Source organism: Glandiceps talaboti, chromosome 9, assembly GCF_964340395.1.
Source record: "Glandiceps talaboti chromosome 9, keGlaTala1.1, whole genome shotgun sequence".
Classification (NCBI taxonomy): domain Eukaryota; kingdom Metazoa; phylum Hemichordata; class Enteropneusta; family Spengelidae; genus Glandiceps; species Glandiceps talaboti.
Genome location: NC_135557.1, coordinates 20,066,225 through 20,293,724, shown reverse-complemented (window position 1 = coordinate 20,293,724; position 227,500 = coordinate 20,066,225). Strand labels below are relative to the sequence as shown.

General features: G+C 35.5%; 3 protein-coding genes and 2 long non-coding RNA genes across 13 annotated transcripts in view; 3 read left to right on the top strand and 2 right to left on the bottom strand.

Annotated features, from left to right (window-relative positions):
- Positions 1-6,896: 6,896 nt before the first annotated feature.
- LOC144440400 (uncharacterized) lies at positions 6,897-82,596 on the bottom strand. 4 transcript variants are annotated; one of them, XM_078129768.1, is made up of 8 exons: positions 82,337-82,596; positions 35,308-35,510; positions 34,529-34,646; positions 33,215-33,664; positions 30,839-30,919; positions 27,065-27,139; positions 20,520-20,681; positions 6,897-12,021 (listed from the first exon to the last, which is right to left on the bottom strand). In XM_078129768.1, exons 1-8 carry the CDS (start codon positions 82,389-82,391, stop codon positions 11,999-12,001), a joined length of 1,167 nt encoding a protein of 388 aa, XP_077985894.1. In that variant the 5' UTR covers positions 82,392-82,596; the 3' UTR covers positions 6,897-11,998. The 4 variants fall into 4 exon arrangements, with proteins under 4 accessions (XP_077985894.1, XP_077985896.1, XP_077985897.1 ...); XM_078129770.1 differs by having other exon boundaries at positions 20,602-20,681; XM_078129771.1 differs by lacking the exon at positions 30,839-30,919.
- A 643-nt stretch (positions 82,597-83,239) lies between these two features.
- On the top strand, positions 83,240-161,542 carry LOC144440492 (nephrin-like). 6 transcript variants are annotated; one of them, XM_078129873.1, is made up of 17 exons: positions 83,240-83,401; positions 118,017-118,087; positions 122,621-122,947; positions 135,264-135,554; positions 136,649-136,939; positions 139,074-139,346; positions 140,460-140,726; positions 141,456-141,740; positions 142,531-142,827; positions 143,380-143,667; positions 145,025-145,159; positions 145,915-145,927; positions 148,643-148,689; positions 149,799-149,936; positions 154,077-154,151; positions 156,266-156,348; positions 157,328-161,542. In XM_078129873.1, the coding sequence occupies exons 2-17, from the start codon at positions 118,042-118,044 to the stop codon at positions 157,475-157,477; spliced, it is 3,006 nt and encodes a 1,001-aa protein (XP_077985999.1). In that variant the 5' UTR covers positions 83,240-83,401; positions 118,017-118,041; the 3' UTR covers positions 157,478-161,542. The 6 variants fall into 6 exon arrangements, with proteins under 6 accessions (XP_077985999.1, XP_077986001.1, XP_077985997.1 ...); XM_078129875.1 differs by having other exon boundaries at positions 145,912-145,927; positions 149,802-149,936; XM_078129871.1 differs by having other exon boundaries at positions 145,912-145,927.
- Positions 161,543-164,360: 2,818 nt separating this feature from the next.
- Positions 164,361-175,266, top strand: LOC144440329 (uncharacterized). Its single transcript, XR_013481188.1, has 4 exons — positions 164,361-164,482; positions 170,824-170,935; positions 173,460-173,569; positions 174,216-175,266. It is a non-coding gene; the product is annotated as an uncharacterized LOC144440329 (long non-coding RNA).
- A 38,653-nt stretch (positions 175,267-213,919) lies between these two features.
- Positions 213,920-227,500, bottom strand: part of LOC144440196 (uncharacterized) — a 19,880-nt gene continuing 6,299 nt past the window's right edge. Inside the window, exons 5-8 of the mRNA XM_078129495.1 lie at positions 227,161-227,415; positions 226,284-226,532; positions 223,817-223,978; positions 213,920-215,826 (exon numbers count right to left, since the gene is read on the bottom strand). Of these exons, the coding sequence (XP_077985621.1) occupies positions 215,021-215,826; positions 223,817-223,978; positions 226,284-226,532; positions 227,161-227,415 (1,472 nt within the window). The 3' untranslated portion in view covers positions 213,920-215,020. The remainder of the gene's footprint in view (positions 215,827-223,816; positions 223,979-226,283; positions 226,533-227,160; positions 227,416-227,500) is intronic.
- LOC144440197 (uncharacterized) lies at positions 214,481-218,913 on the top strand. The gene is made up of 4 exons (XR_013481173.1): positions 214,481-214,615; positions 215,349-215,510; positions 217,862-217,971; positions 218,837-218,913. It is a non-coding gene; the product is annotated as an uncharacterized LOC144440197 (long non-coding RNA).

Below are 227,500 nucleotides of genomic sequence, written 5' to 3'. Positions count from 1 at the left end.
AAGAGAACACTATGAATTCAGGAATGGCCAGTTCTCGAACGCACTACATTCTAGAACACGACATTACATGTTGCTATTCAGTCAGTAATGACAAATCATTCGGGGAGATTGATAATGAGCTAATACTGTGCAGCAGTGTCTTTGTGTCGTTCATATTAGAAGTATATCGTATTTTGTAAAGTTCGAACTGCCATGTTCCGTTAGGATATAGCCTAATAGCCCAAAATCTCTAATTATGCAAATGACATAGTAATACTAATAGCCCAAAATCTCTAATTATGCAAATGACATAGTAATACTAATAGCCAAATATATCTAATTATGTAAATGACAGAAATATAGCTAGATGTACAACAAGATTTTTATGACATGCTCTCTGTTAAGGTGGATAACGGCTAATTCGCTGCGCCTACTTTTCTATTATCGTCTCTTCCGGTTCGAGTTTTCTAAAGATCTGCGCGGGCTTTACTTCTAATATTAGTAATAAAGCGTGTCCTGTGCGTCAGTTATTGCAGTGGTGAACATAAAAATTGCGTATAAATCTGGGACAATTTAGGTCAATCGTAATGATTCTGCTCAAGGGAAATGAAGATCCCGTTCTTTGCAAACGAGGATATCCGAAGCAGACATTTGCCATTACACCGAACACCCCAATAGATGTTACAGTGAAAGTACAAGTACAAGCAGAAGACAGAATTTTCTGGACAACTAAAAAAAGTACTGATCGTCATAAATGTACAACTGAAGCTCGTTGAGAAACCTTGACGCAATCGGGGGAGTGTATACCATAAACGTGTCTGAATGGTGAATCGTTCATATTTGAACACATGAATGGTGAACGTATCTTTGTTAAATGCGTGAATGGTGAATTGGTGAATATTGCATTATTGGTGAATGATCGTTATTTTCGAACATGAATGGTGAATGCTTAGAAATTAAACGCGTGTGAATCGTGAATGACAAAACACTGTGTGAATGTAAAATGTGAAATTTAATCTCGACTTAAAATCATGCAATCGATGGCTCAGTGAAAGGTTCAGCAGGGCACTCACCGGTACAGGATGCAACATGTCGGAAAAATCTATTTTTTTCATTAAACTTTGTAACATTGTATAATTAATGGATATAATACCTGTCAGTCAAATATTGCTGACTAAAGACGTTAAAAATCAATAACATATACGTTTTAATGTGTTTACACGATATAATAAACCAACATAAAACGATAAAATGGACAGACAATCGTTTTTCACCGTTTACATGGAAACACTTAGGCTGACTTATTCCTCGAGGAATTTCTGTGTTTGTTACTCATTTTCAGAAAATGTTAAAAATCAACAATATCATATTCGTTTTAATGTGTTTTTATGTGTTTAAACGATATAATAAACCGACTGACAATCATTTTTCTCTGTTTACACGGAAATACCTGCACTGACACCAGTCCCGCGAGAGATTTTTAGTTTGTTATTCATTTTCACTTTTGTGAAGGAAAATATCCCCTTTCAAAAAAATCCCAGTTAATTACTAATAGTCTCCCAAGGCTTAGACCTTAGTGTTCACCAGACTGTTCACAACTTGAATGATTCATTCATGTCACTATTTCACACAAAAGAACACTTTTGTTAAAGAAAAAAATATTCAAGTCATCAATGGGATCATTCCTGACGTCGAATTTGTACGTTTTTGAATTTGTTGCGATTTCGGTCATTTACACGACACCCTTTTCGCCTACGAACTGAGTTTTCGAATGAAAAATAATTGAATCGTTTTGTTTTTTTTCAAAATGATCCACTTTCGGCAGGGTTTCATTAGTGTCCTGTCACGTGCGTTTTTTTGTCGTCTCCGTAAAAACGGTAGATACAATCGTAGCAGTGTTTTCATTTGAAAACGGCATCACGTCAATATGTGAAGTTAATTGTTGATATTAAAGTATGGTTGTCTAGAACTTCAATGGTCAAATCTATTATGCTTGTTTCCCCTTCAACATAAAAGAGCTATAAAAAGATCAAACATAATCAACTGAACTGAAAGGGGGTGGGGGTGGGGTGGTTGTAACTCAGTGCGATCTAAACTATAGTCAGTGCAATAGAGACGTAACTCAAGATTCTTGAGAAAACTTAAAAGTAATTTCAAACTTGTTTTTCTTTCTATCTCTGTTTCTTAAAGGAATTACGTCTGTTTTGCACTGGGCCATCGAATAGTTTCTTCCTCAATTGCTTGAATTGTATTCCAAGATGTCAAACGACTGGTATTTTTGTGACTACTGGTCCTCTGTAAGGCTAGTCTGCATGTTTAACTTAGATTTTGGTATAACTACATTAATACTTGGTGAACATGAATTGATATCTGGAGATACTAGTGAATGGTGCATTAGACCGTTGTCTTCCTGGTGAATGGTGATCTAAGAGTGGTATTAATCTCCCCTCGCAATGGCAATAAAGTTTGTTTAGGCGTGACAGAATTGGCTATCTTTAAACCAGATGTACCAATCATCATAGAATGAAAAGAATTAATATCATCGGCCAAAATTTATTGTACATCATCTGACGGTCGGTATGTTTGTCCCAAAGGATCATAAAAAATCAAACACGGCTTTAGCTACAAAATTATATGAAATTTAAAGAATGCACTATTGATACCGAAAATCGTTATTTATGTAAATACGCCATTAATATTCCTAGGATGTTTATCAGACCAAATCTAATTAGTTCTAAACATTACTCCATATAAAGTAATGTATAAAATGATGACATACTCTATAGTCACAGACACAGAGTACGTCAATGACCTTGTGACCTTGGATTCTACTCTTTTATGGTTTTTATTATCCAAGAAGATCATAGTCTCGGTTACCCAGCCTCTTAAGCATAAGCCCGCCCTCAACGGTAAGAGGCTGGGTAACCGCGACTAAGATCAAATCTTTGTCTTATCTCTGAAATAGAAAATAGAATAGTTGTGTTGAAATTGATCTTTTGAATGGTGTTTTTTTTGTGTGTGTGTGTTTGTTTGTTTGTTTGTGTTTGTTTGTTTGTTTGTTGTTGTTTGTGTGTGTGTGTGTGTGTGTGTGTGTGTGTGTGTAAAGACGTAAACTCAAAAGATCACCGTTGTTATTTTTCAGATACAACGCCTAGTAAGGAATTTGGTTAGACCATCTTCACAATGAGCCATCAAAATCACATGTACATGCCTCTTTATGGCAACGGTTCAACACGCGGTATGCTTAGCAATGGCTGAAAAACTGGGCTGTGAATTGCGAGAATGCAAAGTCAGTTCATTTCATATGGAAGTTACAAGTCACTGAGTGTGTGGACGATTCACGATGTACTCTAAATATATAGTCCTTAGACTAAAGACTTTGAAATGTGTAGTGTGAAGAAATACATATTATGCTTTCTTAGCGTTGACGTTCATCTAAGGATGCACTTCACCGATAGAGGGCGCTTTGAATATTAGAACAAAACTTCGACAAAGTTTCGACGTAACCTATGACCCTCGGTACATAGTAAACTGATGACCGTCAGCACATAGTATTATCTTAATCAAATAGACCCCCCCCCCACACACACACACACACTCGACACATCGTGCCAGTGCAATACTACAGATGACCTCAACTTCTGACCCCTCGTAGGGTCACTGATACCGTAATACCTTCCTGTCTACCATTTTATATTGACACGACTTGGAACATGGCGGTCCTTTTCAACGATTCAACTGTTTACTACTGTCGCGTTCTTAACATTTATCGTTTGTTGCAATGCATTGTAAATACAGTACTCTACGTATACGGTATATGTGATTTAGACAGCCTTCAGTAATTACAATGGGGAGGGCCGGGAAACAAGCCCGAAATGTGACCCCCTCCCCAGTCCGTTGTGCTAAAAAAAATATGACCCTCCCTCAATTTCCTTTCTCTAAAATGACCCTCCCCTGTTCAAATATTTAATGAAAATAATTTTTGGAGGTGGTAAACACTATCATGCGAAAAGCAATGTAACTAGCCAATTTCAAGTGTGCCAGCAAAATGGTTTCCCACCAATTACAACAGAATTACATACCCACGATCAAATATTAGCAATCGATCGAATTTGTACTCTGTTTAACGAGAGCAGTTGCTGCTAAGATCACTAAAAGTGTCGAAATCGGAACTTTTCCAGTTCGACCTGTAATTTCAAACGTACAACAACACAAATCCCACCATATGTGATCGCAACACCCAATATGGCATCGTAGGTAAGGAGGAAACCCTGAAACTACGGCTGCGCGATTTCGATATTTTTGGTCATCCGAACTGGGGCTTTTGTAGTCACGGCGAGATAAAATTACTAAATCGTCGATTTCTTGCTAATATTTTACCACTGGGCGTGTTAATTTTTTAGTTACCAGCATTTCTGGTAAGCCCAGGTTTCACGGTTGTTTCTTTGCACGACAGAGAAAGAAGGGACAACTTTATTCAACTTACTCCGTTTGCAAGCATTATTAGCAGGACTAGATGACCAATAGCGCGAATGGCCTCATAAGTACTGTACATGTTCTTATCATGTCCATAGCCAAGTATTCGCGTGAAGCCCTCTAGTGGTCAAAAGTGTACAATTTATCAGCAACGTCGTACAGGTAGATGGCTTCCACGTTTGTGTGACTTGCTGATGACATATCTACGATATTCTTTACAGTGGCCCTGTTCCTAAAGATTTTACAGCTGCATATACAATTGTGCGTGCGTCCATTATTTTTAGATAGTAGCGAGCAACATTCATACTAACATATGATCAGGGAACAAGCACAATTTATGGTTGAGGGGTGGGAGTTGATGATGAAAAAAAATTGGGGGCGAAAAGAAAATTCTGATGGTCAGAAAGGGCGGGGAGGGCCTTGGGATGAAATATTTAATATCATGATTTGAACCAAATTAAACCCCAGGAGCAGTCTTTCATTCAGTACATTTCAATATTATTTGAATAACAAGTGTTATAATATACCTAGTGATAATGCTGTGCCATGATTCGCTAGAATCAGTCACGTGATAGGAAAATAGAATGACTATTTCCCTAGGGAAATAGTTCCTTCAACTTCAAAATGGCAGCTTCTGACGATGTCGTCTGCCACCGTGAGTTCACAGCATGAGGTATATTATAAAACACATATTGCCTGGCCATGAGGGCTATAGCACCCGTTTATTACCCCCTCGTGTGAGTTACCAGAATCACATGCTATTTCCCTCGGCCTTTGGCCTCGGGAAATAGCATGTGATTCTGGTAACTCAGTCCCTCGGGTGTAATAAACGGGTGCTATAGCCCTCATGGCCAGGCAATATGTGTTCAATAGTATACACCAAATCCTTTATGGCCCGGATGTGGAATTTGCAGATCTTGGTAGTATGACTTGTGATCCTAAATCCACTATCTGGACCGTACAGATTGTGGTTATGTCAAGTTACTTGGATATGACCGAGTTTCCTTTGTAGAAACAAGTCTTCCCTGTTCTAAAGCTTATTACTGTGGTGTTCATTGACATCCTACACCTTATCACTAAGGTTACCCCTTAGAGGAGAATCATTTGATTTATGGGGGGTGGGGTGGGGTATGGCAGCAATTTTTCTCCTACTCAGCATCAGTCCTGCATCAATTTTTTTTCCAAATGCAGAAGCAATGCAATTATTTTTTCTCGGTTATTACAATTTTGTAACGTGTGGTTAATAACTATACCTACCCGTCCCTGGTTCACAACTAACTTCTTCTGTGTAGTAGCAGTTTACAATCAATGCTATTTAAATTTTATGCACAAAAAAGAGATAGCTGGTAAAAAATCCACGAGGAGCTGACTGGTTGGTGAGCGATTTGCTATTTGACCTTGAAGAAGCTGGTCAAGGTCGGTATAAAAAGAGTTCATCTGTGACACTATGGGTGTATATATATCTGAATGGAGTCTGTGTATTTAACTTCTAGATATAGTAGTAAGATAAAACTTTGCCATTTGACATTGCAACTGTTGGTCATTGTCTCCCTGGAAAGCTTACTAATGATAATGTGCAGGAAGACACGAGTTGGATTTACATGCATCAAACCTTTGCAGATACAAGACAAATGATTTTTTGAAGTACAAATATGGCCATCATTTTGTCACAAAGGTCAAATAATCACACCCTATTAGTGTTTACATTGATGCCTAGTTTGGGTGAAATTGAGAGATGGCTTATCATGCATGGACAGAATATGGGTCATTCCTATAGCCCCCCTCTGGACTATACTTGTTGGCGTTGGGGCTTATGACCTCAAACACCAACAGGTCATATGCTAATTTTATTTAGATTTTCCTTGATGGTTGCAGCATACACCCTACTCATGTAAATTCTGTGGTTACACATAAGGTATGGCCAAAATAATGAATTTGAATGACCAAGCTTTCTCATCATGTACAGAGGATGCTTGCTAGGTTGTCCAATCAGCTTGCTAGTGGCAGTCTGAATGCCAACGTGGTTTCTAACTTAACCATGTCTGGTCAAAGTCCCTCAATTGGCACAAACATTTGTTTATCTAATCAGTAAACCCCAACTGTTATAAACAGCGTACAAGTAGCATCCTGAGCTGACAAATATACCATATTTGGAAATTACGTAACTGACCCTATTAAACACTAACTTTATGAGGGACTGTGTTATTGGTTAGAATTTTGAGACCGATTAAAAAAGACATGATAACTGTGTGGGTGGCTGTGGATGAATTTGACAATGCATCTCAGGACTCCTAGAGTAACGACTTTGACTACACTGTGAGTGGACGTGTAAATGGTAACAATACCTTATAGGAACTAGACTAGCTAATGGAAGCTAGTTTCCCAAAACACAACTACTGTACCACACTTTATACACACACATAACTACAGTACAAATAACATACTTTTCCAAAAGATCATACTTTTTATTTCATGTTGTATACAAACTACATGGTAACAGGAAATAATTGCCAATCACTTTTTAAAACTAACTGAAGTCAAGATTTACAAAAACAGTCATATTTACTACAAAGATAACACCATAATATGGCCACACTTAGTCAATTATTTGTTTCTTGCCACCAGATTTCAAGTTAGTCATAAGTCTGTCTTTCAGTGTATTAGATTCTGATTAAGTTGACATGATTAAAATAACGATAATGAACTGAATTTAGAAATTGTCATGTAATTTCAGCGTGCTTGCTTGCTTGTCTGATCATGCTAGTGTGCTTTGTGCTACCTGTGGACGACCTAACGACCTTTGCCTCAAGATTTATAATTTTCATTTTCAATTACTATTTGCTGTATAACTTCTGCATACAAAATGATTCATTTTATTCCAATATTAACGTTTTGTTCTGATAGTGATATGTAGCTATAACAATCAACGGCTAGGTGGTCATGAGTCTCACATTGAAAACGGAATCCTTATCAGATGATCAAGTTTTGTTCATAAGAATGACGAACTTCAAAAAACAAATTCCCCTTCAGAGAACTTACATAACAAAGTAAGTCAATTATTTGGTTTAATTGTGGGAATTATTGCTGAAGATTTCATGACAAGAACACAATAAATGTTAGCATGAATCAGTATCATTTAGGAACATAGATACTGGTCAAGAATAACACAAGTGCTTTATTTAACGTAAACATTGAAAGAACAAATGCCATTGTTTTTTATGGCTTTAACATAGATATAAATATTAGTAAAAATGTATACAAGTCATGTCAATTCATCAAATAGGACTATTATAAGTCAAATATTTCAAATAAACTCATAGCAATATGGCAAGTACAACAAAAAAATGCTTGTGGAGATTTTGTGAGCACCTCTCTCTCTCTCCTGGACAGCATGACTTGATGAATGCATTTCCTGACTCAGAAGTGCATTATTCAAATCAAGGATTGGGAAAGGTCTATGAAGGGTTGGGTGCTTGTTCACCATGTGTATCTATCAGAGGAATACTTGGCTACCAAGTGCTTATATAAATAGCCAGTAATGATACACAAGTTGCTTGATTTGGTGTCCACCTGAATGCAACTTGTAACACCTCTTAGGGCTTGCCACTTGAGGGCACTGTCGTTTTTCTCCACCAATTCAGACTCATGACAGAGAACATCACACTGTGGTAGATTCTGCTTGCTGTGAAACAACTGCATATCACTACTGGGTTATTAATTTAGTTCTTCTCTCTCAATATTGTTATAACTAGTCAAACTTTTAAACTTGATCCTTTATGAAAAAATTACTACAGTACTAAGTGTCTATACAGCTCTACTCTACGACTATAACTTGTATTTACATGATTGAAGTACTCAACAAAAACACCAATAAACTATCAAAAATTCAAGTCTCAAAAAAGCTGATTTTGGGGGCATTCTGTGATGCTTGCTAATCTTTCAAAACCTTCCCTAAAGAGGTGGTATCTCCAAACAACCCTCTTTCAAATATTGTATTTTTCATATCTCCTAACCGGGAACCTGTCAAATCAAGGAACACATGGGCATGATCAATGAAGATCTAGAGACATACAAGTCAGAAGTTGTTCAGCTTTGCCTTAACTTTAGGAAGAAACTGTGATCTTAAAAACTTCAGGGTTTTTGTAACAATATCTGTCAGCTTTTACTCTTGCATATGAAACGGTCAGTATTTTGAGGCAAATCTACCGCGTGTTATGCTGCTTAAATTTCACAATGGTTTTGATTTTGCTCTTGCATCACAGAATGCTACCAATGATATATTTTTTTAATTGGCAAACACTACACTACATCAAATGTCTCCTTACTAAACACTATTATCTTAACTAGAGAACACAATATTTCAGTTAACGTGTTTCTTCCTTTGAAGAACAAGAAAACACATATCAGAACATGACTTGCAATCATTTAAAATGCATCATGAAAACTCACAGCATAGAACAAAGCTAGTCAATTGCAACTCGCCAAATAGTAACTGTTATTCAAACTTCGTAAACTGAAACGAGAAATTTCATACACTTGTTCCCCCTTGCAAAATGAAAGTGGTACATTCTCGCAATTATATTAATTGAGGAACAAAACACTTTGTACATCAGTGAAGGGTTAAAGGTTTGGGTTTGGAAAAAAATCGTTGCAATTGCTACATAATCTTTTGTAACTATTTGCTCTACTAAGAAGTATGTATTCTTATATACTATAATCAAAATTCTATTATACAGCAATGGACTCCAAAAACTGCAGAGATTTTTTTCTTGCAATGCATACCAAATATCACTATTACATTTTGTGGATGTAGTAAAAGTTGAAAAATTCTTCTGCAACATGTTGGTTTGCAGGAAAGCCTAAATTCTTGCAGATTTACTTGCATGTAGCGTATCACCAACATCATCTCAAAGTATGTGACTTCTTAAGAAAATAAAAATCATCTCTGCAGTTTAAGGGTTAATTTTAGACTACGAACAGGATATATATTTTAAAAATTGTCATTTAACACCTAAGCAATTATTTAATCTTGCATTTAATGGGGATGTACATCATGTGATGTTAAACATTTAAGCTAAAACAACTATACAACATGCAATGCTGATATACATATAGGAAATAAACTACGGTTTAACACTTTTATAGATCAAGTGATGATCCTTCCCCCGTTAAGCTGAAGAATCTCCAACCCTCAATTGAGATAGACTCAGAAACACCTAATTACATTTTCATTTTATTTTTTTAGAGACATCTTACAGAATACACTGATAGCTGTATTTAAATGGCTTCAAATTACAATCACAGTGCCTCCATGGAGCCATGTCCAATTTACACACAATTTCCCTTAATTTTCCAATGTCCTTTTTTCCAAATTCGTGTGAACCATTTACAGAATTTTCTGTGATTACCTTATTCTGTACCATTTTTATCAATTTTGCTGGCAATTGGAGGATATATTGGTTGTTATCTACAGATATATCTTGTAGGAATGCTTTATATTAGCACAAAATAACACACAAAACACTATGAAGATGTACTCTTTGAAACAAAAGAAAGTTATACTTTAGTAAGCGTGAACGAAAAGACATTAATTCTCAAAACAGAAACTTGACCCTGCCTGTTACAGTTAAAACAAAAAAATTGTAAATATAAGAATAAGTTTCACCAAACAGAAGATAGCACTATGAAGGTTAAACTGCATGTTAGATTGGACTGGAGATATATATCTCAATGAAATGTAAGCTGACCAATTATTGTAATTGGACCTTGCAAACTTTTAACGGTATTGGAAATGTGGTAGTTTGATGCATAGAAATCGCTATCCTGATTATGTCACATTGGTGTTTGGAACCTCCCACCCCTAAATTTGGGTCATGCAAGTAACACATTTCATGATAGGTAATCTCAGAAATGGACTACACTACCATCAAAATGGGGGCAAGCAGGTTTATTATCCAGTTTTCTCTATTTCTCTGATCTTGAACATTAACTGTTTTGGTTTTGAGTTCATTAGATAAAAGACTGCATGAGTTTCATTCACTGAAAGTTAGCCTATGCGTTGGTTAAAGTACTGTTTTATAACTTAAAGCTGTCCAGCCTGTTACCTTGTAAATGTTGATGATATCATCTCCATACCTTATATAATAAAATCAGTGTACCTCTCCACTGTCTCAACAGTTGTTTTCATCCAATTTGATCCAAACTCTCCATTATAGTAATGTTCATGTACAGAGAAAGAAAAAACAGTAACTTTTACATCTGTATTTATAACCACCCAAACCTTTCCACCCCTACTCAGTGATGGAATCTTCCTGCTTTTTGGATGTGCAAGTCCCTTTGTGTGTGTTTGGACCACATTATAATTAAAAATTATAGGGAGGTATCATGCCAAAAGAACTTGCTATATATGGAAGTGTATGCAGATTACACATAAGGCACATCATTGAGGTTTGGAATGCAAGCGATGATTTCAAGAAAGTGGTGTTATCAGGACTGATCTTAACAGTTGAGGGATGTTACAAGTGTACCAGATTTAATGTCAAAATGATACTTGATTTTCTTAGGTTGTCTCTATTTGAAGATATAATTCACGCAAAAGTGGTTTCCAATATTGCATTACAATTTTCATAACATCAACAAATTTGCAAATAACAACTAAATGTTAAAGGTAATTAATTAATTATGTTTCTTTCCTCAGGATCAAGCGTTCTAATCACAGCAGCTTAGATAAGAAATTGAGACAATGCATATAAGTGATATTGTTTCCATAGCTACCCGCTTCCGAATCTGACCACTGGTCAACTGACAGGCCTTCATAAATTTGAGATTCTGGTTTGGCAAGCTTTGCATATGGACAACCCTGACAATATTGAAATTCTGAAACTTACAATCTACAATTGTCTGAATGTTATGTGGAAAGTTTGTCACATCTACCATCTATAAAACATAAACTAGTCTGTCTGTTTCACTTGACAGTCCAGGGTCAAAACACACATATGTTAGAAGAGAAAGAGCTAAATATTCAAAGGTTTAAATACAGTTTTGTCACCAAATACAACAATGATACATCTCTATACATATTATTTTAACTGCAGTTGAAGGTGATAAGCTTGGACTGTACATCTTTCAGGGTGGAAAGGTAAAGATGTCTATAAGAAAGCACATACCAAGTTTTATCCTAAAATGAATTCATGTCATGTGAGTATACTGAACTTTGACCCATCACATAACCTTTGACCCATGTCTGCTGCCCTCAGATGTAAGTGAAGAATTGTAACTGGGTGGTATTCAGCAAAAAATGGAGAATACTAATAATACAAGGCAGTTATTTTAAATCATGCATTCTGGATAGTAACGTTTATTTGCTGTAGCCATTTTGATATACGCATTTATAAACATGGGTGAAAAGAAATGCAATTCTGATATCCTGGTTGAAACACCCGGTTGTTATTAATTCCCAATACACAATATTTCCATAATGTAACTTATACAACCAAGCAGATATTAACATTGATGACAAAAACAGAACTTGGAGATAAGTTACTCATACGTGGGCTGGTGGTGGATCTGAAAAATAAAACAGAAGATCACCATTACAACCAAGGCGTATGCATGAATTGCATGAATTGATATCAGTAAGTTGATATTCATGTGGAGTTGTCATCCTCTTCCAGTATCTCAATTGGGAAGATGTGGGAAGGATGTACCACGATAATAATTTCAAGAGTTTAGTCAGCCATCTTGAATACCAAATGTCAAAGGTCATATCATAGTTAAGTCAGCCATATTGGATGTCAAAGGTCACACCATGGTTAAAACTGTCCAATTTACATTAGTATCATTTGCATATTGGCACATTTCTAATAAACAGGGATTGCTTTTATCTATCTGATATTATGACAAACATTTCTATCAACTGACCTCCCACAGAAGATATCAAAGATAGCTGCCCAAACTAAGAATTTTACCAATAGTGACACAGAACGCACAGATAATATCGATATTGGTCGTCCATAGTGAAGTGCAAATCACACATATGGCCATCAACATAGAGGTGGCTCTGGACATGATACTTTGATCACCGCCACTATTGATGGAAGGGCTTCTTGAGAACCACAACTTGCATGTACTTGACTCAATCTGTGATACTGATGTTTATTAACCAAGACAGTCCTTCAATTTTTCTGCATAATAGTCACTCTGCGTCTCTCACACACACTTGAGTACATTGCATCAAAGACTATAGCCTACATTACAGTTTGCAAGCCTAGGTAAGGCTGAACCAAACACAGATGAGTTTCTCAGGTGGAGGAAGATATCAAGTATAAATGAAAAGGGCAGAAAACCAATAGATATTACCAAGAAAATGTGACCTGGACTACCAGAAGAAATAAGTTGGATATGAAACGTTTATGAGTGGATAGAGCAAGTGTAGTTACGGGAAAGTGTTACCTTGACTACCAGAAGAAATGAGTGGATAGAGCAAGTGTAGTTAGGAGAAATCTGAGAAAGGGTATACACTATTCATGAGTGAGACCCATAAATGGTAACCAGGAGTTCATTAAACAGAGGACCTGTGTCTGTATGTTATAAAATGTTAATAAGTGAATCCCAAAAAGATATCGCCAACAACATGTTCTTTAGATTGCAGAAGCAACTTATGAGTAGCAGACAAATAGTTAATAAACAGAGAGACCAAAGGGGAGTAACCAGAAATGCACCTTTGATAGGATGTGAGGAAGATGTAATGTGTTGATGAGCAAACACCCAAAAGCCGTGGAAAGTGAGTGTAAAATTACACAAGGAATACACGGGCCAAATAGTGAATAAGCACAGATCCACAGATAGTAACCAGAAAGACAGTAGCTGGATTAGAAGACATATCAGAGTACCTTACCAAACTAAGAAGGTAAAGTAAAGAATGTGCCCAGAAACACGAGTTGACAGGTAAGGTCAGAGGAGACACAATACTTTTTAACATGTCATTTGAATATGAACAGCAGTTTGACTGTTTTGCTGTAACTGGCATCACTTGAGTGTTGTCTTATTCACTTCAACATAGTAATTCATTCAGTGACACTTTCATTTGTACATCTGGCATCTTATATGTAGCAGATCAAGTCAAATTATCATACAGCCATTACTTGGCCCACTGTTCATTAGATGCCAGGTTCTAAAATGTGCTGTACCAATGACGAAGACTACTAAATCATTTTTTAAAAATGCTTCATAACATAATTTGTCACAGATAATTTCAAGCAATCTCTATCAAATATCTTGGGTGTGTGCAGAATTTCCAATCGTACACAAGATTTTCACATATATGTACAAACAAAAAAAATGTTACATTCTTTCATCAAAAGTGTTTTATGTTTCATACTATGATAAAGTCCATGGCTCTACAGATATAAGAACTCTCATAGTTGGTGGTGAAGCTGTCAGGTTATGGTCACTATGGTGAAGTGAACAGGACAGCACTTAGCATTTCTTAGCGACCATTATGTTTACAGTACACCATATTCCAGCAAATCAATTCACAGTTATATTGCTAAGGGTTCTTATGAATAAACTAATGTGTTTTGTCATTAACGCCAAACATGTAACAGTGCATGCAACCAAGCACAAAATATGAATCAGGGAAATTCCAGAGCTTATAGATATTATTGTTGAAATTCACAAATTTAGGTCTATGTGAACTGGTTGAGAATACCATCCACATACTGGAACCATTAGCCCAACAGGCAAACCATGCTTCAGTACTTATTTCAGCTCTAACATCATATATAATGGGAGCATCTGTAAAGTACACCTAGTGGCCACTCCATACATTCTTTTGTTTTTTATGATACTGGAATATGGTATACTCTGTAAACGTTACTGAAGATGCAATGGATTTACATGATTTCAGCATTTTTATCATGTATATCACAAAGACTATTAGGATTGTAGATTACTGCTGCAAAAAAGGGTCAATCATGAAAAAAGTAATAGCTATATACATATACACAGAATTTTAGCCTATTTACAAGTATGAGTATGCATAATTCACACATAAGAGTACGCATATTAAATAGCTATTTTGCATAACACAGGTTAGGTTCCCTACTCATATATAGCATCCTTGTCACCCACTCTTGTCAATAAGGTAATACATGAAAAAGTTTCTACTGACATATTTTACTATTTTAGCATGATTTTACACTCTCCATCACCACTACATATAAATCATCAACAGCTGCTACAGAAGTTTCAAAAAAGCTGCAAAATTTGTCAGTAGTAACTTTTTCTTCGTACATCTACTGATGATATCAATATGCCTACGATTCTGCTGTACATTTCTGCCAACACATGTCACTATAGAGAGTAGATTTATTTATTTACACCCTAAACTTGTACCATTATTTACTGTTTCTAGGGGTCCGACATGATTAGCATAGCTATTTTCTGACTCCGGTTATCCAATCTGATTTTTTGCTTCTTTGTATTTACGTTTGTGATGTCATTTTTCTCTTCTCTTTTTGATCGGGTAATGAAAGACATCGTATTATTTTCTGCTGTCAGCAAACTTCTTATCAATCATTTTCCACTTTTCATGAGATTACGTTAGTAAATCAAAATGACATGAGCACAAGTTTCAGAAAATTATAACAAGGTTTTGCTCAATATGACATGCCAATAAAACCATATCAAATTACCATAAGCATAAATTTCACAAAAAAGAATATTTCCTTTTTTTTACAAAGTTTTGTTCAATATCAAGTCCAAATGATATGAACACATGTTTGAGAAAGAGATCTTTTTTTCAATGTGACTTTATTTTGGAACTTTCTAATTCAGCTTTCATGGATTTGAGAATGATTTCATAGTGTCCTGGGCTACAATCATGAGGAATTTGTTAAATACATTGGCTGGCAGGAATGTACATCATTCTGTAGGTATCTAGATGAATGAAATGGAACTGTTGGCAGGGTAGACAAGGAACATGTACATGTATGTCTTGTAAAAAAAAAACCTTATAAAAAAAAAATTAAGATGGTGCACGGTTAAAAGAAAACTGAAGATCTGTGGAGGTCGGTGCCTATCATGCTGGATAGACATATGATATGATATCATGTAAGGAGAGAATGATATCAACAGGCAAATATATATAAATGATGATGATGACACAGGCTTGGTAAATGTACATGTATACTTTGAATTGTGTTTTCAGTGGGTATGTTATGGTTGGAGATGACTTTTGATTCATGATAGCCTAATACTGGTGGGATTGTCATGAAATGGTATCTTTCATATGTGTTGGGTTGTGAACTTTTTAAATAAATGATACATTCCTTATTACGGTGATCATTTCAACTGTTCTGTATGTATGTATGTATGTATGTATGTATGTATGTATGTATGTATGTATGGATGTATGGGTGGGTGGGTGGATGGATGTAGGTATGTGTGTGTGTATGTATGTATGTATGTATGTATGTATGTATGTATGCATGTATGTATGTATGTATGTATGTATGTATGTATGTATGCATGATGCATGCATGCATATATGTTCATATATATATATATATATATATATATATATGTATATATTAATTAAACTATTTATATACAATTAACTGATGTGTATATATAATGCAAATTATCTTTATAATTACTAGAGCATGTTGACCATGAGTTTGAATGACTAGTAGATGCGAGTGGGTCTTACAACTTAATGTCATTAGGTGTAAAAAAACCTATTGTATGGTTCCGATTACATTCAATTTCAGAATAGGTGGTGGGGTAGGTAGATTTTTAATTTTTTTTTTCATATGCAAGTGTCTAGCTCAGTTAGTTATGTGTGGTCTCTGTGTTATTGGTCTCTTCTCATCAGATGTACAGCCAATACAGATTGGAATAACAGTTTTATATTGTCTTTTTAAGTTGATTTCAATTTCTGCATCCACTATTTCTTGCGAGACTTGACGATTTTCACTACTTTATTTTTTTTCTTTCTCGAATACGTAAAAAAAAAGTTTAGGGTCGGTGTGAAAAAATAGGTGGGGGTATGGTAACCGGAACCAAACAACTTTTTTTTTTATTAAGCATAAACAATCTTGCATTAAGCAGACAGTGATGTAGACAGTCAAATTACTTTACAAAGGGATCACAGTGACGTTACATAACGACAAACCATGCCATGTTATTACAGAACTGGTCAGTTCTCTGGCCAATGCAGAACAAAGCTAAAAGACACATTGGTTTGTCGTAAGTGACTAACACCACAAGATCCCAAGTATCTTGTCATGCAGGTAAGGTGTATATTTTTTTTATCTCTAAGACGTATATTACATGCAAGTTGTTACACAAGTTTCTAGGGAGTGTAATTATCTAGTATACATCTTTATATATTCAAAAAAGTGTTGTCCATAAATTTTAGATTTACTTTTTCAGCTGCCCGGGCAGCCCCACAAACACATGTTATTCTCCTTACAATACTGCAATATCAACTGATAAATATATTTCTGTTTGTGGATTTTTTGATACAGATTATCACCAACTTTACCTATTTTTATACAAATTATAGAATTCCTGTTGACCAGATGCCCCAAGGAATGACTCATTTATAACAGTAGCTACTGTCGAACCATAAAAAATTCTATGTAACGCAAGTGTTTTGAAAAATAAACATGTTTTTTTTTTTTTTTTTTTTGGGGGGGGGGGGGGGTATTGCATTTGAATGTTTAGTTTTGAGCTGTAAATCACTGGTAGTTCCTTATGTTTGCATGTAGAGTTTGGATTTAATTTAACTGCTTTTTTAAAAAAAATTATGTGTGAATAATTCCTATCTAAAATTTATGGACAAAATCTCTTCTGAACAATTTACTTAACCACACACATTCCACATACAACCAACAATCACATACATGAAGGTACATACAGTCCCCTCATGTAAAATAAAACAAAGCGAAACTGTGGGCATAAAATTTAAAGGTGCTTCTAAACTCTTATTGGTAATGGTACACATAGTATTTGATCAGCTTGTGGGAAAATTCAGCTGAGATTTGTTGTCTACTTTTGGGTGTTAGAAACGCTTGTTATAAACCAAATCACATTATGCTTTACAAATTATGGAAAGTCATGTTGTTGCTATTCAGTAGTGTATTCCAAATCACCAAAACCTCTGGTTTATTCACTACGATATTGCTTCAATTTCAAAATCAACTTTTCCCTTTTGTTTTGAATTTCTTGAAATGTAATTTGAATAATATTTATCTCTTTAGTTACAGCAGGCTGCACATTACTATTCATATCCTCCACTTGATTCAACCAAGCAGAAACCATTAAGACACTGCATTTTAGACAGCCAGATCACAATTTCTTGCTACCTTTAGTCTGAATGAAATAAACCATTTAAACGTATTGCAACTAGACATCTGTGTGGCAATGCTTTGATGTCTGTATAGTGGCACGTTAGTTCATTTCCATTTAGACAAAATGTTGCAAGACACTGCATGCATTCAATCTTGCTATCTTCAAGTGCACCACACGCAGTTTCTTTTGCTTTTCATATAGTTGTATCAAATAGAAGCGATTGAACAGTAACTTGCAACATAAACATTTACAAGGGAGTCCAGTTACTGAGTGCACACAAATTTGTTTTGTTCAATAAATATTGCGAGTAAAATTTGAACAATTCTGAACTGTTTAGTGACATTCTAATTCATAAACTGAATAAATTAAGTTAATTGCAGTCTTCAGCTATGAGTTTTCCACAAACTGTCAACTAAGAGGGGTGACTGTGACGGAAAATAGAATTACAGACATGCACACCAACAAACGGTGAGACTACAGTAACATGTACACACAAGACAAGACTGTGGACTGGTTGACATAACACAGATTACTGGCAACTAAGAGATTTTGTGTTAGTATCTACAATATCAATAGACCCTTTCCATGCCAAACAAGATCCTTCCGGTTTATGCCTCAAAAGCGAAACAAACTTCTTTGCCCAATTATTGAAAATCACTTTCTTTAGGATGCTAAAAGTATTTTTTCTTATGTCCTGTTTATAAAACATTACCCCACCCACACCTACCCAGGACTAAGGCTGATCTCAACTTATGTGCATCTAGTGGCATGAAAAGGGCCAATCAAATAAACATCTTGAAAAACTGAACTGCATTGAATTTACCTTTCAAAAACATAATCATCATCATTCAAACAGAGTTTGAGAACTCTGACGTGGGTCTAATTACAGGGCACTTTCCTGTCACACTTGTGTTTTTGTGATGCATCATTTCAAGTATTTGTGAATTTCTTTGTCAGGTTTTTATGGCAAGGGCTTATCTTAGCTGCAAACAGAAAAAAAGTCTAAAGACCCCAACTGTAGTTTTCAGGGCAGCGTAATCTCACACTAAATGCAAACAAGTCCTGGATCATTTAAGCAGAAACCTATGGTTTGGTTTTTGCAGTTCATTACCAGGTGATTACTGTCCTAATACTGGTATTACAGCATTCCTGGGTTATGTGGTCATCATGTGACCAGGGCTAACAACTTGTTGTACCCTTTTCAATATCTTCAACAAATAGCACTTGAAACGATATCACAGCAGAACTAGTGTAAAATTGGTCAGTTGATAGTTTTTCCCCTAGTGTAAGATTGCAGCTTGCAAACTCATCAATCTTGTAAACTTGTTATCGAAATGCAGTTCAGTCAAATTCAAAGCTGTTGTATGCAGCATTAATGCCTAAACAACACACTGGTTAACCTTAACTCCAAAGCACTCACAAATCTAGTATTTCTTCACTTGTGTTAGCATTCACACTTGTTAGTTAGTATTATGGTGGATGGTTTCGCAAATTAATTTCAATGGGTAGTTTATTGGTAAAGCATAGGAAAGGCTTTGTATTGTTTGTCATTGCAAATTAGGCAGAGTGTTAAAAGATCTGTGCCATGCCATGCGGTTATTTGATTTGTTATCAACACCACTGCATCCCCCTTTTTAGTTTGGTCCTCCATAAGATCATAGCACTGAAGATGGAGACCTTGATGCTGGCTATATTTCATTATATAACTTTCCAAATTTTCTATAATTTGAGGATCAGTTATAATTTAGACCCCCCTGGGTACCATTAGAATCCAGGTTATGTTCATCAGAGTCCAAGGTAAGTTCTCCTACACCTATTATCTCATCATTCGGCCTCTGGCTTTCCCGTCATTTGGCCTGGCTTTCCCATCATTTGACCTGGCTATAGTATGGATTACAAGCTGAAACACTATATCATTGATATCCTAATATTAAAGGCCAGGGTTTCAATCCTAGGTTCTCACATTTGTGTTATCTTATCAGAGCAGCCATAAAGGCTAGGGTTTCAATCCCAGGTTCTCACATTTGTGTTATCTTATCGGTGGAGATTTAAAGGCCAGGGTTTCAATCCCAGGTTCTCACATTTGTGTTATCTTATCAGTAGAAATTTAAAGGCCAGGGTTTCAATTTCCCTTAAACTTTTAATCCTAATTTGACATGGGCTTTTAATTTGACACCTGTCGCTGAAATCCACCCCTTGTTCTTTGACATGTAAATACTATTGCAATCATTATTATATCAAATTAGTCAGTCTATTTACTATTGTTGATATCATTTCTGTGTCTTTCTTCTCGATCTATTGTGTGGTTTATGCATTTGTGGTTCTATCTTGTAATCTATTTTGTAAGGGTTATAGACTTGACTAATTCAGGACTAATAAATGAATAGTAATAAACAATATAATCTTCTTAACTTTATACAAATTTGAACTCTGATGTCCCATAATCCTGGATCTTATTTCTCAACAAAACAAACAGTCATCTTAATCCATTTTTGCAACAGATTTGAAATCTGGACATATTACGATTCTCTGTGTGGAAACATCCTAGATAAAGAGTGCCAATAGTGCACCCATCACCACCAAAAAAAAAACCCCCATTACCACCACCATCAAAAATTCACCATCACCATAAAAAGATGAAAAACTCATAATGAGATGGAAAGCCTGTTGGTGACATACATATACATGTCGTAACTACACTAATTTACCCTTCTTTTTCTCATTCTTGTCAGTTTTCTTTGTACTCTTGTTCCTTCTAAAGTAGCAGAAAACGAGAACAGAGACACCTACGATAAGAACTAGGAGAGCTATAATGATTCCTGCTACGCATCCCTTGGTGCAACCGCCTGTGCTGGTGTCGGCATCGGCACCTGAGGAGACAACAAGACAATAAACGGTGTAAGTATCTTATAAATTCATTTCTGCTGTGAGGTGATCACTGCAACAAATATTGCTGTAGTGACAAAGGCAAGGTTTTGATAGATTTACATCTCATTTCAACTTGAGTTTTGTTGGATTACATTTCTTTTATTCCTAAAAATATTGGTTATAATAAATTTTCGGTATCATGAGAAAATATCATGACTAATAATGCTGCTAAAATTTGTAAAGTGGCAACTTTGTGACCACAACTTTTATTGGAAAAGTATATCGCAATTTATATCTGAAGTTTGTGAATTTAGTTTTGTGTAAATTTTCCTTTTTCATGAAGATGACAATTCATCTGTATTTCAAATAATCAAGCTGCAGTTTCGTAGAGACTTATGTATTCAAGTGTCACCTAAACAAAGATTGTGCTTCCAGGTTCATAAGGTTGGAATCTCAATAATATAACACTGTTCTTTGATACACAACTAAGTTACTTTCGTTCATGTCTATGTTTCGTATGAAGTATATATCGGTGAAACTGGGAGGCTTTTTTGGAGTTCGTTTGGTGGAACATAACACAGAAGTTGATAACATATAGGGAAGAAAGTTTACTTGGAGTCAGGAGAGAAAACTAACCAGCTGTCACAGATCATGTCAGCAGAAGGAATTATGTTACAGACTGGGAAGGTGCCACAGTTTTGGAAAGCTAGGGAGAGTGACAGGAAGATGTGATGGATAAAGGAGGCCATCAGAATAAGGAAATCCTCCTCAGTGTTGAACAGAGACGAAGGGAGGTTTCGACTCAGTCACGTATGGTACAATTTATTCACCACACTGCCCTCTAGCGGTGAAAAGTAATCATCAGTTTGTTCCGAGGAAGGCAACAGTCAAGTTATCGAAACAGAGACATGAACAAAAGTAACTTGGTTGTGTATCAGTGAACGTTACTATATTAAAGCTTGTCCTTGACTCAATCTGAGTTGTAATAACATGTAAATCTTTCAGAACAAAATTAGACTATGACAAATTCCAAGTGATGTGTTATATATTAGATTGTCATTTGAAAATGGAATGATCTATAAAATGAATGGTTTACAAGATGATGTGAATACTCTGGTCTGGGTCTTGGTTTTAATAGCGCCGCTACTGAGCGACTTGCAAAAGTTATTTGTACAAATGATTGATGTAAGATTGTAAATTGATATATATATATATAAACATGACATGGAATACATCATAGGGATAATGCTGACAGAGAAGTGAAAATCTAAACCATAAGAATGATGAAATGTTTGTCAGTCAATACTTAGAAAAGTTAGGTAGTTCAATCTTCAAACTCAATGCCAAGCAGAAGTACAAATCTGTCAGTCTTGACAGGTGTGCGTGCTTCAAGTAATGCAAATAACTTGATAAAATACCCTTTTTTAATGGATAACCAGAATGCTTTCCTGAAACACCGGGATTCAGTGAGAGATAAAGTTTGTAATTTGGTGCTCTTTATTTGAAACTTAATTTCCGGATTAAACAAAATTCAACATTCTTGAAAATAATTGCTCTTCTATGACGCACAAGAAATACGTAGCATAATTCAACAATGAATATTTAGAATTTCAAATTCCATGCGATTTCTTTTTCTGCAGAATAGGAATAGTGTGAAGATTGAGCAACGGTGCTTGGTTTGAGTATTGACTTGTACATACACCAACATTACCATTATAGAGAGCCCATACAGATAAACATTGTACTTCAATGAAACAAACCATGAACAAGATGACCATTATTTACATATTACATTTACAGAAATTGTACAAGAAAAGCAAATGAAACGACTACTTTTTTTTACTCCATGCAACGCTTGCTAAAGCTTATCAGCCTTTTTCTTGTTTCTTTTTTTATTTATTTCCTTTCATTGCGTTGCCTTGACAACAGTTGCAGATTTGCCATTGACATAAATTGTGCTATGTGTGTGTGAATGGAATACCTGCACCAGGTATCATGTGGTATTGCGCTTTTACCAAATCAGGCAAATGTCATGTGAGTGACATGTGGTACCTGCACAATGTTCATATGGATGACATGGTACATTTACCAAATGTCATGTGGATACCATGGGATACCTGCACCATGTCCATGTGGATGACATGGGATACATGCACAATGTTCATGTGAATGAAGCATGGTGCCTTTACCAAATGTCATGTGGATACCATGGGATACCTGCACCATGTCCATGTGGATGACATGGTACCTTTACCACATGTCATGTGGGAGACATGTGGTAACTGCACCATGTGATACGTAAAACACTCGTCATGTGATCACAAGTGCACAATGTAAGTGATGTGAAAAAAATTAAACTTGTTATGGATGAAATGAAGTAAGAGTTGTAAATGGCAAAAATTGAAAGAGATAGTTTGTCAATTTAAAAAGATGTCATTTTGGCTGAGAAGAAAATGTTACTTAGTAATGCCAGAAAATAAGATCTTTACTTTGCTTAAATAAAAGCATATTGGTCAGTATTATTACATAATACCTCAACTGGTTAACCCAAAAATGGAAAAAAAAATGGTTATTACGATGTGGTTACAAAAAGTGTAAAGGAAATTTAATGCATGAGGAACCCATCAAAAAAAACCCTAATATATACGTAGTTGATCTTTGGAAGTAAAGAAGAAAATGGAGAGTTGAGAGATGAAACCTTAGTCTTCAGAGAAGGGGCCATTTAGTTAGTTTTTATTTAAAGAGAGGATGGGGGGGGGGGGGGGGGAGGAGGGAGGAAGAATTGGGGACATACAAGTACTTCTTAATTTTAATGACAATTTAGAATGAATTTGTTTTAGTCTTCTGTTATGTAGTGTGTATTTGAAGGAAAAATTAAAATATGAATCAGCTCCTGAGAAAATAGTTCAAGCTGTTGGGAGAAATACTGATTAGGGGCAATAGTAAGACAAGATAACAACAAGAATAGATACGATTCAATACTGGTACACCCTCACCTAAACCACAGTGAGTTAGTACTGTATACAACTTATACCACTATGACACAAAAAGATTTGAAAAAACAGATAACCATTACAGATGCAAACCTTTCCTACAACAACCAGAATAAATTGCCAAACTTATATAGTTGAAGATGGTGACAGTCGAGTCTTCTAAAGCATAGACCCTCAACGTGGAGGGTCTAAAGTAAGTACTTTAATATTTTGTCCTGGAGCACACTATATTGACATTAGTGTCTTTGTTATCATATAAAATTGATTACTGTGATCATGGTACTCTCAAAGTGATGGAATAAAGTAATGCCAAGGATAAATATTGTATGTTAGAACAATCATGCGATGAATTAAGTACAATCGTATTACTAGAAAATTTTGAACGACTCCTTTTCATCATATTGTGCCATTTCAGATATGTAAATAGTTGCATTTCTGTGTTTTCTTGTCAACTAAGCATGTATGCGTTAGAAGTCACACATCTACAATTATTACACTGCGTTTGCAAAACTATGCCAAGTAAAACACTACAAGAATATTAAAACTACACTGAAGTAAACTAATCTATGCCAAAGAGGAGCAGACAATAATATCCAACAAGGGACAGCAGTTGCAGGAAAAGAACTCTGTAGTATACGCTGTATGGTCAAAAACTAAGTAAGGTATGGCCTTCAAAATCTTTTAACATTAGAAGGACTTGACAGGCAGGAAGCAGGAAACATTAAATGTAGTATTCAAGAGCTCCAGCACAATTTGTCTGCATTCTGTTCATCTTCTACATGTTCATACTGCAATGTTACGATCCACATGCTATATACATTTGCCAGTGTTTCAAAGCATATCTGCCCAACTATTTACATCATTCAACTGAATTCCTAGGAAATGATACATGCTAATTCTATATGTTCCCATTGTTTGCCACCTTTTATAGCACTGCGCACCATAGCGGTGTAATGTCAAAGCATTTTCATCATGAATGTTGGAAAATATTTTGCTGTGATGTGAACATTTCCTATGACATGATGCTGGTGGAAAAGCTACTATCTTATGTGCAAAAATTACCCATTTTTATTCTAAAAATCCGTAATTACATTTTCATTTCCTTTCTCTTTTTAGAGTGTCTGCGCAGCATGACACAGTACTAGACAGAATGGTTGTGCAGAAATATATTTATATCAGTTCCTTAGAATAAATGTTTTTGATGGCAATTTGACCAAACATTCAAACTTATGTTATTTTTGACACGAGAAACCTTGACTTAAAAAATTCTAATAAATAATGGTAAAACCCTACACTACATTGAACTTGATAAGTTGGAGAAAAGAATCCTATACATGGCAAATGCGGATAGGGAGAAACCAAGGAATATGCCATGTATCACACTTGGTCGGGGGACAGGCAGAAACAAAGAAATATTTCAAAAATTCCCCACATGGCACGTGGTCTGGACAGGAAGGAACCAAGGACAAAATGATTATCGGGGAATATTCAAAAATCCCCCACATGGCACATGTGGTCTGGACAGGAAGAAGCCAAGGCATTCCATAATGTATTGAGAATACAGCAAGTTTCAGATTGGTAGAAACCAGCGAATGTCAAAATAAATTGGGAATACTGGACAAACTTACAATAGACAAGGAAGATCTTTCTTACAGGTTGCAACACATCAAAGAATACACAAAACCAACAAGCTTGTAGGAACTAAGCTTACATTAAACATGACTTGAATTTGTACACTAAATATAGAGGCAAAGAAGTACACAATATCAACCTAATCAATCCTCGGATATTACGAGCACCTCAAAAATATTGGTATAAGCCCTCTGCACTATCAAAGTACCTGCCAGTTTAATCACGCACTGCATCTTTGTCACAGACAGGGCACTGTTTCAACTAATTTGAAAGTCATTCCTTGATTTTGTAATTTAGTGGAAAGGCCGAGCAGGAATAGAATACTTAAGTTAACAACAGACTTAAAAAGTGGATTAAGCAGTAAAACTCTATGTCAGAACAAATAAACCATTAGAAAAATACACACACATAGATTAAAAAATGCAAAAAGTAATCAACTTTCTAGAAAACAAAAATACTTGGGATAGGGGTAAATCCTAGAAGGGAACCCATTTAACAGTAACACTATTGCTGGGAGATGGGGCTATTGCTGGGAGATGGGGCTTGGACAAAATGGCTTATATATTAGGGAAAAGATGGCCACTTGAATTTGGAAAAAAAGAAAGAGAAAAAACGAAACTATGGCAGACACTACTATGGGAATGTCTTCAGCCGAATGATCTGATGATGCAAAATGATGGATGGATGGATGAATGGATGGAGAAAGACATTCGTGAATTGGTGAACAAAATATAACATGTGCAACAGGTGAATCCGGTGATAAAAATAAACCGTAATGATCCACCTCTGTGCAATGGTACGGTACACTGATTGCATTGTGCGGCAGATGAGACAAAAAATAACTGAACAAATAATATTCTTTTGGGAGAGATTGTGATTTCTGAGACACTGCAATGGAAAAGCAAAGCAAAGCACAGCACACTCAATGGCTACAACAATGGTCTACATTTACAGATGAAGCATGCCTGTTACAAGTCTCATGGTTTTCATTTCATTTTAATTGGTATATACTCAGCGTTTTCCCTTTCATGTTCTATATCTATGGGTACTAAGAATGTGTAACCTCAACAAAGTTTCTGATCATTCTCATGCAAATTTCAAACTTGTAGATTAACACACACTGACATTAATATTCACCTAATAAATAATAATGCCAGCAAAGTTAACTACCAACCGGCACACATTTTGGACTGGGGAGAACCCAGCAGACTGATGATTATGCATATGCAGGTAAAATTTGTGTTGATTACAAACTGTTATATTTTCCTATGCACAACATATGGAATATTCCACATCATGTCTGTAATATGCAATATCTAATTAAAATCAACAATAAGTAAATACTGCCAGTTCAGTTTCTTGATATAATCGTATTGGCTATACAAAGAGATTACTCTGGGTGTGCCCTCTTATGATAGCCAAATTTTTTGTTGTGAGTCAAAATGATAAAAACTGGCATTTCTTGAGTCACCACACATAGTAAGAGATAGGGGAAAACCAAATTTTGGTGCGTCACTAGAAATTGTGTGTGTGTCATTGGCTTAGAGAGCACACTGAGATTCATGTAGACTATGAGATTTGTAACAGGCTTTGCTTTTTTTTTGAAAGACATAAAACAGTTGGGTTACAAGTGGGAGGAAAGATAACATTGCTGAAAGCAACAAAGGACAGGCATAGCAAAGATATAAGAACGATTAATGATAGCACACATATAGCTACAAGCAGACTAAAAGCATAACTACATCTAATGCGACCCAGACCTGGTTTTGAGGTAACGCTACTCTTGGTAGGCGGTTCTGGTTTGCTAGTAATAGTAGTCACCACTTCCTCCTTTCCTGTTGGGATTAACATGCACATCAAATAGATGGATCAATAGGTAGATTAGGATTAAAACAATAATCCATGCAAAACCAGTAACAGAACACACATGAACAGCTGGTTTAGCCCCTTCTGATTAAATACTGAATGACTTTTCAACCCAGACCTTTGATCCAACATGGCTGCCAAGCTGATGTTGCCATAGTGATGATCACATTGGAGTACTGACTTGACAGCCACATTGGGGAGATCAATACGAAGTCATGGTTTCTTACTAAGATCCCTTCTCCAGTGCAGAGAACACATAAAAGGCTTGATCATAATCCCAGAGACACAACATTAGTATTAAAAGTAGGTTATTCCAAATACAACATGCTAACGATGACGAATCCTTTAGTGTAATGTTATTAACACTTCCCAGAATGAAACACAAGCATTGTATTAAGAGAATGATAATCTTGCAACATGACACAGTGCTCTACGTTTGTGACATACTTTGCAAACATTTTTGTGTGTTGGGGTAGGGCTCAATCACATTCACTACTTGGAATAAGGCTAATAGGTGTATCTGAAACACAGTTTTGCTCAAAGGGAGGGCATCCCTAGACACATGACTTTGTACGCACACACGTCTATATTTATAAAACCATAGACCCTTCACCAACGGTCTATGATAAAACATGCATCTTTACCACTGTAAATAAGCCACAATTTTAGCAAATGCAAATAATGAATGGCGCAAACATCACGTCTCTATGGAATCCCTCAAATCACACATACGAGCAACCTCTACGAAACCCCAATTTCTATTGGTTAATAACAGCTTGAGACACTGAAATTATTTCACATTGACCAATCAGATGAGAAGATTTGCAATTCAGTAAACCACTCTATTTCTCTTTGTATTGTTCGTACTCACCTTCAGCTCAGAGTTGTTTGGACTAATCCATCATGGGAGAGGAGAGGACAGGGGGGGGGGGGCAGCATTGGCAGGACAAGAAACATGTTCATATATCTATATCTATCTTTGAGCTGATTTGATAAATCAAATGATACACTTCAGAATTATAGATGATGCTAAAGGAAAATCCAGAGAGATACACATCTACTGAATCTTTCCTCGTAATTTGTGTTTCAGTGAAATTAAAGTTTTGAATCATTTTATGTTCATATTCATATTTTAACTGACATTATGAGAAAATCTATAGACATTTCCTCATACCGGTAAATGGATGTTATGTTGGAATTTTAGTTTTGAATCAGCTTTGGTCACTTCATTATATTCATAGGTTGTATTTATTTTTAAAATACTAGTCACATCTACTAATACACTTCAAAATTAATTGCTGAATTGAAAAGATATATACCACAAATTTTTATTTTTCTATAAACAAAATTTATTTGGTTCTGGACAAAGAAATGTGGACAAAGAAATGTAATTTCAACTTGTTTAGGTTTTTTAAAGGGCAATATTTCAATCCTGGGTCATAGCGTTAGTATTATCTTAATCAGGACTACACAGGATCATTCTGGATCAACTTAATCAATAGATTTGCCAAACAAATGTTTTTCATACCAAGATTTTAATCCTAATCTGAAGTGCACCTTTAAGTAGCTGGTAAATACTCCACACATAAACAAACTTTTGATTGCACAGAAATTTTTGCTGAATATATCAGGTTTGTATGGAGGGATTATTTTGCATCAACTAACGTACTTGTTGATAATGGTTGGAGATCCGTTCTGAATTGTTCAGAACCGGTCTATTAATGGGATGGGGGCGGAAGGTTGGAAAGGAGGAGATGAACAACATACAATACCTCTTTGTCACTATTGACAATCCCATCATGGATTAGTCCAATTAACTTCAAACGCTGACAGCAACGTAACCCCATTCTAGCAGCATTACTTTAAGTATGTAATCTAGTCACCCCTCTTTCCCCTGTAAACAAGTCTTAAGATCTCACTGTGTACCTATGGACTGTACCATTTACGGAGTAAAATAGGGATGACTGGTTCATACCATAGGCAAGCACATTCCCTGCATTTTCACAGTTTCGGGATACTCCTATTAGCCTTATTAGGATGTGGATAATTATGGCATGAGAGGATAGGGGATAGGAATCAGGTAGGGAGGTATCAAACCCTTGAAAGTTTGAGATAATAGTGTCTGCTGAAGATAACATTGTAGTCTCCTTAAAAAGATAATTTGCCAAATGTGAATTTTTAAAAGTTTTTACTGACTATAAATCATCTTCATGCAAGCTAAAAGTAACAATTTGATTATTGCACTAAGTAAGTTCATTATGGAAGCACTATCATTAATTCACAAGTTCATTTTAGATTTAGAAAAGTTTTGAATTTGAAAATTAATTTTAATTGTTTGGTGTACTATACAACAAAACTTAACTAGTCTAGCAGAATAATAAACATATGATAAGTTTCTAAATCAAATTCTGGAAAGACAAAAAATACATACAAAATGCATTTTCAAAATATTGCAATTAATGCATATTTGATATATATATATATATCCAGAACTGCATACTTGTTTCATTTTTTGAGGTCTTAAACCCTCAAAATTAAAATAATTGCCTAAAGTTTGGACTAATTATTACTATGCTTCCAACCTAATTTCAAGTTTGTCTGAATAAACTGCTTGGTTTTTTCATATTATAATTTATTCATGGTGTGAAAGAAAAATAAACACTTGCTGGTATTTGACAAAATTTGAACAATTGGATGGTATTAGAAACAATGTAACAATACAATGAGAAGTATCATCCTAACTTGCACGAATCAAACCATAATGGTTTTGAGATCGTATTGCCAGAAGTTATGATAAAATCATTTGAGCTGGTCATGACACTGAAGTTTAGCTATGCAACTTTGTGACAATGACCACACAGGGTTTCAACGAATATAGTTTGATGATTTTTACATTTAAGCCATCTGGATATTAACTCGAATTTTTTTTAAACTGAAATACAAGACTTATTACTCTGGTTTCTTGACAGCCCACACTATATCTCAAATTTTCCTGGGTCATTCAGGAATTCTATCATTCTGGATGTCTGTTTGTTTGATTTAGTCATGGTGCGGCTATCTGTAGAGGGTTTGTGTGTAAGTAAGTATGCAATGCAGAAAGCCACTGTCTTTAGGAGCAGTTAGCTGGCATACATTCCGTAGCCAATTAGAATTTCTACTCTTCATACTCTCACTGTCAACACTTTTGCACCTGTGGACATTTTGTTGTCCAATGGTAGACTGGTTAACCTTTCATCTCTGCAATGGTAGACCAGTCCCCCCCCCCCCCCATTTCTCTTTTATAATATTTTGTCAACATCCCATTTTTCCCCCTCCATCTTCTTGTAATAATGAAAAATAAGTATTTTGTCTTTGTCTTGGTGAGATTCTATGCCAATTTACACTTAAGATGTTGTTTGTCACCAACAAATCATAAGAGATATTTGTGACTTATTTTAGCAATGTGCAAGCTCGATAAGACTGACTGCAGCTAGCTTTTGTTGAAAAAATATAGTGCTAAACTTTTCTACACATGCAAATAGCACGCCTCTGCTTTGAATAACGACTGCCAGCTTTTAAGTATACTGTGATTATGAACACTGAAGTGGCACCAGTCTGCTGGTGTAAACAGTGTCATCACCCCCTCTTGGTGCAAAAGTGTTGACTTCTGTTGACAATACAAATCATACCCTTGCTAGTAGGAGAAGTAGTAGTAGTAGTAGAAGTAGTAGTAGCGACATCGTCGGCTGGCGGTGTTGTCAATGCCTGTCCTGGGTGGGTAAAGTTATAAGTTATAGGGAAATGTCATCATTCCAATGCTTAATCTAATCATGGTATGATTTATCCCTTGCAAAGTTTAGATTATTGTCACAATTCATCTTGCTATTACCGACTTGGAATGAATGGACACGTACTAAAACATCCTTACTTTTTAATGCTTGTTTAACATGTTCTGTATATGTCTGCTTGTTTTGTACATTTCTGTTTGTGTTGTACATTGTCTGTTGTTTTATACATTTTGAACTGTTCTGTATGTTTCTGTTTGTTTGTTTGTTTGTTTGTGTATTTCTGTTTGTTCTGTACATGGGTCTTTTGTACATTTCGAATTGTTCTGTACGTTTCTGTTAGTTTTAAACATTTCTGTTTGTTTGTTTGTTTGTTTGTGCATTTATTTGTTTTGTACATTTTGAATTGTTCTGTACGTTTCTGTTTGTTTTACACATTTCTCTTTGTTTGTTTGTTTGGTACATTTTGGATTGTTCTGTACGTTTGTTTGTTACGTACATTGTTTGTTCTGTACATTTCAGGTCGTTTTGTATGTAGCTTGTTCTGGAAACGGTCGATGATGAGTTCAAGGAAATGGCCTTTTATGGTAATGTCTCACTTTGATAAAAGAGGTCGTACAAATTGTCCATTTAGACTGTGGTCACACAAATGATCTATTTAGATTGTGGTCACACAAATGACCATTCAAGGGGTACTCTCATTCTGAAAGTTGTTTGCCAGAAGTTGCAAATACAAAAGACTGAGATGTTTTTGTCGTGTCCATATCACTTCCAAGTCACATTACACTATATTGAAAACAACTCATGCAGTTAAGAGATGCACAAAAGTAAACAACAGTATAGCTGGCCTCCCCCACATCACTGGTGAATAGAACAACCAACCTATATAAAAAGAACTGAACTAAATCATTACATTAGAGATATGGGGGTGGCAGGAAAGATTCATGCATGCATTGTTTATGGTCTGTAAACTGTCCATATTACTTTTTTTTCTGATTCTCTGACATGCATTTAGGAGATGAAGACAACACCTTATTACGTCACCTATCCACAAGCATTCATTTACTTCATATAATTCAATGAATACGCGGTATTTTGAGTAAGAAATACTAAAATATCTATTGTATATACGATTTTGGTTGAAACATGTTTTGTTCTTTTTTAAACATAAAAAATGTATTTTTTGTATGTATAATGTCAACTTAAGAGAAATATTTGAAAAATTTCAACTATTTGCTATATTCTTTTGATTGTGTAAAAAGTTGGGGGTTTTCTTGTTTCTGATTCATTCTCACCAATGCAACATGTAGTGTTGAAACGAAACACACAAACACACACACACACACACGACACGCATACACATAGCATATGCTTGCAAAACAATCACACACACTCATGCTCTCATTTGTTGGACTTAAAAAAAACACTTATTGTTCAATTTAGCCGAGATCAATTTATTTTTTTTTGTAATAGACTTGTAGATAGGTGCACTCTTTAGTCTGTTTTCCAAGCTTGTGTTTTACAGAACCAATGTGAACACAGATTTACTTTAGTACAGTCAAACTAACTGCTGTAATTTAAACAGTTAGTAGGAAAAAAAAAACATTTAGCAATAACATCAAGCAAACTAATAAAAATTAAAACTAAGTTATGAAAGTAGAATAACATGCAATCACTAGCTGCTCACAAGCACTACAGCAACATAAAATATAACCCAACAATCCTCTACCTTATAGCATAATAGACTGCCCCAATGTCCATCATTTGTTGGGTCATTCCATTAGTCTGACTACAGGGAGGATAGGTTAGGTTCAAGCTTTAACATAATTAAAGAAGCATTACAGAAAGGGCTTCATCCTTCTCGTATTTAATTGAAGTTTTGAGTCTAATGTCATAATTTCAAGAAATTCAAATAAAATATTTTTGAAAATGGAAAGGTTTATCAGAAACAAACGTTTTGATCTGCCAACTCTGGACTTTAATCATGCGATGCTTTAATTATTCAGTGTTAATACCTTTCTGACACAGGCAAAATAATATGTATGTATAACTTGATGAAGACTCCACAGTGTGGTAACAGTTATAGTTATACCACTAATGTATTGATGAAGCTCTCTCAATAATATGCAACTCTAGCAGCAATGGTTGCAAAACAAGATGCTATCTTCCCTATTTCACTGATGGAAGAGTCCAAGTGACAACTAGGTTTCTTTCTGTAAGCTGGGCAATTCCATCATTGCAATGAGGGAGATGTTTTATAACAATGGAGAGGTAACTTACTTGATATTACGGATACAGTAACTGCACTGCTGACTGTATCTCGCTCTTCAACATACCCTGTTTGTTTGGCCTTACATTTAACTTCAATCTTAAGGTTCTCTTCTGCCTGACCAGTACTGTCTGCGCCTGATGTGTACGTGACTGAGAGTGCACTTTCCGTATCCGTAGTTCCATCATCATTTTCAGTCTCAGTTTTCGCGACTACAACATTGTTGTCCACACCTACTGGTACGCCATCGTCTGGAAGGCTACCAGACGCAAAGTCGTAGGGCAGCTCACCAACGATATTTCTGCCAGCATCAGATGTAATGGAATACATCCATGTCAAATCGGCTTTGGGTTTGACGTTAGAAGCTGTACACGTTCTGGAGACAACTACTTCTTCACCATTCTTTGGAACATCAACTGATTCTTCAACCTCTCCATCTACTGAGGGCGACGAAAGAGGAGCTGAAAAGGTAGGATGATAATAATGAGAATAATCCTCACATAAATGCATGTAAATCTTCACCTCAGTGGTGTCACACAGGAGAGATCAAAAACTTAAAATCACCCTAGACTCTCTCACAGTCCTCGAAGCTTTGCATAAATAGCTAAAACTTGGGTTGTTTTGTATGTATCTACTGCATAATTGTACTTGTATACTAGTATCCCAAGCCCTGTACTGTGTGCCCTCATCGATCACATAGGGCTAACCTTTTGTTGATGTGTTAGGCGAAGCCCCATCAACAAAAGGTGAGCCCTATGTGATCGATGAGGGCGTACAGTACAGGGATACTAGTATACGAGTACAATTATGCAGTAGATACATACAAAACAACCCAAGTTTTAGCTATTTATGCAAAGCTTTGAGGACTGTGAGAGAGTCTAAAATCACCTCTGATCTACAGAACTTTTCTCTTGTTCAACCAAGTCTCCATGTCTTGCAAACATGCAATACTACGACCCACATGTGTGCACAGGAGCTGGCGTTGTTGCTATGTTCACCAATAGGAGTGACCAGTATTCGGAATGATTTGCACCTGCCATTTTACCCTTTGATCCCATTTTCATATTTAAACTACACACTTTAAAAACTGGTAAATGTACGGCTTTACTTTATGTACATCATTTGGTACGAATCTGATATCCACAGTAGTACTATAATTTTTGTGTCATTCAATCATCAAAATGTCTAGGAGAGATGTGTAGCAGCAGCAGAAAGCTTACTTCTGTCAAGCTTGAACATGAAAGAACTAAATCCCAGAAAGTGACTGGCAAAAGTCTGGGGCACTGCAGAGGTCACTTGTATATTTCATGTTATGCAATACTTACACCATACTCCAACCTTTGCAGTATAACTCTGTGGTACTGCATTTGCCACTGTACATTGGTATCTACCCTCTCTACTATAATCTACAGCTGTAAGTTTCAACTGATAGGATCCAGTAGCCTGTAACCAAACATGACATTTTAGTGAAATGGGCAATAAGTACATGCATCTAATCAGGGCTTGAAATTAACTTTTTTCTTTGTACTAGTGGGCTACTAACTTTAAAAAGTGGTAACCCAAGGTTGTTGACCAATAGTACCATATTTCTGAACTAAAACCAAAGTTCCTCTTTTTGAAATATGTGTGTTATTAAAATACTTTCATGTCTGTAAATCTTCCACCCTTTAAATCATCACATAATCAGTGGCAGCCTGAGTTGGCTATCAGCTGTAAATTATGGTAGTGGCTACAAGAATTGGTAGTCTGTGGACACTGGACTACTGTTAATTTTCAGCCCTGATGCACTTCTGAAGGTGTTGATAAAAGGTATGGAATTATATTAACATTTACCCCTTCTCGCATTATGGGTGGGTGGAAGGATAACCCCTTCAGTGTGATAGCTCCCAAAGTGTGTGTGTGTGTGCATGTGTGGAGGGAAGGAGGGAGGGTGGTTGCTGAAAAGGAGTATCTGTTAGAAAATTGTCAACAAACTAACAAATATTCTAGTATTTCTTCTGATGTTGGAAGTTCGACTATAGGTAGATAGCCAACATTCTCAATATTATATAACTGTTCATGTTCACGTTCAATGTGTAGTCAAACTACCGCAAATCATACTCACCGCATCATAAATGACTTCGACCCAGTCTACGTTTTCCAATGTACCAATAGCCAAATCGACTGAGCTATCATCTATTTCTGATAGTTTGACCCAACGTGCTAGTGTCACTATTAATCCAGATAATTTACAATCTAAAACAACTTCAGATCCATATTCAACTTGAACGTCTTGTGGTGTTTCCTCCCAAGTCTGTGCTGTGCATACTGTAATATAAACACAAGTAATTAGTAATGTTTATACCTGTATCTGTTGCTCTCATTGTGTACAGAACCTGTATGACATGCGAGTGCAAGTGAGATGTATGTGAGGTATTTGCACGAGTGCTTATGTTTTCTACAGCTATACTTTCACTCGCTAAGCTTGACAGAGTACAGCAGAAAACACTGAAAGCATGAGTGTAAATACCCTAAGTGTACCCAACACTGGCATTCCCATGGCATGGGGTTCTGTTATTATTACATATGTTTATCTGAAACAGCAAATTCCATAAAAATGACACTATGATTAAACGCTTTCGTGTAACATGAACGATTACATCCTCATTCGTGTGGAGGTAGACAATAACAGGGCTCAAAATTAACAGTAGTCATGTGTCCATGCATCATGGCATTACTAGTCTAGTTCCTATACAGATTCTGTCTGAATTTAATAAGAAACCATGTTGGTACCCAGACTAAATAATTGCATGATCAATGGCACATTGCAGCCCCAGTGGGCTACCAGCTGTAAATTATGGTACCCCCCATGACAACAATTGGTAGTTTGTGGCCACAGGACTATAGTTAATTTTGTGCCCTTAATTAGACAGAGAGATAATAGTCTAACTACCACCAAATCTCAATTACAAGGTAGACCATTTCAAACAAAAGATTTAATTCTTCTTTCTCATGAGGGCGCTATCACCTTAGTGCTTTAGAGTGCATGGAAACACATACCAAGGTATTTATTATCTATCATTTACCATGTTTGAAAAGAAATGCTCACACACTTGAAACTTGACCACAGAAGTAAGAACTAAGATTGTGCCAGTATTCTACACAATGTTTAACACTAGTCTGTACATCATGTCTTTATTATGGATAATTCTTGTGTTATTTTCTTCATGTCCTCTGGTAGTAGGACTGGTAGAATAAGATTTTATCTTGCACAGTAAAGACATTGTCTGCAAGGCAGGCATTGCACTGCACTTGTCAGGAACAATACATATAACTTTTATGGCATCTACTACAAAGGTTGGGTTTTAGTCCCCAGGTTTTGCCTTGGTTGGTTTGGTGTTTCAGTCATTTATCATGACAATGTTTTACACAGACAACTTCAAATGCAAAAGAAACAATTACATAGGTGGTGTGCACAGTGGGGATGTAGAACTTAGAAGCAGTTTTGATTATTATTTGGAAAGTTAAGGATTGCTGCTTTTGCAGCCATTTAAATCATCAAGTCCATGGGTGATGTTTTCATTAGAGGCCTGTTTTCACTGCACCAGTGAAAGAATAGCAATGCGTATCACTGTTCAATGGGATTGGGCCAAGGATCCTTTTTTGTGCCGTGTTGTGTGTCTCTGTAATTGTTAGTCTAAAGTTGAAATATTTCTATCTTTGTGTCAAAAACCGTAATGTCCCATGAGTGAAACACCAAGCCAGTATCATTTCAGCTGTATCAGTGGAGCCATAATAGATTACATAGGCCCATTCTTTTGTTATGAAAGGCTTTCACTTTCTCCTGTATTAAGCCCACAGTATGCAAGGTTTTCACTTTCTCCTGTATTAAGCCCACAGTATGCAAGGCTTTCACTTTCTCCTGTATTAAGCCCACAGTATACAAGGTTTTCACTTTCTCCTGTATTAAGCCCACAGTATGCAAGGTTTTCACTTTCTCCTGTATTGGCTATAGTAACACTAACACTAACAGTGACAACCCCACAATATGAAAGGCTTTCACTTGCCAGTATTGGCTATAGTAACAGTGACAACCCCACACTACAAAAGGCTTTCACTTTCTCCGTTCATAAAATGATGCTCATGAATATTTAATCTGGCGTCTCTATTAATATTCAAGTAGATCATGAGTTCAATGACCTCAAACAGTAGGTCATGTGACAAGCTTCCATGACATCATTGTGTAGTCATTTGCTCAACCTGTACAACTTCATTGGATATATGTTTGTCATGTGACAAGCTTTCCCAAACGTCATTGGATAACTTGCTTGTCATGTTGTACATGACATCATTGAATATGACACCTCGTTAGCAGCCAGGTCTGTGACCCATGACCCAACCCACGTTTTATCTTACACTGGCAGCCTTCAGCCTTCATACTTCACTTTTGATAAGATACAGATGTAGTTATATGTTAAGACAATGTAGTATTGTCTTTCTTCTTTACACTATACACAAGGAGAATACAGAACAGCTATGACGTCACTGTAAACCAAGCTCATGGTTACAACTATACATGAACACAGCTAGTAATAGATTTGCTATATGAAACAGAATGTTTTTCTCAAACCACAATAAGGGGCATTCTGTGACATAGTCTCAGTAACCCAGACTCTAACCACTTGAGACTCTGTCTACAAGACCTCCCCATGTGAGAGAGTCTAGGAATGACCAATGTGGTCACTACTTAACCAAGATACTTTGCTACATGGCTTGACAACGTTATTTGCATTGCAAGAACACTGTTGAGCACTGTATGTTACAGTTACACTCAGATAGCCATGTCTCTGATCATATACTACATCCATAATTTCACAGATAGCCAAGTCTCTGCGTTCCTTCTCTTCCCAACTAATACTTCACAATGTAAACAGCTTTCCTTATACATTCCTACTTTCATAGACTCGGATAGCTGAGTCTCTAACTTGTAAGCTACCTTTTGATGTGACCTTGGTCACACACATACATTGTCCCCTGTGTACCTCTAATGTGATTCACAGCCATTGCTGTGACCATATTTGGAGACTGAAATTACTATGTGACGTGTGTGTGTGTGTGAGAGAGAGAGAGAGAGAGAGAGAGAGAGAGAGAGAGAGAGAGAGAGAGAGAGAGAGAGAGAGAGAGAGAGAGAGAGAGAGAGAGAGAGAGAGAGAGAGAGAGAGAGAGAGAGAGAGAGAGAGAGAGAGAGAGAGAGAGAGAGAGAGAGAGAGAGAGAGAGAGAGAGAGAGAGAGCAAGTACACACACTGACTGAAAATTGTATCAAATAATCTGAAATACACACTATATTGTTGTTCACAGAGAATCAAAGACTCTGCTATGGCATGCCACCCTGTATCACCATATAGCGGAACTATCCCATTATATGTTATCAACAGATTTACAGTTTTAACCTGATTATCTTTAATTCCCAGACAATTCTTATCAGTGTCTAAGTCTTATCATTCAACTCAGCTGTACATAAACTGTACATCTCAGGTTACACTAACCATAGCTACATGCTGGCCACAAACTACAAGTCTTGTGATTGGTTAATTCATATCCTGTATGACATCATACAGTTAAGACTACTGAGGAGTGGGGTCAAAGGTCATGACCTCAATAACAAGTTTATGATCTTTCCCATGGGACTATTGGGTAAGTGTTGTAATATACTGTATGCACCTATTTGCTTGGGTAGGTTTTTTACAAGGGGGGGGGGGGACAAGAGGGGAAGTGGTCTAGAAGGTGTAGGAACATTTTGAAAGTTAAATTGGGAAGGGACGATATAGCGAGGGGTGCAAACTGCCAATATATATTTTCATTAGTACAAATGTGTAGCATAGGGTGATATTACTGACAGTTTAATGACCTTTCACACTTAATGACATTTGATTGAATGATTGATTGGAAGATGGGGGAGGGGGGTTGGTAAGAAGGGAGGGTGCGGAGGGGTGAATTAGGGAAACTGGCACTTAAGTTAATCATAGTTCAATTGGAAAGAAAGCGAACTGCCAAGATACATGGGGGCAGGGGGGGTTGATATGAGGAGAGGGTGGGGAGGGGTGCAGTACAGTAACAAGTACATATGTTAATCAGTTGAATTGGGAAGCAAAGTTGCCTAAATACATGGGGGGGGGGGGGTTGATATGAGGAGAGGGTGGGAAGATGTGCAGTAGTGAAACAAGATGTTAATGAAGAGAGCAAACTACCTAGATACATATTTTAATAGTACATGTGTATGGTGATGTCAATGAAAGTTTGATGACCTCTTCTGCTCAAAGACATTTGATTGATCTGTGATGAAAGCAAATACACAAGGAATAGATTTCTACTGAAATTGTCCTGTACACCTAGAACACCTACATGTATTGAATAGAGCATTTATGTACATGTATTTCCCCTCTGTCTGGGGACTCAACATGAATATTAACCAACTATATGATCCTACAACTTAAGACTTTGACACAGAGACAAAACAATAAAAATTTATGGCACAGGGTTCCCTTACCACTAGCCTGGAAAAAATGCAAATAGGGGTTTTCAATTTATTTCCCATCATGAGTAGGGGAATTCAGAATTCAAAATTCAAAATCCAAAATCCCTATTCGCGTGAATTCTAAGCTACCTTAGGGAGGTATATATTGAAATATACAGTGTAACTTGAAATCTACATATTACATTCATCAGAGAAAGCCACAGGGATTTAATATCAAATTACTTTACAATTCTGCAGAATTCTTCACAATGTGGACAAACTGATGTCATTCCAGCGACAAACATGTTGCTGATATTATAAGTATGGAATAGATTGAGATGCTTGTAATGTACACATGTTAATTAAGACCTCACCTCCTGTTTTCAGATGGCAAGTCTGACTGCTGTCTGGTGTCAATCAATCAAGGACACTACACATACATGTGCATATGGGTAATTTCTATGTCTTAAAACATTGCTAACAACTTTCCTCAAATTCCTGGCAAATGACACACACATACATACCACAGACAAAATTTTCATCAGATGTGCCATTTTTTGAAAAATGCATAAAAACTATTTTTTTTTTAATTTGGTTAATTCTTGTATTATTTAAATGCATGCCAACTGTGTGTTTGGTATTAATATTATGTAATAAGTATATTGATTGATAATGGCATACTAGACGATCAACAGACACAACATTTTAATTGGCTAAGTGGCGTCAGCATGTGCTTACAACGAAAGCCAGCTCACTAATATTTATCTATGCAGGTAGTCGTGGACATAGTCACCCTGTCTGAACACTGTGAATTCATGTATTATTATGCAAAGTATATTTCTGAAGGACGCCATCTTTTTTAGGAGTGGCCTGACAATGAACAGAGCGTGTTAAAATTACGATAAACATCACTGCAGATTTGAGGTATCCGTTTTACAATTTAGTTAACACCAAATTTGTATATTTCTGTAGATGCATATTTGGAGTGCAAAACACAGTATGGATGAATATGCATCGTTTTTTTTTGTAACCCTGGTAATAGTCGAGGGAAATCTTGTTAAATTACAGATTTCTAATACCTGTACCCTGGCACAACAAATATGTAATTTTACTAACCCTGAGAAAATACCGGTGGAATTTGGTCGTCACAAAATCTGGATGTCGATATTCATGTAAATATTTGTGCATTGTCAATCAAAATATATTGAACGACAAGAAGATATTTGGTAACCAAGTATAGGAATGCATTATCATTAAATTCTTTAAAAAATATGAAAAAATAAAATAAAATAAATTAAAATAAAATCCAGGTTCTTGTTTACCAATGGAATATCAGAATTTATTTCTGAATGTCGATAACACTGCACTACCATCATTATGTTGTAGCTATATTTTATGGTTATCTTTCTGTCTTTTTATTCAATCATTGTGATCATATGTTGCCATGGAAAACCAATGTAAAATTATCATTGTGGTCATGTGTTGCTATGGGAACCAATGAAAAATTATCATTGTGATCATGTGTTGCTATGGGAACCCATGTAAAATTACCACTGTGATGAAGTGCAGTGATGTAAAATTACCCCAATACTACTACATGTATATATTCTTGTCCCAGACGTACCGATTTCAACAGTAGGTAATAAGTGCTAACAACCTCATGGTAGGAGACAGGAGATATTATTATAAGGACACTTAATGTCTTCTTTTAATCATACAATATGACTGCTTTGTGACAAACTACTAATTTAGCATGCATGAACAGTAACATATCGAGTTATTGCTATCTACTGCTACTGATATCAACCCATAAATAACATGGTAATGACATTCAAACAACACCTTGATGACTTCACCACAATACATCAAAAAGATAGTCCGATATTCAGGACACTAAGTACATCAAATTCAGAATGCAAACTGGATTTGTGAGTAAAAGCAATCAAGAGGTCATAAGGTCATCTCATTATCATTATATACTGCCTTCCCAGACAATAGACGTTACTCAAACATGAATGACTAACACTTTTGTCATGGGTCAAGTCTGGTAAGAATGTAGAGCAGTGGACTGACTACAAAATATGGATATTTGTATCACAGCTAGGGGGTTTCAATTAGCTATACAGATAGGAATTATAAGCACTCTGCCCTCTATGTCTCCTATACCAAGCTTCTGGATGATAACATTTCATTTATCAACCAAAATCTGCTACCATAATGACACCCTTTATACAAATATAAGATATAGCTTTATTACAGTGTGCCCTCTAAGTCAATTTGACACACCACTGACGTACACAATTTCTAGTGACGCACCAAACTTTGGTGTTCCCCTATCTCTTACTATGTGGTGAGTGTGCCCTCTTAGCCATTTGCTGCACCACTGACGCACACAATTTCTAGTGACACACCATGATTTGGAGTTCCCTATCTCTTACTATGTGGTAACTCACGAAAAATACTGACTCGCAACAATAAAATTTGACTATCATTAGACTTAGAGGGCACACTGATTACAACCATATAGAAAATTGACAATTCTATTTGGGTACATATCTGTAATACAGATAAAAAACATTACAAGGAAATAGGCGAACGATATAATTATATAATTATAAGTAATACGCTTTTCTTACATTGTTTTTACACGAGTTTAGATACATACAATTATTTTTTTTTTTTCGTTTTGATTGCAATATAAATTTGTTATATATTTAGTAAACAAATTGTTGATTCTTTGTCAGTTTTATCCTATACTATTTTTATGTTGTACTTTTGACCTCACACGTTTTCTGGACTATTTTCCTGTTTCTACATAGGAGCTTGTGGCCTGGAGCGGAAAATACAATCTTCTGACCACATACATGTTCAGGACTATTTCGACATTATATACACATATAGGGATTACTGGCCTAGAGTGAACGATGCAATTCTCAGACCCACGATGTTTCTAGACTATTTTCAAGATTATACATATGCTAATACAAGCCTGGAGAGAACAAAACAGTTCTTTGACCTCATATGTCTTCTGGACTATTTTTAAGACTGTACATAGGGGGGAGTACTGGCCCAGAGAGAACAAAACAATAGAGTGTGATAAAATGTTATAATCTATTCACAAATCACAGGGTTGGATCTACTGCTCTGTGACGATCTGGTCTATATATCTAATAGCTCTCACTGGTAACACAGACAGTACTGCTATTGTTCTATCCTAGCCTATTGTGTTTATATAATCATTACTAGCCATGTGTGAATGATAAGGTCTACATGTGCCTACCCAGCATAGCATGAATTATGACGGCAACAATATAAAGAGTTGACAGTAGTAGTAAAGTAGGACTTATCAAAACCATTGAATCTGGTATTCCATGTGAATCAGACTGTCACAACTATTATGGTTTCCATGGTAATGTTTCCACAGTAAGAACAACTTATATGTAAATCAGATAGCTAGTGATGTCATACTCACATAGTATGAACTGACCAATAATATTGAAGCATTAACATCAGTTCATTAGCATATGTACTGGATAGATTGTCACGGTGTTTCAGTTCTTGGACATTTATAGTAAAAACTTATAATTATGGAAGTAGTTAGTCCTGTGATTTCTAGAACAGAAATGAACTTAAAGGGCCAGTCTACAAATAGCACAATTGTTGGTACCTCAAGTAGAATATTACGGCCTTGGCACAACATAAAAAATAACAAACATTCAATTTCTTGGTTGACATCATGACTTCCTCTCCACATGTATTACTCCACATGCGCCTGGGAATCAACCTTCTTGTTCTATTTTGACCCTCTAGAATGAGGTAAACAGCTATTACAGGTACCGAGAATTTACAGTTTTTTCAAACCCCATTTTGTTTTTAATACGTACATGTACAGAGTAGGTGGATAGAACTGTCATCACTCAACCATAAACCAGTGTTTTTGCTAAGGTTTGGGAACCCCGGTAACAGAAAGGGGGAAAGAGGTAAAACTGGTAGTGCTTCCCATGCAATGTATCATAGTTTAGGTGGGGAACCCTGGTAAAATGATGTGGGAACCCCGGTAGATTTTACCTACTTACCGCCCTTAAATAAAACACTGATAAACTTTGGGTGTCACCTTTATGTCATATTACAATTGAGAACAATTGCAGGCAGAATAAGTACTGTACATATTGTATATTTGATGTAGAAATTACTATGTTCACTGATCTTTATTGTTAATTAATACGTACACTCATGTTGTGGTGGGGTGGGGGTTACTTTCAAAGTGGGAGCAAGTCCCTTGATGCAGACTAAGATCTTGTCCTTCCATACAAAATGCAGTTCTTCAATGCAGTGAGAACTTGTGACCCCCCCCCCCCCAGCCCCAAGTCAGAACAAGCCAGTCCATGCTGCACGACCTAGTCTCTCCAAGCTGAGAGACAGACTAGTCCACCCATCCATTCATCTATATAACTTGTCATTTGCATACAACAATGTCCATAACATCTGATAAACTATGCATGTGATGATTTGGAAGATAATTATTGATGAACACACAACCATCTGTTACCACTTCTGTGCCAAAATAGAGCTCTATTTCAATAATAACTTGACAGTATACTGCCTTTACAACTAGGATACATGTGTTATTCATAGCACAACGTACACTCATTTACGTAAACATGTACCATTGACAATTTATCTCTGATGTTAGTCGGCATACGAAATAACCCCTGTGACTGTATTCACTCAGATGAAATTCATTTGTACTAAACGGTACATATCAAAATGTTGATACACAGTAACACTTGACTTTTCCTTTTGTATTTGTACAGGTAGCAGTAGAGTTATCAAGCTGTCTGGTACAATACATCAGGGAAGTATTCTGACACCTTCATCTTGAGAAGTCATTGAGATAGCTGACATGTATATCTCAAACTGTCATTTCCAATTAAGTGTTGACTTGAATGTTTCACTGATGTGAACTTTCACATTTTATTTCTTAGAAATACTTCAACTGTTGAACTTTATCATGCACTTGAATAAGTGTACAACAATAGTCGTCTTGTCTTGCGCACCTGTCTGCAAGTGTGACTGATGTATGTATGTATGTATGTATGTACATGTATGTATGTATGTATGTATGTATGTATGTATGTATGTATGTATGTATGTATGTATGTATGTATGTATGTATGTATGTGTGTGTGTATGTATGTATGGTATGTATGTGTGTGTGTGTGTGTGTGTGTGTGTGTGTGTGTGTATGTGTGCGTGCAACTGTGTATGTATGTATGCATGTATAAATGCATGTACGTATACATATGTATGCAATGTACATATGTATCAGCACACTTGTCAAAATCTGACTAGTACAAATTCACTGCAAGCATTAACCCTAGCACATTGGTGAGGTGATGTGTTACAACTTAGCTAGCCCTATTAGTACTATTGCTAGTCTAGTCTGAAAGTACTGAATTCTCAATATGATATGGACATAGAAAGGTGATACAGGGCTAACAACTAACTCATGCTAGCATTTTCCACTACATGTAAGTTCTTATACGTGGTAAGCCTAAAAAATTCCACGAATACTTTACACAAGGAGGTTTATAGAATTTGGGGAACACAACTTGAATTGTTATGTAACTCAGCTATTTCTTTCAGTATACAGGTAATACCTACATGTTTGTATTTCTATTACACGACTGTAGCATTACACTTAGAACACATGGTATTCCTAACAATGCAATGAAGTCACATAATCAACAGACATAGTTATCAGACTCAACTCTTTGCCAACGTAGATTGTTCCGGTGATAACATTTTTTAAGTCAGATAGCCAAGTCTCTGGGCTAGAAGTCATATTACAGCCTTTACACCCCTGTTTTAGGCTACATAATATAACATTATTGGCCTGCAATCAGTCAGAAGTCACAAAACTATGTTAGAACCATGGTAGGGTTGATTATGATGGCACATCTTACAACAGTATTTTTATTTAGAACCTGGTTAGGCTAGTATTCTCTACAGAATTTAAAGGGGGGAGGGGAGGGGGAGAGGAGGGTATCCTGAGGCTGGCGGTCAGACTAGAAGGGGATGCATCTCACGACTGTTTTAATTCTATTTTGAGATGAAATGATTGTTTTGAGTGATTCTAATTTTGTCAAGAGGGTACTCAGAAATTACAAGTGGGCTTGACATACTTGTTAAGATTACATAGGGAGTAGAATGTAATCTGTGCTATGAATGTCACCTTCTAGTTAATCAAATTAATGCCAGTTATTCTACAACATTTGCCTGTCACTTATCTGTGTCTTTGCTTACAATAGCTCTTGTACAGCGTAGGCCAGAGATATCATAGACAGATCAGAGACGTACACAGGGTAGTACAGCACAGGTCTAAATTTAATAACACTTCTAAACTAAGCAGAAAATTATCAGTCAGTGCACTGCAGATAGGGTGTGTGGAGTAAAGATATCAGGACATCAAAATAGTCTTGGTTACCCAGACTCTCACTGTTGTGGACTCTGCCTATGAGACTTCCCCAAGCAAGAGTCTGGGAAACCAGATTCCAACTCGCCTACACAGGAAGTAGCTTGTAGAGAAGTGCATGCTGGGGATACTTCATATCCAACATTGCAGACTAAATTATTTAGGTACTTTCCTGACAGGTTATCACTTCTCAATAGAGTGATACTTCTTAATTATAACAAACAGGCCTGTAAGCCCATTTTTTTCACAACTTGGAAGATATACACTGTGTGACTTCCAGCGATACGTAGTTGGAACATGGTTTCCCCCGACTCAGCTGGGTGGTGTCATAGAAGAGCCCCAGTGGTGGGATTCTGGGTAACCAAGACTAGATATCAAACAGTAGACCATATAAAATGATATATTATCCTTGAAAACATGGCAGTAAAAATGTCTCTCTGTTAGATGTATATACTGAGTTACAGCTTACAGTGTCAAAGTTCAAAGGGCTAGAATTGTAATAAATTCTATACTTTGCAGACGTGCATTTGAGTCCAGTTCAACACTAATGTATCAATAAACATAGTGTAGTCAATACAGATTTGGTTTAAGATGTCCACAGACAACACAAATGTGTTTGTTTAATTATAGGTTATCAGGCTGAGTAAACGACACAAATGTATTTGTATTTCATTTTACTCCATTACATTACCTCTCACATCACTTCTATATTGTGTTTTCATTGTATTAGAGCATAAGGGGCATGTAGTATTTCTTAGATTGTTGTTTTCCTTGTCTAGCAGCTAAATATGACAATGTTTTGACGATAATTTCTCATGTCTGTGACTAGAATATACATTATACCTGTCTTACTGCATAGATTGTGAATGACCAGTACACCTCACATATACGTTTATAAATAACGACTTTCCAGCATCCTGTCTGTCTGTCTATATATTTATAGATTGATTTTAATGACACTGTTGACAGACACTACAAATATGTTTGTATTGTTTTAAGTCGTCAGCCACATGCCATGTTAAATATACAAGTTTGCTTCATTACTTGTTCTACAGTCAGAGTCTGTTTTATTACATTTCTGTAGGACTACATGACCTGAATTCAACTGTCATTTGTTTCAGGGTAAAGTGATAGCAAATAATCTCTCCTAATTACATTCAAGGCTCACCTCTACATGACTAGCATACATGTATACTATATTCTACAAGACCTGTTTGCAGATACACTGCTGCACGATTTCTGACCAATGTCTATATTTCAATATTTTTGTCAGAATACGCTTCTCCTTGCTAGGTTGTACCCCCACCTATTATATAATATTATACAGTTCCGCAGACAAAACAAAACAAAATCCATCACTGCACTATATCATTCAGCTGTACTGTACATAGAAAGTATTTATAGTAAGCTGACTTGAATAATAGACATTAGCTGACTGGCTGGCTAGCTGGCTGACTGGCCAGGCTGGGCTGGGTGTCTACAAACCTGTATGTTATATAACAATGACATTCCAGACATACCAAAATCAGGATCTCTGTTCCTCTATTCTTGTCTGTGTGCACATTTACCAATGTTACATGTGAGAATATATATGCTTGGACTAGACCAATCTCATTAAAATCGGATGTTCTAAATATCGCTCTATTTCTTTAGTTACCTTGATTTCATTCGATTATTGTTGCTCGATTTTGATTTTGTTGTTCCAGGAGAAAGCAATCACTCCCAGGACAACAAAACCAAAAACAAGCAACAATAGAAAGTACAGGTAAATAAGGAATTAAATTTCAGATTAATTAGATTGGAACTAGACAGAAAGAAATACGTTGATATTCATAACTTGACACAAATTAATTTCAGCATGCAAGATTTACAATTTTTTTTTTTATCACGGAAAGATTTTTTCTCATTTTGTCACAACATTTCTTCACCTCAATAAAGCAGTCATCTACAACCTTTTAGTGGCCTTGCCAATTGAAATACGGCTTTCAATGTCTACCCATTGTAGTTCTAATAATCCATTCCAGGATTTGCTATCTTTATCCTGTCTGCCATAATAACTAAAGACATCACGTGAATGAGACCTAATAGACGTTTTTTATACGGCAATTTTATTAGTATCTATACAGTGACATTAAAACAAAGGTTCAATGAAGTATTAGATTAGGGAACACATTTGTATGCTGTTAGAACAATCGATCAATCAAATTAACGACATCATACATTACTGTGTACTGCTATGTCAAGTCTGCTTACTGTGTATTCAAAATAACGTGAGGTCTACAAGGGGTAATGAAAAGAATATACTAAAGGAAAGAATCAGCAAATCCATCAGTTTGTGTACAATATTTCAAAGTTCCCCTGCAAGTTTCAATAATAACAAAATTAGATTAATAAATTTCTAGTGTTTTAAACAAATCACAGATAAAATTCAATACTATGAATTCAACTCAGGGTAAATAAAAGGATACATATTAGGATATATTGTATCAGCAAATCCATTAGTTTGTGTTCACATTTCAGTGTTCATTTATAAATCCTACCAAAATTACAGTAATCAAATTTTATTGTTACAAACCAAAGACCGAACTGAATACTCTGTGAGGTCTACTAGGGGTAAATGAAAAGATGCAGAAAAGGAAATGTTGCATCAGCAATTCCATCGTTTACATATATCAGTGTTTCCCTACAACAATAACACTTACATTAATTAATAATTTGTTTAGTCTTGCATAAATCAATATGACGGAACCCTTTACGTGAACGCTATAGAGCCCCGGGTGTTTCTGATAAGGTTGGGGAATCCTGTAACAGCAAAGGAAATCTGGGAAAACTTGGATTTCCATTTGTGTGCACTGTTGTAGGATACCCTGGATAATACCTAGGGATCTCAGTTTACCTATACTCATTACATATTACTACCTTTTGACAGACATTGAGTCTACCTATAGTACTCAGAATCAATTGAGGTCCCATAGGGGGTATAAACAAGATATACAATATACAATGCTGTATCAGCAGTTTGTGTATTTCAACCCCCCCCCCCCCCATACTAGTCAGATGAAATTTACATAACACTAACCTATTCTTTGATAATCAATTAATTAATTAATTAATTAATTGATGATTGTTAGTTATTGTTTTAAAGACAAAGAGTGGAATGATACAACAACAGAATGTACATTACATTGTAAGTAGCCAATTAGAAATCACCTTTGAGGCTTTGTTTACAAGATATGATAGGTAGGTGGGATCTAGTACTCTATATCCACGCAAAGGACCTAGCCTACTCTATTCAAAACAGTCCAATCAAAATGGCAATTAGGATTTTAGAACAGCTGAAATAGTGTAATGAATTAGTCCTTCAAGACTACAGGTAGGCTACAAAGGACCCTTCCCTGTTGATGAAATAAAATAACCCTACCAATAAAACACTATTCTATCAATAGGACAACTATGCATGTAGTCTACCTGTAACTCTTGAAGGACTAATGCTACTAAATATTTTCACCTATCCTAAACTGCCATTTTGACTTCTTAAATTTTCACTCATCCTTCAAGCATCAAAATAGAATAGGTTAGCTGAAACAGTGTATCTACGTCAGTCCTTCAAGGTTGACGTTAATTTAAGACTAATTATTGATATTTTCTTGACGTTAATTTTAGAATATCTTGATGCATATAGGACAAATATTCATTATCATTTATTGATATAATTCTCTGATAAATATTTGAGAGCCATCACAAAATGACAAACTGTCCAGAATATAAATACATAATTTATAGGACGAGTGAACTTAATGAATATAAAATAATGCCTTATTATGTTGTATGCATGACTAATGACCATATATTCAATGGCCTCAACATGGTAAATATTTGATGATCAATCATTATGTGTTGTCATCATAGTATTAGTTTTAGAAAACTGACATTTACTACTAATGCAGCAGGGTCAATTTACGTGTCTTATTGGGGATAATAATTCCTGTCAACGCAGGCTGGATTTATAGTCCAAATCTAACTGCTATGAAGTTGTTTTACCAATTATATATATGATCAGTGACTTTACTGTTAAGGGAACCTAGATAACAGGAATTGAGAAATTGGATAAAATTGACAGTTTGTACATACATTGTAATTTGTATGACAATTTTGTTGTGGGACCCTGGTAAAGTGATTTGAGAATGCAAGAAGATTTTACCTACATATCACGTTTGGTACAACACACAGAATGAATTGCATCAGTGTCTCAACAAATCTGTTTAATGTGTAATACAGTAAATCAACCCAATTCCTTCTTTTTTCAACTTAGTGAACCCAAAAATACTTAGCTTCTAGAAAATGTTTTGTAAAAAATTAAGCGACACTGACAACAGTGTGTCAGGGTTTTAAAAACAGCTGCTATTTGGGATTAAAACAAAATCCGCTCCCACCCACCTTTTCACTTTTCACTTTCTAAAAGAAATTGAAAACGATCCGGGATTAAAAACAAAATCCGTTCCCACCCACCTTTTCACTTTTCACTTTCTAAAAGAAATTGAAAACGATCCTCCAATAATCCTTGTCAGTGCTGAAATGTGGTATTGGACTTACTCAGGGGTCATGACCTTTCACCTCTCTGCTACCCGGACACACTATTCTGTGATGCAGGTCCATTGATTGCTACCATGGAGAGTAACACCCAAGTACAATACAATTGTGGTTGTTAGATTCCTACAACTTAGAATGATGTAATAGCACTCTACAGTCTTGTTTGCTTTACATGTAGGAGTTTGTTAAGTACATCATTGAGACTGATAACTAGTCAATTATGTCTCTGACAGTGTAAGCCCCCTCTCCTTGAAAGAAAGAAAAGGCTCTTTCAGACTGGACAGTAGCTTAGAGATTTGGCTGATGGCTTGACAATGTCATTGACCAGTCCGGTCAGAGACTTGGTTACCTGGCTTGTCTATGTCATTGACCAGTCAGTTAGAGACTTGGTTACCTGGCTTGTCTATGTCGTTGACCAGTCCGGTCAGAGACTTGGTTACCTGGCTTGACAATGTCATTGACCAGTCCGGTCAGAGACTTGGTTAACTGGCTTGGCAATGTCATTGACCAGTCTGGTCAGAGACTTGGTTAACTGGCTTGGCAATGTCATTGACCAGTCTGGTCAGAGACTTCGTTACCTGGCTTGTCTATGTCATTGACCAGTCTGGTCAGACACTTAGCTATTGGCTTGTCCATGTCGTTGACCAGTCCAGTTAGAGACTTGGCTATCTGGTTTTACAAAGTCATTTGCTAGTCCAAGTCAAGGACTTGACTATCTGGTTTTACAAAGTCATTTGCTAGTCCAAGTCAAGGACTTGGCTATCTAGTTTTACAAAGTCATTTGCTAGTCCCAGTCAAGGACTTGGCTATCTGGTTTTACAAAGTCATTTGCTAGTCCCAGTCAAGGACTTGGCTATCTGGTTTGACAATGTCTATCACCAGTATGCTGAGCCTAAGTCAAGTCAAGAGCTATCTTAGTCACAGATCAGTGACATAGACAGACTAAATAATGCAATGACTAGGTCTACATGAATGTCAAAGATTTAACTGTAACTCCAAATGAGAGATTTAAAACAAACCTATTCATATACTAGTAAATAGAAATCAAGGCACTAACCCTAACTTTAGTGCACAGATTTCATCAAAATATTTTGTGATTTAGTCAAAATATCTAGATACAAGAATAAGCTGCAAAGAAAGTGGAAATCACTTTGTTCACTCCAGTACCTACAGTTTTAACTCCAACTCATTAGCTTTATTTACAAAATTCCATGCATGCATATGGTATGCTTCACCTACTCTGGAATCCATGCAGTAAAGCTCAAAAAATGTCAACATGGGGTTAGCTCAGACTTGGTGCTAGAATAGGCAATAGACTTGGCTATGTGACTTGACATACTGGCTTGATTCTTGACATAAGCAAACATCATCGTACAAGCCAGACAACCAAATCTCTGGCTTGTACATGCAAGTGCTAGAATCAGGCACAAACACCTGTAACTAGCAACTGGGATGGTTATTACCTGCACCAGCCAAATATCATACAACATTATGCTAACATCAGGCTAGTAAATGGCAATAGATTGCTGAACAGTACTGTACCAATTACTATCATTTCATGTCATACTACACTCCCCCCCCCCCACCCTAGTTGTGAAACAGGACAATATTACGGATTCTGTGCTACTGCTGGTCTATCAATCCTCAAACCTCAGAACCAGGAAAACACGACAATATCTAATTCTCACCCCACAGACTTGAGATAATACTGTTGTCCTAAAACTGGCAAACAACTTTGTCAAGACTGATACACCATGATAGTCAAGTCTGTGGGTTTGCTAATTACATGTAGGTACATGTATGAAAGGACATTCTAGTGTCTAATTCTCTGCATAGCGTGAATTCCAAACTACCATACAGACTTGCCATAGTAAATATCATTGTTATAAATACAGTGAAATAGATGCTAATTTATCTATGGGATACAGATATCCATATATTTAATGAGCTTGGTGACAACACTCACTAGTATTGTGGTCCATGGCTACAGTTGTAACTACACATTCATTTGAAAGGAGACATTTATTACATTATACCATAAGCTCTAATTACAAACTGTATTTTGTTATACAAGGTACCACACCCCTTATCACATGTTAGTTACTAATCTGTTGTTTATTTACAGTACTAGTATTTTACTTTCAGCTTTGTGAATATGATCATAGTGAAAGTTAATCCCCAAGCCATGCATAGGTCAAAGGTTAAAGGTTAACAAGGGTGTGTACTAGCTATGTACGTGTACATTTCAACACAGCTGTCAGCATATAAGTATGATGAAAGTGAATGTGTGTATGCGGTGTGGGTGGGTGGACTATACATGTAAGTCGTAAACATCACTTTCAATTCTAATGCTTACTTCACACTTACTTTGTTGAAAGGATTACTGGTAAAGGTACCCTTAGCCGAGATTCAATGCTCACATGAGTCATAGATGATTTGCCTACAACTACCATAACCAAATCAACTATTGAATAGAATCAGGTCCAATATCATGTACTATAATTCTACAGAGGGATTCAGATTAAAGTTTACATGTAATCTGATTAGTCTTGCAACATGCAACATGTAAAAACATGAAATATTCTCCCAATGTTAGCCAACCCAGAGACTTGGCTTTCTGGCTAGAAAATGGTGTACATGCTAGAACATTCTTGTAGGTGTAAGTGAGTCACACATGTATGGCTTTGTAACTTATCTAGGTGTCAGTGAATCACACACATGGTTTCAAATATCTAGGAATGTAACATTATCTTATACATTGTATGGTATACATGTATGATGAGTCAAATAGATCACTAATTATTTATCTGCATGTACATAACTTTTTTGTGACTATTCAAGTTCAAGACACCATTTAAATATTTGTGTTTTGTTAAATTTGACGATGGATTTCAAGTTATTTATTACGATTAGTCACTGCAAGTAAATCAGTCACATGCCACCATGATCTATCCATCAGTTCACAACCTTTTGTGATGTTTAAGTTCAACTTCAGACACCCTTTCATGCTTTCCTCTAACAATTTAGTGGTATGTAATTTGGGAATCAATCAATCAATCAACCAACTGATCGACTGACCGATCACTCGCTCATCAGAATTTATAGATCACCAGTTTCACTACAATGTCAAATTTAGAGTCATATTCAATTCAGGATATTAGTAAGTGTCAGTCACTGCATGCATTATGTAGTCAGTCTTCAAGTTCAAGTTATACACTAGTTTAATAAAATGTGTGTATCCGAAAGACTCAGAAAGAGCATACAGTATTTTTAGTAAAAATATTACTGTGATCACACAAATTTATGTTCAATGAATGATTAGTCAAAAGCATTTAGAACTCGTGTTAATTTCATCTACTTAGGCCCATATGAAAACATTTTCCACCACTTTGTAATTTTTAATTAACAAATTGGTCATATTACTCTATGACAGCTCATAAATCATATCACTAGCAATGCATGACAACCTAACTCATTTCACCAAGAAGAGTTGTTCTTCCCTTGTTTTTTCCTTTTTTTTAATTTGTCAGTTGAATAAAATTCTTCTCACAAGTATATTTTGTAAAACTGTATAGCATCACAAAATAACATGTATTATTAACAATATTCATAACTATAGGTTCCGTTTACGAGGTCATCTCTCGTCTACAAATGGGCCTTCAGCCATATTGCTCCGTGGTTATGGAACGATTTACCGGCTGGTATTAGAATGTGTAATACCGTTGATTGTTTTAAGAAAAGTTTACAAATGCATCTTTTCCACAAAGTTTTTAATTAATTGTCTTTTAAGATGTATCAAGTGTTGTTTTAGTGTCAAGTGTTTTTTCTTTTTTTTTAGATTTGTGAACCGTTTAGAGCATTCTATGGATTTACGGTATAGAAAAATAAATATTATTATTATTATTATTATTATATCACAAGATCAAACAAGATTATTTATTTACACGTATTCTTTATTTCGCAAGAAATTTTAATTTTACTTAAGCTTAGTCCTCTTTCTGCCAACTTGTTCTTAGTTTTATAGAAACAAATACTTCTTAGTAGGGAGAGAGAAATATTGATATGCATTTGTAATTTCATCTGTAAACAACTGCCATGAATATATCTATGTCTCCATGACCTTTTAACCTCTGCCTCTCCATTGCTACATTGGAGGTCTAGCAGAAACCCTGTTGATTGGATCACTGATGTCACATGACCTGTGTTGAATTATGTAATGTTTATTAATAAAATGCATTAGGAGTCTGACACTGAAATCAAGCAGACACTCTCTCTACCCAGCATGTCAGTTGATGGAATAGTAGATATATGTAGTCACTGGATGTACAGTAATTTACTGACAATGAAATCAGCACACACATACACCCTCCACCCTCCATATACACACTCATCTGTAATACTAGTAGATGTGCAGTCACCAGACATACTATGTAGTAATTTATGGCATATTATTGAAACTTAAAACTCCAGTCAACATTCTTTCCCTAAATGACATAAAACTGTAACTCTATCAAACACTGGAAACCCTCAGGAAAAAGGGCATGAACATCAGAAACAATTTGATATGGGTACGTGATTTACATAGCAGGGCATTGACATTAGGAATAGACCACTATCAAAGAGTTGGTTTTAGTACAGCATGGAATGTGATGTTTTCTTTTCAATGTCAGCTACATTTGTATAAAATCCAATTCAAGTTTGCATATATTTTGAAGTTTGCTCTATTCAATCTCAATAACAACAGGGGTAGTGCACTTAAGGCCTCAAATATTTTGGCATTGAAAGCCCTTTATCAACATTGAAATTTATATTTCATATCTATAATTTCTTTTAGTGTAGAAATATCAAAATTTCCCCTCCAAGAAATTGCTTTCCTAAACATCTAGCTAGCTGCCATTGAAGTGGTCATGACCCTCTCGTCAATATTATAAGCATTGACATGTACAAGTCCCTGAGGCCCATTCTCTGAATTACCCCTCATATTGTATTCACCTTTCAAATAATGGTATAGTCCTTCTCTGCTATGCAGTCATTCAGGGTTCAAGGTAAAGTTGTTGTCATGTGGTAGAATTCATTTACTGAGTGACAATAAAACAGGGACCAATCATCATTTTACACACGGCAGTTTGATTTAATGCATAGCAAATGACTGAACTCTGACCTACAGAACAACAAAGTTCTATCACAGAACACAGAAATATACTTGTTTAGAATTTGTTTTATTACGACGTGAAATAAATTCAGAGGGTGGAACCTATGATTACAGCCAGCAGAAAGACTTACATTAGTTACAATTTGAAGAGACTAGTATTAAAGGTTGCAGTTCATAGGAAACTTGTGTGACATGCGCCATAATCTGATATAATTTGCATTTACGGTAATACCAGTCTACCCTCTATAAATATGATGAAATAATTTGTTGTGGGCAACCTGGTAGAAAAATGAGTTTTCTTTCTATTAACCACATAGTAACTAGTAAGGGATAGGAGAACATTAAATTTCAGTACATCACAAAGAAATGTCTATGGGTTGTATTAGTACACTGGTTCCATATCTTTTTACCTATGTTTGTGGTTTAATGGCCAGCATTTCAATTCCAGGTTCTCATTTTAGTGTTATCTTATAATGAGTGAAGCTATGATCATTCGTTCAGTATGGTCCAACTTTTTCTAGGGCTCTACCTGGCAACTCTTTTCAACACCTACAAATTTTAATCCCTGTGGCAGTGTTGAGGTACCAAACTACATGTATGTAACATATATTGAACTAGGCATGAATCTAGTCTAGTTCCTATACAGTATCGTTATGATTTATACCTTCACTCACAGTTGGCATCCAGACAGACTAGCATGCATCCTGACCATGCCTACCTGTAGCTATACAAATTGTATTGTTAGTCTTGTGAGAAATTAGTTAGCTTTTATTAGCTCTATTCCCTAGCAGAAATACAACTACATGTAAACTGGATGCCGTGCCTTCACCTAGCTTTATATCTCATCTACAGAGTCAAGTAACAGCTTGGCAATGTTTGCTACATGTTATTCAAATACATGTCTACATGTAATATTACCACATTCATATTACAGACATGTTTATAGTAATAGATATGAATTTTCCCTGCAGACTAAGACAGTGTAGTGTCTGTTAGATCTCTATCTGCTGCCTCTAAAGAGGCCAATAAACTCTATACGCAAAGCTTCTCATCCATTAGAAATCTAATTTCCCGTATTTGCTATAGTTTCTTTTCTGATGAATAAAATCAAATGAGAGTTTATTACTTTACCTTTATGGCATTGAGTTAAGAAATAAATGTCTATGCAAATCAGCTATTCTGATACAACAGGAAAGTCATCACTTATTTCTTGTGTGTGTTCTCGTGTTTCCGAAATATCACTTTCGTTACATGTATGTTTTGATATTACTATAAGCATATTTGAATATAATATGTACCATTTTTTAGTCGAGTTCCTATATAGTATCTTTATGATTTACACCTCCACTCACAGTGGTTTAGTTAAAGACCATGTTGGCATCCAGACTAACCCTTTTTAGACTTTACAACGTTAGGAAAACCCATTCAAGCTTGATCATTTTTTGAGAAATCATTAGGAAGCACTGTAACTATGAAATAAACTAAAATAATCAAATAGGTCTTGTACTGAAGGATGATGGGAGTTCCATTAGCACAACATGGCTTCTATTTTCTGTATGCCATTGCTTCCAATCTGTAACTTTGTGGTCTTTGGTGTTTACTTTTATTTCATACTAGCTCAGAGACTTAGCTATTTGACAAGATTATTCACATATAAAATGTGTGAGAAAATATGGAGAGATCACTGTTGAAGTCACTGACTAGTTAGGATGCCAAGGTGGTATGGAGTAATCTATAGAAATCTTCACCCAATGGATAGCCTGCCTCTAGAGAAATCATAGTCTAGTTCCTATACGGTATCGTTACAATGATGATGGTTTAGTTAGAGACCACATTGCCATCCAGATTAGACAAACCACTAACTGGCAAAATAACAAACTGACTGACTGACTGACTGACTGACTGACTGACTGACCACATGCATACCCATCCTCCCTCACTCACTCACTCACTCAGTCACTTTCTCTGAACGCGCTTGTCAACTAACTTCCTCATACATGTAGTTATAACCAAACCATGTGAGCTGAAAACAAGATCATGGCGAGTAACTCTTGCATACATATAAAGGGCGTATAAAGGACAGCCTATTTTTAATACAGTAGCTTTGACTGTAATACGATATCGGACACGCCTGCTACATCAATTCTTATGTGTGTTAGTTCATGGATGTGACCCAGTCACCCTGTAATGCTAATCTACAAATAATGCATACCAACACACATGTGTATGTCGGTATCATTTCACACGTGTTGTCTTGCATGTATTCAACTTCAAAGTATGTTTTCCAGACATCTGTCAACTTGTGACTCCCTTGGTATTGAATAGATAAACATTTATAAATCTGTGGTAAGCCAAGCAGAGATGGTTTGTGAATCAAATTCTGTTCATATCATTAGGTCTGTGGTTCTCTCCTTGAATCAAATTCTGTTGATATCATTAGGTCTGTGGTCCACTGGCAAATCTGTACCATTCTGAACTCTGCACAAGGTAAATACTTTGGGTCAACTGTTTCTCTTGTCAAACATTAGAAGTGTGGTTAATAAAGCCAAGGGTTGTAGATGAAATCCTGTTGATATCATTAACCTCGTGGTCTGACGGAGAATCTAAACTATCCTGAACTTAGTAACCCGGATGCATTCTTTTAGAGAAAAGATCATCTTGTCAAATATTAAATTCTAAAGTTAACTGTGATGCAGAGATGATCATTAATCACTTCTGCTGACTGTTGTCCACAACAACACTTTTAAAGACTGACCCCCTAAATCTAGGGTGTAATTACACAAGAGTTACAGAAACCAAGTCAATAGTTAAATGTTACCATTTGTACAGGATAAATGTTTTGAGAGAAATGATGTATCCTTTATTTCATTTTGTTAGTAGTTCTGCGTCTGCATCGAGAGCTCTTCAGAAAACAGGTGCATTATAAATTCACCTTATTATCATTATTATGATTATTATATAATATTTATTTAATTAATATTACAACTATAGTTGGCCAATATGCAGCAGACATAGTCATGCATCAAATACTGTTGATAATATTGTCATAAACTTGCCAACACATGGTCAATAGTTGTTGTGGAGGGGGGGGGGGGGGGGGGGAAGAACACTATTGTCATGAAAGGTTGCATAGCCTCTACACATTCCCAAACAATTCTCACCTTCATAAATACAATTGAGTAAATGTTTATCTGATGTAGTGATATGTTTTATTTCCATGTAATTTAGCTGGACCACTGCAGAGAGTGGACAAGGTTACTTATTTTACATAGTTCCGCACCTCAAATTTGTAGGTACATTTTCAAGATTCCTGCATAAGATCTTAGAAATAAATAAAGTCCCCTGTAGAGGTTTGAGTCACAATATAGTTTATATAAATATGTCTAGAAACATGACTATAATTCTGAATATAGCTCAATATTTACTGATCTGACATGGCTAGCATCCGACAAGACTAAAGGCCCAGTTACACGATGCAACTCATGAAGCAATTCGTCGCATGCGACGAGGCTTGCAACTGCGACGGAGCGCGTACACGATGCAACTAGTTGCATGGTGAGTCGCAAGAGCTAACTGTTGCACATGCGTAAATATATAAAAGTTACAGGTCATCGAGGTCAAGTCTTCTAGCGGCAGGAATATGGCAAAAATGCTATGAAATTGCTAATATTCACGAATAAAATGACTGAAAACTTGTTGAGGTATCGATAGTAAAACTCTATTCAATTCGAAGTTTGTTCATGGCGATGTTGATCTTTCCGATGTCGCTACTTGCATTCAAGTTGGAAATAAAATGATATTCAGCGGAAATCAAGCATTCATAGACATTGTATACTATTTATAAGTGGTAATCGTGGTGATAAATCGAAATTATATTTAAAAAATACTTGCTGAAATAGAATATTTATACTAAAAACATGGCGGCCATAACATTGAACGTCATTTGACACGTAGGTATATGTCAAAGGTTATTGCTTGCGACGCGACGAAGTGGTTACACGGTGCAACTCACGAAGCAACTCGAGAAGCAACTTGCGACGCGTCGCAAGGAAACCGACATGTCGGTTTCCTTGCGATGCACCTTGCAACGTCGCAAGACCCTGCGACGGGGCGGGTACACGATGCAATTCGTCGCATGCGACGAATTGCATGGTGCGTTGCTAGTCGAGTTGCATCGTGTAACCGGGCCTTTAGATATATTACCTGACCTCATGCTAAAGTATACATTGTACTTTACATTATTTCTGGACATAGATTCTGTTGTGCCTTTACATTCAGCTCTTGGTTCTAATCTGACATACATGTAGATTTGTCAGTTCCATGTTGTTTTGTATATCATGGTTTATACAAGTCATATTTCACAGTTTTTTTTTCCAAGTACTTGTCTAGCCTTGAACAAATTAGTAATGGTGATAGCAAAAAAATATTTGATTGCAAATTATTCCAAATTTCAACTACTCTTTGATCGGCCATGTTGTTCAACCCTAACCAGTCTTTTGTTACCTGCTTGCTGATTGGGTGGACATGACAGTGGTATCTAAGCAACTAGCTCAGCTGTGAGATTCATGGCTGTGTTTGTAACTTAAAAATGCCACTTGCTATCTCTGTGAAGATCACAATAAATCATAACATGGAGAGGCAGAGAAATATCATCTAATTGATGGTTTAGTTTATGTGGTGACAACATCATGACATGCAATTATCTCAGTCATAAATCCAGTCAAAACTGAAAAGATGTTACACTGCAGTCATCAAGAGTCTACAAGATACATTGTATATGTAGAGTCATGCCACAGTATCAGCCAATAGAAGACTGAGCTGAATGACATCACATATCTTCTACAAGTTATAGTCTAAGTCATCTCAGACTGACACAATTTCTACTTCTGCAGATTGAGTTTTTATGTGAATATTTGAACAAGACACAACTGTGACATATTTTTACTTCAGTCATACAATGTAGTCACCTTTGTAATCCACACTGAAGGGGATCAATTATCAAAGATAGGCACAATTTTCTACTTCTGCAGAACCTAAAGATTCAACAGTTTTTACAATGGGAATAATTGAACAAAACACAACTGTGACATATTGTTACTTCCATCATACAATATAGTCATCTTTTTAAATCCACACTGAAAGGGATCGGTCATCTATTCAAAGGCTGGCAATTTTTTAAAAGTTGTTTCTATCATAATATATAATTCAAATTTAAAATGAAACATGTTCCAGTCATGCAAGACTGACATACATCTAATATTCATTTATGATATACTGCGTAAAAATGAACCTAGTCAACTAAGATTATTTACAACTCAACATGTATCGTCATCATTATTACGGTGTATATTTCATTTTCATCTAAAACTGAAAATTTGCTGCCAGAGATCAGTGTCTATTTTTAGAATACTATGAAATATTATAATTTACAACACATACATAATATCATGTTTACCTGATTCAAAACTAAAAATTGGTGTCATTAAAGATTATTTTTAGAATTCTATGAAATATTATAACTTACAACGCATAATCATATTTACTTGACTGAAAACTGTCATTAATGATTATTTTTAGAATACTATGAAATATTGTAATTTACAACACATACATAATAGTTTACTTGACTCAAAACTGAAAATTTGTCATTAATGATTATTTTTAGAATACTATGAAATATAATACTTGATCACGACACATATATAGCAGAATGTTTATTTGACTCAAGACTGAAAATTTATCATCAGACAAGATTTGCTAATTCTAAAACATATATATTGGAAAATGAAGCCTTATTTAAGCAATTATCTGTTTTGTCTCTTTGTATGTATTTGCATATGACATTGTAACCTATCAAACACTCAGCTTAGATGTTATTTTGATTAAAAACTGAAAATTTGCAGTCAGAGATGAGTTCTATTTCTGAAACAGATATCTTGATAAGAAAGGAATGATAATTGCCAGTTTAATGTACATTGTGTAACCTAGTTATTGCATGCACTCATCACCTATGTACTTTGGTTTAAATTTTGTTTCAAAACTAGAAATATTTAGTCAAGAATAATTTCTTAATTCTGAAATATACAGCAATATTACATGTTGTGAATGAGTTGTGTTAATGCATGTATTTGCAATACAAATATACTATGACCTAAATACTTGGAGACTGAGATTTTCTAGAGAATTTCTTGTCTATTTCTGGCTATTTTGTATGTCTCATGTGTCCTTAGAATCACATGGTGGTTGACCATAATACTAACAAAGTCTAAGAATGGACAGGAAATACCTACATTGTGTTGACACAAAAATCTAAATGTACTTTTTAAATTCAGTCAGGTGACAGGATGTTTATATCTTGTTTCCATGGTTACAAGTCAAAGGAAGCAATCCTGGGGACAATTTTGCCAGATAGTACTGTAAACTGAGATAATTTTATTCAGAAAGATTTGTGATTTTGTGGTGTTAAAATTAGTTCCCAGAGATCGATTTTCTCTTGTGAACAGAGAACACTATGTGGTACCATCATCATCAACTGTACGGATTTTTGAATTTGAAAGTCGTCCAGATAAGCTATGGGAAAACCAACCCTTGTATTATGATTATAAGGAAAACACTATTGTAACTTTACTATATAGAGACTGTAGTACACAGGAACCTCATGACTAAGTTAGCACAGAGCTGACGGTAGAGGCCTAAAATCAGAATGAATCTATGAATCTATGTACACCTTCAGCCACTGATTATATGCATTTCCATTTTTTTCATTGGTAAAACAAAATAAGCAAAAATTTAGACTATAAATGGTAGATTTATATATATATATCTCTGACACTGTAATTTCGTATCCATGGAAATACACAAAGTACTTGAAATATGGAAAAGATAGGTATGGTTCCAGGCTACAGGTACTAGGCATGACATTTTTTTTCATAGTCAATCTAATAATAACAAGAGATGTCTCTCTTTTAAAATAAAATAAAATAAAATTTAATTGTGTTGATATCATGTAATAAAGATTTTTATAGGTTTTAAAATAGTCATGTCAGCAGACGGATATCAAAAACTTACAAAATAAGACATTATTTTCAATGGTTTATGCTGAAGGCATGATTGTGGTACACTTAGTAGTTGTTAAGGTGAAAACTATCACATCTGTCATACTAATAGTATTTGTTTTTTTATCCTGAATGGAAGGGGTGATATTTCTTTTGTTTGCTGTACAACACAGAGGGTAGACAGACGCTGGATTTGTAATGGTCAACTTTAGAAACATGTAAATTATTGTCTCGGACAATTGTGTTGATCGACCCAAACAATCAATAAACCGGTAGTTTTTAAATAATTCATGGTCCTTTTGGATTCTAGCCATTATGCTAATTTCCCATCTGGGGCCTTCTTACAATGTATGTGTCTCATAAAGACCTTGACAAAAACATTTACTGGAAGTTGACATTTTTCAGGTGCCAGTCTGCCATCGTTCCAGATTTCATGTAGTCAAAATTGCAATTAAACTATCAATGAACTTCAGTGTGCCCTCTAAGCCAATTTGATGCACCACTAACACACAAAAATTTCTAGTGACGCACCAAAATTTGGTGTTCTCCTATTTCTTACTACATGTATGTGGTGACTCACAAGAAATGCCAGTTTTTATCATTTTGACTCACGTCAACAAAATAGGCTACCACTAGGACTAGAAGGTACTTTGGTGAACTTAATAAGTCATTAGCATGCACATCTAAAAACATGAAATTCAATTAAAATCTGAAAATATTCATGGAAAGCATACATGTATTTTAGATATATTTACAAAGATATCTGGTGTCCAATGATTTTTTAATTATCCTCTATCTTTAATGAGGTAAACTGAAAGAAACATTCTTTATTGAATTTAACCTTTGACCTCAATAAAAGATGGGCTGCTCTTAATGACTTAATGTAGGAGGAAGGGGTTGTGAGCATATTTATTTGTGTTGTACATTTTTAGTGTTTTTGTTGAAGGTGGACAATAGTAGGCTTTTATCTTGTTGCTTCTTGATACAAAGTACAAGAAGTATAAAATATATAAAATATAAAATCCAGTTTAGTCTAGATGCTAGTGGTGGTATAGAATCATGAAGAGAGATTCAAAGTCATGGATAGCAACGGACAAATGTAAGTGTAACTAGTCTAGAGGCCATCTGTGACTTCAAATCAGAGATCCTAAGATTCAAAGTCATAGTCAAGAGGCCATCTGTGGCGTCAAATCAGAGATCTTACGATTCAATACTACTGACAGCAATAGACTACTGTAAGCTTTACTAGATTTAGTCTAGAGGATATCCAGGTTTCAAATCTGTGTGTGGCTTCAATCTCTTTACTGAGATATCCTGAGATTCCATGTCACCAGATAGCATCTACATGTAGATCATACCACACTTATCCCAGGTGTGTTACCATGGTTCCCAATCCTTTGCAAAAAAGACTCATTTCTTCATCATTCTACTACAGTATTCAGACAAGACATATTTCAAGTACTGTGCTAAATTCAAGTTTGACAGTCCACCATTCATAGATAGCCTTTTAGAGTCGTAATGATTGGAAGTTTCCCATGAACGTACACTGTGTATTATTCTCCTAAATAGACCAGTCTTGTTCACACTGCACATACCCATTGTTGGTGAAACAAGGACAGATCTGTCTAACTTTTACTGGCTAAGATTGACCTAAATTCTTCACCTATAATCAAATTATATCCTTCAAACGACATGCATAGGATATATATCAGCTTCATTTACTACCAACAATGTAGACTTTTTATGCTCTACTCAGCAATCTCAACACCCAACAAAATGCAAGTGTTCCAGTTACAATGTATCTATGCAAGGTCAATTTTGGTGGAGTGTACATTTCACTTTTGTTGTTCATTTCGGTGTAAACTATACAGGTTTTAATTTCATGGTTTACACTAAACACATTGAAGTAGAGTTTTATATTGTGTATATGAGCTACAGTTTTAATTTCATGGGATTGTAAATGCATGGAATTACATTTTTTTTGGAACTACCAGTTTGTGAGTACCTTGAGGTGTCAGGAGAAAAGGGCGTATTTATAAAATACATATCATTATCATCATTCATGGTTTACTGTCCACACACTGCAGTTGTACTGATATTGTGTGTATGAACTTTTTTTTTTTTTTTTTACAAAGCACACCCAAGATCAATTTACTCACATTTCTCCCCTCCACAAAGTGGTTATACAATGGTGCAAGTTCCAAGGCCCACCGCCCCACCCCACCCCAACAAAATGATGATGCAATGATGCCAGTTCTTAGGCCATTTTACTTCATTCCCCTCACGAATAAATTGTTATTAACTATTACAATGATGTATGGTAAATACTAAGAACTCAAACATACATTTGTATTTGTATCTATCTATCTATCTATCTATCTATCTATCTATCTATCTATCTATCTATCTATCTATCTATCTGTCTGTCTGTCTGTCTGTCTGTCTGTCTGTCTGTCTGTCTGTCTGTCTGTCTGTCTGTCTATCTATCTATCTCTATCTATCTATCTCTATCTATCCCTCTCTCAATCTATCTATCTATCTATCTATCTATCTATCTATCTATCTATCTATCTATCTATCTATCTATCTATCTATCTCTATCTATCTGTCTGTCCCCCCACCCCCTAGTATATATAGAATGTGAGAGGAATTTCCCTACATGCATCTGTTGGTTGACAGTATCATAACATATTCAGTGTACACACACACTGTAACCACCTTAACTATTCCAAACCAAAAATATCTGGACCTTTGACCTATACGCTTATTTTCCACCTTTGTAGTTGGAGGAAAAGAAATATTTATTTTAAAACACCAAATCATGTGAATTTTGCAAGGAATTTTACCTTACCTAATTCATTTACATCTTCCTTTCTCTTGTAGGAATTAAATCAGAGATAAAATGAGTTTTCTATGATTTTTGTCTAAATAACGTCAGAGAAAAAAAAAGAAGCCACTCTAAAACATCATCTACTGACTAGTCTGGATGGTAACGTCTCAAGTGGAGGTGTAAATTGCAACGATACTATATAAGAACTAGATTACATATAATTCTAATGATATGGAATATTTTAACCAAGTCCACTATACAAGTTAGAATAATATGTTTGTATAATTTTCTCATTACTGGGTGTTTAATTTTTCGATTGCCAATTGCAATGAGATCACTGGCGCCATACTAATACATGTATATGTATTACTGCATTATATTCCTGCCATGGTTTTCATTCATATTATTAATCATATGCAGTCAGTGAAGAGTGAAGATTATTTTCACCGACAAACTAATCTTATACTATGTGAATCACGACTGCATCAAGTTCTGGTGATTTCTAGTCATATACAAATATACATGTAGTTGCCTGTTCTCTGATATACAACAATGAACATCAGTTTAAAGTTACTATCTGCAGACAAATGTAATCCCATATGATGTATCATGAAGACATAATGTATCTGTAGAGTTTTAGCAATTCCTGGCATTTGTACTATTACTCTTTATCTATACACAATACCCATTATTTTGACTTTGCCAGACTGACTAAATCCTAAATGATGAATCATGAGTATATGATATACATCATACAACATGTATACACTACTATGTATCTGCAGAGCTCTGGCCAGTGTTTTTGCTAAGGTTTGGGAACCCCGGTAACAGAAAGGGGGAAAGAGGTAAAACTGGTAGTGCTTCCCATGCAATGTATCATAGTTTAGGTGGGGAAACCCGGTAAAATCATGTGGGAACCCCGGTAGATTTTACCTACTTACCACCCTTAAATAAAACACTGTCTGGCGATACATATATGTTGCTCTTCACCTACAAGACACATAGTACTAAAGGAGTATTCTTTGTCACGGTGAATCGTGAATTCAAAAGATTCATGTATACGTACAGATTCACTAAATTTTGGAGATCCTTAGTGACATGGTTACGCTTTACAGAAACTGAGACAGCAGAACAGCTTACAATAAAAAATTATAAAATTAGGGTAGGAAAATGTAAATTACAAGTCAAATTATTGATCATACAAAAATGACATCACATCACTTAACAATCAGTCTATCTCTCTAAGTGAAATCTAGAATATTTTAGATTAGATAATACCAGTTTTGTGGTCACCTTTCTGATACAAAATGAATGCAGGGGAGAAATACATGTACAACTAATTAGACATGACAGGTAATTTCAAAATCTCTCAAATTAAACTTGGTCATGATATGAAGACCCTTCCTCGGCTTGACAATCTATTAATAATTGAAATATTACAAGTAGCAATTTCATGGCCCAAAGTGGCGATTTTTATGACTGACCTAGGGAGTACAATGTTATCTTTGGAAGCAACCACTATATACATGTACAGTAGCTGGTAGGTTTTTTTTTCAATACAACAATGTATACAGTATAGTCTAAAGACAATATATTATGTTTGGACTTGTTTTACTGACATGTGGTGTCCTTGCAATGGCTTCAACTTGCATAATTTGTCCTTGCTAAACACTTGTTTCTCTACCCAAAACCTTTTCTGTTATCAGTGCTCGATTTTGAACAAATGATAAATTCAAAATTTGAAGGTCTTTGTCCATCAAGTAATGTGTAAACACTATAATTTAATTAAAGATTTGTAGATGCTGAAAAGCCTACTGTACATCTGATAAGTGTTGATATATGAATTTAGGGCTTCCTCTCAGACAGATAAGTTGTTTAAAGTGGTTATATGGATGAGAATTGGCTTATATATTGGATTTTTTAATTTCTAAAACAATTTTATCATGGCTTGCTATTGAAAAATTAATGTGAATTACATGTAACATTGATCAAGTCTGTGTTTGTAACTCTACACATTGCAAAAAGTTAAAATGAATTAAAAAGTTAGTCATTGTACGTACAATAACAAACATTTTACACATTTAGCAGTCTTTTGCAAGCAATGTTTCACCTGACCTAGTCGATAGGCTTTGTCAAAATGTCTGCTTGTCATACCGCTTGATGCTTGATGGTCGTGCGACAAGAACTGTTATGGTACTATATTTTATCAACCACATGAATATTTTCAAGGATGGTACTTGGTAGCAACAATGCTGACTGTCATACATCTATAATAAAATTTGTCATCGTCCTACTGTACACTACAACATTGTTAGCTGTCAGTCAATTCTTGCACACTATTGTTAGCTGTCAGTTAATTCTTGCACAATATTGTTAGCTGTCAGTTAATTCTTGCACACTATTGTTAGCTGACATAGAACTATCATCATATTTATGTAACTACAGACACAACTCAAGTACTAATGCTACATAGTGATATTGGAATCTGACAAGTGTTTCATGAACTGATCAGATTGGTTCACCCACCCACCCACCCACTGTACATGGTACTAACCTCAGCACAGGTAATAAACCCATAACTACTCTCAACACTTAAATATTCAAGACACAGGTATCACTCCCTAGGCTGCCAAATTAATGTACTAAATATGGACATGTGTGTTGCCAGCAAACAAAAGGTCAGGGGTCAAGTATTCATGATAAATTGAACACATTTGTTATAAGTAGCACCAACAAACACTTCAAAGATAAAATATAAGAGGGTAAATATTTCACTAACACATTCTCTGATTTAGACATAGGAATGTGAAAATGGTATGGTTTATCATGTTTCACTTTCTATTCTTGTTTCATTATCATTCAGTGTTCCGTTGCTATTTTAGGCTGCAAATTAGGGTAGTGGTATAGATACATACATGTACACATGGCTGGGGTGAACAAATCCACTGGTCCTGGGTTCCGGGACTAGCAATTTTTTTTTGGTGGATGACACAAATTTTACCTTGTCTGGTCCGTTGGACCAGTACCTTACTGTTAATAACTATGTTAAAAAGTCATCTGAATATACAGATTCATAGGCAAGATTTAATGTTTCACATTAGTCGGACCTGGGACCACTAATTCTTTCAGCAGGACCACTGGATTTTTTAAGGCACTGGTCTGGGGACCACCAGTTCACAAAATGATTTGTTCACCCCTGCATGGAGGGGTTCACTAGCATGATCCCCCCCCCCCACCCGACCCAATAACATTGTAGAATTTGATTTATAACAGAATGGTGTTGTGTAAATGCTACCAGTTTCTTGATTATATTAGCAAAAACATCACCACAGATTGACAAGGTTCTCCCTTCAGATGAAAATTCTAGGACTTATCAGTTGCGTAAATTCTACCGACTGTTCTCCCTAATACAAAATATCAAAACTTAAGAATGACCAACCCTCACAAACTCTGCAAATAACAAAGCTAAAAAATATATAGTATTACACTCTTTGATCCGAGAGAATATCCTCAGGTTACAGTTTAATTTATAAAAGAAAGTTGTGTAATTTTACCAGTTGTCTGCATACAAGACACTTAGGTTGTGAAAATATTATCATACACTGTACAGATATTCCCTTCCACACTATAATTAAAAAGTTCATTTACTAAAGGAAGTTGTCTACATTACATGAGCTGTCCCATGGCAGGATGGCCTACATAGTACGGAAATTACTAGTAAATGTTTACACATAATTTTCTCATTTTATGAATAAATTGACATGTTATTTTGCCCTTTGGTCACCTCCTTCTACATGGCTTGCTTTATCAAATCCCTTCAGTTAAACCATACACCCTCAAAATCCCTTCAGCTAAATCATACACCCTCCAAATCCCTTCAGCTAAACCATACACCCTCCAAATCCCTTCAGCTAAACCATACACCCTCCAAATCCCTTCAGCTAAACCATACACCCTCCAAATCCCTTCAGCTAAACCATACACCCTCCACTAACACCAATATTCTCTTAATCCTATTTTTCCCAACTTGTAGTTATTACAATGTACATGCAAACAAATACATGTACCCTCTGGTAGAGAAGATTTAAAATGGCTTGGGTTTCAATCCCAGGTTTTCATATTAGTATTATCTTATCAGTGGAGTCACAAGGATTACATAGGATCATTCATTTTTTATGTTCAAGACCACTTTTTTTATATGATCTCTGCCAGACAACTGTTTTTACACTTAAAAAAGGGCTTTCAACCCTCACTGCTCACTCAAGTCAAATTCCTACTTCTGGTAAAAAGGCCAGGGTTTCGATCATGGGTTCTGATATTAGTATTCTCTTATCAGTGGAGCCATAAAGATTGCATAGATTATACTTTTATTGGGAACCAACATTTTCAATGGCTCTGCCAGACAACTGTTACATTTAATCCACACACTGCCTAGTCACAGTCAAACTCTTTTTCCTGCTCCACCATTTTAAGATAACCCTTGTGACTCAAGCTTCACATTCCTACTAACTTAGTAATGTCAGATATCACAGTATGTGCCTCCTGAAATAACTGAGATAATAAGGTTTGATAAACATTGTAACACTTGCATGACAAACATAATAAACAATTGTCCCATTGCTATGAAAACATTATTTTTCTTACTGTAACTCTACCAACCTATATGGTACCATCTGTACTAAAATAGTCAGAAATCTGGATATCAACATGGTCTCCAAAAGTGAGTGGAGGAGTAAATCTTAATGATATCATATATGGACTAAACTACACCTGTACAGAAAGAGACAACATTCTCTAGTTTTACCTTTTGTTTTTACAAAGGTTTTGAATTACTTTAGTCATAACATCAGCAAAATATCTGTTTCCAAAAAAATGTGATAGAATTTGATACTTATAACTTGTCTTGTGTCACGACACTAGACAGTACTATAAATTTTACAATGTAGCTCTACTGTCTACAGTTCAAATGAGGGTCAGTAAAGTAAGACTGGAGGATATCCATGGCTTTCCAGATCCCTGTATCCATGGTTCCCAGATCCCTCTATCCATGGCTTTCCAGATCCCTCTATCCATGGCTTCCCAGGTCCCTTTATCCATGGTTTCCAACATCCCTCTATCCATGGCTTCCCAGATCCCTATATCTATGGCTTCCCAGATCCCTCCATCCAAGATCTCTCTTCCAGAAGACAAGACAAGAGAAGAGATTCGGTGCCACAGATTCTTCCTGAATACATCCACTGCACTAATCAAACTTAATTAATTCATTTCCTTGGAAATTTCAAATCATTCAGAATCCCTGTACATCACAGAAGAAACAGGGACAATCTTGGAAAATTGATGAGATTTCTTGTAAATCACCACATAGTAAGAGATAGGGAAATATCACATTTTGGTGCATAACTAGAAATTGTGTGCATCAGTGGCACGTCAAATTGGCTAATGTACAGTGAAATAAAGACTATCATAGATATATGCAGTGGTGTATTTATATTTCAAAGCTTGACCCCATGACACAGTTAATCCGTGACACAATTTAAGTCTCTAGATGTCAAAATACTGCTAATTCAAGCCCTAACAGATAAGCTAGTCTGATTACATCAATCACTTAGGGGCCAAGACTTGTGTTTTAAATTTATGCTTTGAATATGAAGTAGCAATTGATATCAGTACAATCAAATTTCAATATGTTTCTGCGGTTTTTCAGGATTTTTTTTTGAGGAAGCCATGTGCTCACAAACACATGGAATACAGAGTAGCAACTGATCAAGATAGGTCAAACTTAAATGTGTTTTCTATTTTTTCAGAAGCCATGCACCCCTAACGCAGACAAGTGTAGAATACATAACAACTGACCTTATACACCTACTACTATCATGATTAATGTGAAATCAAATTATAATAACTCAGACTAAATAATACTTGTAAATAAAGAAATCAAATTACATGCAACATTTTTTAAGAAGTTGTGTACATCAATGGTCTGCCAAATACAAAACAGTAACTGATGTAACACTATGATAATATCATGAAATGGAAATATGCTTTGTTTGTTTTTTAAATTTATTTTCATTTATTTATCGGATAACCAACAGGAGCTAGTCTCATTTACTGGCTCCTTTGGTTCATTGTTATAAGACTATCATTTAGTCTTATCTAGGTTCAGTGTTTTAAGACTATCATTAATTGCCTGGAATACTAAATATCTCTCTACAAGAGATTAATAACTATCAAATGAACATTTTACAAAAGGTCTTTTAAAAAAGACATGTATAATAATCACCTATCTAAATGTTTGCTAGTTAATGTATTCCAATTCACATGCCACTGACATTCATACAAGTTCCAAGTCCATTGTCAAGAAATCAAACCTTGTCAATTATCACCCTGTCTACTTGTATCTGTCTATATACAACAATTGTGTATTTAAAAGGATCCTAACAATGTAACCACCACTCAGTCACAAAAAAAACAATGACTACACTAATTGAAAATCTTAAACTGGTGTGTCTTTGTAGTCCATTCAGAAATGGTGAGAATCATGTTTTTTCTAAGACTTCATTTAAGACACAAAGAAATCAATAAGTTGGTTAAAATGTTTTTCATCTCAGACATTTTCAGTCCTCCTTCAAGTTAATTACCATGCCAAGTAATTACATTCTGATACAGAGTGAACTTTCAGAAGCAGTCTATCTGGATGCTGTGTCAACACTTTCAAGGCACAAGACAAGCTATGTCCTCTCGATGTGTTATTCCTTACCCAGGACCTACACCGTAACTATACAGATATGTTCATCACTATATATATTTGCAAAATAATCGATATTAATGCGTTGGTGTATTACGGGTGATAATAAGCAGACAAAATCGACCAGAGTTCCCTAAACATTCTATCAGGGTTCCCTACCAAAATTGTTGACACATGGTTCACAAATTTTACCAGATCCTCTCTCCTCTGTTACTGGGGTTCCTAGACCTTAGCAAAATAACTGTCAATTAACTTTCATTATATTTTTAAGATGTCCTTTTTTTCAGCGAGAACATCACAAAGATCACAAATGTCAGCATACCCATCAGATACTGGAAAGTTGTTAATTTTTTAAAGACTTTTTAACACACCATACAGAAGCTAGCTTATATTACATGTATTATTTATAACTTACTAGTAGCACTCTATGTAGATTAGACTGGAATTGTAATTACATTTTGATTTTAACCCACTTTTAACAAGATTATCAATATGTAAAGAAGAAGTTAATGGCGACGTATGTGACTCCCATTAATACTGATTCTAGGACAGTTCTTTCTCCTGCCAGAAATCAATCACATTCTCAGCTGTTGTTAGCTGATATGTGTATTGCATCGCTAATTCTTTCTGGTGATTGTGTCTTGGGATTTCATTCATAAATTAAATACTGTCATTTCTATTCATGTCTATTGATGTCCTGATTCTGGGTAGTCTAATACATCTAGGGTAGTATTTACCTCGTATATATCCTAAAGCTAAAAATAATATGGGTGTGTCTGCAACACATACCTGGTGTACCTTTCAGATTTCAGTCTACCATGTGAATGAAAATTTCTTATAATATATATTAAGTAAAGTTCAAATTTTCATGACATCTCGTCAGCATTGTCAGGGGTGTATTACAATGTCACAATTTTCTTGACTCTGAGAAGAAATTTTCATGTATGAAGTATGAACCCAGCTGTACATGAACATTCACTCTCATACTAGGCAATTGTTTAGGGAATTCACAATGTCTTTATCATTCAAAACTGAGCAATCGTGTACATGTATTTCTTTTATCTACTGTAAAAGTACCTCTTAATTTATGGACTGCAGCATTTATTTAAAAAGGGTATCCTGAACTTGTATTCAGAGTTTTGAAATGCACAAACAAGAGAAGGGTGTGTTAGTTGCGTCTATACTTCTCTCTACAGTTTGTACTACTTCTGCAACCATCACTTTCCACAATGGTATTCAAATATATATTTTTAAAAGCTCTGGGCAAATATGAATATAACAGCCTCTCTTGAAGGTCTCTTTTTACCACAGATCTTCACATTCAAGTCCATCAGATAGCCTCTAGACTAGCATTTGTCCTGAGTTTGGATGAGTTAAGGACAAGTTGCTATCAGAAAATAGGATTATGTTGGAGGGATTTATACACCTGATAATTATAAATACATGTATTGTTATTCATGCAATCACCTTTTCACAATCAAATTCATTACTTCATCCGCACAAATTATTCCCAAGGTATTTCCATTGATTCTACATTAAAAATAAAAGCTCTGTGGAGTTCACATCTTGGCATTCAGTAAGTGTCCCCCTTGTCTGGATGGCATCAAGATTTTGGAATGGAATGAAGAGACGATTTGATGCCTGGGATAACACCTAGACTAAATGACCCCTAATAATAATGACACATTACAATTTGCAAAGCTCTGAACTTGACATTGCCCAAATTTGACTTTTTTTCGCTGGATTTCAAGTCTGTATTTTTTGTACACATCTTTTTGTGTTTCAAATCTATATGTACACCTGAACAATGTGCCCTCTAAGCCCATTTGACCACTCATGCACATAATTTTTAGTGACACCAAGATTTGGCGTTGTCCGATCTCATCCATGGTGACTCACACGAAATGCTAGTTTTTGTCATTTTGACTCACAACAACAAAATTTGGATATCATTAGAGGGTACACTGCACTTGAATTAGCAATTGAAAATGTACAAACGTAGCAGCCTGGAAAAAACGTCCATAGATTCAGATTTTGTTAATCTTTCTTCATGGAAATTTTTATGTCAATGAAAATTTGGGATTTGTTTCTGAGAACATTTTTGCTTTGAATAGAAAATCCCATTAGTAATTATGAACTCTGTCCATTAACATTCACTGTCACACCATTAATATAAGTTTTCTGTTGATTTACAATAAGCAAACGCATATGAAGACTAATTTTGTGAACGTGCACATTTTATACGACACTGAACATGATTTGGCAAAAATATATTGTTATCAAGCCTTCATCCTTGTGAAACTATTTATAGTGATACTGTATTTATGTGCTTTGTGTAACAGGCATTGTTGAGTTATAACTCATTCTTTCTTTGTTTCCTTATCATTGAATTTACAGAATCACTTTCGCTAAATTGTGAATAGATATAACCGTGTCAGCTATTTGATTCAATATCAATATTTGCTCACATTTTGAATCATAGTTTTGTCGCGGTGAGATCATATATATTTCTGTATTCATGGAAGGTTGCCAGATTTGTCCTCAATCTAGACTAACCTTGAACATATCCTACTGATTTCCTGCAAAACAATTCTTTATTCAGACCTTCATTTCTCTCATTTACATACAATGAGAAAGCAATCCTAAAACTGCCCTGTCCTCCCCGCAAAAACACCCTTGGAATTTCAAGATTATAAAGAAATAAATAAGATAATACTACTTGTATCATACAATCTTGCTAGTCGTTAGATTTATACAGGAAAGTAACGCCCTAACAGAATAGTGACTCACTTTCCATATATTAAGATCGTAGGATATGACACCTAGTGTAACACGTTGCTAATAAAGGTATATTACATACTCTCTACACAAACAATTATAGTGTGCAATATGCTATTCCTATTTAAAATATAATACAATTAATGTCATTTTAAACACCAAATTTAGCATTTTTCTCTGGGGTTATTATTACATCATAAATTTCCCATCCATGAAATTATTCATTTTCTGCTTATAAGTGTAACTAGACGAGAAATCTCAAAATTGCTGTGTAAATGGCCAGCAGATTGTATAAATAGCGTTAGCAATTAGCATATTGCAGGCCATACATTTACACACCAAATTCAGGCCATGGCCACATCAAATTTAGTATTTCTTTCTGTGTGTATTAGATCTCAAATTTTCCCTCCCATGAAATCATTTATATTCTGTGAACATATCTAACGTGGCAAGAAATCTTAAATTAGGTGTGTAAATGACCCATTGTATTGAATATATTACAGGCCATCTACACATCAAATTTAGTATTTCTTTCTGGGTTTTTTATATCTCAAATACTTCCACCCATCAAATATTTTATTTTCTACTTATAAATGTATGTGACAAATCTTGACTCATGCATGCCATTTTAACGACATATTTGTCCTGATTTGCAGTACAGGTAATATTACCATTCTACTAGACTGGGCAGGGCACATGCTCAGGTGAGTGTGAATAGAATTATAATGCCCTGGAACAAGTTTAGTCGCTTGTCTACAATATATGTACAACAAGTGAGGCGTAACTATCAAAGTAAGTGTGATGTGGCTATGCTGACACCCACAGAGTTTCTACCAATATTGTGACCTTTCACCCCCGCCCACTCCTTGGTGTACACCACATCAAACAACATTTTAAAACAAGTTTTAGAAGCTACTGCACATGTACCAAGTAAAGGGAAGATTTTTTGAATATATACTTATCGTCTTTGTATTCTCAAGAACCCCCTGAGTCTACAGCACCTCTGATAGTACTAGCAAGTAGCACTCTACATTATGTAAATTGGCTGTAATGTATTGTGTGTACATGTATGTAAGGGTTTGGCCACTATACCAACTTGTGGCCTGCAACCATGATTTCGAAATATTTCCAGTCTTTCAATTATCCACAGCCACATGGACACCCAGTTACAAGAGGTCATACATATTTGAAACTGCCATATGGTCCCTAGGGCCAGAGTTTGGTGACCATGTACACCAGGGTTCGTACACTTAAAGCAAAACAAAATTCCAGGACTTTCCAGGGGTTTTTCGTCAGTTTTCCAGGGGTATTCATATTGATTTTGGCCATTTTCCAGGGGTGTTGACACTAAAGTATATTTTTTGAATGACATCTAATTGTCTGATGTGGACGAGAAAAAAATTAACAACAGTTCCCACAATATGTTACAAAACATTTTAAAGACAATCGACACTATGCAAGATGTTGGTTTCAAAACCATGTTTGCACGCTAAGATTAACGGAGAAACCTCTGTCATACCCCCTAATAAGTAGCAGTTTCGTCAAGCTGGTGCATTGATCGTGTAAGATTGAGTCGCAGCATTCGTCAGTCTAATTCAGACATAGCCAGAAAAATAAATTAAAAACTAAAGTTTGCCCTTGTTATTGTATGGTTTGATGTTACTAGATTTATAAGTCACCTAAAATAATTTTTTTCGTCAAAATTTAGAATAAAAACGTCATTTACGTAACGAAATTTCGAGCTATGAATAACTGAATACATTCATCGCTTGCGTCTCAATGTTTATGTACGGATGCCACGAGTTGCGGAACATCGTGATTTCTCAACTCAACTTGACCATTGACGAATGTTACTGTACCGACAACATAAAACAGTAGTTTATTCTTTTAGAACATGTTACACAAATACCCATTTATCGGCGACATAAAAGTCACAACCGTACTTCCACAACCCGGAAATTCAACTGCACTCCCCAAGGCCCAGGCCCTAGTATTGCCATGCCTGAGCTTGTAGTATGTCGACTCGTACGACATCGTGCGCCGAACTTGTAACAATTTCTAATCGTGGTTGATGATGCTTTGATACTCGCTACAATGTTACGATAATCTTGTTAGCAGACCTACTGTTACCCCCGGCCGGGACTGTAATGCAATATCATGTCCCTGAAATGACGACTGGGAGATGGAGTAGCAATATACGCAAGATCGAAACATGGAAGTATAACCCACGATCGAAACAAACACTGCGGCGCCCCCCATTCAACTACGCATAGGCACGGTCTGTGGGGCAAAGTGTCTCGTGTACCGATCGTTTGACTGTCTGGGTTTAATCGGCGTGAATTTTGATTCATCACCGTGGCGAAAGACTTTGAAAATATTTTCACCATTTCACATTTACAAGATTCAGAACCATATGAATGGCTGGCTCGAGCAAACATGACGATCGTCAATATTAATCGATCGATTGACCATGATCATTTTCCAGGGTTTTCCAGGGGTAGGGCGCATTTTCCAGGGTTTTCCAGGGTTTTCCAGGGAGGGTTTGAAATTCCAGGGTTTTCCAGGGTTTTCCAGGACCGTGCGAACCCTGTACACGTCACAGTGAATTGACTATACTAGAGTTCACAGCCTAAACAATACATGTGTACAGGAGTACATGGGTGTATGCATATCAAAAGTGCCAATTCAAGGGGTGATTGTTAGACACCCACATGTTTACCAAGAATTTGCCTGTCTGGTTGAAAATGTACATTATGATTAGTATGAACCTGTCAAGTTCAAAGAAAGGTAACTGGGCTCCACACATTTACCAAATTGTGCACATGTGCCTGAAAATGTACCTGATAATAAATATATACATTTGTACCTTTTTACAGTTCAATTTACAGGAATCGTGATAATACGCCTCACACTAAATATTTACAAAAAATTGTGTACTCTGGTTGAAAATGTACTAATTGTGAACACTGTATCATGTGGGGTGTCAATAGTCAAAATCCTCACACTGACTTGACTTCAGGCTAAAAAAATGGGGTGCTAATACATGTAGAGAGACTTTATAATGTACACACATCACAGCTGTACATATGCCATATATTACGGTCATGTAAAACACATCATGCATCAACTAACTGTGTTGTTTTTTAACCACCTGACCCTAGTGGTTTGAATTACAGACAGAACACATGTTTAAAATGTGATTTAATTTTACACAAAATGTACACACCTTATAAACACACTACTCTAAAATTCATGTACATGTACAAAATGATGTCTTTGCAAATGACAACATGCAGATAAAATTGCTAAGTATAGCAAGTTCCGAAGTGATTTTACCAGTTTCCATACCAAATCTTTTGATAACGTGCAAGGAAATCTACCAGTTTTACCAGACGTCTGCTTTCCTGGATAGGATTGAACTTTCTCCAACCAGTAAAAACACTAAAATCTCACTTTTACTAAGCTGTGTAGTCCATTCACTGTTATTGTTAGTATATTTCTCTAACTGTAATGGAGATATAGTTAAACTCCAGTCATGGTTGTCTTGTATCATACCACAGTTTTTAGTAGAAAATCGTCAGCAAAAACCACTCAATACTTGTGTAAATCATACTTTAGTCTGGATTCCATCTTGGTCTTTAAGTTTAAGTGAGTGAGTGGAGGTGTAAATCGTAACGATACCGCATATGGTATAGGAACAACCGTATATGGTATAGGAACGACCGTATATGGTATAGGAACGAGACTAATCATACCTTTACACCGCTCTAAAAAAAAACACTGAGTTATGTTTACTTTATTTTACAAATTCAGTCTCACCTTTTATGGTTGTGTTTAGTACAGTTGTAACTTAGTAGGACTAGACTTCCTGCAATGACAAAATCACTAGTACATTCCTATTTTAGTAACGTTTCACTACCAAAACTACAAAATTCTATGCTCACTTCTTTCTACCAGGGAAGTACTTGTTTGTGTACAGCCACAATAAACTACAAGTTAGGGGAAAAAAAGAAACACCCATAAAAATTCCACCTATTTCAACATTTTATACCAGTCTTTTTGTGGACATACCTGATAAAATCATAACTATTGTCTCTATGTACAGCATAAAACAATGACTGTGATGTACATATAAAGTGCTATTTTAATCACTCCAGTGTTATGTTAACACAAATCACATTCCAATCCTAGCCTAATCTCTAAGTAACTTGAACAATAAAATCCAACAAAAGCAAAGATGGTTTCACAACCATAGGACCATAAACTTCAAATTGTGCCTTCAACCCTTCTCATAATGACCCATATTAGATGTACATATTTTCTGTAGAAAAAAACACTCACATGCATCATTAGACAATCTATATGTTTAAATTGCACTTAACAGACCTCAGTCAACATTTCTCAAATCATTTTGGTATCTAAGGTACCCGTTTCCATCAAACAACTGTCTCACAAAAAGGGATGCTTTTTTTTAAAACCCTCTTAGTTGTACTTATTTTATTTGTGTTCAAACAAATATCCTCCTGGTAGAAATTTTAAGATTACATTTTGAATTCATAATGTATTGTTCTATGAATTTATTTTGCATATATAATTGTAGTTGAGTAATAAATGCACCCAATTTTCATATCCCAATCTGCTAGTAACACACAAAGGGGTAGTTAATTGGTATTGATTTACACCATTACTGTAAAGCAGGGTTCACTCTAAAACAGCTAATCACTCTATACTCTAATGCCATGTAACTCACTGTACTCATTATCACTCCAGACTGCATGGGGATCCGGAAAAATCCCTGCCATTTTTCCCCACCATGCACCAAACATGTTGCAGGGAATGATAAAGGCCAGCCTTAACCTCGGCATATATAATGATCCTAATGAAACAAGACTGAGGTCAACACATGTCTTCTGACAGTGACACATAATATGTAGAGATTTAGGGATTCACTCAACAGCATGGTCACACCCTCTGTATTGATACTGATTCAAGTGACAACAATGAGTGACAGAGGGGTGACTTCAATACATTCCAAAGGCTTTGGCCTAGAGGCTAAAATGTACACACTGTCTGGAACTTGAAGAGGCACACTTATATTTCAAAGGGTAAATCTGTAAACTAATGCATTTGGCATTAAAATTGTTTATAATACATAGTAAATTGATATTACAACACATTGTGTTTCTGCATACAGTACTAATGAAGCCTATCAGTGTAACTCAAGTAACTCTCCCCCATAACATAGCAAACTTTGCCCTTTATAGGTTGGGCCAAGTTAGCTTTTCAATCATTCTTTGAACCTTACATGTAGTGGATAATTAATTTATGTCTATTTTACTGTTGTTTTTATTATAACCAAACTGTAACCATGTTGCTCTCTTATTTTATCCTGACAGACAGTTATTGCTGGTGTACTGTGTGTCCAATATTTTCAATTGAAAAAGAGCTTTTTCCTGCAACGTCCTTGATATTCAGCAGACGATAATGTAATTCAATTATGACAATGTCCAGCAGTTCTGATGTGGCCAGTATACTTTTCATGGTTTCAGGATGTGTAGCAAACCTGAAACCATGAAAATAGTACCTGTACCACTGAAGCCACAATTACAAGATGCCTGGTAACATGAACAGGATAATTTGCTACACATTACAACAATTTTCTGCTGTGGGATTATGACTTTTAACTACTAGAAACTGAGTTGCATATGTGAAGAATGCGACCCTCTAACAAATCATGCTGTGAAATGAGTCTGTTTCACCATCACAAGACATTAACGTTCACATTCCACCAGGTAGCCTTATGTAAATGAGACAGCTGACCCATCCTGAATCTAAACAGGACCATCTCCTTTGTTTCCCAACACTAACCAATGAAACATGACTGTGTTTGAAAGGATGGTAAACTTAAGGCCAAATGATGACATAGAAGTTGAATCCCTTTTCAAAAGTTCATGAAAAAATATTTGTCCTTGGTACTATTATAAGTTGCATAGAAATTTAGTAGCTATGCACTTTCAATTGTGAAGTATACACAGGCTTGGCCTCAGCTGCTGTTTGTCTGAATTGTTTGTCCAGGCTCTGAATTTCCATAATTGTACATGCTCTCTGAATAATTATTTTATGGGGTGCTGTGGTATAATATGTCCCATACAGGATGTGTTCTATTTTTAGTGCTTTGTGAGCAATTTATTTCAACATGAAGGTTTTCACTGATAAGACTTTTCTTGAATAAATAGTTCTTTAAATTTTATTGTCCGTCTATCTAACATCCATTTCTAATAAATATAGAAATATTATAATACAGGCTATGCTAAAAATATCACATTACGAATCACACGATATCATTTATACGTTGTGAATTTGATATTTTAGAGTAAATCGTGCCAATTTTGGTAACTTAATAACACATTATTAATGCATGTGGCGATTCAACATCAAATTGTGTCTGGCGTTGTTAATCTATCTATATTTGAGGTACACGAAATCCATCATGTAATTTTGTGTTCAAATGTACGTCACCTGTCCTGTGTTTATTCATTAGAGGTAATTAATGTATGCGGGTCGTCTGGCCTTCAGACAATGCTGATAATTAAAGGCAATGTTCCTAGTCTTAATATACAACTCTTACTGTAAAAGACGTAAAATTTGATAGCGGGTGCTGCCTCTTTTATCCTACAAGCGACCCATTCAAATTGCTGGATGGGCTAGAATAAGATGACAATGGAACACATGCGCTGGCATCGACGAATGAGTGACTGGTGTGTTATAAGTGCCATTGATTGTACCGAAATCAAAATGGACACGATGTACATACAGTTCCAATGTATCGGTCGCAATCTGTGACGCTATTTTACCACTTACATCCACAAGATTGAAACGTGTAGTAACTACATGCCCTTTCTTCACGCCAAATGACTATTTCTCGCAGACCAATTTCAGGGCTTTGGCGTATTTTTTGACAATTACATGCTACTGAGCGCGGCACAGTGCCCGCCACTATTTTTGAAAACTTACCTCCGAACACAACCGACGTTACAACAATACACCTAAAACACGACTTCAAATCCATGGTCAATTATCTTCTCGTGGGCTTCTTCAACAATCTTTTCACTTCACAGAGTAACTCTCGACACCGAACGGACACTAATTGCGGCTTCTTGGACTTTGATATCTGACGAAAAACGTCACGTACGTAACACAAACCGTATACAAGGTGGGTCGTTGGACTAAACCAATTTGAGAGGTGTTGTCTGGCTATTGCCCGAAAGATTTGTTCGATGCGATGAACGTCTATCGACGGCGCATGACGACTTCCTTCTTTTTTATCGTTTCCCTAGTTTTGAAAACAATTAATAACCGTCATGCAACGTGTCCTTCAAACCTTTCCAGTATTATGCAGTGATGGTTCGTGTGGAATTATGGGTTGCGAATATTTCGAGGTACAGGGTTTGAAATGGCATCCCTAGGTTTCCGAAATTATTTTATTTTTAATTGAGGGCGGTTGAGCTCTGAATATAAATCAATCGCGTAAACATGGGTCTTTTAGGCTTTGCTAGGTCAAAAGTTTACTAAAATATCGAAACGAGATAAAAAGAATGATATGGATAAATTAGTTCACCGTAAAATTTGGATTTCAAGTACTTTATAAGTTTTTCAAAAAATATTTTAATTAGTGTGACTCGAAATCGCCCATAATTTTAACTTGCTTCTGTCAGTAGACATAAAGAAAAAAATTAAGACAATGTAAAATATTCTGTCTTTATTAATGTCTGCTATTTCAATAGTTTGCATATTAAATTTTCGTTTCTCGAACCGCCATTTTTATTTGAAACCCGGGAGACCATTCGATCTAGATAGGCAGCCATATTGAACATTAATCGTTCACTGGACAACTTTCCCGCCGCTTCGTGTTATTCAACGTTGCGGGTGTAGCAGCACAACCATACAGTGAGGCGTCTATATCGCAAATCTGCCTGACTTTAATGAGCTGTTGAACAGGGCACATTGACAGTAGTTGGATAGCGAGGAAGCTGCTTCATAATTTGGAAAGATTTGCTACTGGAGTGTCACTTTTTACGGGTAAGCACAAATACGACTACAAGGTCATGTTTTACACATACATTATCGAGCATGGGAAAGTTGAACGTGGAGAGGGATTTTTTTTTTGAAAAATCTACATCACAATTGAACGCACGCGTGAAAACAAAAGTGGAAAGGAAATCTCATGTAAAGTTTACAGAAAAGAATGAGCAATTGTTTTTTGACATCAGAAGATATGATATTAGAAATATCTACCCTGCATTTACTGATATGGTAGGCAAAACAGCATATGAAGTCAAAAGAACGGCAGTGGAACGTAGGAGTGTTTGAGAAAGCTTGGCGTCGTGCTTGGATTCATAAAGGGGAAAAGTCCACTCAGACACGAACATTAAAAAATATTGTACGTCGTGTTTTGTTTCAGAACGCATGCCTGTGGCAGTTCATGTCAGCTCCAAGTACATAGGCGTTGACATGCCATGCCGTCAGGTCATGTTTCGTGGGAAAAAATGATGACCATTCAATATTTTTCACGACACTAAGGTGAGCCTTAGTACGAGTACGATAGTTGACGGGCGTCCCCGTCTCTTGTATACAGATATTGATCCGTCAATGCAAGTCATGTTTTATTTATGGATGTGCGTAGCTTGCATGCAACTAGGGATATTCTGAAGTAGATGTTTTCGTATACGCAAAGCTGTTGCAGTAAATTCATGTCTCGACAAATGCGAGGAACTTGCGAGGGCATTTTCTGCTCGCTTCATGAATGCCTTTTCAAATGTGCCTTGCCCTCTTAGCCTGTACTCCATGTTCCCAGTCTAGTCAGCAAGACAAAAGTAGCTTTTGTTCGTTCGTATTGTATCGTAATTTATTCAACGCAAGCAAAAAGAGACGAAGATTGTTAAAGCATAACGTTATTATCGAAAGTGTACAAAGTACATATTTTCAAGACGTGTAGAGAAATCAAGATGGGCAACAAAGGGTTGTACTGTGTAAATTTTAACAAAGGTTGTTTTTTCCCTGAGTAACTAAAGGTAAAAAAAATGTGGTTGCATGTTCTACGCCCTGAACAGTATACTTGCAATCTAGGCATTCCAAGTACATACATGTAGTAGAATAGTGTGACTGTCTGTTTAGTATGAGAAAGGAACACTCAGTTATTTACAGAATAATTCGAGTTTAAGGAAAGAAAGGGTACAGAAGACCAGGCCTAAGGGTATTACACTCTAGTCCTGTTTAATGATGATTAAAATAAAAGCAAAAGGAAGCAAACGATTTCCTATTGAGGGTGAACAATGGTTGGTGCTAACTGTTGTCTGGTTGTCACAGGTAAACATGTATTTTCTTGTCAACTACGTCAATAAGTCATTTCTTAGCAATTCATGAAAAATTCACACCATTGTGAAATGGAGTCATTGAGATGTAAAATGATTCACTGTAAGGATATGTTGCATATGATTACATGAACGTCTCTCATCTGTGATGATTTGAAAAGAGGGAAAATAATTACTTGACATTGTTTGGAAAATCAACAAGCTTCTCTGTGGCTAAAACAAATAGTGTTCCATTCAGTGATTCCTGTCTGATTTGAATGGAATAGGAGAAGGTAATTAGGAAATTCAAAACAACAAAATAGTTGTCATCGCCTCCTCATGAACATACCTGATGAACAAGCAAGATAAAGGCATTGAACAGCTAGCTGACTGACAACTGTTTAATTTAGGTCATTTGATAAATGTTCTGGTAAATTGATGCGTACCTAACAGTTTAATCAGAGTATGAGAAGGAAAATTGTCCTGGATTTATTAACGGTGATATTTTATGGCAAACAGGAATCGGAAATATAGACATGTTTTTGAAATTTAATGCTAGAAACATAAAGTAGAATTCAGTGCAGGGGCCCCACAGTATGGGGTTGGGTAATGTAGGAATGAATAGGAGTTGTATATGCACTGATTTATTGCAATACTTAATTCTAAATTCATTTTATTTTTAAAGTCATAAAAAGGAATAATCACACAGGTCTACTGAATATTGTGTTTTTATGGTCTACTTGTGATATACAAATGCTGAATACTAGTAAAATGTAGCCTTCTTGTAATATCCTGTTCTGTATGTGTGAAAGCTAATAAACATAAATTTGCATACCTGTAAATACAGAATGCAAATACATAAATTCCCAGTGCTATTAGGATATGTTTGTTTTCAATCATTGTACTGTAAAGGAAACATTCCCATCTGATGGGGTCATCAGCTCCTAATTAGTCCTGTCAAACAAATTTGTGCAATAATACTCCAAATAATATAATTGTATGATGTCACTGTTTATTATTTGTTAGATGTTGTACTCATGTGACATGTCATTTAAACCAATTCCTGTTTTTGTTTATCTTGAAACTGAGTAATTTTATTTTTACCTTTTTTAGTTTGAATATTTGACAAATATGATTACATATACCCCTTGTGAACAGAGATATTTACTAGCAAATTTTCAATTTATTATAATTGTTATTCATAAAAAGCATTCTCCCCACTTGCATTTGAATTAATTTTGGTAAGGTTTCTGAAAAGTTTCAAGTAATTAAATTTTTATTAATGGGGTTAGTGGTGTAAAAGTAATGACCTTTCATTAATTCCTACATTTTTGGCATTCATACAACATGCATGTTTTGGTGTGTTATTTAATGCATGTGATCTCTGCCTTATAACAGAAATTGTTTCCTTAGCAATCCACAATAATGCTTTTATTTTTAGAATGTATATCTTAGGAAAGTGAATGTAACTATGGTGTATTTTACTGCCCCATACAGTGTTTTATTTAAGGGCGGTAAGTAGGTAAAATCTACCGGGGTTCCCAGAATCCCACATCATTACCGGGGTTCCCCACCTAAACTATGATACATTGCATGGGAAGCACTACCAGTTTTACCTCTTTCCCCTTTCTGTTACCGGGGTTCCCAAACCTTAGCAAAAACACTGCCATATCAATATTACTGATATCCTGGCATGTAATTTAGGATTGCTAAATTTGATGATGGTGGTGGGGTTGTTAATTTTAAGAAAATTAGGGAGGTGATTTATGTATCAGGAACAACAGATTGTAGTCTGGATTTTTTTTCCTGACTGGGGTTAACCTTGAATGTTGTTGACAAGTAGGCTTACAATAGAGGCCAAACCAATCACACACTTATCTCCCCCACTTTGGTGTTCTCGTGTCCCAAAACGCTGCTACAGTTGTCGGTAAGTCATAATTTAGCAGTTTGCCATCACTAAGAATGTTTTACGTCAGCACCTACAATGAGGTGTCTACAAAGGAGAAGGTGTGTTTAGTCTATTTGTACAGTTGTGGTCATTTGTAAAGGTAAGCGTTGGAAATGCTGATGCAACTGTTGTTTGTGCACATCTCTCTCAAGCCAAGCTTTCATTCTGTCACTCCTTGAACAGTAAAAATACAGATATCTTGTATTTGACATATCAAAAAGTTTTGGTATCTGTAATCATCATTTTTATGAAAGATCTGATGTTATATTAATGTACTGGGTTACAAATATTTTTATGTGACCCCTCCCTCACCTTGAAAAAAGATGAAGGAAACAACCAGTTTATTTGTCAGTTTTATTTATTATTACATAGTTTACAGCACAGAGGCAAGACATGTCCTACATAATAATCTCTAGGACTACTAGATCATTATTGATTTATTTCCCCTTCGCTTACAAATGTTTAATTCATATGTATGTGTAAACTCTGAAAATTTACACTAATGATTGGAAAAATCCATGAATAAATTTAAACATGGACCAAACAAACCTTTGAAATGCAAATAACTAACTTGACTAGTTTTCATTTGTCTTGGATAACCCTCAGTTTAGCTGGATTGAATACCCATTTCTATTTAATGGGACCCTTGGCAATGCAGGTTGGTTTCAATACCTGAGTTGGGTCAAACCCCTGAATAGACATGTTTTCAATGTGAGCATACACATGTATTTGCATTGCGTTTTTTGAGCAAAAAGGGAACAATTAATTTACTTTCAAATTTTTTTTCAATTGTTAACTGCTAATCTAGTCACAAATAAGAACTTACTACATAAATGCCATGTGCTTTTCAGAACAAGTAATTATAACCAATCAAAAAATACTATATCACCCATGTGATAACATTTGTCCAATCAGATATGAGTTTGGAAGTGGCACATTCGAATTCAAAGTTGACTGTTGGAGATGAATACCGTAAGACTGATTATCTGAATGTCCTTAACAACAAGGACATACTTCTTTTGCCTCAAAGCAAAAACATTCCTTTTTTGTCAAACCTAAAAAAAATGGAGGTGATGTTGTTTGTTCAGTATTTTAGAAAGTGGACAATTGAATGAGAATATAATTTGATGAAGTTAGGCTATTCTGAAATACAGCATTTATTTTGGTCAGAAATTGTCGTACATGTTAATAAAATTATTGCCCATAAAAAAGAAACATGTTCATTGAAGGATTTTCTATTGATTAAAAAAATTTCTTTTGGTGTTATAACAAACTGTTATGAGTAATTTGATAGCCTAGAGACTTGCATGACGTTTGTCACAGCATAGTATGTTATGTTAGAATGAGTTCTGCAGTTTAAGTAGGTGTAATACCAACTCAAAACTGTCATGTTATTTCAAAATTTCTACCTTGGTGTCTAGTAACTTTTGGAAAACATGAACAACTGTAGTCCCATAACTTGTACATGTAGTCACACTGCCTAAAACTTTGCTATGTCACTAACAATGTCCTTTACCACACTCTGTCAATCTAGATACAATGTAGCCAATCTCTGGGTTTCAACATCTGAAGCTACATTTCAGATGCTCAAATACTTGCCATCATTTCACTCTTTCCTGTTGCAATTCAAACTTCGTAGATTTAAAATGTAGGTTGAGATAGATACATTTCTGACAGGGCTGAAAATTAATGGTAGTGCCTATGTCCTGAGGCTACCATAATTTGCAGCTGGTAGTCCACTCAGGCTACCATTAATTATGTGATGATTTAAGGATGGAAGATTTATGGACACATATTTTAATATCTTGCGTATTTCCAAAAGAGGAACTATGTTTTCAGTTGAGGAGTATGGAACTACATGTACTGGTCACCAACTTTGGGCAACCTCTAACTTTCAAAAATTGGCAGCCCACTAGGACTACCAAAGATAAATGTTGATTGCAAGGCCTGTGTGAGCATGGAAAATCTTGTATAAGTTGTTTTGAAATAGATAAAGTTCCAGACTACAAAAAACCCATGTGTAACAAGATGCATGATGTAACTTGTTAAATTTTCCTTCAGACTTCCTAACACTCTGACATGTACTTCAGGAAACCTGATATTCTAGTGCACAGCTACTGACTATTCCGTTGTCCATGGGGGAGGATAGGGAAGCTAGAATGAACTTTGTCTTGGTTGTAATATGTATGAAGTCTGATACAGCTGTAGTTTGTTCGTTAAAGGTTTCCATTCCCAGAAGAATGACATTTGGGAAATGCAGGAAAACGTGTATACAGTTTCAAAATTAGAACCATAATTTTGGTGGGGATACCACCAGGAGGATGGGGGGGGTGGGGGGGGGTGGGGGTGTAACCAGTTTCCACACCATAAATTTGATGTGGATGCCAATAAAATAAACTACTTTTGATAGATTTTAGTTACTGACTGGCCTTGACAAAAAGAAACTTCCAAGGGATGTGGTTAAAGGCAAGGACATTTGATATAAACAAGTCCAGATTTGTGGTGTAGCTGATGTGTAAAAACAGTTGCACTGTCATGCTACGGTGTAGTTCTTGGTTTCTGAAGAAAAATGTAGGACGAGTTGAGTCGTTAATGTTTAGTTAATTTGACCAGACCTGGACAGAGCAGAATACATCTATGTACAAATTTTATATACATTTCAATTTGTACATATGTATTTAGTTGAATTAATAGTCCATATGTAAATACTTCATAAAATATGTCTTTTTCAAACATGAACACACAGTAAGAAATGTACATCAATGCTTTGCGCTAAGGGCGGTAAGTAGGTAAAATCTACCAGGGTTCCCGAGCAAAATTACCATATTCTCCATGTGGAAACACTGCCATTTTTACCCTTTTCTCCCTTTCTGTTAGTGTTACCAGGGCTTCCCAACCTTAAATGTAGCAAAAACACTGTTAGATGTATGGAAGAAATTTAGTGGAATTTAAACAGTCTTCATGTATATCACATCTCTGATCTGCATCTATGATACATATAGCTTTGGCCTACATTCAGACAAAAGCAATCATGGACACACATCAGCAATGTAGATGCACAAATTAGAATTGAATTTGCCAAGTATATGTAACTGTTAATTGTCTGTAATGTTTCCTCAAATATGGCTTCACCTACAAATTAGTAATGCAAGATGTTGAATGTCCAAAACTTGGAATGTCTCTGAATCCCGTTTTATACTATTACAGTTCTGTAGTGACCTAGTCTAGTTCCTATGTGGTATCGTTATGATTTACACCTACATTGTACATGTACACTTGCATCATGTTAGCATCCAGGCTATGAGTGACCTTGCACATAAAAAGCAATTCAACTTCAAGTTATGTACATTCAAGTACAGGAACCGACATGCTGGTAGCGTTTACAGCTGTTAAGTGAGTTATCAGCTGTGAATTTTTGGTATGTTAAGTTTTTTACACTTACTGCAATGGATACCTGTAATAGTCAGGGTGACTGACAGGTCAAAGGTTAAATTAGAAAGTGCCTGCACTTCAATTACATGCCTTTATCTTGTTTGACAGAGAAGTCCTTGAATACATGCTGTTATGTAGTACATAAGTACATAGGATGCCTTGTAGTAAGCTTGGAATCCAGGCTACAAAGTGAACTAAAGTACACCCCCCCCCCCCCCCCCATCATACAGTATGCAGTCTAATGATAGCCAAATTTCATTGTTGCAAGTCAAAATGAGAAAGACTGGTATTTCTTGTGAGAGTCACCATATAACGGTAAGAGATAGAGGAACACCAAATTTTGGTGCATTACTAGAAATTGTGTGCCTCAGTGGCATGGCAAATTGGCTTAGAGGGCACACTGCCCCATGTAATAGTACATGTTAGTTTAAAATCACTGAAAATCTAGTACCGGTAAATATGGAATAAAGTGAGATTATAGATGTAGTAAAGTTGTATGCTCATGGCATATTTGTAAAGGTTATACATGTACTTCTAGCACACTCCCAACAGAAATTGAAAGTCTGGTAAAACTGGAAGACATGTAGAAATTAGCATAATTAAATATGTAGTAAAGTTGTATGTATCATGCATTGCTGTATTCCCCAGGGTTTTATGGAACACTTCCAACAGAAAGTGGAAAAACCTGGCATTGCAGTACATTAGCATAAAGATACAGTGATGTATGTTCAAACTGTATCTTGCATGTTAAACTTAAAGTATGAATGTATGTGGTGGGTGGGTGGGTTGTTTGGTGCGTGCTGATTGAAGTGGCAGGAATTTCCCATACATTGCACATGTATAAGCGGGGGGGGGGGGGGGGGGGGGGACTCTAGTAGATAATTTTATTTACTTAGCATATGATGTCATAGGGCAAAATAACAATTTTATTTTTTTTAAAAATACAAGATATCTCTCTGGCATTTTGTGCATGTCGTCATCTGGTGAGCAATCCCTGTTTTAGCTACAAACAGTAATCTCAAACATAACCCAGCCCTTCTGTACATGTAGTCTTCTGGCGGACACTCCCTAATTTAGCTACAAATAGTAATCTTAATTAAGCATTACCCAGCCCTTCTGTGTATGCAGTCTTCTGGCAAGCACTCCCTGTTTTAGGTACAAATAGTAATCTCAAGCATTACCCAGCCCTTCTGTGTGTGTAGTCTTCTGGTGAGCACGTCCTGTTTTAGGTACAAATAGTAATTTCAAACATTACCCAGCCCTTCTGTGTGTGTAGTCTTCTGGTGAGCACGTCCTGTTTTTGCTACAAATAGTAATTTGTTCACAATTCCATAGAGTATGAAATCTGATAGTTACACAAATGCAGAAGGCAAGAAATGAAATATCGCTTGGTAATCAGATAGTTACTATAGTTGGAACAGTTGAAAATCATGATACAGTTCTAACAAATTATCATACTTGATTGTCATCCTCAATGCAAATGTCAGCAAGAAAAGAAACTCTAAAATAGAAATATCAAAATTGAAACCTACAAACACAATCAGTTCATTCTGATGAGAAGATGTCACCTGTCAATAAAAGATGTAAACTTAGAGAAACCAATAACAGATTACGTCAATATTTTCATTTGCCAAGCAATTAATAATGTGTATACAACACCAATTGTGCTTTTATTGATCCAATCTGTACCAATCACAGTGACAATACATCAGCACTGTCTAGTAACCATAGAAACCGTTTGTATTGTCTGTCAAGTCTGGTGCCCTTTTAGGGGCTTCTGTGGGTCACTGGAAAGTCAACGAAGTCTGTACTATTTCCTGTTTCTAAATTCTGCTATGGCTTCCTCTTTAGACTGACCCTTTTCCTCTCAGACTTGTGAAAGTTGGGAAAATGTTATGGATGAAATTGACTAAATCTAGTAACATTTTAAGCCAAATAATTACATGAACAAAAACACACATTAACATCAGTACTTGTAGTCTAAAATTGTGTTGAGATTTAGGAAAAAGTTGCAAAAAAATTTAAATTTTGATCATGCAATTTTAGAGGGAAAGATATTAGTGTGGTGAACGACTAGAAGCTTTGTTGTCAGGAAGCTATCATACTCAATTACTGCATCATTTCCTATGACTAAATAGCTTTCAGTTTCTATACATATTTTTATAGCCCTATCAGTACAGTGTTTATGGAATTTGTTTTATAATAATAATTTATTTTTGTAGTAATTCTGAACTCGGGCAGAAATAATTTAGCTGCATCATTTCCTATGACTAAATAGCTTTCAGTTTCTATACATATTTTTATAGCCCTATCAGTACAGTGTTTATGGAATTTGTTTTATAATAATAATTTATTTTTGTAGTAATTCTGAACTCGGGCAGAAATAATTTAGCTGTATATTTCTAGAGTATATTTCCTCTAAATCACAACATGAGAACTGTTGTACTTGTAGTCTGCATCATCTTGGGCATGAAGCCCCTACACTTTGAGGAGACATCACAGAACCATGCATAATAGCAGCTGAAGAAAGCCATGTAATGTTGATAAAATGTATACTAATTAAATTATGTATGATTCGAGTTCAGAACGGGATGACAAAATATAATTCCAAATAATGTTTTTGGTTGTCAGAATTTAATTTGTGGAAAAACTCGCTTCACAATGTGTCAGTGTTTTTACAATGTTAAAAATGTAGATACATGACTAAAAAAATGACAATAAAAGTATAAAATTTAACGAGCCATAAGTGATGAAAATTTCAATGCAGTAAGTTCTGTATGCATAGTGAAAGAGTGAGTTTCATGGGTACATATTAGCAGTAAATATTCAAAATGCAATTTGAAAACGAGCATAAAAATTAATTTTAATAATTTTTAATGATCTACAGGTATGGGCAGTCATGTACATATTTCTAAGAGGGTGTCAAATTATTGAAGATCCATCAATTATTAATATTCAGAAATAAATGAGTATATTGAAATTTGTCAGTTGATCAAGACTTAATGATGAATGAGAAGTAGCTCTGAAATTTGCATAATATTGTTATCAGGTTTGGAAAAACAACATGCAAATATTTCACCAAGGAATGCGATCATAAAAGTCAAAACAATGAATTGGAAAATGATTGGAATGATAATGTGTGGTATTTACTGGGAGATGTTTCCTCATTGTTTCTTATGCTACCCTAAAAAATGTTAGAATGGAATGGACAAGTTCTTATTGAGAAGCTTGTTCTCCACCCCACCCCCCCCCCCCCACCCCCTCTCCCCCCCATAGTATTTAATGAATTATGATAAGGAATTGGTGAAATGGGCATGTCCTTATTTTCGAAGCTTGCTCTGAGTTGATTCTAATCACTTGGTGATGCTGGTGATGATGTCATCTCACAGCCAGAAGAATTAAAAACTCAAAAAATTATCCCCGTTTTCTGGCTGTTACGTCATTAAATGATTAAAGCGATATGTGGATAGCAAAATGGCTGACATAATAGAGGAAAAGTGACAACAAAATCCTGGATTTTAAGCTAATGTAACATACATATGCTGGTATTGAGAAAAATGGAGATTGTAAGCTTAAAACTAGTGTAGCTTTAATGAAAGTGTAGTGCTATGAATAGACGCTGCCCTAGATTTTACCCAAGGTCGAATAACAGTTCACAAATTAACATATTAGTCAACGTAGACATTTTGGCGTGTAAATTTTAACTCGTAAGATAAATGTCTTAGGAAAAAGAAATACTATGATGGTGGAATTTGAGAAATTAATTCAATTGAAGAAAAGTTGTTGAAACAACAGGCTGTTAAAAAAAATTGTGAAAAATGATTGTGAAAATGAATGTGGGTGTGGATGATAACGTTTTCACTACCTACTCTTCATAATTTATTTCACTGTACTAGATAAATCCACTGGTAGGAAATAAATAACCATTTGTATAATGTAATGAACATTTAGTTCGTTTATATAAACTAAACCAGAAAAAAATTAAATTAAAACAATGTGTATCAAGCACGTTAGTGTTACTGAACACATTTACTTATGAGTTTGATCAACAATGAATAAATTATGTTTCCTTGAATGAAAAAAAACAGGAATTATTAGGTGGACGAAATGTACCCGTTCATTATACATGTCTAATAAATTATGAATATGTAATGCAGTGTCGTGAACTTATTGGATACAATTTATGAATATTAATTACAACGTAGAGATGTTTTATTTTTTGTTAAAAAGACAAAATAAAATCGAGAAAAATCTACTTATTTCTGTAGTCATTGTGAGGCCCAGTTGGAATTACGATTAAGATGAACAGCTTTTCCTGTCAGATCTGTAGAAAAATGTGGTTCAGAAAGGTCTTTAAAATCATCTACAGATGAGATAAATTTATCTGAGAACATGGAACTGAAACCCAGGCCTTTAAAAATATGTAAATGAATATGATGCTACGATATTTATATTTAATCCACTCATGGTGGACACATTTTTTATATTTCCAGAAAGCCAAAACAAGAAAAATTGAATTTAAAAAAAATGAATTAAATGAGCTTGCATACTTTTTGCAAAATATAGTTCAAGTTGTCAGTTAGAGATGTTTTAGATTCCGTTTGTGGTTCATTAATTCCAAATTTGACAATCGATATTGTGTAAATTCCAAACATTATTTATAAATCAAGTGGCTGGAGATGTAGATAGACACTCAAGTTCTTCATAATCCTTTTATAGTGAAATCCTGGAGTATTTAAATTGTAACAGTTGCAGCTGAGTGAGTGATGTAGACTGCCCAGTGGTTATTATTCCAAGGACACATAGTATGCGTGGGAATTGTCTATGCTTATATAATATTAGTGGTAGTAAAAACAAAGCTGGAACTAAATTTTAATCATGATGAGAAGATTATTATTCGGATAAATGTTAGGGCAGTGTTGGTGATAATTTACACTATTTTCCTTTCATCTCCTGATTAATGACATTTAGTATTGTAGATATCCAAACAATCAGTCATGGAAAATTGCTTCCTTTGTAATTTTTGTGTGTTTTGTCAGGTCACACTTACCACCTGTTTTTTTTAGTTTTTGTTTAAAATATATTAATTTATGTAAATTGTATTCATATTGAATTGAGACAAGGCAAAACTAATTCATTCCCAATTCAGGGCTCGAAATTACTGTTTTCCCAATTTCAGAAAGTGTTAGTCCAAGGATTGTGACCATGTTAATCTCTTATTCTTGAACTGAAAACAGAGTTCCTCTATTTGAAATATGTGTGTTATTAAAATACTTTCATGTCTGTAAATCTTCCATCCTTTAAATCATCACATAATCAGTGGTAGTCTGAGTTGGCTACCAGCTACAAATTATGGTAGCTCCATGACAAGAATTGGTAGTCTGTGGACACTGGACTACTAGTGTTAATTTCTAGTTCTGCAATTTTATTGAATGAAACATTCTTTTGGAATAGCATAATTTACTGCTTTGATATGATTTGTTTTAGAATACTTTGCATCTTCCTTTTTTTCCCGTTTTAAATGAAATTGTGATCAAAATAATAATGATAGCGGAATGTATTACATACAGGAAAGTGTTCAGCTATTTTCCTTTTTAACTTCTGTCATACAGCTTTCATAAAATGAATTGTAATTTAAGAAGTGAAAATAAAAAAGCGTTAATATCCATATTGGTATGATAGGACGGTATTGTGTTACTTGAAAGTTGTAACATGGCAGTGCAAGCTCCTGGTTATGCTCAAATGAGACTTCTGCAGTACACATGTGTACTTCCATTTTATATGACCTTTTGCTGACCCCAACATGGAGTAACTACCAGTGATATTGATGCACAGTAGTTACTACTATACTAGCAGAAGTTCAGGACACATGCGTACACCACCAATGTGTACTAACAAACATTCAACTGGACCTCCAAATTTATAAGCCGGTAGTCCAGGACTTCAATTAACTTGTTACTTTCATAGGTCCAGTCTACAACCTCGTTTTGAAATTTGGAAACAATATTACAAATACAATAACATGTTCCCCTGAATTCATCATTGCGTCATTTGCATACAGCCATTCATCATTGCTCATTTGCATAGAGCAATTCATCATTGCTCATTTGCATAGAGCAATTCATCATTTACATTTAGATCGAAATATTTATGTAAATTTGACATTTTCCTTTGTTTAAAAAATGTATATGATGGGGCTCTACATCTACAATGTAATATTTCTTAATAAAAAAACCCATAAAATAAACCCCCTAACAAAAGTTTATTGTACTCAGACTGACAATTGTGATTTATATTCTTTTGTATAAAAGAAAAACCTTTAAAAATACTCTGTTCATTTCTTGTTTGTGTACATGTTTTACTTCCAAAATGTTGAGAAGAGAATAATGCTGTTTCCTCCATCCTCTCCCCTCCCCTCCCCTTCCTCCTGCACCCCCCCCCCCCTGTCGTCATATTTTCAGTGTGTGTGATAATATATATTGATCTTTAATTTTCCTGTCATTGCTCAAGTAAAGATAAGGTAAATAATGTTTAAGTTGTCTTTCCCCCTCCCTCCTTTCCCCCTCAGCATCCTCATCCATACCTCATTCATGTTATTGTGTGTCTTATATGCACCCTATCACATCCCAGTACATGCATGTACCATCTGATGATTGCCGTTAGCAAATTTTAGTATACTATAAATTGTCTATTCTTTGAGGACCACACCCCCACATAAGTTCAGTTGTGTTTAAAATATGTAATCCATCTGGTATGCGATTTATGGACTTTTGAAAAACAATATGGAAGTGTATTTTTGAGACAAAATATAAATATTGTACATACCTAATCGTGATATAAATTGTTTATACATGTAATAAATAGATTGCCTTGTGTATTTACCAAAATAAACCAGAAAACATTAAATGATTTATAAAGATCAAGATAAACAATTTATATATATACCAGAGGTTATCATATTTTTAAAGGGCTGTTTTTCATTGTCGCGTGTGAATAAATTACTCCGCTATTGTGTTCTCAAACTAGGGCATGCATATAAAACTAGACGATGTTTACTGGAGTAATGTTTTAACAATCCATTAATTTGACTAATTATTTTCAATTGCTCTTTCCAAACCTGTTGAATTATTTTTAGATACATATTTAGGTTATAAATGACGATTGTGTGCTACCAATTATGATATTGCAACAATCAAATGACTTTCACCTCTGCTTTCAACATTTATTTTCTTTGACCACACCCCTAAATTTTATGATGGCCATGTTTATTTATTCAACTCTGGGGTCTCCTTCACACCGTTTGTTAAGGTCACCCTTCCCACAATTCCATGCTGTGATAGTAGAATTAATGTTCAGATTTTACATTCTGGCAAACCAGAGCTGTTATTTCTCGCTTTGCGCGGTGCCGTAAAAGAGGCTGTGGTTTGCGACAAGATTTTAAAACTTGATTAGTATCCAAATGGAATTACAATGTAATTTACTGTTTTTCTTTCATGGTTACTTATAAATGGGAGCTTTTATAGAGTCTAGTTACTATATGGTATCATTACGATTTACAGACCATGTTGGCTTTTTGACTTTTATTATACTGCTTGCTCATATCAATCTGTTCTTGCAAGAGTTCTGAACAGTAACACTAGTAGTTGTTGTTATGAAAGGGAAGGAAGGTGAGGCTGAATTTGTCCAGCTGCTTTAGTTGATGTCCAGTCAGTCACTTTCACCACTCTAAAATAAAAGTATTCAAATGAGCCATAAACTGACCTTCGTACACTGGGGTAGGGAATTCTGGGATTGGAGCCCAGTATTACCTATGCTGATGTCACTAGTGTGCTAATTAGCCTTGCCTTTGTTCTTCTGTTACTGAGGCAACATCTTTTGTATGGTTTGCTGTTGTGATGCCAGGATTGCATAAAATAGTGATTTGGAGCATGGTTTTCATTTTATTCAGAGAGTGCATCATGTACTTGGCAACAAGAAGGCTTGGCTTGGCAGCCTTGTTTATTAAGTTGTACAGAAGTGAACATTGAAACTAGTACAAATTGACATATTACCCATCCACCCTTAATAAAATGTTGTGACGTGACATGTCAGACATCATTTCACCACAGTTTATAACTTTGACTGCATGTAGATGTATGTGCCAATGTGTCTGTCACTTTGCATTTGGTTCATCAATTTTGCTATGTAGAAAATTTGACCGTAACATTTTTAACATACTTGTCCAGCTTTCAAGTGCAATAGATCGAGTCCAAGTAGGAAAGAGGAGTAGAAATCGTGACTTGACAAGTTTCATTTGGAAATCTAAAATGTACACACAGTAATTAAAATCTGATGTGGAAATGTGGTTCAATTGCTCTATTTACCTTTATAATGTTATTTTAGATTTTGTACCTTGAGTGATTGCCTCTTTCTCGAAAAACAAAATTTAAAACTATCAACAGAAAACAATGGAAATTATAGAGGTAAATAGGGCAACTGTGCCACATTCCTACATCCGATTTTAATCAAACTAAAATGTACAGTGCTTATGCTAAGATTGGGGCACACCCTGTTACAGAAAGGGGTTAGGGTAAAAATTGTAATGTAATTTTAGTAGGGAACCCTAGTAAATGACAGGAAAAATGTGTCTGTGTCTGTCACAGTCTGCGTGCGTGTGTGTGTGTGTGTGTGTGTGTGTGTGTGTGTGAAAGAGATAGAGAGAGGGAAGCGTTATATTGTTTCCATTGAACATTATCTACAAGTGTAAAGGCTATAAGTGTTGTAGATGATGAATATAGTATTTCATTTTAGGTTATGTCCACCTCTAAAAAAGATATCATGCTTTCAATGGTTATTTAAAAGTGAAAGACAGAAATGATCAAATCAAGCTTGAAAGTATTTCCCATGAGTAACTTCAATTGACAGCTGTTCCTGTCTCTGGGCGTTGTTTATGATTTGAGTTTTGTCTTTCTTCACTTTGTCAAGAAATCTTAATTAAATGTCTGACATGCTACATAGAAATCATTATCGGTCAATAAATACACATCATTGAGCTCTTTGCTGGTAAATGAGAGATGGCTGAAATGTTTCTAGTGTAAAATTCTACACCATATGGCAGATATAATTAACGTCAAGAAAACAAACATTCAACATTATGACGGCTCAGATTTCTTTCAACACTAAAGTCTGGTGTGCCAAACATATCATCACATTATTATGTTACAGACATCTAACATCAATTTAAAATCTTGACATTGTCAATGAAAGGCCTCTTTTAAAACTTAGCTTTCAGCTTCAAAATGATGGCTGGTCAAGCCTATTTAAATGTTTTCTCGATGGAGACTAAGTCAGAATTTTATAGAAATTATAAAAGCATACAATGTCACAAGCCAGGACATTTTTTTCTGCCGAGGCAACGAAAAAAGTTGGTAAAATAAACCAGTCACGCTTCACATTTGTAACGTTTCTTAAAGGGGAAGAGGGGCTGCAGGTTTGAAGGAAGAAGAGAAAGCGAAGGAGGAAAGAGAAGCTATATGTAACAGCATGCACTGTTTGTCACCAAGAATGGCTGATTTGTTTGACTTGTCTTGAATCTTGTGTGGAATTACATGTATGTAAATATTTTGCAAATTGTAATTTCCGCTGGATGGTGGTTGTGCCTGCATAGGTCTGTGCCAGCAGTAATAATTGTAAAGCGCTGTATGGAACAAAACAATATGTAAGCTGACATTGTTATTAATGTGTAGACAGTATTTGTATGGCACATAAATTATGCAAATAGCTATGACACAAACATCATGCCATCTGCCTGATTGACGCAAATATTAAAATGTTCACCACTGTATTCCAATTGTTGCACAAAGTGAGAATTACAATGTATTACTGCTTGTAAGCACCTAAAATTTATACAAAAAAAATTGGGTTTTTTTCATTGTGTTCAGGAAGGTAAAAGAGACATCTAAAAAATCTGCGTTTCAAAACATGTTTTAATTATCCCATAGTGTTTTGTGAATGTGAGGTAACCATGGTAACAGAAACTGAGAAAGTAGGAAGAATCTACATGGTTACCAAACTGTGTACCATTATAATGATGGGTAACTTAGATAAATTGATTAGGTACATGTAATTCTGGATACATTTTTACCCGTTTTACCACCCCAAACATAGGGACACGCCCACTTTCACCCAAGCCAGTCACACCATACATGTATAACCACACACTCAGCTGCCCAGCAAGTCTATAGCTTTTTTGAAAATTAAACACTCCACAAGGACACTTGGTAAGATAATTAAAAAGTGATTACAATCAATTTCATATGGGTTTGTTATCAAATATTTGCAGTCAGTACAAGTGATGTTATCATTTGAAATATAAATTATGTAAAGTATTGGATATGACACAGTACTTATCAGATAAGGAAAGTAATTCAGTTATTTTCAGGAAGAGGGAAGTGAGTGACAAAAGAAATTTACTAGTTTCATCATCTGCTGTGAAAATGATGGATGTTTGATAATTTTTAGTGTTGTGTGTATTTTGAGATGTGTCTGTCTGTACATTGTATGTATGAATTGCAGTAAGCAAATGGCTGATAAAATCTTACTTTCACTGTATTGTGTTATGGTGTCTAATAATACATGCAACATTGTATTGGTGAAAAAGAACGAAATAAATGTGTGTACATGTGAGTCACCACAATTTGATAGACAGCGTAATACTAGTTCGAAGACTTGCCTTTGTGTTATATTCAAGAAGTTCTCTTCTCATGTGAAGAGCTTCTTGAGATGATAACTCTCTGGGTTCGAGGAATGCCAAATTTGCATATGTAAAAAGAAATGTTTTGTCAGTGGAGTGTCAAGACTTGGCTGTAATTGGCACCCTTTCACCCGGAGTTTATTAAATCATATATTGTGGAATAATTCTAACTATTCAGCATAATTAAAATACTTTTTTAAAAAAGCAAGAAAATAAGTCAAATGTAAAAAAGGACTATTTTGTCAGTTGTCAAGTTGTCTATACGTGGCACACTTTTCCCTTGAATTTATTGAATATTCAGTATTGTACAGTAACTCAAATTATCCTGCAAATGAAATACATAAAAAAAAAGTAGAATAAGTTAAATGAAGACTGATGAAGTACAGAAATGGATGTAGACATCCAAATGTCGCTAATGATGCCAAGTAATTAGGTCAGAATAGTATACTTGGCTTTTACTGTACAGTCATTTTGTATGTCTCATTAAGTACCCATCGATGTATGCCATGAGAAGAAAACGCATCATAAAACGTAAAATGGTGAAATCTGTCTCTTGTTGCCAATACTTTTCTAATTTCTGCAACATTTATTACAAGTAATTATTGTGGATAGTGATGTACATGGAGTTAATAGCTAGATTGAATAAAATGGACGCTTCTCTCCTGTAGGTTTCCAGGTGTAAAAGATCTCTAGGATTATTAGTACATCTAATCTAGGGCAGTGAGAATACATGTTCATGTATTGTTAGTAAGTCCCAGTGACACTCACAGTGATGGGGTCGGGGAGGGGGGGGGGGTGGTGGTGGAAATTGCAGTTTCTTTTTACACTTCATTATTTGGTGAAATTCAGTTCCAGCACAAAATACATTGAACCCATATTTGGGTCAGAGAATCTACGGTATGCCTGAAGGGGTTCATCTGTAGTTTTATTTGTCTGTTGCCTTTATCACCAGAATTTAATTATCTCACTTTTATTGCTGAATAGCTTGTATATTTTTATTGAAGCATGGCATTCTGATATTTTATCGTTTCATTTCATATTGTTTACTTTCAATGGGTACGGAAAACATAAAAATTTTTATTTTAATATTTCATTCTCTCTTGATTTCACCCCACCAGTTGAAAACTAAAACACATGTAGCCATATATTTACATGTACTATTAGATGACAACTTCCCAGACATCAATATTATTTTCTGTTTATATAAAAACTGCAATATTTTACTCTCGCCATTCTATTTCAACACCTAGCCTTTTGCTGCAATGGCTTTACATGTACATGTAGTCAACTTGAAATTTCTTTATACCCCCCCCCCCCCCGAGTCGTCTAGACCCTAGTATGTGTGTGTATGTCCAACATGGATCTATTTACATTGCAACAGTATAGATCAACTCTCCGAGTTTGTTCTAATCACGTGATGATGCTAATGATGGAAAAATTATTTTAAAAATTAAAATATAATTTAAAAATGTAAAAATCCAATAAGAAGTTGCACCTCTTTTCTAGCCATAGCGCCATTGAACTTGAAATAAACTGTAAAATACTAGTGAAATCTCAGGTGTTGGAAAGGCAAGAGAAAAGACACCCACAAGACTGGATTCTAAGCTGAGAATTTTCAGCCTTTTTTGGTTTTTATTGATGGCCTGAAACTCAAGGTCAATATGAATACCCAGACAACACAATAGATTACACGTATAAATGAATAATGATGTTTTTAAGATAATTTATTCCTTCTATTAGACACTCATTAATTATAAATTTGCAGCTTTTTATGTTCTTTATAATTCATGTAATATTTGTAAGTGGGGTACCCCTGGGAATACGACTGTGAGCTTGGTGAAATTGTACAAAGTACTCTATGTGTAACAGCTGTTGCAATAAAGAAAAACTGACCCCAGCAAAATGCTTTGCCTCTACACAATAAAATAACATGAAATGATATGTAAGGAGATTTCTAGAGTAAATGTTAGCAGTTCATGTATTTTTTTTAAGGCCAGGATTTCATCCGAAAACCCTGAGTAAACACAAGCATGTCATTAGAATTTTTTACGGCCATAGTTCTAACTCCAAAACTTTGAGTAAATGTGAGCATGTCGGTAGAATTTTTAAAGGCCATGGTTTTATATGAAGTCATCATCTAAAAGTACAAATGCGATGAAAACAGGAGTTAACATTAACAAACAATTAAAGTAGGATATAGTGAAGATGGCTGCCACTTATACATTACTCCATTTGTGTGCCATCTGAGACATCTTTATGAGTGTCGTAAATGAGATTCAAAAACAGACCAGATGATAAAAATCACTTGTGTTGAAATAGGTACCTTTGACCCTGCTATAGTACATGAGCATAATTTACATATAATTATGTAAATCTAAAGAAATGAATATTTCAAAACGTAATATCCACCTGACAAAAAAGGAATGCAACGGCCAACGAAGTAACACGCCAGCGTTATAAACAGGCTACCATATGTAGTTAGTGTGGTTAATGTAAAAGAATGCTTATAATGTCATAACCACAAAACTGACCCTACAACGCAAGTCTCCGACATTTTTTGTACACCCCAATAAAATGACTTGATATGTATCAACAGGGAGTTTTATGTCAAAGTAAGACTAAAATTGTTTTCAAAGGTTGCCGCTGTAAAAATCTGACCTTTCAACACCTTTCACATATACAGCCCAATAAAAGCACTCAAAAACATCGCAAAAGAGTTTCTTGAAAATATATTGCCATGCTAAGTAGGTTAGTCTGTGATTCAAAAGAACGTAAAACAAATGCACTAGTTTCATGGTAGCCTTGGCAACACTATGATTATAAGGGCAGCCATCTTTAAAATTTAAATTTAAAGGTATCCATGTCTGAAAATTTTGTGACACTGGTAACGGTGTTTTTGCTAAGGTTGGGGAAGCCTGGTTAAAATGAGCAGTGTTTCCAAAGAGACTTATTTTTTTAATTTTTTTTTTTTTTTTGGGGGGGGGACCAGGTAAAGTGACAGGAACCCTGGTAGATTTTACCTACTTACCTCCACTTAGCAAAAACACAAGGTAATTCCAGCCTTCAGTTTACTAAGATTGACAGACTAAATCTAGTATTGTTCTTAAATGTGGTAGATTATACAAGTGGGTGATAACGGTTCCTCTGTTGTGTGAATCTAATCGCCCTGTGATCATTGTAGTGTAAATTTTGGAAGTCCCAAAACAGTTCACTGTAAATAAACTAGATGTAGTTTTACATGTTGCAACAATAGTTTTACAGTTTTGTGTCTATCTTAGAAAGTCAAAGGCTCAACTACCATGGTAATATGATGGAACACACCTTAATTATTAGAAGAGTTAGAATAGTGAACAAATACTATACACTGTATATACACCACAATTCTTGATAGCAGAGTACAGGATAGGAGGTAGTCAAGGTCGATAATTAAAGTTTAGTATGAAATTTGAGTCGTATGTGTGAAAATACCAGTATAGTCTCATGAAGTGAAAGGAAGGAACTCCCCACTCTGTAGCTTCTGGGTTTAGTAGCTTTGACTTTTTAAAATCTAGTCAGTGAGGGTTGAAGATAGAGATGGGAAGCAGGAGTGAGAGAGTGAGATACAAAATGTAGTGGCCAATAGACATTGCAATTTGCAGATGATACAAGTCAGGTATGCTAGGGAGTGTATTCCTAACTCCCAAGCTTGCAGTTGAATACAAAGCTCTTTACCCTGTACAGTCAATGCAGTGTTCTACATTCTTGTATTGGGCAGGAATACTGACTACTACTCTTAAATTATCTGTGAGCATCTATGACGCGAAGCGTCTGTTTACTAAAATGAGTCTCGTGGATAGAATGTGACATGCCAGTTTAGTGGTTGACCTGCTTGGCTAGATTACATGTACACGTTATTGAATGACCTAGTGGCATCTTTAGGAAGTGGTAGACCAGGATGGTAGCAGCTGTGAGGGAAAGTCTCTAATGTTCAGTTATCTGTACTTAGATTTTGAGAATATTTCAGCATGATACTAGATCCTTATCATTAGAGTATCACGTAATAGTCCTAAAATTGTAGCTAGGCTTTGCTGAGATACTACATGTATATTCCCACATAAAGCTGTGACTTGAAAAGGTAATTCCGGCATCCAAATCCCGGAATTTTTGAATACTTGAATGTGATATTGAGTGTTTGTGTATTTAGATTACCATTTACCATCTGATCTTCGTTAGCTGTGTCACCAATAGTCTTGGTTACCCATACTCTCACTGCTGGGGACTCTGCCTACGAGACCTCTCCAAGTGAGAGTCTGGGATAAACCACGTTCCACAACGGAAGTCACACAGAACATTTCGTCCAAACAGAATTGGAGATATGTCCAGTTTGTTTTACAGTAGTAATATAAAAGCATTTAACATCTTGTGTTACAGTTTGTGTTTTCATAAGACCACCCCAGGCATAATCTGTATTCTATATCTGGGATACATTGGATGGATACAGTACAAAGTAACACATGCAGGAATATTACTTCCCTGAATAATGCTACAATAGACAAGCTGTCACCTTGTCTGGAAATGTTATCTGTTCAGATTATTATAAACAGGTTATAGTAGTGTAGGCGGAATATCCTAAACAATAGAAAAAAGGCACGTGCAAATTAGTGAATGTTGGCGGCGTGGGAAGGAAGAGGGCTATAATATGGTGAACAATAGATAAGTTTGTTCACATCATTGTAAATAGGTCATACTGTAGGTGAAGTCATAAAATAGACAAATGCCGGGCTAGCTTCAATCTGATTAAAATCTGATGTAGTGTATGTACATGGTGCAATTTCTTTTTGGCTGTTACGTTTATAGTCGTTTGCTCTTTTGTGGGCGTTTGTTACGTACATCTGATAAAATACCATAAGTTTTCCCGAACTCAATCTCTTAATTGCGAGTAGCCAATCAGAATCCATTTTACAATATGACATTCAATGTTTGAAATTGAAAGAAAGAGAACGACCAAACAATAACGATAAGTTAACATCGTTGTCTGCGCTCTGTGCTAGTGCTTTTTTCGAACAGAACTTTCTGAAGTAATGTACCCATATGTTTCGGTGTACTACGCATTCTCATTCGTTGAGTGAATTCACTCGACGCTCTTGTGTGGCTCGGGAAGACCAATGGTATTGTGTCAGATGTATGTAACAAGCACTCACAAAAGAACAAACGACAGTAAATGTAACGGCCAAAAAGAAATTGTGCCCTGCACACTACTGATAGAGCATCAAATCTAGTGGTCAATTTCCATTGGATGGAGTATCAAATCTAGTGGTCAATTTTCAACTGATTGAGCATCAAATCTAGTGGTCAATTTCCAACTGATGAAGGATCACTAGATTTTAAAGCCAACAACAAGTACCCAAGCTAATGTTCCTTTCTTTATTGCCATTTGTGAGTCCTGATTGAATACAAAAAAGGAAATGCAGGTTTTCTGATATGAATTGAGGTTGTTGTGGGGGAGGAAGGGGTCTGTGATATGTCAAAGTTTCAAGTAAATAGTGCTATTTTTGTTGCCACCCACTGACAGTCTTGTGACAGAAGTAGTTGAAAAGACAAAGAGAGTAAGAATTGTAAATATTTGAATGATGAAGTCATAGAAGTGGGCGGAATAAACACATATGTTGTGTTATTGTTAATAGCTGTAAGTAGGTAAAAGCTATGCGGGTTGTCCAGATATTTTACAGTGGTTTCCCACTCAATCATGGTACAAGGTTTGTGTGCATGTTTTAACCTTATTTCCGGCCTAGCTACTGAGATGACTGAAATCTATGAAAGTTTTCCGAGTTCTCTCCTTTCACTTCCTGTGATGACTAAACCCTGGCATGTGAAATTGTATAACTAGTCCCAGGCACAGGGTGCTCAGGCTTAGTTAGTTATGTTTACACAAACAAACAAACAAACAAACAAAAATAAACAACAAAATTAGATAAATACTGACAAGCATCATCAACAATGTAATTACAAATCATTATCAACAACAAGAATTACTGAATGCTTTCCTGAATGCGAAATGGTCTCCATTATACATACAATAGCGAATAGAATTCAATCTGAAAACATTCTTCTTTGTACCTTTAGAATGTCTAACATTCATTTTCAAATTATTGTTACTTTACCTTACCTGGTGCTATCTGTATAATGTATCAATTTACAATGTATGAAAATATTGACTCTCTTGTAAACAAACAGTGATCAACATTTAACAATATATATGTAAATACAGTGCTGTCAAAATGAAGTGTGATTGAAAGGTCTTAAATACATGTACAATCATGGTAGATTGGTGTAAGCGATACCCTGTGTGTTCCATGAATGTGATTGACGTAAAATCATTAATGTTCCAGTACTTTCATGAGATGGCCACTCCCAATAACCTAGTTTCATGAAAAGAATAAATTATCATAAATTATGTTCGACTAGGATTTTCAGGTCAACTGTGTTAAATGTGTTGAAAAAATGAATCATGTCTTATTCTGTTTTTGGAATCAGAACCATGAAATGTGTTGATAAAATAAATTGTGTTTTGCTCAGTTTTTGGAGAGATAACCATGCTTTAAATATGTAAAGAAATCTTGTAAGATTGCATTCTGAAATATTAGATTATACATATTTCATGCTGAGAAAAGTGTTGACACATTTTTCAGATATTTTTTTTTCCAACTTGAAAATGGTACACTATGATAGTGATTAATATTTTATTTGTCAATATGACATGGAACCAGTTATCTTTGAGGAAAATTTTGATAGTTGCACAGTTTCAGTGTTTTTGCTAATGGCTTGGAACCAACCCACGATAACAGGAGGGGTAAATCTGGTAAAACTGGCACAGTTTCCCATATACTACTATACTAGTAATAGTATACGATGATTGTGGTGAGAAACCCTGGTAAAATGACAGGGGAAGTCCGGTAGACTTTACCTATTTACCACCCTTAACAAAAACACTGGTAGGAACCCTGGTAAAATGACAGGGGAACTGCAGTAGATTTTACCTACCTACCACCCGTAACAAAACACAAATGGTATTGTAATATTTTAGTTATTTTTTTCGTAATGTTTTTCAGGGATCTGAATTTCAACTTGAAATTGTATATGGCATACTGAGTATCACTGACACACCATGCAACATACAATGTTGTAGCAGTGTACCTTTTAAATCAATTTCTTACATCAATGACGTACAGCATTTTCATATGACGCACAAAATGTCTCTCTCACCTGTTCCATCTAATGCAATGACTACTAGTAGTTTCTGTTTTCTAGCATTTTATCTTGAAACTAAGTTTGTTTAAAAAAAAATTATTAGGGACACATTAGCCTGGAGACTTGGAGAGCTTCTTGAGATGTAAGACCAAGGCAGATCTCTGGGCTTAGGAACACCAAAGCAGAATTTACAAATTTATCTGTGATGTCACTTCCTGTATATACAGGAAATAGATATTCCTGTACAAGTGTGTAACTGGAACACATGATGAGTGTCTAATTGAGTATTGTCTCTCAAATGAGACATTACTATTACAAGGAAGTCATTCAGAATTTAAAACAACACATATGGTAAAATGTGGTCACCTACTGTATCCTGTTGTTGGGAAATGCAAATTACTGATATGCCATGGTGATGAGTCACATAGTAATCTTTTGTCTTTGAGTCTGACATTATCATGTGTTGATGACAATAGTGTCTTGTTAGTAGAAGCAACCATTAATTTGCACATGTTTTGTATTCCTTTCCTATTACAGGGCTAGAAATTAACACTAGTCCCATGCCCACAGACTACCAATTCTGGTCATGGGATTACCACAGTCTGTAGCTACACTGAGTGGGCTACCACTGATTATGTGATGAGGATGGAAGATTTATGGACTTGAAAATATTTTAATAATACACATATTTCCAATAGAGGAAATCTGTTTTCAGTTCAGGAATATCAGACTACAGGTCACAATCTTTGGGCTACCAATTTCTGAAACTGGTAGCCTACTAAGACTACCAAAGAAAAAAAGTTAATTTCAAGCCATGGCCATTGTTGGGGAATTCTTAACCCAAAGAGTAGTTTTGGTGTTACGAAGCAAGTGTAAAGACCCACATGACAGACTGGGCTTAGAGTTAGATAGTCTGGATGCCAATGTGTTCTTTAACGAAACCACTGTGAGTGGAGGTGTAAATTGTAACGATACCATATAGGAACTAGATGAATAGGGTTTACCTAGGGAAAAAAGTACATAGCTACTTGTGCTGTACATGTATATCTTTACCCTATTGTAAACAACGAATGAAATATAGACTTGTCCTCATTACATATACAAAACAATATCATAAAAGAGGTGCTTAACCTATTTACATTGTCCAGTTTTATGCACATAGAGTTCAAATACCATAAATAAAATCTTGATAGTGTGCATAATAAATCATTGTTATATTGTAAACACCAGATAAATGACTAGTCCTCATTGCATACATATACCAGAAACAGAAGAATGTATTAAAAAGACCTTTCCCAGCTCAAGAGTTATCTAGCAGCACTATAAAATGCTTCCACACAGCTAATTTTGATGAGATATCTTTGATAGGAAACACTTGGAACTGACTGTAAACCTTGTCAACGCTCTTGGACAATATCTGCGACCAAAACATACTTGTTTCTAAGCCTTTGCTCAGGCCTGATCTTGGCCAGGTCCTAGCTAAAAAATCCGAATGTGAACCCCTATAGGAAAAGTTGGTCCACCACATTATAAGGCCAGGTGATCCTCATGGCTCCACGGATAGTCCGAATGCCAACATGGTTTCTTACTAAGGTGTATTCAAATAATAATTTTAAAAAACTGATACTGTATATAGGAACTACACACTACACTACTCCATGGAGAGTTAACGTTATTCAATAAGAGAACATGTAGTCTGGGTGCCAACATGGTCTCTAACTAAACCACTGTGAGTGGAGGTGTAAATCATAATGATACCGTATAGGAACTAGACTAGAGAACCTGGGACTGAAACCCTGGCCTTTAACTTAAGCTACTTGCATACAAATTAATCTTCTTTCTATTATATATAGGGTTTTTCTTTGTGCCCAACTAACCATAAGGTGAGGTGATAAAGTTGTGGCTTGCCTTCAGTGTACTACATTCAATGTAAATAACAAAAGGGTTTGTATGCATGATATAAAACAAACACTTGAGTCATTTGCAAACCACCTCCACTCCAGTTACTTGATTATAAATGGAGACATCCATATAACTTAACCTCAGTGCCAATATATCTAAAACAATAGACTTGACAAAAAATGCTTGAGTTTCTTGCACACAAATTATAACTCCACTCTGATAATATCTAGGCAACGTATATAGTGGATTGTAATGTCAATGTGTTTTATATAGGTTTGTATGTCTGCTTCTAATCTGTACCTATCTGATTGGCATTGTATATTACTATGTTATCTTGTAAGACATTAAGCCTTAAATGTCAGAAGTTGCCCTGCCATGTTTTATGTACATCGCCTAATTACCAATTGCCATTCTCAGCTTGTTTGGACACTGTGCTATGTCTAGAATTTAAATCAACGGTTTTATCCCAAGTACGTGATTTTTTTCAGCAACAATTTATTTAAGTGTCTGGCATTTACTTGTGTGGAATTTTAATGTCTGAAGTATGAATATTGTTTATACATTTTTTTATTGTCATAAAATATTAATCAAACAGGAAACCTTTTTCATACATATATTCAAATGACATGCTACTTACAGAGCATGAATTTAACTTTTCGGAGTCAAATTTATCCAAGTGAACTGTTTCAGCTACAATTTTTCATTGATTTCCATTGGTCTAACAGATTTGCAATATATACATGTATTTGGTAGTCTAGTGTTTAGTAGTTTATATGCCCTGGACTACTATTAATTTGGTAGTCTACATACAATGTTTAGTAGTTTATATGCCCTGGACTACTATTAATTTGGTTGTCAAGATACAATGTTTAGTAGTTTATATGTCCTGGACTACTATTAATTTGGTTGTCAAGATACAATGTTTAGTAGTCTATATGCCCTGGACCACTATTAATTTGGTAGTCAAGATACAATGTTTAGCAGTCGACAATGTATGTGTCCTTGACAACTGCTAATTCTAAGCCCGGCTGTTATTTATGGTGTCTCTTAACCCGGTGACATTTATTTATTTTCCAAACATACGTAGACTAGCAAACTTATAAGGTGGCACTGGTATTAGGAGACGACTAGAAAATTGAAGGAAATTTTGGCTGAAACATTTCACTATGCTGAATTTCATGATCAAGGTATATTAAATTCCTGTGGTTGATTTGACCTTTGACACTACTTCAAGAATGCGGAACCTTGCCCTTGAACAAAAATACTGGAGGCACATGATCATCATACACCCTAGCTTTTTTACGACACCATCCAAGATGCACCATGTCACAGATGTGTTATCGATAAAAAAAAAATAAGGTGTGGTTTGCGAAAATATGGAATCAATGTCGCAATAATTGGATGTGATATATATTGAAATTAATAGGATACATATATTAACGAGGCACAAGTTGAATTTGTAAACGTTTTATTCAAGTGACATAAACCTATCAATTAATCAGTATTATTGTATAATGTTAAATACCAATGTATACTTTCTATGGCATTATAATTGTCATCTGGCATTATCAGAACAGTTGATTACAAGGCAGGAATGCACTCAACATTTTTGTATGTATGTATGTATGAAGAACTATGAATTATGTCATCGGCTTATTTATAAGAAATATCTTTATACTTTAAAGTTCACTCAGTAAATAGACCATTATGAGTATGTATTTTTAATGTGCAACAGAAATTACGCCCCCAAACGTATCAAATCAGCGTAGGATTAAATCCTGAATTTGTATGCAGTATATGCGTTAGAGTAGGTGTCTGTAACGACAGTTTTAACTGTGAATGATTACCTGTGAACGTATTTGAAGTAATGAACCGTCCATGCACAAAATTAAAATACGTGAAATGAAAGTATTTGTGTTCTCATGTGCCATAAAAATATTGTCAGTATTTTTGCTAAAGGTTAGTAAAAAAATATGTAAAATGTCATACACAAAAAAAAATTATGTTGAGAGAAAACAAGATTAACCAGGGATATGAGAATTATTCCTTGACCATCTTGATCATATCCCTTTTAATAAAGAAATCCAAGAGAATTTTGACTGTGTTTTATTCCTCTTTCTACCAGGAGGGATATTTATTTGTAAGGATGTAGACGTTAGTTTAGTGTAGCTGGTTAAGTAATTATAAACAGAAAGGTATTGCAGGCATGAAGGCCATGTGAGTAGGGATGGTAGTGGGTTGTGGGTATGGGAAGGGGTTACCTCCCACAGTGTGTGCATTTTTCATTTTGAAAACCCCAAACTAGGCCTCAGCTGACACTATTTTGACACAATTTTTGGATATTAGCAGTCATGTGACCACACTAAGGGGGTTGCTCAAGGGACACAGGGAGACGTAAACCAATTTACTTGGCAAATACAAGGGGAAGCATCGGGGAACACCCAAATGTAAGCTAAAATGTGGGTGTTAGTCTTTATAGTAATTCATTTCAGGAGAAATTACAATTCAGTTGTTGATGTCACCCAATATTATTGAGGGTGTAAGGAACAATTGCCAGTGATTAATTGTTCGGTAACAACCACAAACATTAACAAATATTTTACCATAAATTCTAAAGATTTCATAGTTTTGCAGACCAATTTTAATAAATATATCCATCATGGCTAGAAATTTATCACTGACAGCCAGTTGTTTTACTGGTATGCAGCTTCTTGTTATTTTTTACATCATCAAAAGTTTATACACGGAAAAAAAGATGAATATAATAACTATTGTTGCAGGCTCAATCTAAGGACAACAATCCTCAACTGTTCTACCCAGTTACCAGTAATAAGGTTATTGACCTTTGAAAAGTACAATTGTTATCAATGAATGTTATGTTAATATTTTGAATGCATGAACAATCATAATTGAATTATGTGACATCTTGTTGTGTTTGCTAATTTGTTAGATAATTTATTTGTGTCAATAAATATCACAAATATTTGTTTTTGTTCTTCTGAGGTACTTGTGTCATTATGTCAGTCAATCATTGATTCATTCAGTCAGTTATTTACTGCATTTTGGTAATATATGAAGCTGATGAACATGGCTAAAAGTTCAATTTTCGTGTAGACTAGTTAGTTTTAACAGCAAATGTGTTTGGATATTGTGTTGATTGTTGGAAATTTGGTCTGATGTTTATTGAAACATGGGGAAAGTGAATGTGCGCCCACATAGCACAAATTAACATAAAGGTCAAAGATACAAATTAACATAAAGGTCAAAGATCAAAGTTGAAATACTGGTCAGTTCAGGATAGCTGACAGTTCACCAGTGGCATTAATGTAGAAGTGGTCAGTTCTTCAGACTAAAAGTTTACCCAGAATCTCCCACTGTGACAAGTTTTCACAAGGTGAGTTCTCAGGTCAGAGTTAACTACTTTTCCTTGTATCTGTAGAAATTTCTATTTGGAGAGTCTGTTAGCATCAAGAACATTTTAAAAGTAAACTGAAAAACTGACAGTGAATCTGAATAATTGACAAGAGGTCAGATGTACCTTCATCTACTCGGGTGTATTTTCCTAAGCTGTAGACAGGTAAACTCTATTCGCTTTCCAGCATGCCATCTAATTATAGTCAAATTTTAGATGTTGTAAGTCAAACAAAAGATAAAAACTAATTTTTTTGTGAGTCACTACATAGTAAGAGAGAGGAAAATCTTAGTGCGTCACTAGAAATATGTATGTCAGTGGCATATCAAACTCTCATGGATTCTAGAATTTTACTTGGGTTCTCCAAGGAAATTGTGTATGTCAGTGGCACATCAAATTGAGTTTGAAGAAACACTGTTGGAGACATAATTTTTTCAACTTCAAGAATATTCTTGTAAATCTCCTAAATGTCAGTAATATCATCCCTTACATAAACAGATGTTGTATATATCTATCAACATGATCATATTTCCCTTATACCAATATTAGTTACAACTCACTTCCTACACTCTGAGCTTTTTAACATTACTTATCCTGTGAATTGAAGATTATAGCCACAAGTGAAGTGACTCCTCTCTCTCTCTCTCTCTCTCTCTCTCTCTCTCTCTCTCTCTCTCTCTCTCTCTCTCTCTCTCTCTCTCTCTCTCTCTCTCTCTCTCTCTCTCTCTCTCTCTCTCTCTCTCTCTCTCTCTCTCTCTCTCTCTCTCTCTCTCTCTCTCTCTCTCTCTCTCTCTCTCTCTCTCTCTCTCTCTCTCCACCGTTCCTTATACTCTGCCTCACAACAATCTGCCCTTCAAATGTGCCTAGCCACAAACACTTTCGTGGATTCTATCATTTTACTTGGGTTGCCTAAACAAAATCACGGTATAATGTAGGAAATACTAGTCAGTTTCACCTGATTTACCTCATTTTGTCCCCAAACCATAGCAATGACACTGATACATTTGTATTTCAATTAGATAACGGTTATTTATACCTTGAGTTCCTCTAAGGTCGATAGAGAGGCTTAAGACTCAGAGGTGGAAATAAATCATGTCAGAGATGGATTAGAAGGTAGATTATAATATATATGTATCAAAGTGACCCCAGTGTTTTTAATAAGGTGTGGGAACCCCGGTAACAGACAGATAAACCTGGCATAGTTCTTATACATTGTAATATAATTTTGGTTGAGAACTCCAGTGATGATGACTAAGGAACTCAGGTAAGTTTTACCTTCATGTACTTACCGCCCTTGAAAAAACACTGAGCCAGAGTAAAGAGATGAACAAATAACAGATAAAAATAAAATTATAATTTATTTATTTATTTATTTATTTATGTATTACCGAAAAGATGACAACAGGTATACATTAAAATAACAGTTATCGCTATACAATTTTTATAAAAAAGCTTAGAAATACACGCACACGCACGCACACACACACACACACACACACACATACACACACACACACACACACACACACACACACAGACACACACACACACACAGACACACACACACACACACACAGACACACACACACACAGACACACACACACAGACACACACACACACACAGACACAGACACACACACACACAGACACACACACACACACACACAGACACACACACACACACAGACACACACACACACACAGACACACACACACACACACAGACACACACACACACACAGACACACACACACAGACACAGCCTGGAAAAGGCAAAATTTCAAGAAAAAACTCACATTTGTGTTGTCATGTCCATACATGGATCTACACACTTAGAAAATACTGAAAACTTGGAATAAAACACAATTGAAAAGAATGAGAGTATAAGACAGATTGATTGTAACAAGCATGGAATGTGTCCTCTATGTCAACTATAAACTAAGATCATTGCCCTCACTCATAATGTTAGCTAATAGGTTTTTACAGCTGTAAGGCATGCCATGTCATACTACACCTAGTAAATATGACAGTGTTATGAATTTGTAAGAGTTTTATTTTATCTTGACTAATCATCATATCATATTGTGTTGCCCTGTCATACTGTAATGCACTTTGGTTTTTTAACTACATTTTGATGGACAGTTTGTTGTCAAACAATGTTAAGAGAAGCCAGAGGCATGCATAACTTGCAGTATGCCATCAAATAACTCCATGTTGGCTGTTGTGGGTCAAGATGATGAATAAATGACTTTTCCTGTGGCTTCCCTACAGAGTAAAGGATTAGGGGAACACCAAATTTTACTGGGTCACAAGACAATCGTATGTCAGTGGTGTATCAATGTGACTTTAGTGGATAATACTGGTCACCACTCCATAAGATAGGGCACACCAAATGTTCATGGGTCACAAGACATAACTGTGTCGATGACATGACATACTGGTTTAGACGAGAGGGTATACCGATCAGCTGTACTTGCAGGCATTCAGGGTGACCTTAGACCTCAGACCACTTCGTTAGTGGTCTGACTTTAGACCGAATGATCATAGTACTTGCCTTCCTGTAGCCATTCTCTATTCCTGACTGGATCTGTTTAGCGAGTGGTCACATGGGAGTGAACATCCATGATTTCTAGCAGTCCAGGAAGGCATATCTAGTGTTAACATAGAAACCACATTTTCAAGCGGCACTGGCTTTATCCTGGGTACTATTCATTTGTGAACAACCTTTTTCGGAAACCATGGTAACAAGAAAACAGATCTCATACATGTACCCTCTTCAGGGTTTTCGCTATGGCTGTGGTAACCCAGGGAACAGGACAAAACCTAGCAAGCCTAGCAAATCAGTTCTGTTCTGTTCTGTTCTGTTCTGTTCTACAGCTGTTTATTACATTTAATTTTAGCCATTGAAAGATTTCATACTTTCCATTTGTAAACTAGTGTCTGATGATGTTGGCTTGTTTGTTACATTGAGTTATGTGAACAGTAATGTGACATTGCATACATAGGAATGCCAGACATGAAATATTTAGAAAGACTAGAAAAGTAACAAGATACTGACAAACGAAAGGAGGTGAAATGTCACAAATGTTGAATGGTGTCTATTTCGAAAGCATACCGTTTAAATCTGCACGTGGTAAACACAAATTAATCTAATTAAAAAAGTGTGGTGGTACGATGATATGATAAAAGCCTTATTTTACTGTGCAGCTCTGGTTTGTTCCATCATAAGAGTTTATGAGATGTGAAACGTGTATTAAGAAATCATGCATCATCATTAGTCATCCAAAGACCGGGGATTACTGCAACTTTTATCAACTCGCACCTAATTTGGTCAGTGCCAAGATACAAACATTTTATTTTCATGAGTGAATATTAAATACATGTATCGATGGTTAAAAGTAGTATGGCAGTGTTATCGGTGTTCACCTCACTATAGACAGAAAGTATGGTGCTAACACTGACCTTTGCCAACTAAGTTATTGCCATCATGTTTGGCAGGTTTCTGCCAAAGACTGCCATACTTCAACAATATTGTACCATCCTTTTTAGTTCTTGTAATCTTGAATGACAACATTATTATAAAACTATCACATCTAGAGAAAAACTGACTGATTCCAATGTCCATGTGCGTATGTGTTGAATATGAATGTCGAAGTATATTTTAATATTGAAACATGCAATGATGCATATTACATGTGGCAAGTCACTGCAAGTTGTATAACCATGCTATTGGTATATAAATTGCTGTCATCCTGGCAATCTGTCCTGGGGACAACATTTGCCACTATGTGTTGGATATAAAACATATCTCTATTTGTCTTGTTGGATTCATCTTTATCTAATTATAAGAAGGTGGTAAGGCCAGATATGAAACCTGTTTTAAGAAAGTACTGCACAGTTGGTTATGTCTAAGTACCATATCATGTGAAACTGTCCTGATTAAAGGAATGTGGTAATATAAGATATGAAACCAATATATTAATAACTAAGTACTGTGTTATTAGATATCATCCAAAAACCAAACCATATGGAGTTACTGAAACTTCTTTATCACATGTAAATCAGTAATGCATAATTTTGTAATATCTAAAAATGAAAGCTGATGTGATGTTGTAACCTGTATTCATCATAGACAATTCTTTACACGATGTAATATTAAGCCTCCCTAAAATGAACCCTCCCTACTTCAGTGAAGACAACTGCAGCACCAATCATGAACAAGAAAATGAGTGACATCCACACACACACTTCCTCTAAGGTACTACATTGTAAATAAAAAGAACAGTTACTGCCATAAATAGTAGATTTAGTAAATATCCTGTGGTCTTGTAGTAGATACTTTTGGATATTTCCAACCTACAAGTTACTACTGATTACATATGTAGGTCACTGCATCCTACAAGCTTATCTTTATTTTGGTGTGTTCAACCACAATATTTGAATTTGAAATGAAACCATGACTTCATGCTATTAATGTGGAAGTTTCAGTACCTTGACTATGTTGCCTATACTGTCCTTGTCATGTGTGTAATCTGAAACTCCTTGCCCTTATTAGACATGTATAACTTCTCCTATGACATATGCAGAACATATAAATTGTGAGACGACTGATTTATAGTTCAGTTGATTACGCTACACAACACTGATGATAATGCCTAGTTTCTAACACATTTCCTTTATTCTGTTATAGCTGATAATTGGAATTTCATACAAGGATGGCGTTGCTGAAGAGTGTACTGTGCTTAGTGCTGCCTGTCGCAGGTATTGTAATATATTCTTTGTCCTTTTGCTACCAGAGGTTGGGGGTGGGGAGATATTTGTTCATACACAAAACTACAAGTTGGGAAAACAATTTAAATTCCTGAGTTATATCTCAGTACAAAAATGACTGGAATCTCTGACTAGATTTGTTCCATTTCTTTAATTTCTAGCTTTAGAAGTGTTAGACTGACAGCTTTGTCATTGTGTATTGCCCTGTAATGTAGTGAATGGACAGTCCTGTAATGTAGTGAGTGGACAGTCCTGTAATGTAGTGAGTGGACAGTTCTGTAATGTAGTGAGTGGACAGTCCTGTAATGTGTAGTGATACAGGAGTGTATAGTCCTGTAATGTAGTGAGTGGACAGTCCTGTAATGTAGTGAGTGGACAGTCCTGTAATGTAGTGAGTGGACAGTCCTGTAATGTAGTGAGTGGACAGTCCTGTAATGTAGTGAGTGGATAGTCCTGTAATGTAGTGAGTGGACAGTCCTGTAATGTAGTGAGTGGACAGTCCTGTAATGTTGCGTGTGGTACAAGTGTTCACACTCTAATGTAGTGACTGATACAACTATTCACTCCTGTAATGTAGTGAGTGATACAGGCATGTACAGTCCTGTAATGTTGTGTATGATACAGGAGTGTACAGTCCTGTAATGTTGTGTGTGGTACCAGTGTTCACACTGTAATGTAGAGTGATACAGGCATGTACACTCCTGTAATGTAGTGATTGATACAGGCATGTACAGTCCTGTAATGTTGTGTATGATACAGGAGTGTACAGTCCTGTAATATTGCATGCTTGTGATACTAATGTTCACTCCTGTAACATAGTGAATTATACAGGATTCAAAAGTAGGCCAAACATGGCAGACACATGAATAAGATATCGATTTGCAAGCATTCCATTAACAATTACATAGTCATACAACCTTGACTTATTCCCAACAGACTTCCTGGTTCAAAAGGTATAAACCATGTTTTCCCATTTAACGTTTGTACTATGTATTGAGTGCAAGAAAGAGATTATGTACGCACTAACGGACAGAGATACATTATCTATCGATTACTACTAAGGTGTGTCAGCAGAATTCTTATGTCAAATGGATTGATTTCTTTGCCTTCTGAAAAACAAGATTCTAAGTGAATGTGATAACTGGTTTGAATACATCTATGTTTGGAATGTGTTTACATTGATCTGTAATTTTGCTTCGCTATTTGACTAACCAATTGTAATGCTATCAACGGAAATTGATTAATGTGGTTTAATATTATATGCTCAAACTGATTGATTTTGAAGAAAAGAAATGCACTCAAGCTGATTGGTCACAATATGGAGTGATAACATATGTTAGCCTGATTGACAATTCAAATGAAGTCAATATGTAAATGTCTCCTCATTATATTGAGTGCAATAGTAACATAATTTGCATATGATGAATATTATTTAAATATTTACAAATAGGCATGCTGCTAACTACAATTGGGGGCGTGGCTAAATTAACAGGCATGCTGCTAACTACCATTGGGGGCGTGGCTAAATTAACAGGCATGCTGCTAACTACCATTGGGGGCGTGGCTAAATTAACAGGCATGCTGCTAACTACAATTGGGGCGTGGCTAAATTAACAGGCATGCTGCTAACTACCATTGGGGGCGTGGCTAAATTAATCACTTGCTGTTATCTACCATTGGGGGCGTGGCTAAATTAACAGGCATGCTGCTAACTACCATTGGGGGCATGGCTAAATTAACAGGCATGCTGTTACTACCATTGGTGGTGGCTAAATTAACAGGCATGCTGTTACTACCATTGGTGGTGGCTAAATTAACAGGCATGCTGTTAACTACAATTGGGGGCATGGCTAAATTAACAGGCATGCTGTTACTACCATTGGTGGTGGCTAAATTAACAGGCATGCTGTTACTACCATTGGTGGTGGCTAAATTAACAGGCATGCTGTTAACTACAATTGGGGGCATGGCTAAATTAACAGGCATGCTGTTACTACCATTGGTGGTGGCTAAATTAACAGGCATGCTGTTAACTACAATTGGGGGCATGGCTAAATTAACAGGCATGCTGTTACTACCATTGGTGGTGGCTAAATTAACAGGCATGCTGCTAACTACAGTTGGGGGCGTGGCTAAATTAACAGGCATGCTGCTAACTACCATTGGGGGTGTGGCTAAATTCATCACTTGCTGTTAACTACCATTGGGGGTGTGGCTAAATTAACAGGCATGCTGCTAACTACCATTGGTGATGGCTAAATTAACAGGCATGCTGTTACCTACCATCGGGGCGTGGCTAAATTAATCACTTGCTGCTAACTACCATTGGGGGCGTGGCTAAATTAATCATAATCAGTTGCTGTTATTAGCATTACAAACATTTAGAAGGAAGCAAATGCAGATTGTGATGTAAACAAGGAAATAGAATGTTTCATTTGAAAAATTCAACAATTAAAATGTATTTGGTTACATAAATAGATCTTCTTTTACACTACTTTTCCTCTTTTAACTTGTATGAGTAACATAAGGCATCTTGTCACTAAAAGTAGAACCCTTGAGTCAAGCATGAAATCTTATTTTGAGAAATGGTTCGAAGAAATTTCTTTTGTGATGGAGAAAAATTGTTACGATATTGCGGTAGTTTCGGTTTCCCAGACTCCCACCACTGAGGGCTTAACTATGAGACCCCTCCCCCAGGTGGGGGGGGGGGGGGGGGGTAAATTGAAAGTTACCCACACAGGAAGTCACAGTACATTTCTTTCAAGTCATGGAAAATAGGTCTATGAGGCCTGTTTGTTGTAATCAAGATGTATCAGTACCTTTAGACATGATAATATCTCACAATGGTACCAGGATCATACAGCCTGCCGTGTTGAACATGATGTATTTCCCAGCATGCACTGCTCTGGGAAAGAGATCCTGTACTGGCAAGTTTGGATCACATTTCCCCAGATTCTGTCTGGATTGTCTTGTAGTAGGACACCAGTGGTGAGTCTGGGTTACTGAAACTAATGTTGAGACAGAAATTGTGGCTTTAAAGGGTAAAGGCAAAGGGGTGAATACATGTAAGTTTCACTTAGATAATTATTATGCAAGTTATGATGTCCGAAGTGGAAACTCAAAATTGAGAAGTATACCAATGCAATAATTTACACATAATTTATAAGGGGGGAGGGTATCCAAGATCATAATTATAGTGGTTAGTATATAACATGGTGTTTTAGTTCCGGAATAAATTGATCACGGCATAGGGAATGTTTATATACATTGTACAAGTGTCTAGATGATCTCTGTATCTAACAACATATTCTAGTAATGAGTAACGTCTGGTAGACTACCGCAGACATGCATGTACGTGCAGTTTACAACATGGAAAGATATCTGATTGCAAGTTCAGTAGTCGTTTTGACTGCTGACAGGCTACAGTAGCATAACGTAAAGTATAAATCATCCATGTTACAGGGATAGTATTAAAGATATTGATTCACTCCTATCCAGTTATACCCTCTTAATGATAGCCAAATTTTGTTACAAGTCAAAATAAAATGATGAAAACAGGGATTTCTTATAAAATCTTATATGAGTCACCACATAGTAAGAGATAGGGGAAAACCAAATTTTGGTTGTCGTGAGAAATTGTGTGCGTCAGTAGCATGTCAAATTGGCTTAAAGAGCACACTGGTTGTAACCCTAACCACCATACAGTATGCAAGATGCCCCCAAGAAATATAGTAGAGACCCTGAGTGGAAGGTTGTCAATTGTTCTTTTCTATTGTTATTATCATGAATGGACGTCTTATCTGTATCTGTCTTCCATTGTCTTTTTCTGAATCGGCTCTTCCATATTATCTTTGGTTTTCAATTTCTTGAATGGTATAGGGGAGTCCCAACGTTATCTTTGAATAGTATAGGAGTCCAACCATTGTTTTCTGTGTGTATTGTTCAGTGCAAAGGTGAACGAACTGCGGAACACTGAACACTTTGACTGGGAATATCATTTAGCCTGTCTGTCACAGTGGTAGACTGGTCAGACATGATTGCAAAAGAACAATACACATTATACCATAGTGGAGCCAAGTTATTGTCCTTACACAGAAAATATGGATTATTTATCTTTGTGTCCTACTTCTCGACAACCCACGTCAATGTCTGAAATATGGTCAAAATGTTGCAAATCACCATAATTTTCCTTCTTGAGGAGGTATAATTATATTATTCCCTAATATTTTACTTCATTCACCTGGAAAATAATCATGACCCTACAGCTTTATCACAACTCATCTAGTAACTCATAGTGACAAGGCCCCTTAGGTCACTTGTATTTTTGTCAGCTTAGCGATGAATATATATATATATCTAACTATCACAGATTAATAATAGCTGTACATGGTGGGCACATACACATATAGACAATCTAGGCTACCAAATTAGCAGTAGTCCAGGGCATATAGACTCATTGTATCTAGACTACCAAATTAGCAGTAGTCCATGACTCATTGTATCAATTTTCTGCTTTCTTTCCAGTTTTCTCACAGTTCATCAGTGAACCAGTAGACACAGTCGCATATATTAATGATCCAGTGATTTTGAACTGTAGTGTACAAGACTTTTCCGATGCTGGAACACTTACGTGGTCCCGTGGTCCTAGTCCTATTTATTTCGGAAGTTTGTCTGGAACTGTCTTCAGTCACGAGGATTTTGAAGAATGTTGTACAGTGATTGGTGACTCGAGTGCTGGTGATTTTACTATGAAAATCAACGCTGTGTCATTTGACGACGCGGCAACATGGAAATGCGACTACACTGCTGATCCTGTATTCTTTTCAAAAGGTGCCACTGTAAAGGTGTTAGGTGAGTCAAGGCATCATTCTTCAAATACTGTGAAATATTATATTTTTGAATTTATTTTCACTGTTTTGGCTGTAGTTTCCTACTAGAAATAAAAGACATCCCTTCCATTTATAGATTATCCATCATGCATACCTTTCTAAATTGATGAAAATATTAAGTCCAGGCAATGTAATTTCTCATTTGTCATTTCAGTGAAAATGAAATCTCTTCAAAATAGAGCTTGTGCCATAATGTGCCCTGTATAATGATAGCCAAATTTTGTTGCGAGTCAAAATGATAAAAACTGACATTTCTTGTGAGTCACCACATAGTATTAGTAAGATATAGGAGAACACCAAATTTTGGTGTGTTGCTAGAAATTGTGTATGTCAGTGGTGCGTCAAATTGGCTTAGAGGACACAGTGATCCCAGTACAGGTAGTGTAAATTTAATGACTACAATGAACAAATGAAACGACACAATAGATGATTTATGGAGTCAAATTACAATGTAGAAACCCAAGTGAAGATAAAGGAAGGGTTTGTTGTACACTCCATGAAAAATGACAGTTGTGTATAAAGACATCATTGTGTCGGCTAACTGTCGCGGTCATCCATGAAGTCTCTACACCTGAAATAGATTTATACTACATCTTTACCTCTGTATATTATCAGAGATGTAATCACGTGATTTCTCAGTTGGTTGACAACGTGACTTGCTTCACACACTAGACATACATGTAGATTCATACCTAAATTCTCCTTACATGGTACATGTAGATTTGTACCTAAACTCTCCTTACATGGTATTTGTACCTAAACTCTCCTTACATGGTATTTGTACCTAAATTCTCCTTACATTGTACATGTACATTTGTACCTAAACTCTCCTTACATGGTATTTGTACCTAAATTCTCCTTACATGTTATTTGTACCTAAATTCTCCTTACATGGTACATGTAGATTTGTACCTAAATTCTCCTAACATGGCACATGTATATTCATACCTAAATTCTCCTTACATGGCAATGTAGATTTGTACCTAAATTCTCCTTACATGGCAATGTAGATTTGTACCTAAATTCTCCTTACATTGTATATGTAGATTTGTACCTAAATTCTCCTTACATGGTATATGTAGATTTGTACCTAAATTTTCCACTCCTGTCTGAAACTAAGATTAATATATGTATAATAACAAACTTTTTACACATTTTTAAAACTTGTTGCAATGTATTGAGTTACAAATACATACTTTGTCAATGTTGTTTCACGTTGACTTTTCAAGTAGGAAGCCATGGTAAAATTGTTTTATAAATTAAAAATCCAAAATAAATACCCAATCCTCATCCATATGCTCACATTAAACTTGGCCCAACACAAGAATTGAGTTGTATGTTATGAGATACAGCATGTATATATGCAGAACCGACACCAGTGTGCCCTTCAACTCAATTTCGCGTGCCACTTACTCACACAATTTCTAGTGATGCACAAAAATTTGGTGACCCCCTATCTCTTACTATGTGGTGACTCACAAGAAATGCCAGTTTTTCTCATACTGACCCAGGACAACAAAATTTGGCTATTATTAGAGAGGGCACACTAGACAGACGGGCTATATAGTGTAGTGGACTCACATAGATTAATTTACAAATAGTGTCCCGTCAAAGCTAATTTGGTGCAATTAACATTTTCCTTCAACATGAAGATTTGGTGTTCCCTGATTCCATACTATGTGGAGACTTGCAAGAAAATTCCCTTGTCATCATTTTGACTCCCAACAAAAACACTATCTCTTATTACTAGACTACTGTCTATGAATACATACTCCTTAATTGGTGATACAGGATGTCATATGATATTAGTACAGGACAATATTTGCCTTATGAAATTGACATAATTTGAAAACTAATTAGTCTGGCTTTGAGTGACTTGGGATGTATTCTACATTGTCCATGTATCCAATGTACACAGCATAAATGCTAAAACTTTAATTAGCAATTTGTCATGACATTAAATTGAAAAAAAAAATTGTGATTTATAGTTTGTGAGCTTTATTTAAATGTTGACAACACCACAAGCGACTAATCTCCCTAGCGTTTTCCCCAAGACAGCCCAGACATATTAGAGAATAAGCTAAAGCTAAAGACAGCCCAGTGAAGGTGTAGAATGCAAGTCAATGTTCTCTCCAGAATTGTCTCCAATTTTCTCCCAAGACAGCTCAGTGAGGTGTAGAATGTATGTCAATTTTCTCTCTAGAATTTTTCCCAAGACAGCTCAGTGAAGGTGTAGAATGCAAGTCCATGTTCTCTCCAGAATTTTCTCCAATTTTCCCCTAAGACAGCTCAGTGAGGTGTATAATGCATGTCAATTTTCTCTCTAGAATTTTCCCCAATACAGCCCAGTGAAGGCATTGAAACTCTCTAGAATTTTCCCCAATACAGCCCAGTGAAGGCGTTGAATCTCTAGAATTTTCCCCAATACAGCCCAGTGAAGGCGTTGAATCTCTAGAATTTTCCCCAATACAGCCCAGTGAAGGCGTTGAATCTCTAGAATTTTCCCCAATACAGCCCAGTGAAGGTGTTGAATCTCTCTAGAATTTTCCCCAATACAGCCCAGTGAAGGTGTTGAATCTCTCTAGAATTTTCCCCAATACAGCCCAGTGAAGGCGTTGAATCTCTAGAATTTTCCCCAATACAGCCCAGTGAAGGCATTGAATCTCTAGAAGTTTCCCCAATACAGCCCAGTGAAGGCGTTGAATCTCTCTAGAATTTTCCCCAAGACAGCCAAGTGAAGGCGTTGAATCTCTAGAATTTTCCCCAAGACAGCCCAGTGAAGGTGTAGAATGCAAGTCCATGTTGTCTCTAGAATTTTCTCCAAGACAGCCCAAAGACAATGTTAAAATGTTTTGTACTTGCCAGTAATAGACCATGGGAGAAAGATCATATAGGATCTAGTGACTGTTTCAATATTTTCAAATAAAATGGAGGTGTTCACTGTATCATTTTACCAAAATAGTGCTTAGAAATTACAGGATGGTTTGGCATTAGTCCAGACAGACTTAACCATCTGCTTCATCAATGGTCGGACTCGTCAACTTCATGAAACCGACTTGTCGTGTCAGATCAGGCAACTAACATGTTCCTTACTTCATTGTGGTATTATGGGAACTATTTCTATTTGCAGAATTGAGAGATGGTTTCAGTTTGACTAAAATGCAATTCAGATTTCAACACATATGTTGCAGCCAGCAATTTGTATAGAAACTTAGAAAGGTGAAAAGGTTAGAGATAAATTGATCCAAAGCCTTCATCAAAGAAGTAAAAATAAGATTCCTATGTTTGTTTAGTCTGGAGAAGTGGTTATCAGATGTTACATATATAACAGCTACAGCTGTCTGAGATTGTTGTTTTCGATGTCGTTTTGTAGCATACTCCTGACAGTAAGGATTCAATCAAGCAGTTAGCTTGTACATGCACTTTCCATGCCCTCAGCAATGGTTCATTGTGCCTTGTACAATTTGATTTAACAAACAAAGCTGTTCATTGTATAGAGCATACGCTGTGTGAATTGTGCTGTTCTTTGGAGACATGCTGGTTCTGCCCTACTTTACTCCAGATCTTTCTTTTTGTGGTATTTATTCATTCATATCAGGTTTGTTTGTCAGCCACTCTGATAATCTAATGGATTTCTTGTACATGTTGTGAGTTTTAATGGCCATTCTATTCACATCAGTCGTACTAGGCTGTCTTCTGTGAGTGTTTTTACGGTGATAGAAATGATATTTTTGTTAGAGAAAAGGTGTTTTTTGGAGACAAGGTGTTGCTAGTATTTTGGTTGTTTCATAAAATTGGAAACTCTTCAGAACATTATTATAGTTTCTATCATTCAGTTCAGTGTTTTTACTCCAAGTTGTAATAAGTAAAATGGGCCTGCAATTAATTTGTGTGTGTGTGTGTGTGTGTGTGTGTGTGTGTGTGTGTGTGTGTGTACACATCATACATGTGTGTTCTTTCATGTATATGTATGACTGAGTTTATATATTCATGTGTCTATGCATATGTATGTACATGTATGCCGTGTATGTATGTGTGTGAATGTGTATGTATGTATGTATGTATGTATGTATGTATGTATGTATGTATGTATGTAGTAAATCGTATCAAACTCGTAGAATAGAGTGCTCGATGCTTGGGTAAGCAGGGCGGGAATAATCAAAGTGGGTTGGTTGGAACTTGAGGTGCTTGGTTGTAACTCCGAGTTTCACGCTCAATGCGTTCATCAGACATCATTGTCTGATGAACGCATTGAGCGTGAAACTCGGAGTTACAACCAAGCACCTCAAGTTCCAACCAACCCACTTTGATTATGTATGTATGTATGTATGTATGTATGTATGTATGTATGTATGTATGTATGTATGTATGTATGTATGTATGTATGTATGTATGTATGTATGTATGTATGTATGTATGTATGTATGTATGTATGTATGTATGTATGTATGTATGTATGTATGTATGTATGTATGTATGTATGTATGTATGTATGTATGTATGTATGTATGTATGTATGTATGTATGTATGTATGTATGTATGTATGTATGTATGTATGTATGTATGTATGTATGTATGTATGTATGTATGTATGTATGTATGTATGTATGTATGTATGTATGTATTGTTATACAACAATTGTGCTAATAAAGTCCTTGATTTCTCCTTAGATTGGAATCCTAATTATGTTCACATTAGTGCCCACAATCTCCTCACTTCTTATGTAAGACATACCCCTGTGCATGACAGGGAGTTTGGCTACAGAGAGTTGTACTTACCAATTATTAGCAAAGAAATTTGATAAGGTGATTCAACTAGTTTGTATACAGTGTACAGTCAGTGGGTATGGAATGTGCTAATTTCTATCTGTTATGTAAGACACCTAAGTTAAGATTTTGTAAGTACGGAAATCAATTTTATGAAATATAGCCTTGAATCTATGCATATTATTATTTATGTCTGGTATATTTACTAGCATAATAGTGGAGAAAGAGCAGGCACACACAGTACAGTTGTGTGTCCTCGGTAAACTGTTAAAGTGACCATATGGATGAGAATTGGGTATTTATTTTGGATTTTGGATTTATAAAACAATTTTATCATAGCTTCGTACTTGAAAAATCTGTGTGAAACAACATATACCAAGTCCCTGGTTGTAACTCAATAAACTGCAAAAGACTTAATAGCTGTGTAAAAGGTTTACTATTGTACTTATAATAACAAACTTTTTACCCATTTTTGAAGCTTTTTGCAATGTATTGAGTTACATACACAGACCTGGTCGATGTTGTTTCACATTGATTTTTCAAGAAGGATGCCATGATAAAATTGTTTTATAAATTAAAAATCCAAAATAAATACCCAATTCTCATCCATGTGGTCACTTTAAAGCTGCTCTCGCTGCAACTGGAAAGTTTCGTTAGATCACAACTTGTTCATAATATTGTACACCATGTACAGTATTGCATCACCTATGAATATACGTATTTGTTGTAGCTTTATACACAATAAATCTATTGATTTTTTAAGTCCATACCTAAAAATCAGCGCCCTCAACGGTAATCATGATTTCAACCTGTTTTGAGAGTACGACTTATAGGATAATAACAACCACTGATTAACATCTACAATGTCTAACTATTGGCAATGCAACAATTTTCAGTGAATGTATCGGAAACACACAATTATTTTTTTTTCCACCTCAGAGAAGTTGTAGTTTTTTTTAGAAATTCAGAAATTCAGCCATAGTCTCATTTTATCTGAAAAAAAATTGTCAGATGAAAAAAGTGTACCGTTGGTTTGGTCATGAAAACAGAAATAAATTGGGGTCACCATCTTGTTACACTTCTGCATTGTTTCATTGATGTACAGTAGTTCTTATACAGTGTCTGTCCTTTAGACCTTGAAATACAGGGCTTTTTTTATGACCATCAAGATGTTATGCATCTAAATAGAATTTAGGAGTGTTAATAAAAGTCATCTGTGTTGTTGTGTTATTTAATGGCATAATGACATGCAATCAAAGAGTCCGGTATGTTAGAATCATGACAAGCCCATTATATTGCAAGGTCATAGCAAAAACGTTTATGAACTTAACAGCTGATTACATCAATTAAAATCATCACTCAACCTTGACCAATATTTGAGACAACATTGTGAATTCTTGCAATCTATATCTCATTAGAATCTTTCATTGATTTTTACCAATATTTGATACAATAATGTCAATTCTTCTAATTTACACCTCATTGGAATCTTTCATCAAACATTTGATGAATATTGTAAATCTGGAAATTTTCGTTGACGACTTATTTTCATTTATTTCGCTGGAAAACAAAGCCACACAATTAAGTAGTGACTAAACTACCTTCTTGTACATTAACACAACGTACCAGTCTGACAATTAAATAAGTAGTGACTAAACTTCCTTTTTGGGCATATATACAATGTACCAGTCTGGTAATTAGTAAAAATTAGTCTTTGAGAACTAGCTGAAGACTGTAAAATTGCAATATTTTCTAGTAGTACAAATATCTATGTTTACAGTACGTGAAACAAAGGCATTATCAAAAGACTCAAGATCTAGTAATTTACACCATATTCACCAATAGTACTATTTGAAAAATAGTAAAACTTTGTAACTTGCAGATTACAATTTACAGCTTGTTGGAGCTTTTCATATAGGTTTATTAGTGTATAGAGACAAAGTTGATAGAAATGGCCATTTATTGTCACGGTCACCCCTGGATTTTATTCAATGATCTGTTTTATTAGCTCCGCTGTCAGCGAAAGCTGAAAGCGTAGCTTTAGGTATAGGTGGGTATTGAGGTATAGAGAGTAGAGTGAATCATAGGTGTCCGTCAAACTTTTATATTTTTACTATCTACTCCATAAGTGACAGTCGGAATTCTTCGATATTTGGTGTGCATGTTCCCTGGGGGGAGGCTATTCAGATTTGTTCATGCCAAGTTGATCTGTGCCATTTTCAATTTTTTATGATTTTTTTTCATAAAATGTAATTTTCATCAACTCCTTGAAAACCTCTTATTAGATTGCTTTGATATCTGGCGTGTTGATGCGCAGGGGGTAGCTTACTCAGATTTGTTAATTTCAAGTCAGCACATCCTCATTTTTATTTTTTATGATTTTTTTTTTGTAATTTGAAAAAAAAATGAATATGTTAATGAGCATAATGACCGACGCCATATTGGAAATCAGTCGACGAGACTTTAAGTAAACTGCCACTTTTCAAAAGACACTATTGACGTCAAACAAGCAATGTAATATGTGCTATAGTCATAATTCTACGCATTGGGCGCCCAAATGACAAGCGTTTGTTCGAAACAGGGTTGTAAACTTCAAATCCAATTCTGCACCCTTCTACATTATCAGCCAATCCGCAACATCCTCATTTGCATACTCTATCCTGATTCGACCAGAAGCTGAAGGTGACCTCATTCGACCGAGCGATTTTCCACAGCAAGTATCTTGAGTATCAACACAGGACGTTCTTAGTACTCACTAAAATCACACTTCAGACCCACTATAAAAGTGTGATGTTTTCAGATAACATGTAACTTGTGGTTAATTCTATATTGTCGTGCAATTTGGAATGACAGTGAACCAGAATTCAGACAACTTGCGTAAGGAAGGGCATGCCAGGCATGCGGCCGCGGTTGAAGTTTAAATATGGCCGACAGTTCACATGTAAAGTTAAACGACATGAACGTGTCTTGCCTTTCCAAAATGCAAATATTTGGCAAGTAAAAATAATTAAAATAATTACAACTTTAATTTGGCTTCAGACTTTGCATTAGGTTTTGCGTATCTTTCCCCGTTTTACATGTAAATCCGAAAAGGTTCTCTCTCATCATGTCATCAGTGTCAGTGATCATACCGCGCGGGGTAGTCCTCGGGTGCACGAGTCTGTATTACTGACTTGACTCTAAACACCGGAGGGGGAGGGACAATTGTCAGAATCGAGTCCCGAATTCCTCCGTATGCAAGCAGGACTACGTGCGGGGCTGCTTTGAGTACGAGCGAAGTGAGGCATGTTGAGGTACTTTGTTGAGAATTATAAATATTGCGAAATGTCAAGTACAAGGTTTAAATACAATGGAATGATGAAAAAAATGGCAGAGTCTGCTGACAGGCGCCGGTCACAAAAAACACTCTGAATTAAAATATCAGACGATGTACATGCATGTATTAATCGCCGACAATCCACCCGTATGCACGAGGGACTAACCCGGAAGCAAGTCGTTGTCAGCCATACGTTACAGTGGTAACATCGTCCGAGAAATCGCTGCGTTCAGAGTGTCACTGTCATTATTCACAGAATTGTTGTTTTCGAGTGAAAACCCGTCTTGAATTGTATAACTCTAACAAATGAAGACATGTCAAGTTATATTTTGAAAGTTGTATCGCTAGTTTGAGACGATTTTCTCACGTACTATAGTACTATCGAGGCTTACTTGGAAGTAGTAGGACCTTCCAGTTCATCGGGAAGTTTAGCCAGTCCGATAATTCTTTCTGGTTTAGTTTACAACACTTTTGATCACGCAGATTTTGTTGTTGTGATGAAAAGAAATTAAAAAAAGATCATTTCAACCATTTCGTTGTGTTTTCTTTGTGAAAGGTAACCGAACATGAACGAGTGTTACCACTGTAACGTATGGCTGAGAATGACTCTCTTCCGGGTACTTGAGATTGTCGCCGTACGGAAACTAAGATGGCGATTAATACATTTCTTCCCTATATATATCTACCACAACTAGAACAAGTTGAATGTTGTTGACTTTGTAAATTTGTTAGAAAATTGAAATTCAAATTGCCTCAAAATTATTTTAGATCCCTAGTTTATTTCATTCTTCATTAAAATTTTCCAGGGTTACAGCTGTAAGACACTGGAATTACTTATAGCCAACCTCAAAATCCTCTTTTTTTCTTTTTCTTGTGTGCATTTCCCAGTCATTTTTTTCTGGGATTTTGTGCAATTTTTCATAACAGTAGATTTTTGTTATAAAATGGTGACTATGGTATAAAAGTACAATACATTACCAACTTCTGTGTAAAATGTGTTTTATAGTGAGACATCATATGAAACCACTAACCACTTTATTGCATCGCTAAAACAAAACTGCATAGTGACTCGAAGAGCTGAAGACCTGAACCACTTCTACATGTCACCAAAATAAAAAATTAAATTAAAAAAAAAACAGCGGAGCTATTCTGACCGATAGGTCGCTTGTTAGGCATACATGTAAACTTTGTTTTCAATAAAATAAATTAGGATATTCCAGTTTTATCTGAATTCAACTAAATCAGTTTGTAGAATAGTATGTTCTAAATTGTGTATTTGTTAGGGTTCTCGTTCCATTTTATTTGTTAAATTCATCCAAATGTGTCTGCTAAAAATGTCTGCTTACTACTAGCATGGAATTGAGGTCAATATGTATGTTAGATTTAGTCAGTTTATAATGACACTCCTGGCAATCATTGCATACAATTCAGATATTACTTGATTGATGACTTTCACTGTACAATGTATATGCTACACTGCTATCATTAAGTAGCTCAGATCCCACAGGATTGTGCCAAGCCTACTACCCAGCATCCAGTGTGCATGCAAGATCCTACGGTTGCAAACCCAATAGACAATTTTGGCGCTCCAAAAATTTGAAGTTTTTTTCTGCAGAAAAGACTACTACGCTGTGGATTGAATTAAAATTTGACTAATATTTATATATGTGTTGTAAAGTCATGAATTTGAACAAAATTTCAAAATGTATTCTCACCAAGATCAGATCGGATCTGACATCAAAATCCAAGCCGTTAAAATTTTACTGAGGGAAACTAAATTGTCAGTGTACTACATACATGTATGAATTAAAACATGCTATACAACATAGATTTCTCTTGTGGTTGAAATGGGCACAGTGATCAGTTGCTTGTCTAAACCCCTGTAAAGTGTGGATTTCATTATTGAATTATGGATTCTTGTATGGTTATCAACAATGACAGAATTTATTACCCTGCTCAACAACCATACCTTACCTATCCCATAAATAGCGCCACCTAGTGGTTAAACTTTTGATTTGCTCAACAACCATACCTTAGCTATCCCATAAACAGCGCCCCCTAGTGGTCAAACTTTTGATTTGTCTGTGTGATCAAACTTTCATCATTGGTATTGAAGAATACATTTGTAAATGTCTTTGATGACAAGCATGGTTATTTTTTTTCTTTCAAGTAGACTACAGTTTCATTACACAATGTCACACAAGCTCAATGAATGAACTTTGTTCATGTAGGACAAACCCCCTTCGTAAAATGAACGTTCACAAGTGCAACATCGACACATTTATATATGGTGTAAACCATGGCAAAACTGAAAGTTATAGCAAACAAAACAAAAAATAAATAAAAATGGAATGTATACGCTGGTCATTCTACTTAACAACACAAAATGCATACATCACTGTTTTTGCTATGTTTGAAATATGAGTCAAAATGCTCAAAATTGTCATTACTTTCTCAAATTTTATATTACTAGTGCTCAGTGTGCCCTAAGCCAATTTGACGTGCCACTGACGCACAATTTCTAGCACCAAAATTTGGTGTTCCCCTATCTCTTACTACGTGGTAACTCACAAGAAATGCTAGTTTTTATCATTTTGACTCACAACAACAAAATCTGGCTATCATTGGAGGACACACTGCTAGTGCTGGTATAATTATATTATTCACCAATATTTTTCTTCATTCAGCTGGAAAATACTTGTGACCAAAGGTTCCATGCAAATACCCTCATTGTAGAATATATTAAGTTTGAAAGTAAGGGTTGTATTCATTTAATTTGGTAATTTAATAGCAGACAGGACTTGGTCATTTTCTGAAATTGTTTGTGCTAAGAATATAAAACCCAAATTACCTTAAGGGTGAAAGGTGCCGCTAGGATCTAGGAGAAGAGGGGATTATTGTGGTAGGGGGTGTTTAAGGAAGATAGAAATGTCATGGTGTGGGGCAAGTCATAATGCAGGGAGAAGGCAAGTCACAGTGAGATTGGGAAATGTCATAAATAGAAGGGGTAGATCACAGCGTGAGAAGGAAGTGTCACATACATGTATCGAGGGAGAGGGGCAGATCACGGAGAGAGGGACAGATCACGGAGAGAGGGGCAGATCACGGAGAGAGCTCGAGAGGGAATAAATAAAACTGTCAAGGGTCCTTGTACAATAAATTTAAGATTTTAAATGAGAACTCGGATAAATGCATGTTAGCTTTACATTATTCTGGTAGTCAGTTTAATGGGGGAATGTGTGCATGTTCACTATGCTTGACTAGAGTTGAATGTGACAGTATAGGTCATGAAAACCTAATCAATCTCATGAATGAATAAACAATTTGTGATCTAATTAAGAAATGATACCTCTATTATTGAGGAGATATAGTCTAGTTGTCAGCAAATATGACAAACCTATTGCTGTTCTTCACGTGTTTACTAAATTGCAGTGTACATGTATAGAGCTGTAATGCATTTTGAAGACTTAATTGAACTTTCCATGAACTCAAAGAGACGATAATATTATAACATAGTTGTTTGTCAGTCACTGAATCCTCCATGCATTCTAATGAAATCATGAAAGTTTGTTGACCTCAGTGACAATGCATTGTGGGAAAGAAGCGATCCTGTGCTGTGGTAACCTGAAAATGTAGCTCGTCAGCAGTTGTGTATTAATGCAAGTGTTTATACATAGTGCATATGTGTACGTTCCTAATTATTTAGATGTGTGTTTTAGATTTCCAAGGACAAAAAGATAGAAATCTGGTAAAATGTAATTTGCGGTATTTTGTTTTGGATGGAAATATTGGTTACATGTTACAGCACAATGCTTTGTCATGATTAAATAAGAGTATTGCCTGTGGTCTGTATAAGTGTCATGTCAGGGGTAGGGGGTGGGAGTGGGGACGGAGTGAGACTAAAATGTGTTTTCAGTCTCAACACACCTGTTTCTTCCTCTCCCCCCTCTCTCTCTCTCTCTCTCTCTCTCTCTCTCTCTCTCTCTCTCTCTCTCTCTCTCTCTCTCTCTCTCTCTCTCTCTCTCTCTCTCTCTCTCTCTCTCTCTCTCTCTCTCTCTCTCTCTCTCTCTCTCTCTCTCTCCCTCCCTCCCTCCCTCCCTCCCTCCCTCCCCTCCCTCCCCTCCCTGCCTTCCTCCCCCCTCCCTGATCATTCATCCTCTCTGGTATTAATCAAGTAAGCTTTTTTTCCATGCAGGTGAAATGCCTTTTTGTGAAGTTGATGGAATGACACCCGATGATGAAAACACATATCAAGTCATTGAAGGTTCAACAGCCACGTTATTGTGTAACAGTGATGCAACACCACCAGGTGAACTCTACTGGACTAAGGATGGAGAAGAGACTGGACAATCAGGAAATTCACCAGCAGAATGGACACCAACCTTTACCAAGGATGATGCTAATCTTCTTTTTAACTGCGAGATGAGACACCCCACTTTGAAGAGGAAGATCGCCTGTGAAGAAGAAATCTACTTTGATGTACAATGTAAGTTATAACGTTCCTCACCTGTCAACAAATTCTTGGTACCACAAATAGAATATTATTATTAGACTTTATTAGTCCCCGCCGGACGAAGTCCGGGACGGGGACTTATGGATTGGGGTCCGTGTGTCCATGCGTCCGTCCGTAGCCGTTTCTTAAAGATGCCTGGACCGATTTTTTTCAAACTTGGTACAGGGGCAACATACAATGGCATACATATGCACGTCAATTTGTTTCATGATACGATCCAATATGGCCGCCTAGCAGCCATTTTGTTTGCAAATTTTCCCTGTCTAAGGCCATAACTCAGACATGCTTGAACAGATCTCATTCAAAGTTGGTATTAGGACAGTGTTCTATGACATACATGTGCATATTCATTGTTGTCATGATACGATCCAATATGGCCGCCTAGCAGCCATTTTGTTTGTGAATTTTCCATGTCCAAAGCCATAACTCAGACATGCTTGAACAGATCTCATTCAAAGTTGGTATTGGGACAGTGTTCTATGACATACATGTGCATATCCATTTTCGTTGTGATACGATCTCCCATACCCGACCATCCTTTATTGTTGTAGGCATGTTCCATGTCCAACAAGCAGACACAACATATCTAAGTCTGTTTGATTTAGGTTCACAGGTGTTGTTGCGTGATCAGAGTAGTGATAATTCCTTAAAAAACAATCATAGCGGGGACTATGTCATTCTCAATGACTTGTTTAATCTCGATAGACTGTTGAGCCAGTGGCTCTTCTCACACAGTGTCGAGAAAAATTATAATATATAAATATAAAAATATTACTGCCTAGGCACATGATAAAAATGCCAAACATTCAATTTCTTGGTTGACGCCATAGCTTAAACTCCACTTCCACAAAATAGGAAAAAAGTAGTACTCACTGTATGCAAATTTAGGTCACTGTGGGTCACTTGTGCATACCATGTGACATGATCTAAGCCAATCATTGAAGGTTGTATGCAAATTGAGGTCACTGTGGGTCACTTGTGCAAATCATGTGACATGATCTACGCCAATCATTGAAGGCTGTATGCAAACAATGTGTTCTAAAAAAGTATTATATTGTCGTTTACAGTTGCACCAACCTTGACTTTGAGTACAGCAACCAAAGATGTGAAACTGGTAGAGGGCAGTAATCTGTTAGTTACATGTGAAGTCACAGATACCAACCCAGATATAAACGAAGGCAGTCTTGGTTGGACAACTGCTGTTGCTGGTGTGGATATTCCTAGTGACAATAATGGTATTCTGGACTTGATGGGGGTTACAAAAAGCCATGCTGGAGACTATGTCTGTTCAGCTCAAAATACATTCCATGATGGTAACCTAGGAACAACAGAAGAAACTATCCAAATTGATATTCAGTGTAAGTATGCGTGTGTTATACAAAATGTTGCCATGTTTAGTGTAAGTATGGGTTATACCAGACATTACTATGGTTGATGTATTGTGTAAGTGTGGGTGATACCAGGCATTAATTACTATGGTTGATGTGTAATGTAAGTGTGGGTGATACCAGACATTACAACGGTTGATGTTTAGTGTAAGTATGGGTGATACAAGACATTACTATGGTTGATGTGTTGTGTAAGTGTGGGTTATACCAGACATTACTATGGTTGATGTGTAATGTAAGTGTGGGTGATACCAGACATTACCATGGTTGATGTGTAATGTAAGTGTGGGTGATACCAGACATTACTATGGTTGATGTGTAATGTAAGTGTGGGTGATACCAGACATTACTATGGTTGATGTGTTGTGTAAGTATGGGTTATACCAGACATTACTATGGTTGATGTGTAGTGTAAGTGTTGGTGATACCAGACATTAATATGGTTGATGTGTAATGTAAGTGTGGGTGATACCAGACATTACCATGGTTGATGTGTAATGTAAGTGTTTGTGATACCAGACATTACAACGGTTGATGTTTAGTGTAAGTATGGGTTATACCAGACATTACCATGGTTGATGTGTAATGTAAGTGTGTGTGATACCAGACATTACTATGGTTGATGTGTTGTGTAAGTGTCGGTGATACCAGACATTAATATGGTTGATGTGTAATGTAAGTGTTTGTGATACCAGACATTACAACGGTTGATGTTTAGTGTAAGTATGGGTTATACCAGACATTACCATGGTTGATGTGTAATGTAAGTGTGGGTGATACCAGACACTACTATGGTTGATGTGTAATGTAAGTGTGGGTGATACCAGACATTACTATGGTTGATGTGTAATGTAAGTATGGGTGATACCAGACATTACTATGGTTGATGTGTAATGTAAGTGTGGGTGATACCAGACACTACTATGGTTGATGTGTAATGTAAGTGTGGGTGATACCAGACACTACTATGGTTGATGTGTAATGTAAGTGTTTGTGATACCAGACATTACAACGGTTGATGTTTAGTGTAAGTATGGGTTATACCAGACATTACTATGGTTGATGTATTGTGTAAGTGTGGGTGATACCAGGCATTAATTACCATGGTTGATGTGTAATGTAAGTGTGGGTGATACCAGACATTACTATGGTTGATGTGTAGTGTAAGTGTGGGTGATACCAGACATTACTATGGTTGATGTGTAATGTAAGTATGGGTTATACCAGACATTACTATGGTTGTTGTGTAATGTAAGTATGGGTTATACCAGACATTACTATGGTTGATGTGTAGTGTAAGTGTGGGTGATACCAGACATTACTATGGTTGATGTGTAATGTAAGTGTGGGTGATACCAGACATTACTATGGTTGATGTGTAGTGTAAGTGTGGGTGATACCAGACATTACTACGGTTGATGTGTAATGTAAGTATGGGTGATACCAGACATTACTATGGTTGATGTGTAGTGTAAGTGTGGGTGATACCAGACATTACTATGGTTGATGTGTAGTGTAAGTATGGGTGATACCAGACATTACTATGGTTGATGTGTTGTGTAAGTGTTGGTGATACCAGACATTACCATGGTTGATGTGTAATGTAAGTGTTGGTGATACCAGACATTACTATGGTTGATGTGTAATGTAAGTGTGGGTGATACCAGACATTACTATGGTTGATGTGTAGTGTAAGTGTTGGTGATACCAGACATTACTATGGTTGATGTGTAGTGTAAGTGTGGGTGATACCAGACATTACTATGGTTGATGTGTAATGTAAGTGTTGGTGATACCAGACATTACTATGGTTGATGTGTAATGTAAGTATGGGTGATACCAGGCATTACTATGGTTGATGTGTAGTGTAAGTGTGGGTGATGCCAGACATTACTATGGTTGATGTGTAGTGTAAGTGTGGGTGATACCAGATATTAATATGGTTGATGTTTAGTGTAAATATGGGTGATACCAGACATTACCATGGTAACAAAATATTGCTGATAATGTTTGACTATATACTTACAATCAATAACCTTGCAGTGTAGAGTTACTGGTCGGGTTGTGGTCTTTTTTTCACAAAGTAGTTTTTCTTCTTTCACAGATCCACCTGTCTTAAATCTACCAAACAACTCCACCCTCAAGGTTGGTGACAGCCTCAATATCAACTGTAGTGAGTATGTGACTGAAGCTAACCCAGCAGTTCATAAAGTCAAATGGATTCGATTTAATACCGATATCCGCCCACGTAGCCCAGTACTCTCAATAGAAGCAGTTCAACGTACTGACTTTGGTATGTACAGCTGTGAAGCTACTAACAGTTTTGCTGATGGTACAGAAGGAAAGGCAACCGCCAATACAGAAATCTATGTCCAATGTAAGTACTGCTCAAAGTAAACTATTACTCTGGAAATATTCCCTGCTTGCCTTAGTGAAATCTGAATATAGTGTCTCTACCTTTTTCATTCATTCTGATATTACAAATTCTGTAGCAGTTGAGTACAGTGTATTGTTATTGTAAAACATAGTTATTCATGGTAGCTCAAATAAGTTATTATTCTTATAAAATATCTTTATTCAGGGTAAAACTCAATAAGCGTTACAAACAACGCAGAGCGTTGCAGGGTCAGCTTCTTTCCATTGAGGCCCTCATACATCAAATCGACAATCACGCAAAAGTCCACTTACAGATTCAAAAACACATTAGGACATAAAATACACACATTGTGACATTATAGCTCCAGATAAATAACTGCTAGGCAGAAGAAATGTCTCTGTAATTGTCTTTGAAGTGTTTAAAAGTTTTAGCCTGCAAGTGTAACATAATTGTCACGTCAGTGCAGTAAGGTCATATCTGCCTAGACAGTTGCATTGCAGAAACAACCTTACTGCGTTGATGCGACGTGTCACAGTACTAAATTGAAGCAGGACAGTAGAAGATAGTTACCTTGGAAATCAATCTGATTAAAATCTGATGTGGTGAAAGTGGCTGGATGCCTTTATTTACCCCTATTTCCATCATTTTGTGTCGTTTGTTTTGTTCTGAGTGATCGCCGCCTTCCCACATCTGAACCTATGTATTAAATAGACAATCGCGTTTGAATCCCATTTGAATTCAGGACTCAAAATTTGCGTGTCCAAAGCCTACCAATTCTTGTCATGGGGCTACCATAGTTTGCAGCTGGTAGCCTACTCAGGTTACCACTGATTATGTGATGAAGATGGAAGACTTTGGACATGAAAGAGTTTTAATAACACATATATTTCCAGCAGAGGAAATCTGTTTTCAGTTCAGGAATGTAGGACTACTGGTCACCATCTGTTCTGAAAGTTGTAGCCCAATTGGACTGCCAAAGAAAAAATTAATTTCAAGCAGTGGAATTAGGCTTAGTGTTTAGGTGTGAACAAACAATAGAAAAAGTTGACCCACAAAAAAATAGTAATTAATGGATTGTTCCTGTATGCTTCTTTCTTTATTTATTCCTTGTAGATGCTCCTATAGTCACCGTACAGAGCACCATGCGTGTCAAAGAGGGCGGCGATTTGGAAATCAGGTGTACTGTTACTTCTGACCCAGCACCAGAAATCGTCCAATGGTTCACAGAATCTTCTGAAGACCCTGTTTCTACTGAAGATGTCTTGAAAATACCCAATGTTGGACGCGGTGAAGCTGGGGAGTATACTTGCAACGCCAAAAACAAATTCTATGACGGTAGTATTGGTGAAGGAAATGGAAAGACCAGAGTTATAATTGAATGTAAGTAGTATTACAATTATCAAAGTTAGTCCGAAAGATCCAGTCATTGGCTCAGTAATGTGACCACTGGCTACTTGTTGAGACTTTAAACCCCCCCCCCCAAAAAAAAAAGAAAGAAAAGAAAAGGTGTTTCCTATAACCTCAGAAAATAGGGTAGATATGTTGGGATTCGATTTGATTTTTAAAAATTGTTTTTGTTTTTTGAACAATATCGCTTCGACCCATAAATAAACAAAATGTCGGTCAGAATACCCCCTTTGTGATGGTTTGATGAGAAATATGTACAGGCATCACCGGGGAAAGAAATTAGATTTACATGAAGGTCAAGTTGTCAAAATATTTTTGTAGCTTTGTGATTTAAATGGTTAAAAAAAATAGGGTCAGAGGTTTTGGTTTATTGGACATACACAAGAAAACTTATATAGCCTAAGCAGGAACCGCCTGGATCTTTCAGGCTAGCTTCATACACTCCTGGAAAGTCATGGAATTTCAAAGGCATCCTGGAAAAATTCCACCAACTGGAAAATTGATCAACTTGTTTATTAAATTGGTCAACGTTCCTGTAAAGTGTCGATGAGATAGGTGAGAAATATTATTTAAAAAATGGTCGTGTTGACATATGAAATGAAATGTATTCCACTGGCAAAACATCCCTGGAAAATTAAGTAGTTAATCTGATAAAAATACAGACTTTTAAACTTTTTTTCGCATCATTCTATAACATTTCAGATCCACCGGTAGTTACAATTGAAGGACCTGATAAGGCAGTAAGTGAAGGAAAACCAATTCAATTGAACTGTACCATTGACAGCGAACCTAAACCATTGCCCAATGGTTACACATGGAAAGTTGAACAAGGTGGCGTAGTAACTGTCTTGGATGAGAAGTCAACAGTCCTTGATCTGGGTGTTGCTGATGCTAGTGACACTGGCAACTACACGTGTATTGGTAGCATTCAGTTTAATGATGGATCAACGGTCGATGAAACTGCATCAATTGATATTGTTGTCAAGAGTAAGTGTACTCATGAATATTATATTTCATTGCTTTCATATACCCTTCTGTGAGTGGCCTAGAGTGCATCACATGGTAGGGATCAAAATCCCATAGTGACCTCAATTTACATACAGGGGCAGTATTTGCAATGTGTTTTCCGAAACATTCACGTAGCACAGAATTCTTATCGAGAATTTGCTTTGGCTATAGAAAGAATATGTACTTGAGAATGTGGTGTGTTATAAAACCTGTATTGCCTGGCCTTATTCAGACACTGGCAGACATCATATTACCCCTTGTGTTGTCATGTAGCAATTGCTTCAGTAAAGCTGAAATACTTCCTACGTAACAACCCTCATGGTAATAGATGTCTACTCGTGCTCTCATAGCCAGACAATAAGTGTAATATAGAATAGACGTCTTGAAGTATAGTGCCCCCTTGTGATGAAATGTAGTTAATGTTATGTACACCTGTTGAATTATAGCACCCCTAGTGTTGAAATGTAGTCAGTTATTTAGACCGCTTGAAGTATAGCGCCCCCTTGTGATGAAATGTAGTCCATGTTATGATTTGATGTTAGAATACTAAGATGCTCCATGGAGTCCGTCTTGTGGAAATACTTTATCCCAGGAAGGAGAAATTGGCTGGTCCCCTCTCACAAAATTAAGATAAGATGCTCAAGACACGCTGATTTGGCAGTTAGTTATTTCTGTTTTAGTTCAAAAGGTTTGTCGACAATAGAGTAAACTTACTTGGGTAACCTTTACCAGTTTTTTCTTGACAAAAATTTCTTCTGTAAATCCACAGCTACACCAAAGATCTCAAACAAGGATAAAAGTCTTGTAAACTTAGAAGCAGGTAAAGATGCTGTGTTACAATGCCAAGCTACTGCTTACCCAGACCCACAATTCCAATGGAGCAACTCATCAGATGGAGTGTTAGCAAACAGTGATAAATACACCATTGAAGAGAAGTTTGAAGGAGGACTATTTACTAGTACTCTCACCATTGCTGCCGTCCAGGATGCTGACTATGGACTCTATAGGTGTACAGCCACCAATGATGTTGGTACTGATACATTCCAGGTTGAACTCAAGCCAGTGTGTAAGTATTGTTGAACTCAAACTTGTCTGCAGTGTGCCCTCAAAGACGATTTGGTGTGACAATGACGCACACAATTTCTAGTGATGCACCATGTGGTGAGTCGCAAGAAATCCAAGTTTTTCTCATTTTGACTCGCAACAAAATCAGGCTATTGTTAGAGGGCACACTACTTGTCTGTAGATATTGCGCAGATCAACTCTGGCCAGTCTGTGAGTGTTGTTGAAGTCAAACCTGTACACAGGGGTGAACAAATCATTTTGTGAACTGGTGGTCCCCGGACCAGTGCCTTAAAAAATCCAGTGGTCCGGCTGAAAGAATTAATGGTATAAGGTAACATTTGTGCAGGTCTGTCCAGAAATATCGCTTGTCTCGGACCCAGGACCAGTGGATTTGTTCACCCCTGCCCTGTACATGTAGATTTAGTTCTTGGGCAGTCCATTGACTCTCATCTTCCTTGCTGAACTAAGATTTCACTGGATGCTTATCAAGAGGACGCAGTGTTCAAAGAAAGTTCTCTAAGTAAATTCTGATAACCATTAATTCTCTTTACAGCTAAACCATCGCAGCCAACAGATGTGAAATTAACACAAAGTCATGACACCATTGCGGTTGCATTTAAGCCTGGTTATGATGGTGGAGAAGGTCAGACTTTTACCATTGAATACTCTAACACTGAAACTGGAGCCGGAGACAAAGTCAGTAACATTAAACCAACTGGCGAAGAGGTCATGAATTACACCTTGACTGGACTGAAACCTAAGACGGAATATAAAATCACTGTGCTTGCTGTCAACGACAAGGGTACAACACAAGCCGTGCCTAGCAGCGTCAAAACTAACGGTATGCAATTAATTCCCTCAATGCTACCTAGATGCATTACACATAATTATTTTGGTTACATTAGAATAGAAATTTATTTTTAATCAATTTTATATATAATAGCAGTAAAGTGAAATCACCTACTGTAAACTATTGAAAATAGGTGAAAGATCAGTGTTTTATTTAAGGGCGGTAAGTAGGTAAAATCTACCGGGGTTCCCACATCATTTTACCGGGGTTCCCCACCAAAATTATGATACATTGCATGGGAAGCACTACCAGTTTTACCTCTTTCCCCTTTCTGTTACCGGGGTTCCCAAACCTTAGCAAAAACACTGAAGATGGTAAATCTTACACATGGTCACCCTAGTGACTTAGTCACTTTTAAAACTAAATTCCAATAAGGTAACTTTACTACGATTATTTTGATTGTATTCTGATGAAAAGGGGTAAAATTTGTATTCATTCAAAAGGGATTAATTGGGAAATTCTGGACAATCTTAAGCCTACATTCTTAATTTATAAAAATATTGCATTTGCTTCACGTTTCGCAGTTTGTCAACTTCCAACAACTTCATTTTGGCCCATATAGTTAGATACAACCCTTAACACTCAAATAAAACAGTTGCATGGATTGCCACATTTGTTTATAGCATCCATATCAAGTGCAAAAGTATACCTTTTCAAATACTTTGACCATCAGCCTAGTATGTTATGTCTCTCAATGTAATCAATCTGTAAACAATGTTAGCAGTGCAAAGTAAGAGTCTAAACATAAATGCCAAAAAACATTGTTTAGATCTCATTGTGAGTTAAATATAATGCAGATCGTGATGGCTATCATCATTCATTGTAAGCAGTGTAGTGTATATGTAAACCCTGCTCTGTATGGAGAAGCATCCAGTGTATTTCAGATCTACCAACGGGGAAACTTACAGTGCATTTCGGTGGCCACCAACAGGGAAGTGTACAGTGCATTTCGGTGACCACCAACAGGGAAGTGTGCAAATGTATTTCGGTGGCTACCAACAGGGAAGTGTACATTGTATTTCGGTGGCCACCAACAGGGAAGTGTACATTGTAATTTGGTGGCTACCAATAGGAAAGTGTACAGTGCATTTCGGTGGCTACCAACAGAGAAGTGTACAGTGCATTTCGGTGACCACACCAACAGGGAAGTGTGCATTGTATTTCGGTGGCTACCAACAGGGAAGTGTACATTGTATTTTGGTGGCTACCAACAGGAAAGTGTACAGTGCATTTCAGTGGCTACCAACAGGGAAGTGTGTAGTGTATTTCGGTGACCACACCAACAAGTCCATTCAGAGTTTTGGATTCCAAACTTAAATGATTTGATTATTTTTATTTTATTCACTAGAGCCTCCACCAACTGGTGCCACAAAAAGCAACTCAACAGGAATCATTGTCGCTATTGTTATCATTATCATTATTCTGATTATTCTCATCATCGTTCTTACAATATTTGTCTTGAGAAGAAGGAGGCAACAACAAGGTAAGGAACCGCAAGACAATCTCTTATTGGTCCAATGAGATTCATCAGCTTAGTTTCATGATGATGTAGTAGTAGTAGTAGTAGTAGTAGTAGTAGTGGTGGTGGTGGTGGTGGTGGTGGTGGTGGTGGTGGTGGTGATAGTAGTAGTAGTAGTAGTGGTGGTAGTGGAAGTGGAAGTAGTAGTGGTGGTGGTGGTAGTAGTAGTGGTAGTGGTAGTAGTAGCAGTAGTAGTAGTAGTGGTAGTAGTAGCAGCAGCAGCAGTAGTAGTAGTAGAATAGTTTATTATAGTGACATGAGGTAAAGCATGACAAATCTATATATAAAAAAGTACACAACCTCCCAGCCAAATAGGTCTATATGTCACCCTAGTAAATAAAACTTAACTAGAACAGATTGAGGAACTCGTTGCTAGTAAAAAAGTGTTTATGTACAAGGCAAAAACAGAAGCCATCTGCTAATGTATAACTTGTCCCTTCTCTTTAAAAATGCTTTCTCAATAAATCCTGTACATTTCTCACTTTTCTTGACACCAAGTACTTTAGGTTTTCATTGTCTGACAAATCAGAGTAATCGTCGTCAAAATCAAAATGTACATTCCTAAGATCATTATATATATGTAAAGGTTATTTTATCACAAGCAGGATATGTTACCTTGTCCAAATATTTAGTCTAGACTTGATTGACTTGTTCAGTGGACAGTGTTTTATTTGTATGTTTGTGAAATAACCTTTTATTTATTTGATTTATTTCAGCAGGACAGCCAGCAAAGTAAGTACAAAGGAAGCCATTGGTTGGTAGGCCAAGTAACAAGCAATTTCATTGGTCCTTAACCCATGTCATCCTATTTTGCATATTAACCCATCTTAATACATGTTCTGATTGGATGACACCTCAGGAAGCCATTTTATTTGTCCATTAAAACATTATCAGAAGTTAATGTAAACTTAGGTGGTGGGAATTTTTTTAAAGAAAACCTTAAAACCTTACCCCATGTTATTGTAATGTGCGTTTGTTTATGTAAGTTTAAATTAAGACAACCAAGAAATAAAACTTAATTGACAAGTGTGTGTTTTATGTTAGTTTTTATATCCATACAAACACTATTCCTTGCACACAACACCCACCTATTGTTTCCTAATGTCTTCTCTCAGTTGTTGTTTGAACTGCAATTACAAGGAGCAATTACCCACCACATATTTATGCTCATGCATACTAACATAAAATCCTAACAGTTTAATGTTTTATGCAACATTTTCAATAACAAGTATCTAGTAATCACTTCCATACATACATACATACATACACATGCACAACACATACATACATACATACATACATACATTCATACATACATACATACATACACACACACACACACACACACATACATACATACATACACACAAATACGTACGTATGTACATACATACATACACACACATGCACGCACAACACATACATACATACATACATACACACACATACGTATGTACATACATACATACACACACATGCACGCACAACACATACATACATACATACATACATACACATGCACGCACAACACATACATACATACACATACGTATGTACATACATACACACACATGCACGCACAACACATACATACATACATACATACACACACATACATACATACATACATACACACACACATACGTATGTACATACATTCATACACACACATGCACTCACAACACATACATACATACATACATACATACATACATACATACATACATACATACATACACACACACATAAACACACACACACACACACCAATGTAAATGTCACTGTCCAACTAACATTCCTAGCAACTGTTTTCATACCTAATGTTGTCGACACCTATGTTACATGTTTCCTGCACTTCCATGTAAGTGTAATTTGTATTTGTTTTGCATGTCATTTAGTTTACTTTGAGATGTATTATCACCAATCTTAATATATATATATATATATATATACAGAAATCATATATTCTCATGACCTGACAATGCTATATTTCAAGTAAGTGCATGTTCACAGGGGATGTGATCGGGCTAATGATAAATTCATTGTTTAGATATATACGATTAATATCTCTCTTTATAAACATAGAATGAATTAAGGCTGCCCTGGTGCAGTTTTGACAATGTCTGATGAATTTAGATGAATATCTGTTATCCAGATGATTGTTTTTTGTGTAGAAGTTATCGACTTTTCACAAACATTGTCAGAATGAAGAAATATAGAGTTTAGCAGATATATGAAAAGAATAAATTAAGGTTACCCTGATGCAACTTTGGTGATGAATTGAAGGATCTAATGAATTGAACAAATGCTTTATATATTAAGGGATGATGATTGCACAATGTCGCATGATCTCCACAAATGAACATCGTTCGTTTAAGTCAAAACCCCTCCCCCTGAATGAACGTTCACAAGTGTGACATCAAACATTTATATATGATGTAAACTAGCTATGACACCACTATGATCGATGTAATGTAAAAATACGATTGTAAGCACATGAAAATACTAACAGAAACCCAACACCATATCTCACATTAGAAGTAAGTTTTTATCAACTTATCAACATCTCAGTAGTAAATACAATAGCTGTTATCATTGAAGGAGTGAAAGTTTTCCATCACAATGTGGTTAGCAGTGTGACAGTGAAGTTCAGCAATCACATTGAAACCAGATCCCCCCCCCCCCCCCATTAAACAAACGAAGTCTGCTTATTGAGCTTGTGTGACATTGCGTGATCATCCCTGGTGATTGTTCTGTGACGTACACAAATGTGAATTGGTGATACTACATCTTAACAAGTTTATACACATTACCTAATGTTTTGGTGTTCAGTTTAATGTGCATGTTTTGCATAGAATCAGTGCTTACTTCTCTTAGTACTGACAAGCTCCACAAGAAAAAATTCCTGTGTGAATTAGCTTAGAGCAAATAGGAACATGTGTTTGAAAAAAAGATCCTGAAATGTGATTTCACCAACTATGCATCACGACCTTTCTAAAATTGAATGATTAAATCTGGCACAGAAGAGGCCCACTGTACACTTCAATGATGTATTATGGGAATTGTTGGGGATTCACACTCTTTGAAACCATGGCAACACAATAATGAGACCAGCTGTGAGAACAAAGAGGGCGCCGCGCCAAACATTGCTCACTTGTTAAGTTTCCTAGCCCCAGTGTAGAGCAGGTTTCTTCTAATCTAAGCAGGGTGTTAAAATGCCAAAATGTAGCATGCCAGTAACTATTTGAGAGAGGTCGCATGCTTCAGAGTTAGTGAAAAAGGATGTGTGTTCACTTTAAGCATGGAGTAATGAAGTGATGATAAAACCAATCCCTATCTTGGTACCCCTTTATGTAAGAAATGGCTGAGGTGTTGGATACTGTCTAGTTACTGAAATATAACCATATTTTTATTCAACTGTCTAAATATATTAATATTCGTTCACAGGAAGAAAGATGAAGAGATGCCACTGAATGATACAAAGGATGATAAAGGTATTGTTATATACATTGACGTCTAGAGCAGATGATACTTTTTAGTTCATATATAACTTATAAGATCATTTCACTATCAAGTTCAGCGCTGAATGCAACTACGGAAGGGGTTTTCATTTACTATAGCACTTCTGCCATTATACACTTAGAAAGAGGGGGAGTGAGGCAGGGAAGGAGAATGAGAGACAATGTGTGTAAGGGCAAGGTAATAAATTGTTGCTACTTGGAATGTCATGCCTTTTGGCAATCACCAAGCATTTTCAGTATAAGTAAAATTTCTCTGTTGGTGTAATACTGTACAGGGCTGGAAATAAGGGCATTTTACTTTATCCCGGACAAGTCATTTGAATCATTGGGCAAGTGATTCTAGAAGTACTTGTCCCAATGGACAAGTAGAATTTCTCATGGTTTTCGATTTTAGTTGCTCATTCTAATATCAGTAAAATATTCCTGTACCTGCAGAAACTTTCAAAGTGATATTTTAACATGAATAGAAGTATACAAGTAATTATTCAGTGTATATTTCCTGAGTTTACGCAAACGAAGTAACATTGTGGCAACAAAAACTTATCAAGAGGGACATCAAAATCAAACATCTCAATAAAATTTACAAAATAAATGTTGACTTTGTGGACAAGGACTTTCTCATTTGGACAAGTGTTTTGTAATTTCTACTTGTGCAGTGGGCAAGAAAATAGTCTTCATTATTTCAAGCCCTGTTGTACAGTGGATTCATTTGATGTAGAGTGGGATAAGTAATGCAATACTGGTGCCAAAATTTTCATAGTTTGATTTCAGAAAATTGGGTTGTCAGTGGCCGAGCGGTTAGCTCATACACCTTACCTCTGCAGCCAGGGTTTGAACCTACCAGGTGTCGGCTGGGTTTGATTTAAAATTTAACCAGGTCTGTATGTAAGAAGTGTGATACTCAGTTTGACCCTATGAACACCGCAGGTATTCCGGCTTCCTCCTGCTTCTTCAACACTAGGGTACTAGGGTGCTGCTCTTGTGGCGACCATTAAACAAATTTATTTGAACCAATAAAGGTTATTATTGTTATTACTATTGATGTAATAATTTGATGGATTTTGAAATTTTGTACTTCTCAGCAGGTGTGACTGAGTTTGCTTTGGAAGGAGATGAGAAGAAGGCACAGAACAAGGGTAAAGGTGAAGAATCTGAACCTCTGAAGGCTAATGAAGAGAAGCCAGATGAGGACGAGAAGATAGATGATGGTCCTAAGAAAGGTATGGATGACAAACACATACATCTCTACAAGTGAAATTTTATCTTAACTTCATTAATTCAAGTCATGCACAATTGACAATGCTGTTAACCAAACATAAACTAATAAACACACATTTCTATGCAAAAAAGAACTGGCTATTGCCCACCCTTTTAGGAAATAAATCTCCATGGGTAAACAAATGTATTATCTTTAGTATGCTTATTCTTTAAGTGTTTCCTTGTGAGGACTAGCTTGCTATATATAAGCTACAAGCAATGACAAATTCTTAACAACCATGGTTGCACTAAAGAGTCACTTCTTGATTCTTTGCTGTTCAAATATGTCATGAGTATGCTTAGTATCGTCAATGAGGATAGGTTTTGGATTCAGTCAAAGGTGAAGACACTGGACAGGTATGAGTTTCTAACGTGCATGTCCAGAGCCTGTTTATACTTTGTGATGTGTGAGTTTGTTTTGCTGTCTCACTAACCGCTTGTCATGCTATCAATAGTCTCAGTTACCCAGACTCTCACCACTGGGGGCTCTTCTAGGAGACCACCCAGACAAAAGTCTGGAGAAACCACGTTCCAACTACCCCACGGTGGAAGTCACACGGTACATTTCTTCCAAGCATAGAAAATGAGCGCAAGAGGCCTGTTTGTTGAAATTAATAAAATCAGTCACTTGAGAAGTGATAATCTGTAGCGAAGGTACCCAAATTGTTCAGCCTGCAATGTTGGACGTGAAGTATTCCCATGATGCACTGCTCCAGAGGCTACTTCCTGCACGGAATAGTTGGAATCTCATTTCCCCAGATTCTTGTTTTTGTGGTCTCGTAGCAGAGCCCCCAGTGGCGAGAGGCTGGGTAACCAAGACTAGGCTACCAATGGCAACCGATTCATTTAGCCAGGCCCAAAAATAGCAGTTATCAGCATGCCACTTTGTAGATATTTACATAATATTCCCTTTATGTACGTTATATTGCACTTGTGTTCATCTTCATGAGGGCATATTTACATGTACATACTGATTTCATTTGAAAATGGTCATTTATGCTGATGTACATGTATGTTACCACTCCCGTTGTGACAATTAGTTGTGCGTTTTTTTAAACAATCAGTTTGAGCATTTGGTTTACAAACCACACTAATCGGTTGCCATTGACAGCATTACAAACAGTATTAAAATGGACAGTGAAGCAAATTCACAGATCGTGATGTAACTGGTTCCTGAGACAGCCAAGCAAAATCACAGATTACAATGTAAACAATAGCTTGCCCTTTACGTCGCTCATGTGATTGGTGGTGATGAATGTATTATCTAGTCTGTAACTTGTTAGATACCACACTATCACAGTATCAACTACTACTTACAATCTGTACTACGAGATAAAAAAGATTTAGACTACGCCTTGAACTTGCGATTCGAAATTCAAACAGGTCAGTATGCATATTGAAATAAAACAATAGTTCTTACTTCTGATGATAAGAACAATTGCTGTAAATTTACTGATGCTGCTCTGTTTGTTTTATTTTATACGAATCTGAAAGTTACACAAATTGTTGAAGAATAATGATATATATAGGAGTGACTTCATACACGACCATAAAAAGTTGTGCCCATGTCTTCAAGGATTTGAATGGAATGCTCAGTACCTGTAATAGTATATTACCTAAGGAGTCATACTCAGAGGGGTGGAGTTAGAATGAGAAGATCAACAAATTCTTTTATATGCTTGAGTAATGTTTAGTGTGTTAAGATGAAGTAATACTAATAGTGTATATCAGGAAATCAAATGTTATGTTCTGTGTAGTGTGTTGAGGTGAAGATGTGTCCATGAATTCCAATGTTATTTTCACACCTTGATGCTGAAATTCTATTTCAGGTTATAAGAATTAGAAATCATTAATCACAAATGCAAGCTAAGTTTGGTTTGGTTGAAAATGCACTGACCTTACAAACAGTGCTGTTTTCTCAGCGGATCACTACATTGCCATGGTAACAGTATGAGTATAGCTAAAATTAACATTTTCCGTAAACTGTAAAGGAATGAAACCATGTGAAACCAGCGACTATTCCGACATAATTAGAATTTTAACAATTTGTGTTTGTGATATTTTCATACCATTTCGCAAGTTTGAGCGAGGAAATTCCCACAAATTCTTCATTTTCCATAAAATTAATTATTAGGAATGATCATTTCCATATCAACATTGCCTTTCACTTCAACTGTGGTAAAGAAGTGCTCTTTATCGAATTGTGAAATACTTGTATGTAACTTTCAGTGGATTAATTACTTGTAGGAAAAAATCTTCAGTAGGAAATAAATTTTTGCAATCTGTGACTATTGCCAGTGATTTCCTAATATGCTGTTTTCATCTCACAGTAGCTCTCACAAGATCCTGCATGAGCCATTGTATCCATAGCAACCATGTGAGGATGGTCAAGCTGAAAATGTCAAACACATAGCAACACTATTCTCGACATCATTACACATGGCCACAGCAAAAGCTTGGCCACGGTCAGATGTTTGACAACAGTTGTTGCCAGGCATATTTGCATTTCTCGCGAGATCTGGAACGAGACATAAAATCCCCTATTGTAATTTGTACTTCACACAAAATTCACGTATGGCTGCAGTAGACACAAGTTACAGTTACACAAGGACTTGAGGAGGCTGCCTTACAAATCGCCATCTGTTACTAATTATAATTGAAGTATATCGCTAATAAACAACTGATAATGACTGGACAACTAACTCATTGATCTTTGAAATTAACTTTAATTTGTAAAGGATCTGGTCCAATCCAAGGTTTTCCCAGTTTGTAGCTTATCATGGGAATCATCAGAGTAGAATTATTTTCTTTTGAAACAACTTTGTCTATATCTCTGCAGGTGTTTTCACTACTAAATTTTAATCCCAACCAGGCTTTATAACTCTTTTAAATAACTACCCAATCAGTTCAGAACATTCTGTTCTTTGGAGGAGAGACAGAACAAATACAGATTGGCTGATAAAGTGATGTATCGTAGAAGTGTAATATAACAAAAACCAAAAATATCTCAAATGTGTTATATTTTGTGTGTGAATGTCAGGAGTGCTAGTAATAGTATTATTGAAACATCATTCCAGTGTTGTTAATCCTCAGTGGATTAAGACTGGCATGGACTACTGCCTTGGGTCCTGTTCATCTTTCTGACATCACCTGTAACTCAGATATGCATTGGTTAATTTCAAGCAAACCTAGCCCAAATATCAGATGCTATAGTCCACATGTGCACGTCACTTTCTTTCATGACCATCACTATAATGGCAGAATTGTGTCCATCCTTGGAACTTGATATACATCCATACATACATACATACATACATACATACATACATACACACACACACACACACATACATACATACATACATACATACATACATACATACATACATACATACATACATACATTACATACATACATACATACATACATACATACACACACACACACACACACACACACACATACATACATACATACATACATACATACATACAAACGCAAAGAGCACATTCTTCTGAATGATATCTGATTAATATATAATTGCATTTTAGTCACCTTGTACTACAAAAGGGGCTTACAATATGATAACTGCATGGCGTGTTCAAAAGTATAATAAAGATGCACTTGACACAGTTGTTTGACTAGAATGTTAATATAGAAAGTTGTAGACACTGGATTGTGTCTGAAAGAACTACTGATTCTCTGATTCTTTGACGTCTGTGAAATGCAAGAACAGAGCTATCAGTGGCCGTTAAAGAAGCAACAACAGGAGATAGCATCTTGGATAAGGTCCTTCAAGATATAAATGATTTTGAAGTCGGAACCACATCGTTTTTAAGTTTGTAAAAAGCACAGTGATTTCACCAGTCTGTAACACCATTGTTTCATCCTGTTTGCAAATTTGCATCTGTGTTTCATTTCACTTTCTGTCTGTGTTGTGTCACTTTCTTTTGTAAGCAAACCTCCTAAAAATAATAAATGTGTGTCACTGTTTAAAAAAAAAAATTAAAACTACGTCCTTGTAATCTGAGCATGTTGTGTGGCTTCGTCTAAAGTAATTCATGTAACTTCTCCTTGTTGTTGTTTCTTTTGTTTAACACAGACGAACCAGAGCCCACATATGTGAATGCCCCTCGACCAGATGAACCACCTTTTATGATTAACGGATCTTCTCCAGGTAAAAAGGTCACAGAGTACTAAAAGGTGTAACATACTCAAAAAAATCTAAAGGCTACAAAGCACTACTACTAAAAATGTGCACACAAAGTACTAAAATATTGTTAAATCGATGTCTAGTACTCTTACTCAACTTACTGTTAACCAATTTTTTGACATATTATATCCACACAAGGTGCAGTCTACATAGTAATGAAAGGTAACAAAGTCTGTTAAAATGTTACAGAGTAACTCAAAGATCTGAAAATGGTACAAAGTATCTGAAAATGGTACATTGTATCTTTAAACGTTCTCAAAATGGTACAAAGTATCCTGAAAATATATAGTTTGTTTATTGTAGGCAAATAAAACTAGAAACTAAGAAAAAATTGTCTTGTACAAGAGATGTCAAAAGTGATAACGTAACCATGGTCTGATATTTTACAGGATTGATTAGAAGTGATGAAAAATACTGTAAAGCAGTGTCAGAATTGTCTTTAATGAGACTGTTCTAACATCTCAAAATACAAGCACAGATTTACCATCCAAAAAAATGTGACCTTTAGTTTATTCCTCTTTCTCTGCAGGCAGAATCTCCAGATAACAGAATTCTGGCCATTCTTGGCTGTAGTACACTTTCTAATAATCATGCAACTGTTTCTCTAATCTGCAGTGGCGCTGTAGCATATTCTCCCATGTTAACTTCATATTAAGGAGTCATTTGTGGGTTTCAAATCTCACTTATACATCATATATCAAAGTATTCGCATGACCACATTAATATGAGCTAACTACTTACTGCAATATTAACTTATTCCTCTAAAGGTTATGTACCCTCCAGCTTCATTCCTAGCAACAAAGGGGGCATGTGCATAGTGCATAGGATTAGCATAGTAGTGGTTGTTTGTCGTTTGTTAACTTATTTACTATGGTGGTTAAACTGATTTCAGCTTATACTATCACAAATTATTTACAAAATATGACATTTGAAGTGTATAAGAATTATGAGTTGAGCTTAAACAATTCCATTATTGAAAACTGCAAAGCCCAACTGCCACTAGTCTCCTGTGTGTATGTGTGTTTATGTATACTAGTATTATGTATGTATATATGTATGTATGTATGTATGGTATGGATGTATGGATGTACTGTATGTATGTATGTATGTACGGTATGTATGTATGGTATGTATGTATGTGTTTGTGTGCTTGCAATTGTAATAGTTTTGCATACTTGGACAAATCCAAATTGTTAAAAAAAATACCTTAGGTAGTTAATATGAAAAGTTTCAATGGTCATGGATATATGATATATACTTGAGGAAAACATTTCAGAGAAACCCACAATTTCTCTAGAATTAATGCTGCATACATTTCATCATATCTCTCCATAGAAGTTATGTAAGTAATTCCTACTATGTGAAAGGTGAAGCAAAAGTGAAGATTTTGATATTTGGTCCATCAATTTTCAATCGCTTTATAGTTGTAAATTTGGAAATTATTCTTAAAGATAATCACAAGTGCATGGGCATGCATACACACATGCTACTTGAAAAGTGTGATTTACTTGCCATCTTTTGAAATTAATCTTTCTAAAACGAGGATTAAGACGATAATTTGAAATCTTCAATTTAACTTTGTTTCACCTTAATGTCAGCACTCATTATACTAAATATTAAAATCTTATTTCACAGATGCTGATAAATCAAAGTTTTCTTCATATTTCATATAACGTAATGCTACTCATATTAAATGATCCTTCTCATCTCTTTCTTTTCTGAACAGAGAACTTAACTCATTTTCTTTGCTTATAAAATCAGCCACATTTAATACTAATACAATCTTGCATAGTCATCATATCGCCAATAAGCTTTTCTAACTATTTAATCTCATGTTGAAACTGAAATAAGATATTCATTTTATTGCGAATTTATAGTATCTTTTTCATTCAATTTTAAACCATCTCAATAAATATATGATGGTAAAATGTTGTAATATACACAAATCACTGGATATCGGTATGTAAATAAGTTACAGTTACAGTTACCAGTGTGATATAAATTGTCAAAATGTCGTATATTTTGGTTTAAAACTGGGAATTATAGTTAACTATAATTTATGCGTATGTCTCTTTTAGATGACAGCCAACCTCCAGAAGAGACAAAGATAGATGAGCCAGAGAATGAAGCGGAAAAGGAACCAGAAAAAACGGAGGAGAAGGTAAGCGAGGAACCCAACGAACAAGCAGACGACTCTGCGAAGGAATAAATGGCAAGAATTTCACATTGAGACAAAAACAGGGACCAAAGACTAAGAAGAGGATTTGACTGCTGAAAAAAATTGTTGTCCATCATGAAACACCATTTTTGGGCATATTATTACCATATTTGGAATGCTATAATATGAGATTGCAATGGATGCTTTGTCCAATGAAATTTTCACTACCATATAAGGTCGAACAGCGTTTCCATATAAGGACTTGGGAAATCTACCATAAAAGGAAATATTACCGATGATGTATCTTAAATTTGCCATATTAGGGATTATGATAATGTATCAGAATTAAATGTAAATTAGATTTTTCAGTTTCACTTGAGTTAGCAATCAAGACACTAGAAATCAGTAGTTAATTCCATGTTCTGTAATTGTTATCCATGTTTGCATGTTATTTGTAAAACATCTTTTCTGACAAGATGCAGATTCTTGACCCAACTAAAAAAAAAGTATTTGTGTGATGTTTGCTTTGTAAAAGGTAGGATGGATCAGTTTGTAAAGTTTGGGTGAGAAGAAGTGTCTTGTTTTGCACCACCTAACGATTGAATACTCATCTTTGCATTGTGACTCAAACAAAGATGGTTAAAATGACATGTCATTTAACAGTTTTGAGGGACTTTTGTTTTTATTTGCCAAATCAACTGTGCACTGAAAAGCAGCTGTAAAATTATTGCAAATTCTAACATGCATGCTATGAGGCATTACACTTGCCAGCTGCACCAATTGTTACAGAATGGCCTTCTGAAAACTAATAAAGAAGTCCTGCAACTTTGCACATTGAATTTAGTATTGTAGTTTACTGCACTCTAGTGTCATTGTTAGCACAAACTGTCAAGTACTTCTCTCACTTTCAGTCATATGTAGAAATGTGTGCCGATAACTAGTCTACGAAATCGTGTAGGTTACATACTTTTTGTAATAACAGGGTACGAAGAATGAAGTGGTATATGCTGAACTTGATCTCGCCAAACCACCGGAAGAAAAACCCGCCACAACTAAAGGTCCACCTACAGAATATGCTACAATTGATTTTGCGAGGTCATCACTGAGACCAGGCATGCCTACAAGCTTGTAAGATTTTTCATTTGCTTTGCAGAGTGCCTTAAGTTAGAACACATGAAGGTCTGTATGATAGACATGTTTGCAAGACATTGTTTGTGTAGAAAAGTGCACATCATGTAGTCATATTTCATTTATGCATATTCAAAATATCATTGCCATTATTGAAATTACATGAAATCCAATCTAAACAACTTGCATGCAGAAATCATTTGATTGAAAAGTGCCACAACCAGTCAAGCAGCATTATTCACAATCAAGTAATACATAGTGTATGTGTTTCAAAGTTCATGCTATATGCAGCCATTCCATCTATTAAATAGTGCTTTGAGTTCAAATGTCAAGTACTGATTCACAGTAGCCATGATGGTCTCTTTATTAACATTGCAAAATCAATGTGTACTGAGTTCTTTTGCACTAACAATTGCATTTTGCACATTGCCATTGAAAGTGATGCCCACGAAGGGTCAGAGGTCTCATGTTTATTTCCTTGAAGGAAAAGGGGATGGGGTTATAATCCCATTATGACAACTGAAATATATTTTTAGCGTGTTATACAATGTATATATATTTGATTATTTAGTGTTTTAAGTGTTCTGTGAGCATATCAAGAAAAAAAAAGGCAGTTTAACTTTTGGAAACCAGTTCCTTGTTGCGGAGCATTTGTTTAAGAATAGCTCTGTAGAACCAAAGTTGAATTAATGTTACCTTAAAACTGATTTGGACATTATATCCCATAATAGTCTTTAAGTAAATTTAAACATTTTGTCATTTTTGTCAAGTTTTCACAATACAAAAAAAAAATACAAAAATCATTTAAAAAAAGAAGTAGGTAGATGGTTTTCTTGTACTTATAGGTATTGGACCCAATTTTTGTCCAAAAAAGTTAGGTATTTGAAAATGTAAGAATTGTCCACACACTTAACTACTAACATGTGTATTGAAATCTTATTGTAGCATGTGTAGTTTGCAACAAATTCAAGTTGTTGTTAAGATAGAGAAAGAGCCTTGCATTGAAATTATAATCTTTGACCAAAAAAATGGTTTGTTCAAATTCTTGACCAGATTATGTAGTTATAAATGTATTGATATCAACCATGTACTAGGTAATTAAGACACCATACTATACTACATGTGTTAGTCTGCTACAGGGGGTGACACAGTGGCAGTGATAACACCGGTGTCCTTATTGATATCTGTAATAAATTACCATATTGATGTAGTGAAGTGAAAATAGTGATAAAAAAGACATCGTTGTTTAAAATCTGTCATTAACTATTTGTGATATTTCGTATGAATGCACCAACAAAATGTGGTGATCCAAAAAGTCCGCACCTGAAATTTGTACATGTAGCTGTTACCTTTGTATCCCCATGTAATCTGGGTAAAACGAAAGAAAGGATAAATTCATGTATATGTATGTGAGTAACCTTCGCATTTCTCACAATTCTACAACCTTCTCAAAACCAGTTGTGGATATGTTATCTGTTTTTGCTGAAATTGTGAGCATCTAAGCTGATTTTCCTCAAAAAAAAAAGTGATATAAAAGTGTTTAATCTTTCTGTAGATGGGGAAAACATTTACCTTCAAAGGTGTAAATGCTTGATATTCAAAATTGCAGTTGTAGGTGGTGACCTAGACACCGTTTTATTCTAATTCACTTTCTTTTACCATTTGTGCCAATTGTCAACTGTATATCCAAACAGTACGGTGTTGGTCAGGGTTTTTTTTTGCACATAACAGGGCTTTAAGACGTCTTTTATCTCACTCTGTGGTATTTTCCAGTGTACTGTACTGTGAAGGAATGAAATTTTAGATATAAGAATTGCAAGAAAGGAACTTTTGAAATGTTTCTCTTTTAACTTTTATTGGCTACATTCATTAGACATCAAAGCATTTATGTAGAATTTGAACTCAGAAAAATCAAACCAAAGTATAATGTTGACAACAAATGCTCCAAATCTTGTAGTCTATCAAAGTTGCTGATGACTTGTAGTTGCACCCAAATGTTTTGAATATGGCAACACTTGAAAATAAACAACTTACTCTATATAGAGTTTATTGCAGTGTAAAAAGACTGGAACACTGGATGTCTGTCTGTCAGACAGTGTAATGGACAGAAGACTGTTCCAGTTTCAATAATACTTGCATCCATTCAACAATCCATATTTTGCATACAAGTTCTCTAAATGATTCCAGCTGTGATTTTGCAATTGAAGGCTACATCTGTAAAGAGATGACTATGGAATGATTTTGGTGATTTTGATTGGTTCACTTAATAAATGCATGAGGCTGGGCACAGTAGACTTTGTATTTTTGTATATTTTGAAGATCACGCCATAATTGCAATGTATTATACGACTTCTTTTTTTTAATATTAGTTTTTAAGTAAGAGAACCGGTTTTGAAGTTTACAGTTGCCAAATATCTATTCACTGCCATGCTTTGCTATGTTTTCTATGCTTGACCCCTAATTTCTATGAAGTTGGCTATGCTTTGATCATCACAGACTGGGCCATACCAACTGATAATTCATATGAGGGGTGACAAGTAACTTGACTAAAGTCACAATTAACTTATTTTTTATCTTATGATCCTTGAATTTAGATTTTTGTACTGTTTCTAGTATTTTCTCTACACAGGGTTAGTTTTTTTCTTCTCAATTGCGTCCATACTTACCAAAAACAAAAGTAGTCTTTCATAATTTGTTGAAATATCTCTTAATCTGTTATCATGAATAAATCAAAGGTTTACACTTGTACCCAATAAAGAAAGGGCAAACATATTTCTGGTATACATTTTATAAAATTTGCAAGCGTAACACAATAAATTTAGCTTAAACTCCACAAAATAAATTCTGTCTGTCTGTCTCTACTTCATTTCAAGCATTTCTCTAATCAAACACCATAGTTTACAGAATCTTAATCTAGTCTTTAAAATCCTACCATATATCAATTTTTTTAATGTCATAATTATATGATAAATCCAAGAATATTATCAGAGAGCAACTGAAAACTCAAAAACCAGTACAGATTTTGAATCTTAGTTATTTTTCATTTGATAGTTAATCAAATGCAAAGAGAAAAGTTGTTTGCCTTTTACCAATTATACCTTATCTTGTGTATGTAGCACTGAAGTGGACTTTTATACTGAACATTTGATGTAAATTCTCTTTTAGTGTGTAGTAGTTCAAAATTCTCTATTTTTGTAGTGTACTTGTAGTGTTAGTTGGCCATTGTGGTACCGCCTGTGTCAATGATGGTGTCTTTTTAGTGAAATATAACATCAAGTTATTCGATTGGTGATTGGTTTACATTTACTTATTTGCATTTAACATATGAGATGACACCTGGAAGGTAGTCCTGTGATGTTTTACAATTCATTATAATGTTATAGACTTGCAAATGTATGCATTTATCTGACGCATGACATTTCAGAGATATGTGATCGTTGTCTCCAATTATAGCTTGATATTTCTTAATTGTAATTCTGTAAGAAAGTGTTTAAATCATTGCTATAACGTAGTCAATTTGACTGTTAAGATACTAAATTTGAATGTGATTTTCTGAATGGCGTATGTGTATTGATTTAATGGAAATTTTGCGTATGCATATTCAGATGTTTTTATAAAAAAAAATCCTGAAGAACTGGAACACCTTGTGTGTGACATTGATGTGTATGATAGTTTATGGTTACTGTACTCCAAACTGCACACCCCTCTCTTCACATCATTCATGAAGAGTCACTTAGCTAACCCATCAAATATGTCATGTACTTAGATCATTGAGTATTTTAACACTAGACGTGGTTTTCAGATTCCTTACAATTATCAATTGGCCTAGATATCAATAAATTAGGATTTACTAAGAAATTGAACGTTTTTTGTCGTTGAGTATGTTTATGCAACTTCACAAATCTGCAGGTTTTCGAGGGTGATCGCAGCCAGGGAGCCCTCTATAGTTCCTTTGTAAAAATGACACCAATCATAGTGTACCATGAATGATGTAGTCTATATCTTTGGTGATTTGTTGTTTCTGTCAAATCATATACTCAGGATAAATAAAGGTCGATTTACTAACAAATTTGATGTGAGTGTGTCGTTATGTTTACAAAGCTGAGAGATAGTGTATGAGTACATGTCTGTATGTAAACTTATCTTGTGATCAGCATTCTGTATTGTTACGTAGAAATGTTGATCATGTTTTGTTGGGTATTACTTGAATACATCAAGAATAATATACATGCATACTAATGAGCAATACTTGCATATAAACAGCTTGGTAAATCTTAAGTTCAGTTTAACCAAGCAAATTGGGACACAAACTTGCTTTTGTGTTGTCAGAATGATGAGAATGAATTTCATTTTATACTCAAATGCCCATTATATACAAAATTACTAGTCCGTTTTATTAAGCCATGTTATTGGAAAACAACATCCGCTTTTAAACTTGTACAGCTACTATAAATAGAAAATGTAAAACAGCTTTGCAATTTAGGTAGATATTTAAAACAAGCTGGCATCCTATGTTCTGTTCATATATCAACGTCATTTGTATCAGTACATTCTCCATCACGTTTCTTTTGTGACGTTTTTTTGTTTTTTCTAGTTCTGTAACTGATGAGCAGAAATTGCTCAAAGTAAATAAAGAATTGAATACATCAAGAATAATATACATGCATACTAATGAGCAATATTTGCATATAAACAGTTTGGTAAATGTCGCATACATACCAGTTTAAGTTCACTTTAACCAGGAAAATTTGGACCCAATCTTGCTTTAGTGTTATCAGGACCAAGTTAGTTATCCTTAAATATGTTATGTAAGAGTTTGATATGAATGACAAGAACTTACTTCCAATATTTAAATTGACAACAACCTTTTATTGACATGTCTGTTGTCTTCTTACTTGTCTGTAATTGAACCAAGGTTCAGTAGTGGTAATAGTCTGTTGTAACTATTTCAAATCAGTATGTAGTAGTATCGTAATGCTATGACTGCACATGGCCGTTGGTGGCGCTACACCTGGTTGACTACTTACCGCTAGCATGGAGAGAGAGAGAGAGTATATATACGCACTGAAACATGTTGAATTACGTACATTTAAAGAATACTAAGCACTTGGCCTTTTGAGAGATTTGTGGTTACATGTTGTAATTGATGTAAATACTTGAGTTCTTGAGTAGAATATAATATTCTACGACAGACAATATTAACAGGACCAGGGCGAAGTTGTTTATTCTGTTGACTTTAATAAAAGCGGCGGAATTTGAAAGGCTAGTGATTCTATTCCAGGCTATTTTATTCTTGTTATCTTTATCAGTGAGTCAGCTAGGTTGAACACAGTTAGAAATGTCTCGTACCTGTTTGTTCATTTCTTTCAAAGGTTGTCCTTTTTTAATATTCTTTTTATAGAATTTCAATTACTAATATGTTCTTTATTTGTACATACTAATCTGTCTTGTGTCGTACTTGTCTATGTTTTTGTTGCTATTTGTACGAATTCTTATAAAACCTGTGATGAAGAACTAATGATGGCGAAGCGGGAAAAATAACGGAACTTGGGCTGTTAATTGTGTACGTGAAATTGGAAAACGGCGAGAGATTATTGAAATACTACGAATGGGAAAAGAGAGCTGGGAGAAACGATTCGATTAGGGGTAGGGATTCATGAACTACTTTCATTTTCTTCTCTGTGTACGAATTAATTTCAAAATCATAGAAAAATGGTTTCTACACATGACGATTTCTTAAATTTAATCAAAATTCAATTTAGTGTATAAGAAAGATTATACCACGCACGAACCATGAACAAAAAATATGGAATATATACTCTGGTCGTTCTACGTCACGACAACGCGCGTTTGTGTCACGACAACGCGTGTCTACGTCACTGATTCTGTTGTGTTCGGAATATGAGAGAAAACGCGTTCAAAATTGTCATTACTGTGAACTTTCCCCGAATTTTCTTTTGATATTTTGGCACTTGATTGTATTGTATAATTATGTTATTCTCCAATATTATTCTTCATTCAGCAGGAAATACTCATGACTTAAGGGTTGTCACTACGAGTCGCTAGACGAGTAGTGACAAAAGTCCCTTGGGTCACTCGTATCTTCCTTGGCTGAACGAAGAACAATATTGGGGAATAACATCTATTTAGAAAACAACAAAACAGACATGAAGATAGAAAATATAGTTGAACACATTTATAAACTTTATTAACATTCTATATCTGTTTTAGAATCACAACTAATGTTTTCATGACATATTTCTGAATAAATATAGATTACATATAAAATTAAAACAAAAATCACTTTCTTTGCAAAGTTTATGCTTCTATTAATACATTGTGTTGTACACAGTATAAGTGATATCTCTTGTAAAATAGTCACTGAATATAAACAATTGACTAGATGTTTTCTCTTGCAAAATAGTCACTGGATAATTATAAACAATTGACTAGATTTCGTTCACTTTTAATCACTTCCTTAATCTATTGTTATAAATTAAAGTTGATAAAGTTGACTAGTTCTATCTATATAGTACAAATTATACATTACAAAATGTTGAATTAAAACAACAGTCATTGTACTTTCAATTTCCCCATTTCATAAAAACGCTGTATGTCTGTCATGAATGGTTTTATTTTCTACTAAAATGTGATCAAAACATCTCATTAAAATCTTTGAAAAGATAGAAAAATAATTAAATTTAATTAAATCATAACAACAAATCTCTTAAAACAGAGACAAATACATAACACAACTGTACATTCTATAAAAAAACGCAAGTTCGCCACCTCACGAAGCGTGTCGTCTGTGTGTGAAGGAATGTTAGTCTGTGATGAATATCGCCCTCTGTCGGATGAGACCTGTGAGGGATTAGTTCTCCAGTACGACACGAGTGTTGGTACTGTACTGCGTCGCTGTGGTAAAGAATCGTTAAATCTAGCGATAAAAACTGACATCGAGTGGAATTTTTACCTGAAATAAGTGTGAAACACTTCAGTCAAAGTACAGGTAAGATAATTTACATGTCTTGCATACATCAAAATATAAAACAGAGATGACAACCTAATCACAGTCTGCACGATATAACGTTTACCGGGCTACAGTGTATTAGCCGGTCAGTGTTGTTGTGTGCTGTGATATAAAAAAATGATTAAAAAATTCAAAATTCAAAAATATACCTTGTAGTTACCAACCGATCGATTTTATACAAGGTAAACTCAAATTCTGATCCAAAATAGAAACTTTTAGTCACAATTTTATCACAAAATAACAACATTATTCCAGTATGATAATGTTATGTCTTTAGAAATATGTACATCACTGCATAATAAAATTATGCATGAAAAAATCTCACCATTTTCAAGTTCAAAATCAAATTTAGAAGTCTACATTCTACAATGTTGTCATCTCTGTTTTAACGGTACAATATCTTTACACAGTGAGTCTCATACTCTGTCCATGCAATGATGTCATCTGTAACAACAATGCTCCATGGGTCAAACACTTCACTGTCAGCTATTTGTGACACAAATTCACCCTGTGAATTAAATTTCAACAGTTTGCCTTCCTTGCCATTACCTTCACACACATACAAATTATCAAACTGATCCAGACAGAGTCCTTTAGGGTACACTAAGACTTGATGGGTCAGTGAATGAATGAATATTTTATTCGTATCATATTAGGCCACCGGCCTTTATATACAAAACTTTATAAACCAAAAGTTGTACAGTGGTTTACCATCATCTAGATTTTTCCAATCATTTCAATCATTTCAGCTCTTTTCTGAAAAGCAAAGTGAACATAACGTGAGAATTGTCTAATTAAATGTTCGTGTTTTGTTGATAATAATATAAAGAACTTATATAGAACAGGTGGGTCGAAGAAATAATCTGGAATGTACTTCTTTCTTACGTCATCATATGTAGGACAGACCAGACAAAAGTGATATTCATCTTCAATTGTTCTATTTTGACAGAAAGGACACACCCGGTCACTTCTAGGGGGTTTTGTTCTTTCCCATCTACAGTTTTCAATTTGTAGCTGATGAGATGACGTACGAAGGCGACAGAGTGCATAGCGGAACACTTTTTTATCTACTACGTCTAGGTAAATCTCATAGGTCAATAGAGATTTGAAATTACAATACATGTCTAGTTTAGAGGTTTCTAACATTTCACTGTGTATTAGTTGACTATTGATATCCTTGCACCTGTCCTTGAATATATTGATAAAACTAGTTTCATTTCCAACACCCTGTGTCTGCCATACTTCACTAAAACCAAAACTACATAACAAGTGTTTGACGTCAAGGGCCCAACAATTTACATCATTTTCAGCCGTTCTGTACTGATACTTATAGCATAGAGACAGGATGCGGTCTGGTTTCAAATTTAACAACTTAAACCAATATTTGATTATTTTGATTTGTCTGGTAACAATTAATTGTAAACGACCGGTTTCAGCAAGGGAAGCACAGTTTGGCGTATGTCGATTTAAACCCAATATGTAACGTAGAAATTTACTATGGACACGTTCAATGTCAGTTGCTTTATGAAAACCCCAAATCTCTGCTGCATAGTTGAGTATCGGTGATATTTTTCCATCAAAAACTTTAAGCGCGGCTTTGACTGGTATGTCTCCAAGTTTAGCGAGTTGGTTTTTAACAGTAAACATAGCTTTGCTGGCTTGAGCTGCAAGGGTTTTCTGAGCTAAATACCATTTGCCGCTACTCGACATAATGATTCCGAGGTATTTATAAAAAGGGACAACGTCAAGTTTGTGCCCATCTAAGAACCATTTCTCAGTTTTCTTAATTATCCCACCTCTTTTAGATACAATAATTTTAGTTTTGGCATAATTTACATTTAGGAGCCAACGTTTACAATACGTGGACAATTTATTTAATAATCTTTGCAGCCCAACGACGGTATCACTCATTAAGACCAGATCGTCTGCAAATAGTAATAGCCGCAAATTTAGGCCAGCAATATAGACTCCGGCAGAATTTTCGGTTTGTAATTCTCTTTCGATGTCATTTACAAAAAAGCAAAATAAAAGTGGGGATATAACAGACCCCTGTTGTAAGCCACAATTACAATGAAAGAAGTTAGTCAAACCATGAGGTGTTCGAACACAAGCTTGAACATTGCTATACATTGACATTAAAGTACGAAAGTAATTTCCCTTCATACCAGATTTGAATAACTTATAGAAGAGTAGATAGTGTTGTACCCTATCAAAGGCTTTTTCAAAATCGACATATGCACAAAACATTCTTCCTTTGGGCTTAGCTAAATAATCTGTAATAATAGTATTAAGAATAAATATATTATCTACTGTACTCCGCTGTTTCTTAAAGGCTGATTGTAATTCGATGATAGGACCGTTTTCATTTAACCATAAATCCAGTCTCTTACATAAAATGGAACAAAATATCTTACCAATAACGGGAAGTAAATTTATACCCCTATAATTTCCGGGATTCTCACGACTACCACTTTTGAAGATTTGAGTTATCATACCTTTCACCCACTCTTGTGGGAAGGTACATTTTGATAACAACAAATTGAACAGGTTACACAACATATTTGCGAAAACTTGAGGCGAGTTTTTAAAGAATTCACCACCCATACCATCAACACCTGGAGCTTTGTTGTTCTTTAATTGTTGAATACAATTGTTGACCTCCTCCACTGTAATAGGCTCGTCTAACATTCTACAATTGACATCACTGTCAATATTTACATCTGCATTAATTTCTGTCAAATTAGTTTTGATTTGAGCATGAAAATCAGAAAAACTTTCGTCACTTTGGATTTTGGGGTCAAATAAGTTTGCAAAGTATTCAAACCATGACTCTTTTCGAATGGTCTTTGGTAAACCAGGTGCGAATTCTTTAAAATAGCTCCAAAAATTTCGCAAATTATTTTCTTTTGCACATACAACAAATCTGTCTACTTTTTGTTGATTATGAATTTTCTTCTTATACTTAATAAATTGTGTGTACTGTTTCTTAGCGTCAAGGTAGTGTCTTAAGTTTTGTGTATTTCTATTATTTCTAAAACGATTTAGATGCTGTCGCAGACATCGTTTTGCATTCATACACTCATTGTCAAACCAAGATGTCCTCTTTACTGTTTTAGCTCCACGGTGTCGAAAGTCTTTTGTCACATGTTTACAAATTTCGTCAAGGCAGTTCACAGCATCAGTTTCGTCGTTGATGGGTCAGTGTTGTGAGTTTGTTTAAATCTTTATCCAATATATGTATACAATGATTGTGATAGTCTGATATCATAAAGTGACCCTTTGTATTTACACAGATAGAGTAGAGCCACCAACCATCACCAGACAGTGGATGTGATGATTTAATAACTTTGTAGGATTTACCATCTATACAATATACACAATCATTCCACCCATCTGTAATATAGATGTATCCCATTGACAGACATACAGCATAGGGTGTGATATGTTTACCCTGATCTGTAAATTGTAGAACTTTGATAATTTTACATTTCTCAGTACAAATCACCAGACTGTTGTTATTGAAATCAGTAATATAGAATATATCATTATTAGACACAACGACATCATAAGGATTGAATGACTTCTCAAATGAATTGAACTGAATTACACTTTTACAATTCAATTCACAATCCAAAACTAAAATCCTATCATTTTCACTATCACACAAAACAAAGTCTCCATTATTCCTATGGAATAGTCCCCTAGGGTATTGAAGTTTTCCATGCTGTGTTCCTTCACCTGTGAATTTACGGATAGTGCCTTTCTGGGGTAATCCTGGAATAACAAAAGGAAAGGTCAAAGGTCAATTAGCAGACAACAACTAGAATTATGATAAATATTCTGAAAAGTTGATTTTCTATAAAAATTCTTGGTGTAAATTGAATGTAACTTGATAGAATAATTGAGTGTTATATATTCTAGAATTATTACATGGTAACCATAGCAACACAAAATGCTAAAATGATAAAAATGTTATTGTAGCTGTTATTTAAAACATTTTTTCATTCTTTTAGTTTTAATGAAACATTATACATCCAACCATTTTATTTTTATTGTGGGGAGGGTGATTTGTTTGTTAGTTTGTGAAATTCCCGCAAATTTACTCCAGTGTTTGTTTAATTATCTTATTTTTCGTGATTCAGTGATTGTTTCATTTTATTTTAGTGTTTAATCATTTGGTACATTAAATTTTTATTACCAAAATTTATTGAAACCAAATCTAGAATTTTGTGTGTTCAGTGTATTGATAATTGAACTCTGTAACCATGGTAATACAAAAAGCTGAAATGTAAATAATTCGAAAATTTCTGTTTTAATTGTTCACTTTGAACTTCACTTATTTTTATTAACCCAGTGATCACTATTTATTTATACTCTTTATGACTTTATGCAAGAGTTTGATGTTTGTTTGTAAAATATCAGATTTATTCCAGTATGTATTTTGCCAAAATTCTTTTCATCAGAAAACTTGAAAATGAAATAAGGGTTAATAACTAGTATAAAACCTTCATTTATTTTAGCACTTTGTAACCATGGCAACATGATTTTTGAAATATTTAAAACTTTTCACAGTAATCAAAATATCAATAATTTATGCAAAATAGACTTTGTTTGTTTGTTTGACTCTTGTTTACTACTTCAATAATTATCCATCTTTCAGTTTCTTGCCTACTTTTTAAAAATATTGTTTAATTCTGATAATTATTTTGATTGTCTAGTCTTTCTGAAGTGTGAAAGTTATTAAATCTTAACACTGTAACCATGGCAACATAAAATGATGACAAAAGAAAATTTATTTTTTTGTTTTAGATATTACAATGTGTTTTTAGTTTGTTAGTAAAATTTAAGCAGTGTTTGTTGGTGACTTATTTAATTTTTAATGTTTTTTTAATGTCATGAAAACTTTTTTATTTTGTTGTTGCCTGTCTGTATCATTTATTCATTCATTACTTTACAAGTTAAAATTTTAGTTAGCTTATAAAGTGATTCACTTCACACCCTATTAACCAATTTTATGGGCTATGCTGTTTTTGGCTCCTGTGTTTAATACTGGCTAGGTTTTTTTTCTTCAAATTTTGTATTGTGGTAATTAAATGTGTCTTTGATAATCCAGGCTGCATAGATAGAAACTGACTGAGATTAATTAGATTAGATAATGCTGAGCCTGTTGTGGTATAAAATTCTGGCATTAGATCTTTTAAAATCAAAATACATCCTGATTTCCCACAAACAATGGATTTATTGTTCTGAGAATTCTTAAAATTTGTTACCAGAAATAGTGAAATCAGACGAAAGTGACATTAATTTATCTTCTAATATTGTCAAATCATGTGACTAAATAACCACAACTCTGTACAACCTCTATCATTAATGATTGAGAAATATAAACTCTGTACTTTAAACCATAGACATTTGTGAGAACCCAATAAATGTCGTCTTTGAACTGACTAGAGTTAAGAGTATGGCAAAATGCAATGTTTCATATCAAAATACAATTCTGCATTACATCTACAGTCAAAATAAATTGCAGTTTCCCTCAAACAATGAGTCTATTGTTCTGAGAATTCTTAAATTTTATTACCAGAAATAGTGAAATCAGACAAAAGTGACATTTATCGAGTATCTGTCTTGCTGACATCTAAGTATTGAGATATCAGTTTTATCATGTATAGAGGGCGCTGTTAATTTTAAAGGAGATTCAAAATGCTCACATTCACTATCGCTAATTTGCTAGACTACATGTTTGTGAAATGCATTCTGGTTTTAAAACTTTTCAAAAGCGTCTGCAAACACCTTAAAATGACCCTTTTTCAGTCACTTCCCTTCGGATTTACTTCGAGAGTTTTTGGGTATTTCCGGTCCCTCCTAGACCACAGGATTTTATGACGTCATAGAGAGACATGGTTAGCACGTAGCCTATGACGAGCATAGTCAACAGGTGAATACAACTCAACAGCATTGTGAAAAAATACATTGCTGGTGGTTGTAATAGACATCAGTAAACAAAAACTACACTCTACATGTCTTATTAACCAACATTTACCGATATTTACTCACACTTTCTGACTAAAAGGTGTTTGTAGACGCTTTTGAAAAGTTTTAAAACCAGAATGCATTTCACAAACATGTAGTCTAGCAAATTAGCGATAGTGAATGTGAGCATTTTGAATCACCTTTAATGTGTGAAATCTGTCAAATGATTTCTGTTACTGTACAATAAAATAGTTTTATATTTGTACAGTAGTTTTACAAAAGTTTTAGATATTTATTCTGAAATCACTCCAATACTAATATAAATATTTGTCTACCTTGTCTTACAGATTTCTAGAATGTAAGATTTCATTAGTTTTTTAGACTGACAGTGACAGAAAGATGAAATGGTCAGAGTGAAAAATATCAATACTTGTCAGTGAGTGAAGTGGAATGTCTTTGGTAAGATATAGTTTCAGAATTTCTGATTAGTAAACAATTATTTTAGTGTGCATTTGTAGTATGACAGTTAATAATTATTTATAGTTTGACCCTACTGTCGGTGTGTGTGTGTGTGTCTCTCTCTCTCTCTCTCTCTCTCTCTCTCTCTCTCTCTCTCTCTCTCTCTCTCTCTCTCTCTCTCTCTCTCTCTCTCTCTCATCCCTTCTTATAGCCATCTTCTGTCTTTCTCAATTCGCCTCTGTTTCTCTTCTCTGTCTGTTATACCGTTATTCACCCTTGTTCTTTTTCACTATTATAATTTCTCAATCCCCCCCCTGCTTTAGTTACGTCTATATATTTTTTACTCTCAACCTGACTTACTCTTTCTGTCACTCACTTTCCCAATCTCATCCTATATCTACTCTCACCCCAAACCTGTCTGTCTGATGATGTTTGAGGATCCTGTCTTACTAGCTAGGCTGTTGTTATGTGGTAGCCAAATGTGTTCATGTCACCACACTATATCTATATATTGTTATAATTACTACAATCTGTAGTTAGAAATTCACTGAGAATAGATAATGCTGTTGTGGTATAAAATACTGGAATTACGTCTACAGTCAAAATACATTTGCAATGTCCCTAAAACAATGGATTTATTGTTCTGAGAATTCTTAAATTTTATTACCAGAAATAGTGAAATCAGACAATAGTAATATTTATCTAGTATCTGTCTTGCTGACATCCAAGAATTGAGATAACAGTTTTATCATGTATAGAGGGCGCTGTTAATTTCAATGTGTGAAATCTGTCGAAAGATTTCTGTTACTGTACTCGGTTAAATCTTGGGTGCATTCACCTGACAACTCAGATATTAATTTTTCTATCAGCAGTGCTGAGGTTTCTCACTCGATTAACAGTCTTCCAAATGGTAAAGCTGCTGGTGCTGACGACCTCTCTTGTGAACATTTTAAATATGCTAGCCACAGACTTCACATTATGTTAGCTCTTGTTCTTTCCTCTATGCTGTCGCATGGATATCTGCCTAATAGCTTCATGACGACCATAATCGTACCACTTGTTAAGGACAAAACGGGTGATCTGACTAGCAAAGACAACTATAGACCTATCGTCATCTCTACTGCCGCTTCAAAAATCCTGGAATCTATCATTCTTGATCGTTGTAAAGCAAATCTCACCACCGAAGATTATCAGTTTGGTTTCAAGCAAGGTCATTCCACTGATCTCTGCATTTACTTGCTTAAGGAAACGATTAATTACTATCATAATTACAATAGTCCTGTTTATGTTTGCTTCTTAGATGCAACGAAAGCTTTCGACCGAGTTAATCATTGGTTACTTTTTAAGAAACTCATTCACCGGGGCATTCCAAAATATGTTGTTCGTATATTATTGGTCTGGTATCGCACGCAACGTTTCTTCACGCAATGGGGTGGGGCTAGGTCGTCACTGTTTTCTGTTGGGAATGGCGTTCGGCAAGGTAGCATTCTTTCCCCTTATCTGTTTAACGTTTATATGGATGATCTTAGTAGTCAGCTGAAGTCATGTTATAAGGGCTGCAATATTGGTGGCCGAATGATAAACCATCTTATGTATGCTGATGACTTGGCTCTTATATGTCCATCAATTGCAGGTCTACGCTCTCTTGTATCTATCTGTGAAATGTATGGTGTTGACCACGACATTATTTTCCACCCAAAGAAGTCGAAATGTATTTATTTTATGCCTCGTAAATGTTTAATTAGAGTTGAATGTTTACCTTCAGTCCGTGTTGGAGATAAACCACTTAGTATTGTTCATGAACATTCTTACTTGGGTTATACTTTGACAGACTCTATGCATGATGATAGTGCAATCAAGCACCAAATGAAATGTTTTTACAGCCAAGCCAACATTTTACTCCGTAAGTTTGCACACTGTACAATTGAGGTTAAGGCTACATTATTTAGAACTTTTTGTTCGAATATGTACTGCTCACAGCTGTGGTCATTGTACAACAAGAAATGCATTAACAACCTTAGAGTTGGTTATAACAATGCGTTCCGCATTCTGATGGGTTACTCACGTGACTGCAGTGCCAGTTGTATGTTTGTGCAGCACACAGTCCCAACTTTTGCGGCTCTAAGACGTAAATTGATGTACAACTTTTTTAAACGTATCGAAAACAGTCAAAATAGTTTAATTGCAGCAGTGCTAAATTCCGATACAATCCTCTATTCGGGGATTCATAAACTGTATAGAGATTTGTTGTATTTTTAAATGCTTTTATTTGTCCATGTGTGTATTTGTCAGATTGTCTTTTTAAAGTCTTACTTGTTTTAAATTGCCGGTTTTTTAAGTATAGTTTTTATCTATGGGATGTTTTTGAGCGTGTTTGCGTTCTTTTCTTTCCCGAAATAAAGTTTAATTATAATAATAATAATAAAATAGTTTATATTTGTACAGTAATGTTACAAAAGTTTTAGATATTTATTCTGAAATCACTGCAATTCTGATATAAACATTTGTCTACCTTGTCTTACAGATTTCTAGAATGTAAGATTACATTAGTTTTAGACTGACAGTGACAGAAAGATGAAATGGTCAGAGTGAAAAATATCAATACTTGCCAGTGAGAGAAGAGGAATGTCTTTGGTAAGATATAGTTTCAGAATTTCTGATTCATAAACAATTGTTTTAGTGTTTATTTTTAGTATGACAGTCATTAATTAATTAATAGTTTGACCCTACTGTCAGAGTCACACTGTTCTATCTCTATGAGCTTTAACTTTTTCTTGCAATCTCGCACATCGCTCCCCCATTCTTACATCTGCTTCCTGTAACCATCTGACACTCCCAAACTCCTGTCTGTCTGTCTGTCTGTCTGTCTGTCTGTCCATCCATCCATCCATCTCAGTCTGTCTCCATGTGTGTGTCTCTCTCACATACTTTCTTATAGTCATCTTGTCTGTCTCAATTCACCTCTGTTTCTCTTCTCTGTCTGTTGTACTCTCATTCACATTTGTTCTTTTTCACTATTACAATTTCTCTCCTTTAGTTATGTTTATATTTTTTACTCTCAACCTGTTACCACATGTTTCTGTCACTCCTTTTCTCAATTTCATCTTATATACACTCATCCCGTGTCTTTCTGCCTGTCTGTCAGTCTATTTGCTTGTCTGTATGTATGTATGTATGTCTGTCTGTCTGTCTGTCTGTCTGTCTGTCAGGTTGTGTTTATGTAGAAGTTATTGCTTATGTCATATAATGTTGACATTTCTTCTCTTTTTTTACTCCACAGAATAAAGTCATCTCTACATGTGAAAACAAGCGTAACTTTACAACCAGGTTCACATACATCATGTCATAATTCTGAGATTTGTAATACAGTGGGCCCTCGCTAACTCGCGCCTCGGTAAGACGCGGATTCGGCTAAGTCGCGGGTGTCACCTTGGATCCCATTTTTTCTTTAGTTTTCCTATTGTTTTCGGAACTCCTCTTTGTGTATTTTTTTAAACAAATGGCACGCCTGCCAATTTCAAACTCGTTGGTGTTTCGATGAAAAGGTGTCGCGGTTCGACTTTGATGTTAGCAATCGCCTTCTATTTATTCGGACTGCCTCACATTCACAAGTTCATTATGCACTTCTCGGCTAGTCAACAAGCACGTCGACCATTTTCGTCTGGCTGGTGAACGGTGCATTGATCGTGTTAGAATCGAGTCGCAGGATACGTCAGTCGAATTCGAACATTGTCCAAAAAAAAAAAATTAAAAACTAAAGCTTGTCTCGCATTAATATATCGTTTGATTTGATTGATTTAGAAGTCACCTAAAAACGTTTTGTTTCTTCAAAATTTTGATGAAAACGTCATTTATATAACGAAATTTCGGTCTACGAATAACTGAATACGTTCATCACTTGCGTCTCTATGTTTATATATCTACCGACATCATGCATCACGCCACGTGTTGCCGAACCTTGCGATTTCTCAACTCAACCCCATCATTTAGGAATGTTACTGTACTGAGAAACATAAAAAATTAGTTGTTGTTTTAGAATATATAAAACAAATCCCGTTATTCGATGATATAAAAGTCAAAACTGCACTTCCGCAACCGGAAATTCAACAGCATTTCTTGGCCCTACCATGGCCGCCAGGCGTGAGCTTGTAAGTTGTACTGTTAGTTTGTCGACCGTGCAAAAAACAAAAAAGAAAGTCTAGCCGCGATTGATGCTTTGAGAGTCACACAATTGTACGATAATGTACAGTACTAGTTTCATCTGCACATTACTGAAGAATGAAGAAAAGCTGACGTGTGACGTGTGTTAATGTGTGGTTATGAATATATAATGAGCACCTCGCTAAGTCGCGGCCCTCGCTAAGTCGCGGGTTTCTTGATGGACCCGGACACCCGCGAGTTAGCGAGTTACTACTGTATTTATATGTTATGTAATTTCTGAGTGAAATTCAATATTGAAGTTTACTAAAAATGAATATACAGTGTTCTTTGTTTTCTGTTTTTGGATGTGTTTGATAGATCTGGTAATAACTTAAGGTATATCAGTAATTCCTAGGGATGTGTGTTCACAGAGTCTACATGTACATATGGGTTCTAGACCCATTGCTCTTTTTGCCCCCCCCCCCCCCCCCCCCCACTCTTCATAATATATCAACATAGTTCTTATCATCAAGTTGAATTGATCTTGTACTTATCAGTGACTAATAGTCCATGCACTGATCTTGCAAGTATACTAACTGTTACATTAGTTCATTCAGAAAAATCATTTATGATTCTTTATGGTTTACCGTTATTGAATCTCGTGTTGAACTTCAAAGATTGTACGTGGTGAACATTACAACAGATTAGGTGGAAATTGTCAACAAAACACATCATTTTTGAGTGAACGCCAATAGCATGGTTGAAGTCTGCTAAAAATGAATATACTTTGTTTTCTTTGTTTGGATGTGTTTCATAGACTTATATTAAGAGCCAGTAGAGCCCATTTTACTATTTATTTGTAAAATTGTAATTATTTTTCTTTTGCTGACATGTCACCTGCTCTATTCTTATCAAACAAAACAAAGCGTTTATTATATATGTAAGATTCAAGAATGAATAGTGAGATAATTAAGAATGTATAGACAAGTAAAAGTAAACTGAAAATTTCTCAAAATACTTTCGATTCAACTGAAGAGGGGGGGGGGGGGCGCAAAATGCTGGGGTGCCAAAAGAATGGGGGGGGGGGGGGCAATGTGCCTGCTTCCATTCATAAAACTATTTAGGTATTTGAAAGAAGCCCACTCAGTTCATCTATCTTGTTTCCTTATTTTATAGGCTAGCAGCTGATATTAGGAAACATTTTAGTACATCAAGTTAATATGGATGGCATCATGCAGTCAATATTTTGGTATACAGTGGGGTAGTATTAGCCTTTGAAAACATTTATGTGAAAGACATAAGTAGCATTGGATGTCACTCTTCCATCACAACAATAGACATACTAGTGGTACATAATAAAACTGTACAGTATATAGATATCAAAACTATATTCATACAAAATATACCACTGTAATATAATTCTCCACTTATCTTTATGGTCCGGATATGGGTTTTGCAGACTGAGGTTGTGTGGCGGAAGGGCCTAACTTTAGGAGGGTCTGTAAGCAGTACTACCAAGGTCTGCAAAACTCATATCCAGGCCGTAAAAGTTGTATACCATGCAGTGGCAGGAAACATCATTTGAATAACATAATTATATAAATTGGCACTGAAATATTATTTTATTTGCAGAAATATCAAAATAGTGAAGAAATTAACAAAACCATTGAGCGAACAGATATTGATGTATTCATATTTTGGCAAAGTGTGCCGGGCCGACCATGATAGGTAAAATTATGATCTCCATTCAATTGGATTGGAAACGATACTGGGTATATGACAAAATCCTTTTTATAGTACAGATACCCCTGAATAAGTCCTAAAAGACCACCCTGTAGCCAGGCTGCTGTATAGTCCACTAGCCTTAAAGTTGTACATATTGGTATGTGTCACATTTTTAGTCTGCACATACCCTTATCAAGTGATCTGAAGGACTACAGTCTATGCAAACTCTGTTACATGTATCTGAGTAGTAACTGATCTCTAGGTACTTCATAAATAATACAGTATACACACACCATTGTCATGCCTGATCGTCAAAGGCCACACGTAGTACTTGTAAGACATTTAACCCCTTGTAACAAACAGAAAAGTCAATGTCTTCCTTTAATCCATTTATGGACGATGGCACAATGTGTAACAAGCTTAATAAATAAAATTAGTTCCTTTAGACCACCCCCCCCCCCTCCCCTCTCCATATATGAATAATGTTATATCTACACATTTATCTATGGTGTATACCCATGGTGAAAACTGTACATGTAGTGGTCAAACTACTACAATTGATACAATGTAAAAACTTTGTAAACCCACTAAAAAAACTAAGACTAGGATCAGAATTTATCACAGGCAAGGGGTGGGGGTGGGGAGAAATTATTTTAGTCAAACTTTTTTTTGCACCCCCCCCCCCCCTTGCACACGCAAACAATTTAATGGCCTCTCCTTCCAAAATGAACCCAAGAATTTTTTTAGCCCCTCTCAGCCACACATATTTTAAGGTGTAATTATACAGTACCGCCTACAGCCATAGACTACTTGTGAATTGTCTTCAATACCCCAATTTTATTTGAGTCAAAAGATTATTATACAACTGTATGTCTATATTACCTACCCTGTATATTTTGGCAGACACACATTTGCTTGGCTATTGACTGCCCTAAAATTAAATGTATGGTAGGTAAATGAACTGTACAAGTTTGCAAAGTAGAAGGTAAACAACTGCTCCTGAGGTTTGAATGTTCAAAACAATTTTTCCACAGAAGAAAGAAAGACAGAGAGAGAGAGAGACAGGCAGGGACTAGAAAGGGACATACAGACAGAGAGACAGACAGAAGGGATACACAAATCCATTCACATGGCTGTACCCAACTCATTATTGAATTTAGGTTTAAGATGGTGTTGTGGTGAAGCCACAATAAATTTTTTAATTTACTCAGTAAACAACCACTCCTGAGGTTTAATGTGGTTCTAATCAAGAGCAAAATACTTCGCTCACCCCTTTCAGACCACCATAATTTTTCAACTCCCCCTTTGAACTCTCAACCCCCCCCCCCCCCACCTGCCATAAATTCTGACCCAACCTAACCATCACATTAACAGTAACCTATGAACATCTCAGTAGTAAATACAGCAAGTTTTATCATTGAAGGCATGAAAGTTTGATAGAAGTGTGAAAATGAAGTTTGACAATTGTAAATCATCTCTCCTTCAATATACTCATTTTCTTTTTTAATTGATAGTATATTTTTACCCTGGCAAGTGTAGCGATTCATCTGGTAACTCAAGTTGTATGTTATTCTAAAAACTCTAACTATTAATTCTTCTAGAAATCTCTAGCCCTGTTGTTACTCAATGCAATGATACCTGGCTCGACTTACTACAAGTAAACTGAAAACCCTCACTATATTCAAATATTATGTTACAGTAGTAGCCCATTGGCTGTTTTAAACTCCAACAACACTAACATGATGTAAAAACAGACAACACCAGGAAAGAGCCTCAGGTGTATAAGCATACACTAGATGAAATTTATAGTTGAAATGATGGATATGATTTATTCCAGGAAAAGTGCATTGTAACTTAAACAGATGAAAATTGGTACAATCTACAAGTGATGTGTCTATGTTGTCATCATACACAGCAATCTGAGTTAGTGGTAACACATGGGGATGTGCTGTTGGCATAATAAAATTCCTACACTTTTCTAGACATCACTCTCTAGGCAGTACCTGAAAATGTAATGTACGCTTCAAAACTAATGTAACCTGTACAGCAAATAAGAAGCACAAAAAAAACTGACCAAACTTTTCAAAAATGGTTCATTTACATTTATCAGATAGGAGTGGGGGTGATAGAGCTATCTTACTAAATCATTGTTTTATTTATGAATGATGAGGAACTAAGGACAAAATCTGAAATTGTCAAATGTTTGTATCTGTATCTGCTCACTGTTGTGTTTGTGTCCCTTTATTCAGACAAAATATGGATGAACATTTGGTACTTATTTAATTTCATAAAACAATTTTATCATGGCATCCTTGAAAAATCAATGTGAAACAACATATGCCAAGTCCTTATCTATAACTCAATAACTCTATAACTCAAATAAACTATAAAAAGTGTAAAAATGATTGTTAATGTACATATAATGACAAACATTTCACACATTTTTTTAAATAGCTTTTTGCAATGTATAGTACAAGCAGACTTTACTTGGTCAATGTTACTTCACATTGATTTTTCAAGTAGGAAACCATGATAAAAATATTTGTTATAAATTACAAATCCAAAATAAATACCAAATCTTCATCCATATGGCCAATTTAGAATTGAGACCAGTATATGTAAATTTAATGTTGCACACACTGCAACTTTAACTCTTTTTGAAACTTTATTGTAACTTAGACTGTGGTCAGAATTTACGGAAGGGGAGGGACCTGAGAAAAAATTATTTTGGTCAATTTTTTTTTAGCAGCTTCCCTTCATGCTCTCAAAGAATTCACATTGGTCTGTACTTTAGATACTTTATAGCTAATAGGAGGGGGTATCCCACATTAAGCACTATTTTAAAAATAAGGATATGTAGAAGGCCATTTAATGGCATCAAATTTCAAACCATACATATTATTGAAAGCCTTAGAGTCCTTGAATATTATCATTAATATCCCAATTATCTCTTTAGCCAATACATTATTATCGACTGTATGACTAAATTACCTACACTTTACCTTACCTATCCACATATATTTTGGCAGACACACATTTGCTTGGATATTGACTGCCTCATAATTAAATTTATGGGAGATAAATGAAGTGTCAGTACAATTTTGCTCCTGAGATTTGAATGTTTAAAAAAGTAGATAGAGAGAGAGAGAGAGAGAGAGAGAGAGAGAGAGTCAGAGAGAGAGAGTCAGAGAGAGAGAGAGAGACAGACAGACAGACAGACAGACAGACAGACAGGCAGACAGACAAAGAAAGGCATACACAAATACATTCACATGGCTGTCAACCAAGTTATTAGTGAATAATAGGCTTTAGAAGGTTTTGCGGCAAAGAATTTTTTGGTAAACTGCTTGTGAGATTTAATTTGGTTCAAATCATGAGCAAAATATTTTTGGGCCCCTTTCAGACCATCAGAATTCTCAAGCCCCCCTTTGATTCCTTAATTTTTTCATTCCCACCCATTTCTCCCCAGACCACCCTGCCATAAAGTCTGACCCCGGCCTTAAATATTATGACTTTATCATAATATTGCATACTTTGCACAATATTGTGCCAACTGTTGGTAAACATATTTGTGTAGCATAAGATATATTAAATTGATTGTGATATCACTCCCAAAATCAGTACCCGTAATGTAGTCATGATTTGACCGGCTTCCTGTGGCATAGTGACATTAGAACTGAGGATTAGTAGTCAGGAGGTCATGGGTTTAAATTGTAGACTGGATTTTTCTGTGACAGACCCAAACCCAGGGTGACTGTTCTACAGACTCGATGTGTATAGGCAGCTGTATCACACAACGGTGGCCAATTGCTAGACAAGTGCAAATTGGGTTACTCATTGAGTAATGATGAATGATTGCTAAAATGGAGCCTGCAGGAGCTGGATGCACACATGGCTAGTATTGTAGTGGTGCGTGCTCAAATAAATGAATAAATGTATAAATGTGTATGTATGTATGTATGTATGTATGTATGTATGTATGTATGTATGTATGCATGCATGCATGCATGCATGCATGCATGCATGCATGCATGCATGAATGAATGAATGAATGTATGTATGTATGTATGTATGTATGTATGTATGTATGTATGTATGTATGTATGTATGTATGTATGTATGTATGTATGTATGTATGTATGTATGTACGTACGTACGTACGTACGTACGTACGTACGTACGTATGTATGAATGAATGAATGAATGAATGAAACAAAAGAATGAATAAATGTGTGTAACAGAATAAAGAATATACTTTAAAATGTGTCCATCTTAAATAATTGAAAAGCACATCAGTTACCAGTATAACACTTTGGAACACCCAAATGAACTGTTGATATGTTCTCAAATTCTATGTTTTGAATGCTTCAATGTACTACACTGCTCTAATGTCATAAAGTGGAAAATAAAGACTTTGAAGGAAATATTCTAGAATGGATCAGCAGAACAGTATTTCAAAGTGTTGTACTGGCAACTGACATGCTTTTCAATTATTGAGATAGGAGATTTTGAGATTTTTATACTATATACTTTATTGTTAGTTTTATTTATTTGAGGATGAACCACTGCAACACCAACTGTGCATAAATAAGTAAATAAATAAATAACTCTCGGATAGCCTGTGGACTGAATGGGCAAGCCTTGACAGCACTCCACAGAAACATGATATGAAGCGTGTAATACAACTCTAGTCACATAGTCTCAAACCTGAATGAATTTGTGTAGAAATGTGAGATTGTATATATGTGTCTATACATTTGTATAAAAAGAAAATCACTGGGAGCAATTCCAAGCACAAAAAAGTATTTTAAAAAATTGAAATAATCTTGACTATAATACTTCATACTGTACTACTTATGCTTATAGCTGAAGTGACAATTTACAGTAACAATAGTGTTAGTTGTGTAATTGAACAATTAGTACTCAAATTACAGTTAGTGAAGATTTTAAAAAATGAAAAGAAAAGAATGTCCAAATAATATTATTAAAAAACCATGTGTCTTGACAGCAGCATTACAACATACACTGCTAGGAGTACAGATACAATGTAGAAGTTTAGACTCATAAAGTCCAACAAAAGAACATACTCTAAAAATTACATCAACACTGAGGGTGCTATAGATGTAATGCATGTACATGTAAATGCATAGAAAACTTGCTTGGTGCAAAATTGTTAAAGGAATCCCTAGGTTTTAGTGATTTTGAACATCAACAAATACATTTTGTATAGACAGTAAAGTGGCCCCCAACTTGCAAAGAGGGCCTTATAGTCCCCCTCAAAATACTTGGGTTGTAAATGTTTATGAAACTTTTCTCTTTGCATTATCAATAGAATAATAACTAAGATTTAAAATTTATCATATAATTATGACATTAAAAACATTGATACATGGTAGGATTTTAAAGACTAGATTAAGATTCTGTAAACTATGGTGTTTCATTAGAGAAATGCTTAAAATGAAGTAGAGACAGACAGAATTTATTTTGTGGAGTTTGAGCTAACTTGACAAGTTTTGTTTGCAAATTTTATAAAAGGTATATTAGAGATAAAGACTCCACCATTGACACAGGCAGTACCACAATGGCATTTTTAGAGATAAGCTAAGGATTCTACCCCCATTTTACACAATTTTTGTTTTGTCTAAAACCAGGGGTCCTGGGATGAACCACATAAGAAATTCTCCACTAGTTTGGAATTTCCCCCAGCTAATTCACTGGTTGATATTTTCATATTGGTTGTCAAAATGGGGTCTTCTGAAACTTGAATTGTCTAAAATGGGGTATTGGTTTTTGGTCAAGATGGGCCTAAAATGGGGTCTGGGATTGGCACCACTACCAGACCTGGCCAGTGGCCCCCCCCCCTCCCACTGGGGCTAACACTACAAGTACACTACAACAATAGAGAATTTTGAACTACTACACACTAAAAGAGAATTTACATCAAATGTTCAGTATAAAAGTCCACTTCAGTGCTACATACACAAGATAAGGTATAATTGGTAAAAGAGGGGTTTAGAGTCCACTCAGAATATTTAGGTTGTAAATGTATAGATTCCTTACAAGGCAATATTTTTATAAAAAAAGAGTTTTCTTTCGGCCAAATAAAAAAAGTTGTTTGGTTCTGGCTACCTGACCCCACCTAGTTTTTCATACCAAGCCTAAACTGTTTTTTACGTATTCGAGAAAAATAATAACAAAATCATGAAAATCATGAAGTCTTGCAAGAAATATTGAGTGCGGAAACTGACATCAACTTAAAAAGACAACACAGAAACCATTTTGAAAATAATGGAAAACCTGAACTAGACACACATGAAAAAAAATATAATAAAATAAAAAAATTACCTACCTCACCTATTTTAAATTGAATATAATCGGAACAACATAATTTTTTTATGCCTTATGAAAAATATTGTTGTTAGCTTTTCAAAATCAATTATTGTAAATACATATTTAATGACACAAATCAAATAAACAGATATGGTCTGCAAAAAGGTATTTATCAAACAAAACAAATACACTATAGTGTACATATTATAGTATGCTACATTCATTAGGATCCTTCAGAGTGATGTTTATGAGGCTATACCCATCACCTCCTGTAAAAATGTATCAAATGAGTATTGAGTAATTTCAAATTGAATTGTACTGTACTGTACTACACTATGCTGTGCTGTACTGTACTGTACTGTACTGTAATGTACTGTACTGTACTGTACCATACTGTACTGTACCATACTGTACTGTACTGTACTGTACTGTACTGTACTGTACTGTACCATACTGTACTGTACCATACTGTACTGTACTGTACTGTACTGTACTGTACTGTACTGTACTGTACCATACTGTACTGTACTGTATCATATACTAAGGTTCCATACTCTGTCATTTCATATATTACTGTACCAAACATGTCATTTCATTGTACCATACTTTTCATATTGTGTACCATGCAATGTACTGTACTTTAGCACATTACAGTTTACAAAACAGAGTATGGTGGAGTACAGTAGTATATGAGAGTTACTGTAGAGTGTGCTGGAGCACAGTAGTATATGAGAGTTACTGTAGAGTATGGTGGAGTACAGTAGTAGATGAGAGTTACTGTAGAGTATGGTGGAGTACAGTATAGTAGATGAGAGTTACTGTAGAGTATGGTGGAGTACAGTAGTAGATGAGAGTTACTGTAGAGTATGGTGGAGTACAGTAGTAGATGAGAGTTACTGTAGAGTATGGTGGAGTACAGTAGTAGATGAGAGTTACTGTAGAGTATGGTGGAGTACAGTAGTAGATGAGAGTTACTGTAGAGTGTGGTGGAGTACAGTAGTAGATGAGAGTTACTGCAGAGTATGGTGGAGTACAGTAGTAGATGAGAGTTACTGTAGAGTATGGTGGAGTACAGTAGTAGATGAGAGTTTACTGTAGAGTACGTATGGTGGAGTACAGTAGTAGATGAGAGTTACTGTAGAGTATGGTGGAGTACAGTAGTAGATGAGAGTTACTGTAGAGTATGGTGGAGCACAGTAGTAGATGAGAGTTACTGTAAAGTATGGTGGAGTACAGTAGTAGATGAGAGTTACTGTAGAGTATGGTGAAGTACAGTAGTAGATGAGAGTTACTGTAAAGTATGGTGGAGTACAGTAGTAGATGAGAGTTACTGTAGAGTATGGTGGAGTACAGTAGTAGATGAGAGTTACTGTAGAGTATGGTGGAGTACAGTAGTAGATGAGAGTTACTGTAGAGTGTAGTGGAGTACAGTAGTAGATGAGAGTTACTGTAGAGTGTAGTGTAGTACAGTAGTAGATGAGAGTTACTGTAGAGTATGGTGGAGTACAGTATTAGATGAGAGTTACTGTAAAGTATGGTGGGGTACAGTAGATGAGAGTTACTGTAGAGTATGGTGGAGTACAGTAGTAGATGAGAGTAACTGTAGAGTATGGTGGAGTACAGTATGTAGTAGATGAGAGTTACTGTAGAGTACTATGGTGGAGCACAGTAGTAGATGAGAGTTACTGTAAAGTATGGTGGAGTACAGTAGTAGATGAGACTTACTGTAGAGTATGGTGAAGTACAGTAGTAGATGAGAGTTACTGTAGAGTATGGTGGAGTACAGTAGTAGATGAGAGTTAGTGTAAAGTATGGTGGAGTACAGTAGCAGATGAGAGTTACTGTAGAGTATGGTGGAGTACAGTTGTATATGAGAGTTACTGTAGAGTATGATGGAGCACAGTAGTAGATGAGAGTTACTGTAGAGTGTAGTGGAGTACAGTAGTAGATGAGAGTTACTGTAGAGTGTAGTGGCGAGTACAGTAGTAGATGAGAGTTACTGTAAAGTATGGTGGAGTACACTAGTAGATGAGAGTTACTGTATAGAGTATGGTGGAGTACAGTAGCAGATGAGAGTTACTGTAGAGTATGGTGGAGTACAGTAGCAGATGAGAGTTACTGTAGAGTGTGGTGGAGTACAGTAGTAGATGAGAGTTACTGCAGAGTATGGTGGAGTACAGTAGTAGATGAGAGTTACTGTAGAGTATGGTGGAGTACAGTAGTAGATGAGAGTTTCTGTAGAGTATGGTGGAGTACAGTAGTAGATGAGAGTTACTGTAGAGTATGGTGGAGTACAGTAGTAGATGAGAGTTACTGTAGAGTGTAGTGGAGTACAGTAGTAGATGAGAGTTACGGTAAAGTATGGTGGAGTACAGTAGTAGATGAGAGTTACTGTAGAGTATGGTGGAGTACAGTAGTAGATGAGAGTTACTGTAGAGTGTGGTGGAGTACAGTAGTAAATGAGAGTTACTGCAGAGTATGGTGGAGTACAGTAGTAGATGAGAGTTACTGTAGAGTATGGTGGAGTACAGTAGTAGATGAGAGTTACTGTAGAGTATGGTGGAGCACAGTAGTAGATGAGAGTTACTGTAAAGTATGGTGGAGTACAGTAGTAGATGAGAGTTACTGTAGAGTATGGTGAAGTACAGTAGTAGATGAGAGTTACTGTAAAGTATGGTGGAGTACAGTAGTAGATGAGAGTTACTGTAGAGTATGGTGGAGTACAGTAGTAGATGAGAGTTACTGTAGAGTATGGTGGAGTACAGGAGTAGATGAGAGTTACTGTAGAGTGTAGTGGAGTACAGTAGTAGATGAGAGTTACTGTAGAGTGTAGTGTAGTACAGTAGTAGACGAGAGTTACTGTAGAGTATGGTGGAGTACAGTATTAGATGAGAGTTACTGTAAAGTATGGTGGGGTTCAGTAGATGAGAGTTACTGTAGGGTATGGTGGAGTACAGTAGTAGATGAGAGTTACTGTAGAGTATGGTGGAGTACAGTAGTAGATGAGAGTAACTGTAGAGTATGGTGGAGTACAGTAGTAGATGAGAGTTACTGTAGAGTATGGTGGAGTACAGTAGTAGATGAGAGTTACTGTAGAGTATGGTGGAGTACAGTAGTAGATGAGAGTTACTGTAAAGTATGGTGGAGTACAGTAGCAGATGAGAGTTACTGTAGAGTATGGTGGAGTACAGTTGTATATGAGAGTTACTGTAGAGTATGATGGAGCACAGTAGTAGATGAGAGTTACTGTAGAGTGTAGTGGAGTACAGTAGTAGATGAGAGTTACTGTAGAGTGTAGTGGAGTACAGTAGTAGATGAGAGTTACTGTAAAGTATGGTGGAGTACAGTAGTAGATGAGAGTTACTGTAAAGTATGGTGGAGTACAGTAGTAGATGAGAGTTACTGTAGAGTATGGTGGAGTACAGTAGTAGATGAGAGTTACTGTAAAGTATGGTGAAGTACATTAGTAGATGAGAGTTACTGTAGAGTAGGGTGGAGTACAGTAGTAGATGATCGAGAGTTACTGTAGAGTATGGTGGAGTACAGTAGTAGATGAGAGTTACTGTAGAGTATGGTGGAGTACAGTAGTAGATGAGAATTACTGTAGAGTATGGTGAAGTACATTAGTAGATAAGAGTTACTGTAGAGTAGGGTGGAGTAGTAGTAGATGAGAGTTACTGTAGAGTATGGTGGAGTACAGTAGTAGATGAGAGTTACTGTAGAGTATGGTGGAGTACAGTAGTAGATGAGAGTTACTGTAAAGTATGGTGGAGCATAGTAGTAGATGAGAGTTACTGTAGAGTATGGTGAAGTACAGTAGTAGATGAGAGTTACTGTAGATTATGGTGGAGCACAGTAGTAGATGAGAGTTATCAAATGTAGTTTCGAAATGTTACTGGCAGTAGGGGGGGTCATCCTGTTTTGAAAAAAAAAGTTTTGAAAAGAGTGCTCATTGTGATTTGAATTTTTGATGGAAGAAAACATTAATTTCTAAAGGTGTATGCCCTTGTCTGACCTTGCGATTTTTTACTTGTCCCCGTTTCTTACCTATATTCTTAATATTACTTCACCTGAAATGATGTTCAAACTTAACTATACATATACATATAAATATACATATATACACATACACATACATATACTTCCACACTAAGTACAGAACATGTCATTTAAGTACTCAGGTATTTCATTACCAATGGCCAATATGCTTCACATATATTGCACTTTGGGCCAAAAGTTGAAAGTTTCATAATGGTATTAATATCCATAGAAGAAGTTAATATAAATTGTACTACTCTTCAGCATAAAGGGATTTATTGACATTGTCTACTACTTCTTTGGAAACAACATGTTACCAACACTAGTACAAATCACCATATCTCATCAGACTCCAGTTTCTATTAATACACAGTAGGTATGCGCACCTAAAGTTCTCTAACATACCAGTGACTTTTTTTTTACTATACCTGCAATGGTTATGCCACTATACCAATATTACAGACACTACTTGGCCAATTTTTACGTGTCATGTGAAACTCATTTAAAACTTACATTAACATAAGCATGAATAACCTCAATTTTCCTTAATACAGCTCAAAAATCTCCAGATCTGCTAGGGGAAACCCCATAGGATGCCTACACTCCCAGAGCTAGTTAGGTCAGTCATGCAGTCAGCCAACAATCAGATGCACCGACATTTTACTTTCGTAAAGGTATTAAACTTTTGTTAACATTTTACCATTAATTGCTAATTTTTAGATGAAAATGAAATTATTACCAGGATAGTCTAAATATTGCCTTTAAAAACTCTTTAAAGAAAGAAAATCTCCAACTTTTCCCCTGCCAATGATACAACGATCAGATGACAAATACTATAACGATGTCTATGTATAAAGATTAAATTAATTTCTGATACTAGTTTTGCTATCTTGTAAAGCTTTGAAGGTATTGCCTGAAAGGCTCTGAATGGCCTAAAAGTTGGCTCTAGGGAGAGACCCTCTAGGACCCCCCCCCCACAAGAGGTGGACATATCCCAGTCTAAAGCACTTCCCCTTACATCAACCCTATGTAGTTGCTTTTTTCATGTAGGTGCTATCTTGTAAAGCTTGGGAATTATTGTATGATAAGGTCTGAATAGCCTAAAATGGCTTTAAGTAAAAAAAACCTCCGAACACCCTGAGAGGTGTACATATCCCCATGTCAAGCTTTCCCCCTAACTTTCACTGTCAAGATGCTACTGAACTCCTTTTTTGAATATATGTACTCCTTGTAGTCGTTAATTTAGTACGATGCTATCTTATAAAGTATTTAGTCAAGCAGTCCATGATAAGCCAGAGAAAATGACCGTCCCTAACTAGCAATTTGCTATTTGACCTTGAGAATGCCAATCGAAGTCAAAGGTCAGGGTATAAAACGAAACCTCACATGTGATAATATACAGTTGAATAGAGTTTCAGTGTATGTTGGATATTTTACCATGAATGTGATGGTTGAGGTCTTATTAGAAAGCTTACTTATTTATACTGTGTGCGGGTAGACACTTGAGCGGCGTCTGTATGTACACTCCTAATTAACAAACAATATTGATTAAGCAAATAATGGCATATGTAGGGACGATATTTGGTAAGTACATTACCTTGTGGTCCACGAAAACGGTGTAAACTTTGGTGCGAAGTTGATGGCAATCTCCCTGGCATATGTACCTGCTGTGGTGGAGGTCTATCAAACCTGTACTGACCAAACCCTCTAGGTGATGGTCCAAATGCTGGTACAGGTGGTCCCTCTTGATACTGTCCAAGAATGGCTTGAGGGGTTCCCACAGGGTATGGATATTGGCCAGGTGCTGGTAGGGCTTGTCCCTCTGAATATTGCCAAGACGGTGATGGTGATGGATCCCCTGGGAACTGACCAAATGATGCTGGAACTTGTCCCCTAGGAAACAATGTAGGTTGTTGTAGGAATGGCCTTCCTGGATATTGATCAACACTTGGTGTGGACTGTGTTGGAATGGGTTGTACTACTGGACCTGCCAGCTGACTACCCTCCAATGATGACTGGTTTCTAGTACCAACTGCTGCATGTTAAAATAACAAACTTGCGAATTTTAAGATACATTCAATACCAGGGCGCTGCTCTTGTGGCCATTATTCAATGAATTTCCAAAAATTATTTGGACTAATAAAGATTATTAGTATTGTTATTTGACAATTGGACAACCATATGGACTATGATCGTATAAATCAGTCATTATTTGGTTTTGATAAATTCTTGTAAGATTAAAAAATACTATCGAAAAGGTAAGAGAATTTAAAGCATCCATTCTGAAAATATCGTCTACTTTGATAAAATACAATGATAATGCAAATGTCTCATTAAAATATTAAGCTACATCATCAAGTGTTACTCTGTAGGGTGATTGGTATTGTCAGTGTAGTGATGCATTCCGTATAGTCCGTTATTGTCAATCCTTATACAATTGTTGAGAAATCACAACTTGGAAATTTGCGTTTTCAAAGCAAAATTATGGTTGTTCATACACTATCAATATTTGGAATTGGCTCAAAGATCTTTATATATTGAAAAAGAAAAGAGGATATTCAGATGAGGTATCTACAAGATTGGTCAAATTATCACAGTTCACATGATTATCACCGTTCTGTTTTATACTTTTACCTTGGTTTGTATTCCATGGAAGTTGTCCAAACCCAAATGATTGGAAAGGAAGCTGTTGCACAAAAGGGGGACTACTCATATCAGATTTGTCCATTCCTGACGTTAATCGACCACTCTGTGAACCACCTGCCAAAATAACAACACTACATCTTATGAATGATATACGCATTTTAGATTTCTTTAAAAGCAGTGCCAAGACATCCCATGTAACAGCCTATGCATCTATTCATCGAGGTGAAGATGTTGTTCCTGACAAATTCGATATTCCTAGCAATGATATCGATGCCAATGCTCTTACCAACATAATAAAATGACTGTCTTTTCAACAAACATCGATGGGTAGCGAATTGGAAACATTTACGATATGGGCATAGATATGCTTAGCAAATAAGATCTTGCACAAAACAACAGCAAACTCCCAGTAACTGTTTCAAAGAATTCATAACTTGGGATTACATGACTTGCTCTGTATGTGTCCATGTATGCTTCAATGCAAAGGCAATTTACTTATACACTAAAATAAATTATGTATCTGACAGAAATATCAGGCTTTTACTAAGTTCCTTGAAATGTATGCGAAAAGCTGAGTTCCTTTATCAACACTATGACTTCGGGATAGTGAGGGGTGGAGGGGGGGGGCTGGGAGAGATCTAATAAGTTGTAACTACCAGATTCTTGATAAATCTAAAAAAATGGTAACTAAATGAGCACACCCTATCGCTAAGATCTAGCAGATAGTTTGAGTTTGTACTGTTCTTCTTCGAGACACGATTTGATTCGTGGACCAACTGTCAAATCCCGTCCTAATTCATTGGTATGGGCTGACATGTACATGAACAAACGAATTTGTTAAATCCGTTTCTGTGCCTGTATAAAATATCGCTAGGAGCACTTTTTAACACGAAAAGTACATGACTAACATAATCAAAAGATTAGCTTAAGAAACAAATTAAATATGATCCCCGTGAAGATTTAAAGGTTCAATATCCTATTGCTTCAAGTCTATAGTGATCTACTTACCAACGGCACCACCAGATAGGACAGTCTGATTTGGAGTGTGTCTCCCTTTGTAGTAAAACGCTGGAGCATTCGCGTTCAGTTTGCTACCGGTGAACTCAGGTGTGGACTGTACATCAGGTTCTTCAGTTGATTTAGATGATTGTTGTTGCAATTCTGTATAACGTTAAGGAAATAATACACGATGGCAGATTAATATAAGATATAATTAAATTATAACAATACCATTGAATCAGAAGTTATTTGAGAAATGCCATCATCAGAAGACATTGATTATTTTTAAAGTCATCATAAACATTTCTTTAAAACTTATATTCGGTTTCAAAAAATGATATATTAGTTTTTACTTTAAAAACAACCATCACGATGGAAAGAAGTGTACAGGGCTTATTCGACGAGTAAGTATGTTGTTTGTTATTATATTTCACAATATTTGTTGGTATGAATAAACAATAATAACACACCTCTGAGTTCTTTAATTCTGTCTTCCAATTGCTTGATCGAGTCAATGTGTTTTCCAATATCATCATCTTGTTTTGCTATAATCTGACGATCGTGTTCACTTTGTTGACTATATTTGTCGCATCTCTCTTCTAGTTGAGACTTCTCCTCCAGCGCCACAGTAAGTTGTTGTCTTAGTTTCTCCTCATTGGCCTTAGAATCATCTAATTGACTGACACTCTTCTCATACAATTGTTGTAAGTGAGACGTTTTGTCTACGGAAGAACGTAAGTCATTCTTGATAACTTGAAACTCTTTTTCGACACTTTCGAGCTGATTAATATATTTCCGACAGTTTTCCTCTAGCTGGGTTCTATCTTCTACAGAGGAATCTAGCTTTTCTTTTAATTTCGTCTCTTTAACATGACACTCATTCTCGACCCTCTCTATAGCAGTTTGTAACTCATTTTCCATTTTCTTTAGTCTAGCTTCCAAATGTTCGTTTTTAGTTTGTAATTCTGCTATTTTTTCATTTGTCTTTTCTAACTTGTCTTTCACAGATTTAATTTCATTAGTCTTATCTAATTGTTCTCGCTGTGCTTCTCCAATTGCTTTAGTGTGCTTCTTCATACTAAGCGTTTCTTTCCTTTCAGTCTGTTCTTGGTATTCTTTGTACTGGCGTTCCAAAGACACCTTTTCCTGGTTAGCCTGGTCTAACTGGTTTTGCAGTATTTCCTTCTCCTTAGATAGTCGTTCTTGGTATTCTTTGTACTGGCGTTCCAAAGACACCTTTTCCTGGTTAGCCTGGTCTAACTGGTTTTGCAGTATTTCCTTCTCCTTAGATAGTCGTTCTTGGTATTCTTTGTACTGGCGTTCCAAAGACTGCTTTTCCTGGTTAGCCTTGTCTAACTGGTTTTGTAGTATTTCTTTCTCCTTAGATAGGCGTTCTTGGTATTCTTTGTACTGGCGTTCCAAAGACATCTTTTCCTGGTTAGCCTGGTCTAACTGGTTTTGCAGTATTTCTTTCTCCTTAGATAGCCGTTCTTGGTATTCTTTGTACTGGCGTTCCAAAGACATCTTTTCCTGGTTAGCTTGATCTAACTGGTTTTGTAGTATTTCTTTCTCCTTAGATAGCCGTTCTTGGTATTCTTTGTACTGGCGTTCCAAAGACATCTTTTCCTGGTTAGCCTGGTCTAACTGGTTTTGCAGTATTTCTTTCTCCTTAGATAGGCGTTCTTGGTATTCTTTGTACAGGCGTTCCAAAGACATCCTTTCCTCGTTAGCCTTGTCTAACTGGTTTTGCAGTATTTCTTTCTCCTTAGATAGGCGTTCTTGGTATTCTTTGTACTGGCGTTCGAATGACATATTTTCCTGGTTAGCCTGATCTAACTGATTTTGCACCATTTCTTTCTCCTTAGATAGCTTAGACATTGTTTGTTGAAAGCGACTCTCTAGGTCTCTCTGTTCCTCTTGTTTCATCGTTAACGGTGGCGGAGTATATGCTGCAAAATAAGTGAAATAAGTCTGAGAAAATCATTAATTTTACTGCAAGCTGTGCATGCGTGCATGTAACTTACTATATTGTAATGGCAAGAACTGATTAGGGTCTAATTTATGTATTCTCTCAGACTGGTAACCAGGCTAAATCTGACGAATATGTGCAAGCCGCTCAATGTTTATAACACACCACACGTGACTGATGTAGTTTGCTGCAAAAATATTCTGAGGTCATTGTTCTGGTATATCTGCAAATATCACCTTCTACTTATATATGTACAAACAAATCCACGGCCTGGTCTTATCAAACTACAATAATTTTATCATATGCTAAACTTTGAAAAAAGGGGGACATAAACCGATCTCTTAAATTCTAATGGTACATGAACTATTTAAATGTCTAAGATATTCTGAACAGATTTTAATTTAACTGTCAACGTGAGCATTATCATGGCGTGTACCTTGGCTACAAAATGTACCTGCACCAGGTAAATTGGACTGGCCCGTTTTATTTTAGCTTTGGATACATACGGGGCGTGTCAGTCTGAGTCCACGGAACGTATATTTCCAGTGCTAGTGGCGCTCTACCAGGAATTCCATCCACCAAATACAGAATTCCACGTTAATGTAGAACAACGAATTTAATTTGTTTCTTCTTAATCTACCCATAAACCCATCGGTCACATCGATGACAAACAAAATCATGTAATTAACGACTTATAAGATACGTGTATTGTCTCTCGAATTCGGAATAAAAAAATGAAGGATAGCATGGAGGGTGAAAGACAAGCGAACGATGGCCATATTTGTCACAACATTGAAACATTTACGTCGTAACTCTGGAAGAATAATGTATATGTAGTGTATTACACAGACAATAACATTGTCCTGTGGTTATAGACACACACCTTTAATATCTTTAGTTTTTGTATCTGCTTCCACTGATGTCACCACTTCTCTCTCTACTGTCTTTGTTGCCTATGGAAGTGAACACATGTTGTTAAGATCTTCAAAGTTTGAAATGGGGATTTATAATTATATTGATGATGGTGTAATGTGTATAGAAATAATACTGTATGTATGTATGTATGTATGTATGTATGTATGTATGTATGTATGTATGTATGTATGTATTATGTTGCAAACAACAACTGTTATTTTTAGGGAAAATTGTACAATGTCACACGAGCTCAATAAATGGACTTCGTCCGTTGAGGGGGGGGGGTCTGTTGTCAATGTGACTGCTGAACTTCTTTTTCGCTCTGCAACAACCAAAAGGTCGAAACCTTCACGCCCTCAGTGATAACAGTTTGATGTTGATAAGTTGATTAAAATTTACTTCTAATTGTAATATACAGTGCTGGGTTTCTGGTTGTGTTTTAATTTGCATACTAGATCATGTTGTTACATTGCATCGATCGTAGTGGCATGGCCGCTACACCTTTTTTCATAGTTTACATCACATATACGTATTGATGTCACACGTGTGAACGTTTGTTTGCGGGGAGGGGTTTGGCCTAAAGGAACGAAGTTCGCTTATTTAGCTTGCGTGACACTGTGCGATCGTCCTTTATGTGTTATTCGTTGAAAATAAATCTTGCTATCCTCCCTCCCACATACACACACACACACACACATCCACACATTAACATTAAGAAACTCAGTCTGTATTTCTAAAAGTATTTTTCTGATATTTCATCTTGTGAATTCAGCCTCGGCCTGTAGATATCTTCTTGAACTGAATTAATTGGTGCCCGAGATCACAAGTCTAGAAAACAACTTTGAGTTACTAAAACCTTAAGTGTTTACCTATACCAAATATAACAAGTAGTATTCGTTTCCACAATACCTTCTCTACTGTTGCGTTATCCCTTTTTGAATGGCGTAAATATTGCAGCAAACTCGTGACGACATTGCGCCTCCAATAGAGTGAGGCACATACTGTTAAAACACCTCCAGCAATGAATACGGTGACGCAAACTTCTTTCACTAGCTGAGAAGTTGTCTGTCTTCGATTTGATATTTCAAAATCTAAAAGATATAAAACAAAAATAACTTACCAGACAATAATGTATACATAGAAGTAGTTAAATTGGGACTAAATATTTTTAACGTTTTAATGTCGTTTATTTTAAATGGAATATAAATAAATGTTCATAAGTAAACAAATGCATGATGGGTACATTCCCGTTCATTGTTGTAACCCTGTTAGCCACTATACGGCATCATCGTTCAGCTCCACTACAACTGACTGAACTTATATATCATTCATTATTAATTAGACCTTAAACTCTATATTCCGGTTGAAATGATTCACACTCTTCAAAGTTCACATGCATAGACCGATTTCAACCAAACCGGCACAACTGTCAGATACTGTAGTTCATCTATGTTCATCATTTTATTCCATGGAGTTTGCAACGATGACCGAATGGCAGCCATTTTTGTCGACAATTTCAGATACTGAATGTGTAAGTTTTAAACGTGGGAAAATGTTTCTTCGACAAAGACTTCCTGACAACCATGATCTAAAGTGTAGAAAGTCTTCGAGACTAAATATTCACACAATTCAAAGGCTTTTCGTAGAGTGTGGATATAATGAATTGTTCAACTTGATAGTAAACCATGTAAACAACATCTCATTTACTTACCTATAGGATTAAGGTGTTCTTCGACACATTGTTGATATTTCCAAGCCTGAACTTTTGTTGACAGCGTTACGTTTTTAAGCCTCAGACGTTTCAACACATTTTCCGTAACAAAGTCAGTTTGGAACATGTAATGTAAGAATCCATTTCTCTGAGCATCTAATATTTTGTCAAGACCGTATTTTGTGTGACACAATATATCGAAAAGGATGGATTCTTTCCAAACCTTTGATTTAATGACATGAATTTTTCGATACACATAAAATGACCCAAGTCTAATATTGTCGCCGTAAGTTATATCTCGAAGTACCTCGATTTTAATTTTACGTCGTGACTTCCGGTTTAAACGATGTACACTTCGTATTTCCAGATGTATTTGAAGAGTAGCTACAAGTAGAAAGGAAAAATTATGTAAATCGTACAGGAAAGTTGTTGAACATTATTGAATCCTAAGATATTATGATATATGACAGATCACCCATTATCTTTATCTGACATTAAAATGACAAACAATTAAGCACTATCATTTGACACTTTTCAGTTAAAATGAAAATAATAATCCTTTAATTCGCCGATTGGAGAGAAATGGGAAGACAACATATAATCTATTTTGAAGTAACCATTAATAATTAAACTTACCGTAAAAATATCCTGGATTACTGACTTGATCAACATCTGCAAAAACCAAGTTAGATCTTAAGTTATTGATTCTGTCTTTACAGGGGAACTATAGGAGAAAGAAGACACATTTCTTTTCACATATATTATATTTTTCATCATTTTTTGTAATAACTCCTTGGTACAACTTACTCACCTTTTCCAAAGTACTGCAGCTGGAGTCTTGCTTCTCGATATTGCCAAAGTTCTACTTTCGTTGATATGGTTCTGTTTTTATCGACGTTCTCCATAAATTCTGATGTTTCAATATCTGACGTTATGACGTTATTGACAAGTCCAACATTATAATCAGCCCAGAAACAGTCTAATACCGCAATCGATTGAAATTGTAACACAATAGTCAAACTATTATGTATGATACTAGTGCAGTTGATCTTTAACCTTTCTAGGTATCTTATAGTACTGCTAAATGAATCACAAGAATTGAAATTATGTAGTACGTCATGTCCATCCGTTTTACTATTGGTTTTCAACTTAATATCCATTGTCAGGCTTCCTAAAACAAAAAAGGTGAACGATTATAGAAAATAGTTTAGAGATTATACAAAGAAATACAACATATACTGGGCATATGTGTATCCTTTATCTCTTCATCATCTGTAAAATGTACACATATTAACGTACTGCAGAAAATGTGTAAAAAATGGCTCTAATCAAGGGTACTATAACTCCAGTGAATTTACTTCAAGACGTCTTCGTTATATTAATTGTGATATATATTCATTTCCCCAAGTGAAGGAAAACATGAACAATTGTGTGTTGATCTGTGTTATGCAAGCTATACACGATACGGATAATGTGGCCATGATGGATGCAGACGAAACCTACCGAGCGTCTATGGTATATCACTACTTCAGAGCACTGTGGATTTATACCATCAATATACTGGTATAATATAATAATACACTCCACTCTGATTCGTCTCCATTGTTTCCGTGCTCGGAATTTCATTTAACTAACACTTTTTCAGTTAATTACAGGACACTTTTACAGGACACATAAAGAAAGTGTCTACATTTCTTGTTAAGGGCCCAAAAGTAGATTTGTGATGAAAATTCAAGGAACTAACAGTTATGAAACGAGTATGTGTGATATAAGTACATATATGTCCGTCATGTAATGTATGGTCATATACTTTTCCTTACCTATTTTATCCATTATTGAACTTTCTCCTTGGTTATACGTGTTATCGTTTCCTTCAGGTCTGGCTATGGTAGTAGATTTCAAAGAATCAATGCAATCTGTTTTGTGATTCTCTGCTTCATCTACAAATTTCATAAATATTTTATATGAATACATGAATAATTTGAACATCATGATAATTACAATCATATCTTTCTGTTTCCACAATAAACCTATTTACTTTAGAACGTGATATTTGCCATTTCACCTTGTACGTCCTATGTGTCCTGTCAGATTGTCCTGTCTATTGCCCTGTCTGTGATTCCATCTGCACATGCGCGCTTTCGTCAGTAATGAGCAGTTGGGCAACCATGCCAGGTATTTAAGTTTTCCTACAAATGGGTATACAGAAACTGTTCGAATATAATGCCTGGTAACGAATGTGTGTATACCTTGGATTTGCCTTGTCACATAACAATCCCCTTATCAACTATTGTCATCAGTGAATGTAACTGTTACTCTAGTTTTAATAATGTACTTATTTTTGTCAACACATTTCACCGGGGACGTTCATACTCTTGATTGTCTATCTGGAATATATCATTGCACTTTAATCGATCTGGATGTAAGATGGCCCTCTCTCCTGACAGTTTTTATTTCTTCCTTACATACTTGAATTATTAATAAGCAACTACATATATAATGGTAATTGTGGCCATATAATTAAAATATTACAAGTGGCGATGTAGAACAACTACAATTGTGTTAAGACGTAATTGAGTGGCGGTTTGTTTGAAAGGATTATCATTCTGTATTATCAAGTTGAAACATATTTATACCTAATTTGCATATGTCATGATTAATTATTTATCTACACATCCCTGAAAACATCCCAAGCAAAACTTTCAAACCATCTGCCCAGTAGTGTTCGGGTTTAAATCTTATGCCAAAATTGAAAGTTTTGTCCAAAATGATATACCTGTGGTGCGATCATTTTTTATTTGAATGATTTCCATCCAAATACCTTAATATTGCTATACCTAGTATCAACCTAACGGGTCAGGTTTTGACCTTTAATTCGCTTAATCACATATATATACACACACAGAGGGACATTTCGCCATGCCTAAAATATAATTGAACCTAATACTGCTACCTTGAAACCCCGTGGATACTTTGTCAGCCATAGCTTCGCTTAAGAATGTCTTGTGTGACTTTGCTATTGCACCATCTCGTACACTCTGTATCAGTCCATGTTGCATTTTCTTTGCAATTCTACACAAAACATCATATCGGCGAGGATCTCGGAGAATTGGTCCAAGTTTGTCAGTCCATATGCTGGCATCTGTTTCATCTCTTGCATTTGTACTTAGTCCAGTTACAACGATATTGTCATAATACTCGGGAAAGTTCTCTTTTATGAATTCAGCAAATCCTGAGTCTGCATTGATAATAGTTGGCACTCCAGTTGCAATGGCTAGTAAACCAATTACACCAAAAGTGCCCCTGTTTATATCAAGTACTACCAAATGGCATTGTTTGAAATCAGAAAGAATAGGTTTTAAGCTCTTTCCTTTATAACTGTATGGAATTATAGAAAGGTGACGTGACCGTGCAATACTATCCAGTTCATGTTTAGTCCATTTTCCTTTTGCACTTGATGTACCCCTTGTTTTCCACTTTACTTCAAATCTGTCATATCTAAAAATATCAGCAATGTTTCCCATGGCACGTGCAAGGACAGATAAGTCATCGAGGTCTGGAGATGCGTGTACTGTCAGTATTTCAATTCTATCATTCAAAGTCAAATCCTTGATGACAATATTCAACACCTCTTCATCTACACCTGGTATAAAATTCACGTGGGGTGGTACACTGTCAAGGGCACGGAATTGATTAGTGAAGTGCGAGAATACTTTGGGTCCTACGGACACGATAACCCAAGAAGCTTCTGCATATTGCAGCACTACCTCCTCTTTTTCATAAAAGACATCTGCAGTGACAGATAATTCTTCGGGTATTATAGTCACTATCGGAACAAAACGGGCATGAGGGAGACTTTTCTGCACACTTCTTGCCGCTCCAACTGTTCCACATTCATGGACAAAACCTACAACAATCCTAATATCATCAAAGCTGCCTAAACTTGGATAGTAATGTCTATGCATAACTAACCAGTTTATTGATGGTATTTTGTATTCTTTGATTTGTAGAATGTTAATAGCTTCTGTGTCCGGCAGTATTAATTGAACACCATATTTCTGGGCATCATTTATTTCATCAGTATCTGCTTGCAGTACAGTGACGTATACATCAATTTGTTGATTATTTGTGAATAGTTTGACTATTTCCTTCTGGATAAGGTGGAGCGAGATATCACCAGATTTAGGCCACCATTCTTTTCCAACTATCAATACACCACCTACTTGTCCTAATTGGCAGATAAAAAGTATATGACAGACGTTAATGTTTACTGTAAGCTTAAAGAGGAAAGCAAAATTCGAAAATCTTTTCTGCAATGAAGTATCAAACACTAATTTAATAGAGAGTTTCGGCTACACGTTCGACGTGTACGCGCACGTGTGACGTAGGAGATTTTGTGCTACTATACGTCGCAATTTTGACCTACTTCTCTGCGTACTGAGAAGTTTCGCGGGCGTTTCGAACGTGGCGAGATCTTGAAATATTTTTGTAAAATCATGACTAATATAATAAAAAATGTTGATGCTTTTAGCAAGGTTGACCCTTCACGACATAATACACCTCAGTAATTTTGTTTTCCTTGATAAAATTTTTAAAATGCAACCTTGAATCTGTGGCTGCCTTCACGTAACTGACATTGCATAGAAATCATAATGTTTGATGATGACTGTCGCTGCAATCGTCAAGATACTACAGGGTGATTTTAATGTCAAAATACGAGATTATTCAAGTAAACATATCTGCCTTGTCATACTGTCGAGCCATACGGCTATTGTCATTGTGCTATTTATTTCATATAACCAAACATTAATGTAATATTTAGGCTAACCATGTAATCTATTATTGATATACGTAGCCTCCACGTAAACGGCTAGCCGAAGCAAAACTAGGTCACAGCTGGTACGCGAACATGAACGTGAGTGAGTTGCGCGTTCGCGTACATGTTGAACGTATAGCCGAAACTCTCCAATGTCGTTAATACGTACCAGCCTTTTCCTGTTCAGCATTTCCTCCAGTTTTGAGATTTAGTACTAGCAACAATCCAAGCAGCAAAACAAAGTTGTTCAAAGTAAAACAAGTCCGGATATAGCTCTTAGCTGAATACATTGTTTTACTCTTGAACCAAACACTCAACTTTAGATAATCTGAAAGAAACAACCAATAAGGATTAATGAAATACATTTGTAACACATGTACAGCATGTACTTGTCTTAACTTTTAGATGAAAGTATAAGTTATGTTTTTCTTTTACACAGTAGCGTAAACTTTATTGATATTTATATTATAGCATTACCAATTCCAGTGAATTTTGTGACGTCATCGCTGTACATTATTACTGATAATGTACTCCATTATTGAGCATCGCGGCCCCGGAACGAGCATAACAATACAAGCTTATTTGTTTTGTTTCTTCATACGACTAGGTATTTTTTCGAAATGTATGTTGTTACTTATGATTGTCATTTCCACTGTTTAAAAATACAACGCATTCATGAAACAAGTTTGTCTTCACAGCAGTTCATTGAAGTGTATATGTGTGTGTACGTGTACATACGTGTGTCGCTATGATTAGTATTCAGCTTCCGGGCCGAACATGGCAGACGATGTTCAGCGCTGTGTATATTATACGTTGTTTTGCGTTTCTCGGTCTACAAATTCACTGGAATTGGCAAAACTATAAAATAATAACAATAATGTATGCCCTCCCAGTCCATAATGGACTCAAGCAAACGTTGCACTCCATAATGGGCTTGGCTGTCGCCTCGCCCATTATGTCGTTCAAAGTTTGCTTTCGTCCATTATGGGCTGGGAGGGCGTACATTATTGTTTAAATAACTAAACTCTTTATATTAGTGACGTCACTAAGAATTTGGCATTGTCAACTGAAAATTAAACAATAATGTTTCCCCCAGGCGGGTATATGGGAGATTTCGGTAAAATTAACGGCACATAGCACGCGCCAAAATGTGAATGCTATTTTGACCGAAATATACCCCAAATCGAATTAGGTGAGTAAGGTTATTGCTATGGTTAATATCGGGATTCCTTTACACTACATGAAGAACTGTATGGAAAAACCTAAAAACAAGAAGGAAAGATTATCAAACAGCTTATAATACACTTGAACGAGTTAGTTTAATGGTACAGCACATACGCGGTTATGACGATTTGTTCCTTCAAGTTGGTTATAAGCGCTGCAAATATTTTTTTCTTATTATTAATAATGATTAAAAAAAGATGTCCTTCCTAATTTTCAGTTAAAAGATTTGTTTACTAAGCTGTTCATTTGTTTACATGGTAAATTTGCCTATTGGTCAGTATTTTCGCTGTCTGTTGTAGATATAATGTCGGCACACCGATTAAAACATAATTCATTTGACAATTGATGTTGAAAACCGGTCTTGAAACTGCGCGTCTTCACTGCGTAGAACTTGATGTTCGAGTAGTTGGAAAGGTGTAGTGATTGTGGTTTAAAATTGATTCTTACAAACTATGTATAGAAGGCGTAACCTTGGGCCTGCTAGACATTTTTTGTAATGGATGAGTGCGGTACTCTGATCAGAAAACTGTTCACGCAGTGCAGCAAAAGTCCCACCAATATAACCCATAGTAACAGATGCAGAAAAACCTCATTGTGGGTGACCGATAATTCAAGATGTTAATTCTAAAACTGTTGTAGGCAAGACAAGAAGATATTTTGTGCAACTTTCTTATTAAAAGCACATCATTCCAATGCATGGACAATGATTTTGTTCAGACATGGAATTTGAAGAACCACATTTCTTCCTATCCCCATGGTTCAAAACAGCTAACCCTAATAACAGCATATCCCAATTTCCTTTCTTTGAGTTAGAAGGCATCGTTTGGCATCATTTGCCCCCCCCCATGTGTTAATTAGATCTCGTGTCCCTATAACCATAACCACATTGGAGTCATAATATTACAAATTAATAGATATGATTTTTGTAATCATTGACTCATGTATTCAAGTATAGTCGAATTTACTTTACTATATTATCGCAAGTACTATAGAATGAAATGACTATAAAATGATAACACAGCACAGCACATTTTAGACGGAATTTGAATATTAATGGCATCGTCAAATTTACTTGAAAAGCTCTTTATCCAGATACCCTGGTACACCTACATACATACCAAATTTACGCCCAATCGGTCCATTAATTTTGAATTGTCGTTTATTTTTACTTTGACGTACATGAATTGTCCAGGGAATTAAAGTATGATGTCGCAATTTCATAGAATACACTAATGTAGAACTCCTTGACATCAAAGAAAAATGGGTCGTGTAGGATAATTAACTACTGGCTATGTCTGCACAACACAACTGAAACAAAACAAAATCGTGATTTTCCAAAATTGCACTGACTTTGAGTTATCCTAGCTTTTTGCCTGCTTCGGGGACACCCCATTTTTAATACATATTTTTTGAGTTCATTTCATCTGATGAAAGTATAGATAAGAAAATAAGGGTAGAATTTATACTATATAGCTACCTTATTTGTTACTTGTTTGCTGGTTGTATGCGATTGCTCGATCAAATGAATGTGTGTGTGTGTGTGTGTGTGTGTGTGTGTGTGTGTTGATCGGCTATCTTAAAACGACAAAAGTAGCATAAGTAATTTGTTAGGATGCAAACCTCAGACATTTAAGTTCTATCCGTAAGAACTACATCACAAGCCTACATTTGTTAATATTGGACTTTTAACGTTTAGGTCTTGATTGCGTTTAATCAGTTCAACAAACTAAAGTAGTTGTATGGTGTATGGTGCAAACGCGGACATTGTTATATGGTGCAAGCTTCAAGTTCTATATAATTTGGTTGATACATTTATGATTCTAGGGTGCACATGTCTGATAAAGCTTATTGATGTAATACGCAGTATGAATGAGTCATTTGCATAATTAATGATTTTCAGTATTTAGGGACGCACGCTGCAAATTAAACATAATTTGGTACATATATTGATGACAACAAATTCAATGTTACATAAAGTTTGATAATGTAGGTTTTAGTTTTAATGACTCATTTGCATAATTAATAATTTTCAGTAATGAGGCTAAATCTTAAAGAATGTCCCTTTATAAATAATAATAATAATAATAATAATAATGTTGGGTTCTTATATAGTGCTTTCCCACTTCGTGCTCAAAGCGATTTACAATTATTACCCCTGGCTCGGATCTGAACGGTACAACGGCCCTTTAGTCTTCCTCAACTCCCCAGGGAGCATTCAATATAAGTTGCTACCAATTACATTACTTATGTAACAAAGTGCACAGCTTCGAAAAAGCTTTATGATGCAGCGTTTAGTTTTAATGATTAATTTGCATAATTAATCATTTCACTATAGGCTATATCTTGAAAATGCACACTTCAAATTCAATATAATTTGGTACATACTTCAAACACGACTAATCGAATATGTTCTGTTGCATTTCAACAGATATTGTATTTAGGAACGAAAATCTAAAGACTTTGCCCTTACGAAAGGCATTCAGTTGAAATTTTGTGTCAAGTCGTGACGAAGGGACCGAACTTTGGACAGCAGTCGCTTAAAATACCACAATTTTATGGTTCTTGTATTTTAAAGAAGTAAGGAAACATGAAATTCTGAAATAGTAACAGTTGCAGGGGTGACAATGTTTGCTTGGTTTATTGATGTCGTGATTGAAAATGTCACAATTTAAAAATATTATGACTTCAATATCGTCACAACTATTAATTAAATTAGTTTGGAAATGATAATAATTTATAAATGTAAGCGGAAATGTTTCAAATGGTTAAGTTTTGGTTGTTTACACGAGCTTACTACGGTCCCTATCACACTTCCACCCGACCAATTCATTGCTATGCAGGGCATTAAAAAAATGTGTGACATTTAGTACAGCAAGAGTGCCACTAGGACACATACAAACTACCCATTCCGCAATTGTACAATAGAGCATGAAAACTTTTGAAATTTCATTGCAATTCATCAAGGAATTAATCACTGCTTCAATAAAGTTTAATTATTTGTCAACGATTGATCAACTGTTCACCAACCAATCTACATCCACAAACATCCACACGCACGCGCACACACAAACACACACACACACACACACACAAATACAGACAGACAGACAGACAGACACACACACACACACACAGGCCATTGAGTGACAGGAGGCTGATAACATTCAAATGTTAAATTTACCATATCAGACAACTCAGACCCTGCATGTGACATAAGTTGATGTCTACTTCAAACCACTGTACACGTTATCAGGCAAATTCACCTTTCACCTATTATCTGTTTATTCAATTATCAGTGTATGGCGTGACACTCCTAGGTTCAAATACCACCCTACATACGTTGTAACTGTCTGATAGATTGTTAGATACAATCTGTTCAGATTTTTCATTTAACATTGACCACATTATTCCCCTACTGTTATTTGTTTAGCGTTACAGTGTTGCTAGGGATCATTCCGAATTGTTGCAACTGCCTGTGACAACCTAATAATCTTGTATTAATGATTATGCTGTAGTCTGTCTTCTGACAATCTCTCACTCCGCTACGCTCGGAATTACATAGACACAGTTTTTACTGGCTGATGATACGAACGCTGAAACCAATAATCTGTAAAATTTCCAGGTTTTATTTTGAAAATAGCAACATTATAAATTATCAATATATACCCAGAATTCGTAGGAAAAGCAAAATAATCAATCGTATTTTTTAACTCTTTAATATCAACCTCCCTGGTGTAAAGCTCACAAACTTATTGCAAACACCAACTACCACCAGTCGAGTCTGTCTGTCTGTCTGTCTGTCTGTCTGTCTGTCTGTCTGTCTGTCTGTCTGTCTGTCTGTCTGAATGATCTGTTTGTATGTATGTATGTATGTATGTATGTATGTATGTATGTATGTATGTATGTATGTGTGTATGTATGTATATGTGTATGTATGTATGTATGTATGTATGTATGTATGTATGTATGTATGTATATGTGTGTGTGTGTATGTATGTATGTATGTATGTATGTATGTATGTATGTATGTATGTATGTATGTATGTATGCGTTTGCGCGTGCATGTGTGTGTGTATGTGTGTGTGTGTGCTTACCAATAAAAAAGGAAAAGTCGGTGTACACGTATCTGGAAACCATGAATATTGGCTCAAATTATGTTAACCACCCACATGAGGGAGTGATAATTATTTTATCAGTCAGTCAGCCAGTCAGTCAGTCAGTCAGTAAGGCCGACTGTCTGTCTGTCTGTCTGTTTTTTTCTGATAACATTCTGGGTCATTTGATATAATTAGTTTTGGGGAGAAATAATATCACCGTAATCAATACCACCAATGTTTAAGATCATTTAAGAGAAGTCACCACAAGAACTAGGGTTTGTGTGCAATCCACACGACATTGGTGCTGCTCATTATATAAGCATTTACTTGGTGATGTGTAGTGTAGGTCCAATGACGAGAGTGATTTCAATTTTTGCTAACCAGTAGAAACGATATATCTAATAAATGTATACATTATTTCCAGATAGGGGATGAACTGTTTTGATAACATTTGTATATATAAATTTATAAACCCTAAATAGACATAGATAAAACACTGTAGATATGTCACAATGCGCAGATTAATTGAGTCAAGCTATTTCTAAAAAACCGCTGGGATGTGAAGCTGTGATATCGACCCTGCCATATGGTATATGTTAAACATTCAAATATCTGACTGAGAAACTCAGCAGAATAAAACAATGGTAGCAACACGTTCAAAAACACAATCAAATATCTTTCTGTCCATCTCGAAGGTGATAAACTATGCAAATCAAGAAGAGATTTGTAATTGCAATCACATCAAGTTGATACAGATTGTAATATCAAACTCCAATTTATGATGGGAACAGCTATAAAAACAATCCAGAGTGATACTATTTATATTACAGTTTGAAGTAATGGAAACTGGACAGTAACAAGATGTCATGAATCTATAAGTTTAGTATTTTAAAAGATAGCATGTCTGGAAAACAATTGTACTCACGACGTCCATTTGTTTCAAATTCACATACACTCATTACTTGCAAGCGTCGATTGGTAATTTACATGTAGTCATGTTTAGACAAAGACATTCCGAGCTTTCCTTTAAAGTGGTTTTGTAAAATTTAGGGAGTAGACTCCAGGTTTGGCCTGGGACAGGGACCTGGGCGTTCCTTTGCTGAAGAACAGCTTTGAGGCTGAACTCGCAACTACAGCGATGAGATAACGTTTCAAGTTATGGAGAATTTTAGTGTGATCCTGACTCTTCTATTCTAGCACTGGTGAGGTAAACCTCACTTCAATTATTTGTCATTGTGGAGATCCAAAACCCGGTTGCCAATGAAAATATCATGGATGTATAAGTGACTAATACATCCATGAATATATTGACCAGAGGTGGTACCTGGACAAGCTTCTCACAGCAAAGTGAATGAAATTCCCCAGACAGAATTAGAAACAAACGGACGTCATATATGGGGACAATTGTTTTCCAAACACACTATCTTTTCAAATACTAAACTTGTAGATTAATGAAAGAGAATATTCTGTAGATAGTAGATCTTACTTGAAAAGGCCATTGCGGGGATTGATCGTCTTCGCCAGATGCGATTGGCCAATGTAATTTGTGTATGACGGCAGGTTTACGTGTCGCAGGAGTCTGCAACAATGGCGCTCTGTCCACGACGAGGCATTGGCGTCGTCTGTTGGAATATAAACTTCGGACTTTGTTGTGAGTGATATCAAGTAAGGCCTACGTCACTGTATGCAAATCGATTGAACTGCCAGATAACTATCAAGTCATTTTCCCCTTTAAACATCTAATTTAGTACAGTTTCATTTCAATACAAATAGTTAGAACGAGAAACTAAGACAAAATTCGTCCATTCCAGGAAATTCAAAATGTTAACATAAGCAAAATCTCACATTTTAAAGGTTTGATTACAAGCCATGGAAAATGTTGTAAACCTGTTGTATAATCTCAAGGTACAAACATTGAAAATCCAGTAAAGAAATGACATTTAGTTTATTCCTCTTTATCTGCAAGTAGAATCTCCAGACAACAGAATTGTGGCCATTCTTGGATGTCGTACACTTTCAAATAATCATGCAACTGTTCCTCTGATAACAATGACGCTGCAGCATATTCTTTCACGTTATCTTCATATTAAGAGGTTTCAAACGGAAGCAGGCCGTCGCCCCCCGACACTTGACCCCCCCCGGCATGTTGCCTCCTCCCTGTTGCCCCCTGGTCATTTTGACCCCTCACCTGAATCGAAAGTACTTTTTTAAGTTTAAGTTTTTCTCGATGTGATGAGAGGAAATGATACTAGGATAAGGCTGCGCAAATTAAATTCAGTGTTTGACGTCAGCGAGCGCCTAGGTTTGAGAGAGATGAGGAGAAAACAAACAAAAATGCAAATGAAGTCTAACGGGGTCAAAAGGCTTCGTACGTCAAATTTTGTAACTTACCATAAAAATAAATAAAACTCTTTGAAGGCGGCCAACTTCATTCAGGAACTATACATGTAGTGCAGTGTGTGTAGTCAACATTTAGTGACTGTGACTGTATGTTGTTAGGTTTCATCCTGAGAAAAGGGGACTATTTGTTTAATAGTTGAGTGTCACATAATTTAACACTTTAACATGCGAGATCAATCCGTGAACATCATTATGATGTCTCTATTATACACGTTCATGATCAATCCAACTTGACGATTTGGAATATGTTGATATATTATCGGGGGCAAAATCACCAGAGGTCAACGGGCTGGGCAACAGGCCGGGGAGAGAGGGTCAATGCCCCAGAACCATTCAAACCATATATACATCATATAGCAAACTATTTGCAAACACCAACTACCACAAGTCTAATCTGTCTGTCTGTCTGTCTGTCTGTCTGTCTGTCTGTCTGTCTGTCTGTCTGTCTGTCTGTCTGTCTGTCTGTCTGTCTGTGTGTGTGTATGTATGTGTGTATGTATGTATGTATGTATGTATGTATGTATGTATGTATGTATGTGTGTATGTATGTGTGCATGTATGTATGTATGTATGTATGTATGTATGTATGTATGTATGTATATGTATGTATGTATGTATGTGTATGTATGTGTGTATGTGTGTATGTATGTATGTATGTATGTATGTATGTATGTATGTATGTAAGTATGTATGTATGTATGTATGTATGCATGTGTGTATATATATATGTATGTATGTATGTATGTACATGTATGTATGTATGTATGTATGTATGTATGTATGTATGTATGTATGTATGTGTGTATGTGTGTGTATGTGTGTGTGTATGTATGTATGTATGTATGTATGTATGTATGTATGTATGTATGTATGTATGCATGCATGCATGCATGCATGCATGCATGCATGTATGTATGTATGTATGTATGTGTGTGTGTGTGTGTGTGTGTGTGTGTGTGTGTGTATGTATGTATGTATGTATGTATGTATGTATGTATGTATATTTCAGGTCGAGTTTAGATAGAAGTTATTCTATTCAGTCATCTTGATACTATCGCTTGCAATTTGTCTACATGGCTACAGCACAGGTAAAAGGACAATAATAAATTTTGTTCTCGAGATTTTCCCGATTTCTAATATTATTTTCTGTATATTTCAAATAAAGCTCTCACTGTTTTTTTTTCATTCTATTTCCTACCTGATATCACTGTCTTATCTGAGTTTATCAGCTTTGCATTAATTAGTAGCTTGCTAGAACAAACTCACTATTTGCCCAAATTAACGCATTATGCCGTGTGTGTAAACATCCCCTGATCAGACTAATGGAGGTGACACCGTGTTACTATATAATTTGGAATAGACTCAGAATGATGTATATTGTTACATGTACATGTACATGTACTATTCAGAAAATATAAAGAAATATCCTTAATTTTGAAACAAATGTGAAGCCCACATGAGGATATATTGCCCATCACCAAAACAAATATATGGGTAGGTTGAATAGCTTTTTCATGATATTTTCTGGACTAATGTCGTATTTTTCAAAGTAGTTGCGGAAAAGATATCACATTTAAAGGAAAAAATGAACTTTGAATTTAAAATATGGATGGTAACACAACAAAATATTAATCATTTTCTTTACCATACTCCCAATACTTTTATGACCCTCCTTTATGTCGGAACCTAAGGTGAACTCAGTGAATTCTCCTTGTCGTTATCATTATAATGGAAATAATTGAAGTTTGGATTTTGATGTCGAATGTAAAGCTCTGTTTACAAATTCAGGCCCATTCTTTCCATACCAAATTGTCTCTTCAAAATGAATTGCCAGTGTCAGTGCAATGAGATAATTATATGAAACAACATTTTAACCAAAGACGCCAAACACAATTATTGAAAGTGAATCTTCAAAGAGTGGATCTTTTATCAGTAAATATTTTAATATAAGGAACATGATGTAAATGAGGTCGAGTGCATCTTCGGAGTCACTGCATGTAGCAGGCGGCCTCACGTTGAACGACTTTTTCCATCTTTTTTTTTGGAGTTTCACTCTCTGACATTAATTTGCGACTTTCTATCTTCAAATGAAGGAGACTATCAAGACTACTGTTACTCACGGAAAATGCACAGTGCATGTGTGCACTTCTTTTTGTACTTTCTCGCACAAAGAATTTTTAATTTGCAATGCAGCAAAAAGTGACAATTTTTAACTAGCACATTTTTATTCAAAGTTAAGAAGCCAGCGTACAATAGAGATATAAGATACATATTTGCGATGAGTTATTAGTGTACAGACACTTTTGACTTTAGTCACCTATCAATTCAAATCGCGCATGCTAGGAATCGTCACGTAAATAACGATTTTAATAACATCGCTATGTATTCTATGTATTCTTTTTCTCTCCAAAATCTCGGGGGGGGGGGGGCAGCTGCCTTCCCTGCCCCCCCTTCCCCGCAGGCTACGGCACTGACTTAAATATCAAACTTAGGTTTATGATACTATTTATAGTCGTATATTATGTACTATTGGTATCGAGACACATATACAATATTACAGTTTGAAGTACTGAGAACTGTACTAGACAGTAACAAGATTTGAAAATAATCTGTTGACAGTAGATCTTACCTGAAATCAGTATTACTGGGATTTATCGTCGTCGTCAGATGCGATTGGGCCATGTAATACATGTATCATGTATGATGACAGGTGTTCGTGATACAGCACACTAAGCTACACAAATGGTGTTCGTGATACAGCACACTACACAAATGGTGTTCGTGATACAGGACACTACACAAATGGTGTTCGTGATACAGGACACTACACAAATGGTGTTCGTGATACAGCACACTACACAAATGGTCTTCTGTCCATGGACCGTCTGTCTGAATGTAAACTTCGGACTTTGTTGTAAATCAGGTAGGTATAAAGTATACGTCACATACACAAATTAACTGATCCGTGTCAACGAACTATCCCATGTACGATGTAGCTGGTCATGGTATGATAAACGTTGTACGAATAGACTCATCATGTGTTTATCACCTCAGTGGACTTTAGTGTTCTGAGGTCAAACTTCACGCCTCCATCCCATTGTGAATTTACTTTAATCTCCAAATTACTTTACAAATAATATATTGAATATGTGTCCCTATCTTATCAGATATAAGTTATCATATCATATCACATCACCATGGTGTTTTAATTAGGTGAACATTCATGAATTATGGAAACTTGATCAGATCAACAGAAATTTGAGATTACTGAGACAAGAATGTCAATATATGTGATATTATAATAGAAAAATACTTTGAATTTGAAAGGTTATATAGTACAGACCGTTGAACTTAGTAAATAATTAGCGAGGTATCGTCTCCTTTATCAAATGTAGTCATAGCTACCTGGATTCAACTTTGGTGGCGCACTTCTTGGAGAATTTGATATTTCGACTCAAGATCGTAATTGGTTTCGGACAATCAATTATCGATTTACAATTACTCTCAGTTTTCATTCCAACTTTGTAGACATTTCATAGAAATCATGTGGAAATAAAATATTCACAATCGAAATCACCATCTTGTTATTTCAGCAAGGGGCATGTTCTTGATTAGCTTATTATACCAATTATAATTACAGAATATTTTTAGACCTACGCTTGCGTATGTGGTGCTGAGGTTGCCAGAAAAAAAGTGAGCCACCAGCGGTTATTCTGTAATAAGACTATAGAATGACAGATTTCATAGTTACATCGGACTCCTAGGTGGCGGTATGACTAGTCGTTCAAGAAATATGTAGTTCAATTTCCTGTATTCGTTAATCGTGGGACTGTAACGTGGGATGTTAATACCTTTCCTTCTAAGAATGTCACGTGGTACTTTGACAATAGTAGAAATAATATCCAAGTCGATGATACAATTGAATAATTAAAAAAGACTATAGTATAATAAATGTTTTACCATCATACGTCTATTCATATTGTATATTCATATTGTCTATTCATATTGTATATTCATATTGTCTATTCACATTGTTTATTCACATTGTCTATTCATATTGTCTATTCACATTGTTTATTCACATTGTCTATTCACATTGTTTATTCACATTGTCTATTCATATTGTCTATTCATATTGTCTATTCATATTGTCTATTCATATTGTCTATTCATATTGTGAGAGAAAGTGTATGACATGTCTATGTAAACTGATGCTCTGATCAGCATTCTGTATTGTTACGTAGAAATGTTGATCATGTTTTGTTGGGTATTACTTGAATACATCAAGAATAATATACATGCATACTAATGAGCAATATTTGCATATAAACAGCTTGGTAAATCTTTACCTTCACTTTAACCAAGCAAATTGGGACACAAACTTGCTTTTGTGTTGTCAGAACCAAGTTATCCTTAAACGCGTTCATCATGTCGGTAAAACTGTAATAATATTTTCTTGTACCACAAGGAAGAGTTCTTATTACTTATAAGTCATGTTTCTAAGTTACTTTTTTGAAATCGGTGAATTAATATTAGATAATGGACATTAATTTTCAGGACTGTTTTATCTCTATTGAAAAGTGTTACATATGCAAATGATTCATTAGAACTAAAAGCTTCGTCATTAATTGTCCATTAATGACTAAGTATGGCGTACTGCAATACTGCAATGACTACATGTGATAATGCGATGACTACATGCAATACTGCAATGACTACATGCAATGACTACATATGCAGTGGCTACATGCGATATGACTACATGAGATGACTACATCATGCGATATGACTACATGCAATGGCTACATGCGACATGACTACATGAGATGACTACATGCAATATGACTACATGAGATGACTACATGCGATATGACTACATGAGATGACTACATGCGATGTGACTACATGAGATGACTACATGCGATGTGACTACATGAGATGACTACATGCGATGTGACTACATGCGATATGACTACATGAGATGACTACATGCAATACTGCGATGCGAGATGATGACATGATATGCGGCGATTTTGTAATGACGTTATGCCATTCGTAGATTATTCAACGACAACAAGCAATACTGCGATTGGAGATGGTGACATGATATGTGGTGACTTTTTGTCGAAATGCAATGCATAATGCAAGTATTAATATGAAACAAGCTAGGGAGTACTGTCTAACAAGAAGAAACAGGTCAAGAATGAACCGGTCAAATACACGTGGCCTCCGTTGTCTCGTGCTGAATTGTTTTCGTCCAGCATCTGCCCATGGTTTCCACGTCGACCACAGCCTCCAAGTGTTCATTCCTTACTGGTAGACCTGCGATCACTAAATGATAGAAACTTTGATAGCTTCAAACGGAAGTGTGTAACCCTTCTGGTATGGGGGCCCATTCTGGTCACAATTATCATGATTATGTAGAAATAATAAAACTACTGTTGTAATTAATATTATGTATTCCTTGAATTTTTTAGATGTGTTTTGATTAATTGTATGCACTGTTATGTAGTCTACATTTGATTTTATGTATTCCTTGAATTAATTTAATGTGTTATTCACCTCGTAAAAATGATGACACCCCCCCCCTTCTTTGAGTCCCAAATTGAGGTGCCCCCCCCCTCTGATTTACCGGCCCACCCCGGCCGAAAAAACTGATCGCTCCCTAATGGACATTCATTTTCAGTTATAAGTATACAGGACTGTTTTATCTCTATTGGAAAGAGTTACATATGCAAATGATTCATTCGAACTAAAAGCTTCGTCATTAATTGTCAATTAATGGCTGAGGCCCCTTAGGTCACTCGTATTTTCCTTGGCTGAACAAAGAGAAATATTGGGGAATAACATCTAATTAGAAAACAGCAAAACAGACATGAAGATAGAAAATATATTTGAGAACACTTATCAACTTTATTAACGTTCTATATCTGTATTAGAATCACAACTAATGTTTTCATGACATATCTCTGAATAAATATAGATTACATATAAAAATAAAACAAAAATCACTTTCTTTGCAAAGTTTATGCCTCTATTAGTACATTGTGTTGTACACAGTATAAATGATATCTCTTGTAAAATAGTCACTGAATATAAACAATTGACCAGATGTCGCTCACTTTTAATCACTTCCTTAATCTATTGTTATAAATTAAAGTTGATAAAGTTGACTAGTTTTATCGATAAAGTGAAAATTGTACATGACAAAATGTTGAATTAAAACAACAGTCATTGTACTTTCAATTTCCCCATTTCATAAAAACGCTGTATGTCTGTCATGAGTGGTTTTATTTTCCACTAAAATGTGATCAAAACATCTCATTAAAATCTCTGAAAAGATAGACAAATAATTAGATTTAATTAAATCATAACAACAAATCTCTGAAAACAGACAAATACATAACAGAGCTGTACTTTCTATAAAAAAACGCAAGTTCGCCCACCACCTTCACGAAGCGTGTCGTCTGTGTGTGAAGGAATGTTAGTCTGTGATGAATATCGCCCTCTGTCGGATGTGACCTGTGAGGGATTAGTTCTCCAGTACAACACAAGTGTTGGCACTGTACTGCGTCGCTGTGGTAAAGAATCGTTAAATCTAGCGATAAAAACTGACATCGAGTGGAATTTTTACCTCAAATAAGTGTGAAACACTTCAGTCAAAGTACAGGTAAGATAATTTACATGTCTTGCATACATCAAAATATAAAACAGAGATGACAACCTAATCACAGTCTACACGATATAACGTTTACCGGTCTATAGTGTATTAGCCGGTCAGTGTTGTTGTGTGCTGTGATATAAAAAAATGATTAAAAAATTCAAAATTCAAAAATATACCTTGTAGTTACCAACCGATCGATTTTATACAAGGTAAACTCAAATTCTGATCCAAAATGGAAACTTTTAGTAACAATTTTATCACAAAATAATAACATTATCCCAGTATGATAATGTTATGTCTTTAGAAATATGTACATCACTGCATAATAAAATATGCATGTAAAAATCTCAGTATTTTCAAGTTCAAAATCAAATTTAGATTTCCACATTCTACAATGTTGTCATCTCTGTTTTAACGGTACAATATCTTTACACAGTGAGTCTCATACTCTGTCCATGCAATGATGTCATCTGTAACAACAATGCTCCATGGGTCATACACTTCACTGTCAGCTATTTGTGACACAAATTCACCCTGTGAATTAAATTTCAACAGTTTGCCTTCCTCGTCATTACCTTCACACACATACAAATTATCAAACTGATCCAGACAGAGTCCTTTAGGGGTCTGTAAGAGTTGATGGGTCAGTGTTGTGAGTTTGTTTAAATCTTTATCCAATATATGTATACAATGATTGTAATAGTCTGATATCATAAAGTGACCCTTTGTATTTACACAGATAGAGCGGAGACCCCAACCATCAGTCAGTGGATGTGATGATTTAATAACTTTGTAGGATTTACCATCTATACAATATACACAACCATTCGACCAATCTGTAATATAGATGTATCCCATTGACAGACATACAGCAAAGGGTATGATATGTTTACCCTTATATGTAAGTTGTAGAACTTTGATAATTTTACATTTCTCAGTACAAATCACCAGACTGTTGTTATTGAAATCAGTAATATAGAATATATCATTATTAGACACAACGACATCAATAGGATAGAATGACTTATCAAATGAATTGAACTGAGATACACTTTTACAATTCAATTCACAGTCCAAAACTAAAATCCTATCATTTTCACTATCACACAAAACAAAGTCGCCATTATTCCTATGGAATAGTCCCCTAGGGTAATGAAGTTTCCCATGCTGTGTTCCTTCACCTGTGAATTTATTGATAGTGCCTTTCTGGGGTAATCCTGGAATAACAAAAGGAAAGGTCAAAGGTCAATTAGCAGACAACAACTAGAATTATGATAAATATTCTGAAAAGTTGATTTTCTACAAAAATTCTTCGTGTAAATTGAATGTAACTTGATAGAATAATTGAGTGTTATATATACTAGAATTATTACATGGTAACCATGGCAACATAAAATGCTAAAATGATAAAAATGTTATTGTAGCTGTTATTTAAAACATTTTTTGATTCTTTTAGTTTTAATGAAACATTATACATCCAACCATTTTATTTATTGTGGGGAGGGTGATTTGTTTGTTAGTTTGTGAAATTCCCTCAAATTTACTCCAGTGTATGTTTAATTGTCTTATTTTTCATAATTGTTTCATTTTATTTTAATGTTTAATCATTTGGTACATTACATTTTTATCACCAAAATTTATTGAAACCAAAACTAGAATTTTGTGTGTTCAATCTATTGATAATTAAACTCTGTTACCATGGTAATACAAAAAGCTAAAATGTAAATAATTAGAAAATTTGTTTCAATTGTTCACTTTGAACTTTATTTATTTTTATTATCACAGTGATTACTATTTATTTATACTCTTTATGACTTTATGCAAGAGTTTGATGTTTGTTTGTAAAATATCAAATTTATTCCAGTAATTGTTTTCATGTATGTATTTTGCCAAATTTCTGAAAATGAAATAAGGGTTAATAACTAGAATAAAACCTTCGTTTATTTTAGCACTATGTAACCATAGCAACATTATTTTGAAATATTTGAAACTTTTCACAATAATCAAAATATCACTAATTTATACAAAATAGATTGTTTGTTTGTTTGTTTCTTGATTACTACTTCAATAATTGTCCATCTTTTAGTTTCTTGTGTACTTTTTAAAAATATTGTTTAATTCTGATAATTATTTTGATTGTCTAGTCTTTCTGAAGTGTGAAAGTTATCAAATCTTAACACTGTAACCATGGCAACAAAATGATGACCAAAGAAAATTAACTTTTTGTTGTTTTAGATAATACAAACAATGTGTTTTTAGTTTGCCAGTAAAATTTAAGCAGTGTTTGTTGGTGACTTATTTAATTTTCAATGTTTTTTTTAATGTCATGAAAACTTTTTTATTTTGTTGTCGCCTGCCTGTATCCATTCATTCATTCATTACTTTACATTTTAAATTTTTAGTTAGCTTATAAAGTGATTCACTTCACACCCTATTAACCAATTTTATAGGCTATGCTGTTTTAGGCTCCTGTGTTACTGGCTAGGTTTTTCAAATTATGTATTGTGGTAATTAAATGTGTCTTTGATAATCCAGGCTGCATAGATAGAAATTGACTGAGATTAGATAATGCTGAGCCTGTTGTGGTATAAAATTCTGGCATTAGATCTTTTAAAATCAAAATACATCCTGATTTTCCACAAACAATGGATTTATTGTTCTGAGAATTCTTAAAATTTGTTACCAGAAATAGTGAAATCAGACGAAAGTGACATTAATTTATCTTCTAACATTGTCAAATCACGTGACTAAATAACCACAACTCTGTACAACCTCTATCATTAATGATTGAGAAATAAAAACTCAGTACTTTAATTAAACCATAGACATTTGTGAGAACCCAATAAATGTCGTCTTTGAACTGACTAGAGTTAAGAGTATGGCAAAATGCAATGTTTCATATCAAAATACAATTCTGCATTAGATCTACAGTCAAAATACATTGCAATTTCCCTCGAACAATGGGTTGATTGTTCGGAGAATTCTTAAAATTTATTACAAAAAACAGTGAAATCAAACAAAGTGACATTTATCTAGTATCAGAATCTGTCCTGCTGACATCCAAGTATTGAGATATCAGTTTTATCATATATTGAGGGCGCTGTTAATTCTAATGTTTGAAATCTGTCAAAAGATTTCTGTTACTGTACAATAAAAGTTTTATATTTGTACAGTAGTTTTACAATAGTTTTAGATATTTATTCTAAAATCACTGCAATTCTAATATAAACATTTGTCTACCTTGTCTTACAGATTTCTAGAATGTAAGATTACATTAGTTTTAGACTGACAGTGACAGAAAGATGAAATGGTCAGAGTGAAAAATATCAATACTTGCCAGTGAGTGAAGAGGAATGTCTTTGGTAAGATATAGTTTCAGAATTTCTGATTTATAAACAAATATTTTAGTGTCTATTTTTAATATGACAGTCATTAATTAATTAATAGTTTGACCCTACTGTCAGTGTCACACTGTTCTATATCGTTGAGTTTTAACTTTTTTGTGCATTCTCACATATTACTCCCCCATTCTAACTCCTGTATACTGTCACCATGAGACACTCCCTAATTCCTGTCTGTCCGTCCGTCCGTCAATCCGTCCATCCATCCATCCATACATCCATCTCAGTCTGTCTCCATGTGTGTGTCTCTCTCACATACTTTCTTATAGTCATCTTGTCTGTCTCAATTCACCTCTGTTTCTCTTCTCTGACTGTTGTACTCTCATTCACATTTGTTATTTTTCACTATTACAATTTCTCTCCTTTAGTTATGTTTATATTTTTTACTCTCAACCTGTTACTGTTTCTGTCACTCCCTTTCTCAATTTCATCCCATATACACTCATCCCGTGTCTGTCTGTCTGTCTGTCTATTTGCTTGTCTGTCTGTCTGTCTGTCTGTCTGTCTGTCTGTCTGTGTCTGTCTGCCTGTCCATCTGTCTATTTGTCTGTCTGTCTGTCTTTATGTCTATCTGTCTGTCTGTCTGTCTGTGTCTATTTGCTTGTCTGCCTGTCTATTTGCTTGCTTGTCTGGCTCTGTATGTCTGTCTGTCTACCTGTCTGTCTACCTGTCTGTCTATTTGCTTGTCTGTCTGTCTGCCTGTCTGTCTGTCTATTTGCTTGTCTGTCTATCTGTCTGTCTGTATGTCTAACAGGTTGTGTTTATGTAGAAGTTATTGCTTATGTCATATAATGTTGACATTTCTTGTCTTTTTTTTACTGCACAGAATAAAGTCATCTCTACATGTGAAAACAAGTGTAAGTTTACAACCAGGTTCACATACATCATGTCATAATTCTGAGATTTGTAATATTTATATGTTATGTAATTTCTGAGTGAAATTCAATATTGAAGTTTACTAAAAATGAATATACAGTGTTCTCTGTTTTCTGTTTTTGGATGTGTTTGATAGATCTGGTAATAACTTAAGGTATATCAGTAATTCGTAGGGATGTGTGTTCACAGAATCTGTACATATGGGTTCTAGACCCATTGCTCTTTGGCCTGTTTTCCCTGCATGGTCATTTTGCCCCCCCCCCCCCCCCCTCATAATATACCAACATAGTCCTTATCATCAAGTTGAATTGATCTTGTACTTATCAGTGACTAATAGTCCATGCACTGATCTTGCAAGCATACTAACTGTTACATTAGTTCATTCAGAAAAATCATTTATGATTCTTTGTGGTTTACAATTATTGAATCTAGTGTTGAACTTCAAATATTGTACGTGGTGAACATTAGAACAGATTAGGTGGAAATTGTCAACAAAACACATCATTTTTGAGTGAACACCAATAACATGGTTGAAGTCTGCTAAAAATGAATATACTTTGTTTTCTTTGTTTGGATGTGTTTCATAGACTTATATTAAGAGCCAGTAGAGCCCATTTTACTATTTATTTGTAAAATTGTAATTCTTTTACTTTTGCTGACATGTCACCTGCTCTATTCTTATCAAACAAAACAAAACAAAGCATTTATTATATATGTAAGATTCAAGAATGAATGGTGAGATAATTGAGAATGTATAGACAAGTAAAACTAAACTGAAAGTTTCTCAATATACTTTCGATTCAACTGAGGGGGGGGGGGGGCGCAAAATGCTGGGGTGCCAAAAGAATGGGGGGAGGGGGGGGGGCAATGTGCCTGCTTCCATTCATAAAACTATTTAGGTATTGAAAGAAGCCCACTCAGTTCATCTATCTTGTTTCCTTATTTTATAGGCTAGCAGCTGACATAAGGAAACATTTTAATACATTAAGTTAATATGGATGGCATCATGCAGTCAATATTTTGGTATACAGTGGGGTTGTATTAGCCTTTGAAAACATTTATGTGAAAGACATAAGTAGCATTGGATGTCACTCTTCCATCACAACAATAGACATACTAGTGGTACATAATAAAACTGTACAGTATATAGAAATCAAAACTATATTCATACAAAATATACCACTGTAATATATCTGCTGATAGGTCAATTCTCCACTTATCTTTATGGTCCGGATATGGGTTTCGCAGACTGAGGTTGTGCGGCGGAAGGGCCTAACTTTAGGAGGGTCTGTAAGCAGTACTACCAAGGTCTGCAAAACCCATATCCAGGCCGTAAAAGTTTTACACCATGCAGTGGCAGGAAACATCATTTGAATAACATAATTATATAAATTGGCACTGAAATATTATTTTATTTGCAGAAATATCAAAATAGTGAAGAAATTAACAAAACCATTGAGCGAACAGATATTGATGTATTCATATTTGGGCAAAGTGTGCCGGGCCGGCCATGATAGGTAAAATTATTGCCTGGCTTTGATGCGCATGATCTCCATTCAATTGCATTGGAAACGATACTGGGTATATGACAAAATCCTTTTTATAGTACAGATACCCCTGAATAAGTCCTAAAAGACCACCCTGTAGCCAGGCTGCTGTATAGTCCACTAGCCTTAAAGTTGTACATATTGGTATGTGTCACTTTTTTAGTCTGCACATACCCTTATCAAGTGATCTGAAGGACTACAGTCTATGTAAACTCTGTTACGTGTATCTGAGTAGTAACTGATCTCTAGGTACTTCATAAATAATACAGTACACACACCATTGTCATGCCTCGTCAAAGGCCACACGTAGTATTTGTAATACATTTAACCCCTTGTAACAAACAGAAAAGTCAATGTCTTCCTTTAATCCATTTATGGATGATGGCACACTGTCACACAAGCTTAATAAATAAAATTAGTTCCTTTAGACCAAAACCCCCTCCCCTCCCCTCCCCATATATGAATGTTCACGAGTGTAATATCTACACATTTATCTATAACCATGGAGAAAACTGTAGTGGTCAAACCACTATGATTGATACAATGTATAACCAAGGTGAAATCTGTAGTGGTCAAACCACTATGATTGATACAATGTATAACCATAGTGAAAACTGTAGTGGTCAAACCACTATGATTGATACAATGTATAACCATGGTGAAAACTGTAGTGGTCAAACCACTATGATTGATACAATGTATAACCATGGTGAAAACTGTAGTGGTCAAACCACTATGATTGATACAATGTATAACCATGGTGAAAACTGTAGTGGTCAAACCACTATGATTGATACAATGTATAACAGTGAAAACTGTAGTGGTCAAACCACTATGATTGATACAATGTATAACCATGGTGAAAACTGTAGTGGTCAAACCGCTATGATTGATACAATGTATAACCATGGTGAAAACTGTAGTGGTGAAACCACTATGATTGATACAATGTATAACCATGGTGAAAATAGTGGTCAAACCACTATGGTTGATACAATGTATAACCATGGTGAAAACTGTAGTGGTCAAAGCACTATGATTGATACAATGTATAACATGTGTCACATAGTATGTAACACAACCCTATAGTCACATAGCATGTAACACAACCATATAGTCACATAGCATGTAACGCAACCCTATAGTCACATAGCATGTTACACAACCCTAGTCACAGCATGTAACACAACCCTACAGTCACATAGTGTGGAACACACCCTAGTCACAATCCCAAACCTGAATGAATTTGTGTAGAAATGTGTGATTGTATATATGTGTGCATATGTTTGCATAAAAAGAAAATCACTTGGAGCAATTTCAAGCACAAAAAAGTATTTTTAAAAATTAAAATAGTCTCAATTACTGTACTACTTATAGCTTAATTATCTGATATTTGTAGTTTAACATTAAAAATGTCCAAATAATATCATTATTCAAGAACCATGTGTGTCTTAACAGCTGCATGCGACAACATACACTGTTAGGAGTAGGAGGCAGTACAGATACCAATGTAGATGTTAAACTGAATATCACTATAATGTCCAATAATACAGTTGTAAATATGTCCAGTGATTTCAAATTATGGGTTACCTAATAGAAAAGTAACTCAAATTATTTTGTAAAGATTTAATTTGGACCCACAAAGTCCAACAAAAGATCACACTCTAAGAATTAACTCAACACTGAGGGCACTATACATGTAAAGCATATATGGAATAGAAAAGTTGCTTGGTAGATTTTTACAGTATTTACATGATTTTTTATATCAGCAAATCTTCTTTTCCATTTTGTATTATATAGACAGTAGTGTAGCCCCAACTGGCAACTATTACAAACCTATAGGCTATCCTGGTAATGTTCTGTAGTGCCGGCTGCCATATTACCATTATATACACGGATCTCATAGGACAGGCTAATATTGATATATTGTCCTATAGGGTAAGTCTATTGTAACCACATTGTTGGTGTACATTGCAATCCTGTAGAGTCTCTGTAGTATTATTATTCATACAAAATATTTACATAACATGACTATAGAATCCATGCTATGATCTTATAGAGGTTTATAGTGAAAGTTTCATCTAATAGGCAACAAATATACAACAGGTTATGATAATGTAGATTTAGTAAATTAATTGTTACAAGAACATATGTGTTTGCTGAAAGTTTTGTCTGTGTACAAGTCAATATATACACTTAATGATAATAGAATATTACTAATATCTCCACTGAAAGTGACCACATGGATGAGGATTAGGTATATATTTTAAATTTTTAATTTATAAAACAATTTTATCATGGATTCTTGAAAAATCCATGTGAAACATATATTACCCTGTTACGCAAAGTCCTTGTTTATAACTCAATAACTTGCAAAAGGTTATTAAATGTATAAAATGCCTGTTATTGTACATACAATGTAATAGAAAAGTCATGACAATTATTTTGTAAAGACAGTCTAGACTCATAAAGTCCATCAAAAGAACACACTCTAAAAATTACATCAACACTGAGGGCGCTATAATGTAATGCATGTTTGCATAGAAAACCTACTTGGTGCAAAATTGAAACCCTAGATTTTTATGGTATTGACATGGTTTTTAAAATCAGCAAATCTTCTTTTACATTTTGTATATAGACAGAAGTGTGACCTGTACCTGGCAAAAAGAATGCCTTAGTCCAATATATTTTGGTTGTAAATGTTTGAATTCCAGATAATATGTTGTAAATGTATTTTTTTTTTAAAGTTATTATTTATTTACTAACACAAATCAACACTGAGGACATTTTTCAAATTAATACATGTAAATACATAAATGAGTGAAGAAATTAAAATATATAAATTATGAAGAATTATAGTTTCATGTATTTACATAGTAATATTATCACAATATTTTTCACATTTTAATAGAATTTACATTTATTTATCAAAAATCCACTATTTGTTTACTACAATTAGTGAAACTGGCAGAGCTGAAGTCTCCCACTCAACCACATTACCCCAAATATTGCAATTTAATTACAATACTGTTCCCCCTTCATTCCTGGAAGACCTGATCCCATAGAAATTTGATGACCAACAATTGAATCATTCCAAGGGAGTCAGCAGTAATATGACAGACATGTTATGATATTAAGGTACAATGGTGGCAGCAGTGGGATGTGGAAAAATGATATGCCAAATTCACAAAATAATGTAAAGTTAGACAATACAATGAGTCAAAATAGAATGTGACATTCCCCTAATTCCATTTTCTAAAATATGGCCGGGCTTTTTGCCAAGTAAAATATGACACCCATCTTATTCCCCTGACATCTTCCTTGTAATTACTGAAGATTCCATAATGTATACACATACAAGACTTCATAATTTCATGACTTACCAGTTGTTGGTTTTTTTGTCACTTTTGCTTGACCCACTGCTGGTCTTGATTGATACGTCTTTGTTTGACCTACTGCTGGTTTTGAAGTACTTGATTCAGTTTTCACCTTTGGCTTTGTACCAGTATCCTGTTTACTTGGGGAGATACCAGTAGTTGTAGCTTCTGTTCAAAACATATAATATACAGAACTGTAGAAATATGTAGTATGAAAACGGTGAAATAAACAGAATCCTATTTTTTCCTGTCTTAGAAACTGGTTGTTATGCTCATCTGACTGACTGACTGTGTCTGTCTGTCTGTCTGTCTGTCTGTCTGTCTGTCTGTCTGTCTGTCTGACTTTGTATGTATGTGTGTCTGTATGTCTGTATGTCTGTATGTATGTATGTATGTATGTATGTATGTATGTATGTATGTATGTATGTATGTATGTATGTATGTATGTATGTAACATTGCTGAAAAATTGGACAAGGGATTTTTGACATTTGGAATTTTTATAGACCTTAGAAAAGCATTTGATACAATCAATCATGACATTTTGTTATGTAAAATAGAACATTATGGCATAAGGGGTTTACCACTACTCTGGTTCAAAAGCTATCTGACCAATCGTAAGCAAACTGTAAATATCAGTGATAGTTCTTCATCATGCATGTCAATAAGTTGTGGTGTTCCGCAAGGATCAATACTAGGTCCTATCTTGTTTCTAATCTATATCAATGACATTGTTAACTCCACTGGATCATTTGACTTCAGACTCTTTGCAGATGATACGAATTTATTCCAATTTATCAGGAACCAGACTAATACTGTCAATCTAAATCAGATCGATATTGATTTCAGGAAAGTCTGCGATTGGTGTAATGCGAACAAACTGACTATAAATTCCGAAAAAACGAACTACATGATAATAAAAACACCCCAGAGATCCGTCAATGTATCTGGTAGTCTGAACATTGGTAATTCTCCCATACTTGGTGTCTCTTCAACCAACTATCTGGGAGTATTCCTAGATGAACATATGACTTGGAAACCTCACATTGACAAGGTTAGAAATTCAATTGCACCAATTGTAGGGATTATTTCAAAACTCCGTCATATCGTTCCCCAATCAACACTTATCCTACTGTACAACTCCATGATCTTACCACACATATCGTATTGTATTGAAATTTGGGGCAATACCTATATGAGCTTGTTAAATCCTATCTTGAAGTTACAGAAGCAAATAGTTCGCCTTATTACTTTCGCAGACTTTCGTGCTCACACTGCTCCTATTTTTCGTAAACTTAATATTTTAGATATTCATAAACAGAGCAAATTTAGTACCTGTATGTTTATTTTTGATTTAAAAAGTAGTCGCTTTGCGCACAGCGTTGATAATTACCTCGACATTTTACCTCATAGTTACTCAACACGACAGGCAACAAGTGACAATTTTTATACTCCAAAATTTAATCTTTCTTTGAACCATCATAGCTTCAAGTACGCTGCAACCAAACACTGGAACTCAATACCAGACTTTATCAAGAATCTCAATAAACGCCATGAATTTAAGTATCACTTGAAGAACTGGCTACTTACCAGCTAAACTTCTCTTTTCAGTGCTATTCCACTGTTATGTTATGTAGATATCATTTACTGTTAATTAATCTACCCATCGGCATATACAGCTGTTATACTTCTTATACCGTTCGACCATCTTTCACAGACGTTCACCTTTAAAAGTATTTTTCGCATTGTGTCTGAGGGTCACATTCAGACTAGTTCGAATGAACTATTTGTGATCCCCGCCAGAAATGTTCACCTTACATGTGTGTGTGTGTGTGTGTGTGTGTGTGTGTGTGTGTGTGTGTGTGTGTGTGTGTGTGTGTGTGTGTGTTTTCTAATCTGAATAATTTATAACATTAAGCTCTGTAAATTTATTTGTAATGTCGAGCTCTTTGTAAGAGATACTGTGTCTTTTTTTTCTGGCGAAAATAAACATTATTAAACATTATGTATGTGTGTGTGTGTGTGTATGTATGTATGTATGTATGTATGTATGTATGTATGTATTTATTTATTTATGTATGTCTGATTGACTGTCTCTGTCTGTCTGTCTGTCTGTCTGTCTGTCTGTCTGTCTGTCTGTCTGTCTGTCTGTCTGCCTGCCTCTTAATTGTTTGTGTCTCTGACTGTTTGATTGACATTCTATCTGTCTACCTCTTTACTTGACAAACTTAAAGTTAAAGTTGTTGTGGAATTTGATGGAGATGTGTCTAGAGTTGGGCAATGATTTTAGGTGAGAAGGTTGCACTACAGGAGGGCATTCTTTGTTCTTTGTCTGATTATTAATACACTTGGTATTTATCAAACACAATTTAACTTATGAATTGACTGAACAAATGGGTCAATAATTGACTCAGTCTGACTATGGATGTCTTGGGTTCTATAAGCAATATACATGCATGTGCAAAGACTACACACCTGTGTCTTCCTTTGTGTAGATTTCCATTCTGGTGAGGACATCCTGTAATACCTGTTCAGAAGCTCCAGGTGTACTGTCACTCCATTGTTGTAGCATTTTGTACACCTGTTCCAGTACATTATCCCTGTTATCTTTTTCTATTCTATCCAGTGTTTTATCATCCAATCCAAGCTCTCTCCCAACAAACTTCCATTCTTTAACTGGAATTTCCTTACTGGCTTTGATCAGGACTGATGTTGGAATACCTCCTAGAAAAAAACCAATGTAAACATAAATAAAGGATTTAAAAATTTAGGTTAATAATTAAGTTATGAAGATAAATGAATAACTGTATGACCAAATGTAGAAAAGCTGAGTATGCACTTACTCATCCACTAGTTTCATCACTAATAAAAGTACATCTGGTTTGACTCGTTTAAAAATTTCAACTAACTATTTAGTGAGAGATTGATCGACCCATTGATTGATTGATTGATTGATTGATTGATTGATTGATCATTGATCGGTTGATTATGGTTGACAAATTAATCAAATTACCACATTGATTATTATGATGATAATTATGTAAATATGGTATATATAATTTATCATGTACCCCTTATATAATGATATATTATTTTTTTTGTTTATTAATTTAATAATTTACTTATTTACATATATATATATATATATATATATATATATATATATATATATATATATATATATATATATATATATATATATATATATATATATATATATATATATATATGTATTCTAATCACCCATTACATACTTATTAGTTATACAGATTTATATTCTTTTGTCTTTACAACATATGTAGTCTGAAGCCATTTGAATATACTGCAGCATAATGTTGTTCTCTCAACTCACCTTTCTTAATTGATGATTTTGCAGGATTTTGATGGCCACTAGTTGAACCATGATAAGACTGGTCCCTTTTATCTAATATCTTTTTGGCAACATAGCGTGTAAGTCCAAAATCTTCACCAGTCAGCATTTCATGTGTGAACTCAATAAGCTCTTCACCAGTAACACAGTTTTCACGGAAGACAGATATGACTTTGTCTGTTAGTTTTAATCCTCGTAGCCAATGACAGACATCCTCAACATCAAAGGTGTCCATAGCTGTAACAGATGATAACATTAGGTGTAAATACATGTCATCATGAAATATTGTAAACTGGTGATGAAGTATAAAATAAATGCATTT

Excerpts from the sequence above, each read along its gene's own strand:
- LOC144440492 (XM_078129871.1), top strand. The coding sequence starts at position 118,042 with ATGGCGTTGCTGAAGAGTGTACTGTGCTTAGTGCTGCCTGTCGCAG. Across the intron at positions 140,727-141,455 it reads GACCAGAGTTATAATTGAAT|ATCCACCGGTAGTTACAATT; the intron begins GTAAGTAGTATT and ends ATAACATTTCAG. Across the intron at positions 143,668-145,024 it reads TAGCAGCGTCAAAACTAACG|AGCCTCCACCAACTGGTGCC; the intron begins GTATGCAATTAA and ends TTTATTCACTAG.
- LOC144440400 (XM_078129768.1), bottom strand. The coding sequence starts at position 82,391 with ATGGATTTGAAGTCGTGTTTTAGGTGTATTGTTGTAACGTCGGTTGTG. Across the intron at positions 35,511-82,336 it reads AACGTCGGTTGTGTTCGGAG|TATGCACAGCACAGACTTGG; the intron begins GTAAGTTTTCAA and ends TTTATATTACAG. Across the intron at positions 20,682-27,064 it reads TAGCGTTACCTCAAAACCAG|GTGCCGATGCCGACACCAGC; the intron begins GTCTGGGTCGCA and ends TTGTCTCCTCAG.